The sequence below is a fragment of the Cyclopterus lumpus genome, chromosome 19, assembly GCF_009769545.1.
Source record: "Cyclopterus lumpus isolate fCycLum1 chromosome 19, fCycLum1.pri, whole genome shotgun sequence".
NCBI classification, from domain to species: Eukaryota; Metazoa; Chordata; class Actinopteri; order Perciformes; family Cyclopteridae; genus Cyclopterus; species Cyclopterus lumpus.
Window position 1 is genome coordinate 4,840,861 of NC_046984.1, and position 288,358 is coordinate 5,129,218.

At 43.2% G+C, this 288,358-nt stretch overlaps 11 protein-coding genes across 13 annotated transcripts; 4 read left to right on the forward strand and 7 right to left on the reverse strand.

Moving 5' to 3' along the window:
- Positions 1 to 15,958: 15,958 nt before the first annotated feature.
- On the reverse strand, positions 15,959 to 17,918 carry LOC117748826 (dexamethasone-induced Ras-related protein 1-like). The gene is made up of 2 exons (XM_034558919.1): positions 17,274 to 17,918; positions 15,959 to 17,039 (listed from the first exon to the last, which is right to left on the reverse strand). The coding sequence occupies exons 1-2, from the start codon at positions 17,542 to 17,544 to the stop codon at positions 16,510 to 16,512; spliced, it is 801 nt and encodes a 266-aa protein (XP_034414810.1). The 5' UTR covers positions 17,545 to 17,918; the 3' UTR covers positions 15,959 to 16,509.
- A 6,666-nt stretch (positions 17,919 to 24,584) lies between these two features.
- On the reverse strand, positions 24,585 to 62,566 carry pemt (phosphatidylethanolamine N-methyltransferase). The gene is made up of 7 exons (XM_034559469.1): positions 62,252 to 62,566; positions 60,104 to 60,211; positions 41,930 to 42,045; positions 36,129 to 36,274; positions 34,311 to 34,422; positions 28,507 to 28,581; positions 24,585 to 25,806 (listed from the first exon to the last, which is right to left on the reverse strand). Exons 1-7 carry the CDS (start codon positions 62,336 to 62,338, stop codon positions 25,752 to 25,754), a joined length of 699 nt encoding a protein of 232 aa, XP_034415360.1. The 5' UTR covers positions 62,339 to 62,566; the 3' UTR covers positions 24,585 to 25,751.
- Positions 62,567 to 88,369: 25,803 nt separating this feature from the next.
- LOC117748615 (ras-related protein Rab-26) lies at positions 88,370 to 153,323 on the reverse strand. Its single transcript, XM_034558545.1, has 9 exons — positions 152,914 to 153,323; positions 151,335 to 151,445; positions 126,435 to 126,476; positions 124,854 to 124,920; positions 116,445 to 116,497; positions 97,000 to 97,065; positions 96,157 to 96,213; positions 95,995 to 96,071; positions 88,370 to 90,319 (listed from the first exon to the last, which is right to left on the reverse strand). The coding sequence occupies exons 1-9, from the start codon at positions 153,088 to 153,090 to the stop codon at positions 90,217 to 90,219; spliced, it is 753 nt and encodes a 250-aa protein (XP_034414436.1). The 5' UTR covers positions 153,091 to 153,323; the 3' UTR covers positions 88,370 to 90,216.
- On the forward strand, positions 100,422 to 104,236 carry LOC117748614 (MICAL-like protein 1). The gene is made up of 3 exons (XM_034558544.1): positions 100,422 to 100,635; positions 101,230 to 102,312; positions 103,440 to 104,236. Exons 2-3 carry the CDS (start codon positions 101,271 to 101,273, stop codon positions 103,496 to 103,498), a joined length of 1,101 nt encoding a protein of 366 aa, XP_034414435.1. The 5' UTR covers positions 100,422 to 100,635; positions 101,230 to 101,270; the 3' UTR covers positions 103,499 to 104,236.
- A 3,862-nt stretch (positions 153,324 to 157,185) lies between the features above and the next one.
- On the reverse strand, positions 157,186 to 174,306 carry lmf1 (lipase maturation factor 1). 3 transcript variants are annotated; one of them, XM_034558376.1, is made up of 12 exons: positions 174,292 to 174,306; positions 173,801 to 174,043; positions 172,785 to 173,094; positions 172,263 to 172,273; positions 170,982 to 171,130; positions 164,783 to 164,848; positions 161,489 to 161,656; positions 161,211 to 161,391; positions 159,948 to 160,101; positions 158,773 to 158,956; positions 158,208 to 158,320; positions 157,186 to 157,727 (listed from the first exon to the last, which is right to left on the reverse strand). In XM_034558376.1, exons 2-12 carry the CDS (start codon positions 174,012 to 174,014, stop codon positions 157,541 to 157,543), a joined length of 1,737 nt encoding a protein of 578 aa, XP_034414267.1. In that variant the 5' UTR covers positions 174,015 to 174,043; positions 174,292 to 174,306; the 3' UTR covers positions 157,186 to 157,540. The 3 variants fall into 3 exon arrangements, with proteins under 3 accessions (XP_034414267.1, XP_034414268.1, XP_034414269.1); XM_034558377.1 differs by lacking the exons at positions 173,801 to 174,043; positions 174,292 to 174,306 and adding an exon at positions 173,755 to 173,796; XM_034558378.1 differs by lacking the exons at positions 173,801 to 174,043; positions 174,292 to 174,306 and adding an exon at positions 173,746 to 173,766.
- Positions 174,307 to 174,761: 455 nt separating this feature from the next.
- Positions 174,762 to 177,835, forward strand: sox8a (SRY-box transcription factor 8a). Its single transcript, XM_034558379.1, has 3 exons — positions 174,762 to 175,171; positions 175,941 to 176,197; positions 176,310 to 177,835. The coding sequence occupies exons 1-3, from the start codon at positions 174,762 to 174,764 to the stop codon at positions 177,074 to 177,076; spliced, it is 1,434 nt and encodes a 477-aa protein (XP_034414270.1). The 3' UTR covers positions 177,077 to 177,835.
- Positions 177,836 to 180,644: 2,809 nt separating this feature from the next.
- Positions 180,645 to 200,254, reverse strand: LOC117748828 (arf-GAP with dual PH domain-containing protein 1). The gene is made up of 11 exons (XM_034558926.1): positions 200,164 to 200,254; positions 191,444 to 191,571; positions 188,769 to 188,860; positions 185,763 to 185,845; positions 184,046 to 184,158; positions 183,754 to 183,900; positions 182,624 to 182,707; positions 182,385 to 182,447; positions 181,959 to 182,030; positions 181,636 to 181,864; positions 180,645 to 180,673 (listed from the first exon to the last, which is right to left on the reverse strand). The coding sequence occupies exons 1-11, from the start codon at positions 200,252 to 200,254 to the stop codon at positions 180,645 to 180,647; spliced, it is 1,131 nt and encodes a 376-aa protein (XP_034414817.1).
- A 1,013-nt stretch (positions 200,255 to 201,267) lies between these two features.
- On the forward strand, positions 201,268 to 203,280 carry LOC117748711 (cytochrome c oxidase assembly protein COX19). Its single transcript, XM_034558731.1, has 3 exons — positions 201,268 to 201,484; positions 202,160 to 202,271; positions 202,376 to 203,280. The coding sequence occupies exons 1-3, from the start codon at positions 201,403 to 201,405 to the stop codon at positions 202,467 to 202,469; spliced, it is 288 nt and encodes a 95-aa protein (XP_034414622.1). The 5' UTR covers positions 201,268 to 201,402; the 3' UTR covers positions 202,470 to 203,280.
- Positions 203,281 to 206,379: 3,099 nt separating this feature from the next.
- On the reverse strand, positions 206,380 to 209,958 carry LOC117748964 (RNA-binding protein with serine-rich domain 1-like). Its single transcript, XM_034559125.1, has 7 exons — positions 209,708 to 209,958; positions 208,868 to 209,014; positions 208,530 to 208,685; positions 208,239 to 208,341; positions 207,595 to 207,748; positions 207,347 to 207,488; positions 206,380 to 207,216 (listed from the first exon to the last, which is right to left on the reverse strand). Coding segments are annotated over exons 1-7 (804 nt in total). The 5' UTR covers positions 209,710 to 209,958; the 3' UTR covers positions 206,380 to 207,116.
- LOC117748963 (solute carrier family 2, facilitated glucose transporter member 11-like) lies at positions 209,820 to 212,473 on the forward strand. The gene has a single exon (XM_034559124.1). It carries the CDS (start codon positions 210,466 to 210,468, stop codon positions 212,098 to 212,100), a length of 1,635 nt encoding a protein of 544 aa, XP_034415015.1. The 5' UTR covers positions 209,820 to 210,465; the 3' UTR covers positions 212,101 to 212,473.
- A 23,884-nt stretch (positions 212,474 to 236,357) lies between these two features.
- LOC117749252 (transmembrane protein 100-like) lies at positions 236,358 to 239,825 on the reverse strand. Its single transcript, XM_034559552.1, has 2 exons — positions 239,763 to 239,825; positions 236,358 to 239,659 (listed from the first exon to the last, which is right to left on the reverse strand). Exon 2 carries the CDS (start codon positions 239,436 to 239,438, stop codon positions 238,974 to 238,976), a length of 465 nt encoding a protein of 154 aa, XP_034415443.1. The 5' UTR covers positions 239,439 to 239,659; positions 239,763 to 239,825; the 3' UTR covers positions 236,358 to 238,973.
- Between the last annotated feature and the right edge of the window lie 48,533 nt (positions 239,826 to 288,358).

Genomic DNA, 288,358 nt, shown 5'->3' on the forward strand with positions numbered 1-288,358 from the left:
GCTCGGTGAGCGGTGAGGCAGGCTGGGAGATGTAGTTCTTGCACTGGTGGCCATTTTGTAGCGCCCCTCCACTACCTGTCCCCTTGTGATGCCACAATATATATAAAATAGGCACTCAACTGTGCTCCATCTATGAAGCTCTATCCAGCAGGCAATTAGCTGAGCTTAGCATAAAGAGTGAAAGCTGTGGGGAAGTGCAAGCCTTGCTCACCAAAACCTCCAAAAACAACCTTCAGTATGTTACTTTACTATTACACCTACCATGTAAAGTGCTTTTGAGTACTTTTTAAAGCGCTATACAAATAAAATGTATTATTATTATTATTATTATTATTTTTAAACTTTCTCAGCACACCTGCATTAGCATTGATCCTTAAGCAAAAGCAGTTTTTCAGTGTACTGAATCCCTCAAATATGTTCATTAAACCGCTGAACCGGTGCTCCAACTGCACTCCGTCTCACTGAACTGAAACCCGTCTGTACGTTCTGTTCGTCCCCGCTAAGTACTGAACTAAATAAAGATGCCGTTTGCAAACTGAAAGTCCAACCCTCTTAAGTGCATCACGTATATTTTGTTGTATACACCTAATCATCAAATAAAACATTTGCACTTCCCACTTTGAGACATGGAGGAGCTCTGCATGCTCGAAATGAAACCACGTCTGAACATTCGGTCAACCAGAGTGCTCTCAATGGGCCCGGCAAGCCGGCGAGATGAGACTGCAAATGAGTTGAATCACCGGACGCTCGCCAACTTTCCAGCAATTCTCCTTCACAGAATCCCGTGTGCCCAGGTTTCTGCGTCTGAGCTCCTCACCTCGAGTGACGCAGACTTTAGCTGCTCCACGCTGAGCGATGAGGCCCGTGCTCTCTCCTCCTACAGCTTAACAGAACCCCAAACAATATGTTTTCTGAATACATTCGGGGGGATCTTGATTCTCATTGAGTTTGTGGGTTTCCCGAGCCGTGATTGACAGCTGCTCAGAGACTCGTCGGCTCTGATTGGCTGTTTTTCTTCTTGTGTGGTAAAATCTTCCAAATGCCAATGACAAATACGTGCTGTTCTCAAACCGGCTTACAACTCACAACTCGACCGCCTTTTATCATTGATCATTTGGTGTCTGGTGCCTCGCATCAGCTGAAGGATCATGCGAGAGGCAGACAGATGACAGGCTTATGCTCTGGATGCAAAGGTCAAATAAGAGGCCTGGCTGGGGTAGTGTTTCTAGGAGAAGTGACCATTGTGTTTGAATTCTTGGTCGCTGTGGCTTCCACGTTAGCGGGTTTTCAAATATTCTCAATTATGTGAACAAGAGGTTTCTTTTCATCCGACGACACACCGAAGCAATAAGGCACTGATGGATTATTAGAAAAATAAATCGCAGATTGCAAATGGAGCATGATGTTAAATTGAATGAACAACACGCCAATTCATGAAGTCATTTCACGTATGACACGCATTCTTCGCTTTTTTTTCTTAATTTCACGCTGTGGCAACTCCAGGACGCATGGAAGTCCGTTGACGTGGAATAAAGAACCAGAGAGTACCCGTGGCGAGGGGGGGGGGGGGTAATTGAGGGTCAAACAAACACAGGACCTTCACCCAGGAGACTGCTCTTCCGTGTCCCGTGTGAAAACAAAAGTCAGTGTTGATTTATTTACGTTATCTACTCTTAACTTGTGTATTAATTTACGTTCAAATGTCCTTATTTTAACCCCAAACCACAATCTTCTCCTAAAACTAACCAGGCATTCACAACGTCAACCACGTGTTTACAACTGCGACCACGCGTCTGCATGTGACGAGGTGGCAATGACAACAGGGTGTTAAATGACACGCAGAGATGTCCCTAAAAGCGGCCTATTGTTTAAAAACACCAACGTCACAAAGCTCTCCATCAGCAGCTCCGTCAGCAGCCAAAGAGCGGATGCAGGAGAGGCGACGAGAGAAGCCGAGAGGTCGGAGGAAGACAAAGGTTTGACGGATGGAGGGAGGGGCGAGGAAGAGTAACACAATATTTTGACCTACAATTTGACCTACGGTAAAGTGTTACAGCCGCTTAAAAACACTGTTTCCACGTTACTGAATGTTGACATTAAATCATAAATAACAGCTTGTCAAGTTGTTTCATAATAAAGAAACATAAAAAAAACAGAATCATAGAAGGGTTCTGCCTTTCTTTACAGATGTAAACATTAGCACGTGGGTTGAAGGATGTCCTGTCTCTGTCTGTAACACCTGCAGGTATTTACTGAGGGAGGAATACCAAACCCAGAGTTACTGATTAATCACAAACGGTCATTTAGTAATCAACAACTATACTGGAACGTGAATAACACACAGACCTCGGCAAACAGAGGCACGTAGGCACGAGGCACTCATTTCAGTGAAAAATAGTTTTTGTATTGATATTCTATCTATCTTATATAACAATATAAAAAAGATAATAATAATAATAATAATACTAATAATGCATTTTATTTGTATAGCACTTTTCATTAAAAAAAAGAATGCTAATTATGCATTTATTTAAATTCAGTATTATTCTATTTATTTATATTACTATATTAATATTTAAATTCTTCGAATCATCTTGACTTTGAAAAGTCAAAGTCAGTATCCTGAATGCTACCTTTCATATTGTCATTGTATTTAATATATTCTCGGTTCTTCATAACAAATGCACTACTTTATACATTTAGTATTTTGATCTATAACAAGGAATCATATTTTAAGAAATCATCATTTGTTTTGTAAAATCTTAATTAAACCCGATAGGGGAGTAATACAATACTTTTATGTGGTAGAAGTACTCTAGTAGCCTAGAATTGGAACAAAAGTACCTCAAATCATACTGAAGTACAATACTTGGATAATTGCAGTTTATATATAGTTTATTATTTTATATACGGTGCTCTTGTCTGTTTATGGCGGCTAACATAGTTAAAAAAAGATGTACATGTATTTAACTGAAAATACTGCTTTAATTATTATATTTACAACCTTATCTTAAACTTTGTTGTAATGTGAATCCTGCAAACTGAATACACTAATGCCTTTGTGTGCTTTCTTGGTTGTATGTTCATATAAACTACGGTTTCTCCTGCAGCCATCGTGTTGTATTTTGGAACATTGCTACAACACAAAGCTGGTGGGAAATATGCAAAGTTTAACTTTATTAAATAAATGTCCCCAAAAGGAAAATAAAATATTGTCCCAGGGTCAAAGAAAACAATTTTTTTTTTATCAAACTACTAATACCATCATGGTCAAGAATGAAAACTCACATCCAATCCAACACATGTATTTCTTTCTTCATAATCGCGATACCAAAACACAGCTGTTAGCCTGCTGCTAAACCCCGAGACGGTGCCCCTCCCTCGCCGCTCAGGGTAGCGGAGTAGCTAACATGTAGCTTTAGCCGCTACCGCTACCTCACTCAAATCATGGACACAAGTGAAGTAAAGGGTTCCTTAAGGGAAGTAAAGGGTTCCTTAAACCGGAGAGCACGGCTGGCTTTATTGTGAGCAGGGCGCCATGCTAACGGCTCGGCCTGCAGGTGTGCAAACTCTCTCGGCTGTGAGGGAGATTTTCTCTTATCATCGCTCAACGAGACAAATGGGGCTTTGTGCGACGGTGGACCTTTTTTTATTTAATATTATGAGAAACAGATGTGTGTCCTTGCGTGCGAGGAGGATAATCTGCTTGATCGGCAAGACGCAGTAGCGAAGATTAAATTACAGATGACATAAGGCGCTTTCATCCGAGGTCCTTCTGATGTGAGTTTGTGAGTGTGTGTTGTCTGGAGGCTGATCCACTGACGCACAACATCTGATAGACAGAGACAATGCAGCAGGCGTCTTGCGGCCCTGCGAGCCCGCTAGGTGTGCTGATGGATTAGCTGCACCGCGGGTGGGGGACGACTCGGGGGGTTTGAAAGACTTAATTGCCTTGAGCCGACTGTCACGCATGTTGCCGTGTCACTCGGCCGCTCTGTTAATGTGTTGATCCTCAGGTTAATATTACTGTCTGCCATCTCAGAGACAGAATGAAGATGGTGATGGTGATGATGGTGATGATAACAACATTAAAAACAGCTTGAATGCAGTGGCGGCTGGTGGAATATTTTTTTGGATGGGCCATCAATTTCAGCAAACATTCCTGTATGATTCAATGCAAAAAGTATCAAACACGCATTTCTACTTTGTAGTTAAATATTTAACATTTATTCCAACACTGACATAATAAGGACATCTTATTCATACAATTCAGTATATTATTATATATATATTATAATAATTATATTCACTATTGGGGCTGCACGGTGCTGTAGTGGCTAGCACTGTCGCCTCACAGCAAGAGGGCCGCGGGTTCAATTCCCGGTCGGAGCGGTCCTTCTGTGTGGAGTTTGCATGTTCTCCCCGTGGCAGCGTGGGTTCTCTCCGGGCTCTCCGGCTTCCTCCCACAGTTCAAAGACATGCTGCAGGGTAATTGATCTCTAAATGTCCCATAGGTGTGAATGTGAGAGTGAATGGTTGTATGTCCCTTCATGTGCCCTCGATGGACTGGCGGCCTGTCCAGGGTGTCCCCTGCCTTCGCCCTATGTCAGCTGGGATAGGCTCCAGCGCCCTAGCGACCCTAATGAGGATAAGCGGTATTGAAAATGGATGGATGGAATATTGGTTTGCAATACATGTATAGCCTGTAGACTACAAAAATAAAGTACAAATTAATATATATTATTAGGAGAATAGGCTTGATGCTAGGTTCATTACTGGGATTAGCAGTGTGTGAAATACATTAAAAAATATATATATATATTTTTGAAACACAGCACATTATGTTATTTAGAAAATGTTATCTGTACACAGATTTAGTGTATGCACGTCATACCAGACTGGATGACCTACTAAAATTGATTTTGGTCTACCTGTCACTTACAATATTTGTTCACCCGGCCCCTCTGGACATAAAGCCATATTCAGAACACCTAATCGTGGTCTACTTTACACCTGGGATGCAAAAGGAGGTCACAACTCATTAACTGCTGCTGCGGCGCAGTTATGCAACTTAAAATCTCATGCAGGCATTGTTTTGAAGCGGAGGCCAGTGGTGGTAAAATGTACACATGTAGCAAATAGACATTTTGAAAATCCGGATAAGAAATGTACATCACAAAGTAGCCAGTTGGACTTAAATGTGCACTTCTTGACACCATGTGAGGATGTTAAAAGAGCAGGAAAGCAAACAACTCATGCCGACTAACAATCTGCTCAAATGAAAGCCGCCAACCTGCTCAGCACCGGCAAAATGTAAGTCTGAGACGGACAAAACACACTGCAGCGATGTGGGCGCTCGGCTACGTCTCATGGCCGTTGATGCGCTACGATTCGATTGCTAAGAGATTTTCACATGTTTGTATGTAGATGTATTTTGTTTTTTTGTGTTCCACTGCTTGTGTTCAGGCTCCTCTCTGCGTGAGTGAGGGAGACAGAAACAAGTTCAAGCTCAAAACGTACCTCTGCTTTTCCTTACAGCCTGATACTTCCTGCAGTCTCAGCTTAAAAAAAAACATTAAACACATCTGTGGTTACAGTATTTATTTTTATTTGACCCCATTATCTTGAATTCACAATTGAATTGTTTCGTTATCATTTTCAGAATCAATTATGTTCAGAAAACAAAAAAAGGTTAATGAGGTGAATGATACCAATGCGTTGCAGCACTGATACGAAGACTTTCCTTTCAACACGTGTCACATAATGCATAGAGTTTATCTTCCTCCCGTGGAGGTATTTTGGACTGGATAAATAAGAAAGAAATAGCAAGCTTCTTCTGAAGGAGGTAGAACGGCCTGATGAACTCCACATTTCCATAAATTGTGTCATTTATGTGCAAAAACACGTCAGTGTTACTTTTCAACTAATGACTTCCTGTGGCTCAGTTAAATCCTAACTAGAGTCAACTTGGTCGCGGGCTGCTGCGTCCGAAGGAGGATGTGGGGGGCTGCTGCTGGGATGCAACCGACCAATCAGTAGCCGCGTGACACGCATGAATCGACTGGCAATAAAAACTCACGTGCATCATCATCATGGTGTAGGTTGAACCTTGGTTGGGACCTAATTGTGAGATCATGAGACGGGCTGGCTTTGACTCCTGCCGGAGTCACATAACAAAGTGAGTTATTACGAACCTCTGGCAAGACTCACTGCTTTGGAGGTGCAAGGTTTAATCTGTGTCTGAAGAGCATCTCTGACATATTAAGTATGAGAAGATTGATGCAGCAAGTCACCAAACTGTTGGCTCATTAAACGCTGAATCATTAAAAAGAAGAAAAGCGTTATCAGATGTGGACATTTATAATCAAAATCGTATGAGTCGCTGATAAACCTGCCAATTACATAGTTTAGTCTGTTGACAGAACGTTGCATACGTTGCATTTCTTACCTAGCCTCGTTGTATCGTACATTTGTTTAATAATGGTTAACTTTGTTTAACATAAAAAAACAAACCGTTGCAAAAGACATGGGACAATGAGTGACATTTATTTCTGTGGAGATGATTAACAGAGAAGGCAACTTATTATACAGAAACAGAGGCAAACTAGGCGCCAGGGTCTCCGAGGCCAGAAGAACAAACAAAAGAACCCGCGCTAACAAAAAAGACAATATTAATCCCTCCAACTAGCCAAGTGGCATATGTGAAACAAGTCAGTATTTAAACCTATGGCTTGGGCAGCTGCAACTAACAATTTTGTACATTAGTAATCATTCCACCAATTACATTCTTGATTATTCACTTTAGTTTGTAGAATGTCAGAACATTTGTGAATGATGCTGTAACAGGTTTCCCTGTTACCCGATGAGTCGCGGACTTGAACAGAGGCAGCAACACAGCTTGAGGTCGTTCCAAATGCTCTTTTATTCGCAACAAACAAATACAGGCTCCGTGACGGCTTCTGCTTCTCCCCCTCTCCTCTCAGTCCCTCCTGCTCTTATTTGGGGAGAGACAGCCAGATTAACACCAGCTGAGGCTGATTAACCCTCAGCCCCAGCTGAGACTGATTAGACATCATTCCGGCACTGTTCCCTGAACCACCCCCCCGCTCCACCCACTCTACAGCTGAGTCTAACCACACCCCACTGCCACAAATGCCCATCACAATTTCCCCGAATTTGGTTTGACAAAATAACATAAACTTAATTACTCAAGATTAAATAAAGGATGTACTGAACAATATCACAACAGGCCTGACAAAGAAACCTGTGCGTCTGACAACCAAATTTTGTATATTCTTGCTTTCTAAAGCATCAGTACCTGCCACTGTACATTATGGTTAAGGTGAAGGAAAGTCTGTGGTTAAATTCCCTGTTGTTAAGGCATGGTTAAGGTTAGGTAACTCAAACACTCGGTTAAACTTCGGGAGAGAGGTGACCCCGACGTCCACATCCTTACTTTTATCCTCGCTGCATAACGGGCTCACCGCTTGATGCTTGAACGTTTTAAATTGAAAACTCTGACCAATCAGAGCAGATTGGGCTCTGTTGGGAGGCGGGGCTTAAAGAGACAGGCGCTAAAATTGAGTGTTTCGAACAGAAAATGAAGTATTTTTTCATATATTAAAGCATGTAATCCATGTATGCAAAAGCATGTCATGTATAAGTATGAATCTGACAAATCTGCATGATATGTTCCCTTTAAACTGAGCTGCAGTGGATGGCCCTAATAAACTGTCAACTGCATGTGCGGTACGTTGTGATGTCACTATCCAGGCCTGTCCTATCAGTTTGATCTCAGCATGTCTGAGCCATGTCTCAAGGTCTGCCGCGGTGCTCTGCCCAAACATAAATACAACCAGCTCTGAGTTATTCAATAAGTGTTATCTGAAAAAGGAAAAAAGGTCTCTCCTTTCTCCATCTGCAAATATCAAGAGAAACAAGATGATCCACTCTTATTTTTACACAAATGTCCATGTGAACCCAGTCTGTAGGGGAGAACATTCAAAGCGTGTTACGTAAGATTACTAAAAACACTTAGGGCTCAAAGGTTTCCAAACATTCTGGATTAGTTTTTATTTAATAACGTCTCGGTGACATATTGGGGTTGTATATTTTTCCAGTTGACAAATCCGTTATTAGAGGATTTAATTTGAGGAGGTTGCCAAGGAATACAAGGGAGCATGGTTCCCCTCTGAGAATGCTGAGCAGTGATGTCGTTGTAACTAAATCACAGCAGAAATGAGAATGTAATCCTGTTGGGTGGCTGATTTGTGTTTTTTTATTATTATAGCAAAGCAAAAACATATGAATTATAGATATTGTCAAGCTGCAGAAATAATTCAATGAAAGGTTTTTTTTGTTATAAGAGAAAAAGAAAAGAAAAAGTCATTCTTCTCCTGTGTTATGCAATTTGTCCACTAAATTAAAAAAATAGAGCACAACAACTTGCAGTGAATATTGTATATGTACGTTCGCCTGGTAGCCTGAAACAGCATGCTGTGCCATGTCTGCTGGATGTGTCAAATGGCAACTGTAACACGTAAGTAGGCCGACGTGTTTGTGTTGTTTTTCCATAAAGTGGACAAAGAAACAGTTTTTGCAGGTTTGAATCCAATGATTAGTTCTTTATTCTGGTAAATTGAGCGGTTAAACGGGCATGGCAGTGCATGACTCGGCGAGGGGTCTCCGCTCGAGAGCGACAAGAGAGGCAGCTGTCAGCGTGACGGACAATGCGGGGTGAGTGGGTGGGGGATGTTGGGGGCTATGATTAGTCCATTAGGTGAAACCACTTCATAACCAGGCGACATGAAAATACAGGTCAAATGATGAAAGACATGTTCGGAGGAAACCGCAGGATGTGTTGGCCTAGAAATGCAGGAAGTCCACCAGATTGGTCGCCGGCAAGCGTGAACACCAAGGGTAAAGTAATCCCAAAACCACTCCTGGGATGCACAGAGCCGAGAGCTGAGAGCTCTCAGATATTACTCTCCTGAGACTGGCAGGCTGAATGCGTGGCATCTCGTCTATGCTCCTCTCTCTCTCTCTCTCTCTCTCCCAGAATAAGTGTGATAACACCACTGCGTGCATTAGGCAGCCCTGGCCAACTTCCTGATGTCCCCAACCTCTCTGTAGCGCACTTACGGTCAGTTACGACATCGAGTTGCATAAGCGGGAACCTGCACACCTTCAGTGTGTCGTTAGTCCACCCAATTTAGCAGATGCATCTCAATTCTCTCACCCTGCGTGTCTTCAATGACGCACCTCAGGCCGACGGTCAGTTGCCGCCTGCAACAATTTATGACGGCTTCGTGACAGCAGTGGTCACGCCGAGGTGTAAAGAAAAAAGTGCAATGCTTCTTGGATCACTTTGCTAAATTGGCAAATTTCAATGTTTTGATAAAATCATGGCACATTCACAGACCCTGTTTTTACAAATTTTTATAAGGTTTAAAATCGGTGGCGTAGAACCAGAGTCATCTGCTGTGTCTTAATTTGCATACTTCTGTACTATATGTTCGACTGCATACATGCGTTGACGAGTATGACACACTCTCAAAAAGTTGTGAGTGTGTCCCTATGTAACGGGAAGGGAGGTTGTTTGCACTGTTAGCGCTGTTTGCACCGTTAGCTGCGAGTCGCTGGCTCAGCCGTCGCCATGTTGTTAGCCTTTGCGAAACCATCGTAATCCTCCCAAACTCGTACCTTAAAGCACCACGATACTGCTGTTGGATGGAAGCCATCATTATTGTTAATTAGCTTAATTTGGGAGTTTATACACAGACACCACAAACGCTGCGAGCTATAAAGCTAGCAAGTAATCAGCGGAAATTGACAGGCGTGTTTGATTTGCGACGACACCACTTCGAAATGTACACACTACGCAAGTAAGTACATAGTGTGCACGTTGTATACTACTATCCTGTCGAAGCCTGGGTGCATACATTGCCCACAATGCAACTTTGTGTGTGTTGTGCTAGTAGTAATGTAGCCTTGAGCTACATTGAGGGATGAGAAGTGGGCTTCAGGGGTCTGCTAAACTCACTTCTTTCTAAGTCCACAACCGTTTGGTTTAATAAGAAAATCTTCAATATCACTATCATCTGTTATTCGTTTGAATGTTTTTCAACTATGACTGGCTCCTGCTTTTCTTTGTGCATTGCATTGTGGGACAACAGGAGCACACCCACAAATTTAAACTGCAGAAGCAACATTTTTTTTGTTATCTTAATTTCATCGCATCTCAAGTGGGAACACTGCACCCTCAGAAGCTGCCATGAAATACTATGTAGTATGGAGTTGGTACACTTGGGGCAGTAGAGGCTGCTGGAGTTGGCACAGCTGTCTGCCTTTTATGTAAACATATATAATAACATGATAGTTTTTAAATCAAACTATAGTGGTGCCAAATATGAGAGTAAAATCTGACTAAAATGCATGTGATGAAAACTGTGCTCATGTCACATGTTTTTATGGTGACTTCTGTGTTCAACAATAACATCAGAACACAACCTTTACTTTTGCATTTCCTGTATATGTTAGCGCAGACTTTCCATCCTCTGTGCTTTGGACATAACAACGGAAACTTTTTCCTGTCGCAATATTTCGAAGAAGACATTCCGAAGAAGGAATTCCTGCGACCCGGACTAATCCTCTCATTCTTCTGCTGCTGCACCAGTTGGCACACCATGCACTTACTCACACGGCCACACTGGCCTTCCTTTAGGGCCTGCACAAATGTTGACGCTTTTGGTATCAGGAGGATGTCAATAAAAAGTAAAAGCATGCTCTGACTGGTTCACAGTGGCCTGCTGTGTGTACGCCTTCTGATGTTATTTAACACATTTGTGTTTTTTGTATTTCATAAAGAACAAATTTCAGAAAAAAAACAAATGTTTCCCTTCTCCCAACAGAGACAGTGGCGCGTGATAATGAATGCAATTGTTATGTATTTCTGCAATGAATGCGACGAGGAGCAGAGCACATGGTGTTACTGATTAGCAGGAGGACAGTGTTACAGTGCGCCGCCGTGCGTCCCTGACTCCGTACATACGCTCTCTCTCACACAGACGCAGGGTGATGCAGGACTGGGTACAATATACAGGATCATGGCTGATAGCGAGAGAGAGAGGGGGGTGGGGACAGAGAGGGAGGGAGAAGAACTGGACACTGTGTTTCTGGTCTAGAAGCAGCTGCAAATAACCTAGAATTAAAGCCGTGATGAGCACAAACTGTGAGGTTTGTTTGGCGCTGCAGGGCATAATAACTCTCCGGCCTGTCTTTGTTTTTACGTTGTACAGCCTGTTATTATAATGCAATTGGATAGAAATCATCATTTTAGCGGAGACATTACTGTCTTTAAGAGGCTGCAGGGCTCATATGAAACTAGACGAGGCACCCGTTGGTAGCGACAGCTTGCACCCCCATCTCCTTTTTTTGAGAGGGAGGTGTGTGTGTGTGTGTGTGTGTGTGTGTGTGTGGGGGGGGGGGGGGGGGGGCTCAGTGCCGCTACAAAGCTACATTTTGGCGAGGTAAAAAGTTTTTTGTTCAGGGGTTCTTTGACCTTTAACCACAAGATATGTTAATATAAGTCAGTCACCAAGAGTCTCCTATTGAAAGACAGTTATAAACCTGTGCCGTTTTCTATATATAATGTTAAAGATGGTGCTTTTGAATATTACCTGAATACTCGGGTCCCTAGGCAGTCTTCTAATTGCATTAATTGGCTGTGACTGGAACGCTGGTATAAGAGAGAGCTCAGTTGTGTTCATTTGTGATGATGTAGGTCCCCATAGCTGGGTGAAATGCCACTGTATGAAATGACCTTTTGACCTCGAGGATAATCACAGACCTTCGGAACTTTACAACCACAACACAGAGGCCGAGTGCATTCAGGGGACGTGTCCCTTGGTGTATTGACAATGGGGGGGGGGGGGGGTTTCTGAGCAGTTTCAAGAACAGAAGCGTATGAAAAATGCAATTCTGGCAGTCTACAAATGTAAAAAGTTAAATGATCTAAAGTTATAGCGTATAGACTTTTCATATAGTGTTCCTCGAGGTCTTGTGGCATTTTGGAGTGATTTTCGATCAATTGCTGCAAATCTTACGAGGCATTATAGCCGTTACGCACTTCCATCATAACGTTTGAAGCCCTTTTGCCCTTTCACCATTATTTTAAATTACGGAATTTTATTTCTGATTAATGACAGGAAGACCTTAACACACGGTGCTCACATTCATCTTTGTGTTCCACGCTTTCAGATGACGCACACCACTTCTATGTGCCATCGACTGTTGACCTGCTGTCTCCCACTAAAGCCCCCCTCTAAAAAAGACAAACACAGGTATTAGTGCTTCAAGAGGGATAATCTGCCAATCGTGCTACATCTCAACACATGGTTTTAGATATTCTTTTAAATGTTTGTGCATATGAATGTTTACACATATTGAGAATTAACAGTATACTTTTTGTACTCAAGGGACACTTCTCCAGTCATTTTGATAGACGGGTCCAGTTCATTCATGTGAATTCATAAAGGCTTGACATGGGGGTTGTTCTACTAAACGTGGAGTCAGAGTGGTTCAAAACAGATCACTGATATCATTATCAGGGTTTCATATTGTGATTTTCAAACACTGGATCCTGTTCAAAGAACCACGTAAGGCCTGTCTGTATTTGATGAAGGTCTCTTCTGACCAAGAGGACGAGTGACTTTAATCAGCTTTTCTGATCTCGTTATGTTCTGTGATATATCGGCACATTTTGAGATATCTGCCTCAGTTTCACTGCATCGAGACGCACCTTTCTGGATGCTCAGAGGTGTCCATGATGTGGCTCTCTGACGTGGGTGCAGCAGAAGTGCACGATGCAGGGTGCCTCAGGGGTTCAAACATGGCTGCGGTGTCTACGTGTGTGTGTGTTCACTGCATGTGGTTTGTGGGCTGCGTTGAGAAAAGGGCAACAGAAGTCAAGCTCCTCCTCCTGAGCAGGAACTCGGGGCCTCATTGAGCGCGGGGAAAAGCGGACCGATCTCGTATAGGGGCATCGCTTTGTGATTTCCTAAGAGGAGAAGACGGGAACGCGGAGAAAACTGAGACCAGCAGACCATCCAAAACAGTTTATTGTGTAACACTGAGGCGATGGGACAGAGCAAGTGGGTGAAAGCAAAGTTATAACTTCCACGGAGCTTAACCAAGTGAATCATTAACGCACCTTTCAGGCATCTGGTTGACCCCTTGGACAGTTCCTCAAAATACAAAACCTGGGCAGCGGATGTGAGTTCTCGGGTCAACTAACTTTACTTTAATTAGATGGCAGGAGAACAAATACGTCCTCTACATTTGTTCTCTTCTGGTTTTCACAGGTCAGACATTTGGAAAACAATTAGTGGGATGGAGGCTCTAGTCTACAGGGTAAATTCTTTTTTTTTTTGTCCCAAATAATGTAGTTTTCTTTTCATCAATGGCTTGAAAAATAGGGCATATGCCTGACGGGTCAGAAAACAATCTCACCATGGGAGGTTGCCCCCCATAAAGACTTGGACTCGGCCCCCGTCCCTGGACAGGCAGCAGCAGTGGAAGTCTGGTCGAAGAGGCAGGCGTTAAAAGCAAAATGTGACAAAGTGCAATGAAAACAGTGAACGGATGACTCAGACCTTCGCTCCACCGAAATGATGAAGAATGGTAGCAGACAAAAAATAAATAAAATAAGACCTTTGTGGAGCAATGAGGGGTTGTAACCTCCATATTAATACATGGCATTGCCATAAATGCAATATATATATTTGCTCCGTTTACAACATCATTGTTGTTTGAGGTTTGACTGCCGCTCTTTTAATTATGTCATCTTGTTGAGCCCTTTTCTTCAAGAGTTTAATGACAGCTGACTGGACAGCTCAGGCCACCAACAATATTAGAAAGGGCTTTTCTGCTATTTATTTTCATGATTATCTGCAAATGTGTTCAGAATTTGTGCTAAATTGGGATGGAAACCTGTCTGGTGACACCCATTTCAAACGGTAACAGCCTGTAAAAGGTTTGTTATCAGTTGGTATCACATTACAACGCTTCACATCGGGCAAACTGCAGCTTTACCCGCACGCTGTGGAACGGTTGAAGTTTTAAACGTCAGGTAAATGTTGTTAACAAATTCCTTGGTTTGGTTTTGCATAAGTGGTTTGTGTATTTTGCTCCTATTATAATTGATACGACCACTATAGTTCACTGGCTAACAAGGAGGCAGAGAAGGACCAATATCCCATCACATCCTGATGAGAAGAGAGACATTTAAAGATCTGATAACATTCAAAGAGGGGGGCATGTGACAAATTACAGCCATCAGTTACATATGCATGAAAGCCAGGCCCCTGTTCCCCATGCAGCCTGGACGGGGGGGACACACACACAGTATGCAATTCGTTCGATTACAAGCTACAGACAATTAAAACGAACACTTTTCCGGTCAAAATAAATCTGAAATTACAAAGACTGCAGATCTTTTACTTTTACGACCACAGAACCGTCAACACAGGTACAAACCGACCTATTTGTGAGTCCAGCTTTGAGGAACCTGTGATCACGAAAACAAGCCAGATAAAAGTTTCCCCCTCCGGCTCCCAGCGAAGAAAACTCCCCTCACAAATGTGACTGCCCCCTGAGCCTTTGCACTGTGGGGTAATCAATAAGTGTCATTTGGAGAATTGAAGACCACATTTACTTTGGCATTGAGGTGGATGCTTGATTCGCGGTTAGAGCAGCCCATATTATTTTGGGATGGATTCGAATGGAGCAGATTTGATCGCCAAACTCCAGCACAGTATAACAAAGACAGGTCAACCCATATATAATGTAACTTAAACATAGAAAGTTCCGACTACACTTTACTTTTATTAGATGGAGTACAAATACGTCCTCCTCTGCATTTGTTGTGTTCTGGTTTTCAGAGGTAAGACATTAGTAGACAATTAGTGGGATGGAGGCTCTACAGGATGAATGTTTCTCATGGTTATGTTTTTCCCAAATAATGTACAGGTTTGTAGGCATTTTATCATCAATGGCTTGAAAAATGGTTCAAAACAGATCACTGATATCATTATCAGGGTTTCATATTGTGATTTTCAAACACTGGATCCTGTTCAAAGAACCACGTAAGGCCTGTCTGTATTTGATGAAGGTCTCTTCTGACCAAGAGGACGAGTGACTTTAATCAGCTTTTCTGATCTCGTTATGTTCTGTGATATATCGGCACATTTAGAGATATCTGCCTCAGTTTCACTGCATCGAGACGCACCTTTCTGGATGCTCAGAGGTGTCCATGATGTGGCTCTCTGACGTGGGTGCAGCAGAAGTGCACGATGCAGGGTGCCTCAGGGGTTCAAACATGGCTGCGGTGTCTACGTGTGTGTGTGTTCACTGCATGTGGTTTGTGGGCTGCGTTGAGAAAAGGGCAACAGAAGTCAAGCTCCTCCTCCTGAGCAGGAACTCGGGGCCTCATTGAGCGCGGGGAAAAGCGGACCGATCTCGTATAGGGGCATCGCTTTGTGATTTCCTAAGAGGAGAAGACGGAAACGCGGAGAGAACTGAGACCAGCAGGTTACCCATTTTTTGTTACCCATCTTTCCGGTTTTGGCACACTGATGAATATCTGGTTGACCCCTTGTTTCCTCAAAAATACAAAACCTCTGCAGCGGATGTGAGTTCTTCCTGAACGAGCAAACACATTGCTAGACAGTCAGTTTTTGAAGTTTGGGTATTATTTAGTTATTGTTGTTACAACGAGCAGCACAGAGCACTGTTTGCAGTTCATCCTCACGCTTGCAAAACAATTGCAGTGAGCTGGAGTGTCTGTGTTCACTGCAAGTGGATCGTGTGAGAAAAGGTCAACAGTAGAACATGAAAGTCAAGATGGAAGGAATGAGAAACAATACAACAAAATTATGTCTTAGTTCATTTTTTTTTTATTATGTCAAGATTTTTGGTTAACTGCTTTGCCAAAAAAACAAACAAACATTAAATATACATTATCAATAAAACACTTCAGATTGCAAGGAAACATTCAAGTATATTAGCCATTATAAAAGATATGATAAGATGTAAACAACATTCTTTCCCCTAAACATTGCGCCTCCGGAGCAAAGAGTCTCTTTTCTCTCCCCACTGGCATCTGTAAAAGGCGTGACGTCAGCTGAACACATTTTTACGCATCGATGTGCGAGTCTCACAAAGTATGAAGCCACGCCGCGCGCTGGGCTCTGATTCACAGGACAAGCAAACATTGTCAAATGTCTTTATTCTTTTTTTGGAGGGGGGGGGGGGCAGTTCAAGAGGACTAGTGTGTCCAGTTAGGTGTCTCTGGAGACGGCGCTGCGCCAGAGCGCGCGGCGGCCCCGGCGTCTCCTCACCTCCCGTGTCAGCTCGAGCGCAACCGGACGCGCAGGTCACCTCTCAAGCTGCCGGACCGGGCTCCCTCTACTTTCAAAAGGTTTGCGTTGAGTGTGCGCCTCGCCGCTGTGCTTAACTGATCACACATCTCTCTTTGTCTTTGGCCTGGCCGCCTCCTATGGCCTTCTCCTTGATGTACATGAGGTCGCTGTGCACGCTGGGTCTCCGTGCGCACGGAGTCACCATGCCGAACGCTTCCCCGGTGTCCTTCACCTTCTTGTTCTTCAGAGACTTTCTGTGCAGCATGTCGCAGTACTGCACGGAGACCTTGCGGTGGAGGTCGGGGCTCATCTCGTGAGGGAGCTTGGCCAAGGTAAACAGAGTCTGAAACATCTTATCCACGTTCTCGTTGCGCTTGGCGGAGATCTCGAAGTACGCGCACTTCTCGTCCCCTGCCACCAGCAGATCGATCTCCTCCTGCTGCACCTCCCGGTAAAACTCCCGGTCGCCCTTGTTGCCGCAGATGACCAGCGGCACGTCGATGTGCTCTTTGATCTTGTTCTTCAGGCACGACTTGGTCTCGAAGATCTGCTGCTTGAGCCGCTGCACCTCCTGGAAGGAGTCCCGGTTGTCCAGGCTGAAGACGAGGATGAACACGTCACCTGAGGAGAGGGGGGAGAAGAGAAGGAAGCTCGGGTTAACTTCGGACCTGCTTTAGATACACGCAAAGTGTTCGAGACGCAGCATGCGCGTTTTCGAACCATGCGCATTTGCGCTCAAGGCGCATGGATGTTTGAGGCACTAAAAATGCACTTTTGCATTTCTTTCTTATTATCTAAACTATTCTTCTTGCAAAAAACAAAAAAAAACACGAAGCAACACATGTTGATAAGTACCTGTCAGTATGGATAGCCTCCTCATGGCAGGGAAAGGGTGGTTCCCCGATGTATCCAGTATGTCCAGCTGGTAGTTGTCTCCCTTGATGCTGTACAGTTTCCGGTGAAAGTCCTCGATGGTCGGCGTGTACTGCTCGTCGAACCTCCCGTTCAGGAAACGGGACACGATGGCCGTCTTCCCAACTTTGGTGGATCCCAAAATCACCATCCTGTAGCAGTTCTTTGCTGGGATGTCAAAATCGCTCTCGGAGGGCGACATTTTCTTAATCATGATTATATCTTGATGTTATAGCTAAGAAGTCCTTCTACCCTGGGCGGTGTGCGTAAAAGGCGGCTGAGCAGACTCTGTGGGTCAGTGGAGATGCTCTCGGTTGCTCTGCTGTGGTGTTTCTGTCTGAAATCCGGACTGGAGACCTGTTTTTATGCCACCGCGCTCCTCCTCCTTCTCCGCGTCACGGCTCCATGAGGAGGAACTAGGGGCCTCATTGCGCGCTGGGAAAAGCGGACCAATCTCCTGCTGGTGCGTCTGTTTGTGACTTCCTAAGAAGACAAGACGGGAACGCGGAGAAAACAGGGACCAGCAGATCATCCCCAAAAAAATCAGTTCACTGTGGAACACTGAGGCGATGGGACAGAGCAAGTGGGTGAAAGAAAAGTTAGAACTTCCACGGCGCTTGACCAAGTGAATCATTAACGCACCTTCCGGCATTTAACCCGGTTTTGGCACATTGTTGAATATCTGGTTGACCCCTTGTTTCCTTAGAATACAAAACCTCTGGAGCGGATGGGAGTTATTCCAGAACGAGCAAACACGTTGGTAGACAGACAGTTTGTTTAAGTGTGGGTATTATTTAGTTATTGTTGTTACAACCAGCAGCACAGAACACTGTTTGTAGTTTATCCTCACGCTTGCAACACAATTGCAGTGAGCACATATGAGCACATGATGAGGCTACAGTTGAGTATCCATCACTAATGCATACAAGGTCACGCACATCCATTCATCTTCATCTTCAGGAACTGCTGCAGCTTTGTGTCTGTCACCAGGCAGAAGGCTCGAGAAGCTGCAGTTTCCAAAGTGACCAAAAGGGGTCAGTCTGGGTACAATTGCCGATGAGGACGGCACAACTTACCTGAGTAAAAAAAAGACTCATAGTGGAGTAGCTTTGTGTGTATACAAGATGTTTCCATCTCTTTGTTTGGTGGACTGCCTTCAAGACATTATTATTATGTCACCAAAGCTGCCAAATGCCCTAAAACACGTATCTGTTATGAATGGATTGACAGGCATTACAACAAAAAGAAGAAGAACGAGAAAAGAAACATGTGAATTGGTTCAGTATAGCGCTTCATACAACTGAATGAAGTTGGTGTGAAGTGGAGAGGCGGTTACCGGGTTACCTGGAGGCACGAGAACAGAGCGTGCGGAACAACTTTCTATCTTAAAGCGTCATATAAACATGGGAGCGCTGACGCAGCTTCAGACACTTGTACAAAGCGGCTCCTGATAACTGCATTCAAGGGTTCCAGCCCTCAAGGTTTTCTCAAAAGCCCTTCATCTTTTGTTGCTACCATACAACTACGCTACTCCTGAAATAAATATTAAGAACAATTTAAATTAAACTGAGAAAATGCTCTTCCGTTGCCTAATATTCAATTTGGAGAATTGAAGACCACATTTACTTTGGCATTGAGGTGGATGCTTGATTCGCGGTTAGAGCAGCCCATATTATTTTGGGATGGATTCGAATGGAGCAGATTTGATCGCCAAACTCCAGCACAGTATAACAAAGACAGGTCAACCCATATATAATGTAACTTAAACATAGAAAGTTCCGACTACACTTTACTTTTATTAGATGGAGTACAAACACGTCCTCCTCTGCATTTGTTGTGTTCTGGTTTTCAGAGGTAAGACATTAGTAGACAATTAGTGGGATGGAGGCTCTACAGGATGAATGTTTCTCATGGTTATGTTTTTCCCAAATAATGTACAGGTTTGTAGGCATTTTATCATCAATGGCTTGAAAAATGGTTCAAAACAGATCACTGATATCATTATCAGGGTTTCATATTGTGATTTTCAAACACTGGATCCTGTTCAAAGAACCACGTAAGGCCTGTCTGTATTTGATGAAGGTCTCTTCTGACCAAGAGGACGAGTGACTTTAATCAGCTTTTCTGATCTCGTTATTTTCTGTTATATATCGGCACATTATGAGATATCTGCCTCAGTTTCACTGCATCGAGACGCACCTTTCTGGATGCTCAGAGGTGTCCATGATGTGGCTCTCTGACGTGGGTGCAGCAGAAGTGCACGATGCAGGGTGCCTCAGGGGTTCAAACATGGCTGCGGTGTCTACGTGTGTGTGTGTTCACTGCATGTGGTTTGTGGGCTGCGTTGAGAAAAGGGCAACAGAAGTCAAGCTCCTCCTCCTGAGCAGGAACTCGGGGCCTCATTGAGCGCGGGGAAAAGCGGACCGATCTCGTATAGGGGCATCGCTTTGTGATTTCCTAAGAGGAGAAGACGGGAACGCGGAGAAAACTGAGACCAGCAGACCATCCAAAACAGTTTATTGTGTAACACTGAGGCGATGGGACAGAGCAAGTGGGTGAAAGCAAAGTTATAACTTCCACGGAGCTTAACCAAGTGAATCATTAACGCACCTTTCAGGCATCTGGTTGACCCTTTGGACAGTTCCTCAAAATACAAAACCTGGGCAGCGGATGTGAGTTCTCGGGTCAACTAACTTTACTTTAATTAGATGGCAGGAGAACAAATACGTCCTCTACATTTGTTCTCTTCTGGTTTTCACAGGTCAGACATTTGGAAAACAATTAGTGGGATGGAGGCTCTAGTCTACAGGGTGAATTCTTTTTTTTTTTTGTCCCAAATAATGTAGTTTTCTTTTCATCAATGGCTTGAAAAATAGGGCATATGCCTGACGGGTCAGAAAACAATCTCACCATGGGAGGTTGCCCCCCATAAAGACTTGGACTCGGCCCCCGTCCCTGGACAGGCAGCAGCAGTGGAAGTCTGGTCGAAGAGGCAGGCGTTAAAAGCAAAATGTGACAAAGTGCAATGAAAACAGTGAACGGATGACTCAGACCTTCGCTCCACCGAAATGATGAAGAATGGTAGCAGACAAAAAATAAATAAAATAAGACCTTTGTGGAGCAATGAGGGGTTGTAACCTCCATATTAATACATGGCATTGCCATAAATGCAATATATATATTTGCTCCGTTTACAACATCATTGTTGTTTGAGGTTTGACTGCCGCTCTTTTAATTATGTCATCTTGTTGAGCCCTTTTCTTCAAGAGTTTAATGACAGCTGACTGGACAGCTCAGGCCACCAACAATATTAGAAAGGGCTTTTCTGCTATTTATTTTCATGATTATCTGCAAATGTGTTCAGAATTTGTGCTAAATTGGGATGGAAACCTGTCTGGTGACACCCATTTCAAACGGTAACAGCCTGTAAAAGGTTTGTTATCAGTTGGTATCACATTACAACACTTCACATCGGGCAAACTGCAGCTTTACCCGCACGCTGTGGAACGGTTGAAGTTTTAAACGTCAGGTAAATGTTGTTAACAAATTCCTCGGTTTGGTTTTGCATAAGTGGTTTGTGTATTTTGCTCCTATTATAATTGATACGACCACTATAGTTCACTGGCTAACAAGGAGGCAGAGAAGGACCAATATCCCATCACATCCTGATGAGAAGAGAGACATTTAAAGATCTGATAACATTCAAAGAGGGGGGCATGTGACAAATTACAGCCATCAGTTTCATATGCATGAAAGCCAGGCCCCTGTTCCCCATGCAGCCTGGACGGGGGGGACACACACAGTATGCAATTCGTTCGATTACAAGCTACAGACAATTGAAACGAACACTTTTCCGGTCAAAATAAATCTGAAATTACAAAGACTGCAGATCTTTTACTTTTACGACCACAGAACCGTCAACACAGGTACAAACCGACCTATTTGTGAGTCCAGCTTTGAGGAACCTGTGATCACGAAAACAAGCCAGATAAAAGTTTCCCCCTCCGGCTCCCAGCGAAGAAAACTCCCCTCACAAATGTGACTGCCCCCTGAGCCTTTGCACTGTGGGGTAATCAATAAGTGTATTGTAGTATCCGCGACAGATCAGGTTAACAAACTACAGAGTGTGCGTCACGGAGTCAGTGGACGAGCCTCTCATAACTCCAATGTTTCCCCGGGGGCGTCCCGCTAAGATGAACAAGATCTCCACACTGACCCAGTGTCCCATGACCTGGTCACCAGCGGGGGTACATTGTTTCATGAGTCATCACACTTTCCCATTATGTGTGTCTCGGGGGACCCTGCAGAGCAAGAGGAACGGTGTGTTCTCTTGTGGGAGAATAGAAGTTTCCACCAGTGTGTAAACAACCCCCCCCCCCATAGAGAAGGCTCGAACAGTTCATACCACACAATGGATGAGAACAGGCCGGAGAAAAAATACACGCAATGGAGATGTGCTGGGAGAGGCGAAAATAGGAAAAAATCCCTGATGTTCAGACCTGAACCCCCCCTCAGCCATCACTTTCATTAGACACGGAGCGAGAGGTGCTGCTCAGACATGCCACATGTAGTTTGTCAGTCAGCACAAAAACTAGCAGACAAAAGTTTTCACCTGCTTTTAATCTGCCTTCTGCGTGACCGGGCTGCACTCGTATCGAGACCGTAGTATCGATGGGCTACGACATTAACGGGTGCTTTTATCTGTCATTTCTTTATGTTTTGGTGTCATTATTATCACGCTGCAGCGTCTCCTCTGCTCTCTGTGTCGGTGCTGAGCTCCGTGTGCATTAACACCTTTTGCAAGTACTTTACGAAGACACCTGCACAGGCCTTTAACCCGGTTCAGCACATTTAACTAATGACCTTGTATGTAACCACAATGACCTCCTATACCACAATGACCTCCTATGTACACAATCACCTCCTATGTAACCACAATGACCTCCTATACCACAATGACCTCCTATGTACACAATCACCTCCTATGTAACCACAATGACCTCCTATACCACAATGACCTCCTATATACACAATGACCTCCTATGTAACCACAATGACCTCCTATACCACAATGACCTCCTATATACACAATGACCTCCTATGTAACCACAATGACCTCCTATACCACAATGACCTCCTATATACACAATGACCTCCTATATACACAATGACCTCCTATGTAACCACAATGACCTCCTATGTAACCACAATGACCTCCTATGTACACAATCACCTCCTATGTAACCACAATGACCTACTATACCACAATGACCTCCTATATACACAATGACCTCCTATGTAACCACAATGACCTCCTATACCACAATGACCTCCTATATACACAATGACCTCCTATGTAACCACAATGACCTCCTATGTAACCACAATTACCTCCTATACCACAATTACCTCCTATGTACACGATGACCTCCTATCTAACCACAATGACCTCCTATGTACACAATGAACTCCTATGTAACCACAATGACCTCCTATGTACACAATGACCTCCTATGTAACCACAATGACCTCCTATGTACACAATGACCTATGTAACCACAATGACCTCCTATGTAACCACAATGACCTCCTATATACACAATGACCTCCTATGTAACCACAATGACCTCCTATGTACACAATGACCTCCTATGTAACCACAATGACCTCCTATGTAACCACAATGACCTCCTATGTACACAATGACCTCCTATGTACACAATGACCTCCTATGTAACCACAATGACCTCCTATGTACACAATGACCTCCTATGTACACAATGACCTCCTATGTAACCACAATGACCTCCTATGTACACAATGACCTCCTATGTAACCACGATGACCTCCTATGTACACAATGACCTCCTATGTAACCACAATGACCTCCTATCGAACCACAATGACCTCCTGTGTACACAATTACCTCCTATGTAACAACAATGACCTCCTATGTAACCACATACTACTTTAACTCAGCTGAAAATCATTTGCATTTATGCACTTTATGATTGCGGGCGATACATCTGCATGCAGCTTTGGAGTATTCTTTGCTGCTCCTCTAAAAGTGAGACCCGTCTGTCTTCGACCACGACTGACGCTTTGGTCTCTGATATACAAGTCGACTGAGAGAAGTGTGTTTCTGGCTCTCTGTGCTGCTCTCGTCCGTGACGCAAATAACTCCTCAAAAAGAAAAGAGGTGCGTTAGAGACCACTTGCTGGAACTGCTGCTCTTCAGGCTCGCTTTGACATCATCGCTGCAGATCGGAGATGAAAAGGAGACTTGCAAAGGGGCCATTCCCCATGATTTCTTTAAAACGCACAGCAAGTGAGGCATAGTAAGTACTAGGATAAAAACTAGATTGCAATATAGTAGAAACATATTTGTGCTTTTAGATTTCTTTGTTTGGTGAGAACGCCTTCATAACCTTTGTGCTGATGGCGCTTTGCAGTGACCTCTTAACGCCACCGTCTGTCATAACGACAGGCGAGTAGTCGCTGTGAGGTCCACTCAATGTTTTCCTCTCATTTCATCACGCTCTATTCTTCTCAAGTGCAGTCCCAAAAGCTTCCATACCCTTTACAGTGAAGAGCGATGGCACATAGACAATGAGGACAACACATGTGCTCCGAAGCTCCCGAGCAGAGACCGATTGGCCCTTACGTCGAGATTGTTTGGTCAACAGCGTCATCAGCTGTTTCTGTGAAGATTGCGTTGAAAGAAGAAACACGTTGAAGTGAAATGGAGAATGGAACAACAATGGAACGATAACCTGAAATGAAAGGTCAAATAGCCGACCCGTTTACTTTGGATTACGACTCAAATGTAAGAATGCAGGCTGCTCCGTGAACAGAACAAATAGTAGCCAGCAAGCAGCTACTTGAAGCTGTGGTTGGTAATCCTGAGAAGCTAGCAACAGTCCGCTTGGTGACCCATCCAATCAGTTCATTTGGGACCGGATGAACTGATTGGACAGCCTTATTACAGTCCTGCTGCAGCCAAAGATTCCAGATTTTGCTCTTTGATTTATTGATTGTGGACGGGATATAAAGAGAATTTCACATTTCTTGAAGAAGATTTCCAACCGCGAGAGGCTCTAATCACAAACCACTCAAATGTGTCATTTATCACAAGGGGGCTGCATCAGTGCCACGGAGAGAGACTAATTCAAAGACAGAAGACACATAATTATTACCTTTAAGAAGGTACATCCGCTGCCTTTAGTGCATTAATTAGAAGTCGCAAGAGACAAACAGAGTCCTCACTCGTTTATTGCATCACAAATATCGCACATCACCAGGCAGTGTGTGTGTGTGTGTGTGTGTGTGTGTGTGTTGCTCAATTTAGAATGGTTTGCATAGGTACAGTATGAAGCTGGTAGAGCTCCTCTGACATTTAAAAGGGTGCATTAATCACATTGTACAACAGTTACAGAAACAACGGCGGTGTCGAAGGCCGTCTCAGATTTATGTTGGTTTGTGTGTAAAATACAAATTCATGTTTCTCTGAACACAACCGCTGAGCCAAAGTCAACTCTCTTTGATTTGGTTGTTCTGCTTAAAAAAGAAAAAATATGTAAATGATGCATTTGCTAATAACAAAACACAAGGAATGTTAACAGCACTGAGGGCATTAATATACGTAGCAGGAGCTTTTGACAGTGGAACACAGGTGTAACGTTGCATTCAGGTATGTGGGGTGCAGGGGGCCGGTACTGTGCATGCAGTCCGGGGACAATACATGACATGACTTGGAAAAGTGTGAAGTGTGGACCAGTTGCTATGTGTTGTTGCAGATCTTCTTCGTGGTGTAGGCTGTTGGTGCTGCTGGGTGTGTTTTTTACTCTACATCCAGCTTTAAAAGGAATCATTTGACATATTTGGACATACTGAAATAAAAGTTTGATTGATTGTTTGATACCCTGATTTGCTTTCTCGCAAAGAGTCAGATGAGAAGATTAAAACACACCGGCTCGAGTAAGACCCTCGAGCGGGGGAGGAGGTAGAGTGGACGACTCGTCTATCATTCTGCCCGGTAGTTCTGTGCAGAATCTGTTGCTGTTGCCTGGCAACTTCATGGTGGCTCTCCATGGGGTGCCAATCAACCCCACAGGGCCAGCTCCGCACATACCTCGTAAGTGGTATCAATCTCCCCATGTAATCTTGAACAACACATACACATTTTAGATTGTTTCTCAGAATATCAAACGATTTGATCCAAAATGGCATTACAAAATATGGCTCAATGCAGCATCCAGATTAATTAGAAGAGCATACAACCAAATCAGAAATTGGAACACTTGCAGCCTTTTGAATCCACACTGGAGGTGGATTAATGATCCACGCTGTCGGTAAGTCCGCCGGTCCTCTGGTCCGTCTGACAGGAAGGGAATCCTCGGGCAAACCAGGAACAGGAAGGGGTTATTCATGCTTGCGGCGCTGACTTCTCTCCTGATAGATCAGTTCAGTGAACGGTCTGTAAACACAGCAGAACAAACATATAATGGGGCAATAAATCAGAGACTTGAACGCCGTACCACTCTGTGCCAGGATAGCTTGTGTGTGTGGTGAACCGCGAGGGAGCCTGAGTGTGTGTGTGTGTGTGTGCGTGTGTGTGTGTGTGGGTGTGATAAGATGTCTCTCATCTCCACATGTTCCTCCACTCGCCAACATTAATGCTCTGACAGCTTCTCACCACTGAACCCCAGAAATCAAACAAACAAACAATCTGTACCAATACCTCCCTGTGTGTAACTCAGAGCATTTAGAATATAACATCCCTAATAGGTAAGAAACAAACTGAGAAGAGCACTTGAACAGGGCCGGGGATTGGAGCTGCTGACAGTGTGCAGGTGATTGAAGGAAGTCGGGGAGAGCCGGTACAAAAGTAACGCTTTTTATAACCTTTTCAAAGATTGTGCAAAATAACCCCCGGTGTGGATCTTGTATCTTGACAGTCCTGTGAACAGCTGATCACGGTACTGTCAAAAGAGACAAACCCATTCAGCCCAACACACTCGAGCTGGGTGTTCGAATGCCCGGTTCAGCTGGATGAGAACACAATAAATAAACTGTAGCCGGCCGGTTCAATCGACAAGGAGATGGCCAACAAGGGAGGGACGTTCAATCGATTCTGCGTCTATCTAAGCAATCAGTGAAAAGCACAGTTAACCCTAAAGGCTCCTGGTGGTTAACAGGTATGGATATTAATTTAACACCATAGAAATGATCATACGAAACCATCAGAAGAAAAGCGGCGAGGTAGGGCACTTTGTCTTTACACGTCTAAATTGCTAAGTAGGGTAAGATGTAGAAATGCATCATCAAAAATGGATTTAAAATAAATATTGAATCATAAAACGTGGTCAGGACATCCACAAGTCAGCTTTTTCAGATATTGATGTCTGTCCCCTCAGGGACTCATTTACAGACTTTGTCTTGTTGATGGCAAGACACAGACATCAAGTTAACGAAATATTCAAATGATTTGTGTGCATCAATCCTCACAAAAGGCGCCAGAGAAATTCTAGCTTGATCCAGCCTTCAAGTTTATTTCGGGGATTTATTAATAGACGTGAAGGGAGTCCAAGTCCATTATATGGCATCGGCTGCACCCCACTCGGCATCTACTTTCACTCGCAGTGTGGTTGCATCCGCTGCCATTGCAGCCACCGCGTGTGGCAATATCCCACCGACCGCCTCGCGGAGTTTAACTAAATGAGATCATTCAGAGTTTATGCCAGAGGCGGAAGATAAATATAGCATCGCATGAATCTTTCCCCAGTTTCAGTGCGAGGTAACATCTGGAACCTGCCTTAGCTCCAATTTACATGGTTTCGGGCTGAACAACACGACCGTGGATCGGCGCTGCTGCTCTCGTTCACATTGAGGTTTTTAATGTGTGACATTTTCAGAAATGCATGCCTTCGACACTGCCGAGGCCGGCCTCTCTTTTCCTGTCCTGATGCTGATACGACTTCTTCCTTTTACCTGTTGGGCGCATGAGCTCACCCTGAGACACGTCGTAAAATATCCTAAATAACATTCAGGGGCCCGAATTCTCCAATAAGATTGGAGGAAAAAACACTAAATGCTTCTAATTGTGTGTTTGTGAAGCCTGTGTGTGTCTGTGTGTGTCTGCGCTAACGTCTACGCGTGTGATAAAGTAGGTCAGTCCATTGTTTGTTTGTGTGATTACTTCAGGGTCCTCCTAATAATAATAATAGGTTGTGAGCAAGTCGTGCGTGTTCGGGTAAAACTGCATCTGTGTCGTGAGCTGCACACGTCCACACACAAACAGTCGTGTCTCCATCACTTTAGAGGACATTTAGAGGACATTTTAAGCAGCTGTCCAGCTGTTTCTTCCACCTAAGAAACATTAGCAAACTAAGAACTGTATTATCAACAGCTGAAATAAAGATGATCATATATGCTTTCATCTCTTCTCGTATTGATTATTGTAATGCACTTTTTACCTCGCCCTGTAAATCAGTGATTAACCAGTTGCAAGTAATCCAGAATGCTGACTAATGACAAATAGACTCACATCATCCCCACACTCAGGCCTCTTATTGTGTTTATTAAATTTGATTTCTTTATTGTTTTTATTGTGTATTCTAATGCGCCATCTTCTAATGTATTTTATTACGCTTTCTTACCGATTGTAATGTTTTGGCCCCTGTTATGGTCACTTTGTTTTTTGTGCAATATAAGTGCACTATAAATATACTTTACTTATTTACATTACATTGACTTACATACATTTCCTTTGGGAATTACCTGAACCTTAACAATAACCGCTACTTAATTAACCTTAACCTAACCACCCTGAAAAATAATAATTTGCGTTTTGGAGTCATGTATTTTGGAAGGTGAGTCCCCACAATGTGACTGTGTAAACAGATTTATGTCCACACAAGATGAATGATAGCTAAGGAGACGCACCCTAACCCCAACCCTTACCCTAACTTAACCCTTGCCAATAACCAAAAAAATCATATTTTTCCTGAATTGCTTTTGTCTCCAATTGCAATAGTTATTCCCCAATCAACTGGTCTTAGTGGTCTTGAAATGTGTCCCCCGAAGGTGACAAGGAAGTGCTCCGCCTCATTTTTCTTCGGCGCATATTGGGGCACATTCTCACACGAGTATTAACCGAATGCATTGGAAGACTTACCCCTCAAAGCGTATCGCCACCTTGTACACCACGGCTACGATGGCGGTCAGGAAGAGACCAACGGCACTGGCACCACTGGGGACAGAGAGGGCCGGGTTAGGTTATACATGGAGAGAGCAACACAGTATGTATTGGAGACCTGAACCAATGGCCTCTAACCACTACCAAGTGCGTAGTGATGAAAGCATCGAGAGCGCGACTGAACAAAGAACTTGAGATTTATTTTTAAAATCTTTGTGGCCACTCGAAACATAAATATACCATATTCAAGAGGAGAGCAAAACAATTTATAGTTTGAGGATACATTCAATGATAAATAGACAATAAATGTAAAATTGTAAAGTCAACTTTGTATGAAGAAAATCAAACATTTTTTTTTTTTTTTAAAGTTAAGGTTTAAAATCTGTTTTCCCGTGTAGTTCATCGTCGTGGGCAACAATAAACACACCCAACACACTGACCAGAATGTGGCACCGTGACACAGACTCATTTTGTCAAGAAAGGGATAGAACCCATTACAAATCACGGAGACTCACTCTCCCTCAAAAAGAAAAGAAACGCCTTGGAGTGCTGGACTAAAAGGATTCTAATGTGCTGCAAAGGCGTGAGTAACAAGAGGCCACCATCTCTATTTCTGCTAATATCTGTGGAAACAAGTTCAATGCATACACCATGTGTGCTCTGGTTTCATTTCTCCTCCGATAGAAGCGTACCATTGCCAACCTCGACATAAAAAAGGTGAAGAAAGAAAGAAAATTGAAAAACAAAATAATAAAAAAAACATCAGACTGTATTGTATGTATTCAAGTTCAGCAGACTGGCCTGCTGAACTTGAATTTCTGATGAGGCTTATACAACTGTTCCACCCTGACCACATAATCAGGCAGTAATGGAGGCACCAGCATACACAGAAAGACAAGTGCAGCTCCATTCAGTGCCTTTCTGGACTTTTTACAGCCAGTTGGAAAAAATTATATTTAAAAAAAAAAAGGCATATTTATTCATGCAACATGATTATATAAATATATATCATGCATCAGCCCATACACAAGTGATGTTTCGAGAGTATGCTTTTCGTCAGACTTCGTAATATCAAAAGAGAAGCCGTCTCCACATGCACGGACAGGTGAAGCATACAACCCACACAGAAACACACAGTTCTGTCTCTTCAAGGACATTCACACCAAGTCAACACTTATTTCCCCGGATCCGCTTGGCCAGGAAGTACTAAAATACCGTTTCCGAGCGCCAGTTGGGGAAAAAAAAAATATAAAATGGGTAAAGACCAAAGCATATTTTGTACACGTATATATGAATGCATTGTACATACAATATAAAATTGGGGCACAAACTATTTATTCAACCTGCATGGAAGACGCTACTAAGAATGGGCAGAATAATATATTATTAGTATTATTTTTGTAACTTGAGAGAACTGGTTTACGCTCACAGTTGGAATACAATACTTTTCTTTTCTCCCTGGAGGATAACCATAACCCAGGCCGAGGAGTGTGAAATGATGAAAGGGTTGACAAAGATTACTTCTTATAATTCCTTCTGCTGTCGACCTTTTTGAAGATCAAAGTAACCTCAGACAATAAAACATACTACTGACCCATACAACAAACTGTCATGGTAACTTATGTCAAACCCCAAAGTGGTCAGATTGTCAGCTTACCCACTTGTGCCAAAGGGGTTTGTAACTCCTATTTATCAGAGAGACACAGAACGCCCCAGAGATGGAATTGAATGCCAGTTTTCTCTCATCTTCTCGCGATACAATCTGCCCTTGACTTTGACAACGACAGGAAAAAGAAGTAAGGATGACACAAATCTTTTTTTTGTTCAGCAGCCCTTTGGTTCCCTCTTCACGCTGTGGACAAGGACGCCTTTTTTTTTTTTTTTTTAGGTCTCACTGTTACATGACTTGTTATATGATCGAATGATCCACAGAGAGAACGGCTGAATAAATTAATGCTAATATTAGAATAGTGATGATATTTCCCATTCTGTGCACCCATGTACTTCGCACGTGCCTCAATCTATGCACATGACTGTGAGTCATGTGTGTTTCCATATGTGCGATCTGTATGAATCAGGCTGCAGATCTCACACACTCGCATGGAAAACTATGGATTTGGACAAGGACATGGAGACAAATAATATACATTTCAGTTTGTGCAATCAGACAGGATAATAGTAAGCACTATTGGACACTGAACTCAAATTAAAGTTCCCTTCTTGGGCACAAAGTGTGCAAAATGTGATTAAAAAAAAATTAAAAATTAAAATAAGTGCAAGCCAGATGCCCACTGGAGGCCAGACCTTCATTATGTGGCCTGCAGGCATATGCAGGTCATGTGCTTATCACTGTTGTTGTCTTGAAGAAGGACATTAGTCAAGCTTGTTGTTGTTGGATAGCGCAAAACCTGGGAGGAGTGCTTGCCTGGGGATTCAGGGCACAAAGCTCCACACACACACTGACGCTCACACACACACACACACACACACACACACACACACACACACACACACACACACACACACTGACGCTCACACACACACACACACACACACACACACACACACACACACACACACACACACACAGAGATAACGCTAATGGGAAGACTGCAGAACACACGGCCAACCGAGAAGTTTACTCTACCGAACACATTTACAGATTATTCTACACATTTACAAACCTGAGGATTGCCATGAAATTTAGTTTGAAATCTCATTGTTCCCATAGGAATAATCAGAATAATCCTAATGACTTTGGTGATCCTATGATTTTGGCTCTAGTGCAAAAATGGATGGATTTTTGTGACATTTGTTAAAGACGTTCAAGGCCCCTAGAGGATGAGTCTTTAGTAGCTGCAAAAGCAATGATACGACCATCACCTTAACCTGTAGGCTACTTTGTGTTTTGTGCTAGTTAACTAATGCTAATGGGCTCAATTAAGATGGCGGACACGGTAAGCAATACTGACTATACAACAGCATGTCGACATTGTCATTGTGACCGTGTTACCATGTTGACTGGAAGCGCTGTCGACTCTTCTTGCTTCTGAGAACAATTCGGAGCCTGCTTGTGCTGAAAAATCTCAATTATCAAAACACATATTTTATAACTAGTTCCGCTGCTGCAGCTGAAAAGTTGAGCCAGTTCTATGACTATTGCAATAATTACATTAAAGTGTAACACTTTTTTTTTTTTTTTTTAGGTGTGTGGGAGCATTAATAGCAAGACATAACACATGCGTTCCCAAGAAAGAAAAACAGAGTTTTGTTTTGGTGAGAACTCTCAGGGAGTTCAAGCATCTAAATTCCTTGAACTGAAAACAAACTGTGTTTGAGTTTTAAGACAAAAACACAGAGAAAGACCAGACGACCGGACAACACGACCAGCTGATCACAAGTTAGCCTCCTCGCCCTGAAGCGCACCCTGCTTGACTTGTTTATAAGACTCTAAATGGGTAACTTAGTGAGCATCATGCTGCACTGAAGAAAATACTTGCAAACCTTTAAGAGCACATTCAATTACAAAAGGCAAATACAATGTGCTCAGGAAATCAAAGAATATTAGATGTATATACACACACACACACACACACAAAACAAACAGACGTCACGCGTATAGAGGGAAAAAAGGAATGCAGCATTAAAGTGCTGCTTCAAGCCCTCTGGATTTCACTGTGGACACAACCAGAAGAGCTGCGCCACATGAGCTGAAACACCACGAGCTCATCCAGAGATCATCCGCCTGTAACGGTGAAAGAAAACACAAAGCGGAGAGGGTGACCTTTAGAAAGTCAGAGCGCCGCCGTTTCAAAGAGATACTGCTCGGTGCCGCCGGCGCATCACATGATAACGGACCACAATGCAACTGAAGGGCAGAATTCACCACGCTGCCACGCTGGGGATGTAACGTTTATCGGGGGCCTGGAGGGGGTTTCTCAGAGCGGGAGAAAAAATGCATGGGGGGGAACAATTACAGATGATTTGCGTGTCTCATTTGGATTTGCATCCATCTAAAATGTAAAAAAAAAATACATATTTCTTCTCCTTTTTGGTGATATAGGCCTCATTTTTCTCCAATATAATGGGACTGTATGGCTATAGAGCGCCATAAAATAAAAAAAATAAAAAAGACTCAACTGCTACGTCTCTTTCCAGAAATAATGACCCGCTTACCCAAGATAATCCACTGACCTTGTTGTGAGCAGATTCATGGAGGAACTGTTTTATTTGAACCATATTTCCACGGTAAAGACAGGAACACACAGATGTGAAGAGGAGGCAGATGTTCCCCGTTTCCATGCGTGATCACATATTACCGATTCGAATGTTTCAACTCATTGGGAGGAGTGCAGCCAATTGCAGTAAAAAAAATAAAACGGCAATAATTTGACTTGCAGAGCATCATAACGATCATGCTTACATTTTTTCTTTTAACCAATACTCCAATATATAGACAGAATGTGTTCATAGGGTTTAAGGTTTTATAACGTACTGAGAATATTTTAGTATAAATATGGTAGCATGCACGTTGTATGGCTCGGAAGATTGTTTCTTTTTTCAGCCATTCAGACAAGTAAGCAGGCTCCAAACACTAAAATTGAAACAGCATTAAGAAAAGTCTGGTTGTTGCATGTTCGGTGTCAAAATTGATATTCCGAACAGCGGACTCAGTTTCTACAGAATCCCAATGGGACTGTTTCGGAGCATCAGGTGTTTCAGTTCAACGAGCGGCCGTGTTAACTGGTGACTTTCAGCCAAATGTGTCTGTAATTGTTTTTACAATTTCTCGTCGGGTTTCTCCAACAACACGGAGCTGAAAGATGTTATCAAGCCCTGCAGAGCTCAGGGGGACCGCCGAGTCAGGTGATAACCCTCTGTGGGTTTCTGATTACGAAAAATATAAACCCTTTGAAATACAAGCGCTCCATTGTTAGTATGAAAAATATTGATTGGAACGGTTTTAAGTCAACACGGATGCAATAACTCCAACGTGAGAACTAATCCAATTCCATCTGCCGACCCTGTGATCCAGTCCGAAGCTCCGGAAACAAAAGGAGTGCAGTTTTGATTTGACAATATTTTGTAAAAAAATTCAAAGAACCCAACGCATTAATTTGGACATGCATTCAGGGGAGGGGCACAGGGATGGAGACGGCAGCAAAGTTTTGAGGCAGAGGCCGCTGCTGTGTCTCAACTGAACAATACAGGGGGAGAGAGAGAGAGATAAGAGGAGGTGAGAGAGAGAGAGAAAGAAGAGGAGGCGGTGAAATTAGGTAATTTTCATTTGGATCACTGGCAGTGCAGAGGACACGCGGCTCACACTGCATACGTTTCAAAGCATAGAGAAAGTGAGGTGGAATAGTCAAACCAAAAGGGACCATAATTTGGCCCGGGGTCCATGCAAAGAAAGAAAATGGGAGTCCTAATTGCTTGACAACCCTGGAGTGCTCGCATAGCAACGACGCACGGCGGGCTGCGGGGGATTTGGCCGCAGTTGTCATAGAGACACACGGAAAAAAAGTTGTAACCTTTTTTTCAAGAGGGAAGTGATTTGTGACTCGCAAACGACATTCTCTGTTTGCGAGTCGCAGCTCGTTATCCCTGTCATGACCTCATCTTGTGCCATTTTCCTTTTGATTAAGTTGTATGTGTTCACACCTCCTTAGGTCACGGTTAAATGGTTAATGACAAACCTCGTAATGATAAGTGGTTGTGACGCACGTGACCTCTGCAGAGACATTCAAATTCAAATCACACCACACACACTCACACACACTTACATAAGTGCCAGGCCGAGGTAGTTGGCAGTGCTGCCCCAGTACATCGGGTTCTCTGTGAGGTTGAAGGGAAACCCTGTCACCTTCTCATCCATCAGGATACCAAAGTAATCACCTGGAAGACCAACACAGACACATGCACAGAGGGTTCATTGCAGGTTGAGATAAGATCTGAATTTGAGAGGCTACAGACGCTACCTGAAGGTCCTGATTGTATTCTAGTCCTCCTTATCTTTCCCTGGATATAAGAATGCAATTGTAATATCAATATGCAATGCCCTTTATCAATAATGTTTTGACAATCATCGTAGCAATCAGGGGGTTTCAATCGCCCTAGTCGATGTGTCCTTGAGCAAGACACTTAACCCTGAAATGCTCCCTGTAGCTGTTCTACGGTGTATTTATGTAACGTGGTAGTAAGTCGCTTTGGATAAAAAGGGTCGGCTAAATGACACGTAATGTAATGTAACACAGCAGTCACAATCTGGAGGCATGTTGAAATATATGACATTTTTCCGGCTGTAGCGGTGTCCTTATATCAATATATACATGCATATATCAATACATCAAACACTCTGTGAAAAGACAGAAGGTCAAGTAGTTGGGGTACGTCCTGATCTCTCTCCGCACACACGCACACGCACACACACACACACACACACACACACACTTCTCTGTCAAAGGGAGGCTGTTAATGCTCAAGTTGTATAACAACTTTTATGTATGCTCATTTAATTTAGCATACTAGCCCTCAGAACAATACGCTAACCTCATTCCTGACCTCCAACTATTGGCCACCCATTCATTCGAAGAGACATTTATCCTTGTGTTTCTGCGTCACTGTTCATTCCTTGTGGTTGAAAAAAAAGAAAGGGCAACCTGGATTTGCTGAAGAGTAGTGAAAGCACATTGGTAGCCTAGAGGTTGGAGAAGTGGGTCTGCGATAGTGTGTGATCGGAGTGACCAATACGTGAACACCGTCTGTGTGATGTGATCGGATTGGTTTCTGACCCTGTGCCGAATCCGTTTGAGTCATCAGGTCACGGAGAGGGGCTTGATATGAATAACACACACACACACACACACACACACACACACACACACACACACACACACACATGCTTTAACCTCTATCTAGTTGTGTGTGTGGACAACGTGGTTGTGTAAATGTAATCAATGATGCTGTTAGATTGCTGCTAGACAGCCCCGTTAATGCAGGCGCGTGCCCCCCTTTGTGTGCGGCGAGCTGGTGTAAAACGTAGTTTGGAAGAAGTCTAAATATTGTATTTCAAAGCCTAAACTGCAACAAATATGGATTGCTGAAAAACAATTTGTTATGTAGAAAAACTATTTTTTCCTCTTTTTTAATTGCTGCAGTTATCATCAGTAGTAATACTTTTTCTATTACTATTTCTGCTATTATTAATGCTACTACTGCTATTACTAATCTCACTGTGGGGAGTTTTTCCGGGACAGAGGATGTCGTATGTTGTTCTGATTGCAAAGCACTCGTAGGCCAGTTTGTGATTTGTGATATTGGGCTACATATAAAAAATGTATCTAAAGATCCTCCCAAGTAAAATAACCAAAACGGTTCTATCTTTGGCCAAAGAAAAGTGTATTAATGTCGGATCCCATCGCTCTCATTAAGAAGCTGATTGAGAAAATACCCGTTGAAGGTTTTTGGAAAGGTACTTTAATATTGACTTTTAGCTCCATCACTAGATTCTACACATTATTCTAGTGAATACTACTTCCAGTGAGAACATGTAAAATCAGTGGATTGCACCTATGATATTTAACAATATATTTTATACCCACCAAGGAAGGTTCCAGTGAATCCCAGAGCCAGGAAGCTGCCCACCACCAGCACAGTGCCCAGCACCATGAGGGCGACGCCAACGTAGAAAATATCCGTCCTGTCCATCACCTCCCACTTGGCCTGGGCCTTCATCGCCACCGTCATACTGCAGGAAGAAAAAACAAATAACAACCACCTTTATTCACGCAGTGTCTTACTGCTCACACTCAAGACCTTTACTGTGGATCCAAGTGGGAGGAAATGACCGAGAAAGACAAAAGATGATGAAGAAAGAAATACAGAGGTGAAGTATTGGACAATGAAAATAAACACAACAAATAGAATAGGTTCTTAGACCTCGCAAACCCTGTTTCTCTGGAAAACCCCTTCAAACTGCACACTTAGTTTTCTTGTCATAGTAACATTTTTACTGAAGCACCACAAACATACTCAATGAACACTGAAGTTAAATCTATGATTCAGAGCCTGGATTACCTGAGCATGGCTCTCAACATGGAGATGGCTGAGCTGGCGGCCAGAGGCTAACAGCGCTAACATTGCACACAATGGCACCAGTGCTGATAAGGCTTAATTCATCCATCCATCCATTATCACCCGCTTATCCGGGGTCGGGTCGCGGTGGCAGCAGGTTCAGCAGGCCGACCCAGGCTTCCCTCTCACCCGCAACACTTTCCAGCTCATTCTGGGGGATCCCGAGGCGTTCCAAGGCCAGCCGGGAGATATAATCCCTCCAGCGTGTCCTCGGTCTTCCCCGGGGCCTCCTACCAGTTGGACGTGCCCGGCATCTTTGCCATCAGAGGGCAAAGATGCAACACCTCTCCATCACTATGGCACTGACTCTGCGATACCGCGACATCATTGCATGGGGGAGTAATTGGTGATAACTGATCTGTTTGACAATGTTAGAGGGTAGAGTCACATTTTCACCAGGAGAATTTCCCTCATTCGATGACTCACTCATGTCGTCCACCTTTGTTCGATTTTATACCTCGGAGCCCATGTACACAATTCACATTAAATAACAAACAGCAGTATTAAGTCTCAATGCATCAAACTAACCTGGCAGTCATCAAAAGCGTCACTGCAGACACCATCAAGCATTTGATTTGCCGACTCTTCCCGACTCCCAATTTCTTCTAATGCATCTGCTGTGCGCTTGTTATCGAGAGTGCTTTTAACTTTCCCTAATGTCACTCTCAAATGTCGCCCGCACCGACGATGATGAGCTATCACCTTGTTTGGAGGAAGAGTTTCTGAAAGGGGGCTCAGTTTGGTTTTTAGTGTTGCCTGTGTATCACCGAGTGTTGACGTGGAGAAGGAATTTGCATTAAGATGTGACAATTCATTCAAACTCTGGCCTTGTTTCAACACCGCTGTATGGTTTGAAAGAAGTGGAAACGTATTGCATTAAAGCTCATGCTCCTAAAGCCTATACTAACATATTGAAATGTCTCCACTGGCGTTCAGGTTTCTTTTTAACTGGTATGCACACGAGCCGTGGCAAAGTGTGAAGACAGGTCTATAATACTGAGCTGAGGTTAATGCTACTATTATGGACTTTTTAACAGTTGTTTAGGTCCCTTCATCTATACTGTATGTAACAATCTCTAAAATACATTGAAATGGGATTAGAACTAATTATTTAATGTTTTAAAATGTATCAAATGTTGGAAAATAGGGATGAATGCCGATCATGAGGTTCCATGACGTCAACACGGTCAGCAACCCATGGGTGCACTATCTCCAGACCTTGACTGTATCATATAATATTAACTCCCACCCCGGCAGCGAGCGGCGTGCCAGACTTACCGACTGCATGCGGCAGTCGGACTAATATAGACCATAGATTCCACGTAAATGCCAAAACAATTTTTTTTTCTCACAATTGAAAACATTTCTGAATAAGAAGTCGTGAACCTTCAGATGAAATATACATGAGCAGTTGGGGAGAGCTCTGTTGAGAGAATCTGTTTTAGAAAAAACACGTTTGATATTTTGTTCCTTTCATCCTTTTGGATAATAATTGAAGTCCTTTAAACGTCAAAGTACAGCTTTAGGACCAGTGATGCTAGTTATTGCCTATTTATGTTGGCCCGTCAATTAAATTTTGCAATTCATTTTGCAATTCTTGCTTTTGTGAATGTAGTTTAGGCGGCTGTGGCCTGCAGTGTCTAAACGTAGCTGGACCAGTAGAGTAGAAAGGTTTGTAAGTCATAATGGAACACACACACACACACACACACACACACACACACACACACACACACACACACACACACACACACACAGTTTTGTACGTACTCTACTTCCTGCAGACTGAAATGGCTCCCAATGTAAAACCAGGTCTGAGGGAGAAAACTGGGTTAAGGGGTCTGCGCTGCGAGTCTTATGGTGTTCACCCTTTGTCCAAGGGAGCAGGAAGTGTGCGGCTTGTTGTTCGGTTACGTCGGACACAACCGGCGACCGTAAGTTAAGTGGCCTGGCGAGGCACACCGCTGGGATCTTTGATTGGAAAAGAGAAGGGAAAGGAGGTCTGTGGGACAGAGATGTGGGAAGGAGGTCAGTGGGTGTGGCTGTCCGCTGGACGCACTGTTACAACCGATGACGTCATCGAACGTAAAGCAGAGCAGAAAAGCACGGCTGATGAGGTCACATGACCACACTTTGGGTCAGTTGATCTGATGTAACGTTGAGTTTTCCAAACCCCATCGCTTCATGTGCCATATGCTCCCATTCATAGAGGCCTGGAATGTCCTCTCGAGTGTTAATGCAGTTCCAAGGCATGCGTGACACTTCTAGTCTGTCATGGTAGGTTTTGTTGGTTGGTACGTGGTTAAACATCAAGTTAAACAAATTAAACCTCATGAACTCCTAACGGGATTTCTTAGATCAATTGAATTGATTTCCCCCCCCCCATGCTAATATGTTAATTGGCTAAAACACATAAGTTGACCCTCCAAGGGCGGACATCCTCCAATCAACAACCAGAATAAAGTAATGACACTGTGTTGGTCCAATGATGATTTTCATATTTCATCTTCGATTCTCTACCAACGTGAGTGTGATGAACTGCCAGTAAAGCGATGGATGAATACAGTAGCATATTAGAAGATACATTTGTTTTAAACATGTAAACAATGATATTCTGCAGTATTGAGACATTTTCAACAGAGTCAACATTTCTTCTTTTTTTTTTTTTTAAATCAGATTTGAGTTTTCCGATTTTATCGAGCAGTTAGCTCGCTACTCGTGTTTTTGGCATTTGGAAAAATGAAAATGGTGTACACACCCTGGATGTGGATTACAGTACATACATAGAACCTTTTACATATTGCATTGATATGCATCTCATATCCATATTGTATCTAAATATGATTTAACCTGATTAAATGTACATCTAGTTTGCCTTTCTAGCGCTTGCATGCTTGGAAGTTTCCAAACATTGAAGATATTTCAGAATTAATTTTTAATATATATATATATATATATATATATATATATATATATATATATATATATATATATTAGCTTTTAATATTTCCTGAGCCTAAACGCAGACGGATTAGACGTGTACCATTTTTTAAAATACTTTAAATCGCTAAATCCAAATTCTCTTATCTCATTAATAGCAAGAATGTCAAACGCAGTTAATGAAAAGGAAAACTTCTTAGTCGCCCCTTGGAGCTTTCCCTGAAGGATTCATTCTTATTATCACTGTGCTTAGCAAATAACAATACACTCTCTGTATGCCCTGCATGTCTGTCAAGCAGCCGATAAATCGAGCGGCGCTATAAAAAGAAGGGGCCGTCAGTCAGCTAATCAGCACGCCAGGGAATCAGTCAATGTATAAGTAAGTCAATTAGGTAGACAATTAGGCCGCACAACAATGGAGCTGGAAGGCAATACGTCAGCTGGTCATTCGTACACAGGAATCAGGTTTTTCCAGAGAACCGCTGTCGGTGTGGCGTTTTTCAGAAACCACGTGTTTTCCGATGCGACTTCGCGGCAGGAGACGACCTCGCTGACGTGATCCGCCGAGTCTTCGGACAAACAAGGATATAAGAAGAAACGCTCTCTGCCCCGACCACGGTCCGGTCTGCTGGCCGCCGAGCAGCACTGGGGACGTTTGGTGATTAAGGGCCTCGTGTCAAGGTGCGAGTCATCGGTTGGCCCGCCACACATTCACTGAGCCCCGTCGGTCCAGGGGGCCCGCATCTCGGACCTTTAGCGCCGCTGCTGCCCACAGCATCCACCTCGACTATTTTCAGACTTGCAATTTCGTCTTTCAAAGAACCCGACGTCAGTCGAACACGGTTGTTAATGATTTATCTGAGAAGGTTTCATGCCCGTGGTGTAGAAGACTGCGGGTCCCAAGAATGGCAATGGGGAGGGAAGGGAAGGGTACAAAAATGTGACCTGTTGGACGTAGAGCTGCAGAAGAAAAGGCTGCTCTGTTTTTCTTTTTTGGTGCAACCCAGCGGGTTGCGGAGGTAAACAACATATTTTACCTTGCCACACTGTCCTGTGGGGAAAAAAAACATTTGCACCGTGCCAGCAATAGCTGGAATGCTTTCCAATATTGTAACACATTGCAGGAGAGCGACTAAACGCGTTTCAAATGCTCTGCAATCTCTCTCAAAAGAGTTTGATGTTCAGAGGACATCTGAATAAATTAATTGCTGTGTACGGCTACTATTTTTAGTTTCTCATGTTGCGCTGTGTGTTGATGAACACAAGATTAAAAAAAAACGGGGTTTATTGCTTTGAAGCAGCTTGTTCTCAAAAGTGTCGTTGCCCGGCAACAGGCGGCGAGAGGACAAAAAATATGCAGAAAGAAATTAATACAAAATCTTCTGGCACTGGCATCGTGTCCTATGCGTGGTTTTGTAGAGGGTGCTCTGCCACCATTTTGATCCACAGTGGGAGTTGTGGGAGCGTGTACTTCCTCTGGGTGCTGTGTGAAGGCAGGCGTGGGGTGACACCGGCACATCCAGAACCCGTGGGCCCAGATTAGGATGGGAGGAAGGAAGAAAAGAGCGGAAGAAAAGAAGACACAAAAGCAGAGCAGGAAGATAGAAACTTTGTCAATGAGAGGAAAGTAATATAAGACGGGCCTTCATTCTGTAGTTTAGATTGTGAGTCAGGCGGTCGGGATGCCCTCCATCATTTATTTACAACAAAGTGAAAGTGAGAGGCTTACAGTGCAGACGGTGATTCCATAAAACCAGAGGCCGCGAGTTCTGGAGCTGTTCCCTGACGGGGAGGAGAGATCGAGATCATTTTGATCTTTTTAAACTAAGAAGAGCAGTGAGGCTGCGTTTCACTTTTATGCTAAAATCTGGAACAGTCTTCCAGAAGATGTGAGACAGGCCTCAACTCTGATAATGTTTAAATCCAGGCTGAAAACAGTTCTATTTGACAACTGAAAGTATTTTATCTGCACTCTTCGCTTTTAATATAATGAATCAATTATTATTTTTTTGGAATGATTTTATTTGTCTTTTTGTAATTGTATGTAGCTGTAAAGCACTTTGAATTGCCTTGTGTACGAGTTGTGCTCCATAAATAAACTTGCCTTGCCTGAAGCATCTGTGTGTGTCTGCCAGCAGCAACAGTTCTAAGCACGTGTTTCTGACACAACTGATTTTATTTTTATCTGCCATTCACCGCCCCGTGTGAAGGGCCTGCGACATGCAGGTGGATCAGAAGTGCATTTTTATTTATTTTTTTAATCAAAAGTGAGTCAACCGGGATGACAACGAAGAGGATCAAAATGACAAGAATTGAGCAGAAGACTGACCTGTGACTGCGGTACACGTTGAGCAGAAGGATGACGAAGCCCAGGCAGTAGCAGGCCAGGTGGGGGCTCCCGAAGAGCCTGGAGAGGGTCCGTGTACGATGCTCCCATCTCGCCACCTGACGAATGACAGAGAGACAGGGAGCAGAGGTCACGGGGTGATGGCGTAATCCTTCAGAATCACATCAATTAGTTGCGGAGGGGTGGGGGGGGTTAGTCTCCTTAACTTGCAGAGAACGGTCTGGAAAACAATGACTGGAAATAGACTGCTAATTGGGTTGCAAAGGAAAATCAGCTGTCTTTGTGGTACTTCAGAGGTAAATCTGCATTTATGTTGGCCACTTCTTGGGGAAGGCCCAATAAATTGTCACTGTAAAGCAATCGTTTGCCTCGTTACACATGCAGCTGATACTCAGCATTTATTTGAAGTTGCATTTCTGTGAAACCTGATGAATGTAACTCCAACCGTCAGTCTACTTTCAGCCGTTTTGGTCTCTGCCAACTTCGGAGAAAAAAATATTTCTCTCTTTAACCGCTAAGTGTGCTGCTATGCTCTATGCACATTATATATAAATATAAACGTTTTTTGTGACTAGCTTGACATTATTTTGTTGTTGCCTCCATTCTTTGATTAAAAAACGGAAGGCATTCCCAATGAGTAAAGAGCCAGTACATATTTCTTTTCTGCTTACGTTGAGAGCTTACCTCCAAAAGACGGATGCTCTCTTTTCAAATGTTCCGTTTTTTTCCCCTCACATTAGCGGAGGTGTATGCGATTCAGGCATTAATTTCCGTTCCTTTCCTACTATTCGTAAAAAACAAGAAACAATGTATTCTGACATTCTTGACATCTCAACATGAAGTCTGTAGTCACTTCCATCATTCATCGCTTCAGTTTTTAGGCAAAGGTTAGTTTGTAATGTAGTGGTTGGTGTATTGAGATCTTCATCATTTTAAGCATTGCTGTATCGGTTTTAGTGTTCGTAGTGATCCGCAACACAGAGAGATAAAACAGGGACAGAGAAACTGAATGAGATGCTTCCTAGTACAACATGTTTCCATCTAGAGAGCTCAAAATCCCTCCAGGAGTTAACAAACTGTCCGACAGAGAGTCGATTCGAGCGGATGCCAATACTGATGCAACTGTAACCAACCAAATAACACGGGGCTGCAGGAATGAGGTATTTTTGAAGGCCAACCCCAGAAGTTAACAACGCACTGGTCCCATCGACAGAAGACAATTGGATTTGGGATTATCGCAGAAAGCAATCTCTTACACAAGTTTATGATGAGCTTTGTTCAGCAAGATAATCTTCACAAATGAAAACCCCTTTCATCATTGATGAAGCGTGGATGCAATCGCAATAAGTAAAACAACTACATTAAAAGCCTGTGGAGATGTTATTTCAGGCATCTGACCAAAAAAACATTTTAAAAAACCCGTCGACTTCGAGACGAGGGAAACAGAAATACAAAAATGCAATACTCCATCAACCATGAGTCATATTTGAATTCCACCTTAAAACACTTCTAGCTGGGAGCCTGAAGATTGATTTGAGATGCATCTCAACGTTGTTTGTTCAGGTCTAGTCATGAATTAGCAAACAAACAAATAACAAATAATGAATTTATAAAAAAATGAATTATGAGAGTATAAAGGGGCATAGAACATTATGATATATGAGGTATAAGATGGCCATTGCCATCTTTTAAAGAAACCTAAGCTTGATCCTTCTGTTGTTTCCAATTTTAGGCCAATTTCAAAACTTTTTTTTTTTTAATCAAAAGTTTTAGAAAAAGTGGTTTTCAACACAACTCCTAGCTTTTATGAATCATAATAATATATTTGAAAAATTTCAGTCGGGTTTTAGAGCACTTCATAGCACAGAAACTGCCCTCCTCAAGGTAACTAACTTTAGCAGCAGACAGGGGGGAGAGCGCGGTTTTAATTCTTTTAGACCTTAGTGCAGCTTTTGATACTGTAAAACCTGGGTTGGCATCAAGGACACTGCACTTGGCTGGTTTTATTCTTACCTTTTAGAAAGATCGTACTCGGTCACCATAGGTAATCACTTGTCTTCCACGACTCACATTACCTGTGGTGTACCACAAGGTTCAATTTTAGGTCCACTTTTATTTTCTATCTACATGCTTCCACTCGGCCAAATCCTCCAGTGACACAACGTATCTTTTCATTGCTATGCAGACTAGATATACCTTCCGCTGAGACCTGGTGACCCAGAGAGCCTGGCTGCTGTCTTAGATTGTCTCTCTGACGTTAACTGCTGGATGGCTCAACATTTTCTTCAGCTCAATAACTCCAAATCAGAAGTCATATTATTCAGTTCCCCAAACAATAACACCGGTCTCATCAAGAGTCAACTTGGTCCCCTGGCTGCTTATTTAAAACCTGTTGCCAGAAATGTGGGTGTAATGTTTGACTCTCAATTAAATTTTGAATCACAGATCAAAAAAAGTGTCCAGTCCTGCTTCTTTCAATTAAGAATAATCTCAAAAATCAAACCATATTGTCACGCTCAGATCTGGAAAAAGTCATTCATGCACTCATTTTCTCTCGACTCGACTACTGCAACTCCCTCCTTTCCGGCATAAATCAAAAATCCATCTCGGCCTCCAACTAGTCCAGAATGCAGCAGCTCGGCTTCTGACTGGTTCTAACAGACGGCATCACATGACTCCAGTCCTGGCCTCTCTCCACTGGCTCCCTGTTCGTTTTAGAATTGATTTTAAGATTTTGCTGCTCACTTTTAAAGCACGCCTGGGTCTGGCCCCAAGCTACATCATTGAAATGTTAGCCCCATATGAGCCAGCTCGCAGCCTTAGATCCTCTGGTGGGGCCCTTCAAGGCCCTTCAAGGCCCTTCAAGGCTTAAATCAAAGGGTGATCGTGCTTTTGCCATCAGAGCCCCTCGACTTTGGAACGACCTACCTGAGGGGATAAGGCTCGCAGAATCAGTAGCTTCTTTTAAATCACTTCTTAAAACCCATTTTTATAGAACTGCTTTTAAGTGATGTTGTCCTTTTATGCCGTTTCCCCTTTTTTAGTTTTTCTGTTTTATTTTGTATTTGTAATTTTCTATTCCTCTATTGTGTTCATTGCCTCATGTATTTTCTGAAATGTTTACTTGTATTGATGTTATGTTTTTACCTTGCTTATATGTAGAGCACTTTGTAAACTCTGTTTTTAAAAGGTGCTATATAAATAAATGTATTATTATTATTATTATTATTGCCATGCTTAATTATGTCACATACGTTTTTGAAGCAATTTCTAGCTTGATACCATTTGTTATAAATCTAAAACATGTTTTACCACTCCATAATAGATACAAATGGTCAGAAATAACTCCAAAACATCCCATTAAGACACAGAGACCTTGAGGAGCAACATAGAATAAGACATAATGTGATTTTGTAGCAAAAACTGTCGACATTTGGCAAGAATTAGATTTTTGAGTGCGTCTGTTCTTGAAACTGCTCAGCAAGCCCCTAGTTGCCAATATGCCAGAGGAAAGCCACACATCCACTGAATGCTCCAGGTCTCTAGTTTGTGGTTTAAAGTTTTAAGAGGCTGTGATTATCCTCAGTCATTTTATACAATGATGTCAAATATAATAAATGGTCTAATGTGAAATGGCTTCTTTGGGGACGAACATCATCACACATAATCAAATTTGGGTTTATTGGATCAATCATAGTCATACCCAATTTATTCAATTCCAAGACTGTTTAGGGACTCCAGTATGTAAAAATAACACATTTCTACTGTATGCATAAAACTGCATGGTTTTGCCCAAAACTGCAAGCGATTATCAGACAGTGGGAAGGGGGGGAATTGAATTTTCATTCACATATCTTGAAGCGAGAGGTCAAGGCACTTGTTCAAAAAACTTGAAAGCATTATTTATATTGCATCACATGGCTGGTACCAATTAATTCATTAGGTTTTCTAGTTATATTTGTTGAGACGGCTGGTGCATAAGGGATAACCATGCAGCTGCATCCTCTTGCTGCAGCTCCTAATTGAGGTATGTCGACAGCACAGCTCTCCAAGCTGCACTTCACACTTAGAATGGAAACTATCCGTATCATATATGCAACCTAACAGGTGTTGGACCCGTCTGTCCAATACGGGCGAACCCACCTGTTTGTGGCATTGCTGACTGAAAGAGTCGTTGGTGGACCGGCAAATTGTGGAGGTGGACTGTAAAAGGACACAAACGTTGCCATGGCAACACCTTTTTGTACACTCAGGGAAGGGAAGATAGATTCAAGAAAAGGAATAAAGGTGAAGGGACACAAACAGAAAGTGACGGTGTTTAAAAGGCTTTTAGAGACAGCAGAACTAACTGAGTGTACTTAGTGGTACAGAACTACATCTTCAAGTGTCATTGTCCATGTTCCTCTGCCCCCTCACTGTATTCTCACTGCAGCTGCCAGCAGCCTTTTCCTTGATGCATCTTTCATCCCCATTTCCTCTCCGTCTCCAGACCAAGAGAAGAAGACCGCTGTGAAATGAAAGACCAAACAATGTAGCGGTTCTTTGACTCCCACTAGAGTTACGTCCACATCTGGATGACATTAACAATAACAATGGAGGGATGATCGGGAAATTGGCCTTGCAAGTAACTCAGTGGTGCGTGCAGAGATGATAAGATTACAAATGCATATTCATGTTGTAGCCGGGGATGTTGAAAATTATAGAATTGCTTCAGTTAAACAGTTTATAGAGATGTGTATATATTATTTGTAAAGGTTAGAGAAACTTTCAGAGCGACTTGTCACTTAAAGGAAATTCGCTGGTCCCCCTTAAAAAAGGTCAGCCTACCTTATGTGAGCCTGAACCCTTCATTTTTTAAAGTGTGTGTGTGTGTGTGTACAATGAATTAACAACCATAACGTTACTGGTGGCTGTATGTGACAGCCAGGAGCTTGTTACACTACTGTTGACTTCATACTAGTCATCAGAGGATTTCTCGACAATACACTCGCTAATGTTAAAAAAGGCTTGCTGGACACACATACGGGACCTTTTTAGAAAGGTATGCTACGTCCTACATACTTATGTGTGTTTATGCAGATAGTCATTGAAAGGTTCTATAGTGTGAGATGAGTTAACCAATGAAAAGTTATTTGAATGTTCTTTAAAAACCACAACGGCCAGGTTGTCTTATGTAAAAGAGAGACAGACAGTGTTTGCCAACTCTGTGTGAGTGTCTGTCTCCTATTAATGAGCGATAACAATCATAATAATCTTCAAATCCATCAGGGTCTGCGCTTATTTTTTTGTGTTTGCTTCTCGTGGTTTGACAGTGTTTCCGTGACACAGCCGCGTGATACAAGAATTCAGCAATATCAAAAGGAATAGGAGACACATCATCTCAAGTCCCCTTAACTAAACTGATAAAAGACTCTGTTGAAGTATAATTTAAAAAAAAAGGGGGGAGTTAGAAAGAGCTCACTTCTCACGGAAGAGAAAAATGTATTAGTCATGCTGTGACCAATGGCAATGACATTTTCCAAGAAGTGGCTCAGCTGTAGGTCCATGTGGTTTAAGTACTGTGTTATTAAAGCCCCTCACCGCCCGACCCAAGATCTATGTGAACAGTACAAAGTACGGCTTACTGAGGACGACAGAGACACTGACGGAGTGATTACAGCATAAAAAGTGAAAGAGAAGAAGACAACGCAGAGGGACAAATGCACTGGCAAACACATACTGTGTGACAACATTTCAGTTTTTATTTGAATGCAGCTGAACCCGACTAAAAATGGCTGTTTCGTAATTAATCTAGGGATACACCACTATCTGAGCTGGGTTGCGTAGTACGTCAATGAGTGTTCAATTCAATTATATGTTTATTACATTTTGTAGTTTCGACCAATACGTTGCTGCATTTAAAGGGTTAATAATTTCATTGTAGTCCTAGTTAACTTTACAGATGTTTTATCCAAGTTGCTGGTGCACAATTACATTTTTTTTTTTTTTACAATTTGTTTTACAAAGTCAAGAAAGCAATGTTAGCAATACATCCATACTGATGTTGTCTTACACATAAAAGTCCCAGTCATTTCTACACAGTGAGGCCTACAGCTTAACTAAACACTGGTATCAGATCGGTACTCGGTATAGGCCAAGCTGCAAAGTCCAGGTAAAGAAAAGGGAGTGGAAAAGACCAGATCGTCCCAAAAAAATGGCTGCTGTAAAAGGGCTCAGTCTGCATTTAGTGTTCAGTGGCACGTGTCTTATTCTCAAGAGGTTTATTTCGAGAGATACGTGTGGTTCATTTGAAACCCATGAACACGATTTCTAACCTCGTGGTTACGATCGACCTCCACCAACCACTTTAGCAGCGATGGCACTGCAAGCTCCTATTGGTCCGGATGTCTGATGAGTACACTAAAAATACTCAGGTGTTGTGCAGATAGACTGCTGATGCTGTTATCAAATCATAAGTGAAGCCATGGGAATATGAGGAGGAGAGAATAGGGAGTGGCGCCAGCTTGGCAGAACTAGCAGCTCTCAAAGACAAATTCAATCAAGGCTTCGGTAACAGGCTCCCACTGTGTACCCATCAGCTTAAATAAATCGGAGATACAGGCACTGGGTTCGAATGCAGGACATTAGGAAGACATCTGAGGGGAGGAGACTTCTCAGCAACAGAAACAGTTACATAAAGCTAAAAGTACCCCAGATGGTTCCATTAATTACCCTAGACTGTGGCGACCCGCCAAAGTATAGTTTGTTCCGCCACAGTTTCATAATGAACCAAAAATATTTCCCACTTCTTGACGGGTGGGCTGGCCGGCCCTCCACATTTCCTTAGCAGTGATGCACACAGTGTAAAAGTAAAAGTATACTCATTATGCAGAATTGACGATTTAAAATAATATATTTACTGTAATCATTGGATTATGATCATTATAATGCTTTGGCTTAAGTCCGGCAGGACATCCACCGAATCCAGGTTTTAATCCTGGGTCCTTCTCGACTGTCTGTAGATTGCCTAGATGAATTATCATTGACTTTGTAATGTCGCTCCACCCGTTACTTTTCTTATCATATATCGTGCCTCGGGCAACTGCCTACTCAAGCTATGTATAAGCCTTTGGCTTCACTCCAATCCGACCACCTTAATCACTCTTCCAACATGCTGGGTGCTGAGGTGATGGACGTTGCTCGCGTTACCACACAGCTGGTAAAAGTGGCGCTAATTTTAACTATTTTATATACTTCAGAATTAGGATATAACTTACTTATACATTATTGTTTATTAGTTGATTTACATGTTGTATGGCAAAATTAGTAACTAATATTGTCAAATAAGTGTTAAAAAAAGTGTACATATATAATATTTCCTTGTGAAAAGTTATATTTAAAACAGACATACTCAAGTAAAGTACAAGCATCTGAAATTTGTACGTAAGCAAAGTATTCTCTGTACTAAGTCTAAATGTACTGTCGGAAATCCACACCCAATGCGTTTGTCTGTTGTGCACTGTTGACACACACACACACACACACACACACACACACACACACACACAGCCAAGAGCATTAATGCAGGGATGGATGTTGTCCTGGAGTAACAAGGAGAGGGGAGAACAAGAACATCAACGTTTCGCATCCACATCAGCGACACCCTGATTAAATCCTCTTCAATTAAGAAAACACTGATTGAATATTTAAATATTTTTGGATTAATGGACATTTTGTCAACGGCAAATACTCGGAGCACACGCTCTTCCAAATATACAAACTAAATTGAGATACAAATGGATCGAATGCAGGGGACAGGACACGTTCATCTTTAGCAGCTCTAGGGAATGTTGTCTGTCAGCACATTTGTCCACCTCTTTGGACAAATGGGAAACACATATTGGATGGATTACCATGACAGCATTTATACTGTTTTAAGGGTTGTTTTACACTGAATAGAAATCAGGCTCAACTAAATTCATGCTTCTCCGAAGATGAACCACAGTCGTTTTGGACACTACATGAGCTTTCCATGAATTACCCATTATCTAACAGTCCGATTTCTATTAGATTTGCTGGTCAGGCACAATATTTTATATATATATATATATATATATATATATATATAAATACAATTATATAATTATATAAAATATAAAAAATAAAAATGATGTGTATATATATATATGTGTATATATATATATATATATATATATATATATATATATATATATATATATATATATATATATATATATATATATATATAGACCATTTAGGGGCCTGTAGCCAGCAGCATGGTTGGCAGGCTCTTTAGGATCTTTATATTTTAAAAAGCATGAAAGCCTTGAACCTAAGGGGATCGACAGAATACCTGGATGAACCTATGGGGATCGACAGAATACCTGGATGAACCTAAGGGGATCGACAGAATACCTGGATGAACCTAAGGGGATCGACAGAATACCTGGATGAACCTAAGGGGATCGACAGAATACCTGGATGAACCTAAGGGGATCGACAGAATACCTGGATGTCAAAGTGCATACTCTTATGTACCCAACATATGATAAGTTCCCATGTTTATTTTCTACTATGTCAACTAAAAGTCTGCAAAGGAAAGTCAGCTCAAACTTAGGGTGGGCAACAGCTGCCAAAACTTGCTCTATTAAAAACAGATGTGTGATCATTTACTGCGACCCAATCGGAGTAAAAATAATCTTGACAATAGTTTCCAATGCCCACGGGTGTGATAACAAAAACATCAGCCTACAACCGGTGGGTACATTTGAGGTCAGATCACCCTTGCAATCAGTGTGATTGATTACATTGAATTAAAACATGAGATGTTTGATGATTGTTGATGATTAATCGTTCGTTCCTCACTGAAGACATGCAAATCTATCCGAATAAGTCTTACCTAACTGAACCAAATACATATGAACAATGTAGTATTTGACTAATGACAACGAGCAGCTACTGTTTTCTTTAGGTTGCCTTCACTATCACTCAGTCATTTAAGGTCAAACGGCATTAAAGGATTCATGTTCTGCTCATTTTCAGGTATCATGCATTTACTGTGGGTTTCTACTAGAACATGTTTCCATTCCTTACTGTTCAAAGAACACGTTGATTTTGTCACTTTTTCATTTCCCCTGCATGAAATGGACCATTTTAGCGCCTGTCTCTTTAAGGCCCTAAAAAGAGCTGAGTAGGCGTATTTCTTTTTACAATCAACACCTGAAATTATGAAGGTACTTGTGAATGACAAGGTAGTAAAAAATGTAAACCAGACTTTGGCGTTTAGTTTTTACCTCTTCACTTACAAGTTTATTTCCCAACGTGTACATCTAGCAACAGCAGCAGGATGAAAAATAAATCTCTGTTGGATCTGCAATAGTAGAAAACCATTATACATAGCTAACCTTTTGTGGCAAGGACATCAGAAACAATAAAATTGTTTATCCAGGGACGGTTTATTACAACATGGGTTTAATGCGAGTACTTTTTGCCTGTGTCCATCGGTTTTATCAGTTTTAACGAAGCCAGTAGCACCGCAAAAAAATAATAATAATAAAAAGGGAAACGGCACAATAAACACAAGCTGCCAGACGATCACACAGGTTGTGGCCTGAAACTTATTGGGAGGCGGACGGCTTCAGCTCTGCGAGACCAGCTGCTGCAGCAGCCGACTGTGGACAGCATGAACTGACGGAGATGTAGGTCACAGGGCAGCACAGACCGGATGACTGGAGAACCAACTCCATATTCATGGGGGGAAGATCGGATGACGTTAAATATGTCGCTCGCTCATCGTCGGCATCAGCAGCCGGTTGATAATGCATGCACCGACCGGGTGGCGTCTATTTGTCCACCCGAGGCCGACATCTGCTTGTGAGGGCACAGCGAGAAGGGAGATGTTGTAAAAGTAAAATCAAAAAGCAACAATAATCCAGACCATCTGATTAAAGAAGAAGCCAAAAGGGGGGCACAAATAATATAAAAGCTATTGGGTTTGTTTTTCCAACCCGATCAAAAGGGTATTAAATGGATTAAATAGTGGGCTCTATCGTTATAAACACTGTACATTGTATAGGTGGGCGTGTCACATTTGCACATCCTCATCCCATTCAAACACAGGGCTCTCCATGTCATGAGAGAAAAACATGCAGAGGGATTCTAAGATGAATACAGCAACTCTAACGTCTCGTCACAATGATCCACTCAATACCTCGCTGCTGTTATATACCACAATGGGGCCATCAATAAACTGAACGTAGAATAAGATGAGATCCCACCAGCTGGGACAAAGTGGGGGACCAATGTCCTTTCCCCAACCTACCCTGTTAAGTTCAGTGCCCTTTTCTCTGGCCACATCCATATTTGAACTCGGCCTGAAAGGGTCCACCACACAATGTGTGTGCGTGTGATTCGATTTTTTCTCTAGTGGAAAAAAAAAAAGAAAAGAAAAAATACAATAAAAGTGGAAAGATGAACAAAACATCACTAAAGGGGTTTGCGTAATGTTGGAGAGGTTTTAATGGATTCACCGTCACCAAACAAAGTCTGAGTGGTCGTGCTGCACATCGGACGACTTTCAAGTACTAGCAGTCACTTCTAAAGCACCAAATCAAAACAACTTCATAAAAATGTCGTCATTTGAGATCTATACCCCCCCCCCCCCACCATATATCAATATGCAATGCCCTTTATCAATAATGTTTTGACAATCATCGTAGCCATTGCAACACAGCAGTCACAATCTGGAGGAATGTTGAAATATAGACAGATTCTCCAGCTGTATCTCTCTCACCTCTCACACACACACACACACACACACACACACACACACACACACACACACACACACACACACACACACACACACACACACACACACACACACACACACACACACAGCTTTCAAGCTCTGACACTTTGATGCACAGTATTCAGCACAGTTTTGCTAATAATGATCTTAAATATAATTAAGTTTGTGCAACGCTCGTGCGTCAGACAATAAAAATAATCTGACGGAGCGTTGATTGTTGAGTTTCATCCTGCTGGAAACTACGTTGGCAGCATGTGAAGTAGGGCTCCAAAACAAATATACAGTATTGTTATGCATAAATTATGTTCATTCTGCATGTAAATCTGTTTTGCAAGTCTGAAGATGACTCCTAACAGCTCACGGTACCTTCACTAGTTAATTACTGACCTCGGCATCACTTACCAGGAAATAATGTCTGGAAGTGTCTTTCGGTAAACGCTGGAGAACGATTAATTCTTTCTCTTTCTAATTCTCTTCGCTCCCCACTTTACAGAATATATACATTCAGCTAATGATTGAGTTTCTTTTTCCCACCCCTGTCTTTCTTAAGTCTAGATGCAATTTTAATTTATGCCCCTTTGTCCCTTCAGCTTATTTGCCCTCCTTTTTGTCCTCAGTTTTGACACTTTAACCAGCTGCACACGTTCCTCGGCCTCCGATCCGCTGACCCCTCATGGAGTGCTGCTCTGGATTTCTGTACCTCATGCTTGAAGTCAAATTCTGAATTATTCTTGAACTGGATGTTACTTAACGCAACGTGTTGTCAGTTGTTTTTTTACATTGGCATTCTAATGCCTCTAATCTATCATACACACTGATCCTAATTATTGCAGATTTGTATTTAATTTGAATTTGCCAACCCAATTGTAAAAGATAAGAGTCTAACACAGTCTGTAAGTAGCTAATATTTAAAAGCATGCGTATTCCTGACTGATCAGAACTTCTGTAATTATAAGACCTTATTTATCTATTTTAATACAGTCATTGACACATTCATAGTCAGGTTTGTGACAATTATGGTTTATGTAAATGAAGATAATGTCCCGACTAATCCGGATGATGTCTGTGTAATCAATTTCAACAAGCACTGAAGTGCACTGAAACCTCTCAGCTGAGTGCACGTACGCATTCATACAGCATGCGGACTGATGGAGAACGTGCCTCTCATCATGCTCGCATTGTTTTTGAATAGGGTAGGGGGGGGGGCAACAGTAGTGAAATGCACAGGTTAGGGCTGCGCAATTAAAAGAATACTAATCGCGATCACGATTTCTGGCCTCCCACAAATAAATGAGCGCGATGGCCGCACGCGAACGCTGTGTGCATTAGCGGTGACATGGCATCAGTGCCGTGTTTCCTTAAATACGAAAAGTGGCAAACCTTTTGTTTTTCTGACAATCGGGGACCGCAGCACTATTTTTGAATCTTCAAAAAATAGCTGGCACAGCTTTCTTCCGAGTTGGTGGTTCCCACCTTCCGTTATCTTGAGGCGCGACGTCATGTCCACGTGGTTTCCGGCTGAGTAGTCAGAGCTGTGATATGAAACCCGGGAGAACGGGCTGACCAGTCTCCTCCCAGCAGCTCCGTGTCAGCGTGACATGTGTCCCATGCAGCCTCGGAGACGATCTAATCTCATTCACGTCGGAGCAGATTTAACTTTGGAATAGTTTGAAGATATCGGCCGAGGTCGGGAGAGGGGCGACCCGCTGCTGTCCAGGGAGAAGAGACAACTGGATCGCAATGGGGCATCATTCCAAACAACAGTAGGAAATGCCCTCAGCTAAAAACAAGAGTTACCATAAGTTTTTTGGGTTTACACTCTTGTGTGCATTTATTCCTGGGGGGGGGGGGGCCAAGACATTGGTCCATAACACCTACGAGCAGTCCCACCGTCCCGTGGGTGTACCTTCAGGTGACCAAGCAGCAGAGATGTCCTGTCCATTCCTACTTTTAGCCAATGGCTCGCTCTCTTTAACGTGGAACACTTTTGATGAGTTTAAAGTTCCTTTTGGGTTGCAGCTGTCACACGGCCAACGACACGGTTATAGATGCCCGAATCGATCGGCCAATCAAAACAGGCCTGTTTTTCCCGTGGATTGACTGTGAAATCTTGATAATCTATTTTTTGCCCATAAACTTGAATTGATACAGACGTTTGAAGGAGATGTTATCACAGCGACATGAAATAGAATCTTTCATTTTTACCTTTTAGACAAGAATAACACGCTTATGTTTACCAGATAACTCGTTTTGTATCATCATCATTGAGACGAAAACCTGTTGAAACCCGTTTGAAAAAGAAGATTTGAGCCCTGATAAACTCATCACAAGGTGGTCATGCTGTACACAGACGCTTAACGGCGAAGCAAGTGAAGCTAAAAAAAAAAAAAGAAACCCGCCACAGGAGGACGTCACCAGAAGGGGACAACGTGTCCACGTTTACAGACACATTTAATAAGGAAAGTGAAAACTACCTCTTGCTTCTTTCTCGCAACTTTGGTGACACGTAAAGTGTGATACCTAAATATAGCGCCGACACCGACGTAAAAACTTTTTGGGAGAAATCACTTTGAAGAAGATGAACTTACTTTTTCTCCCTTTTAAAAACATTAAAATAGGTTTTGAAATGCAGCAGTGTTTCATTCTGTCCTGCAATGTATCTTAATCTGCCTCTAATAAAAAAAACATTCAATGAAAGCTGTAGGCTATAGACTGTGGAACTGAAGTATCATGACTTCCATACAATCAAAGTCCTGAGGAGTCGCCCCCTGCTGTCCAGTAGAGAGAATGCAAGTTTAAGACACTTTGGCATGGCCTTCACCTTTCAGAACCGGAGGTTGCCGCCTTCGTGCTGGCTGAATTTGAGAGGCTACAGACGCTTCCTGAAGGTCCTGATTGTATTCTAGTCCTCCTTAGCTTTCCCTGGATATAACAATCCAATTGTAATATCAATATGCAATGCCCTTTATCAATAATGTTTTGACAATCATCGTAGCCATTGCAACACAGCAGTCACAATCTGGAGGCATGTTGAAATATAGACAGATTCTCCAGCTGTATCTCTCTCACCTCTCACACACTCACACACTCACACTCACACACACACACACACACACTCAATGAATTAGGTAGGAACACTGCGTTCAGTGCAGATACAAGATAGACCTCCGTTGTAATAGAGCAGCCGTGGAGTTCTTGTCCTCTGTTATGAGACAGAATACAGTGCTTAAAGTATTCAGGCACTGAACTTGGCGGTTTTCCTATTTTCTTCCTCTCATAAGCGCATGTTTGTACCACAAGTTAATCACTGAGTCCGACTGCCGGGTTTGTTTCTTTCAGTTTGTGGTCACAATGTCCGCGGCGTCCTCGGTCATATCAACCATGTCTTATTTCAGGTACACGACTAATGGGGCAGCGTGCACCTCACAGTGCTACTGTTAGGGGGGGTAGGGGGGGGGACAAGTCTGTCAAGATTAGACAGCACCAGACACGAATCAATGATGGAGACACATAAGAGCCATGGAGACGTTTGTGTGTGCAGTTGTAAAATGTCAAATCAAAGCGCGGTCGTGAGACACAACTCAGTAGCATACATTACTTTTATTGAATAATCCGTCAATTATCTTTTTTAGATTGATGTGAAGAGTAGTTCATGTGGATTTGGAAAAACGTTAAATTAAAAATTTGAGAATGTAATTTGGGTAGGTGGTAGAAAAGAGCATTTCATTAGGTTAGCAATAGGAATTGAATAGACATGTTATCAAAAATAATTAAGAATAAAGCCTAATGCAACTTATAAAAGGTTGTGTTTTCAGCATGTTTCTGCAGCCCCAAATGACCAAAATGAAAGAATTCAAGTTATTTGTCATATGCACGATTACAGTGACGCAGTCGTTGGCAATATAATTAATTGTAAAATGTAAAAATGAGGGTCTAAGACAACATTAAATACTGCAAGTTAAAATATTGGAATAAAATACATTAAACATTTAAAAAAAATGAGCTCATGCCAGTTTAAAGTTCATGCCATAAGCAACGATTTCAGAGGAGAAACCATGAAAAAACTGCCTCAGGCATTTCAGCCTTTTGTAGCACAGAAATACTGAATCAACGGTACGAGGAGCACAGTAACCGGCGAGCACATGCAGCACACAGTGTGCCGTGGAACGAGGTGATTGTGAGGCCGGCAACCAGGGATGTGAGAGGTGTGCTTGACAACTCATCAAAATACCGTCGATATAAAGGAAGATGTTCCTTGGACCAGGTGTGCGGGGGACGACGGTACGAGTTAGCTCTCTAATGAAAACACATTTCCTTCACCCATCTGGGACCAAAATGTGATCAATAGTTTGTTTTCTTTCTTTGCCCTTTGAGAGATGGTGGCCTGATAAAACCAAATAAAACCCCGCCCACTCCCACTTTTCACGAATATGAGATGAAAAGATGTTTTATCCACCTCTCCAAATGAGTTCCATCAGAAAGCTGTTAGAGATAACAGATAATCTTTCAATGCAAACAAAACATTTTTAAAAAATAAGGCTGATTCAAGATCAATTAGCCTTGACCCTCGGTGACATTCACACCCGATGCAAATAATTGGCTTCTCTTTTGTAAAGTGAGAGCTACTGTACGGTGAGCATGGCGGCGCAGTTGTGATGAGTGAAGGGTCATTACGCGGGCCATTAACGGCTCGTGAAATGACCCTTCTGATATGAATGACATGCACCTGCTGAAGCAGCAAAACTCTCAAAAGCAGCGGGTAAATTATGCCAATTTTAGCCAATCGTCCTATAGCCGAGCAATTGAGAATCTGGGAATCTGGGAAACAAGAGATGGTTGCAACAACATCTTCAATACGTCACAGAAGGCTGTGGAACGTGGAACTATTACATCTTATTTTATTCAGTATTTCTTTCTTTGTCGCCTTAGTGCTGAACAAACTTGTCAAGAAGGCCAGCAGCGTGCTGGGGTGTCCACTGGGAGACAGGAGGATGATGGCTAAGCTATCGTCCCTGATGGACAACACCTCCACCCCCCATGCAGGACACTAGCAGCTCTGCACAGTTCCTTCATCACCGTCTGCTTCACCCCCGGTGTGTGAAGCAGAGGAACCACAAGTCCCTCCTTCCTGCTGCTGTCAGGCTGCACAACCAGCTGAGCTCACAGTAAACCACAAAACACACTTAAAAACACTTCATTCACTCCAACCTGTGCAATATTAATATCCCTACACTGTGGAAATAGCCATATGTATTCTGCCTGTGTGTTTATTGTATATATTATTCAGTTACCGTAGATTGTTTACTGTTTATCTCACTATGTCTTGTGTGCACTTTACCCCTTTTGCTGCTAACGACTACTTTAAGATAATTGCAGTTTTAACTGAAGTCTTTTTTTTATTTAACCTTTATTTAGCCAGGCGAAACAGATTAAGAACAAATTCTTATTTTCAGCTGTGGCCTGACAAGAGGCGAAACCCTCTTGAGGGAAAGGAGAGGAAAAATAAATAACAGGGTTAAAAAGTGCCAAGGAGTGGAGAAAGCAACATGCTAACAGCCTGAGAAACAGCTGCATTCTTCTTTCAGCAAGTCTGTGATCTTGGCTTTGAAGGCCGACTTGGACACGTAGGAGTGAAGTTGCAAGTATTTCTGTAGTTCATTCCAGGTTGTAGCTGCAGCAACATTAAACGAAGATAAACCAAGTGCAGAGAAACTCTTAGGGACATCCAACAAAATACGGTTAGCAGAGCGAGTGTTGTAAGCAGGGGATGAGATGTGCAGCAGCTGACACAGGTAGGGCGGAGACTAGTGGGGTGACTAGAGAACCCTTAGGTCTGCAAAGCACTTGATATGTTGGGCATGTCTGATTGGGGGAAATGATCCCCCGGGATCGAGTCTTTAAGCTATCAACAACGACAACACCGACATCACGTACTGCCTGATAACTGTGATCAGTCTTGATCCTGATGCTAAACTATTACGATAAAATATCTGATATGTTTGTATAACCCTCTCTGACGTTGTATCGGGCTCGGGGACACTGACGGGAGAGTTGGCCTTGATTTGACAAACAGCTGATGGCAGCCAATCTGTGGACAGATACACACTTTTCAAAGCTACAACTTGTCACACGAACGTTCCCAGTTTGTTTCTTCCACTACGTTAAACGAGTTGTTGGGAGTTTGTTTTGTCTGGAGGTACAACATGTACAGCGTTTGGAGAGCTCGTTAGTCCCAGCAACGTCCCAGGTTTGATTCCGGCCTTGGGACCTTTGTTGCATGTCTAACCCTCACTCTGTAGCCCCTTTTTAGATGCTATCCTCTGTCAAAAAAAGGCCCTTTTACAACCATTACATTACATTACATTACATGTCATTTAGCTGATGCTTTTATCCAAAGCGACTTACAATAAGTGCATTAAACCATGAGTGCAAACTCAGAACAACAAGAATCAAGCAAGTACAATTTCTTCAATAAAGTTAAACTACAAAGTACTATCCGTAAGTGCCATTTAAGTGCTACTAAAGTGCTAAACAACAAAGTGCTATTGGTAAGGGACATTTACCGACATCATTTATAATATGCATGCACATGTTGGAAGTGGGTTTCCGCCTCCAGTCATCCAGATGAGTTAACAAGCTTTCAGCATTGTAATCAGCATCAAAATGGATCAGAAGCGATATTCCAAAAGCGGACTCGAGCTCCTCATAATTCCGACAGGGTTCATGACCGGCTGTACCATCGGGGCTGCGTTGACGACCGCTGAGCTGATCAAAAGTGGGTTTGTAGCGTCTATGTTTAAAACTCAACAAAGCCAAGCCTCGCAGTCGAGGTCATGGTCTCTGACGTTGCTTACATGACCACAGATAACGTATTTTGTACGCATCGCATGACTCGTATGCTCGTAATCTCTCGCTGGTGATACGTCACACTAGGTTTCTCCACCAAGTGTGAACATGTGTACATATCTAAATATTGCTGAGGGAACCTACCCGCTCACTAATAAGGACACGGATCTGGACAGTCCAAGTGTTTAGGTTGCAGTCGCAATCTTTGGAGGTTAATGCCCTTGCAGAGGTTGACCAAGCTTTTGGACACTTCTGCTTCAATGCGCACGCCTACATACATCATCATTTATTGGAAAAAGTTAATGAAAATGCCCCAAAAACTAAAATTGTATATATATATATATATATATATATATATATATATATGAGAGAGAGAGAGAGAGAGAGATTTCTTTGTTCCCCTGTGCTAAGCCAGACAAAGTCTTAGCAATGCAAGATTAAGTATGCTAGAGGATGGACAAAACTATTTAGTAGCTACAATATCTACAAGTATCTCTTACCACATTCCAGAAGAAAGGGTTGAAAATGATGGCGACCACGGCGACACAAAAGCTGGAGTCGTGAAAATTGGTGTGTTTTAGGAGCCCTTCCATGAGCGTCAAATCCATCTGAAAGACACAGCCATGTGAAATACACCATGCATCATTTCATTGAGAGACAGTTATAAAAGTCGCTTGGTATAAAATATATATTGTTATTGATGCTGTCTGCACAGGAATGGAAACATTAGCCAGCCTTCCATCCAAATTGTGTGCAAATTTAACAATATCTTAAGGAAATCGGCAAATGATAATGCAACAGTTTTCCATCCACTACTGGTAGGTGAGCAGTTGAGAACATCAAGAGCTGCATCGGTTGGCGACGCTAATTCTCCGGTCAGATACATTAAACCACTGGGGAAGAACGACCTTATTAAAAAGAGCAACGACGAAACATCAAATGGTTGAAAAATAAACAGAACGTGATGGAAAAATGTGACATTTATGTTCGTTTCATGTATGAATCGGAGTCCTCTCCCGCTATTCATCATCTCTTCAGTGGAACAGAAGCTTCAGTGGTTAATTCTGTTTCAATTTTTGCATTTATTAATACGGCAACTTTTACACCTCAGGCGAGCTTAAAATTAATAATTTGTGTGCAAAAATTGAAGGGCAACCCAGGACTTTTTAAAAAGGTGAAGCATGGCACATTGGCGTACGAAATGTATTCCAATGACGGGTACGAAGCGGAGCAGCATGGGCTGATTCTCACACTGGAGCGCTCTGTGTGGCTTTCCAGTTGCTGACGCAGGAAGTGGAAAGCAACAAAGTACGCGTTTTATGTGTTTCATATCACATCGTTGGTGCCACAAGGGCAATACAGCCGCAATTAGTTCATGTAATTTTACAGCCAGACTGACCCTTATCTCCCTCGATGATAATAATTCTGAGGCTATGGGCTGAGGGTCCGTCTTGAAACAAAAATGCCATTTTTACTTTCAGGACAAAGATAAGTGATGTTATTGCTGTATTGTCAGATATTTATGTTGGAACAGCTGCCTCACTCGCTTTAGGGGAGACACTACAGGTGAATAAGGTAAACATTTCCATATCTAATAGATATCACCTAGAAACCTCCCCCAGCTGATAACATTACATGAGACAATGATTTGTATCTGTATTTTATTTGTAGGTTTTCTGAAATTGTATGTTTAAATACTCAAATGAGGCATTATTTGATCAAATGTGTCCCAATTTGGAAACATTTCCGGAACAAAAATCTGAAGATTAGATAAAGCATAGTTCAACATTCTTGTTTCATTTTGTCGACGTGTTAGAATCAAAGGTTTTGACAAAGGGAATTTAGGATATCTCTTTGTATCACTCAATACATCTGAAAATATAGTCAACAGCCATAATCAACAATAAAAGGTTCTATAAATCAGGCTTTGAAATATATATGAGCAAACTTCTGTGTGAAAATATTCAGAATTTCTAAATGAAGCTTGGTGTTTGTGAGCGCTACTAAAGTGAAGATTGAGAAAACTGCTTGTGGAAGAAATGCATTGTAAAATTCCATACATTTTGCAAGACCTGGCGGTTAAAATCATCAGCTATGTGATGATGATGTCAAATTAATTTGTCTTATCTTGTTCCAATAGTAACGGGCAACCGGTCAGGATTAACCTGTTGAGTTTAATTGTGAAATGCTGCAGGCCTGGTTTGTTAATGTCGACATGACATTATCAGACTGTAAACTGATGAGAATAAATAAGAAACAGATGCACAAGATGGTTTGGAGGATGGGTTGCACAGAAGGTACCTTGTTTGTATGCAGGTTACCTCACCAAAACAATGGTACTTGAAATAAAAAAAATTAAAAAAAAGAGTTATAATTTGTGTTGCAAGAATACATTATATAATGTTATTTCAGCACAAGAACGTTAACTTGTTTTAGTCTGTGTGGAATAACAGTTTGTTTACCGTAGGATTGCAAAACAACAATGTGCTTTTATTGTGAAGGGAAAAAAAAAAAAGGCATCCGCAACCACCGCCTGTTTTCCGGCTGTCACGAGCTCAGCAATGGAGCGGACTGGTTCGCTCGGTCAAACCGCCGAGTCGCGTGAAAGTTAGACACGCAGGCCTCGCTTCGTCGTCCACAGTTGTTACCTTTGAATAATCCACGTTGTCGAGTCCTCCGCAGCAGTCCAACGGCACAGCGCGCTCGTCCCCAGCGGAAGTGTCGTCGCTGCTCATACACGCCGAGTGAAAGCCGGTGGACCACCAGCCCTCATGCGCGCGCGTGGGAAGATAACGAATATTGCTCAATTTTGAGAGCAAAGGGTCCAATTTTTCAGAGGATGAAGGGAAGCGGTTGAGGGGGTAAGAACCACACAGGTCCTAATAACCTCTAACCCCGCTCAAAGCATTCTGGGATATGTAGTTCATATTGCACTTACCCGGTTGATCTTACACCCTTTTGCAGCCCGTATTTTCGCCCAGAAATGAACTTGAATTCAAAACTTTTGGACCTGCTGGAACACGTTCGAACCTGCAGGGTTTATTATTCCTGCATTAGTGGTAGTGAATTAATAGTCTGTTGCTTTACAGAGACACCTGCTGGCTTTTATGTATAGTGTTAACAAATATGAATACCAACAATAATTGATATAAACACAGGATTCTCATTAAGTTGATTGACAGGTCTTTTAATTCGGGGACATGAACTATGAGGTTGTTTTTTTTTACATCTGTGATGTTTGTAATAAACAGCTAGAAAACATATGCATCTTATTTTTAAACCTGAAGTCAACTCATTTAATTCAATTTATGGTTGGTTGTCATGAATAAAGTCATATTACCATATCTCCTCTCCCTGCCTATTCTCATAGTTAATCTTCTCTTTCTTTCCTTTTCCCTCTCTCCCTCTTTCTCTCTCTTCTTTCCTCCTCTCTTCCACTCTTATTTTCACTTCTCATCTATACTTTTCTCGTCACTTTTTCTTTCCTTTTTTCTTCTCATCCCTCATTTTCTCCTATCTCCTTTTTCATCTCCTTCTCCTCCTTCCCTGTTTTTATTCATTTCCTCTGTTGTTTGTTTCCTTTATCCTGCCTAATTTCTCGAATGTTTTTGATTTCCTTCCACCGTCTATTTTGCCTCTCATTATTTGCTGCCTCCTCTTTTCCACTCTAGTTGTCCTTATCCTGTTTCTGGTCAAGTCTTTCTCCCTTCGCCTCTCTCTCTCTCTCTCTCTCTCTCTCTCTCTCTCTCTCTCTCTCTCTCTCTCTCTCCCCCCTCCTTTGCCTCGTCAGCTATTTTCCTCTCCTCCACTTTGTCCTGTGATCTTCTCTTTCTCTCTCACATCCTATAAATTCTTTCTCCTATCTTTCCTTTTTAATTCCTCCATTCCCTTCCTCTCCTCCTAGGTGAGTGGATCAGATAAGTAGAAGGTGCCCCATGTGGTGGGCGACATAGAGGGAGCGCTGAAGCCTTGCAGCTCCCCTATGGAGCAAACTCTCGGAGACAAGAACCCCATCATGATCCAGCCGGCAGAGGAAGATAACTGAGACCCTCAACCTCCGTCTTCCCTCCTTTTCTTTCCCCTTCATCCAGCTCTTCTCCCTCACTTTCTCCTGCTGCAAACAACTGAAGGAATATATTTACACCCAGACAGAAAAACAAATAATTTAATGCAAATGAAGAATCCTTTGAATTACGCCATTCGTTTCTAACCACTCAGAATCTGTACATGGTTTTGTCGAGAGCGTTTAAGGCCTGTGTCGTAAGTCTAAATCTATTTTTGAAAGTTCTTTGCATTGACTGAGGCTTTCCTCCCAGGCTCTTTCTGACTCTTGTCATTCACGTGTATAAATATCCTTGAAAGGATGTTGGCATACATTTGATTTGAAGCACATTTTGTGTGGAATACAAGAAGATAAAATGGAAAATATTCACTCAACAATTACCTCACCGGCCATCCAACCCCCTATATATGCGATGCTCATTTCCAACTGACCAACTGGCAATAAACAATTCAAATAGGCCTTTATCATTTCATATTCAGATAGGGAATAGTCCGACATTATGGGGAAATGCACTTTCTTTCCGCTATTGTGTCTGTCGACGGGAAATACGTGGAAACAGCTAGCAGCTGGTTGCCGTAGCTTGGCGTAAAGACACAGCATATAGCGGCGCCTCTAAAGCTCGCCAAGTTTGTTTAATACGAATGTCTCAGTGTTCAAAATATATGGCAGTTAGGCGCCGGCGTGGACGGACTTCAGCGAAGTATCTAGTATCGGGGAAACGTCATCTCCTCTCTCGGTGGCATCGTCCCCAATTGGAAGGAATCCCCTCCTGCATCGCATTTAGATGCCGTGATTGAAATGTGGAGGACGAGCAGAGATACATGAAAAGGCCGGCGTAAGGATGTTTGTTGTGTGACAGCTGACAAAGGAAGTTGTTGGCAGTAACGCCTCACCACCTGCAGATGTTTTTTTTTTTCCACGCTGTATGTATGACTTGTAGAGAGGCTCCTCTTCATTGCTGTTTATGTCGTGGGGCATGATGGGAAAACATCCTCCCTGACATCTGACCCTCTCTCTTGTGAAAGCGCGGCTCTGGGCTGATATGTTGGTTTTATGGGTCTAGAAAGAAGAGGACGCAATTCTACCTCAGGTGATCAATGCCGACCCATATTATCGCTCTTTCATGTGCTTATTTATCCATGCAAATTTGTCGAAAAAAGCAATAGCGGTGAACGTTACATTTGTCATTTTCAGATTCAGATTCAACTTTATTGTCATTGCACAGAGTACAAGTAGGGCAACGAAGTGCAAAAAGAAGCAGTAAAGTGCAGTGTAAATTGCTAGATAAATAACAGATAATTAATAATAATGAATTAAATAATAGTATCAGTAGTATAACAGCCCTGCACACACATGCAAGTATACAGTATAATCAAGACCTGTTGGTTCCATACAGTGTACACCCATTCCCACAAACTGTACAGTCAAACATTCACACAGCTGATGTGTTTACTTTTCCGTGGAATAGACGAGGAGCCGTGTGGGTTGTGTGTTCATATACACAATCGAGCACACACACACACACACTGGAGTATCACAGAATGTAATTGCACAGGCCATACAGAATGTTATTGAAATAGAAAAAAATAGAGGAGGACCAAACAAGCAGAGGGAAAATAAAAGACTGTTTATCCACCGTGCACAACCTTTCCCTGGGCTAGAAACCCACTGTCAACGGGCTGTCGTGAGTAAACAGTCTGTTAATCATTTGAACTTGATTCTGCATTCCAGTTGGAGTTTGTAGGATGGACCCGTCTGTTAAGTTAGTGCACGTTAGTAAAAACTCTATCCGTTAAATCAAATGCACTTTTTGATGATTTTTTCGTCTCTGGATATACTTCTTGTTGTGTCCCCTGCAATAGCCATTCAATATATTTGGATTCAGTTAATATGGAAGTGTTCTAGTGTGAAAGGACGCCTGCAATTCAGTGTTGCTGCGTTTGGGTTCATGTTTTGTATTTATTTTATGCAAACCCCTTACGTAGGAGCAGTTGTTGGCAATAAAAATCTATCCTAAAGTCTCCCACCAACAATGATAGTTGAATATGATAAAAAAAAAAAGAAAGAAAAGAAAGATGACACAAGTAAAAGACTAAATGATAATCTAAACATGAAACAAGTAAAAAGTATATAACAGGTATATTGAAAATAAGAATTGTAGAATGGTTCAATGGATGTCGGCCTTTGTGCTCTCATTTCACTTTCTTATTATCTAGTTACTGCTACCACAGTATGTGAAAAAAAGGTCAATTCCTGACTGAGTAGCTCCTCATAAAGTAGCTGCTCAAGGAGCCATAAACCCACAAATCCTTCAAATATTTTACATTTAATATATATATCACCAGATGTATATGCTTACCCATAACCTTTAACCCTAACCCCTATCCCTATATGAGGTATGTCACAGATGCTTATTACATATTTGATATTTCTTGTTGATACTTTATGTTTTAAGTAGATCTCAGAGTGTTGCAGAATTCTCTAATACAACCCAACACAATAAAATAACAAAAGCAAAGTTGATGCTAATGATTCAGAAAAATATCTGAAAACACAAGCTCACATTACACATAAACACAAGAGTCAGAGACACACTCAACACACACACACACACACACACGGTGTTCAGCAGGTAAACACTGTCTATCAAAACAGCAGCCCGGTGGCATCATTTCCTGCAGCTACCTCTCCTGTTTATAGTCAGGGTGGAAAAAAACAACAACCAGCGGAAGGCTCCACGTTGACCTGCAAAAGCACAGAATCATCAGAGACAGATACAAAAAATAATACGCCTGACGTTATTAAATGAACACACACATGCTCTCGGGACATGTGAGAGACAAAGAGGTGAATTGGTCCCAACACTCATACAGTGCACATGCAGACGCACGTTCACACTCATTTCCTTTATTAAGTTGACGTTGTAAAAGGGCTCAAACCATTATATGATGGAGGTATATGATGTCATTCCCATGCTCACTTATGTCTCAAGTTATTGCATACATTTTTGGGTTGATATCATTTGTTCCACAGACTTGATGGAAAAACGGAACCGTTTGGTGAACACTTTAAAATGTCAACAAATGGTCAAAAATACCAAAAGAATTACCACATTAAGACACAACTGCTATTAATAAAATAGCTATTATGAGAATCATCACACGTGAATGCAATTGGGCTCATTGAATCCACATCAGACACAATTGATTATGTTCAGGGTAAGCAGAAAACATTTTTTACAAGAGGTGAAAGTAACACACTCATATTGCATGCAAAAACCTGCATGGTTTATATAGGCAAGGCAAGGCACGTTTATTTGTTTAGCACATTTCAACAACAAGGCAATTCAAAGTGCTTCACATAAAACCATTAAAAGCATCAAAACACAATGCAAAAGAAAACAAGATGGAAAAACAATTAAGAACATTCATTAAATCATTTAAAACGCAAGAAAATAGAATAGAGTCAAAGTTGCAATGCAGTTAACAAAAATAAAATGCAGTAGTGAGATGCAGAAATTGAGTGATATCCTTGAATCTGTTCAATTAAAGGCAACAGCACACAGAAAAGTCTTCAAGCTGGATTTAAAGGAGCTGAGGGTCTGTGAGGGTCTCAGCAGACCTGCAGCTTTCAGGTACCTTGTTCCAGATATGTGGAGCAGAAGAACTGAACACTGCTCCATGTTTAGTTCTGACTCTTGGACCAGGAAGTAGACCAGTCCCAGACGACCTGAGGGGTCGGGATGGTTCATAAGGTAGCAGCAGATCACAAATGTATTTAGGCCCTCAACCATTCAGCGCTTCATAAACCCGAAGCATGATTTTAAAGTCAATTATTTGTTGGACAGGAAGCCACTACAAAGACCTCAGAACTGGAGTGATGTATAGAGTGGCCATGTCTGTAAAGTGGAGTCTAATCATCTGATGGCTGAAGCATGTATGTTCACAGAAGCCGTTAGAGTCTCACCCATGATTCACTCACTTGTTCAGTACGTGTGTGTGTGTGTGTGTGTGTGTGTGTGTGTGTGTGCTCGTGTAGAGAACTGTAAGCACATGCCATGTCCTCAGCTGTCCTCCGTTTACCTGCTTGTCTTCTTCCAGCGTGCATCATGGTGGTTTGGTCTGTCATAATGCATAAGACAGTCGGCAGGGTGAGGCAACTCCAGACAGGAGAACCATCTGAGGGCGTTCATGTAATCGTTCACCTGAACAAAAGATGAAGAAGAACTGCACTCAACTCTATGTAAACAGACTCCTTGTTCTCAAATCTAGTTATTTTTTCTTTTTTTGGGGGGCCACTTGGGGGTCAGAGGATGTTGTGAACACAGCGTTGACAGAACAACACCTTTTAAGTTGATACGGCAAACAGATGCTTATTTACACAAAAGCACATGGAGCAACAGCAGTATTGATTTCCAGGTGTTCCCTCTGGCCACTTGATGAATGTGCGGTCCAGTGTTCACTCTCTTTTAGCTCTGTTTTTTGGTCTCTATCAAACATATGGTTCATTAGCTGCCAAATGTTCCACTATGTATAGTCACAAGCTATATCGGTCTGTCATTTAGTGCATCGTGGGTGGGCGTTTCAAGCTTTTCTATATCAAAAACAGACTCAAAGAGAACAATGCTTCAGAGTTTATTTCTTTTAAATGCAACTTTTGACTCTGTAACAGAATGTGACTTAAATACAGTAATTATAAATGCAATTCATACTTAAGAATTACAGGAATAAAAGTACAATTACAGTAAATAAAAAATACAAGTAAAAAGAAACTTTGTATATTGGAAATAAGAATTGTAGAATGGTTCAATGGATGTCGGCCTTTGTGCTCACATTTCACTTTCTTATTATCTAGTCACTGCTACCACAGTATGTGAAAATCAACACCAAAAAAAGGTAAATTCCTGACTGAGTAGCTCCTCATAAAGTGTATTTTAACATTTAATGTCTTGGCCCATAAATACATAGAACATTTCAGAATCTCAAACCAATTGGACTGGAGCTTCAGAATGCCTATCTGGAGTATATATATATATATATATACTAAATATATATATATACTAAATGAAACTATGGATCATTGGATCTGCCAAGTTTGACAAAGACCATGAGATTATTTATGCCTCAGAGCAGATCCGCCAACAAAAAATGTAAATACCAAGGCTTCCACTCTGCATAGAAGCCAACTGTGCTGTAAAAAGAAAATCAGCCCTTCCAATCATGAGCCAAATTTAGCATCTTAAATCAATTTCCCAGCTCCTTATCCATGCATCCCTCCATTTACCCTGTTCCCAATAATCCATTCATCCACCCATCCATTCATCAACCCATCCAATCATCAACCCATCCATTCATCAACCCATCCAATCATCAACCCATCCATTCAACCACCCAGCCATTCATCAACCCATCCAATCATCAACCCATCCATTCAACCACCCAGCCATTCATCAACCCATCCAATCATCAACCCATCCATTCATCAACCCATCCAATCATCCATCCATCCGCCAATCTGACACCAGTTATGAAAACTGATCTGAGCTGCGTCTTATGTCTCGTTTCTTTTCCCTGTGCCATCCTGAGCTTCGGCGTGTTGAGCTGGACCCTGTTGGGCCTGTTCATTATCCAGAGTCAGACCACTGCAATACGTCTCAATAGCGATGAGTCAAATTAACACAGGGCAGGAAGTTGATAAGCACAGCAAATGTATCAAGGGAAACAATGGAGATCACCCTCTTGTTTATGTCGCTATAAACTGGTAACGCTGTCGTCAGCTCAACCGAATTAGCCCAGATGACGATGCTGAAACTCATCACTATTTGGTACTGTACAACCCGTCCCTGAAAGAGCTCATTTACGCAAATTCACTTTAATTAATGCAAAGAACACATTGATCCCTACGTACTAGACCCCTCACAGTAATATTTGCTAACGTAATATTCACATACAAGATGAACTGATAGCGTATATGTATTTGGGGGGTTTCTTGCAAAGCTTTTGCTGTGCAGTGACGGAAGTTGTTGTTTTAATAAAGGGGTGGATGCACGTGCTGCGAACTGGTCCTCTTTCCAGGTTGCAAGTAAACAAGCAGTTAAGGTGGTGACGGCTAAACGCATTTCTTCGTCTATTTTTAGGTGACCGTCTTCCCATGAAACCGTAAACAAAGAGCAATACACATGGAAGTCAAAGGGACAGGGGCATGGCAACTGCATCGACCGGACAATAAAGACAACAAAACAGTCATTTTTTTAACAAAGAAAGACATGGATGGATCATTAAAATGAAAATTAAATGAACATTTTAATGAAATTAAAACAGCAAGAGAGAGAAAAAATACATTTAAATATTAATAAAGTTGAAAATGAAGTATATGTCTTGCAGTATTCATTAATACCGAGGCATTCAAGACTCATGTCCACTTGACACTACAGGTGGCCAGGTTTTCTTTTTAAATCTTAACTCAAGTCCAACTCAATAAAGAGGACGCTGTCCCAAAGTGGTGGCCATTATCCCCATGCGTACAATTCTTTCCCCCTGCAACCAAACATCCTGCCACCTTTCTTCATCATCTCTTTCCCCCACCTCCCGTATCGTTCATAAAACCATTTGCTTATTCATCACACGATTTAACGTCTCTAACTTCCTGCTCCCTGCCCCCCCCCCCCCATTAACCTCTTTCCATCTTACCCTCCATAAGCTGTCCCCTCTCCTCCCTCTCCCCCGCCATTAGTGTCAAATGGGGCGAGAAGCCACTGAGCGCCGTATTGTAAACAGAGTTTCCCTGTCACCGTTGATCGGCTGACGAATGAAGATTGTCGAGTGATTGTTGCAGCAGATTGATGGAAAACGACAAGAATGTAAGATCATCAACATGATAAAAAAAAGAAAAAAAAGAAAAGGAAAACGTCGGCGAGCGTCACGTCGTAGGGCGACGCTGAAATGGCCCTTCCCATCAAGCATGAACAGAAAGTCAAAGTAGACTTCTGCATATTTATTAAATCATGATTCGGCCATAAAAGAACTATAAATAGATTTCGGATTGCAGTTATTGTCGCTGCCAGAAAATGACGCCAGTTTCAGAAAGTCTTTAACGTAGACAGTCCCCCATTAAATAAGGGGACACCTTACAGATACGCGATCGAATATGTTCTCCCATTAATGTGAATGTGACAGAAGAAGAGGCTTAGACTTCCTCATCTTTCCCTCGCCACCAAGAAACATGCGTCATCTCTCCGTTGGAGGCTCTCTTCAGTCCGCCCCTTGGAGGAGATTAGCGTGTTTTTTTCTTCTAATTTGATCACAGTAATTATACGAGTCTGTCAACCAGAGGCCTCTGTGGCAGTGATGGAGGCTGCTCGCAAAGAGGCCTTTCATTTTGGCTGCCAGTCTGAGGAAAGCGAATGAGTCACAGCCGGCGCAGAGTGGCACAGAACGGCACAGCGCGGCACAGCGCGGCACAGCGCGGCACAGCACGGCACAGCGCGGCACAGCGCGGCACAGCGTGGCACAGCGTGGCAGCGTTCGATCAGTTGGCCGGGCGGTGAGTGCCGCGGGAGTCACCGCGGCCTTTGAAAAAAATAGCCTTTCCTTCGCTATCAGTCCTCTGCTTCCCTCGCTAACTCTCTTCCAGCCGGTGACTTCGCTAAAGCATGTCTCTTCCTCCTGCTACCTCCCTCCCTCTCTTTTTTCTTAGCACACATTACAAAATGCATGGCCGCTCACGTGCACTGGGCATGCGCGTGACGGGAAGCAGATTTTCGACACAATGCAGTTGTTTTAAGTTGCAGAAAATATCGCGCAGGAAGAACGGCGATGGCGAAAAGAGGGACAGGAGACCGACGACGAGGTGGACCTGGCTGTTTGTCTTCTTCCTGGAAAAAAGGGTCATGTGATCGGGGCGCGATGAATCAGGGAAAGACAAGTCGTGAGCGCTGAGACCCAATCGAGTAGCGTCCAAACTTATCCATAGTGTGGACGCTCGGTGTAAACGTAGAAAAGATATGCGTTTCAAATCGGAAACGTAGTAGTGTGGACATGGCCTAAAACTACCCACACACACACACACACACACACACACACACACACACCTTTAACTCTTGCTCCTGGGTCAGGACACTGTGAAAATCCACATACAAACACAAACCGTGTCTCAATTATGCAAAGCCAATACACAAGCTGCTTAATATGCAACGACTGTGCTGCGCCTCCCTGTGAAACTAGTTTTGCAAACATATGACTGCTGAAAGCCTACGTGAGCAGTTGTTTAGTGAATATGCGTGTCGTGTGCTCGTCGGCGGGGTGGCAGATTGTTTGCTGCGCTCTTGCACCGCGCGGGGCTTATCGAGAGCCGCATGAAGAAGGTATCCATGAACAAATTCCTTTTGAATTCATCTAATTGACATGCAAATTATTCGATATGTAGCCAGAGTGTGAGAGCGAAAAATCGAGCTGGGAACACACTGAGCATACTGATGAACACTTTGAGAGAATTGTGCTGAATATTAATGTTCTTTTTTGTTTGTTTTTCTCAGTCAAACTGGACCACTGTTGGAATGAATTATGACTGATGCGAGTCCAAACGGCCACGCTCCGTAAAACAACAAGCCACAAACATTTCTGAGCCACCTCTAGAACCAAACAGGACTGTTCACAAACATAGATTTTCAGTGGAGTATTACTTTGAGGTTATAATCGATCATATTTTCCATCTTCGTTACCGAAGTGTGGTTTAACGCACCTGTGTTTGAGCAATAATGCTCTGCTGAGATTATATTATTATAGCCTTAAAGTGACAGGCTCACTCAACAGTTTACTGTACAAAAAATATGGGATTACAATTATGTCAATGTGATATTTACACGGGGTGAGGATTAGCCATGTCTGGGTCCTGTATTGTGAAGTAACAACCGCCACAAATCATCATTCATATTCGACACAGCGGCCATCTGTGACCATATAGTTCCTTGGCCGCTCTGTTACTTTTCTTGGAAACTTACACTGGCTTCTGAGGAGCTTATGTTACAATGTGTATTACAATTCAAAGGTCTGTTAAGATTCCCAGCATGAAGACCTATTTAAATGAGAGCAAAAGACAAAGTCTTGTGGACGATAAATTACATGTGGCAGCATAAGAGCCTTTTATGCATGCTCAGTCTAGACTTCTAGGGGTTCGGTCTAGACTATGTTTTTGTCACTTTTCACATCCATTTAGTCGCCAGATTTGAGTGAAACACACTTTGTTCATCCTTTGCGACACCTGAGTGGAACACAGAAGATGAAGGCTCACATATTTCCACATGAATTGGGCAGTAACACACAAGTGGATTTTGAACTTTAACTTTTGCTCAACATCTCCCAATGCTGGTTCCAGAGAGGTAGCGGCCAGAGCTGCCATTGCTTTGAACTACTTCCTGTCTGCGCCAGCACCCACATCTATCATCTCCAACCACGACACTTGAAATTGAGTGTTTGACCATCTCAATGTCACCGTTCCCTTTATTCTTCTTTGACATAACATTTACTGTATATTTCCAACATTTGTATGTATTTCATCAATTTGTCTTTAAATATTTTTGTATATGCGATTTCCGGAAGACCTTGAAGAGAAACAGAATGGTGCTCTTGCCATCGCTGTTGCCATCCCAGTGCTGATGGGAACGCCCACCTCTGCCAGCTGAATGGTCCGTCTCTGATGCATTAATGATGTGCTCTCATTAATGGCAACGTTTTGAAAGTACAGTCGAGGCTCGCGCTGTCGCCCAAAGCTTCCGCGGGGTTCCTTAAAAACGCAACTTGGTGCACACCGTCTGTGCCGCTGGTAATGCACGGCTTCATTCTGTGGCATGGCGAATGTATAGTTTAACCAGTTTGCAGAACTATTCCCATAGCTTTTGCTAGCACTTTTAGTGTGGATCCAACAGTATTATATGTGAGTCCATAACTGATTAGCTGTGCAGTATAAATTAGCTGAGGAGTGAACCACCTGTGCCTGTAGCACTGTAAAGCCAGGATTACGCCTTTACCTTGTTTATCCCACATCCTGCTCCTTAGTGCAGGGCTCTGGTTAGGTCTGCAGCAGCAAGTTGCCATGGCAATATAGTTAAGTTGAACACAGGCTTCAGCCCTAAGCAGTATTTCTTATGAGGTGCACAATAGACATATAACAGTTTTTTGATTAATTTCTTAATTTTACGACCATCAATCAAAACATGTTCTTGATGGTCAATTCAATCAATTCAGACACATTGATTTAACGTGGTTTGGATCGGTTTGATACATTAATAATCCAACAATTTAGTGTGACATAATGTGCCGACCCGTAAAACAGACAATCTTCTGTTGTAGACGAACAGAATGGATAATTCACGTGTTTTTAGAATAAGTCTCTGCTGGCCTGCAGTGGCACTCGAGCCGTAAAGCGACTTCATTTTCACTTTTCTCATCGCAGGAGGCAAAGTTGTGCAACAACCAGACCCCATGAAGTCATGTCTCGTTTCCTTTGCAGCGACGATCTCATTTTCCCACGTCGGGAAAATATTTTTTACAGCTCAGAGACAACAGGATCAGCAGATCCTTACAACAAACAGCTGTAAGGGCTGATGTCTGTCTTGAAGCTGTGCTTTGTACGAGGAGCCATCAATTACAGTCTCTAACCACAATCTACAGCCAGCAGCTCAGTGTATCGGTCCTGCTGTGAAGACAGAGAGACACAGCGCATGAATCCACCTGTTCTCCTGCTGCGTGATGATACTGTGTGATGGCCCTTGATGGGTCAGTTGGCTTCCTGGCATAGATGGCTCTCTTCTTCATCAGTCGAAACGCATCGTGTTAGCTCGTGGTAAGTGATCCAGTAGCAATGCACTAAAAAAACACCTTCATACATTTACATACATTTTATTCTACCACACTTTCTTTTTGTAATTTGACCGTAAACATAAACGGACAAACACATTACGTACTCTAGGTTACGTCAGGTGAGCGGGTACACACTCTTTGCATTTTACTACACATAACCTTTTTTCCCATGACTGATAACATGCTTTTATGGTAGCAAAAATAAAGACTTATTATGGGAATATAAAGAGCGTTGATTTAAAAATGATTTTTACCTCTAATTTGTGTGCCACACAAATGTTATCCCGACCACGGAATGATTCTAGTCACTGCCGTTCACACGCCGTTCTTTTGAAATGAGCACAATTTAAAAAAGGCTCACAATAATTCACTGTGAGCGGAGAAATGCAAATGAACAGCTGTCTATGTGATAGACTGCTAACAAGTAAGTACAATAAACAGTTCACAGACTGAACCACTGAGAGTTTGCTGTGTCAAATATACGTTTGATATCCGGTCTTCACTCGATTTTTGTATTCATAATTCAAATGTTTGTAATTTCTAATTAAATAAACTCCCCGTTTGTTATTCCAAACATTATTCCCAGAGACAAATGGTGAAAGAAATGTAGCAGCTTCCTCTCGGCTGGAGATGGAGAGAGTTATTTAGGGGCCAGTGATTGTGCAAGAGCAGAGATGATTTGCTGAAAGTAAACATAGGGGGAGTGCAGATGATACAAAAGGCAAAGGGCAAAAAAAGAAACACCAGTTAGTCATTATGATTCTGTCCCATTTGCAACCGTCACAACTACCTTTGCAGAAGCCACCATTGAACATTTTACCACAGGTAACCAAACAAAACAGAACTTATCTGCACCACAGATGTACTGGCTCTTCTTTATTTGCAGCAGCGGAATAAGCTTGTGCATATGTATAAATCTAATTATTCTGGGCCACTTCACTTGATTAAAATGATATATTGCTACAATATAGGAAACTGTAATCTGAAATATTAGAAGAGATGGAAGTTCAAAAGAAACGGGACATGAGCTGACATCAAATGAGAACTTAAAAGAGAAGCATACAGAGAAACGGTATTATTGTGATTGAAGTACCGAATTTAGTAATTGCTGCTACATTATCAGCGCTCTGTGACTCACAAAGAGGTTATGTTGAGTGATGGTTAGTTTAGAGAGGCTATTAGTCTGTGCAAATAAATGTGTTGGTTCATCAGCCCAGCCAGCTGGTTCTCTGTCTGTCCCACCATAACCAGTCTACTCAGGCTCTCTGTCCCACTATAACCAGTCTACTCAGGCTCTCCTTCCCACTATAACCAGTCTACTCAGGCTCTCCTTCCCACTATAACTAGTCTACCCAGGCTCTCTGTCCCACTATAACTAGTCTACCCAGGCTCTCTGTCCCACTATAACCAGTCTACTCAGGCTCTCCTTCCCACTATAACCAGTCTACTCAGGCTCTCTGTCCCACTATAACCAGTCTACGCAGGCTCTCCTTCCCACTATAACCAGTCTACTCAGGCTCTCCTTCCCACTATAACCAGTCTACTCAGGCTCTCCTTCCCACTCTAACTAGTCTACCCAGGCTCTCTGTCCCACTATAACTAGTCTACCCAGGCTCTCTGTCCCACTATAACCAGTCTACTCAGGCTCTCCTTCCCACTATAACCAGTCCGCTCAGCCTCTCTCCCACTGTGCTCCTCAGCGTTTTCAGGGACCTCGGGGCTGGAGGAGCGCTCTCCGGTGACAGCTCTGACATCCCACAGTGACCGATTTCTTTATGAATGAATGAATCAACACAAGTCACTTTTTCAGATCATCAAGTTGATGGTGTAACACGGTTTATTGTTTCAACAGGAAATAGCTGACCTCATTCCAGGTAATACATATAGTTATGTCCTCGCTCTCCATCTACTGTAAATCATCCACTTGGTAAAAGTGTCCCACAAACCTTTATAAAGCCACAAGCCATGAGAAATAATCCAATACCAGAGATGATTTAAAATAAGCTGACAAAACAGGCACTTAAACTAAGTATGAATACGCTTAACAAAAATCTAAACGCAACGTTGAAATAAAAGGAAATATTTGGCCACAAATTTATTTAAATCCTTGTTCGTGAGCACATCTCCTGGTGCCAAGTTAGTCCACCTTTGTGACGGGCGTGTCATATCACGAGGCTGATTAAACAGCATCATTAATACGCCGGTGTGTCTCAGGCTGGTGACAACATTTATCAGCAGCAACAACATTTATCAGCAGGAGACAGACGCCATCGACGATGAGCTTTTTGCCGGAGATGACAATCAGACCGATGTCGAGTCGAGGACCCCGCGGAGGATTCAATTCCTTTGTTGTGATGAGCAAGGAGGGAAGACGAAACATCGGCACAGACAGGGAGAACATCTATTTGTGTCTTTGCGTCCAGGTGCCTGCGGTCTCTGTGTCTCACCCGTGTCTGGTACTCTGCTCTGCCTGAACAGTGTGACTCACTGCTGCTACAGGTGCTGGCATGTAACTGGAGTGGCATTCGGCCTACTGGCAACTTTGGTAAACTATTCCGATTGAGGAACATTTTAAACACAAGAGGCAATAAAAGTGAAAAGCTAGGAAGTTGAAAACACAAAACAGGTCCGGTGGTCGGGCCCGCCTGGGAATGTTACCCAGCTATGCTAACCATAGATGTTAGTGACTTCAGTGCTAAAGTGCAGAGGCTATATGTTCAACTCCATCTGCATCCAATGGACAGATGAACAATGAACATATAGCCTCAGTCATTCTGTATGGCACGGGCAACTCGTGGCACATGATTAGATAAGATAAGCCTCAACGCATTATTCATTATTCGTCGACACCGCGATCTAGAACGGACCGTATGGAGAACAAGTTGGAATTTAAGAATCAGCCTCCTTCGTTTACTCAGAAGGATTTTTGACCAGCGGATGCACGACAGCGACAGAATGTACAGTCTGAAATAAAAACACGAATTCCACCAGGGATTTAATTAAAATCCTGTCATCGTGTGAATAAACAGAATTCCCATTGAAATTACAGTTGTCATAGAAAAACACAACTGTGTTTGATGCTTTGCAGACACACAAATTTGCTGTACACTATGTCCAGTTTGGAAAAATAAAACAATACAATATGATACAATATAAATATATGCTTCTCTTGAACACTACCTTGGGTAGTTGAGGTGCATCGTTGCCTCTTCCAGTCTTTATCATTGTGACCTTGTCCAGGTCGCCAAAGTCTAATTGGACATTCCTTGGTCAAAGATTTCTGCTGACCGACAAACAAAGAAAGAGTGAAGTCATTTGTTGTGCAGAAGATCCAATGTCCTTTACTAAGATTTTTTGAAAGGGTGTCATAATCAGCTCTGAGCATGAAGCATGCAATTCAATGTTTGGTGATAGTCTTAAATAAAGTTACAATTAATTCTTCATAGTTTATTGCAAAACATTGAAAGTAATCTGATCTAATCTAACAAGATCTGTGAACGTAATATGTGGAATCAACAGTCTACTCTCACAAGATACACATTATATAATATTTTGGGGTGACTGAGGCTTTTTTTTCATTTTAAAATAGCATGTATTAAATACTGTGCAAGTATGTATGAATGCTAAAAAAAAAAAGCAAAACAAAGCTATTTCATTTCAGCCATTTAATCAACAATACCTTTTTAATCATTTTAACATTTCAGTCCGTAAGCAAGAGACACAATTATTTCATATTTACTCTAAGTCATAATTAGTTTTTATAATTCAGTATTTATTGTATGTCAGGTCAGTGGTTTAAGGAAGGTCAGTTTGTTCCACATTTAAAATCAAATGTAAACCCAGTCCCCCATCAGGCAGATATTGTCAAAAGTGCAGCAGATGCAGACTGACAGAAACAGATGGAGGGAAACGATCGCTTTCTCCTTCGAGTGTTCCGTACTCGGTGATCTCTCGAAACGAGACTCTGCCATGATGCAATGGCTGACTGCTGGAAACTCCGTGGGAAATATGCGCTGCATATTCAGCGGAGTGATGGATACATGAATCACTGCAGTGTTGTGTTCTTGGTTAACAGGTTTACTGTGTTCTCACAGGGTAATCCCTCACTAACTCAGGTTACTGTGAAACACGTTGACATCCACTGTGTGCCTGTTCGTGTGTGTTTGTGTGTGTGTGTGTGTGCGTGTGTGTGTGTGTGTGTGTGTGTGTGTGTGTGTGTGTGTGTGTGCTCTGGACAAATTCATAAAAAGAGTCATGGCAATCTCCTGTTTTAATGATACTCACTTGTGATGTCCTGTCCTGCGGCACACATCATGACTGTGTGCTCTTATATAATAAAGGAAAAGTTGGGTTCTTGGTGGGATTTGTAACTACATATCACAAACCCATGGATGCCTTCTCGTTATGCCAAACATTATCCTTGAATTGGTGGCCGACGGTGAGTTTTCAAATTGGCCAGAATTGGCCAGATCTCTTGTTGTTTGGCATTTAGTTGCAGGGGGTTGGTATTATTGCCTATTGGGTGTCCGACAATTGAACTGATATCTGGCACGTCCAAAATTCAAGCTGTCTTGCAGTTTCAACAGTTCTGTAATTTTTTACACAACTGCAATCACAATATTTGCATCTTCCATGCCATGTACCATTCCAAAGCAGTCACAAAGTGGCACTTTAGGATATAATAAGGAGTTTGTATTTGAACCATGCAGAAAGGATGATAAACCTAGGTCGAAAATATTGTTGTGGTCCGCCTGCGGTGTCTTGTAACAATGCATGTACAACCTCAAAACTGTATTTCACAATCATGTCACATGTTTCTTCAGGACAAACTGAATATATTATAGACAGGAATTCAAACTAGCAACTTTCCCACTAACTATTAACTAAATCAGATTGGATTTGTGATGCCATTGAGGTTGTGTTGTGATAGTGTCATAGTGATGTGGGACAACTTCCCGAATGCACCTCTGTGTTAACCAATAGATGATTATTATTATGGAAATAAAAGGCCCCAGGGCATCTTTTCCAAACTCAGACTAATTAAATGCATGCTGTGCATGTCTGGAAACAGCAATTTATTTCAGTCTGTGACTCATATTCCAACACTGTCCCGAGGCTGTGTCCGCATCTATCTTGAGCTGCATTGTGAATGATGAATACACCTTGCCTGTCCCTGTGCACGACTGTAAGACATTACTTCATACGTCCTTCTGGTCTATCTTTAGCCACGTAGTCGTGAGGCTGCCCGTGCTGTTGTTGTTGTTTTTCATAAATAGCCCAACGCTGAGATAAGACAATGCTAACATTCAGATCTTGGTGATTAGCATGTTTGCTATCTTTGTTTAGTGTGTTAGCATGCTAACATTAGCACAAAAACACAAAGTGCAGCTGAGGCTGGTGGGAATGTCATAAGTGTTGCAGAAATGTGGTCATAAACTAAAGTATTGGATGAAAAAGACAGTTGGATTTATCTTATGTAGACGATAATGTTTGTACAAAATTTCAAGTGGTTGACCGACTGATTTTAGGAGCAGACAGGAACATTTGTGTGGCAGGAGTAAATGTACCAAGGAAAGCCATTTTGTGCCAAAAGTTAGAGGCGTCAAACTGAAATATCCCATTTGAGACCTCGATAAACAGTTCTCAGATGTGTATATAGTTTTCTCAAAGTGGTTGAGAACCACTGTTTTAAAGGAGCAGCAGAGACTGGACACGGTCAAAATGAACTGAAACCGTCCATGCATCTGATGTACACAGAAGGCTTGCTGAATCCCTCTTTCCATGGCAGACAGTTACAGATAAGTGAGCACATTTGTGGCAGCTGCTTTTCGATATGGGATTACAGCGACATCATTCAGCCTTCCCTAGCTAATCACCGTTGCAACGTACCCCATGCACATACACAGATGTACACGCTTGACTGCCTGAAGATGAGGTAACCTGTGTCCATAAATCCTCACCGGGGAAATTGCCGACTGCAATGAAGACACAGTCTCTTGAATAAACTGTACGAACTCGCTATGACCGGACAGTGGGCGAGCTAGCGAGCTAGCTAACCTGGTTTCCAAGCCAGCTAGCTTGGCAAAGCTGTAGCGATTGAGTAGCTCTAGCATGTTCCCTCGCTGGTTAGCACAGAGGATATTAATGTTAGCAGTGTGTGTGTGTGTGTATACAAAGTAAATGTGCAGTACTTTCTCTTACATCAGTTGTGTGTTATCCGTGACTCAGGATAGAGGCAGAGAGGTTGGGAAGGGAGGAACTTGTTTTCCTTTTGCCTGCATGCTTATCCTCCTTTATGTTGGATGTGAATGAACATAGTGCAGTAGATCCACGTGGCCCATCCTGACTACTCCACAGGAAAGTAAACAAACAGAGCAGGGCCCAGTGTGTGTGTAATGTGCGCGTCGCAGCGGGAGGTTCTCCTCACTGTTTGTTGACGTTCTTTGGCTGAGTGGAAAAGGAGGCTTATTTTAGTGGGATTGCATAGCTGGAAAGCCTCTCGTCTCCACAACAGAAATATGGGAAACCCATGTCGCTCCATGCACAAGTGGAGACGACAACTGCGACAAACACATTACTGTCAGCCCAGTCAAACACCAGTGAAGATTAATGAAGAGTTTATTTCCAGTATTGGCAATCAATCCATTTAAATGAGGCCGTTAGGTTTCGTGTTCAAATATTGTCCCATGTTTCCCACAACACCAACATTACAACAAACTAGGGGAAGGGTCATGATCGATGTACCATGTACGTACATATGTATATGTACTATGTGTATATATACATATATATATATATATATATATATATATATATATATATATATATATACATATATATATACATATATATATGTTTTGTATTCTGCATTGGTCTGTTTGTTCTAAGAATACAGTCTACTCAGTTCCCGTCCAGTACAATCTAACCCAACTCGATCACAGCCCAGTAAAATGTAGTTCATCCAGGTCTAGACAATTCATCCAAATATAGTCCAGACCAGTCCAGTTCAGTCATTAGTCTACTCCTGTGCAGATCCTTCTTCACTTATCCAGTCAAATCAAATCCAGTCCAATCCCGTAGAATATAATCCAATCTAGTTCAGTGCCTTCCAGTCCAATCTAATGTATAACATGATGGGACATGACCCAGTGAGATGACATGTATTTAGGGAATATGCCTTGGAAAATTCATCTGCCTTTTACACAATTGCAATCTATACACTACAGACGCCCCCTGGTATATGGTGATACGACATTAAAGCACTGTTAGGAATATTGTAGAGATAATAACAACAATGAAAATGATCCTGGGCTTTCGTGGGATAATCCTCACGGGATGCAACGCTTTTTATTATTGTGACATCAGACGATAATCATGCTGCTGACTCCGTCTGCCTTTGCAACGAGTTCCAGTGACTCAGGAGGAGACAGACAGACAGACATAGACACAGGCAACGACAGCAACAAACCCCCAAAAAAGAACAAAAAGACCACCATCATTCTCTCTGACTGTCTTGTCCTATAAATAGCCCAGATCTTTGTCTGGTGGTGTTACATGGAGTCTTACTGCCCCGGGCTACTTCACACAATGGAAGCATTCAAAACAGCACCGCTCAGTCGCTATGTGAGTGGACGCGGTTAGTATGCAGCACTCTAAGGAGCTGTATTTAAGAATCTGAACATTACCATTGCATCAAACAACTTTATTTGTCGATGTAAAGATATAGTGGAGTGATGTCGACCTGAGCAGAGAATTGAAGTCACTATGTGTGTTGTTATCCAAGCTTCTCCTTGCTATGTTGACTTATAGCCGAGGCGGCCGCACGTCCTCTTAGCGCATGTTAGCGCATGTTAGCGCATGTTAGCGCATGTTAGCGCATGTGAGCACGCCCCAGCGGCTGGCTCACGGCCGTGCTCGGCCCTGCTCGGCCCTGCTCTGTTGCGGCATTTAAAGCCAACGACGCCGTCCCGACTGACAGCGTCATTGCGGAAGCAGAGCCCCACCCTCGAGCTCCCCCTGGAATAAACACTGTTAGCTCTGTTAACACATTTGCTATAGTTTGGGCTGTTAGCGGCATTAGCCAAATTAACTGTGGCTCACTGTCGCCATGTTGAGAACAGTTAGGACGCAATCAAAAAATGCTCCCAATCTTGCACCTTCAAAGATTTTCCAGAAAGCGATAATGCCATATCGACAGCCTGAAGCTGCAGAAACCAGCATTTATACACATGCACACACACACACACACACACACACACACACACACACACCACATGGCTTTGTTTGGGTTCCCTGGTCCTTTTAGTGCAATAGAGTGGATTGCTCGGCAACTCATGATGGATGAGACTGCAGGAGAGCCATCAGGGTTATGGTGCCCTCAGGTCAGGTTAATGACACAATGTAACAGATGGGCCCTCACTAAGTCATATGAGGGCGTCTGTTAGCAACTACGGCCGACTATTATTTACTTAACCACATCATTGCACACATTTACACATATTCCTGCAGCATGGTCACTCCTGGGCTCAATCGCTATCTCCTGCTCGCCTCTCTGTTTCCGTGGATGGAAAAAATTTCAAGTGGATGTTCTCACAATTAGGATCCATATATGAAAAACTCATTGGCAAGTTAACTTTGAGACAATAAAAATGCACAGTGAACCAAGACCCTCATCAGGAAGAGCGTTGAGACTGAGTCAGTGTGGAATCTGCCGGAGTACTTTACGCACAGCAGGAATCCACCCTATCGATCTCCCCTGATCCTCCACCCTCTGAAAATTGTGGATGTATACCCGGACACCTCTAAGTTTCCATAATGTATAGCGCACACAGCAGAATGCACATAGTAACTTCATTATTTGGCCTGAACAGAGACACCAATCCATAGAATGGACCAACCAAATATTGCTATGCTGGAGTAATGGTACCTGCCAACAGGCTCCCTTTGTGTTGGAATCATTTAAGTAATCACAGCATTATTTATGAAAATACACCTTGTGAGCACAATAGTCAGGGTAACATAGCTCTCAAAATATCATAATATCGAGTTCAACAATAATCCAAAATCTATAGGTTATGACACCTTCCAAAGAAGCCATGTCTACATGTGAGCCCTCATCATTACGCCAATTTTATGTAAGCAATTTGCAATAGTTAAAATGGCAACGAGGAAATCAATGGAACATTTTTATTACATCCAGAGATGGCAGGTGCGGCTGGAAGACATGAGAAAGTGACAGCAGACGAGGGAAAAGATGATAAGAGCGGGAGTGGACCAACACTGTTTAGTAGCAAAGCAATGTTTTCTTTGCAGCAATTACGTAATAAAATGACGCATGTAACATTTAAAACAGAGAGTCCCGGCCCATGTTCAGGAAATCAGACATTTTATTCTCCTCATTGCTTACATCAGTTCAGTCTTTAGTGAACAAAACAGCAACAAGCGCTGCCTGTGGCTGCATAGCAAATCTGTGGTACCAGTCTGACCCCTGTTGAGCATAACAGTTATTGCAGCCTGCTTATAGTGGTGGAAGAAGTATTCTGATCCTTTCCATACGTTAACGTACTAATATCACACTGTATCGCAATGTAATAAATACTAAGTAGAAATGTTTTAAATGTAAAATCACTCAGTAAACACAGGAAATACTCACATGTGAGGAGCTAACGGGACATTTAATAACATGAAAAATGACTAATGGCTAATCATTTGGCTGTTGGCCTATGCATTGTTGAGTAGTTACATTTATAACAGTCCATTATATTTGAGGAACTCTTTGTATGTTTCATGTGCAAGAGATAATAACTAGATAACAACTTGAAAGCGTACATAGTAACTACAGCTGTCAGATAAATGCAGTGGAGTTAGAAGTAGAATATTTCAGTATATGAAGTGGCATGGAAAGAGTACCTCAAATGTGTACTCTAGTATAATTAATGTACTTGGTTACCTGCCTGATCATGAGACAAACAACCGTGAAAACTTAAATTCAGTTTTGCATTCTGGAAGATATTTGTGTGTGATTGCACGAGATGTGTGATTAATTAAGGAGCGTTCTAGTTAGTGCGTACCTTATGTATTATGCCTCTGAACAGGAACACTGGAGGTATCTGTGAGGTTGATAACAGCTCGGGAAATGTGGGCGATGAAATGAATGATTTAATGCTTCACACTTGAAATAATTCAAGCTTTGTTCAGTTGCAGCGCGGTTGCCATAGAAAAGCCGGGTCAGCATGCCAGCCCCCTGGCCTTTAAATAAAGTCATTGTTCCATGACACAAAAATATGTGACAATACTGTTTCAGGTCAGACCCACCTCCTAATGAATGCCACTGGATGTAGTGTACAGGAGAGAGAGAGAGAGAGAGAGAGAGAGAGAGAGAGAGAGTTGTTTGTGGGCGTTCTGTTCCAGAGTGGGTGGGATGTTTTAATGAAATTGGAATACCTATTAGTCTGAGTCACAGGCCTGTCTGAGCACACGGTGTCGCTCACGTATGCATGGAAACGTATTTTCCATTTGCAGCGAGGGACATAGTACTAGAGAGAGAGAGAGAACTAGATTGAGCAAAGGTGGACAGAACGCTATTAGGATTAATTATGTCTTCATCTTCACCATGAAATTGTGGGCAAATTGGTCAAAACCAAATCATCCTTATTTAAATAACTGTGCTAACAGTTGGTTGGCGGGAAGTTCAATGGGGCATTTTAAAGCATATTGACAGATGCTAACGTCCTAATCTATCTTAATGTACTCATTTGAAAAGATATGATGTGATGGCGTCGTTCGTCTGATTTCTCAGAAATTGTTCCCAACATAACGATGTCGTGCGTGAGGATGCAACGACAATTGTGTTGACCACGCTGTCAAACGGGGACGAGAATACCAACAATGTGTCTTCAAAATGTTCTGATGATGTACACAAATACTTTGATTGAAGACATTTGTGTCGGATATGGTTTATTCACACACAGAAAAAGTGCAGGGTAATTTTTTGTCTCCACTTCAACGAATGTAAAAACAACCTTCCAACAAAGAGCAGAACCCATTTCTGCCTTTAATTTATGTGTTTTAATTGCTTACTTTTGTTCCATTTAATGCACTTAAGGTATTAGTGTTTTTTAGTCTGGTTTAAAAAAAAAAAAAATTCAATAAAAGGGATATGAAAATGCACATTCTGCATTGCACTGTGTCACCAGAGATGATAGGTCCTCCGCTCATGAGTCGTCTGCTCCGCGTCTGGTTGAATGATGTACTGTTGTTAAAATGTACAAATTAGTTTTGGTCAAACTGTGGAATTTAAACTGCGGTTGAATTCTCTGAGTGCTTATTTCATGCCACATATATGTTTCATTGGTTTATTAAGTGTATTAGAATTAATTCCATAAATGTACAAATATCATGGAGGCATCTCAACGGTTTGCATGCCTCCTGTCATGAGATGGTAGTATTAGATATTATGAGGTCTTGTTTATTGGGATTAAAATGAGCCACATATTTACATTGTTATCTAGTAGTAATTTAATATTTAAAAACATGTAAAAGCTTTGGTGTGTTTTGCAAGAAATTTGGACAAGGTCACATTTGAACCTGATGATGATTCATATGCACTCCCCACTGATTAAAGCTTCATGATTATTTTCAGTGTTGAAATGTGCAAGAACACAAAATAAGAAATGCATCTTTAAAGTACTCATTTCAGTATTTCAGTTCTTTATTTTGATTTATATATTTCTATCTTCCCTTGATGCTCTCTTGCTCACCTGTATGACATTTCTTTGTGCCGTGTTGACCTGCTGTTGTCTCCTCCTCCTCCTCCTCGTCCTCCTCCTCCTCCTCCATTACAGAATGTCATGGTGGATTAGGTATTGACTCATAAAGAGAGGCTCTCAGGTTAAAATGTTCCTGCACTTGCACTGTGTTCTACCTGAGCGTATTTTGTTTTACTCCCAATGTTCCACGCCCACGCTGTTACCCATCATGCCCCGAGGTTAGTTCGGCCCGGCCTCACAGTCTCCACTCGGCCTCCCACCTCCATGCACAATGAAGTTTCAGGTGTCATAAACATGTGTGGAGGCAGACATGCTCTCACTGACTGCTTCACAGGAGGAAGACACAGTTAAATAGCTGAAGACCAGACAGTTAATTACAGGGCACGTAAATTACTACATTCCCTCTGACACGTCCTTCCTTTGACATTTATACTTTGTTTTATTCCAGGGGTGAAAACTATCAAATCAATGAAGCTACTTAAATGACTAGTGTATCGGATTAAAGGGGATCTCCCGCCAGATATGGAATATAATATTGTATGTATTCAGTATGCTAGATGCCACTAAATCCTCCAAACTGGCCCTTTAAATAAGCACAGCAAAAAACCTTAATCTCAACACTTATTTAGCATAACAAAACAATGGAATACTCTACATGGATGAAACACTGAGATGTTATTTATCAATGGGGGCAACAACGACCAATGTTTTTTTATGCGCATGGATATTTGGACATCTCCAGTGTAAGACTCCAGCTGGGGAAGTGAGAGAAGATAAGGATTTTAATGAGTTCAAAAGGTGCTGGGTTGTTTTTAGTTTTGAGTCCTTTTGGCTGAACGATGTAATTCGGTGTGGCTATGCGAAGCAGCAGGCTCATAGAGCGAAAAAAGCCTGCGGCCTGATCGGGAATCGTGTGGAATGACTTTTCTAAGAGATCGGACCGGCGCTTAGCCCCCAAAGCGCCAAAAAAACGGCGTGAAATTGTCCCATTCATTTGAATGGGGTTTCGGAAGAGAAAGGAAGGAATGTATTTTCACTCTTTTTACACCATTTATGGATCAAAACATAGGGAATCTTGTGCTGGTCCTCACATGTGTCGATGGAATCCACAATGTTTCCCACATGTGTCAGGGGAAGCCTTAACGAGGGAGCAAGTCCACCTCTCTGCCCCATAGAGCGCCATTATATCTTTCACTTCAAAAATATTTCTCACAGACAGTCGTACCTGATTTCTAAATCGCCACTAGAGACACATTTCTTACACGACAGTCCCACCGTTCACAGTATCTGTTCATCAAGTCCTCTCAAAAAATATTGGCGAAAGAAATGGAGCTACGGTTAACTGACTTTTTGAGATAGTTTGATAGGTAATCCCTCCACGTTAAGCCTGGCAACTGTCATCCCTTTGAAGTCATCACTATGGCAACCTTTGATGTTGGCAGCAAACAGGTGTTCTAATTAGTGCAGTTTGACAGACACACACACACACACACACACACATACACAGATTCTCATTTATAATACTTAGTGGGGTCATCGCTGTGGAGGAGAGATATGGAAATGTGGGTGTGTCTCTGTGTCCACTAATACACACACAGGAAGGAAGCCAGTCAAGGAGGCAAGGAAGGAAGGAAAGGAAAGAAGGAAAGTAAAGAAGGAAAGGAAGGAAGCAAGGAAGGAATGCTAGTATTGTCTACCACTTGCATTTTTGGTTATAGATACCGAAAACATGTATGGAAATAAAAGTGCATGATGCCAGTGTACTGAACATCCACAACGTCATGTTTAAAGCAGTGTTGAAGAATCGGTCACTTGAGAGCTACCTAAGATTCAAAAGGTGAACAGAAAGCTGGATGCATGCACAGACTACATAAAGCACTGAATGATTAATATAGTTTGAAACTGTAAATAAAGAAAATAATAGACATGTTTAGCTTATTTCTTTCTTTGTAATATACCCACCTGTATTCAAGCCAGGATTGGTGATCAAGTGCTGACCAGTAAAACCTGTCCACGTCGTACCAACAGGACGCTGCCACATGGTGGCGCTGTGGATCCGCACATAAAAGGCGCTCATTGGCTGTTGGTGGATTCTTTATTTGTGAACACTGGAGATTGATACGATACAACTCATGTCAGTGAAGATACAGTATACAGTTAACACGTTTACACTGAATCAATCACCACGGATTTACACTGATGAGCTATTCTAAAATCTGGATATCAAGATAAAGTTGAAGCACTTCTTGAAAGCAAATTGAAATACGATATATATCGTCAACATAAGCAGAAGGCAGAGAGAAAACACTAAAGAAAGGTTTGATTGCGGCGGCTCAGCACAGAGCCAAGAACAATTGGCAAGTCTCTACGTAACATAATGACATATTTAACATTAACATTCATACAATATTCTGTAGAGTTGAAAATTCAATGCATACGTGCAATAAGAGATCCTACATGGAACCTCCGTCTCGAAGCAGCATTAGATCTGTTGAATATTTAATGAATCAATATTGTCAAGTTGTGTTATGAAGAGAGTGAGTGTGGTGAAAAGCGCCATAAAAAGCTTGTGCTATTTGTTGTTGGTGTTGTTGTTGTTGTGGTTGTTGTCAGCTGATTAAAAGGCAGTAACAGTTGCCACCAGTAGCGTGGCAGTAAGGTGGCATCTACCTCCTAATTGGCTCAGCAGGCTGTTATCATCTACTGTAAACTGGATCACCGGAGGATCATAATGGTTTGATGGTGGCCCGTAGTGGTCATAATAATTATAATGGGAGCAAAGGAGAAGGTCAGGTGACGGAGTCTGAAGAGCCACAAAGTCTGTTTAGGGGGGAGGTCGGTGTGGAGGGATGGGTCCAACAAACACAGGACTTTCACCCAGGAGTGAAGCTAAAAAGTCAACACATTGACTTATTTTAGGTTACGCAACTTACTTATCTTATGTATGTTACTTTAGTAACGTCGCCATAATACTTATTTCAACCCAAACCATGACCTTCTCCTAACCCTAAAGCCGTTTTGTTGCTTGAATCTAACCACAGACTTTTGTTTTAATTATTTTTGTTACCCACGTGTTAAAAACCGCTACCGCTTCACAAGAGTGCAGGTAGTTTTCCCGTTTGCCTGAAGCATTATATATCGTAGTGATAACAACTGGTATTAGCAATATGATGGGCTGATAACATTCAAAAGGGTGAATCGAAACAAGAGCATCTGTAAAACCAACAGAGTCTATCTGTTTGCTGATGATCTAGTGTTTTTATTTACTTAATATTGTCCAAAGTTACAGAGGGAGGTTCTTAACGTTAAAAATGCTTTGAGCGGAACAATCTGCGTATAAAAGGTAAAGAGCTCAAAATAAATTCCACACGTGAGTGCAATGATAGTCGTGATCACAAGTATTAAAAACAGTTATCATGTGATATCCTGTACATAAACAGCACACAGTGCCGTCTGGCAGTTTACATTAGGGGCAATAGTGTATCTGTACAAATATGTTCTTTTAAATATGTTTTTATCTGTACAAATATGTTCTTTTAGATCTATACTTTCAAATTGATTTCATATGCAACATATTTGTGTCCATATTCTTCGGTTTCAACGAGACAAAATACATTTTACAAACCACAAAGCTTCATGGCATGAAAATGACATTTAAAATATGTACATCACACTCATGGAAAAATGGATCGGACGAGCTGTAAAGTCGACTGTGTGTGTGTGTGTGTGTGTGTAGATGCATGTGTGTGTGTGTGTACAAGCATGTTTCAGAGTTATATTACATTCACAGTTGCAGAGGATAGGTGGGTTGGGGGAGACTTACTACTCTAATGGAATGTACCTGTTTTCTCTCTCTCCCTCTCTCTCTCTCTCACACACACACACACACACACACACACACACACACACAAGCATAAGGACGTGGTCTACGAGCGGCAGCAGCCGGCAGTCCGCATTTCTTTGTCGACGTACTGCTGCAGCTGAAACTTTGACTCATCGGACTCCTTCATGGTCCTGTGCTTCAGTTCTCTAAGAGAGAGAGAGAGAGAGAGAGAGAGAGAGAGAGAGAGAGGCAGCGTAAACATGGGGTGGCACTAACTCTGTATTGCGTGTGGTTTTTTTTTTTTTTTTTCTGACCACAAACTGATACAGAACGACTTTCCAGGAGCTTCTAGTTAGTTTTCAAAGTTTACTGAAATGGATGGAAGAGTGTCGCATTTCACATCATTTGAGCTCAAACTTAATAATATGCTTTGGAAGACATTTGGCAGTAACATGCGTCCATGTGATATCTTGTAACATAACCACGAGTTGGTGCAATTCCAGGATGGCCTGACACCACCATCTGATTTTAGAGGTGGATGCTTGTAGCAAGAGGAAATATGTCTGCATTATGTTGCTGTCTTTGCCATCAGATTAACAAACTGTCACCAGTAACTGTTAATTGCTTCCCTGTTTTTCTTCTTCTTTTTTTTACATTAGTTTCATCATCTTTATTTTCTGGTTCAACCGCCTGGGTTCGTACTTCCTGACAGATGGAACTAGAATGACCTCCTAGCGGTTGTATCAACCAGTCAAGTTGCAGCTTACATCAATGTCTGTACAAAATATCATTACGTTATCATTTTATTAAACATTTGTCTGAATTTGACATAATTAGCAGATGAATTTTTGAGTTATGGCAAAAATCGTGTTTGGTGAGGTCACGGTGACCTTTGACCACCAAAGTTGAATCATCCTTGAGGTCGAGTGGATGCCAGATGTAACGAAATTCCTTCAAGGCCTTCCTGACATCGCGTTCATGAGGATAGGACAGACTTGAGGTCACGTTGACCTTGTCCTTTGATCCAATCAGTTCAGTCCGAGTGGTCGTTGTGCCGAAATTGAAGAAGCTCCCTCGAGGTGTTCCTGAGAGCCTCCACACACTGACAGTAAAGTGTCCAAAGTAAGATGAGAAGATGTTTATGACTCTCATATCAGTCCATTAGATATGAAGCAACAGCCAGAACTTTTTTTTTTCCTTCCAATCGACATCATGGTAAACCCAACGTTCAAGTCTTATAGAAAGGAATAGAAAAGAATAGTGACCTTTTGACCTCTGTATAGAACATGAACTGAGAAACCTGGATTATCTTTCACTCTAAAAAGATTCATAAATCCAAGCAACGTATATAACATATATATCTATTTACATAGAATATAAAGTATATAAATAGATGCACAACACTTACGCCACAGTAGTCAATCTATAAATAGTTTTAGAACGGATCATTGTTGTTGACAAACATCATAATCGCCATTTCCAGGTGACTCCAGATTTGTGTTACCCATTTGGAGAGGCTCTTACTTTCAGCACCCGTGTGTTTTATGGAAATAAAGCACTCACAGAGTGAAATGGACTGAAGCGCGATGCGGTGGAGGAGTGACAGACGAGAGGGGATGGAGAAGTTTGGAGAGAACCGGGGGAGGGGGGGAAAGAGAAGGTATGTAAAGAGTGAAAATGGGTGAGCATGAGCTCGAGGACGCCAACGAGAACAGAGCTGCTGTGTGGCAGACTGTCGGGCTATTCTTGGCAACACCCCATAATGTCAGCCTGTTGCCATAACGAGGCTATAAATGTAAAAACAACTCCCACACAAACTGTCCGACCCGACACATTTAAGTTAGACAGAGTTAAAATAGCATCCTCATTATGAAGACGTACATTTGTATGAGATGGACATAACGGGAGTTATACTGTTGGAATATATTGGTTTGGATACTAATCTCCTCATAAGAGTTCATTATTTCTGTCTCGTTCTATTTCAATGCGTAAGATACCATGGCAGTAGGGAACAAATGCAAATGTACGTCACGTCCCAAAGAATTAATCTTAATAACCCTCCTGTCCTCCATCATTACCAGACCGGTCTTGTTCATACGCGCTCGTTATTGCAAAAGTCTTCCATCTGCACCTACCCACCATTAGTGATGCAGACTTTTTGAAACGGAATAAAAAAGACCTCAAATAGCTTCACACACAAAAAAAAGTGTTGCGTGTTCATAAATCTCTGGGTTCAGCTGATGTGGCCTCTAAAACGACCTCAATCCGTTGTTCTGTAATGTTCTGTAATGTTATGTACTGCGGTTAATGGAGTTTACCTGCTTTAGCATTGATGCTGAAGTTGGATATGTTCCACTAGATAAAAACCTCCAGACAGAAGGTATTGTCCTTTCTTCAACAGCTGTAGGCTGATGCTATAACAGGTAACAAGGGGGTTGTGTGTCTTGTTTAGGCAACAACTACTTGGTTAGGTTTTGGAAAAGATCATGGTGTGTGGTTAAGAGAAGTAAGTAACCACTTATAATAACTTTACATACGTGACTCAAAATGAGGCCTTTTGTTTTCACAGGGACTCGATTAGGGTCTCCTGAGTCAAAGTCCTGGGCTTACTATCAGTATTCATCATTATTATTAACAAGTATGTTTCTCCACATCATGTCATTGACCGCTGAGAGTTCTGGGAGAGGATGTGGACATGGTGGAGGAGTACAGGTTCCTGGGTGTCTCCATCGACAGCAGACTGAACTGGAAGGACAACATCTAAACTTGATCCTTCTGTTGTTTTAGGCCAATTTCAAAACTTCCATTTTTATCAAAAGTTTTAGAAAAAGTGGTTTCAACACAACTCCTAGCTTTTATGAATCATAATAATATATTTGATCAATTTCAGTCAGGTTTTAGAGCACTTCATAGCACAGAAACTGCCCTCCTCAAGGTAACTAATGACCTCCTTTTAGTCTTTTAGACCTTAGTGCAGCTTTTGATACTGTAGATCACAACATTTTAATCGATGGCCTCAAAACCTGGGTTGGCATCAAGGACACTGCACTTGGCTGGTTTTATTCTTACCTTTTAGAAAGATCGTACTCGGTCACCATAGGTAATCACTCGTCTTCCACGACTCACATTACCTATGGTGTACCACAAGGTTCAATTTTAGGTCCACTTTTATTTTCTATCTACATGCTTCCACTCGGCCAAATCCTCCAGTGACACAACGTATCTTTTCATTGCTATGCAGACGACACACAGATATACCTTCCGCTGAGACCTGGTGACCCAGAGAGCCTGGCTGCTGTCTTAGATTGTCTCTCTGACGTTAACTGCTGGATGGCTCAACATTTTCTTCAGCTCAATAACTCCAAATCAGAAGTCATATTATTCAGTTCCCCAAACAATAACACCAGTCTCATCAAGAGTCAACTTGGTCCCCTGGCTGCTTATTTAAAACCTGTTGCCAGAAATGTGGGTGTAATGTTTGACTCTCAATTAAATTTTGAATCACAGGTCAAAAAAAGTGTCCATTCCTGCTTCTTTCAATTAAGAATAATCTCAAAAATCAAACCCATATTGTCACGCTCAGATCTGGAAAAAGTCGTTCATGCACTCATTTTCTCTCGACTCGACTACTGCAACTCCCTCCTTTCCGGCATAAATCAAAAATCCATCTCGGCCTCCAACTAGTCCAGAATGCAGCAGCTCGGCTTCTGACTGGTTCTAACAGACGGCATCACATGACTCCAGTCCTGGCCTCTCTCCACTGGCTCCCTGTTAGTTTTAGAATTGATTTTAAGATTTTGCTGCTCACTTTTAAAGCACGCCTGGGTCTGGCCCCAAGCTACATCATTGAAATGTTAGCCCCATATGAGCCAGCTCGCAGCCTTAGATCCTCCAGTGGGGCCCTTCAAGGCCCCCTTCAAGGCCCTTCAAGGCCCTTCTGGCCGTTCCAAAGTCAAGGCTTAAATCAAAGGGTGACCGTGCTTTTGCTATCAGAGCCCCTTGACTTTGGAACGACCTACCTGAGGGGATAAGACTAGCAGAATCAGTAGCTTCTTTTAAATCACTTCTTAAAACCCATTTTTATAGAACTGCTTTTAAGTGATGTCATCCTTTTATGCAGTTTCCCCTTGTTTCCCCTATTATAGTTTTTCTGTTTTATTTTGTATTTGTAATTTTCTATTCCTCTATTGTGTTCATTGCCTCATGTACTGTATACTGAAATGTTTACTTGTATTGATGTTATGTTTTTACCTTGCTTATATGTAGAGCACTTTGTAAACTCTGTTTTTAAAGGTGCTATATAAATAAATGTATTATTATTATTACTGTGTACAAGAAGGGAGGAGTCAACTCTTTTTCTTGAGGAAACTTCGATCCTTCGATGTGTGCAGCAAGATGTTGGAGATGTTCTACCAGTCTGTTGGACCAGTGCTCTGAGATGTTGGAGATGTTCTACCAGCCTGTTGGACCAGTGCTCTGAGATGTTGGAGATGTTCTACCAGCCTGTTGGACCAGTGCTCTGATATGTTGGAGATGTTCTACCAGCCTGTTGGACCAGTGCTCTGAGATGTTGGAGATGTTCTACCAGCCTGTTGGACCAGTGCTCTGAGATGTTGGAGATGTTCTACCAGTCTGTTGGACCAGTGCTCTGAGATGTTGGAGATGTTCTACCAGCCTGTTGGACCAGTGCTCTGAGATGTTGGAGATGTTCTACCAGCCTGTTGGACCAGTGCTCTGAGATGTTGGAGATGTTCTACCAGCCTGTTGGACCAGTGCTCTGAGATGTTGGAGATGTTCTACCAGCCTGTTGGACCAGTGCTCTGAGATGTTGGAGATGTTCTACCAGCCTGTTGGACCAGTGCTCTGAGATGTTGGAGATGTTCTACCAGCCTGTTGGATCAGTGCTCTGAGATGTTGGAGATGTTCTACCAGCCTGTTGGACCAGTGCTCTGAGATGTTGGAGATGTTCTACCAGCCTGTTGGACCAGTGCTCTGAGATGTTGGAGATGTTCTACCAGCCTGTTGGACCAGTGCTCTGAGATGTTGGAGATGTTCTACCAGTCTGTTGGACCAGTGCTCTGAGATGTTGGAGATGTTCTACCAGCCTGTTGGACCAGTGCTCTGAGATGTTGGAGATGTTCTACCAGTCTGTTGGACCAGTGCTCTGGACTTCTCCGTAGTCTGCTGGGGGAGCAGCATTGGAGCTGGAGACACCGACAGACTCACTAAACTGGTGAGGAAGGCCCGCTCCATCATTGGTTGCAAAGAGGAGGACACTGCAGAAATGACCATATTTAATAACCCGGACCACCTTCTCCACCACCTACTGCAGGGACAGCGGAGCACGTTCTCCAACAGACTGCTTCAGCTCCGCTGTCACAATGACAGATGCAGGAGAACATTCCTGATACAGGAGAACACGGGTGGACTTTTTTGTGACGGGTGGACTTTGTCTGCTGAGGTGAACCCTGTTGCTATCAGCTCTCGCTAGCCACCTGAGAGAATGGAAACAGACCGTTCTGTGATAACTTTGTGTTTTACTTCTGTGATAAAACCATTAAAAAGTTAACGTGTCACGTTCTTAGAAGTAGAGCATTGTCATACTGACTCAGGAAGGCCACCTCGATATCCATCTCAGGTTTGCGAAACATTCGCCACTGTGAGCTCCTGGGACACGGCCCCCACTCCAGTGTATTGACCTGAGTGTGTTTTAATGCCTTAATATTTTGCGGGCTTGTTTTGGAGTCAAAAATACAACACTAGAGCTATTGAACTCCGGGGGTCAGTACAGTTTTCATCACATGGAGCTTTTGAGAGTTTGTGCGCTTTGCCATTGTGCGTTCCTTCATGCTGTGGTGTTTTGTGTTTGTGTGTGACTCACTTGGCCACTGCAGTGAAGGCCAGCTCCACATTCAGTCCAGATTTAGCACTCGTCTCCATGAAGGGCACTCCAAACTCCTGCACGGAGAAACAGCTGTTATTAGTGTGTGTGTGTGTGTGTGTGTGTGTGTGTGTTTGTGTGTGTGTGTGTGTGTAAGCTCACCTTTGCCAGTTTCTCTCCCTCCTCTCGCTTCACCATCCTGTCGTGCGTGGAGTCGACCTGAAAGGCAGTTGACGCACACTATCAAGTTAGAAATTGTCATTCACACACACTCCTCGAAGTTTGTGGGCCATGTTTTGACATATACGTACATATATGTATATCCTCACTTTGTGTTATTTGCAATTTTTGGTTGAGATTTTCACGACTATCTCTCCTGAAAGAAATTCAAGCGGAGTATTTGGAGATGAATGTTCAAGAAGTAAGATGTATAAGATGTTGACTGCATTAATTACTCAATTTGGTTGACGTGGATGCAGGGCAGCTCCATATATATACATACTACATCTGACATTTGATTGCCTGACTAAACTGCCATGACTAACAGTTTCCTATTTTTACCATTTTAACAGACACAGACACAAGCATTTTTTGAGTTGTGTTTCTGGCTCCCTTTAGGACTCTCTTTACTCTTTTTTTTAAATCTCAGTTTTGGTCTCCACCAACTGCTGAGTTGCTCCACAGTGCTCAGCAACTAGTTGCTGCAGCATTCTGCCATGTGGCAATGGGCTGGTTGAGTACACTGACTCAATCAGCTGGCTCCTGAAGTGCAGAGCTGGAAGTGCCGATGGCCATCTGATACATTTTGAACATAAAGTGTAACATATTGACGGGTTAAGCTGAGATAATTAGATCTTACTGGCACTTCTCCAACAGGATGGCTTATCTGTTGAAATGACCAGTAACAACTCCAAAGTCATTTTGTGTGAATACATCTCTTTCCCTCCTTACAACCCCCCCCCCCTCTATTGAGTCCATCTGCCCATCTATATCCCAGTGTCTCACCTTGTTGCCCAGCAGCATGACGACCACGTCCTGCTGAGCGTACTCGTGGATCTCTGTCAGCCATGCCTGGAGACGGAGAGAGGGCACATAGTGGTGAAGAGATCCAAAGCGGCAAAGGAAGGAAAAAGAGCAGATAGGCACGACACGAAGGAGGGGTTGGAGAGAGATAGTGGTGAGAGAGGAGATGGATGGATCCACAGAGAAGGAGAGAGGGAGAAAGACAACAGATACGTTTGTTGTTCTCTGGCTGCAGTCCGCCCTGTCCTCCCCGACTCCCTCCAGATCCCCTCTTCATCCTTCTCCTCCCCTCCTGCATGCATCTCCACCCATCCGTCTTCTTCCAATTACAGGCCGGCAGTATCTTGGCTCTCCATTACCCGGCTTGGTTAAAAAAGCACTTCATGTCGATGCCCCGATACTCTACTCTCACGCACTCTCCTCCGAGATCCTAGTTCACTTTGCGTAGCGCGCATGAATACATAAGCCATTTTCACACAACTGTTATGCAAACTTTCGAAAGGCAGCGGGAAGCAGCTAAGAAACGGACCTACGCAAGATGATGAATGTGGCTAAAGAAAGAGAGAGAGAGAGAGAAATGGTTGCAGTCCTGCCAGATCTGATTAGTATCGGACAGGTCGGTCTTCACTGTCAGCGGATATTATGTCACATATTCCAGTACACCGATTAAAGTTAATACAATCATGAGGGTCTGCCTGTCTCATCAAAAGTAGATTGGAGATGTCTGGAAGCCTGATGGGCGTTTAAATAGGTTTATACATCATTTTGATAAAAAAAAAAGTATTTGCTGTGTTCTAAATGAGGAAGACCTCATCCTATGACACCTGCACTATATCGGAGGAGGTGACAATAACATTTATGTGTACAATAAGCCACGCGATGAGGAGATTTAAGTCCGATCATACGTTTTTTCTGCTAGTTTCAGTTTTCCACCTTTCCAAACTTCGTTCAGCGTCAGTCAGGCGGTCTGAAGAACTTTCAGCTGTCCATTACATTATTGCCAGAATAGGCCCGCATGACTTTATTCTCATTAAAAAACACTTTATTCTTGTGACATTACTTTGTCCCTCAAAATAATCCGACTTCCCAGGGAACACGGATATGTGGGATATGTTTTTTGAATGTGCGGATGGTTTTGGAACAAGAGCAGAAAATCAATCTTGCTGAGACACATATGAGCTTTTTAAAGCCACGGGGTTTATGAATGAATACAAATGTATTAATGTATCCTATTGGGTGGACATGGACATTTAGAGAGATGACAAAGGGTAAGTAAATCATGTCTACATGTGCATGTTGAGAGATGAAATGAAAAGGAGAAAAGTTGGCTGACAGTAGAATACATATTTCAAAGCTTAACAGAATGCCCAAGAGATATATTATATTTGAATATTTCTTATTTATATTTTGGCGCCTGAATTCTGTGTTATCCATCATGTGAATACAATATGTTGCCCCTCAACTCACTCGTACAGGGAACCATATTTTTAGGAGACCAAATAGTTCGCCGGACTAATACATTCGTTCATGTTAGCATTTCCTTAATGCAGTCAAAATGACATAATGATACAGAATATGAACCACGTAGCTCGTCAATGTGCGTCTGTCTCGTTATGATGACCATGAACAGGATTCTTAATGCAGGCTGCAATCATTTGCATTAAAGCCGAAAGAGCTTCGCTACTTTCATGTCTCTAATAAACCCAGATGAATATGGAAATAATCTCAGTTATGGTAATTACTGTCCCTTAACATTCTCTGAAAAGATATTGCATTGCGCGAGTGCACTTTTGTGTGTGATTAAGTCTACAACCAATCTTTGTATATTTTTGGGGGGCAGTGAAATACATTTTCAGATAGGGAAGACACTAAATAATGATAGGGAAGATAAATGATGAGTCACGAAGGATCACAGGATTTGTGTTCACTTTTTCTTTTTTTGGTTCACTGTTTATCAAAACGGACAAAGAGTCTGCTGCTAAGCCCGGATGAGAGTGAGGAGGAGATGGAGGTCGGTGTAATGAAATGGAGAGCTTACGCAACAGAAAGGTTGTGTCAGAGCACCTCTTTTGTTTGAGGGAGAACAGGAAGGCTGTGCTGTTATGACAGAGGGCAATGAGACATTTCATCAGTATTAACGATTGTATACAAGAAGCTGAAAAAACCCCAAAAAACAGAGTTCCTTTTATTTATTTAAATATGATTACATTCCAAATGTGTAACTTTTGGTCTCAGATCGTGGGAAGGAAGTAAATCTCTCACAGCAATTTCCGATGGAGCGAACCAAATTGAAACGATCCCAGCATGGGGTCTTAACAGCCATGTGGTCTCCAGAAGAAATGTAACCCCCACTGTATAACTGTAGCGAGGGCCAGCTGGGCAGACAGCTGCTGTTGACATGTCAAGTACCAATAAGCACGTATTGATCGCTTCATGCTGACAGGAAGGGCTGGAGGGAAATATATTTCATTGCTATCGAGTGAGACGCTCACACACGTACTGTACGGTACACACACGTTTCCTCCTGCCGGTGTATTATCGGACGAAGAAGCCTCGGATCAGCCGTAATCCCTTCTCTCGTGTGCAGGTTTACAGTATTCTGCACTCCCACCCCGGGGGGTTTACATCACTTCATTACAAAGAGATTAATGTATCAGAGTCCTCACCTTGAAGCCCCCCCTCCACCCCCACACGACTCTCGACAACACGCAAAACCTGCCAATTACTCGCACGGCCCTCGAAAGATCTCGGCGGCCTGTGGGCGGCTGGATGACGGGGGAAGTGAAAGTGGGAGAGCAGGCTTCTGCACCCCCGAAAGGGACCAAACTTCAAAAAAGGGCCCGCTGTCGACGCGGCGCGCTATGCTGCGTTCGCAAAAAATGTTCACGCGAGGAGATCCCATGCAAAGTCAGCTTGAATAAAGTTTAAAAATGAGGAAGTGCTCAAGAATTCATGTCATGACAGCGGGCTGCGCATTCAGAAACTGAAAAGAGAAGAACGATTTTGGACTTTTCAGTGACAACATTTTTTTTATAGAAATTACAAACTACAAAGTCGTGATATAAAATTGACTGTTCACACTGAAGGAAACCTCAAGCATCGCGTGACCGGATCGATCACCACGTCACCGGTCCTTCACTACTGTTTAATGGAAATCAACATCAGAGAGTTTGTTTTGCAAGTATCTGGACGTAAACCAAAGTGTAAAACAAATGTCTGCCAGAGTTCACACAAAACCAGATGTCAACCTCATGGTCACGCTACAGGGGGTGGGGTGTGGGTGGGGGGTGGGGGATCTCCAAAATCATAAGCAGTTTACTCAACTAGCTACAGGTTAAATCCCTACTGTTCATATGTGAGACCAATATCTACTTTCCCATAATGCTCTTACTTCATGCAGTTGTGAAAAACAGCTGTTAATCAATCAACCTTGACGTGAATGTGTGTGTGTGCGTGTGTGTGTGTGTACTCTCTCCTGGGTGTTGGTTTGAGGAAGCTGTGGTCAGATGTGAGTGGGACGCTGAGTGGGGAAATACACAGAGAGTCATATTAAGAAAGAGACTTGAGAAAGACATTAGTCCCAACTCAATGAGAAGTAAGATCCACACAGCTCTGCAGGTAAACAATGATTTATATATCTTTACCATCACTTCATGAACACCAAGGTTTTCACATGTCCGTGTTCTTCTGTGTTTAATAATTTCATATTTTTTTTATGATTTGGTGGTTTTAAAGTACTGTGTTTTAAGTTACCGACTGTATTCAGAGTTTATCTTTAGTTATTTGGTTAGAACTTTTATTCGTGTATGCAATACAGGACAAATGTATTCTGATCAACTTTATTCATAATTTTAAGCAACACTTTGTAAATATGACTACACAATCCCACAGATTAAAGGCTGAATTTATAATAAGCAGTAAAATTGAATTTTAAAAAGTGTAACGCTGCCAAAGCTTGACTATGCTTATCTTATCTCTTTCTGTTGTTGAAGTTAGCAAACTGTACGCTATTATATGGCTGAGTGATGCATTGCAGTTACAATAGCAAAGTATGTCAATAAATCACACGTTGTTGGCACAGCAGCTAGTATCTCTTGGTTGTGAAACTTCATTTAAGAAGTAGAGATGGACGTTTTCTGTTCCTCTTTTCAAAATGGAAACATCCCGGCCCCTCCCCCCGCCCTGTCACGGTTTACATGTTTCTCTCCACAGGGTTTATTGATGTCACAGACCTGACCAACGCTTCAAAGAAGATGAATAGACGCTGCGTTGCTATTAATGGCCAGTGTGGCGAGCTGAGTGAAAAAGTGTCCGATGCAAATCCCCGCGTGAGCCTCGGTGCACAGAACAGAGGCCCCGAGAACAGACCGGGACCGGGACCGGGACACGTCCCAACACCCCGAGAGCGTTCTTCCTCAACGGTCTCCGTCCCTGAGGCGACGCCACGTTCCCATCAGCGCCGGTGGTCCAGCGGCTTTTGCAGGTTTGGTACCTCGCCTGTGATAACTGTGAAGAAGGACAAGAAGGAGCCGCAGCCTCCTCAGCGTGGAGTATCCCTCCTCCTCCTCCCCCACGCAGCGTCACGTCCATCATTCAAACGGTACTCCTGCCCCACCATCGGGGTCTTCGGCTCATCCTCCTCGTCCTCGTCGTTGTCCTCCACTTCTTCCTGCTCCTCTCCTCCTCCTCCTGTCCAGACATCTGTCATCACCGGCCACGACCCTCTCGGTTGGAAGCTGCGCCCCAAGTCCAGCTCCACGTCCCCCCGGGCTCGCACCAACCGGCTGTCTCTGCAGATTCCCCTCCCAGTAATAATCCCTGAACCCGAATCAAGTCCTGGAACCGAGTCTCGATCAGTCCTCGCTTCTAATCCGGACCCCTCTCGCGAGAACAAACCCCCTCTCGGCCCCAAACCGACCCGTCGCCGCCACTCCGACTCCTCGGCCTTCCTCAGGTCCCTGAGGAACCCTCTGACCGCGGTGACCCTCGAGGAGCTCCGCGGCGTGCACCTCCGCGGCGTGCACCTCCGCCCGCTCGCCCTTTTGGACGAGTCGGACGACGTCTTCGTCGGCGGGAGCAAAGAGGAGGCGGGGGCGACCGCTCGGTTGCGCAAAGTCCCACCACCGGTTCCAGAAAAAACGTCCATGGCGAGACAAATAGCACAACTGATGACTCATTCACACCAACGGCCTTTTACAGCCAACGAGGAAATCCTTTACAGCAGTGTTGTAAAGCCAAAGGCCCGACGTTCACCCCAGACTGAGGAGCCCGGCGGACTGAATGCTAGAGTCACCGGTAAGCACGAGGAATAATCTCCAAATAATGACCTGAGGAGAGCGAATGATTACATAGCATTGCACACGCAGGGTCTGAGACATTCTCCAATTAACAGATTTTGCTTTAAAATCATTATTTCGGTGCGGCGCTCCAGTGGCACTGTTCTCGACCAAAATACAGATGCAGCTAACGGAGTGTCCATCTGACTTTTTTTGTCACTTTGAGCAATTTTAATTTGAAAAATCAGTGAGTTTTTTTTTTGAAAATCGCTGGAAGTGCTTTTCTTTTCTTTTCTTTTTTTTTATCAAGTGCTCGGTCAGCGTTTTTCTGCCAGAGAAGAATACTCTATGGACACAAAGGCAGAATTGAACATGCAGACGGTGTTCATGGGTGATTTTAAAACTCAAGAACAAACTGTTGAGCGCACATCCTCTTTGGAAGAGATATTAATTTTCCAACAACAACACTGTACAGTAAGAATGATAAAAGTATAATACATACGCTGCAGGGACGGTGAGAAACTGATGAATCAACTGGAATAATTAACATACTTCAATATACTTCTGTGGAGACTTGCTATTCGTTCGGTCAAATAATAATGAAGGATTCATTTTCAATTAGTTTAATCATTTATGTTTAGCCACATAGGATTAGAGTAGAGAAGGAACAACATGTTTAAGAATAAATAAAGAATGTCCTACAATAAGGGAGGGCGGAGGCAGGGAAATTGTTTAAAAAAAATTTAAGAAAAACATGAAGTACAAAAATGTGAATGAAGAATTATGACAATTAATGCAGCAGAGATTTATAATCACCAGTGTGGCTCGAGCTCCAAAAACTCTGGTTCCTACACTTCCCATAATGCCCAGCCTTGTGAAAGCTCACAGCTAAGATACTCCTCATGACGTCATCAGCAGTTCGTCCGTACACTTTAGAAAGTTCGGACTATGGATGACGTTATTCAGCCATAACAAACTAAACAGTTCGTAGGTGTTTATGTGAAATATGTCTTCAAAGTTTGCAGAAGAACTACTCGTGTATGCCCGAGTGCCTTTTACCCCGATTTGCTTTTGATTGGTTTCTGAGAGGAGGAGGGGGGCGTGACAGTTCCAGTCAGTAGTAACACTATTTTTTCGTTTCCGCAGGACTGCCCGTGGATACCAGCTGCGACAGGGAGAGGTCAACGCCACGCGTCCCTGGATGAGGAGACTTCTTCAACCTCCAGCCAACTAGGAGCAGTTGTACAGATTACGTGGGGTTGGCACATCGTGGTCCACTTTTTACTCAAGGATAAAGCTGATGGCTGCAGCGGAAGACGCAAATGACTATTATTACGTCGGCACTACGTGGCGTTTAACCTCTCCTCCACACATTCCCGTGAAATATCTGCTGTAAATATTTTTGCTGCTTTCTCTCTGTTTTGCGAATATGAGTTTGTTCTTGGTGTGAGTTCGGGCAAGTATCCCGTTTGGCAACCCTGTCTCCTTATAAGGACGTTCGCTTCCCGTCCAACTAAACTGCATTCTCAATTAAGCTGCGAAGGAAAACACATGTTCTGCAGAATAACAGTATTAAACACGGAATCACCGCTGAGAATTCAAACAAAAGATTGTGGTTTGGCTTTAAAAGTAAGTTTATATACCTTTAAAGTAACAATAAAGTAAGTCGATGTAAACCTTTTTTCATTATTTTTGGTTGAATAGAATATTGTAAATAGAGTTTTTTTAACTGATGTTCAAACCATGCAAATCATCTGAACACATTACTTTGGTCTTTGGTAAGATATGAATGGTATTTGACGTTATGTGTGATATTTAACAATTTAACGTGTTAAAAGATGATCACAGCCCTAACATGATTGGAGCCATGCAAGTGTGGAAATAGGATTAGTGTTGTTTATAAAGTTATAAAGTATAAAGTATAAAGTTTGTAATTCCCACGGTGTGATGTCTCTGACACTCTGCCTCCAGGTGAATTTCTTCTGCTACGCTCCAGTTCAGGCTTGGCAGGCCCTTACTTAATACAATTTTTCCTGGCAGGTACACACACACACACGCACACACACGCACGTACACACACGTACACACACGGTGCAGCATCTACCTTGCCGTATGCGGGCTCATGACGGCAAAAAGCCTACACTTTACACAGACCGTGGAATCACAAAGCAGCAGCTGCTTCCAGGGAAATCAACGGGGATAAGTGCAAAAAAAAGAAACAAAAAACACGATTGTGTTATCGCTGTGAAAATAATGGTCTTACAAATGCCAAGTAATGCCCTTCAGACAGGTGGTGTGGTTTTTACAGCAACAGCAGAAGCAAATATGCAATTAAAACCATTGAGAGGATCCAAAAGACAAAACATCGGCCTGAATGCAGAAAGTAGCAGCCAAAGGCCAACGCTCGTTTGCCTCTCGTTTCCTCTGCACAGGTTTACAGACTTATTATCGACTCCTTACATATAAGAACAGGTTTGAGTCTCTAATTAAACAATTGGGGAAATAAATAAATGTTCCAATGACGCGATATTTACTTGGTTTTCAAGTTTGAAATACAGGATATCACTTAAAATGCTCAAGTCCAGGCCAAGAAAGCATTACATTATGGTTACGTTTTACAATTGTTTGGCAAAAAAGTTCATTATTGGCCTTAGGATACCAAAAGATTTCACTAATGCAACATAATTAGACCTCGCCTCCCATACATTTCAACCGAATGGAAATAACATCTTTCACAGTGAAATATTTAGTCATATTGTGTTCAAATATAAATGAATAGTAAAAACAAAAAACAAAAAAAGATGCAGACAGAGAAGTTTGGATGAAGGCAGTTGTGTGAATCTGGGTTTGGTCCGCTGAGAGGAGCTGCCGGGTGTCGAGCCGAGCGGAGAGAGAGAGATCTGCAGTGTAGGCTGGAAGCAACGCTGCAGGCAGGTGAGCGGGTGGTACTTCGGCACTGATCACCATCCACATGCTCAGAGACCCCGCACACACACACACACCCTGGAGCAAACCCTGCAAATCTGCTGCATCTTTAAAAGAGGAATCATTCCACACAACAAAAATAAATCTATTGCTTCATGTCAAATCTAGCGAAAGAAAAACTACAGTTAACCGCTTTAAGACCTCTTTGTGTCTGCTGGGAAATGAAGTCCTTCTGTCGAGAAGGGACGGCGGCTCTAACTCTTATTGCATTAAGACAAATACAACGAAGAGGAGTCTGGCTAAACACACACGCGTATAATCCCACCGACGGCTAGTTGACTTCGGTTCAAACACGGGATGGAAAACGTCACCGACGTTGCATGTGCTTTGTATCCGTCCGTCAGAGTTTTACACTTCATTTCCGCCTCTACGGTGACTTAACCTGACTCGCCACATGGTTCTTTACGCAGAACCATCTGAGAGGCCGCGATTGAAAACCGTTCGGAAAAGGGCAGGCCCCTTTGAGAAAAATACTTCCCGGGGGAATTTATGAACCATCTGTCTACCAAACTATTGCACAGGCCCCGAAAAAAACTCGCCAGTTCTGATGCAACGTCTATGCTAACCTCTTCAGGGGCCGCCGCTGTTGCCGTGCAACATAAAACCAGACTGTTCTCCCCCAAAACAAACCGAGAATTGGTCAATTGTTCAAACACATCAAACAAGCAAACACAACGTGTTCAGGTTATCCTGACAAGTGTCACATGGTATTTACATTTAAGGAGGCGAGGCCCAAGGTGCATTGCTGTAGGATCCAATCGCTAATTCTAAAATGATGTTTGTGTGATGGGCGGAGAAGTTGAGCTTTGCACAACTTTGTGAAGAATTTCATCAGTTGGATCTTGATTGATTGGGCATTTTAACCCTCTTGCAATGATGAATGTGCAAGGGCAACACACACACACACGCACACACACAGGAGTGCACCTTGAACGGTTTCAGTTGAGAGCATGCTCATTAGAGACTTCCTCTAGCCGAGAAGACTGACTCTCTGCCAGCTGCTCTCAACAAATAGTCATTCAGGGTGTCTGTGATGTTGAGGAATGTTTGTTTTTAGTCCTTCCTTTATTGATGATGGTGTGTAGCAAATAGTCTTTTGGACCAGTGTGCATCACATGATTATGCATTGCCAAACGTGGCCACGAAACCGAAATAGCATCACAGACGAGCCCTGTTCCTGGAGGTTTTCATTCAAGACACTTAACCTTCAAAAAGACAAAATTGAATTTTTTTTTGGAACGACGCCTCGAACCATTGGCACCAGTGCCGTAAATGTATCCAGGAGACTTTAGTTGTTCTGCTTCAGGAAATGTTGAGGATGCACTCCCCGGAAGTCCAAACCAAGTGCAGACAGTGATCAGATACACTGGATTGGTACATTGATTGGTACTCGTTAACTGGATCAGGTATGGGCCAGATGTGACTGATCAACAGGACATACGATTTCCTAGTGACGACCATTACAGAATTTTAACAACACCATTGTATAACCTGATACAACAACATATTTGAACCAGCACGAAATGAACATTTGACGAATAAAGATCTCCACTTATAGTGAGAAAGTGATGTGTCGTTATGGGCTTGTGATACTTATCATATAAACGATCAGTGCTACCCAGGGAGTGTCCCCAGTATCAGGTAAGACCATAGCAAGTAAACGTAGTCATCGTGACGCCCCCTATTGGTTTGTGCACAGCAGTTTTGGAACCCTGAGTTTGGCAATTTTGCCTTTGCCATCTTGGATTATGGCCGTCGCCATGCTGTTTTTTTCGCAACCAATAAACAGAAGTTTATATTTGGAATGAGCAGGAGTGACATAGGGACGCCATATATGGCTTTGGTAGCGGTCCGCCCTAAAAGATACTCGATGTATGGTCTATTTTATAAAAGGGACCATAATTTACAAATTGAACAAATTGAACATTGTGCTGTATTGAAGAAGACTCACAACTATAGCGATTGAGACCATGAACTCATGTTTACAATGTTTACTGAGGGAATAAATCAATAAGTGAGAAGGTCATTTTCTCATAGACTTCTATACAATCTGACTTTTTGCAAACGGATGAGTCGCCCCCTGCTGGTCAGTAGAGAGAATGAGGTCGCCGGCTGGGAAAGACATGGTGGGTCTAGTCAACACTTTCATTCGCACTTGGTGTGAACAAACCTAAGATATACAGTAAGCTTTCCATGAAAAGGCAGAGAAGAAGAGACCTTTCCCTACTTCAGAGTGAGGCGGAAAAGACACGTATTTGCCTGCTGCACTCTCAGTCTCGGCGTGTGTTGGAGGATATACATGTGTGTGTATTACGGGTTGCGGTTAAAGCAAGCTACATTTAGCTTCATTAAACCAGATTGTTAAACACTCGAACATCTTCAGAAGGAAACCCTCAGACTGGAACTACGAATCAATAACAATACCGTACAAAGTACTGTAAACTAACTTTACTCTGGTAACAGAAACCAGAAATATCCACATTGTGGTGGCTGCCTACCTAGAGATGTCCAAATCCACTTCTTTATAATTAGATAGCCTTTTTCTTCACAAAACACAATGGGACTGAAATAGTGTGATTTTCACCTCTATAAAATGTTGCGTTCTGCTAAATATATGAAAATATACATAATGTTGGCGTGTACCACACGTGTAAATATGAGTTAATTTTTTTTTTATTCTTTCAAGACAATGCTCTGCTCTTCCTTTTTGCCCACTGGATTCCTGTGTTTGATGGACTCATTGATCCAGATGTGTCCAAGCCTCATGAAACAACCCTGTCACGCGGCTACTGTTCATTCAGAAAGAAATGGACCAGTTCCTTTCTTCACAGAGGCAAATGGGAAGCCAGTGGGCTCGGTGTGCTCAAAGCATCTTTCCGTTTTCAGATGCATTATATCTAAAATAAAAATAATATACAATAACAACTGAGGACAGAGATGATGAATGAATCGTTGAAAGGTTTCATTAGAAATCTCTGGCCGTTCATCATATTTGTCTTGTGGATTGTTTCTTTTTCGTGATCCTTTTCAGAATGTAAAAAATAGAGGAAAGGAAAAGGGAGTGAAACTTGTCAGGGTTTTCTTTTATTTTATAGATTATTATGCAATGGTTTTATTTCTCCGGCCCACTTTAGATCAAATTGAGCTGCATGTGGCCCAAACACATTTACTTTGACCCCCTTGGTTTTTGGGCAATATCACTTTCAAGAGCATGAGTGGGAATTTGTGCGGATTCTTTTCAAGGCCTTAAAATAATGCAATAACTCAACTGCAAATGGAGCCATTAAAGTTTCTGACAAATCCCCTGAAAGGCCAATTAGCATCCAACGACTACAAGCGACGTCCCAATCTCCTGCTCCCCGTCTTCTACATATTCATGAGACACTCGTCGGCCCGTTCACGCCGTTTTCTCACTCCTGTCTAATAAGCGGTGGGCGCGATTATGAGTAAACTGGCTAAAAATGAAAAAGAAATGCTATTGCTCAAGCATTCACTTCGGATTGGAGAGAGAAAAGCTTGGAGTGAGAGCCTTCGCAGGAGGCAGGAAGCATGACAAATAAACAGAGGGAGAAGAAGAAAGTGACACAAAGTGGGAGGGCTGGCGGGGACGTCGCGTGGTATGATGGAGAGGAAATAAAACCAGCATGATTGTGTGAGTAGAAAAGAGAGACAGACAGAAATGCGGAGAGAGAGGAAGGAGCTGGAAGGACGAGCGTTCGCTGACTTAGTTTGATAAACAGGCCGAGAGCTGGAGAGTGATTTTGTTTTTTTAGTGTTGATTTTCTGCTTGGAAAAAGACCTTCATAAGCAAAGCATCAGCACTCTCTCCTGCCAATCAGCGGAGGGTTTCTTTTCGTTGTTCATTCCAAATCTTTCTCGGTGTCCCTGCAGCTCAATTAGGTAGACTGGCACTGAGACGCATCGTCCATGTCGGTACGAGAGAAGCTGTGCTGCAAGATGATTGTTTTTCTTCCTGTACTTTGAGACACATCTTTTGTTGTTTAGTAAGTCTAATTTACTGTGATACATACCAACAGTTTGTGTCCCGTGTGAAACCGAGGCAAAGCCTGACTTATTTCTTTTGTTGTCTAAATTTAACAAGGTCAAGTTTGAAAACAGGCTGTATGCATGTAATGAGTTGAAACTGTACGTTTTCCTGTGAACACGCACGTCTATTTTAAAAGCAGCCTGCATGTAACAAGCGAAAGCTGACACTGAAAGCGATGCTACAGCGTCATAGTTTAAAGCGAAGCCTTGGTTTGAAGAGATGGGAGTGAGATTGTGTTGGAACGTACAGATGACCAATGTGTCTGGATTTGTAACTACATATGCATTCTTTGAAGCCATTTTTTCTCAAGTCTAACCTCAATGGAATATCAACATGTTGATAAGTCTGTTGTTAGTGCCGGAGATTGTTCCTGCTCACTGTAAAAACAAGAATTACCGCTATGTCTCCCCCAACATGTCACTTCTTCATTTTATCCTATTAGATTAGATTGGATTATTTGTATGATATTATCATATCACATGAATTTCTGAGTTCAGGAAAAAACGTGTTTTGAGAGGTCTTGACCTTTGCACCAAAATCCAATCAGGCCTTCCTTGAGTCCAAGTGGACGTTTGTGCCAAATTGAAATTAAATTTGCTCAAGCCTTTGGATGACATTGAGGACACAGTGAACTTTGACCCTAGAAATCTGATCAGTCCATCCATCAGTCCAGGTGGACAATCATGTCAAATTTAAAGAAATTCCCTCAACGTATTCCCTGAGATGTCACGATCACGAGAACGGACGAGAGGCGACAGTGACATTGACCACCTCAATCTAATCAGGAATCGATCACAACGAAGGGACAGAACAAAAATGCCTTTGTTGCTGGATCTTAAATCAAGACGTGGTCAGACTGCAAATCTTACCACGGGGGTGGGTTTTTTCTTTTCAGTACGAGTTAATTTGATCCGAAAATGGCAAGAGCAGCTAACGTTGCAATGAAACGAAGAGCCCTCCGGGACGCCGTGTGTGATTTGTCTTCGGGTAACTCTTCCGTTTGGCCACAGCTCCAGACGGGCACCACAGTCCATTTCTTTCCCCCTCCAAACATTCAGCTGGCCATGCGCCAGCCGACCCCGAGTGTGCGTCAAATAGATTTTTACTTTACTTGTTGTGGGAATCTTTTGAGCAACAAAGCATTCCTGCTGTGAAGAGGCTTTCAGTAATTTAATGATTTTTCTCTGTGGCCTCTTCTCCCAAGCGTGCTGGTCGATACCAATAAAACTGTGTGTGTGTCTGCGTGTGTGTGTGTGTGGCATGGGAGTGAGATTTCTCTAGCCAACATGGAGCCAAAGTAGCATTTGTAAAGCCTTGATGTGAGGTTGTTGTGCATGGATTCAAGGGTTTAAAAGGCATCCGGCTCCTTTATTTACATGCATGCAATAATACATACAGGATGAATATTGGAACATGGGGACAAAGAATCCAAAGAAAAAAGAAGTTGCATGAATTGCCCCCTATCATGTGCTTTCTTTATTTCATATTAACTTAAAGCTGGAGTAGGCAATATATGTATTGGTGTCATTGGGCCAACATTCCATAATAACCTTTCTGCATATTGTAATTCAAGCAGCCTGAGAGAAAGCCATACTGATGCACCTCCTCTTGTCTCTGGTTTTAGGCTTGAGAAAATGAGGGCTGTATGTACGAGTTGTTTTTTTGCCTCTTCCAGAAAACCGCCCACCCTGTCGAACCACTTGACTTACAATATGCTCGAAAGGTTATTTTGTCATTTTTGCCCCAAAAACTCAAATTTGAATCCGACCATTAATGTTGCCAAAGTGGGAGACGATCAAGGCCCAATCCAAAGTGTTGTCGGCGATGGGGGAAGTGATCGGCGCACCGGTGGTTAAGAAACTCGCAAAAAAAAAGAAAGAAGAGAATTACATGTGCAATCGTTGTCATGACAACTGGAAAAAAAATCAGCATTTCCTTGACCAATGAGGAACCTAAAGGTTGTTACAGATTGTGGAATCAGGCAGGGCGTTAGGTTCAACTACAGTAATGATAGAGGTTTATGAGGTGTGTGTGTGTGTGTGTGTGTGTGTGTGTGTCTGTGTGTGTGTGTGTGTGTGTGTGTGTGTGTGTGTGCACTTGGAATGTGCTTGTCGCCTTGAAAAGGTCCCGGTGCTGCTCTATTGATACGATTTCCTTGGTTTCTTTGTTGCGACAGGAAAACATAACTGCCACATGAAAAGAAGCCGCGATGGAGACCTCATCACCTTGAGCCCTCGATGTCGTGTACTGAACATTTAACTCATTCGCTTTACTGCCAGCAATGTTGCAAATTGATCGTGACACAACTGGAGCAAAATTAGAAGAATAGTAGAAGTGCGCTTAAAAGGGAGAAGGCACACTGCAAGATTAGGATTGATTGTTTTTTGTTCCGCATTTATCAGAATCACTGAGAGTGTCGAGAAAAGAAGGAAAACAAACTGGGATTAGTGAGAAGAAACGTGGAGGCAGGGAACAAGTGTGGAGGATAGAAAGCAGCAGTGGCCGTCTTTATGGTCACAGATGGTACCTGAAGAGGTGAAAGAGCAACAGAAACACATGGGAGGCAGAGGAAGAGAGGATGAGTGATGAGCACTGGGCACAGTGTCTCCATCTCTTTATCATCCAAATGCTCTCTTTTTTCCCACAGTCAGGGATAGATTAGATAGAATGCAAAGATTAGCAAAAACATCGATTTTGAATAATGTGGTTCGCACTACAGAAAAAGCTCCACCTTTTGGGAAGAAAACATATTATTATACAAAATAACCACGTGCCTTGCATTTAAAATCTTCATCTAAACTAGTTAACCGGTTACTTTAGATGAGAAGCACAAGCAGAGAAGAAAAACTCCAGAAGTTTGAAGGTAACATTAAAAAGAAATACTCAAACTACAAATACCTAGAAAAATGTACAGTACTTGAGAAAATGTTTTGAGTTCACCTTACCCAATGTACCCGTATTAAGGTGTGTGTGTGTGTGCGTGTGCGTGTGCATGTGCGTGTGTGTGTGTGTGTGTGTGTGTGTGTGTGTGCGTGCGTGCGTTTGTGTGTGTGCATTTTAGGCTTGTTCAATCTGTAATTAGAATTGAATAACATTAACATGCCTAAATTGCTTTTGCATGTGTGTGTGTTTCGCCGTGCTGAACAGGTGTGCTCTCTCTCCCCTCCAGAGGAATTAAAGCCGATACTGTATATTCACACACACACACACACACACACACACGCTCACTCGCTCGCACACACGCTCACTCACTCACTCACACACACACGCTCACACACTTATTCACACGCTCACTCACTCACACGCTCACTCACTCACTCACACACACATGCTCACTCGCTCACACACACGCTCACACACTTATTCACACGCTCACTCACTCACTCGCTCACTCACACGCTCACTCGCTCACTCACTCGCTCACAGACACGCTCACTCACACACACACACGCTCGCTTGCTCACTCACACACACGCTCACTCACACACACGCTCACTCACACACACACACACACACGCTCACTCACTCGCTCACACACACGCTCACTCTCACACACACACACACACACACACGCTCACTCTCACACACACACACACACGCTCACACACACACACGCTCACTCACTCGCTCACACACACGCTCACTCTCACACACACACACACACACACACACGCTCACTCACACACACACACGCTCACTCTCACACGCTCACTCACACGCTCACTCGCTCACACACACGCTCACTCACACACTCACTCACTCGCTCACTCGCTCACAGACACGCTCACTCACACACACACACGCTCACTCACTCGCTCACTCTCACACGCTCACTCACACGCTCACACACTTATTCACACGCTCACTCACTCACACGCTCACTTACTCACTCGCTCACAGACACGCTCACTCACTCACACACACGCTCGCTTGCTCACTCACACACACTCTCACTCACTCACTCACACACACGCTCACTCACACACACACACACGCTCACTCACTCACTCACTCACTCACTCACACACACGCTCACTCACTCGCTCACACACACGCTCACTCTCACACACACGCTCACTCACACACTCCCTCCCTCCATTAGCCTCCCACTCTGTTTGCGTCTGCTCTGGACCATTCGATCACTTTTGCTGCATGTGTTGTCACTTAAAATGGTAATAGGCTAATATGCTCACACATCTCTACAGTGAGAGAAGCAGAGGAGGGGGAGAATATGATAAAAACTACATATAACAAAGACAAATGATCAAAGGGACTTTGGAGGGGAGGAATCATTTCTGATAAAGGAAGATTTATTATCTGAGCCCAAAATTGTGATATTTGAGACGTGAAGTAATACACAGGCTATACAGAGACTAAAGAGAGTGCTATTGCGTCATAAATTCAAATTAGGAAGAAAAAAACCCATGTGGATGCCACAGGTACTGTGCATGGTCCGCCCATACATCACCTCATTTAGTTCCATAGTTCCAGTTTGACCACATTTTCTGATTTAAAATTATCAACACCCCTTCTGCTCCTGTGTTCTCCGATTGCTCCGATAACAATAGTACCCGGCAGGGTGATGGGAGACGCTCCTGTGGTTTTCAGGAATACTAACACGCAGTGACCCATGACCTGCCTGTGCCATTTGTGGCTGTGGGGCGAAGCATGTCACTGTCTTTTAGACTCATTCTATACCGCGATGCAGCCAGCTCATAGCACACTTTAGTGCATCCAGGACAGGGACCCAATAATGACATGATATACATTTAAAGAAGAGGTCATAGGACAATGTTGGTTTTCCACCACATACAGTGACAGACTGTGCTAAACCAGAATACATTTTTGTTCTATTATAAGGCGATTATATATATATATATATATATATATATATATATATATATATATATTAGTAGCAATACAGAGAGGCGCCTGAGCAAATAGAGCAAATGCAATGATTACATCTAAGCAGCCTATATCAATGATAATTGTGTTATCTGCAGCAACATTAACAAAAGTAACATGAATTTCAAACATTTTTGGACCACCCTAAGTTAGATCAGTCAAACCCATGTTCACAGGCTGTCAATCCACACCTGACAGTTGACAAAGGTAATGGAGTGAAAATAGAACATAAGAAAAGGCAGGCTAGCCTGGGTTGAAAGAACCGGCCTCGCCCGCTGATATTCCAGCCAAACATTACCTTAGCTATATCGAAATGCCGAACAAATTTGCGAGTCAATGATAACTTAGCGAGCTAGCATAACAAATGTTAGCTGGCTACTCGGACAGGATTTGTCTGAAAGAAATGGGACATTCCCAAAGGTGCCGTATCAAAGTGGCTTTTCGGTGCACCCAATCAATCCAAACTAGCACATGTGGCTGTTTATTGACTTAATCCAAGAGGTTAGGTGGTGTAGAAATGCAGGAAGTTGTTTTAAATAACAATTTATGGATCTTTACGAATTTGCTCACCCAATTTGAACATAAACATAAACCCATGGCAAACAGGCGGCATTTTAACACTCACCTATTAGTTTCTCAGGTGGGAGGCTAAAAGTCAGGGTTGATCCAGAAATATTACCAGACAGAAGAGCACTCTGAACAGTTCGGAAAAATGAGGTTGAAAAAGTTGACTTTGTTGCAAATTAGGATTAAACTTTTTCACCCATTGAAGGGCTTAAGATGAAAGATTGGACTCGGTAGAGAATATTTTAAAAGGTTGGTGGCCACACCATACAATCTTTATGGTAATTTCTTCTTATCTTGTGGTTTGTCTTAATCCTTAAAGTAATTTAAAATGCCACAGAACAAAAACAACCCTAGACACCAACTTGATGAGGGTAAAACAGCATAAAATGTTTGGTGTAATGGAGAAGAGACACACACACACACACACGCAAATGCATCGAACCAGACAGACGGCTATGGAGCCATTCCTCTCCTTGATGTGTGAGACACACACTCTTGTAATGGCCATATTCTGCCCTTAACTTCACTCTGAATTAATCAAAGGAGAGTAATGCACCTACAAGGGACGTTGGGAGAGACACCAAATGGGGCAGGAGATGGCCGGAAAATCACAGTCGGAGCAGAGACATGCTGCGACTACAAAGAGATGGGTCCATTAGTGGAAAAAGTGAGCTCTAATCTAATCATGTGTTGCCACTGTGGTCATCCATCGTTATACGAACCCTGCCCTTGAGTATGAGCGCAGTGGGACCTTTACACGTCACTTTGAGAACTTTCGTATGCAACTGCATGTTCGGCGGAAGAAAGACTTTCAGTGAGCACTATCCTAATTTACCTAAAATAATGTATGTTTCTGCTTTGTTTACATGAGGCGAAATCCGTTAACATTCAACGGCATTCGACTGATTATCTTGTTGTGCAAAGAATTACAATAACCCACAATTTGTGTCAGACAACGTGAATCTACACAGCTCTCAAACAGGTAGCATCCTCCACCTGCACGGCCATCTACACATTAGAGGGGTAATGCATGCGTATGTGGCACCAGGTATCATTGAAGATGTCACTGCAGCGATTGCAACCACCTAGGGATCATTGCCCCCTCTCAATTCAGGCAACCAGACAATGTCTTCGCTGGTATAAAGAGGGAAAATAGGGTGTTATCCAAGTCCTGAACATTGTTAATATACAAAATAGCCACTACATTTGATTTTCCGTCTCTTATCTGGATAGTCCAGACTAGCGATGCACAGATACTGACCCAAAATAGCTGGATCGCGTATCAGCGACAATCGGGCCAATCTAGTATCGGATTGCCAAAGAATGATCCCAGGCATAGCGCTTATCAATAAACACTGGTATCGGACTAGTACTCTGTATTGGCCAATACCCAAAGCCGAGGTATCGGGTTTGAAAGAGCTGACATTGTATCCCCATTCAAGACATCCCCCCATCCCCAGCATCATCTTCAGGCTCTTCCTCTGGGATTCCAAGGTTTACCCAAACCAGATGATATACAGAATATATAATCCCTCCAGCGCAAATGTATCGCATGCGCGGACCACCTCAACTTGCTCCTTGCTCCTTTCAGTTTCTACCAAAGAAGGGAAGAAAGGGGTGATAAGTCAGAGTGTGGTAGTTCTTACCCGGATGTTGTCAAAGGATGCTTTGTTGGTGACGTCATAGAGAAGGAGGAGAGCTGAGGAAAGACACAAGTAAAAACATTAGCAATGTTCCTGCACCTGACTGTTCCAACCACAATCAGTGATCTGATTTAGAGAGAGCCATGTTGTCAAGGGAAATGTTAGCAACCGATGATAGACTGCACATCATTCCACACTTTATATATTCTCGAATAGCCACAGTGACTGACTTAATAAACACTGATCATGACGAGTGTCATCGCCACGGTGCCGTGGGAATTATCTAAAGCCTGACAAAGAGTGAGAAGAATGTGAGGACATGAGAACGAAATGGAAAACTTGTGCAACGTGAAGTGAGCATGGCTCAATGTTGAGATGAATCATGGCATGACACTACATAACATGTGGAGCTGTCCAGGAGCTCCATGCGGGATTGGTCAGACTTGATGTCTCCCACCCTGCCGCCCCCCGCCCCCCCCCCCCACCCCCTTTTGCTCATTGGCTCTTGTGTGGATACATCACCTTCTGATCTGATGATCAGAGGGTGATGTATCCACACAAGAGCCAATGTTACAGACATAAAAGTCTCCTTGTATTCTCATTCCAATTATTGTTCACGGCATCATTTGCTTGACATCCCAGCCACAAAACCTTTTGAGGAATAAAATGCTTTGTAATTATGACTTTCATCTCTGCCAGAGTTTGTCACGAGTAGCAAACCTGTGAAGCCATTTATTTTCAGTCTCCTTGTAGTTATATGAAAAGCTTTTGATCAAACAACAGAGTTATCTATGAGCAATGACAAACACAAATTTGCATTGGTAGCTGATGTTATTTCACACCTACAGCATCACTGTCGCCTACACAGTAAAGACAGCATGCATAACAAAACAATAAGCAACTAAATTAAAGAAGAAGTCTTTCAGCCAGTTTTCTACAACACTGTTTTATGAGATTCTGCTTACAAATACTCATGGTAAATCCTGCAGTACTGGGAGTGTGATGTCAAGCTCTTTCCCATCTGCCATTATGCTCTACAAAGCAAGGTCAGTACCCACATAAAAGCCAAAAGGTACTGGGAACTAAGAAATCCTAAAAATTAACAAATAAAAAAAAAGGAATGGGATGCAAAGTTAGGCCTTTAGACATTTTGGATTTATCAAAATCAATGTAGCTGAAAAAGAGACATCATCTTTTTTATTCGATGAATTCTTCTCGGCTGTCAAACACTGCTGACTACATTACCTACAATGCAACTCTCTCAGATTCTGGTGTGCTATGCTAAAAGTAGCCTCAAGCTACTATCCTTATAAGCAGAGATGAAGACCTACGGCGGTCTGGTAAGAAATCTAAATGCATTCTGGCATCCTGCCAACCGTCAGCATTGGTTTCTTCGAACCATTGCCATGACCTTTCCCTAATTGTAGGGAGCTAACGATACTCAATGGGCATTGTCGTGAGATTGTTTGGTCACATTTTTTTCAAAGGTCAAGAATGGACTTTCAATCTTGAAGTCCTTAAAGTGCTGGACTGAAAATTAGAGCTTCGACAATTCCATGACAAATGGGCAAATATCTACTGATCCGATTGAAATCAACATTGACCTTTTGTTAAGACCATTGAGGTAGTTTTGGTTGCTTGAACCTGACCAAACCTTAATCACTGAGGTGGCAGATCAGAATTACGTCAATTAATCTTTGCTGTATGACTCATTTGAAGTTTTTGGGAGGCAAAGCCAAACACGTTTTTGAACTTGTCTTTTGGGCCACTCTTTCAAAGTAACTTTTCAATAAATTATGTACATTTGTGAAATCAATCAAAAGCACACCATGTCCTGTTGTTTGACCTTTGAAAAAAATAATAATAAAAAACTCTGGATCTCCACCACTGCTAGCTGAGCAAAGTGCTGAGCTCTCCCTGTTCAACACAGCATCATTAGTATCACACTACATAACCACCCATGTGAATTACAATTACCTCTGACTGCACCACGCTGCCATGCAGGATAATGTCACCTCAGGTGTTTTTTAGCTGGAGGGTGGGCATCATAAAGCTCTGTCAGACAGAAAAACTCATTACACTTACGAAGGCAAGTGTAACTAATTTTCTCAGCTGGATCAACTCTCACTTGGGATGATTAGTCAAACTTATTTACATCCACGGCACCATCTTCTCCTTTACTTACATCACTCCCCGTCCTCATTCCAACACTGTTTTCTAACCCCTACGTATACCTCCTGTTTCCGCCCGGTCCTCTGCACCCCTCAACCGTGGCCGCATTTTCACCAATCTATTTTGGCTGAAGCCCTCATTTTGTTTGTTTATTCCAGCCAGAGAAGTCCGTGAAGGGTGTTTAATGAGTGGTTATCACCGTGAGCTGTGTCAAATTGAAAAAACACATTGGGTGAAGTGACAAAAGATTGCAGTGTGAGGACAGAGAGAGAGGGAGAGAGACGATCTGCCCCATGAGTTAATTTCCTCTCGCGTGGCTCTTGTGTTTATCAACCACCATAAAATCTGAGTAAACCACAAGGAAATGCTGTCTTTCGCCCTCCCCTAATCCAATTAGGGACAGAAAAATATAGAAGGTGGTGATCGTGAGAGAAGGACTGCAGGTGATGCAGACAGGCAGAGACAAAAAGGTGAGTAACATTGACCGTGCGAAGGCAGACAGACATTTTGATGGATCGACCTTTTAACCTCAACGAGAGAGACGAGACCATCATGGCAAGACAGATATGCGAATGAGACAGGCTGGCGGGGAATATAAAGTGCATTCCTCTAGAATTTAATAATAATGGCATGTTTTAAGATGAGGGGTGAAAATGATAGGGGGATAACGTTTATTTGCAACATTTTTAAAAAGTAAGAATATTTGGAATTTGAATGAAATCAAGTGTTAAGCTGCACCATCTGCTGAGCAAAAGTAGTGTTCTATAGGATGTGTTTTCCTTACAAGCAACCTTGCTCTTTAATAAGCAAAGGCACAACCAAACTGCTTAAAGCCGGGTTATTCTTCAAATTAAAGCTTGGGTTGGTAACATTGGAGAAACCAGCAAGAGTATGTAAGCGCAGTGTCTAAAAGTCGTAAATCGATCGAGAAAGCCGCCAAGTAGGAAACACTGAAAGACCGTCTCTTCCGCCTCCAAAGCCACTCCCCCAAAAGCATCCTTACAAACATAATTATAGTAAAAAAAACGAAAATGACTATTGTTAGTACTCACAGCTGTCAAGCTAGCATCTTGTGGATAACTTCAGTGATGCACAGTGAGTGCACAGGCAGAATAAGAGCAGGCAGGCCGGCAGGTCTAATCAGGCATCCAATCAGTTAATTCGGCCCAAATGAAATGATTGGTTGATGGCTTTACATTCAAATGCCTTAAGAATTAAAAGGTCCTTGCTCTTTGAAAGGTTGTACATGAATTAATATTATAATATAGTATTTATTATATTGGATGGAAAAAAATATGGTAGTAAAATGACAGTAACATTGTTTATCGCAATTAACAAAAGTTGTTCTAACGGACATTTACTGAAAATTGTATTCATATTTTTGTTTGATGCCATGTTTTCTGCTCCATGTTTATGGAAACGGAAACAATAACACTTCCATCCCCTTGCATCACCCACATGTGACACATATTATCGACTACAAGATTTGAGTTTGTGAGCCACTCCCCCCTTGACTATGAAGTGATCCATAAAGAGCACTGCCATCCATCGTCTCTCAGATGATAATCTGTGGACATAATCACTGGCTGACCTTGGCTACTGCACTTCCCTTTCATGCAAGTCAAATAAATAACATGGTATACTCATAAAAATATAAGTGAGTGATGTCATGCGGTTATATAGTACGCATCCTTAACCAAAGCCCAGGCATCTTTCAAAAAGGAGTATTACAGGCAAAAACAATGTTACAGCTGAACAAGAAATTACACAAAATGTAGCTAGCTATAACGTTATTTTCATGTTGCTGCCTTGTACTTTTATTTCGCTACATCTCCAGGGGGGAAATTCTTTACAACAGCTACATTTTGGGGGAAATATGAATGGTTGGATGAGAGGATTGACACCACTTTCATGTCTGTCCACTACATATGAAGCTAAAGCCAAGTGATGGTTAGCTTAGCTTAGCATAAAGACTGAAAGCAGGGGGAAAGCGATAGCACAACTAGAAGTGACAATATAAAAGTAAAAGGATATCATTTAGTATGTTTGCTGGAGTTGACTCAGGGATGGTGGTGAAAAAAAAACTGGAGCCTTGCGGTCAAATATAGTTCTTAAAATTAAAATTGGAGGGTCAAAAGGGATATCGGAATCAGACAAGAAAATTGCAATGGCTGCATCTCTTATCCCAGCATTAAACTCTTAAAATAAAAAGGTTTTTAGTCAGGCGTTTTGAAAACGGAGCCAGCTACGTATTTAGCATGCAGTTGTACCTTTCATAAAGAAAGCCAATAAGTATATTTAGAATTTAGCAAAACATTAAATGCAGAAATGTTATGAAAAATGACAAAAATAAAGTTGAGGTTGAGAGGGGACAAATAAAACTGACGTGCACATTAAAACTGCTGCCAGAATATTTCCATCAACCTGCAAACCGCAAGTACCAATCGTCCCTCGTCTGGTCCAATAGTGCAGTGAATATGATAGCTGGATCAATATTTGAAGGCGATTACGTGAGACGGATATTACACTGTATGGACACTTAGCTCAATGGGGAGTATAGGCAGGCAGATGCATTTGCACACACACACACACACACACACACACACGCACGCACACACGCACACACCCTTTTCAGCTTCCTCTCAGCTCACTTCACACAGATGCCAAAGAATAAAGCCTAAAAAAAAAAGCCTTTGACTCTGACCTTGCACGTCCGTTTTAATATGCAGGAAGCTGGAAAGGCGCGTGTGTCTGTGTGCGCACGAAACAGACACCGAGAGAGCTCGGTGACGGATCGTACAGCTCACCGCTGTACCTTCAATGTTTCGTTTCCAATCCCTCTTCTCCATCCATCTCCCTCCTTCCCTTTCTTCCTCACTTTCCCTCATCCCCTGCTACATTCTCCGCCGTCCATCCTGCCGCCTCAGATGGGACGGGCTTCGCCCCCACGAGCCGCTGCCGATGAGGCCTCTTGTCGCTCATTAGTGATGAAAGTACTGACCCAAGAAGATGGAATAGAGGGAATAAAATATGATGCAGGCAGCATGGGATGAGGCAGACCATAATGAGGTAATGACACAGACTAAATATGCAATTGATGTCGTCGCGGTGAGAACCACTTGTCACGTCCTTTCTGACGGGGCTCATTTCCACCGTGGCAGCGCTCAGAGTCGAGAAACAGTTCGAAGCAAGTGGTAAGTAACTATTTTTTAGTGGAGTGCTGCCCGTTACGTGGGAAGTACAGCACCACCGCCCGAACACACACAAACCGTAACAGCCTCATACGACACCCACGAGTCTCAGCCACTGCACACTTGCAAAAACAACATGCAAGCCGTAGTTGCGGAATCGCAACCTTGAATATTTGCACATCAATAATCACCCATTTAATTGCCGCTGACTTTTCATCAGGCAGGAGGACTTTTTTGTGAGCAAGATCTTATTTTTCCTATGCACCTGCCTCACTTGAAAAACACTTCATTTAATGATTCACTTTGTCCCATTTTTTAAATATTTTTTTACATACAGAGGATGAAAGAAACCCTCTGTGAGGACAGACGCCGGTGGAGCTGAAGCTATCTAGGACAGGGAGTCGGAGGCCGACACAGCACGGGCAACCTTTTTAATCTCCACCATCTGAAGCATTCACGTGTAAGGCTGCCATTACATTCATCATGCTGGGTTTTTTCTTCCTGCGATAAGGTAATGGTAAAAAAAAGACATCGGAGGAGTTTCATTTCAAACGGAACTGTCCATCATGTCAGAAAGTGACTGATTTCACAGGGCGGTGACAGGCTTTTCACTACAATCGTCTCAAACTATTCCAAAAAAACATTAGGTAGCACATCATTTGTCATTTCAGATTTGTCAATCCCAGCTGGACCTTCGTGGGCCCGGCAGAAAGCACGAGCCTCAGTGTAACAACCAGCTCATTGGCATTCACAGTCTGGATCTCCTCGCTCTCTCGTTAAGGGTTTAATGGCGGCAGAGATCGGGGCCAAAGCGGAATAAAATAACCAATCGCTGGTCAGGGGAAAAGTATCAACTGGGGATATCGTTAAATGCTTGTTTGTTTTAATCCAAACTTTGTTTGATGTGTCCATCCAGACTGAAACCTCAGCTATTGGACCAATCTCTAATAACTTAGGCCGTGGATACGCTTGTCTTTTCAAGTTAGGCAGCATGTCAGTTTCCACTCGTCACACGGTGTCTTTTCAAAGTAAACTTCGGTCTTTAGGGGAAGTTAGATTTAGGCAACGGAACCACAAAGTCAGGTTCAGGAAAAAGAGCGAGGTTGACTTTAACTTGACCAACGACGCATGCGAGTCACGTGACTACCGACTGAAACGTCACCATTTACTCGTAGTTTCGCACACGCCAGCGCCTCCGGGACAAAAAGCCCGCTGTGCGTTTGACCCGCCCACCTCCACTCTCGCCCGCCCCGAGCGGACGATCTCGCTCTTTACATCTCGGTGTTAAGTGGCAATATTACTAATATGAATACCGAGACAAAGATTTTATGAATTGCCAAGAAACTCCCTGAATCGCACAAATAAACATTAGTCTTTGCTGCCAGGCTTTCTTTTCATACGCGCTCTCTGCATCAGATGATTCATGCCATGTATGACTTATACAATACAGGGTGACGCTGGGTACACATCCGCCTCCGACAGAGAAAAGGCCTGCCAAGCAGACATGTATTCATAAGAAATGACAAAGGAGTTATGACTCATTTGTTGTAGAAGACGCTATTTTAGCTGCAGCAGTGTCGTCAGCGGCAGTCTGGAGAGGTCCCTGTTGCTGGCAGCCTGCAGTCTTGACATTGTCATTGAGACTTGTGGACACTTTTGGGCTTAGCACCTTATGTGCTCAAATCTTCTTCTCAACTAAATAGCAGATGGCGGTGGAGCTGTTCGGTGGCAAAAAGAGAAAATGTGGGCTACAGGGAGGGGCTCCCAAGAAACATCTGTCACTCAGAGCAGATACGTGTTTCATGTGGAGATGAAAAAGAACGCCAAGTGCCAGGAAGAAATTCGTGAGGGAAAAAAAACTGCACCGTGCAACACACTGATCTCCAGATGGATTAATGAATCATTTATTAATAATAACCACTTTATCCTCCTTCGAAGTATTTAAATGATGGATTTGTTGGCAGCGTTTGTCTCCGAAATGGACGTGCCACGGAATAAAGATATAATGTCGAGGCACATAAACTTCAAAAAAATCTTTTTTACGATATCGGACTCGCTCACTTCTACCTCTCGATTGCTGAGAAACGCAGCGGAGCCCCTCCTCTAACTGTCGGAGCTTCACATTTCAAAGTCGGAGACGCGGGAAAAAAAGCCATCCATTAGTTCAGAGGGATGGACTGCTGAGACAGCTGCTTCTTCTCCCTTGGTCCTGCCCGTCAGACCAAATGGGCTTCATTTAAAAGTCAGAGAGACGGACAAAGGAGGAGCAGGGTTCTATGCTCCCTGGGTGCCTTGTTAAAGATCAGCGAGGGCAACTGGCCAGCTACGCACTGACACACACACACACACACACACACACACGTGAAAACATTCCATCCACGTGCATTTATACAAACCTGTACACACACACTCATACATAAAGATAAAACCACCCGTCACGATGCCATTTTGTATGCAGCCGAGTGATTTTCATGTTTGAGATAATGTGTGTACAGCAGTGTGTGTAGTTGTGTGTGTGTGCATGTGTAGGTGTGTTCTACAACACCTGCTCATTGAGGTTGGCCCTGAGGTGCACTGCTATCTGTACTCAGCGGGGTTGTTTCGTGATATTACTGCCACACACACACACACACACACAGACGCACACAAACTTAGAAGTACACACGGGAATAGCTCATAGACCCCCTGCACACACACCCTGCCGTGTGAGAGGCAGACTCATTTTCCCACCCAGTGGTTAGCCTTCCTCGCTTAAGGAAACACACACACACACACACACACACACACACACACACACACACACACACACACACACACACACACACACACACACACACACACACACACACACACACACACACACACACACACACACACACACACACACACACACACACACACAGTCGATGTCAATCAGGCGTTTGAAGTAAACAAGGGCTATGGGACATTAGTCGGAGCAGATTGGCTGTCAGGAGGACATAGAGGGTGGAGGGGAGAATGTCAGTCACAATTAAACAGGCTCACGGTAGCCGTCACGGAGGAATCCTACCGTTAGCATCGCGGTAGTAAGCGTGTGTGACACTCCGGAAACGCTCCTGTCCAGCAGTGTCCCAGATCTGAAAAGGAAGAAGAGGAGGACGTCTTCATCATTATCATTGACATCAGTTCCCATTAAACTGAGCACGTCCCTGTGAACCAGCTTTCATCTGATTTACAACTCGTCAAACACAGCAGCAGCTTCCAGTCAGTGGCTCTGCGCTTCAGACTATGACGCTCTACGTGCCCCTCTGGCGTCAGTATTGCACGTCTAAATTAATGGTTAGGGTTCAAATATGTATGTTTGTTGAGTAGGGGACGTTAGGTTCTTGAGAGGGGTATTTACTGGCGTGTTTTATATCATAGAACAAAATGTTAAAATCTCTTTTGAGCTCGTCTGAACCAGAGACCTTATTTCAGGCAACTACCCAAAAACTCATAAATAAATCTAAAAAAAACTTCATGACGACGAAACTTACTTTTGCATTTTCGGACCAATTCCCTCTCAATAACGAGGAATAACGAGGAATGGAGCAGGAATTTGAGTCCCTTTAACTTGGAGGGTGTTGTGTTTTTAGACAAGATAATGGATGTTTAAAGGGCCTTGTTATCTGACCCCACCGTTATATTCCTTTATCATATGCTTTTTGAGCTTTGGTACACTCTCTCATTGTTTTCCTGATTGATTCTCTCCCTTCCCCTTTCTCACATGCTCTTTGTCACATTTTATACTAAGTGCAGGTAATTTGTTCTAATATGAGAAACATTTAAGCTGGAGAATGACAGTTAAATACAACTTAAGGGGGTAATTAAATCATCTGAAGAGAATGCGTCCTAAAACAAAGGCAAGAACAAAAAAGGCAAAAAAAAGAATGGCCAGCAAATGGTAAAGAGGACATTTTTACAAAAGAAAGTCATCTTAAAAATGCAGATGCTGCAGTGCTGATGCTAATTAATTTATCGCGTCACATAATCCCTCATTTTGAGCATCTTACAGCTGTTTAACACGTTAATAAAAACGTGACAATGTGGCAGTGTAGTATTTAGAACTTATTCTGCGGGTGGTTGCGGGTTTGCAAAACCTGTGCAGGACTCTGCGGTAATGTTCTAATATAATTTATTTTATATGCCTGCAACTTTCATTAAACCCATTCCTGGGAAATCACCTGAAATATCACCTTGGACAGATATGACTGATGGATGAAATGATGTGAAAAACTCATCAGATATTGGTATCTAATGCTGTTTTTTTGAACGACGAGGATTCACCGACATCTCTCTGTCTGTCTCTTGCTGATAACTTCCAGGCCCGATAATCTGATGGAAAGTCTGTTATTCCCTCTCGTGTCTTCAGTCAGGCGGAGCGGCGGGCTAATTGACTGATGGAGATTAACTCAGGCCTCATTAAGTCATTGTTTGAGCGCCTTTGCTCTCCCAAGGCGGGCAGTGAGATGTATGGAGGTAAGTGTGCCTTGGGAAACAGTCGCTGGCGATTTGTTTTTAAAAAAGAACGCAGATATATCATAACTTTGACGGGATTAAAGCCGACTCTTAAACCTTTAAATGAGGACAAAAAGAGACATATTGTTCTTACCTGCAGTTTGACCTTCACAGCATCAATGCTCATGACTTTATTCTGAAAGACAAAATAAAACCTGATTACAAAACTGTAGAAAGCAAGGAAACAGGAAAAGAAAAGTGATAAAGACACGTATTGAAAACATTACAGAGGCATCAGAACAATATTCAATAATGATGCTTTCAATGACTGCCAAGGGGGGGACACTCTTTTTTTTTTACTTTTAAAAGGAAATAGAGTTTGGAAAGCATATGGCTGTATTATGGTTTGCTTTATGCGACAACAGTTGGCCTTTAATAACTTCTATGGCAATGAAGACACACACACACCTTTTGTTTTGATAAATACCTTTGTTTCAGGGAGTTGCATCGTTTACCAACACCGTAGCACCCAAGCAGTTAAGCAGAGTGCACACACACACGCACACACACACACACACACACACACACACTAGCTTTCCAATATCTCTGATATCTTTTCATGTGGAAAATAATTGGTCGCAGGGATCTTTTCAAAATGACACCAACTTGACGGTCAACAGTTGAAGCAGCTGCTGCCTTATTATTTTTTAATCGATTTGACCGGCTAGAGAGCAGATCTAACTTTGCCATCTATCATTACACGGGATGCGATACAATTGGCATGCGAGATTAATGAGCGCAAAGCCTCCGTCAGGACCCGGTAGGAATATCAACGTCCCCGTGCTTCACAGAGAGACGGGTGTAAACTGGTGCAAGCGCGAAACATGTTTGTCTCTGCATTTTAAACGTGTCTCGTGATCCTGTTGTGAAATCCGACGCGCATGGCTGTTCGTCGATTGCTTGCTGGGGTTGATTGCTGCGGCTGTGCCTTGATGAGGATTATGATCCCTTGACGCGTTAGAAGTTTGCTCCATCCTGACTGTCATCCGATATCTGCCTGTTCGGATAAAGCAGAACCGGATGGCAGAATCTCTGCATGCAGAGGCTCAGGGTGCATACGCTCCAGTGTTCCTAGGAGGATTAGACCAGAGATTTGCAATTCAGTCGCATGCTCGGAGGTCTCTGTTGGGCACACGATGAAGATCTCAGGGGAGCTCTCATCAGAATCCGGTTCTAGTTAGAGTGATACTTGCCATCTTAAGAATTTGGATGTTGCTTTTTTTTTTCTAGTTATATATACACACAATGAAGAACACAAGAGCACATGTGTAAAGAATTGATTAAACAATGTGTTTTTTTAATCTATATAAGAAGTGGATGTAGTCACAGTGATGTCAACCATTGGTCTGTGGACTGCTGTTTTGAGGCAATTTGGCATTTTGTCAGTCGCCATCTTGGTTTTTGGCAACTGGAGATGACACAAGCAGGTGGAGCTCAGTACAACCGAACACTGAATGAAGACATTTCTAGCCAACCAAAATGTTACAATTTACTTTCATGAACAAGGTAGCCCCGCCCTAAAGCATACCCTAGACCATCATTTACTAAGTTTACATCATGCTGTCTTGCAGGAGACTTAAAAACATTAACTCATCTTTGCAATGTTTTCTGAGGGTAATAAATCAAGTTAGAAGTAGGTTCATTTTCTCAAAGACTTCTATACAAACAGATTCTGTTTGGCAACCAGAGGAGTCGCCCCCGGCTTTTCTTTTGAAAGAGTTTAGGTCGCATTGGGTTCACCTTTGTCCCTCCCTGGAGCCAAGAATGAGACCAGAGCTGAGGATACTGTATGCACATCTTGGGAACAGAAACTATGGTAAAATGGTTGAGCATTTTCTCTTTGAGTTGAGTGTTAACAAGCTGACCAATAGTCCATTACTCTGGGATATGCGTGTATATTTATGGGCCATGAAATGAGCAGGAGATTAAAACCTCGATAGTCTGGCGACCCAGTTCGCCCTTCGCCCAATACAAGTCTTTCTTTTTGTCTCCAAGTGAAGAACCTGTTCCCACAAGAAACATGAATGTGAAAGGAATCACAGTTTATAGCTCACTCTCGCCAAAAGTGAAGGTTGGTCAGACAACTGCATCAAAATCCCAGATGAAAACCTTTTGGGGTCTGGAGAGAAACAGGAAAGGAGTCGGGGGCAGAGGACGCCTGATCTGTTGGCCCAGACTGAACAGCAGAGAAATTGAAGTTATGATTGCTTTTCACTCGCAGTTGGAAAAGCCTAAATTAAGGTGGCATCTCCTCTCAAACAACTAACCTCAGTGGGCAGGTTGGCAGGTCTAGACAAAATGAAGACCTCAGCATGAAAGGGAGCAAGTGACCTCATAAAAGAAAGTGCCTGAATATAGTAGGAGGGTACGGTGTGAGGCAGTCACACACGCACGTAGCACGATTGCATTCCATCAAACTGAATTGAATAACTGCCGGCGAGGTTGAAGGGACTATATTAAAACTGAGTAACAAATCAAAGGCTGGAGTGACCCTTTGGGCATGTGGCTCAGCACAGAGTGCGTTTGAATATAAGGTAATCACAAGAGCAAATAAAGCCACATTTATTTGGTCACTGCTTAATGATGCATCACCTGCACAACAAGTTACTCTTGGTTTCCATCCAGTTCCCTTGCAGTTAAACTGTAGATCCAGAGGCTGTGTTGATGGGTTTGAAGCCTTGAACAATCAGCCCAATCACCGACAAAGTACTTTCCCTCATTCTTAATACATTTCATCCATATTGCATGGGGTATTGTGAATTATAGTTAGTTTACCTTACAAATGGGAAGCACTTAACATTTTCTAAGAAGCATTTGCTGATTGATTACTGCAGTATAACCCTGGAAAGAGTAACAGCCCAAGGGCAGCCTCTGGGAACAAACAATTGTTCCGCAGAAACGTTTATGCCAATAGAAACTCAGGAGAAGTCTTTTATGATGGCTGTTGAGAGAAGGTTACAGATTATAACATTAATTACAGTAGCAATCAGAGATACTCCCTCATTACTGAGCAGCTCACTGCAATGTAAGAAAGATGGCTCTATCAATGCCTCCTAAACTCAAGAGTCGCAATGCATAACCTTTGCTCAATGTCTCTAGAAGCCTATAAGCCTACGGTTGCTTTCAGACGGACATCAGACCTGCTTCAAAATCGCCATCACTCAGCTGAAGCAGCCAAGGTCAACAGCATGAAGAACTCTCCAACAAAAAAAGTTGACTTTTGATAAAACAGGAGACTGTCTTCCCAAGGAGAAGACAGAATGAATTGTTTCTGCAAGTGCCCCAAAATGACATATTTGCAGTCGAGTGCCAAAGCCCTCAAGCAGCCGCAGGAATAACAATTGGGCAAAATATTGGACTTCAACACAGGAAACCTCTGTTTGTTTCCTTTTTGCCAGCAGACCGTCAACGCTGGCTCCTCTCATCGGGACCACGCTCGTCATCGAACCTTCACCAAGTGTTTGTTATTGGAACCGTGACGGTAATTCGAGTAATTTGAATCCAAACCATGAGTAGCTTTTGTGCCTTAACTTGACCAAACCATAACATCACATTCAGATCATAAAACAAGATTTATTTTGAAAGGTACCGACAATGTCTGTCGTCGTGCCGGCAGATCGGAAAACGCCTCTAGAGGACGTGGACAAACACATTTTACCCGAGCCGCCGTGTTGGCCAAATACGTGCCAGCATGAAAATCAGGTGGATCCCTTGGTAAAGAAAAATGTAATATTTGTCGTCATCGGAACAAAAATCCTTTCTCATAAAATGATGAACTGCTCTGAAGTGTTTTGGCAATGGAATTCCCTTCCACCAACCAACTACAAGGCCATGACCATGGGTCAGACCAAACTTCAAGCCACCAATGTTGCAGTCTCTACACCATTGGGGGCCAGGAGGCTAAGGCTTTGCCGACCCCATAGTGTGCCATAAATCCTCCCACACAGCATTCCATCAGCCAGCACGTTGTGCAACGGATATTTCCTGGAGTTCACTGTGCTAAGATAGATAGATAGATACTTTATTCATCCCCAGGGGGAAATGTGGTTGTAGCAGCAGCAAGCAAGGTTAAAGAGTAAACACAAAATATTAATATTAAGTATAAAAAAATGCACAATATATACAATCCAATGGAGAGGGTGGTCTGGGTTATCCAATAAATAATTGCTTCAGTGTCCTCTTCTCCACCACCTGTTCCTGATAGTAACACTTGGAAAAAGAAGTTGAGAAAAAAAAAATCCATATTTCAGGGCTGCTATAAAAGTTACCAGAAATGTCTGGAGGTTTGTTGCAATGTGCAAGGTTGTTTGGGGGTTATTTTGATGCGAGAGTCACAACTGAGATATCTGTGTTAATGTCTGATGGAAGCGGGACTAACAGGGGTCAATTATGGAGTGCTACAGTGACACACAAGTGTTACTCGGGTCCTTTACACCAGAGGAAAGATGTTAGCAGCAGTGTGTGTAGGCTGGGTGTTTCTATAACTGTGAGTCCACAACACCATCCGGCAGAGCGTCTCAGTCTGCTGTCTGTGATGAGCAGCTGTAGCCATGTGAAGGTTTCATGTGAACACTAAAGAATTACAGGACACAATGGTTGTGAGGAGACAAGAGACCCAAGAGATCAAACCTCGCCGTAGCTTTTGTGTCATCTTCAATTCATTTATTTTTTATCCTGTTTATTATAGGCAGGTTTGATTTGACTTATGGCAACATAAACCGTTACACATACAGATAAAAGTGACCTCCAGCTAAATGCGGCGTTCACGCAGAATCTAAAAGGCTCATTGCTACTGTGATGCTGAGCTGGAAAAACAAACATAGGCTGGCCATTTGTTTTACATACAAGGACGCATATGTGAACCAACACACCTGTACTCATGTGGACATAAACCCCCACACACACAAAACAAAGATGTGGGCGTGTATTTGTCAAGCGTCTCAGATCAGGAATCCAGTCCTAAATTGAATTGCATTGACATGTCGATCACCTAGTCATGGTCCCCACCCGGTGGACGCTATCGACGTTGCCGATTCCCTGACCTTTAGCACCCTCATCAGGTTAAAATGCACTGTTTTAAAACTATGAGGGATGACCAGAGATGGGGCATGTGTCATTACCATAATCCTTGTAATATTAGATGTTTTTGCTGATGAAAGTTACAGGAGCGCTGTATGCGTGATATGAAATGTAAAAAAAACAACCAAATCATAAAAATGCCACTGTAGATGTGTTTTATACTTGAGAGTAAAGTGTCAGGGGCTTCATAAGTAACTCCAACTCTGAAATATGAGTATTTTTAGTCCTGGTTTGATTTTCAGTACAAACACTGGGATTGAGACGTTCCAAAAATCCGGTCCTAGGTTGTTTTGGTGCTTCTGAAAACGGCAAAAGTCCATCTTTGTATAAACAACTCACACATTTGTTATCATTAGGAACTTGAACCAAAGTTAAAATTCAAACTTTTATGTTGAAAAAGCATCCTCATTGTGAAGACTCATACCTCCAGCATTAATGCTCCATAATCCATAACCTAATCTTCTCTCCTACCTCCACTGTTTTTGTTCTCATTGTACCCTCGACCTCTTCACTTACTCCGTCTGTTTTTACTCTCCCTCGTCTCGATCCTTTTATATTAATACTGAAGGTCTGCCAGGGATGCTCAACAACCAAAGCAATAAAACGGAGTCTGAGAAAGAGCGATAAAAAGTTCAAACACATTAAAAGGTTAAAAATAAAGAGTTTTACCGTGTGCGATCATGAGAGCTTATCTTTCCCTTTCTCCCCCTCTGCAATATCAACAGCCATCTGTTAAACCAGAAGATGACAAGTCTCCCAGGGTCATATTTGGAAGAACATCCGCATAACTCAGATGATAAAAAGCTGACAAAACACAGATAGTTAAGCGTGAGCTCAAGGATGACTGCAGTCCAGCCTACACACCTTGAACCACATCCAAACTAGATTACACAGATGTGGGTCAAAGCAAGCCAGCTGATTAGAATAACAAGGGTTCATTGAGGATTGTAGGTCATTGAGCTGTCACCTGCCTTTCTGAGCGTTGTAGCTAAGTAAATGAGCTGGAGTACTTAAGTCAAATTGTACTATACTTGATTATTATTTTACGCTAATTTATTGTTCCAATTTGCTACAATTCAGAGGCAATTATTAAACTCTTTACTCCACTGCATTCATTTGAAAGCTACATACCAAGTAGTTTATAATTTTACATTACATACAAAATACATGAAACGGCTATGAAATAGAATGTGCTGTTGGAGATTAGGGCTGAACGGTGGTATAGTGGGTATAGAACTGCTACCTCACAGCAAAAGGGTTCGATTCCCGCGTTGGACGGCCCTTTTTTGTGGGAGTTTGCATGTTCTCACCGTGGCAGCGGGGGGGGGGGGGGGGGGGGGGGGGGTTTCTCCGGGTTCTCCGGGTTCTCCGGGTGAAGCCCTGCAAGCTTCCAACCAGTTGGAGGAGCACAACAGAAATTCTGAAAACTTATAGGGCCCAAAGTCACCATGCAGATACTCTATTATGCGGTGTTGGTTGAAAGGTCTTCTGAAAAAATGGCCCATTTCCTTTTGTCCCTTTAACAAAAATATAAAATGACAAGCCTCAGTTGGGAGCTGAGGAAATCAATGCTGAAAGTTAACACAAAAATGTCTTAAGTCATATTTCCAAAAGTGTGTGTGTGTGTGTGTGTGTGTTTGTGTGTTAGCTGATGAGCATGGAGGCAGTTAAGAGGAAGATCCATACACACATGCCACACATTTACAGGCTAAGAATAAACACGCTTGCCACATTACCGCAATTTCCACGCTGTCCTCTGTTAAATAAAGTTAACGTGAACAAAAAAGGAATAATCGCAAATGCCTACACACAAGGCTGGGTTGTTGACAAAAATGGCCATTAATATTCATCAGCAGCCAAAGCGTCAGACGGCTCTAAGCTATCTGTCAATCAAACAGCCTGACGAGCACTTGCTTTGAATACATATGGGTAATCAGGACCCATTTTTGGGAAAATAAATGGGTCCTGAAACTCGGGTCCTGATGATAATGTCACACATATTCACGTTTTACCATATGATGTTATTATCATATCCAAAGTATGCTTTGTACAACAGGAAAGGGACACATTGGAACAGTTGACTTGCAGTCTCTATTGAAAGTAAAACCATATGAAAACAATGACACCAGCAAATGCTACTGTTACTGTAGCATGGCTTTCCCACTCAACTGTTTATTTGTTTGGCCTGGTGTTAAAAAATAACTGCTGTAAAGTTGTATTTATTCAATTTGATAACTCTTTTTATTTCCAACAGAGAATGAGGTTTGAACTCCAGAAATATCAACAACCCACGGGGTAATAACAGTTGACTGGCTGGTGTTGACGGATCCATGAGAAATGACAGTGATGCCGTGGCATTGTGGATGTCTGCCCTGTTCCCACACATCTGATGTGCCACAACCAAGCGCACTAAACCACAAAGAGCAATACGAGGAGCATCACATCTGGAGGTCAGGAGCCAGTGTGGCAGATGTTTGCGACACCTTGTCAGTTCCTGGAGTATTGTCGTCACAGTGAGGTTGCCAGGCAACTCGCGGAGAGTCCAGAAAGTGGCTGTCCCAACAAATAGTCCCACACACAACCCCCTGTGAAACTAGAGCACATCAGTTTAACACATTGGTTTGTATACAGATTGAATACAATGGGATGTGACGTTGTAATTAGTGAGCTTTAGGTATGTGGATTTTGGACAAAAAGAGACAGGAGGCTAGCTCTTTCCACTCTGCATGCTAAGCTAAGCTAACCAGCTGCTGGCTCCATCTTCATAGTTACCTTACAAATGGTCTAAATTACAATAATTAATCCCAATTTGATGTTGACAGTTGGCCATACCAAAAATAAATAAAAAAATTAAAAAGCGAGAACCAAATCATTTTGTCATTTTGTTTTGAAAATGACTTAAAAGAAGAATGGCTTTAAGAATTTTTTGAGGGTATATTTTCTTTATTTAAAACCCGGACATCTTTCTTGTGCACGCTGATTGCTTTTTAGCAATGTTGCTACGTTGCAAGATCTCTGCAATTAACTCAGTGTAATTAACTCAGTGTAATTTACTCAGTGTAATTTACTCAGTGTAATTAGTCCTGATGGAGTTAGGGTCTAAAGCATGCAAATAAATTAGTTTTTTTAATGAACCCACCCATGTTATTTGTCATTTCAAAACAATCCTAAACTCTAATGAACCAAGGCAGAGGCAGCTGACCTTAAACACTTTACAGAAACAAAAAGAAAAGAAACTGCCTGCACTTGGCTTCCAGTTGCTGTTCATTTTCTCCCTTCATGGCTTCTACTTCACTATCGAGAGGTAAACGGGGAAACTGCCAGCGAACTCCATCAAAAAGCTTTTACGACACACAAACACCTACACATTACCCATGCATGTCTCAACAGTACACAGTATAATTAGTGCTGGCTTAATGAGAGTTCATTATTTCAGCATGGTGCCTCTTCAAGCTTTGGGGGAAGGAAATGAAGGCTCAGGCAAAGGCAAATTAAGAGGAAACCTTGAGTGTTTCAAAGAGAGAGGGAGGACACAAACTACTGTAGGAGCTCCATAGGGGTTACTGAAACCAAAAGTCTAGAAATAAAATGAAATAAAAGACAGTAATTTCCTCTCGCTGGCCTTGGGTTCGAACAAAGCACTGGAGCATGAACACACACTTTTCCCCTCTGTCAAAGAAACTGTCCCTGCACCGAAATATTGTTAATGAAGGACCTATTTAACTGACGAGAGGAAAAATTAAATCAATGGATCCGTAATAAGCACAATTTGGGCTGCTGATTTTGATTGGGATCTTTGTTCTCCTAACTGCTTAATTATCTAAACAGAGCTCATCAAATTATAATATTACCTTATCGTTATGTGCCACCAGTTCTTTGTCGATTCAAACACAAATGGTCAAGCTTTCACTCGGAAGTGACGGCTGCCATCTGAGGTGTAAGACGAGACACTAGAGGTGCAACTTAGTACGGCAAGTAGCAAAGTATTCCTACTTAATACAAAAGTATTAGAAAGCCTTTCAATTCTCAAAATCCAGCATTCATTTGCTTTTGTACTGGCCACTTGGAGGTAGCGAAACAAGCTAGAAACACAAAACTGATATCCCCTCATAAAGTGTTCGCAAACCTGTATCCACAACTCCAGAATATACAAAACAAAATTAGCATTCATGGGTTGATGTCTAATATTTGCTACTGGCATTGTTTTGGTCTCCGCCAGCTGCAAAGGGAAATGTGTGACTCTTTAGCTGCTAAATGCTCAACTGTTGTTCACCAGTGAGTTGTGTTGAGTTGTAGTGGATTTGATATAATAACATGTGAAGGTTTCAAAGTCCACGGATAACTTAAAATGAAAGTCATATGGCGGTCAAGTGATTTGAATGCCAAAAAAGCGATGGGCTACAAATCAAATGCAAACAACACAATAAAACAACACACCTAACCCATGTATACACACATTGAGCCTTCCCAGACCAAGCCCTGGTCTCCTCCTCTCCACTCATGTTACAGTGGTTTGGTGGAGAATGGCTCAAACCCTGCATCTGGCAATAAGACCAGCTAATCCTGGATTTGTCACCCTCTGTGGCTCCCTTTCGTTCCCACTTGTTCTCCATCTATTTCCTTCCTTGTTTTTATCTTTTCATAACCCCTAGCTTCTCTTTCAAAACTCTATCGTTCCTGCTCAGCCCCCTTATGTTTCTCCTCCCTCTCCCACCCTCCCTGGGTTCTTGTTCCCTCATGCTGTGCTCTGGCCCGACCTCTGTGATATCGCTCTGACATTGTTCGCCTCGCGTTACCCGTTCGCACATCAAACTCATGAGACAGGCCCATTTTCTTCATCCTTCACTTCCCATATAACAGTCCATGTCTTGCCCCTCCTTCCTAATGTGAGACCGGTCTCTCTGCCTGTCGTCGGGAAGTCCGGCTTACGGTTTGGATAGCTACAGACCCACAGGGGGCTCTCTCCTCCGTCTTTCCCTCTTGGTCTCACTGTCAAAACTCTCAGCAAAAATGAAGGCAGCCAACCAAGGTGAGTTTGACTTGTTCACTTTAAAGCTTGGCCCCGTCTCACTTGTCTTCCCTCTCCCTCTCTGGAGGGAGCATTAACATTGCCCTAACCTCTCTTTGTACACAGGTTCCCAGTGGAAATCACTCGCTGCTGCCGTGAAAAATCTGAAGGGGGACTTGTATCACGATATTCCATCCATGCTCATTTTATTAGCAAGCACAGTTGTATTGTATGGGCCTCTATTACATACAATCATGGTAATCGCAAAGTAAATTCAAAGGCAGTCTGTTAACTCTGTTAAACAAAGTAACGCAACATATTGATTGTCCACCGTGCGTTGTCGCTCTCATTGTTTGTTGGCAGAGAGCGTTTTACAGATAACATTGCAACGGTGAATGATATTTCTGTTTCTTTGTAGTCCGTGGCGTGTATTGAGAAATGTTTTGCACATAGGGTCGTTTCCTCCCTGGCCCAAACCAGTGCTCCCCGGAAGTGATGGTGTCACGGAACATTGCCCTTCTTAAGCTTCGAAATGCTCTACTGGGTTGTGCAGCTTATTAATTTCCGCCGGCCTGAAGGCAGCGATTAGTCCATTTATGAGAGCTTTTTGCCTTGAAACAATAAAGCGGCATGCTGTAAAACCAAAACAATGGTCTGAATGACGCTCAACCGCTCAATGAGCTGAGGTGAACTGCAGTCAGGGGACAATTATTTGGCTGTTCAACACCACAGACGACACCTTTCACCTTTCACTCCCCCCCCCCTACTGTCACCATTCACCTTTGAGCATCTTTAAAGTTACAGCGTGTGCCGAGCTCATCCCCAAAGAATATATCTGGGATATGTTTTTCTTCAAGGTACCCAAAGATACTTGGCTCTCATTCGGGGCTTCAGCTTGGATTCAATATAACCACTTATTTTGTGTGCAGCATGTAATGCCCTTATGAACCATTCAATCCTTGCTAAGACTTGGTGTAATCCAAACAATAGGTTGGGAATCCTATCACGGCATGTCGCACTCTGCCAATAAATACTTACTGGGTTTTAAAACTTCTTCTTAAGCCCGAGTGTTATCTCTCCGCATTAAAAGGACACAGTGTGAAAGCGCATTTAGTATTCTAGGAGCACTGTGTGATACTACAGCGATTCGTTGAGCCTTCGATATTGTTAAGTAAAGTAGGGGCTGACAGCTTGATGAATAGTCACTGTGTATCTCCACGTTTTGACGACGATGAGGGAGTTCTGCTGCTGTTTGCTAGATGCCGTCCCGCTCGTTTGTATGTGTGGGAGGGAAAGTGCTTGCGCCAGATAACCAGAAGCTGGAGAGTGAATGAGTTTCACACATCGTGCCAGCTTTTGGCGTGCTTCATCCTCTCTCTTCATCGCCTTCATTGTATCAGAGACGAGAGTTTGATTATTGTGATGACGGGGCAGCGCCGACATTTGTCATCGCAGTTGACAACAAGGACAAGGCAAAGGATGGAACGGGAGAGAAAGGAGAGACACAACAGCAGCAACAACAACAACAACAAGGACTGTGAGTGTGTGTACAGAGGGAAGTGGATTGAAGGAAGTGAAGACATGAAAAGGACAGAGGACGGAAACAGTGTCTTGAGCATCAGAAAAATCTTTCTTCTGTAATGTGCAGTCATGCAGTTCATTGCCTTGCTGAGTACAGTATGTCCCCCCCCCCCCCCCAGTTCATCCCTCACTCTCCAGTGTCAGCATAGCCAGTGTTGCGCCGCGATAAAGGAGTTGCCAGAATAGCATCACACACTGAACACACACATGCACACTTTGAGTTGAGCTTGAAATGTGTTCTTTTTAAATAGCACTTCAATGTTGATTGAAAAGCCACAAGGGTCTCTGAAGTCCATAGAAAGGAGTTAACCAAGGAAACTCCCGAGGTCCTCTTACAATAGTTCCAACGAGCCCTTTGAGTCGGTGTTGTCTTGAATCGCGAATCCTTAGGACCTTACTGTGTGCGTGTGCTAGTGCGGTTTCATTCAATTTGTGTTAATATTGATCGGGTAAAGATGGATGGACCGTTCAAGGGAAAGTTAGACATGTTTTAAGTGATTTTCTGGAAGGTTCTGTGCCAGACAATTTCTTGGTCAGTGTTATTGGCCAGTGATTTGATAACTGGCAACTAGCCAAAAGTCTAGGGAGTAGCTGGATCCGACCATAGTCCAGTACCTTCTACAGTTCATAACAGATGTTTTCACACTAATTTCAATCAGCATATACAGAAAAATCTAACTTGTGCTTTTGCTCAAAATGTCAGTAAAATCCTTCGGAGTCCTTCAGTTTGCTGGCAATTAAACTGTGCTAAAAAAACATGTGAACATCTCAATGGGATTCTACTGAAAGTCAAGAAATCAGAACTAGGGCTGCAATTTACAATTTTAAATTTAATAATCGTTTAAAAGGTCAGAAAAAAACTCAAATAGCAATTCATTTTGATTGATAGAAAATGCAAGCTTGAAAGCCAAGTGATTATCAAAGAAGGTGGGAACTATATAAGTATTTGTTTCCCCACCTACACTAGTATCAAAATATGGCCCAGACTTACTTTTTAAGTACATTTTGGCTGAAATAATACTGCAGTTGGTGCTCTGAAGGATAGAAACTAAGTTCAAGGGGCGCCCTCCCTCTTATGAAATAAAAAATACAATTTGAAAAGAATTGCTAAAATTCTAGTTGTGGTTCAACCGTGTGTATTTGGACAGTACTTATCTTATCTTCACTGAGGCAAGGTGCTACTTCCACTCAACTACTATTTCTTCAATAAATTGAAGGGTGAAATATGTCGTTGCCGTCACCGAAACAGAGATTTGCAGAGCGCTGACAGCGTTCTGTGTGGGATTTGGCCTGGAAATAGTCACAACACAGAGCTAGACTATTCTGGGCAGCATGCTGATGGGCTTGTCGCCGCTTTGAGCTCCGGTCCTCGTTGGTCAGTCAAAAACACCTTTTCCTCGTTCTCTTGAGCTCTTTGGTGCTACTCAGCTGTGAAAATGGACTCGCATTTGTTGGTCTGTACAATGTTGTTAACCACGATACCGTGTTAAACGTTATGGTTGCACTGCTTTTTTTTCCTCTCCTTGACAAAACAGTAGATTTCTGTGGCGGGAGACTGGTTTGATCATATCGTATGCATATATGTTATATAATACATAGACGATACAATGTCTTATTACGAGAGAGAGTAAGAGGCAATAATGTCTCGTGGTCCTTCCAGCGTGCTGTTCTTTATCCTTTTAGTCAATGTCGACTGCTTTTCCAATATTCTGTGAGAGGCCATTTCCTGCTACTCGATGCTTTCCTTTTAGGATCATAACCCTTAAGAACGTCATATCCTGGTCATAAGAAATGAATTAGCATGGTGAGCAACAGCTTAAAATTCAATTAACAAAAGGGAAATTGTAATAAAGCCATGAATGTACAGAATGCTAAAACAACATTGATTCAACCTGCCGTTTACTCTGAAAACTGAGACATAAGCTGTAGCGAATACTGTGCGTTTGTTAGATCTATGATAACTTTAACAGAAAGAAAAGGTGTGTGTGTGGGGGGGGCTTAACCATTTGAATACAACCAATGTGTTTATGACTACATTCCTTACTAGAGCACAGTGGCAGAATAAGTATTTAGATCTTTTATTAAAGTAAAAGTAATAGATACTTTAATAAATACTCTGTTACAAGTAAAAGTCCTGCATATTACTTAATACAAAGTACAAAAGTATCAGCATCAAAATATACTGATAGTACCAACAGTAAAAGTATTCATTTTGCAGAATGTACAAATTAAAAAATAAGATAGGCTATGTTATTTATGAGTTTTGATGCATTTATGTGTTTGTTACTATAATGTTAATGATAAAATGATATACCTAATGACTATACACTACTTAATAATACATCAGTTTGTTAGGGCGTATTTCAATGTAGAATTGTGCATGCTTGACTAAAATGTGAAATGAATTTCCTACAAAATGCATGAAAGCACATAAATAAACAAGCGCACCTCACACACTGAACTTTTTACATCAATATAATTGTTTCCATAATGAACTTTGTGCATGCATGTTTGTGTGTGTGTGTCATTCTGTGAGAAGGTACACACTGTGCTCTCCTATTGTGGGAGAGTGAAATTAAAAATTAAAATCTGAGCCAGCTTCAGAATCACCTTGACATTAAAAAATAGAAATACAGCTCCACGTGATTTGTGAGGATTAGAGCTGATTCATTAGGGTTGGCTGAGTGCTGAATACATTATTCCCACAAGAGACGCCTCGCAGGAGCATGAATTGATCACCTCGGTACCCCCCCCACCCTCCCGCCACATTAATTATAGGATTATATATGAGGGAGTTTGATCTATGACAGGAAAAGGGCGGGGGTGAGTGACAACACACACGATCGCTTCCTCTCGCTCCTTATTTAAATAAGGACAGTATATAAATAATACATATTGGTTGCGTTCTCAGAGGAAGCGCCTAATGGTGGTGACTTTCACTCCAAGTACACCATATTGTGTCTAATGAAGTGGCGCACACTCGGAGCGCGACACAATCAAAGCTTTCCAAGCAGGAGCTTGCTGATTGATGAGACTACGTACCTGCTTTGCTTCATTTTAATGCCTGAAACATCTGTTTCTGCCAGTCTATGAATATGCATACCTCACTTTGGGGTCTGCTGGTGGGGTCTGTGTACTTTTAGTCAAGGCAATCCTCAAAATCATACACTTGGTCAAATTGTCTGGTGGTTTCCTCGGAATTCAGGATCAGTGGAAGCTGATGTCGCCCAAAGGAATAGTCGGATCTTAATTTAACATAACTTTTTTTTTCTTTTGGCAGCAAAACATTTACAGCCGCTTTGCTGCCAATGTGGAGAAAAGGCTATCGTTACCTGATGTGATATCATTTGAGGGGATATCATTTGAAGGGTTCACACTTTGTTATCACTCAGTTCAATGTGCCTTAACAAACTGGACTCCGACTGGCAACCTTTCAAAACACCAGCGGTTACCCAGAATGCAATAGTGCTCACAGCTCAGAGCAGGGTTCTCTCTCCATCATAATGGTAAGCAGAAACAAAAAATAACGTGTCACGGTCCACCCAAATGTTGGGGAAAAGTCATGTTTTCAGAAGTGTGGAGGATTGTAATTCAACTCCTGCGTGCCGACACCCCGAGAATCCTGCTCATCACTGGGAGCCCCCCAGTTTGGTGAAATCTGATTCCTCTGTATTTGCGTGTGCATGTAAACATAGTCTATAGCTCTATATCTATACTTTCACATTAAACCGCTATGTTGATTTTGCACTAAAGTTCTCAATGATCGGTGCTTGGTCCTCTTCTGTTCATCCTCTACCTGCTCCCTCTTGGTAACATCATACGTCATCACGGTCTCCTCTTCCACTGCTACGCTGATGATGTCCAGCTCTACATCTCCACAAAATCCATTACCACTACTCCTCACTCCACTCTGACAAACTGCCTCACTGACATTAAATCATGGATGCAAACCAATTTTCTCAAACTCAACTGTGATAAATCGGATATGATCATCATCGGCCCCAAATCTCTCACCAAAACCAGTCACAACTTCTGCCTCACCATCGACAACTCCACTCTGTCTCCCTCCCCTCACATCCGCAACCTCGGAGTCATGTTTGACTGCAACCTCTCATTTGAACATCACATCAAACAAATCACCAGAACCTCCTTCTTCCACCTAAAAAAACATTGCCCGTCTCCGCCCATCACTCTCCTCATCTGCTGCTGAAACTTTAATCCACGCCTTCATCACCTCCAGAATTGACTATTGCAATAGTATTCTTTATGGCACATCTTCCAAAATCCTAAACAGACTCCAATACATCCAAAACTCTGCTGCTCACCTTTCTCACCCACTCCCGTTCCCGTGATCACATCACCCCTGTTCTCCAGAACCTTCACTGGCTCCCCGTACCACAACGGATCCAATACAAAATCCTTCTCCTCACTCACAAAGCCCTCCATAAGCAGGCCCCCTCCTACCTCACCGACCTGCTCCACCACCACACTCCATCCCAGCGACTCCGCTCCTCTGATGATCTCCTGTCCATCCCACATAGGACCAAGCACCGGACGTGGGGTGACAGAGCCTTCTCCATATCTGCCCCCTCCCTCTGGAACTCTCTCCCCAAACTCATCCGAGACTGCACTGATCTTTCCTTATTCAAATCGCAAATCAAAACCCACCTGTTCAGAACTGCTTTTAATGTGTGATTGTTTGTTTTTGTTTTCTTATCAGGGTCCGAGCGACTCAGAAAGTCCCTATTTATTTGTTTTATTTGTTTTACCTGTATTTTAGCTATTCTTATTTATTTATTTTTAGCTTTTAGGATGTTTTAATTATGTGAAGTGTCTTTGAGTATTATAAAAAGCGCTATATAAATTAAATGCATTATCATTATTATTATTATTAATGAGGAATCACTCAGTACTTCTCACTTGTCAAGTACATCATCCACACAGTGCTACACAAAAACAGGCCTTTACAATGTAGTCATTTCATATCCACCATTTCTTTATTGAATTACCAGAAGACCTGATGATCAAACACGTCTTGTTCTAGTGATTATGATATGTATTGCTGTCTTTCTTTTCTGTAGTTTTGACTTACAGTCAATGTGAATGGCGGACAATTCATTTATGTGTTCAAACAAATGTCTGTCCAAAATGTTTAATTCCTGCTTATTCTGTTACGGGAGCTTCCTTTGCCAGGGCTGATACCGTTCGTGCTTCTGTTAGCCTGAAGCACATCTAAAGTGAACAGATAAGGGATTTCTTTCCTCGCCGCTTTCTAATGAAGGAGTTTGTCAACAACCTTTTTTCTGTCCATCCATCACTCACTAATGCGCTCGCACATAACCGCAGTTGTTCAATTGGAAAGCAATCCTTTTGATTTATTTCCCCCCCATCACCGCCTCCTTACTTCAAAATGTCTAATTATAAATGTGGTCTTCACCGGTGACGACTGGGGCGAATCTAAATACCCACACCCTCCCCAACTTTCTTTTTTGTTTAATCTTCTATGTTTAAGTGTTAAAATATGTTTCATGTAAAATGACATCTTCCTTAATGGGAAAACCTTATTGATAATGGCAGGAATATAATTCTGGTGAAGAAATACCAAAACACCGTTATTAGATCTACTCCATCACATAACAACTCACCGTATGCACTCGATGTTGTTCACCAACTATCCGAGCATGTTGCGTCATGAGGCAGAAATCTGCTCTGCACGTGGACCCCTTCTGTGCACTTGAACCCCCGACTTGCTCCACCGTTGTGTGGCCTTCAGCGGAGGACTGCGATTCAACTGGAATGCTCCCAATTCCGGTCGCACTGAACTGTGAGAGTGTGAAGCAAAGCGATGCCGAGCCCCAAAAAACCTGCCCTGAACGAGCACACCGGCGGAAAAGCCGTCTGTAAACTTGGCGCCAAATGCAGATTTTCGTCCTGCAACACCGACTCAACATTCCCAACGAACCCCAGCTGAGGACCCTCTGAAGTCAACCCTGAAGCTTGAAAAAAATTTTAAAAAATAGCCTGAAAGCCATCTGACAGGCCGAACGAGCAGAATCCAGTCGAAGCCGTTTCCACACATTCGTTGCTTTGCATCGTTGTCATGGCTACTGCTCCATAACAACCGTCTCCTGGGTACCCAACAAGCACTTGAGGAGTCGTGTGGCGAAAAAAGGTTAAAAAAAAACAACCAACCAAGCAGACCAACACGCTTTTTTTAAAGGTGAATCCGTCCCCACGTCTTCAGGCCACTTCACCGCTAAAAGACCTGCATCATATTACGCAACAGGAAACATTTGGCCAAGCAATGAGAACGAAACCCTGCAGCCCGTCGGGTCAGGAACGAAGGGAAAGGGAGGCGGAGTGCTTGGTTATGTAAGAGTAGAGGAAATGTGGCTTTGACTTTGAACTGTTCCTGGTGTTTGTCCCGTGGCGGCCTATTAGCATGAGTGCGTTTCATCAGTTTGCTTATTCATGAATACTGAAGTGCGTCTGCACATGGCTTATTTTCAGCCGACGCCGCGGAACTAGAGCGAGCAACGTGGTGCAGACCGGCGGGAGGCTTCTTGACAGCGAGCATGCTGACGATCCGCTCTGTACTTTCATTGTTTGGTGGTTTGTTTGGTGTTTTTTTAAGGGGACACGTGATTGTCATTTGATTAGCATTTTGAGTTTTTTTTCAATTGAGGGAAAATGATGATGGATAAAAACTCCACCTCCACCAACGCTGAACAGTTCTCCAACTTCCAATGCCACTTTTGATTGTCATGAGTATAAAGTTAAAGGGTCTGTGCACGTGTTACGAGTGAAAGGTGAACTGAATGCGTCCCGTCTGCAACTGAGGAACGAGAGCGGCGTTAACCGTAAAGCGACCTCGGTTCTGTGCGAGTAGACCCTGCTAAAAGCAGGCGACAGACCATAATAACATCTACATAACACATGGACGAGGCCCTGAAGAGGTCAACGATTCATCCCACACCAACAGGTAAACCAACTGAACCGTACGGCGCCGATGACAGAAGACAAATTTCCACCGTGTCCTGATGCGTGTGTGTGCGATTGTGAGAATTAGAGATTGGATCTGTGTCGGTGACAATTGCCCTTGGGGAGTACCTTTGCATTGTTACCGTGGCAACCAATGTTGTCCGGCGAGGTCGGCGGCAAATTACAAAGCGGACAGTCGAGCATACAGATGTCTGGAAAGAAAACCCATTCGATTTACCTGCAGTCCGAGCACAGCGACAGTCATTACCGGGAGAGTTAAGAGTCGCAGCCACAAGGAAAAGAAAAAGGCGTTCCAGGATCGATGGAGAGCTGGGAGCTTGAACCGCCACTGAGGGACTACAATCATCATCATCATCATCATCAGTCCTTTGCTGACTGATTGTGATCCGTCGATCAGCATGGGGCTCGTCCACTTCGCATACGCTTACATTTAATGTGCAGGAATATAGATGGACATGCGTGCAGGTGGTAAAGATTTTAACAAATTCTAAATGAAGCGATTTAATTACTGAGACCATGGCTTGCCCCAGCTCTAAAATTAAACACATTTCTCATGCACACACTGTTCATGTTCCTTTGCAACATGTTAACAGTGAGAATAGACTGGGAGCCAGCAGCCAGACTATGAGGAGCTAAACTAAACTAAACGTGTAGACCTGAAAAACTAAAAGAAATGTGACGTTTTCTGATCATTTCCAGAGCGGCTTTTTCCTCTTCGTCTTTACAGAAGAGGATGAATGTGAAGAGAGTGATTTCTTTATTAACCGCTCGCTCATTCCGCCTTGAACGATTTGGTGTGTCGTTTCGGTGAAAGGTTTGATGCAAACCCAGGGCCGTCATGCTCTTTTTTCTGTTACTCGTCAGTGTGGAGAAGGGGTCACTAACTATACTTCAATATATATGGCACTAAATCATAGCGCAAGCTGGACATTATTGTGATGTTCCGGACCTTTGCATGAGGAAACTCTCTCGAACTGGACCTCGTTGAATTTGTATTGAATGTCCCTGGTGGAGAGGATACAGTACAAACTCTAAGAACGGGTCTTTTCACTTCTTCCTCAAACATGAAATAAAAAAAACTCCACTTGCTCTGAAACACACACACACACATTAGCTTTTGGTCAATATGATCCTCCTGTCACGCTCCGACAGGCCTCACACACACACACACACACACACACACGCTGCGTCAGTGCGTTTTGTTTAATGATCAAGCGGCCCGGTGTGAATAGTGATGAAAAGGGAGAAAAGCCACACGATGTGAAATGAGAGGTAGCGCACACAATTAAATGCACACGTCATTAAGCAGTAAGAACGAGAAGCAGAAATACATCCTGCTATTATTATTGTTATTATTATTATTATGTTGAAACAGACAAATATCAGTACCAAAACAGGAAAGAGTAGAGTCTGAGAGGTGGATTTCTGTGAGGGGAAATATAAATAGATGAACAAAAGCACTTCATCAAAAGTTAAGTTGGACTCTTTTTTCCCCAAACAGGACGGTGACTCCTATTCCTTGTTATCGAGAGTGAAAACTCACAGTGCTGCGCATTAAAAAAAAAAACATTCTGGTATATATTAATATTGCATCTACAATAAATACAACTTATCGCTAAAGAGCAGCATATTACTGCGGATACATTTCAGCGTTTCTGTCCCAGTGTATCTGCTGCTATATTTTTTAAATATGGAAAGGGCGCCCCCAGATCCAAACTGAGAAATCAGGATGGCGGAGCATTTATTTCCCACAACGCTGAACCCTTGGTTGATTTGTACGATAACAAGCTGGTTTTGTTCCACTACTGATATGAATTTATGTATCTGTAGCTTCTCACACTGTCTACAAACAGTCAGGCAAACGAGCACAAACACTGCTGCCACGTCATGTCCCAACACAGAGCAGAGCAAGCTGGACTGCCCATACTTTACTTTGAAAAACAAAAGGTTATACATACATCCTGTCGCAATTACCGCTCTCTACAACTCTGTCCAACAGCTTTAATGAGCAGCAACAACGCCTTTTCCTGATGTTAACTTTGTAACATATCATCTATATGAACATTGCACTCCAGATAGGAAATAAATCATAATTGTCTCCATTTTTATTAAGCACAAATATGACCTTTGCGACACCGTCTGGGCTGCAAACTACCAACGCACCGCCAAAGATGAATAACATCTCAGACAGACATTAACGTTGGGGTTATTTGCCCTCTAGCTAAGTACCCGTGAAGTTTGTTGGAGCTCGTCAACAATTCTCTCTCTCTGTTTCAAAGTAACAGGAAAAAGAACAGAAAGGCAATATTACAAAGTCACAGAGACTCTGCTGTTTAGAAACAGCACCCCACCGTAACCTCCACCTCTTCGTGACTTAGTTATGACAAAACAAAAGCCAACACTGAAGTGCTCATCGTGCAGATATCGTTTTCACGTCTGTGTACGTGACGTCCTTATCGTATATATATATATATATATATATATATATATATATTTATTAAGTAAGATGACGAAGCGGACCGATTTCTAAAAAAAGACTTCCAAGAGTGTTCCGCAGTCTCAATAGCCCAAGAGTTTCTAAAAATAAAACTCTTTCAACCAACAGATCCGTTACAAAGTGCTCCAGACGTTTAAAAAAAGATATGTACAGAGCAGGAGATTAAAGAGAAGCCAGACTGAGGAAGCTGTGTGCGTGTGTGTGTGTGTGTGTGTGTCCTCTCGTACATCTATCTTTTTAAAAAACTTTTTGTATTTTAAGCTTATTAGACCTGAAGGGTAAATATGAAGCTAAAACCAGGAGATGGTTAGCTTAGCTTAACAAAAGCAAAAATAGCCAACAAATATGGTTTGAGTAAGAATCTTGTTTGGGATAAAGACACGTTGTGAATTAGTTCTTGGTTGTTGAAAAGGTTTGGACAGTGGGCTCAATGAGAAGGGGACAGGAGAGGCTGTCAGTCGAGGTTATAAACATGTAAAGGAGTCATGAATGTAACACGTAGAGCCTTCACCTTTTTTCCAAACATTGATAGAACTTGTGGGCATATAGATTCCATTGTTTTCCAATTTTCATCAAAGAAATTCAAAAACTATGTTTGAGTTCTCTCTGTCTCTAGCCACGATTGTGCCGTTTCCACAGAGGTGCAGGACTTTTATACTGCGGTGAAATTAAACCATAACCCCTAACGGAGAGTAAAATAAATAAATAAATAAATAAACATTTTGCTACTCACACAATGTGGCCGATGGGCGTGAAAACGGCAACTGCGCCAGTCTGATTATATTTATATATCTCATTGTATTAACTCGGCTCATATTCAACATATCACCATCATTGTGACTTTATGGACAGGCAACTGCCCGAGACGTCATTTCTACACTTCAGTTGCCGTGCGGATTAAACAAACAACATATCTGTCAGCGGCTTTGAGAAGTTCTGGTCGGCAGATCAGGTTCCCTTTGTTACCCATTTGAGTCAGACCCAGCCTAGTTTATTTGTATGCTAAGCTAACCCTACAGTCTCACGGCTCCAGTTTCAAATGAATCATACGGAAGTGTCACGAAACGTCTCATATAACAAAACAAAAACTATTTTATTAAAAAAAAGAGGTCCTTGCAAGTATAGAAGTACAAATGTGTGTATGCGAGGGCGGATGTTAGTGTGCACTGGAAAAAAGAGAAGACGACTCCATTTGGGGGATTATAGTTATGCATGGTGCGGCTGTGAAATGACCAAATGAATGATTCATCACAAAACTCCGCTCAGACGTTGACTGCACCATGGAAGACGGTCCCGTGGTGGACTGGAGGAGTGATGATGAGGGCAGAAGCAAGACAAAGCAGTCCCACATTACACCAATAGCTTCCAACACATGTAATGAAGTGTATTTCACTTTCACTATGCTCTGTCAGGCAAACAATAAAGTATTTTGATCCCGACGCTGTAAAAGGTTGTTGGGCTGTGTATGCTCTATATGCTATATGTGTATGCTCTATATATATACACACACACACACACACACACACACACACACACACACACACACACACACACACCGTCTCATTCGGATTTCCCCCCAGGGCATGATAGGCAGAGAATGGGTTAGCCATTGGCAGTAAACCAAGGAACAGAGCGTAAATATTTAACCTCGCCTTTAGAATTACCTTTTTAAATTAGCTTAATTCAGTTCAAAATGTGTTGTCTTTGGCCCCCAGATCTGTCCCCTCCTTATAAGCACGGAGAGGAAGGAAGAGAGCCAGCAAAAAGACTTTTAAAGCTCGGTTGTTACATCTGCATGACATTTCTCTTCAAACAGCAGTAATTTAACACTCACACACATCTCCCCAGTTTGTATGTAGCCTCCCGTCTTTCTTCAGCTTTCCTTTCATAGGAATGGTCAGACTGACACGACCATCTTGGGAAATACGAGTGTGCTTTGTGAATGACCAGACGTCCAATCATAGCCTACAACGAAGCATTACACAAGCAGAGCTGGACAGGGCCCTAGAAGTAACACAGCAGCAGGACCGCTATCTGCTCGTCTGTATGAGGAGGAGCAGGAGGAGCAGGAGGAGCAGGAGGAACAGGAGGAGCATGAGGAGCATGAGGAACAGGAGGAGCAGGAGGAGCAGGAGGAGCATGAGGAGCAGGAGGAGCATGAGGAACAGGAGGAACAGGAGGAGCAGGAGGAGCAGGAGGAGCATGAGGAACAGGAGGAGCAGGAGGAACAGGAGGAGCAGGAAGAGCAGGAGGTGCAGGAGGAACAGGAGGAGCAGGAGGAACAGGAGGAGCATGAGGAACAGGAGGTGCAGGAGGAACAGGAGGAGCATGAAGAGCAGGAGGAGCAGGAGGAGCTGGAGGAACAGGAGGAGCATGAGGAACAGGAGGGGCAGGAGGAACAGGAGGAACAGGAGGAATAGGAGGAGCATGAGGAGCAGGAGGAGCAGGAGGAACAGGAGGAGCATGAGGAACAGGAGGTGCAGGAGGAACAGGAGGAGCATGAGGAGCAGGAGGAGCAGGAGGAGCAGGAGGAGCAGGAGGAACAGGAGGAGCATGAGGAGCAGGAGGAGCAGGAGGAACAGGAGGAGCATGAGGAGCAGGAGGAGCATGAGGAACAGGAGGAGCAGGAGGAACAGAAGGAACAGGAGGAGCATGAGGAACAGGAGGAGCAGGAGGAACAGGAGGAACAGGAGGTGCAGGAGGAACAGGAGGAGCATGAGGAACAGGAGGTGCAGGAGGTGCATGAGGAACAGGAGGAGCAGGAGGAACAGGAGGAGCAGGAGGAACAGGAGGAGCAGGAGGAACAGGAGGAGCAGGGGGAGCAGGAGGAACAGGAGGAGCAGGAGGAGCAGAAGGAACAGGAGGAGCATGAGGAGCAGGAGGAACAGGAGGAGCATGATGAACAGGAGGAGCAGGAGGAACAGGAGGTGCATGAGGAGCAGGAGGAACAGGAGGAGCAGGAGGAGCAGGAGGAACAGGAGGAACAGGAGGAGCATGAGGAGCAGGAGGAACAGGAGGAGCATGAGGAGCAGGAGGAGCAGGAGGAACAGGAAGAGCAGGAGGAACAGGAGGACCATGAGGAGCAGGAGGAGCAGGAGGAGCAGGAGGAACAGGAGGAACAGGAGGAACAGGAGGAGCATGAGGAACAGGAGGAGCAGGAGGAACAGGAAGAGCAAGAGGAACAGGAGGAGCATGAGGAGCAGGAGAAGCATGAGGAACAGGAGGAGCGCTGCCAGAGCCCTACAACATGACCTCCTGCATGTTTCTGACAAAACTGTCCGAAACCGACTGCGTGAGGGAGGCGCGAGGCCCCGACGTCCTCTAGTGCCTTCAAATTACACAATGAGGATATCAATAAAGATTTTTTTACTTGAATATTTGTCATAACGAGATCCACTGTGTTGATTTAAGTGTTCCCTTCATTGTTTTTGAGCAGTACGTATATCTCTTTTTAAAACCAGTGTGATCTTTCCTGAGATCTAATCTGGATTTCAGAGGGAACACAGCTTGACGTTTTGGAGGGCGTTCATTTGGAAAGTCCAATTCAGAATGTCCTGCCTTTGTCTGAATGACAGACTGACTATTGGATGACTTTGGAATATTGGATATCACCTTCATTGTTCCACCAAACAACACGTTGGACCGTCTTCTTTTAGAAACTCAACACACTCCTACACAGTAGTGACTCCTTACCTGTTACTCCAAAGGCAAAGGAGCATTTCATTAGCCAACATAATGTGAGGATACAGATGGAGATGGTCCTTACTATTATTGTGTTTGTGGGTGTGTGTGTGTGTGTGTGTGTGTGTGTGCATGTGTGCGCTTACCCTGAAGTCGATGCCCACAGTGGAGATGAAGCTCCCGGCTAGAAAGGCTCCATCTTTGAAGCGAACCAGCAGACAGGTCTTCCCAACACCTGAATCCCCCACCAGCATCACCTGAGACACCGACACACAGTCACACAGTCAGGATGGTAAGAGAACGGCTTGGATGATACAAGTCAAAGTTATGTGTGTGTGTGTGTGTGTGTGTGTGTGTGTGTGTGTGTGTGTGTGTGTGGTGTAGGAAGGACCCAACTCAGGTGAGAACTTCTACAAATACACAGCGGTGTTAAGGAAACACACACAAAAAAACTGTTACTCCTGGCAGAGTAGGTCGCAAGTTGTGTCACACACACACACACACCTTTTTGTATTGCTATATTCTTTGTGACGCTGCTATAGAGCCAATCTGCCACTAATGATGATTATCAGTTAATTTGTTTACTTTTTGTTCAATTTTGAATCATTCAAATGCAGTTTTGGATCATTAAAAGACTTGTTTTACTGGCAGACACGTATGAGCAGACAGCATTTAGTAAAGGATTCTTTTTTTGTTACAGTTATTTGTCTATATGCATTTTAAAGTGCAGAACATGTATTGGTTTAGTTCAAAATAAAACTGAAATTGACTGGTGCATTGTGGGAGTGTGGAGAGCAGCAGCAGATGTTTGTCATTATGTCACTGCTATACAAAACAAAAGCCCGCCTCCTGCTGCTGGTAATTGATCTCATACATAACAGAAACCACTCTCCACCATCTCATCGCGTTATTGCACTGGATTATGGTTGTGGCGCACTTAATGTTCCAGTTGGACAATGGAGCCGGCGTTCCTAAACTTTTGAGTTTGCAGGGGGACCAGAAGGTAGACACCTTATTGCATTTTACAGTTTGGAGATTGAACACAATCTGCTTAATAATTCATTTTGGGACTTTGCCATCAGTGGGAAATAATGGTAAAATTATACACATAGCACTGCACGGGCACATTAATGGAAGCACATTTCTGCCCAAGAACAGCAGAGATGAAAAGATATGCATAACATAAGTCACATTATTTATTTATATATATATATATATAATTTTATTTATTTATATATATATATATAATTTTATTTATTTTTATATATATATATATATATATATATAATAAAGTTCCAATATAAGCCAACAATATGAAATAATGAGTCAAATTGGAATTTGCCATATTAAACCTTTTCAAAAATGAGAAGTACTGAGAACACAAAGACACTTCAAAATCAAAACTTTAACTTTTCTCAGTTAAAATCATGACACTTCAAACTGTTTGCATTTCATTTCATTGTCTCGGTCTCACGTGTTCACAGAGTGTTTACAAAAGAGGACAACGCAATATGAAACATAACGCACCTCGTTATCTAGAAACGACACTGCACAATAAATCGAATGACATCTTCGAAGACGACATGCCGACATGGGATTGGACTTTAAAAGAAAAGGCGTGAATTGAAGGCTCGTTTTCATTGGCCGCGTCCTGAGCTCATTTACTAATTGATTACTTGATTGAACTCAGGCGCGTGGAACCTCTCAGCCGGGCTGTCCGCTCACCTTGAAGGCGATGTCGTAGAACTCTCCGCTGTTGCTGATGGACGGTCTGCTCGGGTAAACCAGCCCGGAGGACGGCGCTGCGGCGGCGGCCAGACCCTTCCCCGTCCTCCCGCTGCCCGGCGACGCCTTGGGGCTCTTGGAGCTCCCTTTGCCCTTCACTGCCTTCTTCCTGGACATGGCTCCGACAACCTGTTCGGCTCCGAGCAATTAAAGAGAGAGGAAGAGTTTGGAAACGCTCGAGATGGTTCAAACACCTTCTTCTTCTTTTTTTCTCCCCCCTTTTTCTTTTTGGAGTTGTGATTGAGACGAAAATAAGTTCACCCGTGCGTCAAAATCGTGACTGTGCGTAAATTGGACACTGGTCAACGGACAAATGCTCTCCAACGGGAAACAGCTGTTGTCCCGGCGGTGCAGCTGGATGACTATTAATCTGGTTCCCAATGTAAACAGTTCTCACTCCTCCCTCTCTCGTGCTGTGGCGTTGGGAAGCGCGTGAAGGCTGTCTGGGTGCGTTTGCAGGGGAAATCCACCCCAAAACGGAAATCATAATACTTGTCCAACAATGTTGGACATTGATTAATACCCAAAACATATGACAACATTACCGTCTCTCTGAGCTTGGAACGAGAACACTCCTCAGATGACGCTGTGACGTTTCTGATGCCGCAGTTTTGATGATAATCAACGATTGGTAGACACTAAATATGACACTAAGTATTACGCTCAATCAAAAATAAATATCAGCTGGCAATCTCCATGATGTTTTATAACGAACTGTCCGGCATCTGGAACATAGATCAATCTCTATATACGTTAAGAGTTCTGTATAATATAAATTAAATGTACATTCTAGTTTTAGGGTGTATTTCTTTTAAAGGCGCAGGTCTGTGTGGCAGCTTGTATTTTGGAAGCTTCACAGTTTCTCCACGGACATTTTGATATTCAATGCTACATTACTCCAGACCGCTCTGACTTCTGGGTAACGGGTGCACACGTGCAGCAGGCGGGCGTGCTGTGAAATGAGGGACATTCGAGCTGCCTGGGGTGCGTTGTCACAGTGTGTCCAGCAGGTGCGTGTTTTACACGGTAAATGGATGGTACTTGTATGGCACTCCACGTGCTTTTACACCACATGTCATTCATACAATCACACCCCTGGTGGCAGAGGCTACCATGCAAGGTGCCACCTGCCCATCAGGATCCATCAAAGCATTCACACCCAGTCACACACACCGTTGGCACACGTCTTGCCCGAGGACACATCGATTGAGGACCAGAAGTGAAGGTATAAAATGTATTGCGTCAAGTTAGGCATGGCCACACGAACGCAGCACAGGACCAGAGGAATGAGGCTGGGTGGTGTTCACATGAGGTGTCCTGTTCTAAACAAGCATGTCCAGCTGTGGATTTGCATACTTATAAGTCACGAACAGACAGAGAATTATCACCTGACCGCTCTCATCAGCATCTTCTAGGCTCAAGGTTTCCCTGCTTGCAACGTTGGCGTTTGGCTTCACCCTCACCACCATCGAGCAACTGTTCTTAGCTGTAACCGCCATGTGAGAGCAGTGCAGCATGTTGGCCATGGGGCAGGTGCACATACACAACTAATAAATAGAGCAGGCCTGACTATGAGAAGCTCAGATTACAACTCGTGCAGAGGGAGTCATCTTCACAAAGCAAATAGTTGTTTGCTGCTATATTAATAATCGATAATCCCTGGAAGAAGAAACTGCTCACTATAAGAAGTTTGCTGTATCGACTTAAAAGGGGAAAATATTTCAGTGTTGTGTTTGTTGAGGCACCAAGTTACCAATCAAATTAGTTATTGCAGGGTTATTAAAATCTAGAGCCCAGCTTCTTGTGGAAGACTCTAAATTTTTTTTAAATAAAGAAATGTAGTCTTTCCCATCAATGTCAATACAATCTAATGGAGGCGGCATCTAGTGGCCATTAGAGGAACTGCATGTGGTGACTGCAACTCCTTGAGGCGGTCGCAGCTGGTCTCCGCGGCAACAGAGCGTCAAATGAATAATTGTAGACGCGTAAGGTCAAACGAACCGTTTTGGGTTGACCGATCCATCGGTACAATTTGAATGTCTTTACCATAAATTAAATGAAAACAAATGTATGTGTGTCTAAGAGAAAGCCTGCTCTTAAATCCTTCCGCTTTCATTGTCCTGCATCCACTGTGACGATACACACTCTTCATAAAGCCTTTGTACGTAACTGGAGCTCTGAAACAATCCCCTTCAGTTAGAGGCCTCCACACCTGAAAGCTGCCCAGTACCACCAGTAGCCGTCGGGCAGCCCGACTGACCATCGATTTTGTCTGGAAGGCTGTGATGCGATTCACTGGGCTCACTTCTACTCGTCCAGACTCATCGAGCACTGCCGCCGCCCTCACTTCTAATGTTATATCAGAGGACAACAGGGAGAGCTCAACCGGAGCCGTCGAGATGAGACGGACGCGTGTCCCCGCTGGCTGCGGCACAGTCGGTAAATCGACGGCCGTGTGATCCGACGCGCGATCTTCAAGGCGACCGTCAAAGTCGGAGGAAAAAAGAAAAGGAAAAGCGATTTATTTGCAGTCCGAAGGCACAACAAACGGGAATGCGGAGATGTTTGATTAGGAGGCTATTAAAAAAGCCCCATGCTGTGCGAGCGGTGCATCGTAGTAAACCAATGAGGACCACGCACACCCACCCCACCGATTATAACAGAGATCGTACCTCGTCCTGTTTATTCATACCCTTGCAACACATTGAGAAATAACTACGTATGTGTGTGTGGGAGGGGTTTGGCGGCACCTAGCGGCAAGGTTGCACATTGCAACCAACTGAAACTTTTCCCGTGAAGTTGACATGAAACAATTCTTGGTTTGTCCCTTCCGAGCTACTGTAGAGACATTAGCAGTGCAACATGGCGGAGTCCGTGACGATGACCCGCTCCATAAGTAGTTATATTGGGCTCATTCTACGGTGACGTGTAGAAACTCCTTTGAAAATATTTGTATCACGTGGACAGAAACCAAAGCCAGAAAAGGGCTCAATAAATCAAAAGACATACAGGAGTCAGAGAAGGGTCTGATGAATTAGGAACTCAAATAATCAAAATAAGTGGTCATTGTTGTCGTCAGTGATGAAGTTGTACGGTTCTGGAGGGTAACACGATGTTGCTGGCTGAACAGACAGAAGGAATGCCCTCCACTCATAAATCACACGACACAACTCGGTGCAGGTCGGTGAACTTTGAGGAAAAGTGAGGAGTGAACCACAAAAGCCCAGATGACGTGAATTAGCTGGAGAACGGCACCACCCGGTGGCCTCGTGCTGCAACTACAACTCCATGTTAACTTGGACAATTTGGGGTTTTTGTGTCTTTTCTACACACACACACACTTATTTTTAACTTCTGATTTTCTTTTTTTCTCCATATCAACTTGATGTAGTTTTTAAAAAAAATTGTGCACATCTGATTTCTTCTATCCTAATTTGAATTAGCTTTATTGTCAAATATACACACATGATGTCATACACTTCTTTCTGCCTAGGACCTGTCGGCCCCATTATATTTTATCGAAATATCAGGACTTGTGGTGATGATTACAAATTGGTTGGTGTAAATAGTGTTGATGGGACAATAATATCTATAAAACATGAAAAATGATAAGATATATTACTATGACAACGCTAAATGCAGGAAGAGCAACAGATTTTGCAGCTGTTTCCTCCCTCAATATCGCCTGTGCTGAGCAATGTTATCGTTTCAATCAATTACATTTGCGATCAACACTGATTTGACATCTTCGTCAAAAGGAGGCAGATTTCCACTTTTCTTTTGCATTCGTGTATACTAGCGTCCGTTTCACCCTTTTTGATTTAAAATGATTCCTATTGATACCTACAAAAAAAAAGTAAACAAAAACAAGCAAAGCAGAAGAGGACAGGAATCATGAAAAGATAAGATAAGCACACAAGAACAGAGGCCGGCTGCTCCAGTGACAGTGCACAACGTGTCGAGGCCAGGGTAGAAACACACACGCCGGTCTCGACGTGAGGATGAGGAGCAGGTGAGCAGGTGACTGAGTGCATGTGGTCGTCAGGTGAAGAAAGTCGATGACTGGAATGTTCCACCAAAAGAGTATTTACCCCAATTTAGCATTGCACTGCTGCGAACACCAGCGATATCGTCTTTTTCTATTCCATTACCCACAATGCAACCCGACCAGTTCTAAACGTCTGTAAAAAAATAAATAAAAAGATGACATCCCTGAATACAAATTGAAGCAGGTTTAATGCTGAAATGTTCTTTACAAGGGGCAGTAACCATTTGAGATTCATAGATATACATATAGCTTTAATGAAACCTTGTAAAAGCATCACATTGTTTGTGAGTAAATATCAGGTTTTATTAAGCAGTTCGTCGTGAGATGTTGCAAAGTGAACAAAACTAAACAAACACCTGATGGCGTCCTTGGTCCGTGTTCCACACCAGCAGCATCGCACTAAAAACGGTCTTTGAGCCCGACCTCCCTCCAACCTCCACCACTGCAGTCCTCCCGATTTCCCTTTTGTCGTCAGGCGTCTCCAGGCTTCAGCTCTTCAGGTCTTCAGCTCTTCAGGCTTCAGCTCCTGTTTGGCTTCAGGTGCGGGTGCGGCCAGCTTCGGGACTGGAAGTAGCCCCTGAGTCCTTCCAGGTCCACGGGAGGGAAGTAGGCTCCGATGCGTTTCCTCAGCCACCACTTCCCCTCAGCCGCGCTGGCGCTGCCCGGCTGGCTGAACTTGTACCTGAAGTGTTCCCCTCGAACCCACCTGAGGAGGAGGAGGAGGAGGAGAGGAAAAAAGAGGCATTGTAACCGTCAGCATCTGGTCTCATAAAAGCCCCAGAATGAGCCAGATGTGGTGCACTTTGGACCAGAACAAAATATATCTATTATGATTACTATTCTTCTCGAGCGCCACCAACAACTGTTATTCCGAGATGAGTGAAAGTTAACTTTGAACTTGTATTATTTATCCAATTATAAATCCATTTGCTCTACGGTGCATATATTGTGTGGGAGCAAGTTTTGTAAATTAAAACTTTGGTCTCTTGTGGTCGAACTGAGTATTACAACGACAGTAGACAACAACTTTTAAAAATAACTTTTTGTTACACAGATGAAGAAATAAAGAACTTTGGAAGATTATCATGGCACAGTAAATAAATGGATTTAGACCAGACTTGTTTCCCTTTTTTTCTCACTTTCCTCTCAGTGTAATCATTTGCAGAGCGTGTGCTCTGGGCTTTACCTCGGAGGTTCTCCGCCTCGGAAGGGGTTGTGGTCGAGCAGCGAGAGGACCGCGCTGTCATTGGACAGCAGACGTCCCGCGATGTGGATCACCCACTCGCTCTGCTCGTAGGTCTGTGTGCAAAACACGGAGACAAGACAAAAGACAGACATGCACGTGGTTTTACAGAGGCAGGGAGAGATGGGGAGGGTGTGGCCAGAGGCAACATAATAAAAGACTAAAGAGTGTGTGTGTGTGTGTGTGGCATAGCAAAAGGGACAGGTGTATAAACAGCAGAGAGATACGGAGAAGGATTTGGAGACAGAGAAACACAGATAGATAGATTTCATTGAGGTTAGTGCACAAAACGACTGCCCCCTAGTGGCTTGACACGCTAAATGCCACATAGGAGTGTGCGTGCGTGTCTCGAGTTAACTTTGTTTTGGAATGGAAATCCTAAAAGATACTGATTAACGACATCCAATATCAGCCAAATCCTATATCCACACACAAAAACCCACTCATCAGGCCAAGTGGCTGGTGGTACACTTCCCTCCTCCGTACATCAACTCCTGCAGCGTCTCACCTGGAAGGCAGCAAACCACATGAGCCAGTCCAGCCGGTAGTGGTACGGCGATATGAGGCACGGCCGTCGGTAAACGTCGCCTGGCTTACACAGGAACTGGTACTCCTCCCACAGCGCCTCGGGGTCCTTGGGATCCGGGCTCAGAGTGCCCTGGAATATCACCTCGGTGCGCTCCTTGGTGATGCTGGACAGAGGTCGGGAAGGAATCGGGTGAAAAGTGAGGGATGCCGAGTCGATGTGTACAAATGCTCGACTGCAGACGTGCACGATGTGAAAGTGCAGATGCCTTTAAATGCACCGATCCCACCAATCATGTGTGAAGGGATGTGTGACGGGTGGCAGGAATGTGGCGTGATCGCTCGCCAACACATCTTTAGACACACTGACCATAATAGTTACATTTCTCCTTTCCTGCTACACAGACGACACTCGACCATAGCGCCATGTTTCACAAAGCCAAATGTTTCCCTCCTGTTTAACCCCAAATCATTAGAAGCTAACTATTTGGTTGTGTTGTAACAAGCGAGGCGTTTGGATTGTCCTGAGCAGCCGGGACTTTCTTTTCTGGAAAGACGCCACAGGGCAACACGTCTTTCCTCCTCGTCGTGGTGGAGTTCTTGGAAAGGCTCGATAACTCTGAGAAAAACAGATTTACCTTTCTTTTTTTTTAAGGTCCCCTCTACACTATTTTTGTCTACTTTGTGGACAATAAATTGATCAAATTCAGTGCCCCATACCACTATATTTCCCAGGCTACCGTACCTTCATGTAGCGGCTGCAGCAACTCAAATCCAACCATCACCAGACCTCCATCCCTCCCCACACAACTACAATGTTTCTCCCGTAAAAACTGTTCTCAGAATTCTGAGATATTATTCTCTTCAATTCAGAGAAACGAGATACAATTTGTTTCCCATATGAAAAACCTTTCTTAGAATTAGGAGATAATAATCTCGTTAATCCAGAAAAACAGTGCAATTGTCTTTGCGAACGGACTCATTCAATTTATTTTGAAAGTCGCGGTTTCAACTATTAAGCCAACGTGAATGTCTGGAGGAAGAACATTTGATCTTATCCATAAATGGAACAGTGACTTTCTCGGTGGACATATTAAGACACCTGAGGGCCCGACACTCAAGCCGGTCCACAGATCACATGACCTGGCTGTACCGTACCTGCCGAAGGCCCCGTAGGTGTTGACGATGCGCAGCGGGTCGAAGGAGGTGTTCATCACCTGCTTGGAACTGAACAGGTTCATCACCACGGGAACGCTCAGGCAGCCAATCAGAACGCCCAAAGAAATGTTCACCACCCAGCGCATCAACATACCTGTAATGCATACAGTAAGTGTGCACACAGACACACACACACACACACACACATAGTGGAATAGCATGAATTAATGGAAAAACTGCAGCATCAGTCGAGACATTGCTCTGCGGTAAATGTAATGACATTGCAGCTCCTGTTTTGCCTGAAGACGCTACCACATCATTTTTGTTTACTTGTGACATTTTGTTGACTTTTAGAGAAATATTACGTCTCTAGTCGAGGATTTCAAAATGAGGGGGAAAAACACAGTAATTACAGCTTACATCAAAGTGACATATTTGTTAGTGTCGGTTTGTGTACGTGTGAAGAGAATCAGAGCTGTTCAGCGTGTCGCTCTATGTGTGCACGTGATGACCTCAACACTTCACGGGTATTGGCGGCCGAGTCCACGAGACCAATTAGAGATGGGCGGCTGTTGCTTTTACCACATTTTAAAAGCAGACTGTATAGCAACAATGTAAGCCAATACATTCCTGTAAACCATATGCCATACTTGGACCGGCTTCTCAGCTATCCAAGAGCGAATCCATTTTCTTCCCATCATTCCCTTCCTCCTGTATCCATTAGCCTCAACTGTTAGAGAGACCAACTTTCTACAGAAGAGTCTGGACCCATTGTGTGAAGTCAAGTTTAACGGTTTACAGGTCAAAAGCATGATGTGAAAATATCATACAGTGTATGTGACACCTTCATATCTTGTCTACCTATTTCTGTCTCGCTGGTGAGTCGACTGAATCCTTAAGGATATCGTTTTTGATTTTCTGGGGTTGTCCGAGGTGGTTATCGAGAGTTTGGAGAAACTGACAGGAAACTGTTATTTCACCTTGCAGAATCGGGAAGTTGCTGGTCTGATTGGTTAGTTCTAACCCATTGAGCCAATGGTACACCAGCAAAATGTATTAATATGTGTATTATATACCCCACTTCAAATAGACCTGAACTATCCCTTTAACTGGCCACTTCACCAGTGACATGCTTTGTGAATTACGCTCACACTAATAACACTCAGGAGTCCTGAAGCTCGGACACACGTGTCCTTTATGTTTTAGAAGCCGTCTCTCTACTTTTAGCCTTCGGGTGTTTTTGTGAATACGACCCACGGGTACCTTTGGTGGGTTTGGGGGTACGTCCGGCTGAATCCTCGTTCTGCATCTCGAGCGCTGCCTTCTTGGCTCCGCCTCGAGAGTTAAACAAGAAGGCCAGCGCTGCATCATCAAAAGAGGCCAGACTGGGAACAATGGTCAGCCAGTTAAGGAAACTAAGGTTCCCACTCACTATCAGAACCACCTACATAGACACAAGAGACGAGGCAGAGTGGAAAGACACACAGGTGGTAAGACTCTAAATCCAAACACGGGCCGCCCCATTGAACAGTGAGAGTTACCTGGAACAGGATCTGGGTCGCTCCGTTGAACATGCGCATCCGCCGGCCCAAGAAGGTGAAGAGTGGGAAGAGGAGCTCGATGAGGTGGTTGGAGAACGTCTCGAAACGATGGAACCACCACGGAGAGTGGTGCATGTAGTAGGACATGGGGTTGGGAACCGGCTGGGTCTGGGAAAGAGAAGAGAAGGATAAGGAGGACAGTCGGGGGAGAAAAATGCAGCTTTAGACGGTTCAAGTGTAAGAAAATGAGGGCTTCGTTAATATTGGGTGCTTGAATCCATGAGTTTTAGTTTATCTATTCATAAAGGTTTAGTGCTTAAAAATGCACGTTTTCTCAGTTTTACTTTGGCGCTTAAAATGTTGCCTGAGCCCAGGACGGAGAGAGGGGAAACATTTCCATGTCTAAATAAAGGAGCAACTCTATTTAAATGAAGGCAACCCCACCTACACACACACACAAGAAAACAAAACACACACAAGAAAACACCCTGACAGACCTGTGCAGTGTTCGTGTGATTAAGTGTGTGTGTGTGTGTGTGTTTGTGATCGGTGGTCGGACGCAAAACGGTGTAATAGCTGGATATGCAAATAGTGTGGTGAAAAATAAATACAGCACAGAAATAGGTGGTGGGGAAAAGAAAACAGGACACTGGCACACCAGTCTATACTCCAACAGTTTTTTTTATGGAATGGAAGAAAAATAAATGGAGGGGGGGTATTTAACCTGTAGCTCACCGAACCAGCCCTGGAAATCCAAGGGCCAACCTCAGACGGCCAAAGAAACCCCCACCTGGCCTGAGAGCTAGCTGAAACAAAACCGAAGCGAACAAAATGCTGCCTGTGCCGAAACACGCCCGTACGGGGGGGGGTGAAAGAGAGTAGTGTGTTAGAGGGGGTTAACAACGCCTCACCTGGCGCCAGCGGCTTCCTGCGCTCTGCATGTGTACATGTGTGTAAATCTGCACGATTTGTCAGGCGACAACATTTTCAGGACGCCCCCACGTTTCTTTACATTTTCAGAAAGAAGAATTTGAATTTGAAGAATCGCCCTTTGCAGAGCATTTTCCACGGGACGTATCTTTTGAAAATATCCAGCTTACATTTTGATGCTACACGTGATTCTCCCGTTTCCTTGCGCTTCATTTAAAACATGAACGGCATCGCAAAGATAATCAAGTCGTTGGTTCCTTTTAGCCAGTGGAATTTAAAATCAATGGAGTGAATTGTTCAGTTACATTTTCAGTGGGTTGCTCTGCCTGAAAGAAATAGTCATTTAGCCTTTTAAAAGGAGTTGGTCATGGTCCCCAGTGGATGAAACCAAAGAATGAATCCGACTGACTTTGATGAGCCCCTTGACTTTTCCTGCAACAATGAACTAACTGCAACAGTTCATGTACGAGTCATATCCTTCCTGATTCCATTCCTTGAGACATTTATGGATCCATAAGCTTGCGAGTGTTGCAGGAATTAAGTTCAACTTTCTTTCTTTGCTCAAATTAGCGATTTCAGTGTAAAACTTCCAACTACCTAGTTCCTGTCTAGGGCCCTCCATCATATTCTGGCTGCCTAACATAGCACTCAGTCTTCAAATTGTTAAGAACCCCAAGTTTATAATCCCTTAAAACAAAGCAAAAGTACCAACTGTGTGACTCACTATCATAAATCGACATAAAGCACAGCGGTCAATCTGCATATGCAGAGAGGAACCAGAGAACGAGTACCCCTGTTGAGTCTGTTTCATTTGATTAATTATCGGAGAGGACAGAGACCATTTGGTATTTGACAAGAAACAGAGATAATGAATTAGAGGAGCGGATAAAAAAATCCTGCCTCATATTTCATTCTCCAACTCCCTGGGTTGACAACCATTTAGTGATCTCCATGGGGATTAGCGATGCTAAAACCGTTTCCCTTGCAGGGAAAGATTGCAGTAGATTTATAACACCGCGTACCAGAAAAACAAATAAATGTCCTTTCCAAATAAACGGAAAGGCAGACACCCTAACTGCAACAGATAGATAGATAGATAGATAGATAGATAGATAGATAGATAGATAGATAGATAGATAGATAGATAGATAGAGATATATGAGGCATGCAATTCCCGATTCCCTTCCTTAAGTGATCCAAGTTTCCATAATCTCCAGTCCCACAGGAGCCATTGTATTGCAGTCCATCCTCCGTTCCCTATTGAATTTCAGATCTATATTGTATTCTTGATATGTGCGCGAACGTCATCTCCGGTAATCCAGTCCCATGAGAGCCAGCGTGTTTCTGTGAATTACAGAAGCTCGGTAACACAGAGCCCCACAGGGGGATTTACACAAGCTCACGGTCTGCATACAAGGCTGTTTTATTAAAACACGCGACAGCGCGGTTACTGTAATGTGTTGCCCTGGTGTGGTTAGCCTGATGAACTTGGCTTTGTCGTCATCGAGCAGACAAAGCCGAGGCACAATGTGCAGCGCATATCTGGTTCTGACCGTCAATGAGAAGAGGGCTTTGGGAAATGTTAACGCTTCGGTGGACTAAGTATATCTCAATATTCGTACATCGGTGTTTGGTCAGACGACAACAGACACTTGGTCAGTGTCGGTTGTGAAAGGTGTCGCTTGCAGTGAGGAACTTAAAGAAAAGGAAAATGCTGACTCTGCAGTTCTATACGCAGCGTTTCAACACCTTTCAGCCCATTGTTTTAGTGGTACATTGTTTTAGTGGTACATTGTTTTAGTGTTACAGACCACGACTTTGTGGTTTTGGTCGAGCCTCGCCGCGTTACTTCTGGCAGCAGATGAACCCGCTGAACACGACCTCGCCTTACTGCTGAGTAAGCGACTGGCAAGTAGAACGACTTTAGCTTCTCAAATGTGAAGATTTTCGCTGTCTTGAGTCATTGTACACTAGACATCTTTGGGTTTTAGACTATTCGTAAGGCAGAACAAAAAATAAGACACTAAAATGAGCGTACATAACAAAGAATGGATTAATAAAATAATGTGATAATGAATAATGAAAACAATCAGTAATTGCAGCCCTGGTAATTATGGTTTTCTTTGCCGTGGAAAGCACCAAAAGTCCTTTTTGGGCTTCCGATAGGAAAGTCTGAGCAGCTGATGGTCAGTCCGATGGGTTTATACCAGTGGATTGAGAGCAGTCATCCGCTTCGTATAGCATGATAGCATGATAGCAAGATAGCATGGTTGCATGGTAGAATGGTAGCATGATAGCTTGATAGCTTGATAGCATGGTAGCATGGCGCGGTGCATTAAACACGCTGACATTCTGTACACGCACCTCGTAGTGGTAGTCCATGCAGGTGAGGTCTCTCCAGCATTTGTCGCCTCGGATTTTTATGAGACCCTGAAAAACACAGAAAACATACAAAACAGTTTGATGGTTCATGAATAATCCAAGTAGATAACCCCATGACAGATGAACACATCCAATGAATTAAGTGGACATAAAGTATAAGGAAGGAAAAAGTGAGCTGCAGTCGGGTGCGGGTGACTGTGCCGTTAGTTCTGTGGTCTTTGTCTACTTCACTTGGTTGGTTACTAACTAATAGGCTAAATGAGACTTCAAAACGTCATCATGTTGACTCGTCAATGTTTTCCCGAGCAAATCGCATACAGATTGGAGGTTGGGAACACCGACTGAGATTTATCGACTTCTGAGACCGTGGTGTCACTCGTCTATAGCCTTACGTTAGCTTTTCACTTCCAGCGATTGCATTCATCTTAAAAAAATCTTTAAATAAAGTGAGAATTTGTGAAGATAATTTGGGGCTTTTCGCCGAGGGCACAGGTGCGATGCTAACTTCCGGGCTACAGGAAAGTGTTATCTCTGCACAAATCTTTTTAAATGGCGACAGCCAATGGGCATACTCCATCTCGGCTGACCAATGGGGTTTGCGTTCATAGCCAAAAACTAGGTTCCATGTCATGTACACTTTGTGCAACAATCCCACAATGCAATCTTATGTGTTAAAATAACAGTCTACATTTGGGAATGGTGCTGATTCATGAGTTTACCCTGTACATGACTGAGTGTCTATATCCTTAAATGTATATCCTTATATCAATATTCTTGCATTTTAGAAATTAAATACAATCTAATAATAGCCACTTATAGGATTCGGGAAATGCAAGCTGTGTGCTCGTTCTCTCCTCTCCACCAGCTGTTTCCTCTCCGTGCTTTCTTTCCTGGAGTTCTACATTTTTAAATACAGAGCTAAAACGTTGTTCCACGTTACCGAAACAATTTAATGACAAACTCTGAGTTGCAAAATTAAATTGACAAACATTTGTGTAATCCATAGCACAATTCAAAAGGATCAAAAGATTATTTGTTTCCCCGACCTTGACTATTGTCCATATCATTTCTGAAGTAAGGTCCCATGGTGGCCCACCAGACAGGGAGGGACTTTGCCTCTCGAGAGCAGAGGATGTTGTCTTCAGTCACATAAGAGGCCATTGAGGAAAATAATATTCTGATACTCTGGTCACCTAGCACCCTACAAAGTGGACAGTCTGCCTGAAAGACCAAATCTAATTAGCTTTCTGTCTGAAGACATCATGAGGCGCTCTGACCTTCAGCACTCACACACACAGGCAAACAAATAAATAAAAAATAAGTGAATACATGTTGGTGTCATGAAGGAAATCATAGGTAGACGACACAAATAATTACCCTCCGCACGAACACTTGTCATAAATCTGCTCACATAACTGAATGTGTCCTCTGCTCGAAGCCTGTTTTTCACCAAATTAACTAAATCCAGCTATCCAGGACACGAGATTGGCAATATTGACACATCAGCCGGCCGTGTGGAATGCAGAATAAATCATCCGCTAAATTCTCTAACCAGATCTAGAAAAGACCGGGTCATTTCACTGTGATTATGGGCTTGGCTGCCGGCTGCAGCTGCTTGCTGTTGAGATGATGCCGATAATCCAATTTAGTCATGAGACCCTGAAATGTCAACAATTACAAGCCGACAGACCTGACATAAACCCAGAGCCCAGGAGAAACAAGAACACCGAGATTTAATTAAGTGTAACAAATGCTTGTCCACATTATATTTTTACAAACCGGTGGCTAGCAAAAGGTAGAAAAATAAATCTTTGTTCATCACTGAAAGAGACCATGACACATTCGGTCAACATGACTTACCAAACAAGTGAGGTAAAGTCCACAAGTTGTGTCATTGTTGGTGTGTAGATTCAAAAGCAGACTAGGGCAGGTCATGAATAAATAAAAACTACTTTGGCCTGTCATTACTCTGTCACCGGTCTTTCTCGTGAATTGTCCATCATCAAGAGAAGCACTGGTAAAGGAGTGTTGTGGTGGCTGGGTGTGGTTAGGCTCAGCTGCAGAGGGGAGTGGGGGAGGTACGCTCAGAGAACGGTACCAGGTGGAGGCCTAATTGGCCTCACCTGGGTCTAATGATGATTGCTCACCATTATAAGTGTGCAGGTGGACAAAGGAGGAGAGTTCTGGGATTCGGCAGAATGCCGGACCTACGCTGCTGTCCACGGGAGCAGATCAGCGGAAAGCACAACAGAGACCGCATCCGCCTGAAATTAATAAAAACAAATGAATAAAAACAACGCTCCGGGAGCGACGTACCGCGTTCCGGTAAGAATCCAGGGGGGTACACATCAGGCGATGATGGATTCCGGCTGTACGCAGTCTATGATCCATATAGGTTAAAGACGGGACCACTGTATTTTTCAGGCACTGAAGTAAAGCGGCGCCATAAGACCACATCACGCAACACCATTGTCAGCCCCAGATATTTATCATAAAAGTCCAGACAAACCAGTCCATTCCAGTCAGCCAGTTGTCTGCCAACACCCTGGATGAGTTGGTATGCCAGCAAAACCCCAAATCCCAAAACCAATCCAATCTGCACTCACGAAACACATTCTCACGCTTCCTCTAATCCCAGTTAACACCCCGTACACTCCCCACCTAGCATGGCATTTCCAACTGATGGAGTGTTTAATGCAGATGTTCTTGCCAGCAGTGAAATGTGTGATCCAATTCAAAATCTCAGTGCCAGCACTTTAAACAGGAAGCTTGTAAACATTAGCAGAAAACCAGAGAAGTTAATCATTTAACCGTTTCTTCACAGGGAATGTCCTCAGGCAACTCATTCTGGGATTAGTTAAACATCAAGAACCCCATACTCACTGGTTTACTATCTATTAAACAACATGATGTGTCTAATAGCTTTAAGGAAAAGGAATGCTAAAACACTGAACACTGTAGAAACTCTTGGACAGCAGCCAACTATAGCCTGCTTGCTAACAAAGGTGTAAAACAGAGCAGCCAAGCTAGCCCCCCCCCTGCTAAAACAATGCTAATCACGTTCTGGACATAGCTCTGTACTAGATTACAAAAGTTTAAATTGATATATATATATATATATATATATATATATATATATATATATATACCTTATGTGATTAGGAAGAGGCCACCATACAAGCATATTTACTAAAAGAAAATGTCGCTTAGCAAATGCTATGCTATCAGTAAGTTGCTAGCAAGGAAAAATAGGGGATCTGTATTAAATCTTTTGGCAGGTAAAGTTAAGCCAATTTGAAGAGAGGCCTTTTAATAAGATGAAGAACTTCCGTGACATGGACAGATGGGGAGAGGCTTGGGAGCCTGTAAACAAGTAGTGCCCCCCCCCCCCAGCACAATAATTAAATAGCAGAACCACATATTAAAAGGCTATTGCTACATTCAGGTCCACTAAAACCTGCACTACTTTTTCGCTTGGCCCTTATGTAAACGTTACTAATCATATTTTTAGAATATTTACTGTGAGCCACCACGGTCCTTATCGCCCGATTACCCGCACAGGCTGATGATGCAAACAAGAAGATGCTGCAGCACAGATCACACCAGCCAATTAATGTCCCAACACAACTCATTCAGCTACACTAATGGGGACCCCAAAAAAGGCAATTTGTCTATTAACTAGAAAACATTTCTGCGAGAACCTTCATGTTTATTAGCATAACATATGGTCAGCAGATATGTTTTGCTATTTTTTTGCAGCCACATGCTGTGTGTGTGTGTGTGTGTTGGAAGTTCTGTTAGTTCTGGTGAGCCAATTAATTCTCTTATGAGGTGGTGCATTATCTAGCTCAGCAGAGTCTATTATCAAAAGGTAACCAAGGAAACAGGAGCTTTTGATTCCTTCGATATTAATAGGATACTTTTCCACAACTATAGACTTTAGCATTTGTGTTCAATTATTGCAACAGCTGGGATAATAAGGGGAAGACGCGACAAAGCATGTGAGCCCATCTCGAGTATTAACATAAGTTACCAATCATAATGCATTTAGACAATATGAATGTGACAGATGCCGCCATGACAGCATGTAGCATGATGATGTGGAGCATCACTCCACACATCAGAGATCAGAAGCACATGACCAGAGTGTGACAATCTTTGACATTTCTTCAGGCAAATGTTCCGAAAAAAAAAAGAAAGAAAGAAAGCAACAAAAAAAAAAACGGGATGGGTGGGCCGTGTCGTCCTCACAAGCAGAAACTGTGTGGCGGTGACGCAGCAGCGGTCAGACAGATACACGACTGTGACCTGGGTGGATCACACCCTGGGGGATTGTGGCGTGGGGCTGTGCTTCACACTGCTGAGCTGCTCCACGAGTACACCGTGATGGAGTCTCAGCTCACTACAACTTGAGCTTCTAGGAATGCTCATGATACGTTTTAGGTTTAGGTTACACGTAGCCCCACATTTGTTTCCTTTGTTTATTGGGTGACGTCTGGATTTGATTTCCTGACAAGTCTTCAAGAGTTCTGGATGTCTGACATTCTTGCGAGCACTTGAATGCAGCATTGCTAAAAAAAAAAAAAAGTACACAAAAAGAGTCTCATTGTGGAAATCCCAGATGTGGATTATAGCCTAAATATAATCATCCCATCCAATTGGGCTGGAAGTTATCCATTTTCTGTAGATTTTAGAATATGTCATAGTGACTTCTTGAAACGCCGTCTGTTACGGTCACTGGAGGAGATGAAGCCACTCAAAACTCGAAAGGCAGAACTTGCATTGCAATGCAATATCTAGTCAACAACAAAGTACAATGGTTCAATTTAAATTAGGAAACAAGTCAAATAGTCAGCAGACTGTAATCAACAGATTGAGTGAATGTTATGCTGAACACTGTATGCACACAACTACAACAAAAGATTATTTTCACCGTTGACTAGTCTCTCAATTAATCCATTATAGTATTTTAAATGGAGCACATGGGGCGACTGTGGCTCAGAGCAGGTCCATCCTTCAGTCAGAGGATCGGTGGTTCGATCCCCGGCTCCGCTAGTCCATGTCAATGTGTCCTTGAGCAAGACATTTAACCCCAAATTGCTGCCGTGGCTGTGCCTACGGTGTGTGATTGTGTTTCAAGTCGCTTTGGATAAAAGCGTCAGCTAAATGAAATGTAATTCATAACTTCTTAGAGCCCAAGGTGATGTTGGTAAATATCTTGTTTTGGCTGATAAACAGCCTGAAAGAAAAACATTACAAAAAGCTTAATCTTTTGACATTTATAAAGTTTTTTATATATATATAAAAAAAAAAAAAAAACATGTTCCTGTCTATTTGAGTTTCGAAGCTTCTAATCATTAATATGTATACATGTAGTGGCAAGAACTCCGTTCTGGGAACAAAAGTATTATGTTACGGGCCAAAAACTAGTTCGACTAAACTCTCAATGACTTTGCATTTTGCTAAATGAAAGTAGGTCTCCGAGGTCGGTGCCGCTCATGTGTCTCAACTCTCTTCGTGGCCCTCGTAGGAAAAAAAAAACTGCTGGCTCCGTGACCGACTGCAGTGATTGGCAGATCAAACTGAGTCGGTGGTCTAAAAATTCACCATGGAAACTGTCAAACAAGCAGACATGTTGTTTAGCCGACCATATATTTGGGTTGGGTTTCTAAATACTGGCGGTGTTTTGCAGCGAAGCTCCGCTCCAAAAGAAACGATCTGAAGTCAGGAGGACAAACAGTGAAAAACCCAAGGGAATTAAACTGTTGCAAAATGGCTTTATTTCTCCATGTTGGCTCGCTGGATGTATTCAGGTATCTGTGTGTGTGTGTGTGTGTGTGTGTGTGTGTGTGTCTGTCTTTCTGCTTCTACTGGAATAACATTGATGTCTGTGCAAGGTCTCCCAACATGAAATGTGTTTGTCGAGGTGCTGGTGGCTGTGAATGTTTTTTTTTAGGACTAAGACGTGTCAACTCCAATCAATTCTGTTTTATTGTGTTGACTAGGTAAACGGCTGCTTTGAGAAGTTCTACGCAATTTTTTTTTTAAAATAAGAACAATTCATCATCAAAAAATGACGTTGCTAGATTTTTGTTGTTGTTGTTGTTGTTCTCGGTCAAAACAGTCTCTCTCTTGCTTCCTGCAGCCAACCTGTGAATGTATTTGTAAAGCGTTTACTCACAGCTCCCAGCATGATGCGAACAATGAGCCATCGGAAGGTCCACAAGCAGATGAGGGACGGGGGACAGCGGCGGGGGACCTGGGACAGAGTCCACACGGGACACAGGAAGATGGCCAGAAAGCCCGTCTCCAACAGCTGACTCTCCCAACCTGGACAAACAATCAAGAGTATCTATTTGTGTAGAGACAATTTGTCACAGGAGAGCAAATGATGCTTATTGCTATCAGCTGCACACAGAACCGGATTGGTTCTACTTTCCAGCGCCGATCCATCTCGTAGACCCATTTCACAGGATAAGTGAAATGGACCTGAAAGGTCAGGGGTCACCAGTAGGCGTCATCCGCTCGCGGCCGTGAATGTCTGTATAGAATTCCACTGCCATCTTTAAAAACTGTTGTTGAATTATTTCAGTCCGGGGCCAAAGTGTTCGACCAACCGAGCAACGTTGCCGTTGCTGTATCACATTTCGTTTTTCACTTTTAAAAAGAAGCTGCACAATTTTCGGTCGAGCGTGTTATTCCAGAGGACGATGCCCCGAACAGCAACACAAACATGTCCTCTGTTTTTTAGTCTAGACCTGGAAACAATTGTTGGAGCTTAAGGCTGCAGACTTAAAGCTGCACTGTCAGCTACAGGGTGATAATAGGTCCAAAAGAAAACATGGAGTTAGGGAGAAAGACCGCGAGAGTGAGAGAAAAAGAAGAAGAAAAAAAGAGACGTTTTAAATAAAGAGAAATAGAAGCCACAGTTCCCAACCACAGACATTGGCCTGGCGTCGCTCACTACAAAGTGTCATTAACCAATCACAGAGCAGCCACTGACCACGCCACTTATCTGGGCCGGAGCCCGACATACAACCTCCCATTTATACTCTCTTAAGTCCCCCCCCCCCCTTTATTACTGCGTTCATGAGAGTTTATTGGGTTCACTGTGTAAATAGGCAGCATCCTGAACATCAGTAAAGCAGCACTCTGCCAGCGACTGCTTGTTAAAAACCGTCTCTCAATAGTGTCACTAAGAAGTGTGTGTGTATATATATATATATATATATATATATATATATATATATATATATATACACACGTATATACACGTATGTATACACATATATGTTTCTATAAATACACTAAAATGATATCCAAACCCAGGTGTCGCACATAAATGCTTTGCCTCAACTTCACGCCTTCTATCTGATGTGCAGAAAGAAAGGAGGCGGTCCTGGATTTTGTGTTGAGGTTGAAAACTGTGAGTCACTTGGTGTCGAAAGGGAAGTTCACTTACCGAAGGAGTACCTAGAAAGAAAAGAAAAGAACACAAAAGGACACGGAGATATTAAAAGAAATCAGACATTTTATAACATAATAAATATATATTGTGGTAAACCAGTCCTCAACAAAATATTCTCATGATTTCATGGAAATTAAAGCAACTAATCATACTAATTTCAACTTTTCTAGTATGTTCAAAGCGGGCAGAAGACTCATAATACTTATGGTCAGTGCGTGAAAGCAAACCTGTCTAGTATTACGTAACACTCTGAACTCATGTTGACAAAGCTGAATATTCTTTTATTTATTTATTTATATTTTGGCCACTTCAGGGACATAGGAACAAGCCTGAAATGCCTGTTTACACATCTAGCAGTCAGACACAAAATAAACCTTAATTTTGTTGTTGTGTCTCCCCACCTGATGAATGCAAGTCCAATATTTACTTCCAGTTCCAGTACACATAAAGTTCTTGTTACACAGTTTGTCATCTACATATAACCACACTTCATGTGTGTGCACATCCCAGACTCACCACAGCTGTCCCACGCCAACCAGGGAGTGGTAAAGCACCCACAGCGTAACCATGACCACCATATTGGCCATTCCCGTCACGAGGACGAACGCAGACAGCGTCATCCCCGCCAAGGCGATGCCATCCAGGTTGGCATCCATGTCGCTCCAGTCCAAGAGCCAGAGGATGGAGGGTGTGTAGGCGAAGGCGGCCGTGCCGATCCTCCCCCCAACGTAGCGCTTCACGCTGTTGAGGTAGTCCTTGCAGGGCATCAGGCCGCGCTCGCCTATCAGCTGCTTGTTCTGGTTGAACGCGACGCTGAACGCCACAACTACAGAGAGGAGAGGAGAGGAGACAGCGGGGAGGGAATACAATAAGACTCCATGATTCATTCAAGTCCGAGGTCAGAGCAGGGTCACATTGAGAGAAATTGAGATGCACTTCGATGACGATGTTGTCGAGCCGGACCCCCGATCGTGCGCTGTAATATGGTATGTGACGTGTAATAATGGTTTTGCCCATCCAAAAAATAATAATAATAAAATCAACCTGATCCATCTAGGTCATGGAAACGGGGAGGGGGGGGGGGGGGGCTGCTTGGATAAGACTCCTGAACAGGAAGTTAATTTGCCCACAAATGTTAGATTCCCCCCCCCACACACACACACACACACACACACATAAAAGGAAGTGGAGGACCACTGACATCCTCCTCACACTATGTCATGTTACATTTAAATGCATTTGGGGTTTTACTACTTCACCTGAATACAAATAAATGAATAACTACTATTTAATTGCTGACGAAAATCAAACACTCCCATTACTAAATGACCACTGCTAATTACCACTGGTGCTCCAGCATAACGTTCCGCTAACTAGCGTTAACTACCACGAACTACTTAACTAACTAAGCTAACTAATTATATATCTAGCTAACTAGCTATAAACCAAATAACGACTCTTTTTGACTTGAGCGGACCGGACTCACTGAGACCGGACAGCTCGCCAGTGACGTCACCCGCCGCGGTGCTTACGGTAAATAAAGGCGACGGAGCGGAGCAGCACAATGCGAGTGAGCCAGTAGGTCCCGGTCCGGAGCGACGGAAGTCCCCTCTCTTCCTCCGCGTCCTCGCCGCTGTCCGCGCCGGGCTCCCCGCCGCTGCTGTCCGCGAGCTCCGACTCCGTCTTCCCGCTGCCGACGCGTCTTTTCCTCACGGAGCTCCCCGAGCTGTCACCGGCGGCCGCCATGTTTTCGAAGGGGCTTCGCGTTCACGTGACTAAAAAAAGACGCGGAAGTGCTTTATAATAATATTAATTGTTGTTGTTATAAAGATCTTCTTTTTTTTTTTTTATTCGTCTTATTATTGTGGTCGTTAGCGTTTCTTGGAAATGAAATAGTAAAAATAAAACAAGGAAACGAATCAAGAATAAAAGGTACATTTAAAAAAGCAAGTTCGGAGCGCTTCCTCTTTGGGGTTATAGGTCTGTCGTAATAATACAAAATAAATAATATCATAATAATTACCAGCCCCGGATTTGTAATATACGTATACTTGGATAACGTATTGCTTGTTGCAGTGTCTAACAATGTTTAATACATGTGAGCTCATCTTTTATAAGAAATCCACATACTAAATACAATGTAATTACTTGAATTACTAAAGTTATGTCTCTGAACTTTAACAAAAAAAAATTATATCGACTGTTAACAAAATCTGCCTGCTGCGTTATGACAAACTAGGAGGAACTGGGGCTGTAACATTTGACAAAAGCCAATGGGACACAAGGGGTGGAGAGATGCAAGGGGGCCAGTAAAGAAAGTACTAAAGGGGAATTATGGACTGGTCAAATCTTGCCCGGCTGTGGCGGAGGACGCCGAAGGGAATAGTTCAAGACTTTGGGATTTTACTTGATTTCGGGTGAAACAGCCTCACGGAGCCGTGCGCATTTACGCACTTGGAGAGTTCCTCGGGAATCGCAACGTTTTAACCGAGAATGACAGAAGAGAGCAAGTCCTTCGCGGAGTGTCCCCGCAGTCCGGCAGGCAGCGACAGCTCCGTGTCCCAGCACGGAGCGGATTCGGAGTCCCCGACCCCTCCAGCGGTGTCCGACGCACGGGAGGCAGCGCGCCCGTGCGGGATTACGCCCAAAACGGAGAGCAGCGTGGAGACCGAGCGCTTCCCCGCGTGCATCCGCGACGCGGTGTCGCAGGTGCTGAAGGGTTACGACTGGTCGCTGCTACCGATGCCCTCTCAGGGGGAGCGGGGGCTGAAGAGCAAACCTCGCGTGAAGCGGCCGATGAACGCGTTCATGGTGTGGGCGCAGGCGGCGCGGAGGAAGCTGGCGGACCAGTATCCTCATCTGCACAACGCGGAGCTCAGCAAGACGCTGGGCAAACTGTGGCGGTGGGTACTGAGTCTGCGCCGAGGAGTCTCCACTTGAACCCAAAGAGCAATGAGCACCGCATGCATCCGAGTGTGAAGACCACCACAGTAGAGTCCTGGTTTCTCCGCAGGGACCATGAATCCCAAATGAGAATGTGCGACGTCTGTGTGCGAGAGCTAACGAGCAATACAAGTATCTGTATTCATGAAGCTATTAAGCATTACAAATGATCCGATTGATTGGCCGAAATTTGGCGCAAATAATAATAATAATAATATAATAGTGTTTATTTTGTTTTGTTTGCACTGAAAATATTACTAAAGTGTACGTTAAGTATCACGAGTAAACAGTACTCATAATACAGAGAAAAAAAACTTATAGATTATATATATATGTGGATTATTATTTACTGATGCATTGATGTGTACGTAGTATTGCTTCTGTTGTTGCATGGGACTAATTCTATATAGAATATGTATTTAATCTATGACAATGCATTTGGACTTCATCAGCTCATCATGTGTTTTGTGCGTTAAGTCTCGATCTGTAAAGGAAACTGAGACGGTGGAGACAAAATGTACTGAATTGTGGTGAAGAAAAATATCACATGTGTGCCAAATGTCACGAGGTAATAAGAATGATTCTTATCTGTGATTTCCGGTCTGGTATTTAAGACAGTAAACGCATAACATGTGGCAACATGTGTACTCTATGGCATAGCCAATGCACTTTCTGGCGTTTGAAAGGACCTTGAATAATCCAATGTCTCTCTCTCTCTCTCTCTCTCAGACTTCTCTCTGAGACAGAGAAGCGGCCCTTCGTTGAGGAGGCCGATAGGCTGAGGATGCAGCACAAGAAAGACTATCCGGACTACAAGTACCAGCCTCGGAGACGCAAGACCACCAAACCCGGGCAGGGGGACTGTAGACCCACACTGGTCCAGCAGCAGCAGCAGCAGCAGCAGGGCTTGTGTAAAACAGAACCAGGGGGGGACAGGTTGGCTGGCACGGGGGAAGTGCACCATCATTACGACCAAGACAGGGCAGGTTAGATGACTACACCTTTTAAAAGTGCAAGTGTTGCCACTTATAATTGTTTTATTTGACTTGCTTCAGTATGGATATAGTGATCGGTGCTTCCTTTGGCTTTGGTTTCCAGGTCAGTCTCATGGACCTCCAACACCTCCCACGACCCCTAAAACCGAGCTCCACGTGGGGAACAAACCAGAGGGCCTGCGCCCTGTGGACGGCGGCTCCGTTCCTCCCGCGGGCCGCCAGAACATCGACTTCAGCAACGTGGACATCTCCGAGCTGAGCACCATCGATGGGTTCGATGTCCATGAATTCGACCAGTACCTCCCCCCCAGCAGCCACGGCTCCGCTCTTCTGACCCCGCCAGACAGCGGCCACGGACACAGCCACCCCGCGGGACCCTTCGTCCTGCCCAGTAGCCACTCTCACTCCCACGGCGTCCCCACCTGGACGGCCAAGAGCGGGGCTTCCGCCGGCATGACACCACCGCCGCCGCCGTCCTCCTCCTTGTCCGGCCATGACGCACGCGTGCTCCGCGAGGACTCCGGCCAAAAACTTCAGATTAAAACTGAGCAGCTGAGCCCGGATCACTACAGCAGCTCCTCCTCCTCCACCACTCCGCCGCCGCCACAACCCGAGTACACGTCCCTCGGTTCCTCCACGTCCTCCTCCCCATCCTCCGCCAACCAACCCGACTACGCTGACCTCCAGAGCTCCAATATCTACCACGCCTTCTCCGGGTACCCTGCCAGTCTGTATCAGTACCCGTACTGTCACTCCTCTCGCAGGCCTTACTCCACACCTCTTATCAACAGCCTGGCCTTGGCGCCACCTCCTCACAGTCCTCCCTCTGGCTGGGAGCAGCCTATCTACACAACACTCAGCAGGCCTTGAAGAGGAGGAAAGCCCTCCCTTCCCCAAGCGTTTGGTTATATGGACAAAAACTTTAATGATTACTCAGATCGGGACAGAACAACGGCCCGCCTGGATGACTTTTAAGAGATTCAATGACTTTAAAGAGTCCCTTCCTGGCGTTTCGAGTGCGGGGTCTCTAAAGAACCGTGCCGATATCAGTCGGGCCAAAGCGCCTTATTTTGCGTCTGCATATACGGTTGCATTTGGTCATTTTTGTGAAAAGAAATTTCACGAGATTAACAAAGATTCTCTTTTGTGAGGGGAAAAAGGACGGAGGCTCGCAGTCTTATGGCCGTGAAGTTGAAACCTGCCTTCCACAATAATGAGATGCCGGTATGAGAGCAGCACCTATTTAAAACCAAGCCTTTCAGTTTTAATAGCAGCTTTATTTTCCAAGTTAGTTTCTTTACCCCAACCTTCACATCGATGAGGTTCAAAGTCAACGGTGTTACATTTGAACTGGAACCCGAAAGTTCCCCCCCCCCCCCCGTTTATTGGTGCAGAGTTATGTGAAAGGCCTGAATTATTCTGTGAGGATTTCGTAGCCGGCAGGAGAAGTGTATTTTATTGAGCTGCATCGAGGCCGAGAGATTGGCTCTTCTTCTGATCAATGGAGGTATTATCTGATTTTAAAAGAAAAGGATGCAACTGTTTGACATTTTGGGAAATGCGGGAAGATCGACGCCACTCGTTTTTACTGTCATTTGATACAATATTATTAAAAAAAACTCAAACTGATTATAGCCGCTTTTAAGCTCACTCAAGAAAACTGTGCCGTGTTATTTGTGGGCCGGATGTCGTTCCTTTGTCTAACCTGAACCTAAACCCAAGTCTAATACCTCTCCGAAGGATGAAATGGAACTCGTGTACAACCTCTAACACTTTATCTTGCGGGGTATTATGTGATCCCAAAAAAAATCATCACTTCTGTAACTATAGAAGAAACGCCATCACTGTGTCACACACTGGGACCACGTGTATGGTTTACCCATCCCGAGATGGTAGATCCCAACATTATAGGGCGCTAAAATAAAGGAATGCAAAGGGCCGAGAGCCCCCCCACACACACACGCACACACACATACACACACACACCTCCTCTGCAGACAGCGTGCATTTCAAACCCTCTCCTGTCCCTCCTCTCCTGCCACATTAAACAGTTGCTTTCCGATCCAGCAGCTGCTCCTGCTGGGTTTCCTGTGCGGAGATTAGCGAATTTCACAGTTCGCAGGTCTCCGGTCGGGAGTGTCGGGCCGCGGGGGCCTGATGGACGGGACAGCTGGATCGGGGTTTCCATGCACTGGAACAAGAAAGCCCCCCTGTTGATTTAGGACACAGGAATGGGAAAAACAAACAAAAAAGGGCTCCAGTTTGACTTTAAATGTGTTTTTAAATGTATCTAAAGGGTTTACACTCAAACACTCACAGTAGCGAGTCATCCCCCAAATGGTGTCGAACATACCCCCCCCCCCCCCCCAAAAAAAAAATGTAATAAACTGAGGCGGCAGCTTGACTATTAATAAATGTTTGCTCCACGTGCCTGCACCTCAGCGGGCCGCTTTTGAACCCCTTCCTGTGCGGGTCCCACCGGCCTGCTGCAGCTCAGTGGCTCCACTGTCTGAGCAGTTTGCCAACGACAACCAGAAGGGCCGGACAGAGGCAGCATTGACCCCCCCCCCCCACTGGAGCAAGAGTGGCGAGATCATCAGGTGACATTTACGCCACCAGAGCACATCCACACACATGGTGAGCTCCTCTGGCAGGTGACTGGCGATGAGCGCCATCTACTGGTACGTAAAATAAGAGAACACAGTTGGGACTCCACAGGAAATCCCTTGAGTGCTGCTGCACCTTGTGTGTAGATGTTTTGCTCTGTGGCCTTTGAGGAAAGCAGCTTCTTTTATTTGCGTCTTTTGTCTTTAAAAAACAAAAAACAGCATTTTTCAACATGTCTGGAACTTCACCTCCATCCTTTGTCTGAGTTTGATCAGAAGATCAATCTCATTGATATATATATATATATATATATATATATATATATATATATATTCAACAAAAAAAAATAATATATATATATATATCTGGTTTGAAATCAGACCTGCTCCTCATCTCCGCTTGAGGCTTGCACTACTAGCATAACACACCTGATCCTCTGTCTGCGATTGAGTTGCATTGTGGGTAATGGGGGTGCCGGGCGTTGATAGGGATCAAGAATGTGTGGAATTGGACAGATTCTGCTGCGTCGATTACAATATTATACTACCAATATACCTGCATCAGTATTGTCTGGTGAGAGAACTCCCATTATGACGTGACAGAAGAGCTCCATCTGCTGGATAAATGGACGTAACTGCACTCTCAGGGTTTTAATTAAAGGATATTTCATAATTGTTTCAACTTGGGTTCATTTCTGTTTGGTTAAAATCAACTCGGGGGACACAATTATGAAAATGAGACCCAAATTGTAATAAACCCCGAATAATCGACCTACCTGGAGTTGGTGAAAAAAAGTAAGTGTGTGTAGCTCCAAAGGTGACACAGATATGCAGAAGAAAAACACTGGATGCCGCTCGATTTCAGGTTCATCTGTATTCATGTTGAGATGTCCACGATGAAACAAACTGCCACTGTGATTGAAGGGTTCAACACAACACTGTGTCTTCAAAACGAGACGCACAATGTAAATAAGAACAGTTGCCGAGTTGAGAAGTGTTTGTATAAATTACAATCCTGTCACATTACAATCGTTGAAAGCAGCGATAACGGGTCGACGGTACAAATACATAAAGAGAACAGCTGTCAGATTGAGGTCGTTAAAGAACCCGGCCCGGATTGCCGATCAGCCACCTCCAGCTACGTTAACAGCTACGGTGATCACTGAGAGTTTGTGTGTCTGTGTGTCTTTGTGTGTGTTTCTAATGCATATTTGTTGTTAACAGCACTTTGTAGGTTTCAGGTTTAACAGGGTCTCAGTGCCAGAGGTTCAACCTCAGTGTCCTCAACGAAAAACATCACGATTCCACACACACACACTCTCACACGCACACACACACGTGTACACACACACACACACGCACACGGTAAGCCACTGTCATCAAAACTGTACATTCAATAAATTAACAATGCATCGTCTTTGTTAAGCGATCAGTGAAATGACTAGATTACATAATTTACATTAGATTACAGGGAGAATGAACCATTCACGAGACGAAATCTGAGAGGAGGATGAGGAAGAGGAGGGGGGGGTTGTTGCAGGGAAAGGGTCCACATGGCAGAGGAAAGCTAAGGTGATAATGTATGGCACAAGGTTGGTAGGCGCAATCGTGATGACATCATCCACCCTTTGGCCTCCGATGAGAGTTCAGGTTCTCTACACACAGGTGGAGCTCGCGTCCCTCTGTCTCTTCCTCTTCCTTTTTCTTCTTCTTCATCTTTTCTCTCGTCCCCAAAATAACCCCCACCACCCCCCAGCTCACACACGCTGGGGGTTGTCTCTGATCTGAATGAGACTGGGCCGGTCCGTCCGAGTCGCGGCGTCCTGCGGCCTTCAGGGCTTGTGTTTGAAGTGGGCCTCCACTGCGGAGACACAAGCACAAATGTGTGACGTCAGAGTGGTGGTCTTAATGTGTGTGTCCCGCTCCTCATTGACAAATATTACACTTTCACCAGCGCAACAATAACTTTGGTTTAAATATTTCACATTTCATACAAGCACATGAGATGAGACTGGAGGTTTCTTTCTCACGTGTATCTTTGAGGCACAGCGATGCTCCTCAGACAATAACTGGCAGGGCTCTAAATGTATTTGTCTAAAAATGTACAATGCTTGTTCTTCTTGGTGAATGAGGAGCTAGTGGAAAGGACGATGGACAGAAGGTGACGTAATACAGAGCCCGGGGAAAGGCAGGCGTGCGGCACGCCACAACCACAGTCACCAGACTGTGAGGTGGTGCCAGATGGGACTCGAACCCACAAACGCCAGCTCAGGCGCCTTGCCCATGAGGCCACTGGGGCTTTGCACAGCACGTTATAAGTGCCCTCGAAATACAGCAACACTTCACAAATCCCAACATGTGGTTTGAACTAACACAACAATACACTAACGGCCCACTCGTTTAGAGCAGGGGGAGAACCCTCAGAGGACTACTTGAGACTAAAACGGTGACGTCGTGCCAAATTGAAAATAAACGGACGTGTTGGGTCGACAGAGAAGGCGAGGTCATGAGCGGTTTGGCAGTTAGCTCCGGCACGTGTGCAGGGAGGAGAGGAGCTATAATGTTATGAAAAAAAAGACTTAAAAAGAGATTATTTTTAATGAGTATTATAAATATGGAGTTCTGATGACGTATGGATGCCAATTTGTCTTGAAATACGGGAGCCCCATGTTTAACGTCACATTGCAATGAATTGTGGGTAATTCCCTTGGGCAAAGTCTGCATCTTATGCGGACTTACGGAAAGGGTTTAATGAAGGGCTCAAACAATGTCTGCCAGACAGCCCTCAAACACTCAGGGGGGGACCGGACTAAATCCTCACACCTGCATATTCCTGCGGCCTCATGGGTCGGTTGATGACCCTCTGGAAGGCAGAGATCCAGTCCCGCTGCTCGGCTTCGGTCTCGCAGGCGAACAGGAACTTCCTGTCCGGCGTGACGATGGTGATGCCGTGGTTCCAGTGGTGGCCCTGTGTGGAGGAGGGCAAGCCGGACAGGACGGTGTAGCTGTTCTCCTTGCTGCCGATGAAGACCTCGCCCCGGGCGTAGGCGTCCTGGGAGACAGAGGGGACAGGGAGAGTGACGGGACGTCCCGCGGACGGACGGACGTCGCCCGGTCGGTCGGAACGGAACAAAAGGACGTCTTACCAGAGGGTCTTTGAAGTACATGAGCCGCCTGTCGTCCATTGTGAACCACCTCTTCTTGAAGCCCTCCGTGTGCTGCGGCAGAGCAAGAGAGGCAGTTAGTGTCAGAGGGAGGTGACAAAACATAACAATAATAATACTGTATCTTTTTGTCATGTATGATCTGAGTTATTTTGAAGCACATTAAGGTCACGCCTGTTATGTGACATGTGCTGTATAAATAATACTGTTTAGCATTAAATGGACACTAAAATAATCCCTCATCTTTGCATTTGTTATTGTAAAATATTCATATTGTTTGACGTTTTCAGGTCTTAACAGCTCAAACAAATGTGTCTAGAGATGATTCAAGAGAAACATTGCGAGAGGAGGAAGAACAAATACACAATTCACTGCAAAGTGTTTCCCGGGGTTGCCGGCAGCACACACCTTTGGACCCGTTTTCTCCATAAATCCTTCCTTCATGAAGTTTCTGGTCAGTTTTGGCACGAGCTGGAGGAGAAAAGCCAGAAGACGCGTAGGGTCACATGACAGCACGCGCGTGATATTGAACATAACGCTCGGTTAGTCCCCCATCCCCAAGTGTCACGTATGATGTTGTTGGATGTTCCACCCGGCTGGCGTGGGAATGCGTCGGGGTATCACCTTTAACAACTATCTTCCCTTACCTCCTCGTCACTTGCTCCTGGGAAGGCCACCTGTAGGTAGTGGAACCTGGCCGCTCGGATGGCGTTGAACCAGTCGACCGTCTCCTGCACGAAGAACAAAAACACCCCTCAGATGCAACGTTGTCCTGCCTGGAATCACACCGTTTCTTTTGCACAGTTGGGCTCAGAAGATGTTATGTTGTTTTATTGTGTTGTTATCTCCGATGCCTGTGCCGTGTGTGGATGCTGCAGAGCTGTCGATACCTCGAGCCACAGTGACACTGAACCAACTGAGCCGACTCTTGCTGTCACCGCCTGCAGTAACACCGCTCCGCCAGCAGAGGGAGCAGCGCTGCGCCGGTCTCACTCTCCTCTTTACATCTTCTCCCTTTTTCTCCCCCCCTCTTCATTAACTCTGTCTCTCTCTCTTTCTCTTTCTCATTATGTATATGTAAACTATTTATAAACAAAAGAGTGGGTGGTTCTTCTACAGGCTCAGAACATCAGTCCCTATGTCCTTATCATTAGCGATAAATCATCCTTTTCCAGGAAAACTTTCTGACCTCATCATTCCCCACAAGGAAGGCCCACGCTGAGCCCAGAAAGGAGAGGCAAGTGACCGTGATAACCTGGGGGGGGGGGGGGGAGGCTCCGACCCTACAGGGGGATGCTGGGGCAACATATTCCACGTTAGACGGGGTCTGAACGAAACAGGACCGGGCCACATTGTCCGTCGTGTTTGGTCTTTGATCTTTGAAATGAAACAATGCCAGTGAAGGTTAAAGTGCTGAGTTTCACTTGAAGGCTGTTTGAGGTCGCTCACATCCATACTGGTTGTGTGTACGCTGCAGCAGTCGCAGCCCTTCTTCTTTCCCCAAAGCCCTCCAATTTGTGAACAGTAAGTCAATTCTTGCACTCCTCCCCTGAATGTGAGACACCATTGAGGTAAAGCTAAATGTCCGCAGCCCCCCCTCCCCCCCAGTAGTCACTGTCACAGAGCCAAAACAACACAAACTCTGTCACTATCCAAATACTTTCTGACTGCTCTGTAGCCACAGCTCCATGAACTATGATGGGAGTCCAAGTGGGATTAGTAAAACAGATGGCACGCATCATACGCTAATATGTTTTACAATTGTTTATAAAATGACCTTAGCATCGCTGTGGTAGACGAAGATGTTCCTTGTGCTGTTGTCTTTCAGGTAGGTGATCTGCAGGCCGCACGGGTTGCCGATCTTGGCCGGTTGGAAGGTGGCGTTGAGGGTCTCGATCTTCATCACCGCTTTGGGATCCCTGGCCTGGGAGGAGGGGAAGGGGGAGGGGGGGGGGGGGCGGACGTGGGGGGGGGGGAGACACGGACGACAAAAACGGGATTCATTTTCCTGTGTGTCGACGGCTTCTGAAAAAGCATGCCTTTAAAATCGTCCGCATGGTCGCGCTTACGTCCTGCTTGTTGAAGTATTTCAGCGCGCCCTCCCTCTCCGACAGGATGAACTTTCGGCTGAGAAACTGACCGTTGTCTCTTCCTCGTTTCCATAGGAACCCCTCTCTGTACCCTGGGCAGAGAGTGAAGGGAAGAAGAAGAAGAAGAAGAAGAAGAAGAAGAAGAAGAAGAAGAAGAAGAAGAAGAAGAAGAAGAAGAAGAAGAAGAAGAAGAAGAAGAAGAAGAAGAAGAAGAAGAAGAAGAAGAAGAAGAAGTGTTAGGAGGAAGTGCAGAATGAGACGGCGGACAGAGAGATCTTATTTGCCTCTATAGATCAAAGAACATCCTTTCCCTCGTTAGCGATGTGATGTTCTATTCATAGCCCGTAATGCCGTCTATTTATGGGTCACAAGCTCTGCCCACACTGCCTCCTTTTCTGTCTTTCTGACGCGTTCTCTTTCTAATCGTGATCTATTTTGGCGGCTTAATGGGTGGAAGATGTCGCAGCACGATCCGGTTGACTGACTTACATTTCAGCCATCTCACTTGTTTCCAGAGTGATTTATAATAATCAAATAGTGACAGAAAAAAAAGAAAACGTCACTGAAAGTGACACGTGAGCGATTTGCCCTGAACCACTGCATAGAAAAGCACAGAATGAAAAAAATGAAAAAGGTTCAATAATATGTTTCGAAGAAGAAGGATAAGCGGGGCATACATATTCAGTAACAGGCTCCTACAAGCATCATAATCTAATCTTTCCTCCACTGCAACATTCTCCCTATTAAATGCCCGCTGCCATTGATTACCTCTCCTCTGTCTCCCCGCCCTCTGCATTCCGCTCCATCCGTGTGTGTCCGTGTGTGTGTGTGTGTGTGTGTGTGCGTGTGTGCGCGTGTGCGTCTGCGACTTTCTGATATGAAACATTCACCTCCACTGGCATTACCTCATTGATCAATAGCCCTGCTTGTCCCCACCCTCGCCTCCTTCATCCTACCGGATCAATATTCAACATTGGCTGCGGTGGATGCCTGGTCACTGCCCACAGTCAATCTCAATCACACACACACACACACACACACACACATGCAATGCACCCCATAATGAGTAATGAAGAAAGGATGAATGCAGATATGGAGATGACAGAATATTATTACACTCTGTCTGCACGTGTGTGTGTGTGTGTGTGTGTGTGTGTGTGTGTGTGTGTGTGTGTGACAATAAACGAATGAGGTCACTGCGAGCCAATCACAAAGCTCCATCTTCAACAGCGGGAAATGTATACTAGTTGACACAGACACACAAACACACGACTAACCACGCACACCTTTTATGCAAACATATGCATAAATACTTAGGAGGCGACAGGAGAAAAATAATGTTTGAAAGTCAGCCATTTAGGATGAATTAATTCCAGCTAGCGGCATCCACTGGGAAATATTTCGCCGAGGTGTTTTCAAGGTTATCGAATGGTAAAAAGTGCAAGATTAGCGGAACAAAAGATTGTCCATTTTATTATCCTTTTCTTCTTTCTTTCTTTTTTTTTTTACTCTGTATACCAGTGTGCTTGCGCATACGTGAGACCTACCAAAACTATTCCTTCAATAGTGTTTTTACATAGAGGAGACCCAGTCCTTTCAACGCACACCTCACCATTCATTATTCATGTCTGAGTTCAATCGGAGTGGACCCCGATGAGGGTCTTCACACGTACTACCGTGTCAGTGTGCGGGGTACCTGCAGAGTAAGGCTCCTGCTTTTCCATGAACTCAAACTCGTTCCTCTCGTACTTGGCTCTGATCCACTGCTCTCTCAGCATCCTGGAGAAAAAGAAAAGAAGAAAAAAAAGCTTTCAGTTACACGCTCACGAGCTGCCCCGTCCTACACACGTGTGAATCCTTTCCTACGCAGTGTTACCCAAGCTTTAAATCTATAAGCGTTTATCTTTTGACCTACAGTGAGCGCCATGACGAGGCATGACATGTTATTATAAGGCCCTTATGAGGAGGTGGCAAGAGGATTGAGAGGGTATCGGTAAAAAACTGCACTTTAAAAAGCAGCTATGTATATGTACCGCTTTCATAGCCCAATGGTTACAGTTCATGTTACGGTTAGATCTGTCTGCCCATTTCCTGTCTGCCAATACACTCTTCATGTGTCCAATCGAGGAAGAAAATGAAAGATTATTGATTATTTATTGTTATTTTCTAAATTGTAAATGGTTCCTTTTGTTTTCAGTCCACTATGTCCAACAAAAAAATGATGGAAATCATTTCCTTTCATTTTTTTTTTTCTCCTTCGATTTTATTCAACAAGCAGTATATATGTTCATTTATCGCAAGGATCACAATATTTAAAGTTATCGCACGGTGCATATTTTTACTCATGTTGTGCATACCACTGATTATATATATTATGTATTTTTTTAAATATATATATATATATATATTTAAAAACAAATACAAATATATATATATCAGTGGTATTGATTAATACAATGACAGAGAATTCTTTAATTGTTTTCCATTTTTCTCTATTGTTACTTTAAGTCCTGATTGTAATGGAATATAGTCCTTGAGCTCATGGTCTTCAGCACTTTGTCTGCACAGTTTATACCAAAGCTCCAAATAAAGGAAGCAATCTGAGCTTCAGACAGGCGTCTTCCTCTTTCGGATGGCAACACTCGGAACATCACCATGCCAACGATCTCTCTCCTCCTGTTTCTTTCTCCACCGCTCTCCACCTTTTCAGTCTGCCCTTTGGGCTCAAAACAAATAGTTGCATCATCATGAAGAGGAAAAAGCGCTGCGCTCTTAGCGGGTGTCTCTTTGGATGGCACCCTCTGGTGACACTGCGTAACCGGTAGCCTACTTGGGGGAGTCGAGTGAGCGAACCAGAACAGACACCATGGCGCGGGCGGCGAGGAAGAGGACACAGCTCTCTCTCTCTCTCTCTCTCTCATTCCAGTCGTCTTAGTTCTGTTTGTGTCTATTTTAATCTGATGGAAAGGGAGGCGGACACGTAAAAAGAGAAGGATGGACGGGCCCGAGAATGTCCGAGGCAATCTGTGTCACTACATCAGCTTACACAACTAAAGTGTATGAAGAAGGGAAAAAGTATACAATGTGTGTTGGTTCAGAAAAGTCTGTAGTCTTCGGGCAGTACTCCGAAAAACGAAGAAGAACTGTGACTCAAAGTTGAAAAACCATAAAACGTGAAAAACTGTCCTTTCATACACACAAAGATGAAGAGGAAGTTTTTTTTTAGTGTTACACATATACACATATATCTTCATTAACGGTAACAACATGGCGTGCAGTGCGTTAGTCCTCATCAGCATGCAGTGTCTGCAGTCTGCTTCTTTTTTTCACCCAACTCTGAGAACTGGATACTGGACTCAAAGATGACGTCACACCACTAGCATTTTCTGAGCTCTGGGGGAAGTTTTTATGAATTATAAAACCTTCATAACTTTAAAATTCACCATACAAACATTCATATTGGACCTTATTGTACAGCTCTACATACATCTCTTTCATAGTGGTGGACTATGGGGAAAACATTTGGGGATTCTTCCGTTGACTTGTCCAAGTACAAGAGCACAGGTGTTGCTAATAACATTAACGAGGGCTCCATTCTCATTCTCAGCCATCAGTCATGTTATTGTCTACACTTGTGCTTTTCAAAAAATATTACAAAACGGGAGCTAACTGGCCTGCATGAGTGCATTTTTTGTGTTTTTATGAAAGACATCGTGGCATTCATTATATGAAAAGCACAAGTGTAGACAATACAATGACTGATGGCTGAAGAGAATGGAGCCGCCGTCTCTCTTTACTATTTACAGAGGAAACAGTTGTCAAAATATGACTGAACTTACAAGTCAGCGTTAATATTTTGTCCAATAAAGGTTGTATTACACCTTGACACACAACCTTTAAGTGATGCTGGTGCCAAAATGGACGCTCAGTAGAGGACTGACTGTACTCTGTATTGTCTTTAACACGGGCTAAGCTAGGCAGTTAGCCTGGCAAAGGGTTGTCTGTTAGCTCAGCGGTCCCCAACCCCCGGGCCACGGATCGGTCGGTTGGTACCGGGTCGCACACAACGACGAGTGAATGAAAAAGTTTTCATCAAAGTCGTAAAAATGTTTTATTTTGAAAAAGGACTGGATACATCCGTCTGTGTATCTGTGGCTCTCACGAGTTTACGAAATACGTCGCACATCTCAAGAGGTCACGTATTACGTATACGTGACCTTAAAAGTTAGCGAGCCACAAGCGAGAGAAAATGAGTAAAAAAAACAACAAATGTCTTTGGAGAGCTTGACAGCGACAAAAAATAAGTTACGGAGCAGACCGGACGTAACAAACACACTCCGGGTGTCGTTGTCTCCCATCACCCCCGAGACGGCACCGGCTCGTTGCAGATAAACAAGCTCAGGGCTCTCACTAATTCGGCGTCATGGTGAGTTGCATTTCTATGCACTTTTTTGCCGGTCGTATCATTTTATTACGTCATATTTATCGCCCACACTGTGAAGGCCGGTCGGTGAAAATATTGTCCGACACGAAACCGGTCCGTGGCTCAAAAAAGGTTGGGGACCGCTGTGTTAGCTAACTAACAAGTAGCAGAATTCCGTTAGCACATGTGTTCTCCTTTCTGACGACAGCTTGTATAGATACCATGCTGCACCTCAAGCATTGACGGTTGAAAGTCACAACTGAGAGGACCGGCACTTACTTGCAGTCAGTGTGTGTTGGTCTGTAGTAGAAAGCAGGAACCTTCTGCTCGTATTTGGCCTTGGCTGCATTGTTTCCTTTGGTGGCCGTCAACTGAAAGGGAACGCAACACAACTTAGTTATTTTACGGCTAGATACTGTTCAAAGTGGAATATTCCCTTCAATTGTTACCTCACAACTTATTTAACTAAATGTTAACCAGCACACAGTTTAGAGGTGTTTTATTCTGAAAAACTGTCATAACAGTTTTTAGTGCATCTACGCTGCACAGCTATAATAGTTATAATAAAAGCCAATATGTTTCCAATTTTACAGAAAGTGTGCAATTTTAATTTAATAATATTTTTTTTTCTCACTTTTATATGTCAATTGGATTCCAAAATAAAATCTGATCAAAATAAAAGGACCAACATCTAAATACCAACACTTATTTACAGCATACATTTCATGGAAATAAACCGTGGAGAATAGTGACTCCAAAACTACAAATGTGCTTAAGCATAGACAATATCAGGTGTGACAGAACTTTAATTGTGAAATTGGCAACACTGCATTGGGATTTGTCGGCTTTCTTCCCTCGTTCTCTCCAATGTGCGCCCCCATCCAGGGATAATCCCTGAGCCCAATCCAGCTGTCTGAATCCCTCAACGCACCTCTCTTATCCCCTGCGGGGGCGCCAGAAAGGGGGCTGCAGCACCGTGGCGTTTTTTATTTTTTATGGTGAAGATCAAACAGCAGCAAAAAAGTTCGAAAAAGGAGACACGTCTGCTGCTAAAATGTGACGCATCGGACACCTCGGGTGTGACATTTAGAACAGGATGTCAATGGTCCCCTCTGCTTCATACGGTGTGCTTTCCCCTTTATATTAAGTGCTCACTATTCCAGAATGGGAGATGCTTGCAACAGACCATTACATCCAATTGCTGTTCAACAAAGTAACCAAATGTTCACGATGAGCTGGCAACAAATAAATGGGACCAAGAAAAAGATCTTTCCTCTCTCACGTACAGCCAAAGAAAGAGCTGGGGCCTCATTCATTAAAACATGCCCACCAACGATACATCTCATTTGCTCTACAGCCATATATACTCGTCCACACGCATGCACGATAACAGAAGATTTAACACAAAGCCTTCGCTGTCCTCTTTCTTTTTTCTTCTTCTTTTCTTCCTACACTACAATCAAATGCAGTTGTCTAATCAACTAATACTCTCGTGTTTTGGTTTTTATATTTAAACACCCACGCCTCCACAGTATTACGCTTAGATGTTAACCTCAAATCCCAACAAACATGGCAATTATTGTCATCCCACATCTCTCCCACCTCCTGTTTCACCCCGTGACTCATGCCAACGTCGCCTCCCCCCAAAAGTCCTTTTTTGTCACCCAGTGGTGGTGCTAAGCCGCTGACACGATCCACCCCACAACTTTTTTTTGTTGACTATATAGTCTTAGAAAAAAGTATTTTTTGCCTATTTGCACACTTCTTGTCGACGTACATCTGAAGGGGGCATTTTTGCTCGGCACATAACACACAGCTCAGCTTCTTTTTTTTTCTCGCTCCCGGGATGGTACTTTGTTGATCCCTGTGAGGACACGCTGTCCTTCCAAAGAGAGGCCAGAGCTGAAGAGCAATGATTTTTATTTATTTGTTCAACTTATTTGTATTGGCTATTAACCTATTGCTAAAACCCCATCCCTGACCTGAAGTACACTGCAGCGTTGGCTCTAAAACTGCCTTTAAATCCGCGACGTGTTTCCTCATCCTGCTTTATTTTCAATCTATATCGTTAAGAAAATGTCCCCTGACTAGTTTGTTTCCATAGAAAAAGTTAAAATAATGCAACATTTTCAGACCCTGTTACCATGCGCTCCAGACCTCTTTTTGTTTTATCTGTAATGTATTAATATGAATACCAGTTTGTATGTTCTTCACTAAGAGGCCAACAGAAAAGCTCACACCTAAGGTTGAACTTATCGTTTGTCTGCCATATGAGGAACTGTGGTTAAAAGCCATGATCAATGTCACATTGTCTGACCCGCTGGGCCCCAGAGCCTTAAGGTACTCGACAGGAAGCCAAGCAGTCATCGTTACTGCCCAAGAAATCACAATTTACTGAGCTGGGACAATCTCATCAAGTGTGAACGCATCAAAGACTGTGGCACATATTGTTCACTTAAAATCAGGGCAAAAAGACAATCAAGCGTGTGACTGTAATCCAGTCGAATAACCTTAAGCGTGCTTCATTGTGTGTTTTATGTATCGCTTTGTGCGGGTATTGCTTTTTTTATGTGGCTGTCACAAAATTGTTTATTAATGTCCCTCTAACTTTTAAGATTAACAAGACTTTTGACACAGTTCGTGTGATTATTTTCGGACCACGCGTTCTTAAAGGAGTGGTTCCAACACACTGGTTGCCTGGCAACTGGTCTCACACGTAAACTGGACACACAGGCGAAGAAACGGTCTAGCACAATCTGACCAAGATATAAGGCGTTATCTGCTGGTCAGCAGGCTTAAGGGGAAACAGCAGGTATAAGAAGAAACTCGAAATTAATGAATTTGGACAAAGAGAAAGGGGGTGCTGTTTATGGATAGATACCTCTAAGTGGGAATTTTTTTTTGGGGGGGGGGGGGATGCAAGCTCTGATGCACGTTGGCTATCACTGCCTTACCTCCACCTCGCTGGCATCCCACGTGTCCTGGACAGACTTGACCCTGCTGATGTGAGGGATGCTCCGGTGAAGGAGCGAGCAGGCCTGGCAAACAAACACACCCAAAGTCAGCGACGCCCAGTCCGGCTCTGTAGGAGAGAGAGACAGAGAGAGAGAGAGAGAGAGAGAGAGAGAGAGAGAGCGTAGGGAGAACAAGCACGGAGGTGAAAGGAAGGAGAAAGTGAGGTTGGGGAGCGAGAGAGAGATAGGGGGGAGGAAATGAAATTGGGCAAAGCGGTAAAGAAGGACGACAGAGAGGATGGCGGTGGGGTTGGGGAGAGATAAAAGGAGGAGGGGCGAGAAAATCGTTGTCATAAAAGCGCCGCAACAAAGAGAACACCAGCTCAAGGGTCAGGCTATTAATACGGAAAGTGCTGAATTGCTGATATGAGGGAAATAAATGAAGCAAACATTACAAGAGTATGCCTGCTCATCAAGGGAGAGGGGGCACCAACACAAATTGGGATTTTGGGTGAAATCCTATTTAGCTTACTGATCAGAACTCAGCCGGGGTAGTTATCAGGTTGGTTTCATCACCAGACTCCAAAATACACATTCATACATGCAGACGCGCTCACAGCTGTTGACCATTGGCCATGCAATGGCTTCAAAGGAGAAGACAGGAAAGAACAAACACAAACACACACCGGATGTTGAGCGTGCGACTAAACGCGCGCTCAACAGTCTCATCAGCAGTCAGACAGAATGTGAAAAAAAAAAAAAAAAAAAAAAGGATGGATGAAGAAAAGAGTTTTAAAAGGTTTTTCTGTCCACGCCGTGGGTGTTTAGCAAAGGTACATTTGAGTCATCGTATCACATGTATAGACTGTATAGTGTCACTAGTGTCATGTATAGAGGGAGCTGGCAAAGGTAGTGAGAGATAGAAAATGTGTGTGTGGGGGGGGATCCGATAGGTGGAAATTAAAGCTCAGTGGGTAAACAGAAATAAGCTTTTTTTTAAGGGTGCGTCAGTAAACAAAATATGGCTTTTGGTCACTTAGATGTACACATTGCACTCTGGGAATTTGCGATGAGCCTTTTTCACCCTTTTGTGACTGAATAAACAAAACGATTAACAGATTAATCAATCAACCTGATTAATAACCATACGAATGAGTTCTTTTAGTTCATAATATGGCATTAATGATGTTAGAAAGTAACAGGGCTGCAAGAGGTCAGTCTGCTGGAGGATGATCAACAGCAGCCTGGCACAAGGCCTATAAGTCATATATCGGAACAGATGATGACATGGAGACATCTCTCAATATTTTGTTTCGTCTGATCAAACATCAAAAGCCAAAGACAATGAATTTCATTTGATGTAAAAAACAATTAGTTAGGTTTTGGCAACAAAACAAGTAGTTAGGTTTAGGCAACAAAACAACGTAGATAGATTTAGGCAACAAAACAATTAGTTAGATTTAGGCAACAAAACAATTAGTTAGGTTTAGGCAATAAAACAAGTAGTTAGGTTTAGGCAACAAAACAAGTAGTTAGATTTAGGCAACAAAACAATTAGTTAGGTTTAGGCAACAAAACAAGTAGTTAGGTTTAGGCAATAAAACAAGTAGTTAGGTTTAGGCAACAAAACAACGTAGATAGATTTAGGCAACAAAACAATTAGTTAGGTTTAGGCAACAAAACAAGTAGTTAGATTTAGGTAACAAAAACAACGTAGATAGGTTTAGGCAATAAAACAACTTAAGATTATGGTTTGGGTTCAAATAACTACAGGAGTGTCGTTACTAAACTACAGAAGTTACATCAAATCGACGTTGACTTCTCATTTCAGTCAAGGCACTGACAGCGGCCTCCTGAACCAAATTCTGTTTTGTTTTTGTGCCTTTGAGCCAATAGCATAAGAATCCCTTTGATGTCATTATTTAGGAGTTGCGACCTTTACAGTTGACATTTGAGAAGCTAAAGTCTACCTTGGGCTCGGCGCTGCCAATGCATCAGACAGGCTCCATCCGGGATGTTGGAACACGTGTGCGTATGTTGTCTTAGCACGTGTTAGCATGCATAGTGCATGCGTGGCTCAAGCAGCTGAGAGCAGCGGGTCCTCTTTCTCTCTCTCTAAGCTGCTGCCATTTCTCACACAAGGAGGCCCTCCTCAGTGCGGTGCACCGCAGCCATGTGAATACATGTGAATACATGTGAATACATGTGAATACATGTGCATGCGTGGCGACAGTGTTTGGGAATCGATCGGGAGCCAAAAGACTCTTGCATTTCTATATCCACTGGAGGAAAGCGTAGATGAAGATGGAGAGCAGCAGGGGAGAGGAGACGATGGAGGAGGAGAGGTAGGAGGCAATGAGGAAGGGAAGGGAGGAAGAGTGTGGGTTCTTTATCCTGCCTGAGAGAGATGATGTGAGCGCACAAGAACCCCCGGGGGTGTTGCTACCATCCACGATAATCTTCCTCCGATCTATCTCTCTTGACCCATGACAACTCTGTGAAAGGGTTAGGTTAGCTTTTTAAATTTTTTTTTTTATAAATGTCAACTCATCTTTTCATCATTCTGGCTTGCGATTAAGCATGATGCACCGGAGATGGCGCTTTTACGAGAACAAATCAAACCACTTTTTTTTTTGTTGCCAGCGACACACACACACACATACGCACCTACACACAACCCTGCTGACATGAAATCACACAACCAACCATTCGGCGGTGAGGTCATCGCTGTATGAGTCAGGCCTTATGGAGAAGCAGACAGCACTCATGGAGATTACTGTGGCCGCATGACTGACTAACCACACACACACACACTCACACACACACAGGGTTCCCTCCTCTACATGTTCATAGGAGATGTTTGGCAACAGGATTACTGGGAACAACAGATGCACAGTGGTCGTGGCGAACAGGAGGTGGAGAACTCCTGATAGTATGACTCGTGTTTTGTGCATATGCTGCTTGTTAAAGAGCTGCTGCTCCATCTCCGAGGAATTGTTGAGAACCAAAAAAAATGAAAGAAAAGTCCAGTTTCGCTGCTCGCCTGGTGGAGAGTCAACGGAGCTTTTGATTAGGACCGCAGAAGGTTGAAGAAAGAAGGCCCTGTGGCGTTACTGCAGGGCAGATGCTGGATAAATGAATGATGGGGGGGGGGGGGGGGGGTTATCTATACAAGGGCAGCCCCTGTGCCTCGGAGCATTCCCACTTTTCTGCATCTGCAGCAGTTTCATGCGTACGCCTGGACGTGTACACATCAGTCTGACAGAGGCTGCTTCATGGTCGGGGTTAATGACGAGACAGCGGCAACCAGCAGAGGTCGTGACCCTCTCATGTCTTCGCCGAACCCCCCCCCCCCCCCCGACAGCCACTGGCACAGACTGTTGTTTTCTGCATCAGTCTTGTATATTACTCAACTTTTGTTTAACTTCAGCGTGGCCCCAGCTGCATGTAAAGAAACGTAGACATTAAATACAATGGCACAGCACACAGGATTCCACTTGAATCTGTTGAATTGTGTCTGTGGAAAGCTGCAATGTGTGTTCTTCAAGTGTTCTGCATTGGATGTTCCACCCTGACACAGACCCACCCACTGCAGTCAGAACTCAGAGTGCTATGGATTCCCCTTTCCTTCTTTTGCGTTCTATGCTTACAATCCTTGACTCTAAAACAGCAGGTTTTGTTTGTTAAGTGTAATTTCAAAGGCGGAAAAAGAAATCCTTCTCGTCCACCCTCAGGGTTTGCAAAGCGTGGGCACATATGTTACATTTGAATGAAATCATTTGAATATGTTATCACACAAATCATCGTGATAGTGGGACGCTGAAATGGAGCGCTGCATTAACTCGCTGATCGCCAACCATATGAACAGCAGCCATTATGACCTACGACTCACGAACCACTCTCGTCTCTCAACAACTTATCTTTGGTTCCCCTCGGTCCAAATGAACCCAACCACAGGTGTGACTTGTGGGTTGACCGCAACATCCTTTCTTCCTTAAAGGTGAAGCATAAGATGTTCTATGTGAACTTTAAAAGGTTTTCATTTCATGCAACATTTGGAGCAGATCTACCTTTCAATAATCAAATAATATCGCAACATTTTGCATGTTTTACCCCACCAGGTAAGGATTAGACTGTTCATGAGAAAAATGGCTGTTCGTAACTTTTAGATCAGGCTGTTGTCTTGAATACTCTTTAAAAAAACAAAAAAGGTTTGGTTCCCACTGGGATTCTCCAGTTTGGAGGGCAACTTCCTGCTGGTGAACTGGGTGCATACGGCATCCACGTAAATGCGGTTGCTTCAGGGACTCTTTTTCTTCCCTCGATTCAATCCTGCTTTGAATTATGTGCACGACTTCCTTTCACTGCACGTTGTGGGAACGCAGCCTGCCGCACCTCAAACGGGACAACGTGATCACACCTCCACCCTCTCCGGCGGCCCGAAGGTGTCGCCTTGGGACAACGTACTGTAGCATATTTAGCTACTGTAACAGGTTTCCCCGTTACCCGGTGAGTCTCGGAAGTAACAGAGGCAGCAACACGGCTTGATGTTTGTTCCAAAATACTTTTATTGACATACAGTCTCCGAATGACGGCTCCTCGCTTCTCTCTGTCGCCTCTCAGTCCCTCCTGCTCTTTATTGGGGAGAGACAGATAGATTAACCCCAGCTGAGGCTGATTAACCCTCAGCCCCATCTTAGACTGATTAGACATCATTCCGGCACTGTTCCCTGAACCACACCCCCGCTGCTCCACCCACTCTACAGCTGAGCCTAACCACACCCCACTGCCACAGCTACATAATTCACGAAAAGGTATCATGAGGATTTGAGCATGAGGAGTCTCCATCAATCTACTGCGAGGGGAGGTCACAGTGGTTGAATGCTGTATAGATGCGCGATGGCTGAGGAGCATATGCCTACAAATGTAAGTTGACGGTGAATATTCAGAATTACTAAATAAAACAAGACAAAATCTACGTAGAGCAATGAATAAAAAGTGAGGCAAACACATTATCAATGCTACAATTGGCGAGGGATATTTTCTTTAATGTATTAAAAAACACTGTGTTTCAATGGGAAAAGGCAGCATTTTTTTTCCCTCAGTTTTCTCCTAATTTCTTTTAAAACTAAACATTGAAAAACAGTTTGGAAAGCCATAAACAGGCTGCCATAGGAGCCGATTCCACCTCCGTCTCTCATCATAGTTCCTGCCGTTGCTGCTGTTCCACAAACACCGTCTTCACACCTCGGAGGACTGCCGAGGCTTCTCTCCGGGGGGGGGGGGGGGGGGGGGTTGTGTGTCCTTAGCAAAGGGCAGACCGACAACGCTGCTGAGCGACGGAGAAAACCCTGACCAATAAGCTCCCGGCTCAGCCTCTGAGCGGTCTCATCTGAGCACGCCAGCAGAGGAAAGATAGGGAGGAAAAAGAAGAAAAAGAAACGCAAAAGGTAAGGAAGGGCAGAGTAAGAATGACTAAGCAACGGAAAAATATGGCACCTTGTGTGTTTTCAGACCAATTACAGCCGGGTTTCTGTCCAGTTAATGGATGTTGTTTCTGTGATGGGGAGATAAGGGTGAGGGAGGACAGCCAGGTCACTGTGGATCATGTCTGTCTTTGCTCTGTGCAATAGTCTAAGAATGCAATGTCTCGGAGTGGTGACACTTCTATTCAATTTCTATCCAAAAAAAGTATAAAACAAACAAAGATAAATGTCATTAGTCCCAATTAAAGGCAAGTCAAATAATTGAATAAATAACTGGGACTTTTAGGGATGCCCAAGTAATAGACGTGGTCCGAGAGTCCTCGGGAAGACATGGCGCGGTTTTTTGCACAATGGCAATGCTAACATCCGTCATTTATCAATCATATAACAGTTACCAAGGCTCATCGGCAGAAAGTATACATCTATAAGTCTGCGCTACCGGTTACATCCTGCTCTCAGTACGCATGCTGTTTGTCTGTTTATGTTGCCGTGTTCAGATGATATGTAGATGGGGTATATGGATGGATGGAGAAAGACACGTTTTGGTTGACGAATCGCTGTCCGGGCGCTTTTCATCCGCGCGGTCGGCTCTCCCCCCGACATTGCTGTCAGGGTTCAACCGAAGTGATACCGTCACTGTCGGTTGTGTTCAGGTGCCTCGCTTGAGGGGGGGATCCAAAGCACTCGCTGTGGGATCAGAGAGCACACACGAGTCCCTTCATGAGCTGGGATGGGTCCTCCCTCAGCAACCAGCTTCACCGACGATCCCACAGATGCTGCACACCACAGGACATCGGTCCCACCTTTGCTTCACCGGGGCTAAATCTGATTATGTAAAGATTGTAAAAGGAGAAAACAAGCACGCATTTAATAATCGGAGCCTATGTTTCCTCCCGGCTCTTTGGATCGTTGCAGAACCGTTCAGGTGGAATGAAAAGGCCATACGGGTATCGGTGATTGTGGCAATTGTACCCCAACAACACCCTTCTTGCTTTAACGCTTTCACAGCATATCTGTTGCCTCCACACGTATCTCCACATGGCGAGAGAGAGAGACGTCATTCCTTCCTTTTTGCTGCTATATATTAATGCTGTGAATATTGTACAGAGAAGCTTTGATTAGCATTAAACACAAAGTACAGCTGAGGTCGATGGGCGTGTCATCAGTTTGCAGCTCTTGGGTCGTAAACGTATTACGACCCAAGAGAAAAAAATAAAAGGGAGCGCCGAAATTATTGTAATTCTTCCTGCGAGGACCACGAATGGCCAAATGTCACGGCAGTGCATCCGATTGTCGATGAGACATTAAGGACGTCGGAACCACGAACGTCTGCACGAGACTTGGAGACAATCCGTTGAGTCGATGTTGAGACCCTCTGAAGTACACACTTTGAACCGGAAAAGGGAGGCGATCACTCAAAGATGTGTGGGATTCATCCTCCGGGAACCATGAATGCTGAAAGAAGTTTCATGGCAATTTATGTGGCAATAGTTCTGGAGCTATTGCAGACCAAAGTGTGAATGAACTGTCTGTATGTAAATTGATGGTACTGACGACCAAAAGGCCATATCCAAATGTCAGATACTTTAAAATCTACTTGTCAACACACACACACACACACACATAGCACCCACCATGACAAAAGCCATTTCTCTGCTTATTTCATAACGCGATAACCTCCTCCGGTCCAAAATGGCATCCCCCTCTTCAAGTGTCCTCCGCTCAGAAACAAAGCTATTTAATTCTGCGAGGGCGCCTCCGACTCCGAAAGCTGCTCCCAAACAGCCAGTCCTCAGAGGAGCCACAGCCAGGGCCAAGGAACAGGCATCCTGGGCGGGCTCGGCTCCAAGGCGCCGGGCGTACGGCCCGTACTGGAGCCTCTGTGGCCACTCACTGGTTTATTGGCCATTGCCAGTGAGAAGAAAGAGGTGGGGGATGAGGACAGGGTGGAAGGAGTGTGTGTGTGTGTGTGTGGGGGGGGAGAGAATTAAATAGGGCCATTTAAATGAAAAACAAACATGCACACAGCAATAATTACTGAGCATGCTGACAGTGTAGAACATGATGACACCAGACCACAACACCAGCAAACACACACACACACACACACCAATAGCTGTGGAGGGGAAAGTTGACATATCTATGCACAACCTTACACACACATCGACAGCCACACACAGAGACATCTTCACACACACACAATGACAGCCACACACACAGACATCCTCACACACACACACACACACAGACATCTTCACACACACACGATGACAGCCACACACACTGACAGCCACACGCACAAACATCCTCACACACACACACACAGATATCTTCACACACACACAATGACAGCCACATGCACAGACATCCTCACACACACACACACACACACAATGACAGCCACACACACAGACATCCTCACACACACACAGAGACATCCTCACACACACACACAGACATCCTCACACGCACACACACACACACAGACATCTTCACACACACACGATGACAGCCACACACACAATGACAGCCACACGCACAAACATCCTCACACACACACACACAGACATCTTCACACACATACAATGACAGCCACACACAGATATCTTCACACACACACAATGACAGCCACATGCACAGACATCCTCACACACACACACACACACACAATGACAGCCACACGCACAGACATCCTCACACACACACACACAATGACAGCCACACACACAGACATCCTCACACACACACGCACAGACATCTTCACACACACACAATGACAGCCACATGCACAAACATCCTCACACACACACACACACACACACACACAATGACAGCCACATGCACATGCACACACACACACACACACACACACACACACACACACACACAATGACAGCCACACACAGACAAGCAGTCAACAAGAGTGTTTTATGTGTTTATGGCTCTGACTAAGTCCAGAGTCCAGTCTCTTTAGGCCTTAATATACCTGCAACAAAAATAATAAAATGGGTGTAGATGTCTCCTGCCAGGCCTTAGAAATCCTTTCTGGGCCACATTTCACTCAGACGTGTTTGGGGTTTTGGAGCACCAGTTGCCCCCCCCCCCCCCCCCCACCACCCCACCTTGACCACAGCATCCTCCACGTAATTAGAGCAACTGCGGCTGCATGCACCGGCTTACACCGGACCACCGGCTCCCGCATCCGCACGGTGGTTGGTCGGGTCGGTTGCCTACCTGGATTGCCGCAGTCGGCGCACGTTTCGTTGCCCGGTCTCGCCAGCACGTCTTGCAGGAGCCGGTTGTTCCCCTCCGGTTCCAGCGACATGGTGAACGCTTATCCGTCCAGCCTTACACCGCGGGGGGAAGGAGCCCGACCCGAGAGGCAGACAGACCGACGGAGCGACTACTGCTCGATCACCTGTCACCTCCAATCTCTCTCTCTCTCTCTCTCTCTCTCTCTCTCTCTCTCTCTCTCTCTCTCTCTCTCTCTCTCTCTCTCTCGCTCTCTCTCTCGCTCTCTCTCTCTCTCTGAGTCTCACTGACTGCATAATAATCAAGCCTACACGGTTCCATCACCTCCTCCCTCCTCTCCGGCCCTCATATTTGATGAAAGTGAGACATCCAGTGGTTGACTACCAGAACACATTTAATTGTCCTCCCCCCCCCCCACACACAAAAAAAACATAATTGAAAAGCCATCTCAAACAATACAATGGCCTATACATACACTTAAGATCTCTTTTAAAATCCCAACTGCCCGTGCTAAAACGTCATCTATAAATGTAATATATATGTTAAATATAGAAAAACAAAGGTATTAGATTGACATATTAATAAAATATATTAAAGTCCAATTATTATGATTAGAACCCCAATCCTAATCCTAATTTGTCCTGTAAGCATATCTATCGAGACAGTATTGACGTGCATTTAATGGAATAGTTTTTTTATTGTTATATTTATGTCAGTGTGTTCCCTTTTTAAATGTTATCTTTGGGCCATGTTTCGTCATATCATGTCTGGTGGCAGACTGGGATTAATATTTCTTTATCTGGGCTTTGTGGTTCTCTCTCATTTGAATGTTTTGTCCAATCAATGTTCAGCCCAATATCACAAATAACAAATGTACCTTTTTATTTTTAAGAATGACTAGTTTATAAATATCAAAAGGAAACCCGATTTAGTCTATATTTTGTTAATAAACCCGCGTTCATATTAATGTGTGGTTGTGATGTGCAGGATTAGGATTTAGTCGAAAACCTGATCGATCGCCGATGCGATCAGATCGACTGCTCATGTCTGTTTGCTCGGGCGAATCAAAACGTCATAATCAAGCGACAAACAGGGTCACGCAGCCGTGTTGTTGCGGACTTTGTATTTGGAGTACTTTAATGAAAGATTCACAGCTTTTATATTATTTGTATTATTTTAATAGAAAAACACAACAACAACAACAACAACAACATCACCAGCATGTCTACCGCCATGAATTTCGGGACGAAGAGTTTTAAACCTCGGGCTCCCGATAAAGGCTCGTTCCCTCTGGATCATTTTGGTAAGCGAGGACACCGACTGTCGTGTTAACTACACTTCCTAAAGATAGCTAATATATATATATATATATATATATATATATATATATATATATATATATATATATATATTAGCTAGCTAATGTATGTATTTTGTGTTAACATTTTAATCTAGAGATATCTTGCTCAGCTCTGGGACACCAACATTATAGGGGGCAACTACAGAGAATACAAGTTATATACAGAGAAAAAAGCCTAAAATATGTGCTCGTTTGTAAACATAAATAAAGAGGACAAAAAGGGGGACACTAAGGCCCCAAGTCTGATTCTGTAATTACAAACGTATATCAAAGGCAATGCATGCAATTAATGTTCTTATGGACCCTTTATTTTTTTAAACAGCATATAAGAGTTTTTAAATACATTTGTTTTTATACTCAAAAATAATTAATACATTTATAATACACACCCTTTTCCCTCAAATGTTCTGCCATAGGTAAAGGATCCAAGTATAACATGTTCATAGAATAATGCAAATTCTTTGGACATTTTCCCATAACTTAGGACTGAAAAAAAAAAGACAAGGCACAGTTTCAGGTTGATTTGTGCCTAAATCGTTCTTAATTTTCGATTGCGTCACGAAGGGGGTCATCAATAACCACTGCAAGAATTAATAATGTGGCTGTGGGTTGTTTCAGGAGAGTGTAAGGCCTTTAAGGAGACGTTCATGAAATGCCTGAGGGACAACCACTTTGACAACTCCCTGTGCCGACTGCAGTCCAAAGACTACCTGGAATGCCGCATGGACAAGTGAGAAGCGCCACACGCCTCCTTATGATCCTCCATGTCCGGTGACTCAATAGAATTAAACACGCTAATGTCCTTGTTATCTTTTTGTTTTTTAATCCTTCCAGTCAGCTGATGGCCAAGGAGCCTCTGGCCAAACTGGGTTACAAGGACCTGGAGGATCCTCCTCCCAGCCAAGCAGACGGAGACCCTAAACCCTGACCTGCTACTCCACCACAGCCGCTCTTTGGGGGAGAAAGAAATGGAAGCATGGTGTGGCTGTGAACTCAACGTACCAAAGCTTTTGGTGTGAACAAAATGGCAAGTCCTACAAAAAGCATATTAAGACTGCTGAGTGAGTGTGAAGCTGAGACCAATGGCTTCAGAGACTTTGAGAATGGGGGCTTACCAGAGGACTGTTGGTTGGTCTTGGTTTGTTAAAGAGAACAAACTAATTGTATGAGGCCTTCGTGTGTATATAAGATATAATATATGGAGATGTCAATAAATATTTTGTATTTGAAGACTTTATCATGTGCCCTCGATGGACTGGCGGCCTGTCCAGGGTGTCCCCTGCCTTCGCCCTATGTCAGCTGGGATAGGCTCCAGCACCCCCGCGACCCTAATGAGGATAAGCGATATTGAAAATGGATGGATGGATGGACTTTATCATGTGTTAAAATGGTGACACCTGCAGGCAGCTTTATTCCATTCTGATCTGTTGATAGTGACAAGTGGTCTTACTTTTATTTCTTTATTAAAGACACAATGAAATGGTAACATTTCTTTTGTTGCGTAAATCCTACAAAACCAACAATGTTCTGGTCCGTCTCTTAATATCTTACAAATGTCAAATTATTTTCCAAGTATGTTCCTGCTGCACTTTTTAGGAAACGTTGCTCAAACTGGAGGGACTTGGGGTTTGGTCGGGGACTATTTTGAGCTGCGGATTCAGATTTGGTTTGCTAAAGAGCATCTCTATAGCAACAGGACGGTGTCTGTGTGGACTCAAAATAAAGCTGTGATGACGGAACACGCTGTCGCTTACTTATCTTTATGAACAAAGGAGCTCTTTGCCTCACAGGAATACGCTTTATCTGGGTTTGGCTGCACAGGAAATACTTGTTACTTGTGATCAATTCACTCAAGAAGAATACAGAATATCACCAGACTTGTCCTTAAAGGCACGATACGGGTAAGATGCCTCTTATTGTGGTGAAAATGTTAAACCTGCAGCACAATCATATTACTAATTAATATCTGGATAGGAATTTAATAACAATGGACATGTGCTACATTTACAAGTTAATACAATTAGGTGAAGCTTTATGATTAGAAGTTGTGATGCAACATCTTCATTTTGGCTGTCGAAGGCCTTTCAGTGGCAACATATCCCCCTCTGTGGAGAAAACGGGTTAATAAGGGTTAATAAGTGGAAAAATAAAGGTCCAACATTAAAGAAAATGCATTTTTTCCAGTCATGCCACATTCTGATTTTCCCACAAAAGTCACAAAGAGTATTATTGTGATAATATGGAGTATGGGACGAACCAGGGGCGTCGTTAGGCCTATTTTAAAATGTTCTTCACCCCCCCCCTAAATAATTTGGCATTATTGGCTTTAAAACATTTTTTGTTTTTTGTGATTATATTAAACTATTGTTTCTCACATGGACACGTTATTTATAACTCTAACATGCTACATATGTGCGTAGCATGTTAAATTACAATCCAATAGCCCATCATCGTACTTGACGATACTACAGAGCACAATCACACTCTTTCTGATTGAACCAATCTTTGAACTGTCAGAAACAATGCATATGGATATCCGGGGCCCCAAGAACACATTCACAAATGTAACACAGGGGGGGTTGATAAATCCCGGACTTCTTGCCAAAGGGACGTGACACTGAGGGAGGCCTGAAAAGAAATGGAGCACACACAGACACGGGATAATGAGTAACATTATTAAGACTGCGTGTGGTTACATATTCTTAAGAAGAACGTCAGTCTGGGAAGTGTATTGGCAGAATGACAGCGTGGATTCAATCCCCTCCCCTGTGACTCTTAGTCTCCATGGTCCTCAGTTTGAGTCACACAGAATAACTGAGTGACAGCTGGAAAGATATGGACTTCCACTGGGTGTTTGGAGTATCAGAAAATAAGAGCTCTGTGGCAAACAAACAAAAGTCTATGATACTTGCATGCGTTGTTCAGCAAGATAATCTTCAATTGAAAATTTTCGTTTTAAGAGTAAACTCAATCAGTTAAAAAGCTAACGCTACAACTGTGAAGCTAAAGGCCGACTAGCGTTCAGCCATTTGTAAGAAGAGTTTAAGGCGCATTAAAAGTTTCAAAATTCACGGGTGTTCAAGTTAAAATCTCTTAACCGCAGCCCTTATTTTGGGCATCGAACCAAAAAACCCCACTGAAATCCCCCATCGACTTGGAGACGAGGGAACTGGAAGAGCAAAAATATTAACGTATTCTTCTCGGGTTGTGGGATTGAAGCCTGCAGCACTCCGTTGGCCCCGCGCAGCCAAGGTGCTGTCTGTACAAACAATAGTTCAAGATAGCTAGGTCAGCAAGATAGCGCTGGATTAGCAATATAGCTAGCCCTGGATTAGCAAATTAATTCAAATTCAGCAACATGCTAGCTAGCCCGAGATTAGCAAATTAATTCAAATTCAGCTAATTTTATTCTTGTCTATTTTATCCAGTATGTTTACTGTGTACACTGTTCAAAAGTCCTGTGCAGGCTTAAATCCAAGTCTGGTTTTGAATTGCGCTCAAAGTCTGGTGGATAACAAACACTCCATTTGGCAAAGAAATCAGAACATTTAGTCTTGCGAGGTCAGAGATCCACATCGTCAGTGTGAAAAAATGTATTATCCATTAGTTTAAAAAAAATATTATACAATTTCATGTGCTCTACTTCTAGTAAATTAGGTGTGATGAACATGACCAACAGATGAGGGTAATTTTTATATATATATATATATATATATATATATATCTGGAGTGGCTTACTACAGCTGCATTAAAAGACTCTTGGCAGTCACTGGTAAAGCCACACTCACCTTGTCCGGGGAGAATCAGCAGCATCGTTAAATACACAAGACATACTTTTGGAGAAAGGCATCCTGGGTTCCAGGTATGAGACGTAGTCGTGAATAACGGAGCCCGATTCAGGAAACTCACTGAACCAACATCTGTTGACTCATGTGCATTAAGAGGCAGAGTGTTTGTTGTGGAGGGGATGTGTATTCAGGGGCAGCTGCAGATGGCCACAACATCTGGATTGGCTGTTGTAGGGCCGACCTGCTGTTTTTCCTCCTCCACATCGGCCCAGACGCTGCTGTGCAACGAAGCCTCCAGCTGCTCGGACTCGTCTTCAAGCCTCAATCAAGTTCAACACTTTGATTTCTTTCTTCCGTTGTGTCTTTCAGAGCTTCTGTAATGGCTGTCCTGTTTCGGACCAGCGGTAGTAGCAGCCGTACAGGTTGCAATGTGTTTGTAGTTTGGGCTATTCTTCAAAGACAATGAAACAAATACAGTGTTTACAATTCTGCATTATTTTGCCTTTAAACCCATCTTAAATAATACAATAAAATTGATAAAAATAATATTTTACTTTTTACTACAACGGGTCGGCTTTCTGACTGGTCTAATAAACTCTATGGCGACTTAGACAAAATGTGGAAACCCTTTCTTGAATGTGTAAATGTGAACGGCTGATCTCCCATTGACGTGTCGACGATGACGTACATTTCATTTGTCTTGAATGTATTTGTTTTGAGCCAAAGCATTGGACACATTTAAATTGAACCTGAGACTTGCAATGATTGCAATTCATCCCGAGCACGATCCCGCCACAAGAGGTTGATGACGGGCTCGTATAATCTGGTAAATAGATACAATATGAAATACATAAAAGAACAGGTACATTGACTATATTAAAACTCCAAAATTAGAGTTGGAAACATGGTTGGAAAGCAGTTTTGTAATAATACACAAGAATAGTTCAGAGAAACAGGAAAACACACTTGTAATGCTTCCTAAAAAGAGGAGTATAATATACTGAATTGAATGATGGCGTAATGTATTGGGAGTCACTGACAAGTTCAAAATGTGGTTCTTTTTACAGTCCAAAACATGAACTTTATTGTCACTCCACAAGCCAGCTAGACAAAACAAGATTTATGAGAAAAGAAACAGACACCAAGTCAACTAAAACTACAAACGTCTAAATCAGAATGTCACGGTGTGACACGTAAAAATCAGGTGGAAAAAGAAGAACCGGACTCCTGATGTGTGCTAGTAATAACGCAATAACCCTCTGACCTCATTTTACTGACAATCTAATATCGACTGTGCCATTTTTGAGGTTTTCTAAATGAAGCAGACACCTGGTGCTAAACTGGTATTTCACTTGTATAGCTGCCCTTGTAAATCGACTAGGAGGAGTAATACTGGAGAGTCACTCGCAAAAGGAAGAGGAGGGTTAGAAGAGGGAAGGTTTTAAAAACACAGTACTGATTCAAACCGAAATTAGGACCAGTAGCACCATTTAAAATGTGTACTGAAAGTGAACGTCTGGGCCGTGCCAGATGGGTTTCAGACAATACCAATTGCCATATTGTACTGCAGGATATTTTTTTTTTTTTTAAACTTAGTCAACTTACTGGTTGAGCGATTAGGACACAAGACACCGCAGGTTACTGTGACTCGTTCATGTGTGTCTCTTCAAACGATAACTTTTAAATCGCTTTAAAATCACAAAATGGTTTGTGATTAACCACGTTGGGTCACAGCAGAGGAGCAGATCCAGAGGGAAGGAAAGAGGGGGAGGGGCGTTCCTTTTTCACTAGCGAGAGGAGTTGGAACTAGAGCGGGAGCGATGCCGGCGGCGGCCAGGCGAACGAGACCTGCGACGAACCGGAGAGCGGCGCCGTGGAGACCGAGACCTAAGAGAGAGACATTTTACACATGTTATAGTCTGAATGTACACATAATAATCTGCATCATTTGCTTCTATAACCAAGCGCTGCTGCATCATTTCCTTGCAGCGGTACACTCGTGGGACATGCCGCTTACCTCCTCCTCATGCGAGGCGGAGTGCGTCGCCACATTGGCGGTGGTGGGGGCATCCTGCGGGGAGGTGACAGCCGGCGGGGGGGAGGGCGCACTGTGGGAGTCAGCACAGCTGTGACGGTGATCTCCTGGCCGTCGATCTGACCTGAAGAAGAAATCGAAGGGTTTGGCATTTTAAAATAATTTCATCAACAATGCATTACCCAATCACCTATTCATCCTCCTGAAGTGCTTCTCCATCCCCACCCTACCTCCATCCATGTGTTTCAGGGCCTTCTCCGCCTCGTCGGAGGTCTCAAACTCCACGTAGGCGTAGCCTTTGGACAGGAGCGGGTGGACGCGGTTCATGGGCAAGTCGATCATCTTGATCTTGCCGTAAGTGGAGAAGATCTCCTGGATGTGTTCCTTCATTAAAACAAAAAAACAGAGCGATTTGAGACACATTTACACGTACAGGATCCTCAAGCTCCTCGTATGAAAGGGGACTTCACACCACATGAGGACAGCTGGTAAATCCAAGCTTCAAGATGTTCCAAATAGAATATTAAAAAGGTTGATGAGAATAATTCCGAGCAGGCTTAATAATGTATTAGCACCAGATAAAGGCATTAACATTATTACAGCACTCATGTAACAGCCTGCAGACCTCACACAATGGATTCTCTCTATTTGTCTTCTCTTATACTGTGAAATATAACACTAACTTAATTCTCAGCTCCTGCAAACGTAAAAGTTAATGAGGAAGTGCCGTTATGTGTGAGGAAAAATACAATTTCCTAACATTAGATATGTATTTGGGGTTTGTTATTGCTTTTTGCACTGATGCAAACAAAATAAAAGCCTGTATGGATTATGCAAAGCCTTCAAAAAGGTATCAGTGTTGAAAAGATTTCACCTTGATAACATTTCTGGTCAGCCGGCCCAGGTAGACCTTGGTGGGTTTGGGTGTGGGGCTCCTACGCCGTCGGTCCCTGTCGTCCTTCTTTGCTGATTTTGACCTAGAGGGACATTTATATTTCAGTCGCTATTGTAGTCACTAATGAAATGCTTTAATCCGGAACAGTATTTGTGTTCCCTGACTGCAGTGCGAGAGATTCCTGCTATACAAAAAACAGAAAACTATAAAAAAAGATTCACTACTTGATTTAAAAAAAGAAAAGGAAAAGCGAAGTGACTCATTCCTTACTTTGAGCGGGAGCGTCGTCTGTTGTTGTGGCGCTGGCGGCTGGGGCTCGGTGAGGAGGACGAGGAGGAGGAAGAAGAGCGGGATGAGCCCGAGTGGCTGGAGGCAGAGGAACTGGAGGAGCCTGAGCTGGAGCCTGAGCTGCTGCTGGAGCTGGAGCTACACAAGAGCGGATTTTAGGATCGAAAGGCTGAAAACATTTGTAATTTATAAGAACTTGAGCTGTTTATCCTTTCATCCAATGGAACATGAATTATGGAGAAGAAAACAAAAGGGGACAGGGATCAAAAGCAGCCTGGAAACATTCAACGTCATAGGTGTCACGAGCAACGTCCTCTGACCTGCTGCTGCCACTGGAAGCACTGCGCCGCGTGCGGTTCTTGTCTCGGCTCCGGTCTTTGTCGGCTCCGTCTTTCGTGGCTCCCGACTTCTCCTTACCTCGCGGCTTGCTCTTGTCGTCTTCCTTCCTCTTGGTTGGGGATGGCGCCCTGTAGGAGAAGAAAGTAAACGTGACTTCTGACATTTTGACAACATGCACAACTGCAACGTGCACTCAAAAATTCTAAACTGACAGTAAATTAGTACGTCATCTAAACAGGATATATTCTCAGATTTCAGTGCACAGGTGGAGTGACAGTAATACCGCAAACAATATATCTGCACGTTGAAACATTGGGAAATTCAATTTCTGCATGTTTACATTTGTGCATATGACATTTAAGGCTTTTAAGTACAGGTTACTAATGTTAAGTGTTCATTTCAGCTTGAAACAACTACATAAAGAAACATATGAATTAATCCATAAGGGATAAAACGTAAACGCATCACTTTGACCAGAAAATACAGCAACGGAGAATCTGAACTCGACTACTCAGTTGTGAATTGTCTTTCTTGTGGTTACTCGCAAACGTTACTCGACGACAATCAAACCGCTCGGAGCGGAAACACAACCTTCCGTTTTATCTGCGATTCAACGTAAGCGCACCAAACACTTGCCCCCGTGTTAGCATTAGCTCGTGAGCTAATATCGGCTACATTATATATTGCGCTAATATTCAAACGCATTTGTAAAAAATAAAATATATTTTACTGAACGCGACTCCGACGTTATTGCGTTGCTATATATTGGCCGTGCATACATATTTTACAAAGAAGCAGCGTGAAGTCGGCGGTTTACTCACATATTTTAGCCTGCCCGCCACTTGCGATAGTAACAGTCGCATATAGATGACACAGTGAGCTAAGGCGGATGTAAACCAATCAAAAGACTGGAAACGTGCGCTACCATGGACTTTCTATTCCCCACACATGGGCTGACAGGGTAATATTAACTATTTGGGCGATTTGCATGGACCTTGTTATCTCGACTTAACACTTAATGGCAATGATGAACTCGGTGACACCGCAATTAAAGGACTATTCGAACTGTTTCATTGGGTGTTGCAGTGTGCTTGGCTGTTGCTGGGGGCGGTTGGCAGGTTATTGCCTGACGAGGAATACAAGGAATGGTAATGTTAAATATAGCGACCCTGTAAAGGAGGCTTTGTGGGAGGGGTCGGAAGACAACCCATTCTCTAGCAATCGCAGGAGTGCTGGTCAAGGTGCGTGGCTGTGATTGGGTGAGCAGGGGGGAGACTGTTTGACCAGTCCGGGGGAAAGGAGGGAGTTAAGTGTGTTAGACCGGTACCGCGTTGATAAAACTGTTCTGTGCTGGTAGTGGGTAGTGTCCTGTGTCTCGTCAGTGGGTTAGTAACTGCTGACAATAAAGTGTTCCTTCAAGGACAATATTTAGAAACCGGAAATCACAGCACACCACTTTCCTCGACTAACCGCCGGCCAGCAACACCCGAAACTCGGTAAGAGAATAAGAGAGTTATTAAACAAGAAAGTTATCCATTGCGCTCAGATAAAGCTGTTACTAGCTAACTGTCGCGCTTGAATGTCGGTGGACGCGGAGGAAAGGGCACACGCGCTTGCGTCTCCTCCGGGACCGCCTCAGATGGACTCGGACGAGCCGGAGGAGACCAGTAAACCCTCCGGCGTTAGCAGGACCCTCGCGTTGACAGTGTGCTCTGCCGCCATCGGGGGCACCTTCCAGTACGGCTACAACATCTCCATCATCAATGCTCCCACCAACTACATCCAGAGCTTCATCAATAACACCTACGAGGAGCGCTGGGGCGTCGGCCTGGAGGCCCCCCAGGTGACCCTGGTGTGGACTCTCATCGTCTCGGCCTTCTCGCTGGGAGGTTTAACAGGGGCCCTGCTGGCGGGGCCCCTGTCGGTGTGCGTCGGCAGGAAGAATTCGCTGCTCCTGAACAACTCTTTCCTGTTTGTGGGCGCCGCGCTCGTGCTCACGTGCCGGCTGGCGAGATCCTTCGAGATGATCCTCCTCGCCCGCTTCCTGGTGGGGGTGAACTCGGGCGTCAGCATGAACGTCCAGCCGATGTACTTCGGGGAGAGCGCCCCCAAGCACCTCCGGGGCGCCGTGGCTTTCTCCTCCGCCGTCTTTACTGCTTTCGGGATCTTCCTGGGTCAGGTTGTGGGACTCACGGGGCTCCTGGGCACCGAGCCCCTCTGGCCCTACCTGCTGGCCAGCAACGCGTTGCCGGGGCTGATCCAGCTGCTCACCTTGCCCTGGTTCCCCGAGAGCCCCAGATACCTCCTCATCGACCGTGGAGACAAGGAGGCGTGCATCCGGTCGCTCAAAAGGCTCCGGGGAGGGGAGGCTCCGGTCTTGGAGATGGAGGAGATGCTGCAGGAGCAGCAAATATTGGAGGCCTCCACCAAGACGCCCTGGTCTCTGTTTAAGGACCCCGGCCTGCGGCCCCAGCTCAGAACAGCCATGGCGGCCAGCAGCGCCATGATGCTCTGCGGCAATGACTCCATCTACTTCTATGCTTACTACATCTTTCTCGCCGCGGGTATCCCTCCAGAGAAAATCCAATACATCACAATCGGCACGGGGGCGTCCGAGCTGATCGCGTCAATACTGAGTAATCTGCTGATTGAGCGTGTGGGCCGCAGGTACCTTCTCGTGGGCGGGTACTGTCTCATGTCCTGCTGGTCTGTGGTCTTCACCGTGGCCCTTATCCTCCAGAGCCGCGGGGTTGCCTCGATGGCGTACCTCAGCATGGCGTGTGTGTTCGCCTACATCCTCAGCTTCGGTCTGGGCCCCGCGGGGGTTACGGGCATCCTGCCTGCGGAGATCTTCGACCAGACGGCCCGGCCGGCGGCGTACATGGTGGCCGGCTCGTGCATGTGGATCAGCCTGTTCCTGGTGGGGATGCTGTTCCCCTACATCGTCAAGGGCCTGGGGAGCTTCTGCTTCCTGCCGTTCATGGCGGTGTGCGTAGTGTCCGCCGTGTTCCTGGGGCTCACCTTGCCGGAGACAAAGGGCAAGACGCTGGCCGAGATCACCGCGAAGTTCGATGAGAAGAACGGTCCAAAGGGGAAGAAGAAGAAGAGGCCGGACGAGCCCGCCAGGGAGCACTACCAGCCGGGTCAAGCCCTCTCCTCCACCAGCCTCACGCAAGACACTGATCCCAATCACAAGAATGGGGATTTAAATTAGAAATGGAAAAAAAGGGAAAAAGGGCAGTGCCTTTGTCGCCTCTTTATGCAATTTTTCGCGTTAGATTACTCCATAGGTGAAATATGAAGTGTCCTATTCACCAAAAATTATCTCAGTGTAATTTGGTTCTGGTTGCGCGAGTCAATAAGAAACATTAGGAACTGTTATTGTTCTCGACGGTGTGTGTTTGGCCAAGCAGAAAAAGCATTCCCTACAGTTCACCAGTGCCCTAAAAAAGGATGACGCAATCGTTTCTCGGGCAAGAAGACTCTCGAGCTGAATAATGACCTCACCAAGAGCAGCGTACTGATTCAAATGTCCCCTCAGTCTCCGGTGGGAGCACGTGCCTCAGCATCCGATAGAAACTTGTAATCCCTCAATATCATTGTTCTATTTATACATTTTTTAAAATTGTTTTCTTCAAAATTCAAGATGAGACTTGTTGATGTAAACGAGGCGGTCGATCGTCAGCGGTTTGGACAATGAGAGCGGGGCGATCATTTGGAATTGCCTATGTTGAGGATTGGCTCTTAATTGGGCACGTTTGCACAGTGTAGATATAATTTATTGTTCATTGTGTAATCTGATTATGTGTACTCTGTTTTATTGACATGATTTCTGTTTTTTGTTGTTATTCATGCATCAACTGAACCAAATGTAGACGAGTCGGACTCCCACGAAGTGTTCTTCCTCTTACTGTCACTAATGCTATTGGTTCTACTTCAACCCCTTTTGAAGTGTTTGCGGGTCTCCCCTCGCCCTCTGAACCAACATGAATGCAGTGCCACCAAACGGCCAGTAGATGTCGATGTCGTCTTTGCTTCTCTTGTTCTCCTCATTGCTCAAATACGAAGCTGTATAATATATATATATAATAATAAATATATATATATATATCACATATGTTACACCCAGGCCAAGATGAAACTGTTAAATTCAACAGCTGTCAGCTCCTTCTGTTAATCATCTCTCAGCCGTTATATGTTCCCCTTTAAAAAAAAAAAAACATTATTCAATCCTCAAGATGTTGCACATATTTATTTATGAAAAAAAGAACAGTCCAAATGAGCCTCTATCTCTTATTTCCTGAAAAACGCCTCCTTTCTTGCTGGATTTCAGGTAATAATAACTGTAGCACGCTGGAATCTTTGCACTAGCCAAATGAAATGTTATTGTTTTATGACACTGTTGTTTGTTCCAAAGCATGTGATGACAATCCTCAATTATAAATAAGGATTCTGTAAAATGGAAGATATATTTTGCACTCTTTATTCAATGGTATTTATTCAATGAAAATGACTACTGTATGTAATCAACAATAAATAAAAAAGTGTTGATCTACACCATCGTCTCCTTTCGTGATCCTTTTAGGTTGACTTCTACTGCCGGTTTCACCCAACTGCTTCCTTAATTACATGTAATCACATTACTTTGGCTTCCTCTGCGCCTTCATCCGACGGCTCCTTCTCACTCCAATTGGAACTGTTCACGCAACGCTGTTTTATTTATGGAGCAGACCGGTCTCTCTTCTAAGTGAGGGCACGGTTCAAGAGTGCCCATGCACTGGACTCCTATCGCATCATTGAGTAATAATGTCTATAATTGTATGTCATGATAATTCTGTGTGGAGGGACAGAATCGCTGTAAAAACACTCTGAATCCGAGTTCGAAGTGTTTCTGTGCCTGAATGTATTTGCCCTCTCGCTGCTCTCTCCATTTAGCCGTTTCCCGTCAAGCAAACTACGAGAAATGGCGTTCTTGTTGAAAATCAAAAGGACAAGAATGCGATTCTCTAGCAGCGAAACCGGTCTCTACAGAGATAACGTCCACCGTCTTAACTTCTGTTAACGGATTCCAGGCCACTTCTGTGTTTACCGTCAGTTATCAGTGTAAGTCCTCTATGGATATCAAGGTTTTCACATCCAGTAAAAACTATGATTCATCTTTCTAACCGGGGGGGGGGGGGGGGGGGGGGTTTAGAACATTACATTTATTACATGAACACTCTCCTGCAGAGCTCTGAGCCCAGCGCCGGGTCTCGCAGTTGGACATTGGAAAAACTGTTATTCGTGTTACACGAGAAGGTCCGTCCCGCTCTCGTAACCGTCTCGATAATTACGAAGCTAGCCAGGAGGTGGTGAGCTTAGCCAAGAACGAAGAGCAGAAACAAAGAAGACGGCTTTATTCTGGCTCCGTCCAAAAGGAAAACAATAGAAATTGACCCTCCAGCACGTCACGTAACCAAAGAGAAGAGTGCAGACTCAACACTGGATTGCTCACCTATGTTCTGTGAGCTGCCACAACAACAAACTGCCCCATTGCGTAACCTGCCATTCAAATCGTGGCCTTCAATCTGTGACATTTGAGGTTTAGATTGACATTTGAGTCAGACGTAGGCCGAGAGGCTCTTCATAATAGGCTTTAGTTAGTGTTTCAGACAGCTGGATCTGAAACGTATACATTTTACATGATTTAAGTCACTTTCAGCTTCTTCAATGGCTTTTTTTCTTCGTTTTCTTTTATCAATATACTGTGTTGAAAGAGGTGCTGCTGCAGCGTATTTCCTAGGTGGAGGTGGGCTTGGAGGAGTGGTTGGTAAAAGGAAGCGACAATGACAAGACAGGTTCAGCCTGCTGTTTTTTTCCTTTTTTAGGGGGTGGTGGGGTTGCGTCATCCTCCCTCATATGAGGAGCGTGGGTTCCCTTTGGCAACCAGAAGTGAAGTGCAGAAATACTGGAGGGGTTAAGAGCCTTACCTCAATTTTGCACTTTGGTTTCTATGAAATCAAGCGAGGATGTTGCCAGGGAAATTGAGCTGTAACATGATTACATTGGCATGCAGAACGACAGAAAGCAATACGAGATGCCATTGTCTCTCCGCCTCGATGCGACCACACAATAGCCTGAAAAATTAAAAGCTGTCTAGGGTTTTGTCTCTGTATGCGCTCCCCCCCCCCTCCCCCGTGAAGCACAGAGCGGCTCACAGTGGACTCGCCACGGAGCATCATCACCGTCCTCATCATCTTCGCCTCTGATACGAGCAGAAAGCAGGAGAAACTGTTGGCCGTGTGTCTTCCGAAGGGGGAAACGGGGAAAGACGTGCGCTTTTCCATCACATAATTAACAACTTTAAATCAGCCTTTTATTTCAAACATGGTCACGGTCCGATTTATTTTGAATGAAATATATATATATTTTTTAATTATTATTTCCATTCTGTGTCCAAGAGTGAAATGATGAGATCGAAATTGGTTTCATGTCTTCAATTTAAAGCTGCTCTAATCATCTCAATCAGCATCAGTTTTTGTCGAAAAAAGTATCCAGATTTGACCGTACAAAGCGAAAACAGTAAATATTGGACTTGCATTTGTTGGGTGGACAGAAACCAAAACTCCCCCCCCCCCCCAAAAAAAAAAAACCCTCCAAAGCTGCTCCGTGTCTGCTCGGGACGTGTAGCTCGCAAGTTTTGCTCCGACTTGTTGGTGAGCCATACTGGAAGGTATCCATCAACTCCCCGTTTTTATGCTAAGCTAGGCTAGCAACATATTGACTCCAGTCTGTACTTAACGCACAGGCAGGAGTTTGACATGGATCTCCTCATCTCACTCCTGGAAAGCAAGCCTATTTTGCAGAATGCTTTTAAATCGCCAAGACGACCGCCGTTCACAAACCACGGCTTATCCAAATCCAGAGTGTACATTGTGAAATGCAAAGAAACGTAATTTGCTTCCAAAATCCCAGCCTCAGCGTTTTTTTTAATGGTAATTGGACTTAAAGCTGGGGAATTGTGTGGTGTGGCTCTGCTGCTCTTCAACTGGTCCGATAACGGTCAGTCGTATCCTGACAGGAAGTCTGAGACGTGAGCCGTAAGCCGGCCGGGGGCCACTTCTGTTTTTAGACCCTCGTCCCTCTGTGTGCGGTGAATAACAAACACTGAATGTTTAAAGTAATCAATCCCATTGAGTTGCACTGCGTCTGCCTGCAGGATCCATTCTGTTGTTTAGTTCCTTGTTGTTTTTGTGATCTGTGTGTGTGTGTGTGTGTGTGTAAGTGTGTGTATATATATATGTGTATATATATATATATATATGTGTATATATATATATGCTTGCAGAAAAAAATCTGCTAATAAAGCCCAAATCTACTATGTTGGCCAAGCGTACAAATCATCGTCTTTTTTCCTTTCTCTTTTTTTTTTTTGCATCTAATAAAAAATTAACTAAATTGCCAAATTAGGCATTATACTAAAAGTAACCAATTACCTTTTACAATGTCATTGCCTGGGACGTGCCTGGAAAACGATCGCCGCAGATTGTTGATCAAGCATTCCTAACAACAATAATGGCATATTGACAAATTCATTGGCAGATGGCGACAAACGGTCGTCCTCTGAGGTCATCCTGCAAAGGCCCCCCCCCCCCCCCCCCCCCCCCCCCCCCCCCTGCCATGGAAGCAGATCTTACGGTTGTCCCAGGACAATATCTGGGAACCCATCGGTCACCGGGGTGACCACGATTTAATCTCTGGGTGCGACGGACAAGTATTTCAGGGGTGTAGCCAGCTGATAACCGGGAGTTGATGGACGACGTCTAATCTCTACAAACAATATCGCAAATGTACAACTGAATCGTCGGCTGACTATAGCCGACGGGTTCCCAGAATGCAATACGACTGCCTCTTTTTCTATCCACACGGACTGTTTACCTGCATGCAACCAAAACCTGCTCAAACATGAATGTTCAATAATATTAAGACAACAACCAGAGACCAGAACGCTTCTGATGCCAAAAACGTTGTCACAGATTCCGCATACATATCAAGATATGTTTATTTATAGCACAAGGACTGTCCGACAATCTGGGATTCCATTACTACTTGTTGAAAATACATAAATCCAAGCATGTTGGATGAGGTTTCATGGAAGATGATGGCTTGCATATCCCCCTGGCAGAGGGAGTATCTTTGATCACATAAATAGGCTGAACTGCCATGAGATTAAGAGTGTTCATAAAACACCCCAAAGGTATGTTTGAGGTGTCTAGACGAATGATTTTAGTGGACACCTGCCAGCTAATGAAAAGGCAAGTATTTGTTATGGCAGACATAATACAGACATACAGGGGAGATCTGTTTTAAGGGTGAATTGAAAACTTGTCGGCTGCTTTCTAGGGGCAACATATCTTATGAATGTACATTTTAAGATAAAAATCAGTGCTGCTTCATTGAATGAATATGCATAAAGTTTGAAACCGGATCAAGCGTACCACTAATCGGTGTGTAAGAGAGAGAGAGACACCTTCATCAACAGCTCTCTTTCCTCATGGCCATAATCTGTGTATCTGACAGTGGCAATGTAAGCAGGTATCACTCAGGGACTTTGGGGGAAACTAAATCTTATTTTTTTTTAAAACTTCAATTCCCGATGGCCTTATTGATCTCTGATAAAATGACAAGAGGAAGAGGAAATGAAGCTGAATGAGGAAAAATAAGTTTCCGAAATGTCACCTAGTCAATGAATACTGTGCAGGGCGGGTAAATCGTCACTCACCCACACTCACAACATGACCGTGTCCAGCATGAGGGAGGGGGGACATTCAGGGGACATGATTGATGCCGTGCAGCCCCGGAGAGGACAGGTACAGCGCAGCCCCCCCCGTGGAGTCCTCTTGGTATCACTGGTAAATGTGAGAGAATGCATTCAGCAGTGATTGAGAGGCGTCGCGAGAAATAATGAGACACCTGGCAAGCATTCTGACAGCAGATTTTCCATTCAATTGGGCCGTAACTGTCATCAGCTCGACATAATGGAGAGTCGTATGGAGTGTGAGAGGTGTGTTTGCTGGCGGACCCAGATGTGTTTGTCTCTGCTTTTGGAATTGTAGATGCTGAGAGATGATATCACTAAATGCGGGGCTACTCGTGGTTCCTAGAGTCCTAACAAGTAGGATGGGAGCCAGAGCCTTCAGTTATCAAACTCCTCTTTTATGGAACCAGCTTCCACTTTCAATCCGGGAGGCAGACACAGTCACCTCATTGAAGAGTAGACTTAAGACGCTCCGCTTTAATTTATATCTATATAGATATATATTCCTGCCCACTGCAATAAGACTGTACAATAAATCACCTCTGGCCAGATCCTCCTCAAATTGAACAACATCAATAACCCTTGCACCGCTTCACTTTATATACACTGTATACACTTTATTTTTATTCTATTCATTTTCATTTCCTTTATTATTTAAACCTAAATTTAATATGCCCTGCTATTTTATTGTATTGTATATATTGTAAACATGCTTGGTGCTGCTACAAAGAAATTTCCCCCTGGGGATGAATAAAGTATATCTAATCTAATAATCTAATTCCCAAAGGCCCTGCCTCCTTCTCTGTGACGCCTGCTTCAAGGGCCTGGCCTCATTGGTCCGGTCTCTTTCGCGATGCCTCCAGTCTGGTGTTCCGGCCTCCTGCCTCCGTGGCCCTGCCCCCTGCCATGGCCCTGCTGATACAAAATAAACTGAATTGAATTGTCATTTTCTTACCTTGTAAAAAGGTTTTTCATAGGACAGCAACATGATGGGAAAAGAGTATTGAGATTTAGTACAGACAGATCTGTGAATGACATGAGTATGAATGAGTGGCATTTTTCAACATGGAGTTTCAATCTAGGTTTTGTCTCAATGATTTTCTGTAATCTTTTTTTGGTGTCAGGAAAAAGCAATCTCACCGGAAATTGAACCATTACCATCGAAGACACAATCATTTTTCACAGAATATGATACACAACGAAGAATAAATGGGATGGATGGGGCTCATTTGCAATTCCACACAGAACCTTGGCAGTACCGAGCTTTAAAACCAATGACAATCTTTCACCAGCAGGAATAATATTTATTTCAGATTGAGAACATGCCAGTACGACCTGTTTAGAGTGAAGAGTAAAATAGGTGATATTGTCAACCTTCATTTGTGTAATATGTTATAATAACCAACTCTACACTGCAATACAGAATAGCTATTGACTTTATGAGGTCTACATCAGGATGATAACTTTTTGCCTGGGTTAGGGTTAGCCTTGGTCTGTAAACATGATAACAACACACTGCTGATGTGACTTCATTCTCTGAAGAAACACAGTCTTCACATTTTCGACCAATGAAGCTAACCTTTAGCTAGCTAGCTAGCTAGCTACAGGTGACCAGATATGCCAGTTGATGCTAAAAATGAGAAGCCTGCTTTTATTTCCTCAGTCTGAAATCCGGTAACGTAACTAACGTGAGCCTGCCTACGTGGCCCATTTAGAGTGCAGAGTAAAAGAGATGTTATGGAATATGGTTAACACTCGACCAGGCAATTGGTAATGCTGTGTACAACATACATCCTTTTGTTAAGGAACTGGGAACCACAGGGAACCGGACTCAAAAGCAGACACAAGGCTCGGTAGTCGGGTGCAAAAACAAGGTTTTACTTGACCAGGGTTCGGTACACAGGGAAGCAGTTAAGACGTGCAGAGGAATCCGGATCGAGAGGCAAAGACTCACGGGTGAACAAAAACTGGTCGGAGCACGGGGGAAATCACTGGTAAGCTCAAACTGGTGTCTGAAACGAGAGACAAGGTGAGTGACAGAAAACACAACAGAAACAGACGGTGAAAACAAAACTACCTAGAAGGTCGGGGCGTTACACCTTACATATTTTATGGTATTAAAGATTCTCTTGCCAGAATTCAACAAAAAATGTTTCACCATGATGATTGTAGCCCAGTTATCAAACTACTGTATTACAACATGAAGCTCTAATTGTCATATGTGAAATAATAAAATCAATGCAAAAGCATCTACTCAGAAATAAATGAAATGCTTAGGAGTAGGCAATACAGCTAATCAGGGCTCATTCAGGTCAGACTTGGTTTCTGTTTGTGTCTTGGAGAGCGAGAAAGAAATATGTGAGGGATACTGCTTTTAATTTAAGGGCTGATGGCTTGTTAGAAGTTACGGTGACTACAACACTTTTATTGCTTGTTTTGAACCACTGAGGTACTATCGATTCATACAAAAGCTTTCAACACTTAACGTTTTTGGGTGTGTTTTGGAGTGGCATAGCGTTCCACTTCTATTTTCACTTGCCTGTCAGGCTGTCTGTGGACAAGCAGGATTGCCAAGCATACATAATAAAGGATGGGAGCGCAAGGGCTCGGAAACTGCAGATATTCCCTTTATTACCAGCTGTAACAGCCTGTAGCTAATATTGTTTTCATCTTGTGTGTGTGTGTGTGAGTAATGATGGTAAAAATGTGGTCCTACTTTAGTGGGAACTGCCGCAGAGGCGCGCTTACTTTTGCTGTGGACAGATTGTGTCAATGCGACAGATGTGGTGCGAAGGCATCGAATGTATAGGGCGCTAGGAAGGGGCCATTGTCCACTTTACGCTCATGGTTTGGATTTATATCACACCTGACAGAACGCAGACTCCTATTATTAAAGGTGAAATGACAGAATGGAAACACAACTTTAGTGTGTATGGGATGTGTTATGATATCCATTATGTGCATTACGATACATGCGTCAAGTGTTTATGTTCAAGGAGGGGTTGGTAATAATCAAGTGGAACATAAACTAGTAAAAAATGTGTTACTTGGAAACCTTGTTTTACGTTTATTAAGGTAAAAAACACTTGGGTTATGAAGTATTGTATAAATCCCTCACTTCATAGCAGTTGTATTCATTTTTATTTTGCTTCTCTAGCCAGGCGTCTCCCGGTTCGGTTGTCCTTGTTATCCTCACTGCCCGGTCACCAGCCATCTGGTCCCACTACTATCGGTATGCATTAACAATGACCTCAAGTGCTGAGTCATTCTGCACCCATTTGAAGGTGTTTATCCTGCGTAGACAGACCACCACCAGGCTTGGGGAGGGAATGATAAAACGAGCGTGGGAGGGCTTGACGGAGCAAGCGACCTAAGGAGGAGTGGGAGGCTTGGGTGGGGGAATGAGGGAGAAAAGAGTTATAGGGTAAAGACTAGGGATGAGAGATGAGCTTGTTCTGTTGGGCATCGTAGAAACCAGGGAGAGGAGAGATCCGGGGAGAGGGAGGGGGCAGGAGTCCTGGGATGAGTCACCAGAAAGCCCTTCATTATCTTTAATCTGCGATGTCATCCTTTAGCTTCTCCGCAGAGGCAGTTAGATATTTGATGGAAATGATGGAAAAGGGAATTATTTTGAATGTGCAGAAAAAGGAGCAGCTGTCAGGGTATGGTATATCTGAGGATAGACAAACAACATGTTGTGTTTCAGTGCCGCAAGGCAAATAATACAGTAGGAAAACAAAAGAAATCTAATCACAGGGATTTTAATTCAGAATAACTTAATTACAGTGGCAAACACTATTACGAAAGTGCAGCTATTAGGGGGTTGAATTAACAATTGGCAGCATCTGCCAGCTGAGTCAGGGACACCTGGGTTACAATTGACCAATTGTAGCAGATGTTTATGCAGTTAGATTAGTCATAAAAAACTCTGCTCTTTGAGGGAGCTTTCAAAGAATCTTAATCAGAGACGGGGAGGTTTGCTCAGAGAACTAATTGCCCGCTGAGAAATACAATTAATACCAAAGATTTAGCACATGAGGAGGCGTATGAGGTTAGGTAGTAAGAAAGATCAGGTTGTAATGGCCACATTGGACACCTGTATGAATATGATTGAACATGGCTAGTCAGCTCGTCCAATATTTGAGGCATGACATCCATATTTGATAATTCTGCACCTCAAATGGTGGTAGATGGGCATATATTTTCAGATTTTATGCGGAAGACATGAGTCAGTGTCCTGCTACCTACCTGCCGTTAATGTTTATATATGTGGTTATGTAAATTCTTATCTGACCATAGGGTTGAATCAGACTGTCAAGAAGTGGACGTAGCCACCTTTAATGTCATCCGTTGGTTTGTGAAGTTTGGCCGTCGCCATCTTGTTTTACTGAAACCAGAAGTGAACATATTTGGACAAGAGGGTGGAGCTGGGGAGGAGTGGCCGTGCCGGGCCAGGTACCATCAGAACAGCAGATGATGAGTTAGCGGATAATGCTGGTGCTAGCTAACTTGGTTAAAGGTGCATTTGTACGCTGTAATGACAAATAGGATGCTCATTTTAGATGATCCCGTAGTTGGTAGCTAACAACCACACGCTGAACAATACTGTGAGATCATCTTGTCAATTACAACGCAGCCATGCTCTATACCAGGGGTATTCAACTAATATAATATAACTGAGTAGGATCACGCAAGAGGATTTACAACGCGTGCAATTGCTCGGTGTGTTTCCTTGTCCGCTGAACGAGAGCCGTAAAGGCTAGAAAAGCTGCGCCGGTTAAATAGAAGTGATCCATGAAAATGTCATAATCCTCAATTATCTATCGATTTTCGGTCAAGGTTCCAGAGACAACAGCGTCTGGGTACGGACCCGTCTGTTAGTACCCCATGCTCTCTATCATACCCTGGTGTATGGTCCTTTTACTCTAAATGGCACCATAATTTACTAAATTGAACATCATGCTGTATTAAGGAAGACTTCAAACATGCGATTGGGACCATAAAACTCAATTTAATAAACTTTTTGACACTTGTGAAATAACATGTCACCTTTGTTCAAAATAATGAATATACTTCTTTAGGCTGACAGTATATGAGCAACTGTCATCAAATGACAATAAGAAAACTATTAGGCAGTAGTCTACAGATTCAAAGTGTTTTCTTAGAGATTCTTTAACACAAAAAACAGAAATCAGACAATCATATTACATTGTATTCTTATTTCTTTGTGGTTATTTATTGTTATATACATTTTTTATATATTATAACATATATAACAATTAAAAAAAACGTAATAAAAGGGCTATACATAGATTAATGAAATTAAATTTACAACAAATTTTTCAGAAAATTAAAACAAATATTAAATTATATGTACAGTGTTGACAAATAATAAATATGTACATATACATATGAGTGACTTATTTGTCAAATAGCACCAGTTCGTCATCATCGTCATCTGTGTAACTGTCAGCCATTGGAGAAGTTGCTGGTCTGACCTGCTGCCTTGCCCAGAGGGTTTTATGTGAGGCCGCCTGGCTTTCTTCTCACAGCAGACTCTACACATGCTGCAGCAGCTGCATCTTGTTCTTCTTGTCCCTCCAGTGAAATCATCATCAGGTCTTTCACTGTGTTGAGATTGAACAAACAAAAACAACAATAGTATGTTACACGTGATAAGGGACTTAATCTAATCATGTAACCCTTGAAGTCAACTGCAGTCTCAACTAATTGTATTTTTCCCCAAATAGAGGATTGGTTGTGAACCACAAGATGGCAGTAACTTATGAGGATGAGGCTGCACTCTGGTTTATGTTAGCTAGCTAGCAAGCAAGCAAGCCTAGCTAATGTTAGCTAACTAACGTTAGCTAGCTAAAGCAAACTAAATAAGTTCAATAATTCAATAATTACTACTAGTTATCACTCACCGGAGGCGATGGCCACGTATTTCTTGACGTTGTCGCTCCCCTTGATGAAGTCTGCAGAAGAATTCAACCTGTGCTAGATTGACGCCGAAAATGTCTCCTCACACTCAGGAGGTCAAGAAGCGCTCCATTCGTTTCATCATGCACACGCAACATTGAGGCGAAAATCCAAAACATGATATGGCAACTGGACCGGCTACGATGTTCATAATTATTAGAGGAGATATGGGGGCATTTTTTGCCCCTCCTAGTGATATCAGGGGCATTCATGACATGAATGAAAACATGTTCCCACGCTGCCAACGGTGAACAATCGAGTTTCTTGGACATGACAAGCAGGTCCTTTAGTGTTTAAGGGCAGATTTGTCCGACATACTGAATAGAACCAATCACTTTCCCGGCTCGACACAAATTATCTCTGGCAAAGAGTGGTCTGAAAGCCGGAGCAGGGTACATACACTGCATGGGTGAGCTTAGAGAGGCAGGTGTGCTTGATGAGCAGAGCCGGGGTTGAAGGAGGAAGGGAGACCAGGCCAGCACACACAGGCTGGTTCGAAATGCGCATTCTATCTTACTATTCACACAAAGTATGACGTAAAGCGGAGTATGTAGTGCGTTCACACATGCGCAGTACGTGGATTTCATGGCCGTGAAAATAAATGTCCGGATATTTACTACATTAGCCCAAATTTCTGTGTATGAGACAAAATTGCCCCACAATGGTTTGCGGTATGGGTGCCTTGAGGCCAGCTGTCAGTGTTTTTAAGTTAGGCTAAAAGCTGTTAATATGTCACTTTATATTAATTTCATTATATTTAATGTATATTTGATGTGTTTTTCAATGCGAGAAAGTAAGCATTTTTGTATGTGGCCAGTTTGTCCCAGTTTGTGTTGCCGGCTATCACTTGAGCGTCCTTCAAGGTGAACAGTCTGCTGGTAAAATCCTTGAGCGTCCTTCAAGGTGAACAGTCTGCTGGTAAAATCCTTGAGCGTCCTTCAAGGTGAACAGTCTGCTGGTAAAATCCTTGAGCGTCCTTCAGGGTGAACAGTCTGCTGGTAAAATCCTTGAGCGTCCTTCAGGGTGAACAGTCTGCTGGTAAAATCCTTGAGCGTCCTTCAAGGTGAACAGTCTGCTGGTAAAATCCTTGAGCGTCTTCAGGGTGAACAGTCTGCTGGTAAAATCCTTGAGCGTCCTTCAGGGTGAACAGTCTGCTGGGCAGTGACAACTATGAGTGAAATCTGACAGTCATTGGATCCATTGTTCATATAAACATACTGATTAGTGCACGTTTAAGTCTCCTGATTCTTTGTTATCGTGTTGATATTTTTGACAGGTACAATGCTCATTTATCAACATGGTCTAGGTGTTTTTTGTGTGTAATTTGGGATAGGCCACTTAATGCAAATGACGGCAAATTGTAACCCGACAGCATACAATAATATTTTAGACAATAGTGTTCTTCCAATCATTTGACAAAGGCACTTTCCTCCTAACATGGCAATGTCCCTGAGAACTAAACTAGGCCCAGAAAGTTATCTCAGCTCGGTGTGGAGGAACCTTGACCGGCACTGCGTAGTTCCACTCCATCTGTCAATGGTTGGCCAAAAAGATTTACCTTTTTGAAATGTTGATATGATACACTAATTTACTTCCTTTGTGGGATTATTTCTTTTAATGGATGTGGAAGATGTAGATGCATATATTATATTAGATGAATTGAGCATATTCATTATCTACACTGGGGTAGTATTAGTGTTTCTGCATACGGAAAACATAAAGTATTTCCCTTCAAGCTCTGTTTGAACTGTACTGAAGCGACTATTGCTCTTTCTACAGATCACAGAAAACAATAAATGCACTTTGCATTCGTGCACATTTATGTGGCCCCAATGGGAGCTTTTATATACAGTATATGACATCAGAGTGGATAAACTCCCTTTGACTACAAAGGTTGCTCGTGTTTCATTCACTTTTCAAGAAGTGCATTTCTGTCAGTTTAGCTTTTTCCTCATCAAAGGACCTTCTTTGTGTCCAAGATGTACGAAAAGGCATTGACGTATAGTGCTATCAAAGTCCATCTTTCCCAGACTCAGTCCATTTTGCCGACTCTTTGTTCACATCAAATGGGCTGGACAGAAAACCAACTGTGAAATGGCTTTTGGAACAGATCAAAAAAATAAAAAGGACAAAGAACACATTTATTCTGCTCAGAAATGTTGGGGCCATGCCTACAAAGATTGTTTTCTTGGCGGACAGATGGACAAAATCACGAAGAGGCAGTGAGATCTGTCGGTGCTCACCTGCAGCTGCGACTCTAGGCGTTTAACAGAGAGGGAAACGCAAACCCGAGGGATGATGCTCATCAAATCCTGTGCACGTATACATGCAAAATCACAAACGGGTACATGCAGCTAATTACCTTTCACCATCCTCATCTCTTACTCTCACTCTCTTTCTTTCACACGTACCGATATGATGAATTATTCATGGCATCTGGAAAGTGACACGCAGTAAAAGACTTCTGTGTAGGAGAAAAAACAGCAAAACAACTCAGCTGGTCGGTCGCATGTATGAGTCATCAATAGTGGGAACTTTCCCCTATGCATGCTTCTCTCCGTAAGAATCAAATCCGAACACGTTGTGTGTTTTTTCTCTTTTATTAGCTTTGTGTCTTGGAGATATCCTTTTCCAAAAGCCAGTTCTTGACAAAGACATACACAGACAAAATGATGAATAGAGGGAAGCTGGCGGCTGCCATGACCAGCAGAGAAAAAAGGAACACCTGCAACTTTTTCTGTCTCTTTCTTTGTGTGCTTGTATGGAGCAAGTGTCCTAACAAGGATAGAAATATGAACGTAGTGATATTTTGAAGGTACACCTGTTCAGATGGTCTAGTTAAACATCCAAACCAGGGATTAGGGGTAAGACTAGTTCTGAATTAGGGTAAGGGTTAAAGGAAATAAGTCATTGGTCTTCTTGCTGTGTTAAATCACTGCAACTCATTGTACAGCTGGTTATGATGCTAGTTTTGCTTCACCACTTCATGGCTAACTTTTTAAAGGAAACAAATACAGTTTAAATATTTCTCATAATAAGCATATACGATAATATACTCAATGTTCTACAGCACTTAAGTATGACTTAGCCAACGTAAGATAAATGATAAATATGTGATTCTACGCATTGTCGTTCTTGAGTTTGCCTGAAGGTTTGCCAGACAAAGTTAGCGACTAAAGCTGGTGAACATATTGTACCAGAAAGTAAGTTATGCTGCACATGATGCAAATTCTGTTTAGCAAGATACTCTTTACAAATTAATTAAATTAATGGATTTTTGAAGCCTAAATGCAGTTGCCAGAAATACAAAGTGAACATTATAACGCAATAAAATAAAACTACACCCAGGCACACAACTTCCCATCACAGCTGCTAAGCTAAAGGCTGTTTACCGTGATCACATTTAGTAGTCTCAATTGGCCATTTGTTAGGTTCTGTCTTTTTTCCGAAATTCACAAACGGGGTATTTACTGACATCATTTATGTCGTAGACCAATACGTTAAAATCTCTCAAGTCTGTGTTAACCACAGACCTTTTTTTTCAGGCAGCTAACCCAAAATGCATTAAAAAAAAACAACATTTGACTTCAAGAAGAGGGAACCGGATGTGCAAAGATGAAGACTCATTCTCGAGTTGTGGGTCTCACTGCACGACAGAAGTGCTTACAAGTCCAGTAACCTGCGTGTGCGTGTCCTCCCATACGCGAGAGCCTCGGTCGATGACTACCTTGTGTGCTTAGCAAGAGCGGGTCGCACTGTTAATGGATGAAGCATGAGGGCAGGTAGAGAGATAGAGAGGTGGGGGTGGTGCTTCAGACAGCAGCGAGGCGGATATGTTGGAGAGAGGAGAAGCAGCCTGATGTGCTGTTGAGCCTGACATTACATTTTATTTAGCTGACGCTTTTATCCAAAGCGACTTACAATCATACACCGTAGACACAGGGAGCAATTCAGGGTTAAGTGTCTTGCTCGAGGACACATCGGCAAGGGCCATATGCAGGGATCGAAGCGCCGATCCTCTGATTGAAAGACTGACCCACAGTCGCTAGATTAATGGTACACAGGTATCTTTTACTCCTAGCTGACTGAATGAAATGAGGCTGAGCGAGAGATATGATTCAGCAATGAGTGTAATGAAACCATACAAAGAAGGTTCCAACACGCTCCCGTGGGTAACTTCCCACACCTCTCTATTTAGAAAGGTGATCCTGCCTTGCACCTTTGATGAGAGCTACTCAAGGTATCGCAGAGAACGTGGGGACTAGGTGTGGAGGAGGCAGGTCCGTGAGGGGGAGATGGTAGCTGCCAGACACTTGTCAGGAGTAGATTGCAAAAGTGAAATGCATTGGTGACTCTGTACTGGAAGAAAAAGAAGCATGTCTACACAAGAGCACCAGTCCTTAAATAGATTCTGCATTGAAAGAAGACCTGTCTGAACCAAGACATATAAAAGCAACTTTGATACATAAACAGTGTTGGGCAAGTTACTTCAAAAATAAATAAATCCATGTGTCCACCCAGCCTTAATATTAAGAGAAATGTTGTCAATGGGAACCAGCGCAATGTTAATAGCCGGGGTTGGACTACGTCATCCCTTGAGCACTCTATTCCGTCAGTGCAGTTAGTGACAGTGTGGGCTCCTTAGCTCTGACAGCTTGAGGAGCAGTGGCACGTAGCAATTACATTGTATTGCAAGCTTTACTGCCTAACACCACACAAGTGTATGTATCATAAGCTGAAAATAAGATCCTTACAATTAGACGTGCCATAAACACAACAGGAGTCATTATCAAAATCATCAATGAGTCAGTGTTTGGTGTCTCATTTAAAATCTTTGAATGGGATTCATCTTTAAATTAAATGAAACCAATTACTATTTCCTTTGGGATTTTTGCCACATCCATCATCCCCATCACACGCACCATGCTCAAGCAACCTTTCCACGGACTTTGCTCCCTCTCTGCATATGGAGGGGCCATCTGATACATATGTTGGCCAAGCAGCCGAGGACCAGAGTGGTAGTGAGTGTAGATAAAGAGAGAGAGCGTGGGTGCAAATGGAGCAGGGTACTTCACGACAGACAAAGGAAGGAGATTGTCTCTACTTGAGTTCTTTCATTAATATAGATTTATTTTTAAGCTTGCCTCCGCAAACTGTGTTGTGGATAATAACCAAGCTAGTTTACATTGGTGGGAAGCCAACGACCTGTATGATTTCCTTTCTTCCTTTTTCACGATTTCAGATCAACGTAGTAAAGCTGCAATCTGTCTTCTTTGTTTGCAGCGAACATCGACATCACACGCCCATTTGTTTGTTGAGTTTGTAGTAACCCTCAAAGCTTGCATTTCCTACACTAGCATCTAAGTGAAAAAGATGGCAATTCAACCAATTATTGCAGGAGATGGAGCACATTTACGCTATAAGCTCATGGGAGACACTTGTGCTAAAAAGTTTTTTTTGAAAAGCACCTCAAAACAAATTGGACACCCACACTGTCACGTGTGCCGGGGCATATGGGTGAGTCACGGTATACGCGTTCAGTAGAAAAGGAAGATCAATTTCAACCCCAGCGCTGTTTTCCTCCTCTCCATTTTTCTCTCGGTCTCCTGTGACATTTTAACAGTCAACCTGAGAGAGGAATGCACATCCAACACTCCCACACACGAGCGCAGGTGTGTAAAAGGCATCGGAGGCAATTCAAAAGTGCAATTAAAGTAATAAGATATGACATTTTCATGAAGAAAATCTAATTGATGCCTGTTTTCTCTTTTCCGTCACATGAGCCATAATTAGACATGTAGCACTGGAGGGCTTTTGAAAAAACTTCCTGGCATATAATGGAGTAGACCAGGGTAAGACAACCCCCCCACCTGAGGTAAGAATGTTCTAACTATACAGGCTGAACAAGAGGTTTGGATACCTTGGATATTATTTTCTGTTTCCGCATCATCTTTTCATTCCCTCCTATATGGGGACAGGGACATGTCCGCCCCCCCCTCCCCCACAGCGCTCGACTCTGGCCTGCAGGGGCTGACAAGCAACAGCAACGTACGTCAGAGAAAGTTTTTATGAAAAAAAAGTTCCACCAATGTCGATATTTCGTTGTAAAAGTTTAGAATTCAGACAATGACTTGATTTCTCTTCAACCATCACGTAAGGGCATTTTTATTTCCTCTTTTTGGTGATTGACCAAAAGAGTACACGAGTCAAAATGATGTATCGTCACTGATTTCTCAGCAAAAATTTTGCATTTTGCATCTGCATTTTTTGGATAATTCCCCTTTAATTCCATATTCACACAAACATGCACACACAGAGTTATGAATGTATCTGGTGTAGTGTTTGCACACACTATACAATTCACCTAAAAAACACTGCAAAGACCTGCATGTGTGTCGCACAGCACAGATTAAGCTGGAACCGAATGTCAGGCGAAGGACACAGCAGGGAGGTGAGGAACAAAGTGGAAGACGGAGGAAAAAGGAAGCGGAGGTGACCAATTAAGGAGAGAAAGGCCTCCTGGCTAGCTTTTTTTGTGATTCAGAGGAAGATATAAAAATAAATAAATGTAGAAGTGGGGGAGAGAAGTGTTGATGTACAGACACTATCTTCAGCCACCGATGACAAGCACTTTTGAATAGATCTTGAAACAGAAAGGCAACAGATGGTCCACATAGTGATAATGTTTGACACAAGCAGACGTCACCACCTCCATCAACGTCCCTGTGAGGGAGCCCAGTGGCTCTGGGGGTGCTCGTCAGCTGGGGAGGTTTAAGGAATAGCACTCCTGTGACAAAACATGGACCATTGAACAAGGAATTTAATGAAAATAATCCAAACTCTGATACGTAACCGGACTCGACACAAAATTGGACACATGTTTAATTTCATACAAGTGATCGAAGAACTGTTGGCATACATCTTACTTGTGACCATGTTTGCATTTAACTGTCAGTTAAATGCAAACATGGTCGCAAACCAACAGACACGGGATGGAAACACTTTTCCGTTTGCAGTGAAAGAGTTAAAATCAATAACCCACAATTTCTGAAAGTTGTGTCTCTTGGCAAACACGTTCCTGCAACTGGCTACCGCAGTTTAGTCATTATTGCCACATCCTTTCAACAACGACATATTATAATATACAACACCCTAACGTGCATTTCAGCTACAATTGGTCTCTCTCATGCTAATGCTGTCACGTTCCTTTTAAATAATAATAATGTACACTTTATTGATCCCACAGTGGGGAAATTCTTCTCTGCATTTAACCCCTACTTAGCTATATAAAGGAGCAGTGGGCTGCAGTGAAGCAGCTCGGGGTTCAGTGTCTTGCTCAAGGACACTTCGAGATGCAACTATGGGGAGAGCGGGGATCGAACCTTGTGGTTGTGGGACGACCACTCAAAATGAAGACTTGGATGCGAGCTAGCAGTGTGTGGGCATCACCGTCTCCTTGGAAGTTGAAAGCGGAAGTTTCATTTCAGGCCCCCGACACAAGCACTGTTGGGAATATTTGAGTTAATAAGCACAGCAGCAGTTCCAAAGACAAACACCGGGGAAATGTCAATCAGCGCGATACACGATGATAGCTTCATTATTGCGGAGCACTTTACGTGTTTGCCGGAGCGATCAGCTAATCAATTTTTTGATTTGGTGAGTTCGGCGAGGCCATTCAATGGAATGACGTTAAATTAACTTGATATTGATTACGCGAAGGGAGGTTTTGACATTTCATTCAAGGAAAGCCGGCTGCCTGACAGCCCTCGAGAAAAGTCAACGAGAGGGTAAAATCCAGTCATACGTGCATTTTTATTAGTGCAGAAATGTAGACAGTGTTTAATATGCGGAACAGGGGTTCTGCTAAAATAGTCACTTGAAGCAAAAACTGGAGCGTTGGCAAATTTTGAGGAATGATAGAATATGCTGTTTTTCAGAGTTTTCTTTCCACACTGGAACACAAAATATAATATGTTCCTGCGACAAGAAGTGCGATGTGTTCTCTGCCACGTAGAATTGAGTCATGAAAAAACGTGTGCAATCTTTGTTTCAGAGAGATGTCGGGGAAAAAAAAGTCTAAATTATCGAGCCGTGATTATAGTGGCTGCCGGTGACTCTGTGGGACATGTGTTGCAGTGATTTATATAATACATCGAAAACAGGGATTTGGACAACTCTTATAATTTGTTAACACGCAAAGTACACAATTAATATGTTCTCCTCAAACCCAACAGACCCGTCAGACAACAGTAATTTTACCTCGCTGATCACACTTTTGTTCCAATTCAACAGAAAAAAACTAAGCTCATTGTAACCGTCTTGGTTAGTCATTACGCTGCTCCAACAATCACCAAATCTGGTTCGAGACTTTGAAAGAGAGACTGAATTGAACACCAGAAAGAAAAAAACAAACACAAAGACATATTTACCAGATGGGAAAGGAGTCATCGATCTATTTTTACTGGGTTTTCCGGTGTTAAAAATAAACCTCATTTTGGTGGACACAGGGTATGGAAGGCCCATCAAAAAAAACCTTTTATTAACCCAAATGTCACAGTATATTGCTGTTGACTCTTCGTCGGACTCCTCGCAAAAGATATATTGACCCAGTGGGACAAAATATTAGGTACGCCTTGCGACACACTGCGATCTAGTCCAAGGGCACGGACCGCAGCCTCAGAAAGGACCACAGCTTGTTGTTCTAAACGAAACAAGAAGCCTCTTGGTTGAGCGGCCGTTAAATGTCATTGTCACCATCCCCCGCATGCACTTGTTTGCATCCGCGTAGCCTTCAATGCTCATCGGTGTGCTCACACCCGGGGGGAAGAAATAGCCTTGATTGTAGGCAGTGATGAGGCGAAGCCACCTTGTAATTGAACTGTCGAGGTGTGACTGATCACGTGTGCGTGCCCAAAGAAGTCTGCGGGCATGATTATTGATTAGTGAGTCAGACATAGCCTCTCTCACAAGGCATGGTCCGCCCTTAATTAACACTTTTACTACACAACAGGAACACGCACACACACACACAGACACAAGCAAAAGAACAAACAGAGACAGATTGAGATGAAGAACCAGATAGGGAATCCCATTTGCGCTCCTGTCAGTCATGATCTAAGAAGGGAAAAAAAGAAAGATTGTTGCATAGAAACAGCTTGGTGGAAAATCCTGAAGATGATGAAGATAACACACGGGGGGGGGGGGGGGGGGGGGCCTTGTCACTATTTATCTCCATGCAAATAAATAATACAAAAGGAGTAGAATGGCAGCTAACAGTGTGCTGTCCCTGAACGTGTTTCTAAATGCAAAAAAAAAAGAGCGGCTGACAGGACATTAATAAGCTAAATTTAGTCATTATTTGTCACCAGCAAACTAATAGAATTGGCTGAAAAGCATCTAATTGCCTCAGTTTCAGGGGTGAAAATGTCTACAGAAAAAAAAAGACAAAGGCAAGCGCTTTTCCGGGCACTCTTTGTGGTATTCACATTGATATTGAGTGTGGTCACTTGGTGCAACTATAAGATGTATCATTGTCCTCACATTCATCATCAATTACCCTCTTCACAGATGTGCCTCGTCTTCGCAGCTCTGCTGCCACCCTCATCTTCACCCGAGGAAGATGTCGTCCTGTTCATGGAGAATATATGATTTTTAATACTGGCCTTGGCTTATAGGAATCATTGTCATTTAACACATGGCTAAAAACAATAATCTGCTACATTTATATAATGAGGCATTATTTGTCTGACTCGTGGTGAGGTTGACTCCATCAGTCAGGGGTAACTGGCACTATCATTCCAAGCGTACTGTGTTACTATTTGGGCGCTGACTTAGCATGGTGATGTGTCCTGTAATGGATGGCTGTACGGATACACGGTGGCTATTTTTTTAATACGGCCTGCGGTCTCTTTTTTTTAGTTTGTTAATGAATTGATTGAAGGAGAAGCTATCAATTCCTGTAGGAGAAAAGAAATGGCAGCTAAGATGGTGTGGGCCTTCCCCTTTGGAGTTGCACAAGGCTCAGATTTTGCTATTTTCAGCTATGTGCTCGAATTGTAATCATCTGAACTTCCACCCTGTTTTCTTGCGCACCTCTCATCTCTTCCCTTATTACAACCGAGAAACTCGGCTCACCCTTCACCAGATGGAGGCTCTGGCCGTCCTGCAGCCTGTGACCTGGAATTCAAGTCCGCCAGCATCAAAGATGACCCCTTAAGTGAGTCACAGATGGGACATGAAGAGGAGAAAGAGGAATAAGAGCTGCTACAACCATACATATTTATGTATGAGATCAGAATGAGTATTATTGATTTTTATTATTATTATTGTTGTATTGAATAATGTACAGCAATACAGTTTTTGTCCTCTGGATTACTTCCAGAAGTCATTATGCATTCTGATGCAAACAAAACATTTGCTTCCGATGGCGAAGCCGATTAGCATCTTCGCCATTGCGCGGAGTTTAAGTTTGGCGAAGTCGCAGCCTCGACTAACAGCAAGGACGTGTGTGCGTGTGGTTGACCCCCTCTTGGCAATGCCCACATTCAGCAAGCAAATATATACTGCAAAAATAAAATATGAATCAAGCCGTTACCGATTTACACTCGCCTGCACACTTGTGACCCTGCCATAAAGGGGGGTAAAGTGTGTGCAGGGACAAGTCGTCTCTAACAGATCATCAGAGAGAAACACAGATGGAATGAGCTCTCTCTCCGTGTCGGGGGATTTGAGAGATGACTTTCACATTAACACTCCATTAAAATAGAGTCGTGCGGAGGAGCCGACCGTACAACCTTTGACACCCGCAGCTGCACTGATATGTGGCGAGCTTCCAAACGGCACAATAACGAGCCGAAACCTTTGACATCGGACTCGCCGCGAAATGAGTGGCAGTCCGTGGCCGGCGAAATGAAAAAAAAATATATAAAGAAAACGCTAATGAGATGATTTGTCCGTGAGGCTGGTTGCCGTGGCAGAAGAGAGGGGAAAACGACGAGGAGAGAAGTATATTATATTATTATTAGTATTGTATATACAATGAAGACTGGAGGTGATTGGGGAACATTACCGCTTATTCGGAGTAGTGTGTCCACCAGATGGATGTACGTGTAATATTTCTCCTTTTAGCTCTGGGTCGATCTCCACCAACTCCTGAGAAGAAAAAAAAACACCTGGCACAACTGAGTTCAACAATGGTATTAGCTGAAAATGATGGCGATGAGAACGGTGAGCAGTAAAGGAGTACAGAGCAAAGCCCTCAATACTAACTCAATTTTTAGACATTTTAATACGTGTGTACTTCAGAAACCACAAGTAAGTAAATATAAATGTAATGCAATCCTAGCAGTTTGATGTGGGTCTGAAATAATAATCAAGTGCCTCTTTGCTCACGTGTCCACCTGCTAATTGCAGTGACAATGTTTGGTGCGATTGGACTGATTCCCCACTTTCACTTGGACACATTTTTCTCTCAACCAGCTTGCCCGCCCCTCTCACTGTCTGTTTCCCTTGCTTTCGACATCAGCACAGTGTATTTTTAGCTCCGTCCGGGGGGAGAGGGAGAGAAGGAAGAGAGAATGACACAATCCCTAATAAAAGGGTGGAGGAGGAGGAGGAGGAGAAAGCGTGGGCGCATTCAGGATGGGTGCTCATTTGAATATTCATAGTAACAGCTGCGTTCACAAAGGTGCTGAGACATCGATGAGCGCGGCGGATGCATCAGTGCAAATCAATAGAGCCCGCCGCCACAGAGTTTTGGATGATGGGCTTGACTAATTAGAGCATACTAATTAGAAGTTATGTGAGACCTGCTAATGTGATGGGGCAATGACAATAAAAGCGGAGATGATTTGTTTCTACATGAGTAACAGCAGAAAGGAAATTGTATGTGGGGGTACTGAACAACGATATTGAAGGTCTTCAGTAATCTCAATCTCACCCTTCTCTGATAATATATGTTTATATATATATATATATATATATATATATATATATATATATATATATATATATATATATATACTGCCCAAGCAATAGTGTTTTTTGTTACCCGGAGATTGGAAAAAGATATGTTTTTTTTCTTTTTTTTAAATTAAAACCTGTGGAGCTAGCTAGCATTAGCAGAGCATGTTAGCACATCATTAGCACATCTTTGCTACACTGGCTTCTGAAGGTGTACTAAAAGCTTCATAGGTACAGTGTTGTTCCATAACTTTGTTGTCTTTCTGTCCAAATACCTGCAAACAATAATGATATTCCCATCAGCCTCAGCTGCACTTTATATACCAGCATGTAAACATTACATTACATTACATTACATGTCATTTAGCTGACGCTTTTATCCAAAGCAACTTACAATAAGTGCATTAAACCACAAGTCCAAACTCAGAAACTGTGAGCATGCTAGCTTGCTGTTGTTAGCACTGCTGTGCCTACACACGACATTATAGAGATATTCTGCCTTTAGGGTTAGGAGTGCCTAATTAAATGAGCTCAAACTGACAATAATCTTTCCTGTTAAGTCATTTCAAATGTCATGGATGCTACATGATATATATGAATGAAAGAGGACACTGCATTTCACGTAATACTGAAAATTCACCTTCAAAAGGGCAGAAAAAAAGAGCAGGTCTGAAAGATATTTAAATGGTATTTTTACAATATGGAAGAAGTCAACTAATGTACCAAATGACAAAACTGATTGACAACTTGTATTTTTTAATGTCATTTTTACTACAAAGTTATTTCTGCTCACCATCAACCAATTGGTGAGCAGAACGACAGCTCACCAACTGCTCCGACGTCACTAATGACCCTAAATGGCATTACAGAATAACTGTGGAGCATGTTTCCAAAACAGATTTTGTATTTAATCCAGTGCTTCAGCAATTTACAGTAAACAGAAAATGTACGCACATTTAAGAGAGACAAAAAAAGAATATTATAATATTATATATTTGGTATTTCTGGTTAAGGATCCGTATCAAAGTGGGACTTAAAGTATTTTCACGGACACCATAACACTCACATATACTGAAATAATACAGAAATATGTTTGCCTCTCTTGGGCTACTATATTACTGGCCTGCACAGCTTACAATAACTGCACCTTACAGGGAAATATTGATGTTGCAAGTAAAAAGGCACTCAGAGAAAAGCAGAGCCATGACAATTAACTCAAAGCAAATTGACCACTTTAGCAATGGATTTGTTTCATTCCAAAACCATGGACATATATATATATATATATATATTATGTTTTGCTAAAAAAATACAATCTTGTGAAAGTTAAAAAACAAAATTACTATAATTAAAACCCATTATGTTCTTCACTGTAATGGAACAAGTTGGTTTCTTCATATGGCAGATGCCTCATTTTGGAATGAAACACTTACAATTAACACTCACAGCAAAACGGTTGAAACGATTACAACCTGAAGGCTATTCAAAGAGAAATTAAAAAGACAGTGTCTGTAACTGCCTTTGATAGATACATATTGTACTGTACGCCTGAAGTTGCTCTGTCTACTAGAAATAGACGATACATAAATAGTCTGTACAAGGATGTTCATAAGACACTCACTGTTAGAGGTACATTCAGAAATGTGGCTACACTCTCAGACACAGTATTCATATGTCATTAACAAGAATACACAATATTTCAGAACAAACGCACGGGCTAACACATCCACACTGTGAGGGGTCACCTTTGATCGTCTTGGTTTGGGTCTGTGAAAGGACACAGGGGAAAACCAAAGGGAATAGATTAAGTGTAGCTTTGGTGCGCACACACACAAACACGCACACACACACAGTCGCAATTCCATGCAACAAAGAAAAACATGTGAAGCCAAGTCAACATTTTATCAAAGAGATAGAAAGCAATCAGAAACAAAAACATCGCTACAGCTGACGAGAATGCTGCTGGGTCTTCCTCAACACCGCGTCACCTTCTGCGAAAGCCCAGACACTATCAGAGAGACTGAGGGTAACACACTGCTACATTTTGAGTCCACGAAGATTTGCTCTCACTTCAAGGAACAATTTCCAATAGAATCGCTAGTTCAACTTCAGAGTCATATGATTCTATTGTGTGGTGTTCAAAAAAGGACTATCTAGGACGAAAGGCAATAAGACAGGTTTTCACAATAGCTAAAGTACCACTCAACCACACAGCTAACCCTAATCCAGTCGCCTCTTCAAACAATAGTGTTAATCCATTCCTTGGAGAGCGGGAGAGTGGAGGCTGAAAAGAAGAAAAGATTTTCCCTCAATGTCCGGTGTTGTTGCTTTCTGTTTGGCTCGGCAGGAGGCGAGGATCCGAGTAATCAGGCCGTCGCACGCTTTGTCTCGTTTGGTGTGTGGGTTCGCTGAAGCGCGTCTGTAATGGGATTTCCTCTCCGTACAATGTACAAGTCGTCTGTGACAGGTCCAAGTGTGCTGAAGGGTAGGGAGGGAGGGGGGGGACTGAAAACGCAGGCCATTACCACCGAAGCTAAATACTTCTCGGAGTGGTGCTTTCTCTTGATCGGGCACAGCTGGAGCGAGGGTTTTTTTCCGCCAGCAAAGCGACGGTGGCAGGAGGAAAGTAGTGTTGACCTTTCGTGCCCGATTACACAAAATGGGATTTTGGGCAGAAACATGCAAGAGAGTGGACGTGTTGAGTGATTCACTGTGGGGGGATGTGTGCCGAGCGTGAGGATAACAGCCGAACGTGTGCCTCATAACTAGTACAGCTATCTGTGAACTGTGCCAACTGCAACAGTTAAACTGGCACGCACACACATAAAAGACTGCTCTGACGAATTATAAACCTTTGCAGATGTTCCGGTCAGGCCTATCTGTTCTTTTCTTTGTGCGCTGTCAAGCTGCCGGTAGAGGACCACAAAGTGTTAAATAACTATTCCTGAGGTGCCTATCTGTCACACATGTCCCTGACACAAGACGCCAGTCTTGGAGCAGTGATTGAAAGTGTGCTCTGGGCGGTGTAATTAATAAAATAAAATAAAAATAAATCCACGATGAAGACAGATAACAAAAGAACAGGGGGGAGTTTGGAGAGTGGCGCACACCGTAACTCTGTGTCTGCTTAGCGTGGGGATGACGATGCTAAACTGGCCTTTTTTTCTGGATGCACATAAAATATTCAAATTGTTGACCCTCATCGTTGCTCTGTCCCCGTGCATAGAAGAGAAGCATGGATGTCCTGACATCACATCCATCTTATTCGCCTTTCTCATTCCAAAAAGTCCAACCTGAAGTGCTCTGTCCCGCCGAACAAGAACCTGACTTTGGGAGTCCACCCACCATCACAAGGTGGCCTGGTCGGCGGCAAAGAATCCGCTTTCCTTCTTTTTCCTCTTCCTCAGCCGGTGGGCCCTCCAGCAAACGGCTGCCACGAGCAGCATCACGACGCCGGCACACAGCAGTGCCACCGACACCACTTTGGTCTGGAGCAGCGTGTTGAAAGTGAACGTCACCCCGGTGCCCGCCATGCCGATCACCAGTGATATCACGCCGAACGGGAACACGCAGCGGTACCAGGACTTCTCTGTCCCGCCTGTAGCCTGGGCAAGTCGCTCCAGCGTGGGGTGGGTCTCCGGAGGTTTGGCCAGTTCTCTTCCGACACTTCCATGCCCTCCTCCTCCTCCGCAGCCATTCAAACCCTGGTTCTGATTCTCGGAGTCCTGGGGCAAGGTGTTGGCCTCGCTGCTGTCGCCGCAGTCCAGGTCCGGGTGAAGGACCGGGGGCTGGCGGCCTGAGGTGCAGCCCATCGTGGAGCCGCTGTCCTTGGGTAACGATGTGAGAAAGGTTGCCCGTTGGTGGCACTCCTCCCAGCGTAGGTCCGGTGGTTGCTGCTGACGTTTATAATGCTACGGGGGGCGGGGGTTCTCTAAGGCTGCTGCTGGTGCCGTCAATGCCAGGGATGCCGCTGTTGTTGCTTTTAAGTACTTACCAGCATGTGACTGCAGTAGGAGAGGTATAGATAGAAGATCTACAAAAACAGAGAGTAGTGGATGAGATGAAAAATAGCGTCAGAGTAAAACATTTAAAAAAGAGGTGAAACACACACACGGCTGAAATGAGGATGCACTCACTGAATCTCTTTAGTGCAGCCTCCCGTCTACCCAAGCTGCTCGTGGCAGCAGCAGCGGCGGTGTGTGTGTCTGGTGATGTCCACAGACTATATAATCACAGATGGGAAGAGGAGGGGCCTCTGGGAAGTGGCAGACGGTGTTCGAGGCTCTGATTGGCTCCCTCGGCGGAGCGGTTATTCTTTCAGGGAGGATGGGAATGGGGTGAGCTTAACTGTTCAGCGGTCTCATTCAGGGTTATTAATTAATTATTTAGTGTGACAAGGAATTTGAGTTGCCCCTTTGGCGGTGCCTTGTCTCGGGGTCTGCCGGAGGCTGCGGAATTAATAGGCTGGCAGGAAGCAGAAAAAGATGCAGTGTGACATTGACACAGCCATTGCAGTTTTGAAAAATAATTACTTGCTTACTTATGTTGCTCTTTTTTTTCTTTTTTTTTTTGCAAGGCTGTGCAAGATTTTCTACTTTAGGCAGATGACGCAATATAAGTACAGCCAGGTGGAAACATTGTATCTCCAAAATGTCACCTTCAATGTGAAAACCAGGCTCCTCTCTATTTTTTTAAAAGCCGTCAAATTGTAATTACTTTTTTTGTTGGGAGAGAAAAAAACACCCATGTTACGTTAATTGAAAACATGGCTCTCCCCGTTGCCCCTCGACATGTGCGTCATCCGTGTTCCCCTCCACAAAGACGTGACATTCAGCCTGGTCACGGTCGCCGTCCTCGTCACATTTCTCCCATATATGCCCCCCTTGTTGTTCACGCTCCCCTTTCTCCTCTCAGACAATGACAGTGAGACACATGAGCCACCGACACGCCTGCCCGGGGACAGCTAGTATCACCAGAAAGAGAGCCATCAGAGTACATCTATATACTCCACGATTGTATTGAGGCAAGGAAATCTACCCAATCCACAACATCTGCAGCAAATATCCCATGTCCGATTTTGGCTGATATCTCGCAGGCACAGCTGCTCCGAAGGATCAGTAATGACATTGGTTGAGGTAAACCTCAAATGGTGGAGCCCCAGTTTTCTATTACTGAAGCCCAGTGAAAATCGCAAAAGGGTAAGCAACTAGTATTCAGGCAGTATTGTAATCTGGGCGCAGGCGGTTTATTCTGCGGCATCATCAATTATGACGTTTTTCTTTGAGTTAAATAATGTAAGTAGTACACAATTGGCATCGTTTGTACCTGAAAATGGCTAAAGCCATTGCATTATTGTGTGTAATTCTAAGCATTAGGTGACTGGTCCCAGTGTGCCAGCGACTGTGAACAACACAAAGGGCACGGAAACTTGCAGGCCAGAATGAAACGCTCTCTTTAATATTGTGTAATGAATTACAGCTGCGCTTTTGCTGCTATGGCATTTCAAATATTTTGTAGTGAAAAAATCCCACTGGGGGCCGATCAAGCTTGAATTATTTGGTAGGCTAATAGTTTAATGCAACAAGGGGATGGCACTTTGCAGGTTGAAACAGGGGTTGCACTCATTGTTGCTTTATTTGAGGAGCCCAGTGCAACTAATCAATTCAATTCAATTCAGTTTATTTTGTATAGCCCAATATCACAAATTACAAATTTGCCTCAGAGGGCTTTACAATCTGTATACATACGACATCCCTGACCTTTGACCTCACATCGAATCAAGGAAAAACTCCACAAAAATAACCTTTGACAGGGAAAAAAGGGAAAAAAACCTTCAGGAGAGCAACAGAGGAGGATCCCTCTCCCCGGATGGACAGATGCAATAGATGTCATGTGTACAGAATGAACAGCATTACAAAGTTACATAAACACATTACATGAATATGACAATGTATGAATGGAACTCCAATCCATGAAACAGAAGGAGGTAGAGAGGAGGGGGGGCGGGGCGCATCAGCAGGGCCAACGTGGGAGGCCGGTTCACCAGGCATCAGACACCTCCAGGTCCAATGGACCCTATGAGACGTGAAGTCACAATGACTCCGGGGAGGAAGCAGAGTTAATAAGGTGCAATGGAGAGATGTAAATCCATCCATAAGGAGAGAGAGAAGAGGAGAGAGGTGCTCAGTGTATCCTAAAACATACCCCAGCAGCCTATAAGCCTATAGCAGCATATCAAGGGGCTCGACCAGGGCAAACCTGATTCAGCCCTAACTATAAGCACTATTAAAGAGGAAAGTCTTAAGTCTGTTCTTAAATGAGGTGACTGTGTCTGCCTCCCGGACTGAAAGTGGAAGCTGGTTCCATAAAAGAGGAGCTTGATAACTGAAGGCTCTTGCTCCCATCCTACTTTTTAGGCCTCTAGGAACCACAAGTAGCCCCGCATTTAGTGAGCGCAGCTCTCTAGTGGGGAAATATGGTACTACAAGCTCCTTAAGATATGATGGTGCATCACCAATCAAGGCTTTGTAGGTGAGGAGAAGAATTTTAAATGTGATTCTTGATTTTACAGGGAGCCAGTGCAGAGCAGCTAATACAGGAGTAATGTGATCTCTTTTCTTAGTTTTTGTGAGTACACGAGCTGCAGCATTCTGGATCAACTGGAAGGACTCAAGAGACTTATTAGAGCAGCTAATAGAGCTGATAATAAGGAGTTGCAGTAATCTAGTCTGGAAGTAACAAACGCGTGAACCAGCTTTTCTGCATCTTTTTGAGACAAGATGTGCCTGATTTTTGAAATGTTACGTAGATGAAAAAATACAATCATCGTTTCATCTTATAAGTCACTGCTAATAATGTCCTTACTAATGTACATTGTTACTTACTAAAACACAACCTCAGACTTTGGAATGATCCGTCACAAAAATGTACTTTAAAAGTGTTATTCTGTTTTGCAGTCAGCATTCATATGTTTGGAGGCTACATGTGCGGCACACATCCTGTCCAAGCAAAAATGTGCTAAATTGGCTAATTTGGTGCATATCTTTTGCCTCCACGCAACTCTCGACGGCTAAGCCGGTGGCTACAGGCTAACAGCGTTAACAGTGCAGACAATGGCAACAGTTCTGACAGGAGCTAAAAGTGTTTACCTTGACAACAATTATATACTCAACACATTATATACTGCACTTTCAATTCCTGTATAAGTTTTGGGAATTTATTTTCTGCATTAAAAGTGTGTTTACTTTAATTGTATCTCCTGTTAATTCTGATTATACATTTTTTTTTTTTACCAGATTGACAGTGTAATCAATTAAAGACCATGTCATCGACAGATACCCAAAGCACAGGAATCAGTATTGGATTGATGCATCGCTCCATCCTGTTCAGCTCAGGATTCAAATTGGAATTTTAATGAATTAAATAGCTTAAAACAGCAATAATTCACCTGGTTAGGAAACGTCACATTCTCACAGCGGACCCTGCCGGCACACCTGCTGGTGAATGGAACCGTCGTTAAAGTCGTTAGCTGCACCTGTGCGTTTCCACCACATGTCAGGAAGTCCACAACGAGAGAGGTCCGTGATGGATGTTTATCCCTGTTTCAACGCTACACTTGCTATCAAATGACCAGTGCCTCTGCGCTAATAAACAGCGTGCTAGCTAGCGAAGCTGAACGCACATTTAGCACCCTAAATTAGTCCTTGTGCACTCGCCATGATGATTATAGCTTATATCATATGAATGTGGAATCAACTCCGCTAATTTGGTTGTGCTAATTAAAGCATTAGCGGCCTCCAATGTTATTACTCTACTCTGGGCTGTTTATCTTTTGATATTGTGTTTGCACTTCTCTTCCTCCTTCTGTTTCATGGATTGTAGTTATCTGGATCGTGGTCCATGACTACTACTAAATATAAATATATTTCTGTCATATTCAATGAATGTGTAATGCTGTTCATCTGTACACATGACATCTATCGCTTCTGTCCATCCGGGGAGAGGGATCCTCCTCTTTTGCTCTCCTGAAGGTTTCTTCCCTTTTTCCCTGTGAAAGGGTTTTTTCTATTATTTGGGTGTTTTTTCCTGATTCAATGTGAGGTCCTGGGACAGCGATGTCGTATGTGCACACCTTTGAGGCAAATTTGTATATTGTGATATTGGGCTATATAAAATAAACTGAATTGAACTTCAGCTGAAGATCTTTGTTTGAGATCTTATCTGATGTCGACATTGGTTTTGAAAATGCACATCTTGAATAAGTTTGGTTAAAGATGTTTTTCAAAGACGACACTGGTATAATCGTTACCATTCGTACATCAGCAACACGTTTTCTTTTTGTTTTTTACTGGCTACAAGGAGTAAGTTTGACGTCTTTTTGTTGTCACTCGTTCGTTGATGACGTCCCATCTGGCGTCGAGCTGAAGTAAGCAGCCTCCATAAAGCATCTGCAGAGAAGCTGCCAGCCATGTTTGAATGGATCTTGTCTGACGCGTGTTTTTGGTTCGTTCAACTGTCCAATAATATCCTGAAACGCCCTAACGTCCTTTCCCAGACAATATTTGTTTGCATTCTGTCCCACGAGAGCCTTTCAGTATTAAAGCGAAGGCTGAGATAACCTGGAGACATGATCACTTGTGACTGTGGCTTTGTGGGTGTCTTCATTTGTCTTCAAGGTCATTCTAATAGCAGTTAGCAGCCGTCAATATTGAATAGTGTGAGTGCTGCAACACACGTGGTGGGGAAACAAACAAAACGTGGAGGGAGGAGGAGGAGGAGGAGGAGCACTGGATGAGGCCTATAGAAAGATCTTACACGCTACTTGCCGCTGTGTTGCCGTCACACATTCACGCTCTGCAACAATGAGAACCTTTGTGCCGAAGATAGGCATGTCCAAAAACACATACCCACCCCCGCACACACATGAAACCACCCAGCGTACACAAATAGACACAAACAGATTTCTCGTGGGTCAGTGGAGCCGTTGATTGTTCATCAGGAGGGGAAATGAACAGAGAAAATAACTCAGTGCCGGAAGTCGGAGGAGTAATTTGGTGTTTGGGCACGAGTGTGTATGTGTCAGCTAATGAATGCATGGTTGATAGTAACAATGCACAGTATTTATATTAGTTAAAAAAAGGAAATGCAGAAAAATAATTAGAGTTACGTAATTTATTGCGTCAACAGTTGTGGCAGAACAGCACTTAATCTTAATAATCTTTTTGATTTCAAGAAGAAAAAGCTTTACTAAAATACCATTTTCCATATCGAACAACCTGGGCAGAATAATGCTGTGATAGTAGTGACATTACTGCTTAATCAGGATGTTTACATGCACAGAGTTTCCAACATTACTCTGAATACAAAGATTAAGGGAACATTTTCAGGTACGGTGTTAGTTCTGTATAGCATGGTGTTTCCATGAGGCCAAAAAAGAGATGTACATGATTTCCCATCTCCTTCTGAAAGGATTTGGGGAAGGGAAGAAATATTGTATAGGTAATCAGAAGGACTTTTGCCTTATTTTAGCTCATTACCAACCATCTCATCCAACATTTTGTTCTTCAACCACGGCTATAGCCATGCTCACCTGAAATCAGCCTTCACGTGGGATGAGTAATTAGAAAGATGGAAGGGCAGGGCAGTATGTAACATCATTTTGTCCGATAGCCCGATCCTTTAGTCTGTAGTTAGTCACCAGCGGCTATGAATGGGAGGTTTTAGAGGGAATGGGATGTTGCTATCAGATGCAACCCCCGTTAATGTGGTTTCATTGGACATCCAGACAAATTACGTCATTAATAAAGAGCATTAGGAGGAGATTATGGGTGCCAGAGGCATATGTGTACATCGTGAGTATTTATACAGGTGTGGTTGATTTTAATTTGGTCACACCCAGACCAGCATACAGTCTGTGCAAACAACCGAATCATCCATCGCTACATAAAGGGATTTGTACACCTGTGATGGGGCTCCTGCATGGCCCGGGCCTTCCCGGAAGGAAACTGACCGTGACTATACAAGTACAATTTGCCAAACGAATCACTTTCAGATTATTGAGGAAGACAAGAGCCAGGATAGCGCATCAGCCTGCAGGTGACTGCCATGCAACCAACGTTTCTGGATCAAACATTTCATGATTACGTTTCATAACTGCCTCGTGGCACGCTTTCAGAAAAAACAAAACCCATTGACCCTCCCCCTCCGGTCGTCCTCAAGATGTTATATTGATGGAGAGAGCTATCCAGCCTGATTTTAAATTAAAGGATGCTGTAGCGGAAGGAGGTGATATAATGATGTGCAACTTTCTATTATACTTAACTATCGAGTTATTTCGTCTCAGCGTTTTTTTAGGCAGACCCCAGGAGGAGTAGCTGCCGTTCTTGCATCAGCTAATGGGCATCAAACCAATCCAACAAACAGACAGGGTATTGGTGTGGTGGCAGTGCTGCTGCTGAGATGGCCCTTGGCAGGTTGACTATTGTCTTGGGGTTCATGCTGTCAGGCCCATCTGGCAGCGACGAGTGCCAAATCATGGCCGGTTTCGCTTGTGCTGCCACCCACACACACACCTTCAGGTTGTCACCTCTCCACTTTCCCCTTCTTGTCCCTCTCCCTTCATGTAGTCGTCTCCTGCTCCTTCTCAATGACGGTACCCTGATGGTGGGGCTGGGGTCATTTATTATAAACTACTTTCTTACTACCAACTTACGCTCATGTTCTTTGCATTTTCCTGCATATGTTAAGGTTTTAGCAAAAAATAGACGTGATTGGTATTTAGTTTTTAGACTCTGTTTCTATCCGGCTCTTTATAATAACAGCTGCCTGCTGTGGCTGATCAGTGTTGATGAGGACGGCGAGACTGATCCAAAACGGTAAAGCTGCGAGCGGGCCAAACAAAACCACAAGCTGAATATGCTCCGTAGAGCTGAATATGCTCCATAATAAAGAGGGATAATTCCCTGTAGCTTCATCACTACGAGCAACACCTGTCACGGACAAGTAAACGATTGAATCCTTGTAAACATATTGATAAGTGCTGCTTTAATTTTGACTACCTCTAGGACAACAAATAAATAAATAATAACAAGTTTACAGAAAATAAAACAAAACTGATCAGGTCTGAAAAAAAATATATAAAAATCTAAAATCCTGGCCACAGGCCAGTACCAAGCTGTACAGATGGTTTCAGCACCATAAATGAATTTGATGGGATTTTTTCACCTTCATTTAATTGGGGTCAAGGCAAAGAGTATTCTGTGAAAAATTCTGTAGAGTATGAATTTTAATAATTTGGATAAACTTAAATCCCTGGTACTGGGTAATATATACTATGACGTACCGCGTTACACCAACACACCACATCAGAATAGAAATTGACATTTCTACAGCGGCCTGATGCAGCGAGTTATACACCTAACTAGACCCCGACTTACAATTCCGTTATTGTTGTGACTTTCTATCGAAAGTCGGTCCAGTTTAATTCTTTCTGAATTCTGTGTTTTAAGAAAGTGTCTGCTTATGTGGCAGCTGAATACCAATGACTTTGATGGAACATGACATTTCACAATTTTTTTATTTTTGTAATCAAAGAAAGTGATTCATTTCTGGTTTAAAACAAAGCATTCAACCCTCTTGTAAATGCTCTACATTTAGCTATCGTGTTCCCCCAAACAAGTGCTGGAGCTCAATGAACAGTGTTTGTACATCCAATGCCAATTTGCCTCTGATGTGGGTCTTTAGTTGGGGAAACTCCAAAAACACTTTCTGCGAGTAGAAAATCAGGGTGAAAGTAATCTCAGAGGGCCTCTTCGTCATGGCTGTGTGTGTGTGTGGGGGGAAATTGACATGTACATAATTATACAAAATAATTTCAACACAATGTTCTGTAATGTGTTGAAGGCCACCTACATAAACCTTAACCGTGAAACAAAGTAAGAGGGGAATCACAGTACAGCCCACACTGTTTGACAAGAATAAAAACATAATGGCACCAAAGATGTTGGAGGCCATTTAAAGTCTGTGGATTCCCTCTTTAAACTTTGTCTGAACCCACCTCAGGGAGCAATTTTAATTTTATCTTACCTTCCCTCCACCTACGCAATCCACATCAATAACTGTGCCGCTTTACTTGTAAGACACAAATTACATAAAAAAGGGAGAAATTACAGTAAATTCAAACTGTTTGGTGGAGGCGAAGAATCCCCAAGATGCTTCTTTAAAGACTCACGATAACTAATAATAAGACAATGAGGGGAGCACAGACAGAGAATTGCAACACTCAATGCAAAGATGATCACACCAAAAAACAAGATCATTTAATTCAAATAGATAACATGAAATCTCCCTGACGCAGAGAAGATGAATACAGAAAGGGAGGCTGTTGATGGGGAGAGTGTGTTCGGTTGTCAACGTGTTTCTACCAGAAGAGAAAAAGATAAGAATGACAACCGTTTGTGGGTGTTTGTGGGTGTTGTGTTACTAAGGAAATAAAAAGTTTCAATTAGTTACAAAAATCCAATAAATAAAGTCCATATTTGAAGCTGTTGAGAATAGACCACGAACATGTGTCTGCAGAATCAGGTGGTTAAGTCAACCGTCATAACTGAAGGTGTTATAAGTGCCAACAACACCTACACATGACACCTGTGACGAACAAGAAGGCATGCACGCTGCTTTACAGACCGGAGGACATGTCTGCTTATGATAAAGCCTCCTTTCTACAAACAGGGGGAATTCATTTGCTTTTTATGAAAACCAATTATGTTTTAGTCTACACATGGAGGGTACAGAAGCTGTGGTTTAATATCTTGGGCGATGTTAAGCTGACCGGTCGCCTAGGTAATGAAACATGTCACCTAGTGGCAACTGTATGGCTCACATCTTTTGGCATTGTCATGGAATTTGTTGACAATAAGGAAAATATAGAATATCACCAGACGTATCCATTACAGGGATATCTATGTGCAACTTATACACTTTAACTGTTGAGAAACTGAAGTGGCACCTAAACATTGCTGAGAGTTCAATATGCATTTTATCAGTACAATGTAATCGTAGTAATACAGTGGTATGGTATTTAGAAGGGTGTCCTAAGTGAGAGAGCGTGTACACCTACCATTTTATATGTACATCTACAAGCTCTTCAGAGACCCTGTCAAGTTAGTCACCTCTCTTAGTCTTCTATTCACAGAGCGGACTACAAATCTGTATTTCATCATCAGTATTCGATGTCAGACGGCCACAAGGCAATTATGCTTTGGTTGTGCTGCGTTCATTTGATTAAAGTCTTACTCATTGTTCCATTGGGCGTTATCTTGTGGATGTGGAAATGAGAATCGGTGGACTCAGATGAGGCTCACGCAAAGTAAATAAAGCACACACATAGTGCAGCGGTGGTCCCCATGAAATCAGCCCGTCTCTGTTTCTCTCTTGTAACTCACACCCTCTGATACACACACACACACACACACACACACACACACACACACACACACACTATGACTCATGTAATACTCTAAGTTTTAAACACGGATGTTCATGACTAAGATAAGCAGAAGCTGTCTTAAGTCTGCAGCAGGGCAAACGCACACTTTGAGATGGACGCAGTGTGTCCATCTCAAACGCACACGCGGCGAGCAAATTACACTCAGGCTAGCATCGCCTGGATGCCGAGGCTTGTGCTTGGGACTAATTGGCTGGGTTGTCTGTCTTGTTTTCGCCTGCTTATGTGGCAGCTGAATACCAATGACTTTGATGGAACATGACATTTCACAATTTTTATTTTTGTAATCAAAGAAAGTGATTAAAGCATTCAATCCTCTTGTAAATGCTCTACATTTAGCTATTGTGTTCCCCCAAACAAGTGTTTTCCTCTCCCATTGGCTGGAGCTCAATGAACAGTGTTTGTACATCCAATGCCAATTTGCCTCTGATGTGGGTCTTTAGTTGGGGAAACTCCAAAAACACTTTCTGCGAGTAGAAAATCAGGGTGAAAGTAATCTCAGAGGGCCTCTTCGTCATGGCTGTGTGTGTGTGTGGGGGGCGCAATTATGATTCCCACTGCTTTTCTTGCCAAGACCCGCCCTGCGTAGTTTCCGAGCGCTAGGATTGGCCAAGCGTCCATGCTGGCTCAGGTACCGGCACCCGGATTTGTTCAAGACCTATGCCCTGATCAAGGAGCTATCCGTACTGTAAATCCGTGAGTTCGATGACTAACCAATCATCTTGGCCTCAACCAGCTACCCTCTATAGGTCTTCATATAGTGGGAAACAGGACTCATAATCAGGCATGTGTTGAAGAGCTGAGCCTCACCCTCTGTGAACCATTGATAGGGTTTGTTCAGCTTTGGTGCTGTGAAAAATTATTTTAATGGCGAGGAAAACCCTGATTCTCATGAATTGCATCCACATTTTGGCAAATTTCCCGATATTACACATTTTACAGCTAATTCAGTCATCATACTAAGATTCCGTCTGTGTTTTCATCTTCCACATTGCTTCTCCTTGAGCGCGACTTGGTTTAACATCAAGTTTCAGTCAGGATTTAGAAAATACCACAGCACAGAGACAGCACTGTTGAAAAATACAAATGACCTCCTAATTGCATCAGATAAAGGACTCATCTCTGTACTTGTTTTGTTAGACCTTAGTGCTGCGTTCGACACCATTGATCATGACATCCTATTACAGAGATTGGATCAGTCGCACTAGGTTTATATCCTATTTATCAGATCGATCTCAATTTGTATTTGTAAACGATGAAGCCTCGATGACCACCAACGTTAATCACGGAGTTCCACAAGGTTCTGTGCTTGGACCAATTTGATTTACTTTATATATGCTTCCTTTGGGCAATATTATGAGGAAACACTCCATAAACTTTCATTGTTATGCAGATGATACTCAATTATATAAGTCGCTACAGTTGATCCAGAATGCTGCAGCTTGTGTACTCACAAAAACTAAGAAAAGAGATCACATTACTCCTGTATTAGCGAGTCCTAAAAAGTAGGATGGGAGCCAGAGCCTTCAGTTATCAAGCTCCTCTTTTATGGAACCAGCTTCCACTTTCAGTCCGTAGGACAGACACAGTCACCTCATTTAAGAATAGACTTAAGACTTTCCTCTTTAACAGCGCTTATAGTTAAGGCTGTCTCAGGTTTGCCCTGGCCCAGCCCCTTGATATGCTGCTATAGGCTTATAGGCTGCTGGGGGACGTTTTAGTATACACACACTCCTCTCTCCTCTTCTCTCTCCTTTTTGTCTCTCTATTGCACCTTATTAACTCTACTTCCTCCCCGGAGTCTTTGTGCCTTCTCGCCTCATAGGGTCCATTGGACCTGGCTGTGTCTGAAGCTGGTCCTGGATCCTTGCCCCTGCTTCCTGCATCCAGCCCTTGGCCTGGACCTGGCCTCCTTCCCAATGGCCCTGCCTCCTTCTCTGTGCCTCCTGCCTCAAAGCCCATTTTGTGATGCCCCATGCCTGGTGGGCCGGCCTCCTGCATCTGTGGCCCTGCTGATGCCCCCCCCCCCCCTTCTCTCTTTCTCCTTCTGTTTCATGGATTGTGGAGGTCTGGATCGTGGTCCATGCCTATTACTAATTATTCATACATTTCTGTCATATTCATTGAACGTGTGTGATGTGAGGTCCTGGGACAGGGATGTCGTATGTGTACAGATTGTAAAGCTCTCTGAGGCAAATTTGTGATTTTGGGCTATACAAAATAAACTGAATTGAATATTGCTCTGTTTTGTCCAAAGTATTTTAAATGTAACAGCACTTTTTGTTGATGTTGTTATTGTCGTGGAGTCTCTTTTTTAAAAGAACGACATGGAGGGCTGCTGTGTTGCATGTAACCACAGCGTATGCCCCGCCCACTACGTCCAAACTCAATTCGTAGCTTCTTTTTTTTTTAGAGAGCAAAGGTTTTTATTTTGAGAGCAAAGGTTTTTATTTTGAGAGCAAAGGTTTTGGATTTGCAGCAACAAATTCTAGTTTCATAAGCAAAACTAACAATTAATTTACTTACAAACGAGAAATTTGCTCTCAAAACATCTTTTTTTTCCAGCTAGCGACACGCAACACACAGTCGGCCTTCAGGAATCTTTTACCAAACAACATAAAGTATACAGAGCAATATGTGTTTCGTAACGACTTTGTGCATGCCACATCCCATAATGCTTTGGCACCCAATGCACTTCCCCAGGTCTCTTTATATGGCACCCTACGGCCTCCGTCATGAGCTGAGGGCAGTTTACGATGCATGGGAAAACGCAGCCTTGGCAAGGCACCCAACACGCTCCACACAGTTCAGTTACAGCTGGCGAATGGTGGCACACATTGACCAGAGCTTAGTTATACAAGGACAGGAATGTGACGGGAAGTGGGTTTGATTATGCCGAGCATTCAGCATCAACAGTTGGGTTAAGGTTAGATAAGCATTAACTTCAGCCACGTTAGCGAGACATAATTAATTGAAGGGACTTTACCAACAGCAGCTGGTAATAAAAACACATTCCTTTCCTTGTCTCCTCTACAGAGGTTGTCAGAGAGTAGGAGTCACAGAAAAACAGAAAACAAGATTATTCTAATAAGGTTCTATCAAACTGCTTATGTCTCACATCTATTGGGACGGTGCAGTCAGGCACATAACTGATACATAATAAATAATAGATAAAATGCACTTTGGGATGGGATATGTATTGGCATATGTGTGGCAGAGAGGTGGATGTCTTGTGTACACATACACACACACACACACACACACACACACAGGTAATCGTTCCAAATGTTGTACAAGTTTTGAGGATCACTTTGGTCCAGACCAATGAGTTGCAAAGCGCCCCTGGCCTGGACCGTGCCTCCTTCCCAATGGCCCTGCCTCCTTCTCTGTGCCTCCTGCCTCAAAGGCCTGGCCTCATTGGTCTGGCCTCCTTCGCGATGCCGTCTGCCTGGTGGGCCGGCCTCCTGCCTCCGTGGCCCTGCTGATGCCGCCCCCACCCCCTCCTCCACTCTTCCTCCTTCTGTTTCATGGATTGTGGAAATCTGGATTGTGGTTCATGCCTACTACTAATTAATCATACATTTCTGTCATATTCATAGAATGTGTTGTAACTCTGTGACGCTGTTCATCTGTACACATGACATCTATTGCTTCTGTCCATCCGGGGAGAGGGATCCTCCTCTGTTGCTCTCCTGAAGGATTATTCCCTTTTTTCTCCTTGAAAGGGTTTTTTCTTTTTTGGGTGGGGGGAGTTTTTCCTGATCCGATGTGAGGTCCTGGGACAGCGATGTCGTATGTGTACAGATTGTAAAGCCCTCTGAGGAAATTTGTAATTGGTGTTTTTGGGCTATACAAAATTAACAGAATTGAATTGAATTGAAAATAAAAACAAACTGATGGAATGCAGCAAAAGGTAAAGAAAAACGTTTTATTGCCACGACGTTGTCAGACATTTAACAATCTGAGCCTTTAATCAAAATACAATGGTGATCCGCAATTGCCGTGAAGCATTACATAGCAGCCCTGGAAAAAATTTAATCTGATGTCAGGAACTCTCCCTAAACATAATACGGCATGCTGACAGCAATAGAAAGAGAACTGCACCACTTGCTGGTGGCAGAGAGAAATATGCAGCTTGACAGTATATAATAGTACATAGTGTGGGCACGCGGAAACAGTCAGTGGGTGTTTGGTCCAAAGGTCACTAGCCAGGAAAAATGTGGGTGCGCAACATCTAGAGCTGAGGTGTCCTTGAGCCATGACATGGTTACCAACAAAGAGACTTGGGCTCACTTCCAGTTAGCTGTGTGGAGCTTCTGGCATCAGAAACATTTTCCTCCATGTCCGAATGTTGGATCAAAAAAACATTATTTTCAGATGAGCGGGCAGAGAAAACATGCAACTCATTATCGTTTTAAACAATCACTTGACACAGCGAGACTTAAAACATTAATCTCGGGGGTTCTAAAGGTCTTTCACGCATTCTGCTGATAAGATTTCATTCAACATGAGCTCGAAGGCGTTGATGATATTAAACAGTGTATTTCTCTCGTCAGGAAAGCTGACGCCCTTTTATTTTATGTTGTGTGACACGTTTGTCGGCGAAGACCAAAAATACTCGTCCAATTTCTGTCTGCCTGTCACAGAGCTGCTGTGCAAAAATAGAAGCTCTAAACCTCAATTGACTTAGGATGCAAAATTCAATGCAAAATCCCTTGAACAAATGGCCTATACCCACACATTTGTTTCACATTCAATTTATTATGTATACTCTCAAAGCTCTTCCACTTGAACCGCTCGCAGTTTGTTTGCCACCCCAGCTCCATGATGCTGATCCGTCTGGTCCCACGAGTGCAAATAGAAAGCCCTTCAAAACACGGCGGGTTATCACTTCATTACTGTTGATAAAAGGATGGAGCGGCAAGAGAGCGAGCGAGGGGCTGCAGGTTGGGGGATGAGTCACACTCTGAGAGCAGTATGTAGGCTCCATTTGTATCCGTGGACTTTTTTCCTCCACGCTGTTTCCAAAGTGTGCCTCGTGCATCATTGATAGGAACCACCATAGAGCACGAGGAGATGTCGCATGGCGAAATGTAGACAAGACACACGCAGAGGCTCTGCTGCATATAGAGCCATAACTACTGTTTTGACAGAAGCCTATGTGAAAGAGAGCTATAGTAGTTGATAAAAAGGCCCATTACGCCTTTGATGCCATTTCTTCCATTAATGGAACACTTTCCCTTTCACATTCTCTGTAAACTCAGAATCACCTGGATAAATGCTATAATTTTGCTCTGGAAATAGGAATGCACTTACATATCCCTCCATCCATTTCCCTGTTTTTCTTTTCTTCATTCTGGATCTCTGGAGGGATGCCGCTGATCCCAGCATGCACTGGGCGTAAGGCAAAGAAGCAGCCTGGACCGGTCGGCAAGCCACAGCATGCACTGCCCCAAAATGTATTATATATATATAGTATATTTGAAGCGGTTTCAGAAGTGTTTTTTTCAACAGTCTGTATTTTCATTTCAAAAGTTCCTTTTGAAGGCGCTCCATACGAATGTAACTAACTGTGCAAGCAGCAGCAAAGCAGAGCAGTTTGCTGAGGTAGACATCACTCCACTAAATCCTATTATCCTTATATTACAAATAATTGTTTGTTGCTTTATTAATATTCTGAATAGCCTTGAAACCATATGCTTAATGTTACTGAATACATCTCTCCTGGATAATGTACAGGTGTATTATGTTATGAGAAATCACATTTTGTCCATCAGTTCAGTTCAGCGTGTTTCACTCTACAATCCCCATCACAATGGAGAGCCGGAGGTGCATACCAGTAATAGCCAATTCAGAACACTTTGTCCACAAAACACAGTGCCATATTTGCTGTATTCCTCCAAAACTAACCCAGAAAACCAACAGTGAAATGTTTTAAGCTGCGGATTGAAATATCAGTTGTTTTGCCAAAATGCATCTTGGGAGTTGTCGATAACGTTTACCTCCAAAGTTTTCATCGACATGTTTTTTATCAAAGAACCAGATATTAGCACCGATTAGCACTGATCACATATCAATCAACATTCTGGAGCTGCGTTGTCTATTTCTCACCTCAAATGCTTTATGTAATATATTTCACTGTACCGTTTAGCTGTAGCACAAGAACGAAATCATGACAAGTGGAGCACAATACACACCACCAGTGGCCGTACAGCCGGCTTATATCTGCTGCCAGAACACAGCTGAGTGCTCCAACAGCAACTGCTCCTACACCTATGATGGCATTTTGAATCAGAAATGATGCAGATTGCAGCAACGGTGTACGGAATGTCATTAAAACATCATATAATAATGGATGTGAGGCGAGACCTATTAAGCCTATAAATACACAAGTTGATGTACACCCTCCATGTCTAATTCTATTCGCTTTCACTTCACGTCTTGGTGGTGTTTACTGGGCTCAGGAACAGCAGCACTCACTTTACTCACTTCTCCTCATCCCCGACAGTGTGATTAGCACGCTGTGCACTGCAGAGGGATAATTGGTGCTTTTCGTGCCATCTGCAATTACAAGGTGCAAAGTGTGTGAAATCAGTCCGGCGGCCCCGTTTCTTCCCTGATGATGATTGTCGGCCAACGTCACCTGGGTGTAAGGCCTCATTTACTTTGTGTACAGTGTAAATGCTTTTTTTCCTGAAGGTGTCATTAAAGTCCTGCACAGTATGAGGAACTGCTTTCACCTCCGAGACACAATCAACCCCAGTAAACGTGAAGGCTTCATCGGCTTTGGTCAAGGGGGGGGAGGTATTCATGGTTTCACAACCACACACTCGCCGTTTAATGCTGCGCGTGGAACAATTTGGGGCGAATGTGAACCCGATGAGGAGAAAATTAAATGGGGTTTTGAACCATTATCTATTACAAAATCGGTGACAATCCGAGAAACATTTGTTACACAAAATCTTTGGTCCAATCGTCAAAATGTTTGATTTGTATCTCATACCGTATCAAGCGGATATGGCGAACACCCTCGCAAAGAGTTGCTTTATTGTACATTCAGCGGATGCGGAGCAATCATAACATTCATTTGAAATAGTGTCCCTGTCAAATTCCGGCCACAACATATCAATTCTCTTACCTCTGTTTTGGGCTCTACTAACTCCTCTGGGGAAATATCTGGCTGTCTAGCACAAAATGAAAGTTAGGGTTTAGGCAACAAAAACCACTGGGGTGTTACCAACATGGTTGGGCTTAAAATAACCGGAGCGAGGAGAGATCTCTAAGGAGCCGTGAGCGAGGATGCACCAGAGCAGCCTTCACAGATCACAGATTAAACTCGGTATCGCCATTTGGTTCAAATATATGTTTCAGATTTGTCTTTTCATGATCTGTTATTGCCCCCCACTGACTTTTATTATGGATACGGTTAAAGCCCGAGAGAGCTGGAATCCGTCTGTCAGCAAGAAACATCTTTTACATCATTTATTGCCCTTTTTAGTCAGTGAGGCTGATGAGTCCTGAACATCGGGTTTGATGAGTTACATCATTTCAATTTCCCCCCCGAAACATTTATCCTGATCAATACTTTGACTGGAAAGTATTGATCAGGAAGAATATTTTGGTGAACAAATGACACCATATTTGTATTCTGTGTTATCTAATAACGACTGTACAATCTGATTTTCCGTATAGAGGCAAATAATGAAAACATTATATTAACGCATTCTGCGATGCCGTGCTTATAAACAACAACTTACGAAGCAGTTACTATATTTGATCTAATGGTGGGTCCAGCGTGTGATTTAGAGAGAGAACACCAGCTAAAGGGAGTCGTCATGGTTTCATACAGTTTCCATGAGAACGGTGCGATTACTCTGTAAAGTCTAAAATCTATCACAGACACAAACACATTGTAAACCTTCCACATTTACATTTAGCTGTAATGCAGAAATGAGTCAGTAGATGGAACCGGCACCCAGTTCTTTTCAACTTCTTGGTTGATTCTCACAACACAAAAAAAGCTTGTTATAATCCTAACTTCAGGTGCTCCATAGTTTTTGTTTGCACTCCCATTCTTCTAATGTGTGATACGAGAAGATTATTCACTAATGTTCCCCTCTTACTGGTGGTTTAGTGCTGCCGCCATCTTGTCTATGTTGAAGAGACAGTGTCTGCACTAATGTTGACGTTTCACCTGTGTCGGGTTATCTGTGATCTACTCAGTTAATTTTACCAAGTAAAAGAGAATCGCTCTTAAACATCATCCTTAACCATCACTTTCAATTAATTGATCAAATTAATACCTGTGGAAATGTTTTGGGTGAATACCTTGAGAGGTTTGGTTTGCCCCATTAATCCTACTGGTCCATTAAGTACTGTGACGGCATTATAATTTTCCTTGAAATCCTACAATTTACACATGTCCACATGTCCACTCCAACAACAAGTGATGACGACGATAAACATTCGGTTAACGTATTAGTGTGTCACAGAGTCACTAGAAATGACAAGCCGGTGATGGACACATGTAGTTAGTGGGTTCGAGAAACGAGGTCACACTGTAAGCTACTGAGAGGAAACCTCATCTTTCTTTATTTTGGACCGCTTGTAATTATCGGTTGCTTCATCATATGAATCATACACTTTCCGATAAACTAGTCACCATCAACCTTTCCCCCTTGGGTAGTCTGGCCTCGGCTTCCCCCAGCAAAATATTCCATATTCGCAGCACAGGGTGGCAGCAGCGCTCCACACAGTTCATTAATATTCGGGACGTTCAAACACTTAAAGTAAGCGTGTTCCAAAGGGACAGGAGACAGCTCTTTCTCCTCAACAAAAACACCTGAGATGGAAACTTGACTTCTTATACACACCATGTATTACACCAACAATTGTTCAAAACATCTTGTCATTAAGTCATGAGCAAAGGTCTCAGGTACGACCTCTTTTCTCTCTCGGCGAGGCTGTTTATGAACGTTAGTATATTTTGGGATCGGCGACCACAGTTGCATAAATCTGTGGCGAATCCACATGACCAGCGTTTATTTAAATACCCACAATGCTTTTATTCAGAACATGCCGCCACAGTGCTGCGCTGCTGGGACAATACATGTTGGGAGTGAGAGACGACATGCTGTGCTCGTGGAGCCAGAGATGTCTTCATTCAGTCACCGTTGACCCGGATGTGTCTTTGACTTCTTGAGCCCAACCAAAAGTGTCTCTCTCGGCATCCTGATGGCAGTTTGGACTAGCCGCCGCGAAGCGCCGCGTTGGCCAATCTGGAACATGTCAAATGTCTCTGCCTCAGCGCTACATCACACATTCAAGGCCCCGTGTTGGCCAATCAAAAAAAAAAAAGCACGCTCCTTTCAGGTCACTTTGTAACGTGAACATACCTGGCGAATGTCGCAGCAAAAGATAAAATGCTCGCTGCCATAATAACTTTTCAATCCTTTGTTCTCCGACTGTTCCGAGCTATTCGTGCAGCGTCTGATGGGTCTTTAAATGAGTGGAGGTGTCATCATTAATAACCTCACCAACACAGGCCCTCGTGTTTTCTCTTAAATCTGTTTTGTGTCCTGAAAGCCAAACGCTTCAGTTTGACCCAACAAGACCCCGTGCAAGACGTTTAATATCTGGCTTTGGCTCATTTAAAAAAGTTTTATGTTGACCATAATGATGTGATAAATATATATGAAGAGTGGATTAGGCTGTCTTTTTAATGGCCAATAGTCTTCTAACTCCTCGTACTTCTCCCGTTAATGGCTATTTATCTCTCGACATTTCCAAATGTAATTAAAGGATATCTCTTCACACACCGTCTCTCACCGTCTCTCTCCTCTTTGCAATGTTTCTCCTTTTTTATCTCCATGTGATCATTTCTCCTCTCCTCTCCTCTCCTCTCCTCTCCTCTCCTCTCCTCTCCTCTCCTCTCCTCTCCTCTCCTCTCCTGGGGGTATCTCGTCCCCTCTTCATCTATCCGGAACGTTCCCTGGCTTATGCCAAGTACCCTGCAGCTGGTCCCCATTGAGCCTCCCTGGGACTTTAACCCCCTCATCTCCTCTTTATCCCCTATTTTTTTTTTTCCTCTTCTCCTCCCCACCATTACACTCTAAAAAGTAAAAAAATAGAACTAAGTTGTGAAACCATTTTGCTTTTTTGTGTTGCAAAGTAATCCGCCTCTAAACTTCTTTAAAGTACTTCTTCCATGATGGGTTCATTAACCCACCAGATGAGCCTCAGAAAATAAACACCAGGCTTCTTTTTTGGCTTCACTTCAAAAGGAAACCTCTCATTACAAACCTCCATACATCGGGAGGTTTTGTTCACATCGATTCTAATGTTAAATCCCAGCTGGAGCCCATGTTTTTAGAGTGTAGAGAGAAAAGGAAGCTACAGAGAGGGGGAAGGTGGAAAGATGTTTCCGATTGAAGAATGTAAGCAATTAACCCCTTTTCCTCTCAAAACAAAAACACTCTCCTGCAGCATGTGTGAGGGAGATTGGTGGGGTTGGGTGTGTGTGTGTGTGTGTGTGTGTGTGTGCATCTTCTGTACATAAGGTGTTTTTTGCTAATTTTAATCCATTTTGTATACACATTAGTGGAATTTGTCATTTTTTAAAGCCCCAGGTTTAAAGACTAACACGTGACCCCCCCCCCCCCCCCCCCACACACACACACACATACACCCACAGGCACACACTCACACACTCTCTCTCTCTCACACACACACACACACACACACAGACCCTCATTCTCTGAGCTCCCATACCACAACAGACTGTGACACCTCCTAATTGGGATGGATGGATTTCATTATGTTGCATCAAGAGAGAAGGAGAGCAGTGATGGTGGGAGGAGAGGGGAAGAAAAAAAATCACATTGTGTTACAATAACAAACAGTCCTCAGCTTCTTGCTCACTTAACACACACACACACACACACACACACACACAGAGACATTACACAAATCCTAGAATGACGTACATATGTTTACAACATGGCCCGACACTGCCTCCGTCTCATGTTTTATCTCACTTTCAGATGCTACGGGCCCCCCGGGGGCCGACCCATGACTAACAGCAACTCTTTGAATCCCTCCTCCCCATCCCCTCCCCACTTGTCTCCTCCCATGTCACCTCCCTAACGGCGCCTCCTCCCCTCGCCACAAATCCTCCCCGCTGGTGTTGCCTTCACGCTGACTCAGTGCCCTAATGACTCCGACAAAAGCAGCGAGACCGCAATCAAAGGCGCCAGAGACGGCCTGCTGATGCGTTGCCATTTGGTGACCATTAAAGTGCTTATGTATAGAATCTTTTCTTTTTAAAACAATATATGCAACGGGCGTCACATCAAGTGGAATATTCAGTGGGATATATGTGGAGGGATGTACAATGCCAAACCACAAGCACTGAAAGGAAAATTACAGACAAACACAATGACAATTAAATGTGTTGTGCTAAGTGCAAATGACACATTTATGGACTTCTGAGTGTTAGTTTTTTCTTGGAATAGAAGAGGTCGGTAGTATTCTTGTGGTTAATCAAACAACGCAGACATGCAAGCTGTCGGCAGGACTGTAAACATACTGAGGTCAAGACAAACTAAAAGGGTCTTTAAAAAAAATAAATCTGTTAAAGGGCCAGTGTGTAGTTGCTAGAATAAGCGCTTCATATCTCCGTATGTTGCACCCATAGACTGCATATAAGAAGTGGACGTGGTCATCGTGACGTCCCATTGAAGCCTCGAGTCCGACAATTTCTCCGATGCCAGTTAACTTATTTGGAGTGACGTAATGATATGTACAGCTCTAGTGGCAACAGTGACCTGTCAATCACAGTGTGCCCGCCCTAAAGCGCACTCCGCTTTATGGTCTGTTTATTGTGTGAGAGTTATATTATGGACGATTGTCAATAAAATGTATTTTCTCGTATTTTATACGCGTGGAGGTTGATCATTAGAAGCAGAAAAGAAAATGGATTATGTTGATAATAGTTGTAAATAACGGTAAACACATCCTGGGTCAGCCTGCTGGGTCTGCTGCCACCGTGACCCGACCCCTGACTAAGCGGCTGAAAATGGATGGATGGATGGATGGATGGATGGATGGATGGATGGATGGATGGATGGATGGATGGATGAATGGACATCCATTCCTCTCATTGGACTGCTGAGAGCAGTTTTGGGCAGTTTTAACAACTCATGTGTTACTCGACTCCGTGCTCATCTATTCTGAAGCCACCTCAAACACACAGAGTATATTGAGTTGTGTCTATGGCAGTGTCTGTGACGCGTGCAAAGTTGTACATACAGTAGTGTGTAAGAAACATACATTATGTTGAGATGTCCGTGCAGGACCTTTGTCGATGTGTGTGTCGGCTAAATAGCACAAAGCAGAAAGAGCAAAGATTTAGGTCTTAAATCACACACACACACACGCACACACACACACACACACAGTGTGGGATTAGAGCCCACAGCAGTTGGATCCGGCTTGGGCTTGTTTCCTGCATTGTTAGAGGCTGGAGTGCGATGAGTCCGTTTGGACCGCTCAGAGTGGGACAGTCCTCGGGCTTTGGATTAACTCTCTCCTGCCACCTGAGCACGAGGAAACACCCCTGCTCCAAACCATGATGGCAAACTGTATTCCTCTTTTCAGCCTATATACAGTGAAATAAACACATGCAGTACTACGTAACAGTTTAGGAAAGGAAACTCAAACTCACTGAGAGCATGTTGCTGGACCAAACTCAATAACAAGGTGTACAGTAGTTGAGGCAGACTTGCAGATGCTTCCCTTGGTTATTAAGATCTGGGTTGTCGGTGTCAATTTTAACCCTCTTTTGAAAGAGTGTTGCTGTTATGAATAGTTTAGATTCTCTGTCGTATTGTTTATTTGTGTTTCACATGGGACACGAACGCCGGTCACATGAGTGAATGTCCTGTGTTTGTTTGATCCATCGACCGTCTGATTGTTGAGGACTTTTGCACTCTTTTATGAACTAATACTCACACTAATACTCAGCCCATGCTATTCTTATTCAACAGCAATGTGTTAAAATACAGAAAAAGTAGGTTGTCTTTTGTTTTCGCGTTTCCAGCCATACCGAGAGGTGTGTCATGAGCAGGTTGTGGAACATAAATCGATGCCAGTGTTTACACAATATACTGCATGAAAAAAAATAGATGAATTCTTTATGAAAAATTCTTCCTGTGCTGTTTGGCGTAACAGAAGAGGTCTTGACAATGGCAAGGCATCTATACTAGTATTACGCAATAATAACGTATCAGGTGTTGTGTAAAAATGCATCTCTAATCTATCTTCCTGTCTCCTACAAAATAACGCTCCATTCAACTAAACCAGGCTTTCTCACGGTTTACGGCTGCAGTTCGTAAATGTTGTAAATTGAAACTCTTCCATATGGTTGAAAGAATGTGATGAATGTGGGAGTATTAGCATGTTTGCAACTGTGTACATAAAACTCCTCATGTAGTTTAGGTCACCGTGCCAAACAATGACAAATCCATTCCAATAATCACACTGACTGTAACCTGAAACAACGAGGGAACAACCCGGTAATACAGCGTGTTGGAGGTACAACGGGTCAGATGATCGACCAGCAGTTGCACATGCTTGGAGATCCGAGCGTAAACAAAATGAACCGATGCTCATTTCAAATTCAGCTATTTGTTAATGTGCCCTCAGCTTGATTTGCCTCCCAGACACACGTTGACCTTTACTTTGTTGTTCTGTGAAGCAGAACTCGGGGAGCAGTTGCCCTCAACTCACAAGAACGAGTAGTTCCTTTTTACGAACACGAACACCCTGAGTGCTCGTGTTTGACTTAAGACTTAGTTTTGCTTGTAATTTCTGCTTGTGTCCGCGTTGCTCACCAACCATAATGAGTGTGTGTTCAGCCTGTCTGTTTGGTCTTGTGTGTAATAAGCTGGTAGCACAAGGAGAGCTTAAATAAACACAAGGTGACGAAGGGATGATCTGAGCTTGTCTGTGCAAACCGCAACCTTATCCAAACTACACACACATCCATGCATATACAGCATATACCTACATATACATTTATTCATACATTTTATCCAAACTAACTTACAATGAGTGCATTCAACCACATGGGGTAACCCCACCCCCCCCCCCCCCCCCCCCCCCCAAAAAAAAAGTGCAAGAATGATGCAACTCCGTACGATGTATCAAACACGCTGATGCGGGTGCAGTCTGAACAGGTGGGTTTTCAGTGTGCGACAGAAGTTGTGGAGAGCTCGAGCCGCCATTGTTGAGTCCGGAAAGCAAACCGTTCGGGAGTTTGCAAAGCGGTAGCTGGGCCCGCTTCGTAGAGAGGGAGTAGCAGGCCTGATTGGCAGTGGACGTAAGATGGACCCGAACCATTTACAGTACGGACAGGCAGGTACCAGTGTGGGATTCGGGCAGCCACCAGTGCAGGGTGCAGAGGAGCGGGGGTATTGCGGGGGAAATTACAATTGCAGAGGTCGGATGGCACATGCAGGCACACCAGCCAGGAGGGAGTTGGAGTAGTTTAGGTGTGAGATTTGTGTGTATTGTGTGTTCTTCTTACCACATATACTGTTGTATTGTGTCTTATCATGTACTGTTTGCTATTTGTTTTATGTTTGACTGTGTCTGTCAAGGGACTACAGATGCAAATTAGCTGTAGCTACAATCTGGCACAGCGCATCAAATGGTGACATTTATGTTTTAACTGTACACAGTCCCTTTTAAATAAAGATAGAATAATAATAATGGAATAATAATAAGATGACAAGAGCCTGGACCAGAACCTGGGTGAGGGACTCAATGTGTGGTCCTGATGTTTTGGAGAATACATCTGCAGGAGCGGGTTGTCACACAGCTGGTCATCCAGTGTCCTCGCAGTCCGAGTAGGGACTGTAAAAATACCCACATCTGATGCTAAAAATTGGATTGGCCTTGGAGTGCATCTTTTGTTGTAAAATCTGAGGAAAACTAAGCTGTGGAGTTCACTCAGATTTTACTTTACGGCAGATATCGCAACACTGTAAAAAATTCTCAGCAATTATAATGAATTCACTTTTTGTTAACTCAAAGTATTTCAGAAATTTAAATAACAGATTTTTTATGTTTTGGTTCTAGATCTTTTTTTAATTTGTTAATTTGAGGTCCAGATTTGTATTTATTTTTCTTAATTATTTGTTTAAATCCACGGCAGCACTGGCTCTGGATGTGTCCCTGTCCTCCAGACCTGCCTGGTGGATCAGCCTTTAGATGTGACAGGTGGCTGTATTTTTTAATTTTTTATTTAAACCTTTTATTTAACCAGGTAAAAATCTCTTTTTCCAGGGTGACCTGGCCAAGACAGGCAGCAGCATAAGAAACAGATAGTTACAAACAAAAAAACACAGAACATGACAAGTTAAAAGAAACTAAAAGTTAAGAGGTTAATTTAGCCAGAGGCTAGAGTTCTGGGGGACATTTGTGTATCTCCCAGCATGGAGCTCTGCAAGTTGAAGCAAAACAATACATATTTTAGTATTTCTATTATAATAGTATTATTATTTTAAAAAAACAATACATCTTCAATTCTCGAATGGAAATATTCACACAATTTTCAATCTCAGTTCCCCATATAATGCTACAAAAAGTTTTCTTTCTTTTATTTACGTTGTCAGAATAAGAAACACAAGGATGTGCAAACGCACACTGACCCTCTCCCAGTGTCCCCAGATAACCCCACGGCCTCACAAACGCAAAGAAACAACAACCAATTCATGCTCCCTCTGTTTGATTGTAGCACTGTTAAGGAGGACAGAAATCCCCTTGGAGGTTTCCTGTGGTTTCTGTGACTGCAGGCCGTGTCTCTGGAGCAGCAATCCACTGATATTGTTTTGTATCAGAATGAAAAACGACTCGGTAAAAGACAGTTTTCTTTATGTATGTGTGTGTGGTCATCAGGGCTGGTCTCATGTCACGATGAATCCTTGTGAATATGAAAACCATAGTGGAGAGATTTATCTTGACTGTAGAAACGTTTTTTTTAAGTATTGTTAGTTTGGAGCATTTGGTTTAGTTGATATGCAGTGATATATATCTCATACATAGTTTGAAGAGGATCCTCAGGATCTCTCAACATCTAATGTTGCATAAACATCCGAGGATAGACGGGTCATTTCTTACATTTCTAATGGATTATAGTGTTGTAGGAGACGAGAACTGAACTGTCTTTCTCTGTATATGCTTTAAAAGAAACCATCTGCTACAGTGGCATTTTTTCGCAAGCGTTAACCTGAGTCAGTGAGGAGGTTCAGGTCACATCCCTCCATGGAGGTTCCTTTCCCTTTCTTCTGACTCGAGACTCATCTCTCTCTGATCTCCGTATGCCTTGGCAAATCCTCAAAGCTTCACCCTGGCACATGGCCGCTATCTCTTCTATTTCTGGGATGAAAAGGAAAAAAAAACATCAGAAATGTACCCAGCGAGCATCCTGGAAAGCTCCGGAAATGCTCCTGCTCTCATTTCTTCTCTTTGAAGTGCTCACTTCCTGTCTACGGCCTACGGAAGAGACATGGTATAAGACAATGTGAAAATGATGGTCAATAGGCTCTTTCATTCAGTGTATTAGGACATGAACACACAGCAAGCTTTTTTACATCGTTGTTGCGATCTATTGCAATCTATCTATCAAAAAGCCCCTTCAACTTGCAAGCTCTTCTCTGCTTCCAAATAGCTTCTTCAAAGTTTCCCCATACTGTCAAAAAACATGGTTATAGTGTATCTAATGGCTCTGATATGTCTCTACTAAAGAGACATCTTGAAGCCTGCAAGTTGTTGGGGCCAGGGAATCAACATTTGCAGTCAAGTTTTTTTAAGCCTATTACTGATTAAAGATAAAAATGAATGATATACAATTTAGCCAATCCGCGTCCTAAAAAAGGTTCAGCTTTTGGGCTAGTCGTCTGGCATGAAGCTTCTGTAGAGACCGGTCCACCAGGAAGGTTTGTAAGCTTCTGTAGAGACTGGTGGACCAGGAAGGTTTGGAAGCTTCTGTAGAGACTGTTGGACCAGGAAGGTTTGGAAGCTTCTGTAGAGACCGGTGGACCAGGAAGGTTTGGAAGCTTCTGTAGAGACCGGTGGACCAGGAAGGTTTGTAAGCTTCTGTAGAGACCGGTACACCAGGAAGGTTTGGAAGCTTCTGTAGAGACCGGTGGACCAGGAAGGTTTGTAAGCTTCTGTAGGGACCGGTACACCAGGAAGGTTTGGAAGCTTCTGTAGAGACCGGTGGACCAGGAAGGTTTGGAAACTTCTGTAGAGACTGGTGGACCAGGAAGGTTTGGAAGCTTCTGTAGAGACCGGTGCACCAGGAAGGTTTGGAAGCTTCTGTAGAGACCGGTGGACCAGGAAGGTTTGGAAACTTCTGTAGAGACTGGTGGACCAGGAAGGTTTGTAAGCTTCTGTAGAGACCGGTGCACCAGGAAGGTTTGTAAGCTTCTGTAGAGACCGGTCCACCAGGAAGGTTTGGCTAGCTGGATGCTGTCGTGCTAATGCCATATTTTGCTTTCCATGCTTGCTTTATAAATCAACGGGGACAGATCCAGCATGGACAGATACGGGAGTAAGGGACATGAAGCACACAGAAAACATGAGAACACCAGGACACACATGGATAACTCCATCAAGCAGCCATATTGAGCAAAATGAACGTCGCTACCAGCTGGACGACGGACACAGGATTGAGGTGAGGAAACACAATGAGGAGGTGGATAAAAACAGGCACATTTTAACATTAACAAGGTTCATAAGGGCATCTTAATCTATAAACATATATATATATATATATATGTGTGATTTATATTATACAATATTTATATTTTATTATAATATATTTATGATATGTATATTGTATATATATATGATATGATATTTATACATCATATTATACTGAATGTTATTATATGATATATATATATATATATATATATATATATATATATATATATATATATATATATATATTTATATACTGAATTGTATGAATAAGATGTCCTTATGTCAGTGTTGGAATAAATGTTAAATATTTAACTACAAAGTAGAAATATCCATTGAATCATCCTGTAATTACTTAAATGACCATGACTTTTGCCGTTGAGGCATTACATTCTGATTTGTGACTTATCTATGTCAGTTTGTCTCCAGTCCATGTGGTATGAGTGTGAAATCTGTATTTTCTGTCCCAATGCAGTGGGAATAGTTGACTAATAGTTAACTAACTAATTTACATCTTAAACTCAGGCGTGATGAGTTAACATGACTCAGCTTATCTGCTCTTAAAACCATTGTATCAGTCATATAAAACATTAAATCAACTGCCACATTTCTCAACTGTATTACAACTGTACATTAAAAAGGTAAAAACGAGGGTAACATGCATCTTTGTCCAGGAAATGGCGTTTGCAAGTTTATGTCGAGGTAATACGAGCAAAATGAAAATAAGGGCGGCTTTTATTTTGTAATAGATCTGCCGTGGCCAAAAGCAGTCCAAAAATAGAATCAAAATGCGATCCACTGGTGTTACACAACTGCGTATGGGTAGAGGACTCTTGACATGTGTTATTAAGTTTTGTAAGGCTGCCATATCCAGGCAGTGTGTTTTGCTGCTGCTGAGTTTGACGTCAGAAGGAGAAGGAAGGAGAAGGGGGGAAGCGAGGATGGAGGAGAGAAAAAAACTGCATGGAACAAAGTACTGATCTCACGTTCTCTCTTTCAATCTTCTTTTCTGTCACTCACTCCATCTTTGTCCTGTGTTTGTGCAAGCTTTATTGTCTATGTGTGTGAATGTGTAAGCATTTATGTGTCAAACGCCTCCGGAATAATAATAATAATAATAATGCATTGAATTTATTTATCTTATTGTATGCATGAAGGCTATTATCAGTCAAAAGTGAATTCACACAAACAAACACACACACACACACACACACACACACACACACACACACACACACACACACACACACACACACTATTCTATTCTAGGTATCAGACTCCTACAGATTGTCAAGGACAGTAGCCAAGGCTAGACAGCAGTCCTTCCTCCGGACACCATGCACAGCGGACTCCTTGCTGATACAATGGCTGTATTGTTACAAAACACCAGCCAGATGCGAGCGCCGCAGGTCTGCATTTAATAATGATAATGAACTTTACTCATATGACACCTCTCTAGTAAATCCGCGCTTTTTACACCAAAAAAAAAGAAACAAAAAAAACATAGTAAATGAATCTAATAAAAATTGAATTTGACTAAAATGGTTGCATATGGAGCGACAGGTATATACAAATCCTCTTCTACAACCCAATGTCTGCCATCTCTCGATCTGTGAGCGCACACAAAACGCGGGTGTCTGGGCGCACACTGCGTTTTCTTTCATTGTTTGCATAGACTCTGTGGAGAGCTGCAGGACCGGCGAGTTCCTAGCCTGTGAAGTCATATGGACATTGAGATTACGGGCCTCCGTCGGCTCACCCATAGCTAATATCACACACAGTTTGAGTTGAGGATTTGACCTCCCCGCTCTTTAAGGCCGCTGTGTGTTTAATAAAGAAAAGACAAGAGGGAGTGCTGCTTTATGGAGAACACATAGAGAGGCAGTATAAAAATTAAAAAAAAAACGTCATCAGTGCCTTGCCCATATTGGCCAAAGTGTAGTCCAGTGGTCTTGGATAAACACATAATAATAATGACTTAAGCTCCAATATGAAAGTTCTTATTGCACTCACTCTGCCCTCCGCCTTCTCTCTTCCCTCGCTCAGCACAAATCCATTGTGGTCAGATAAATATGTGCTTATTACACAACCCACCCCGACACCGCCACCCTGCAACAAGACATATTTGTCCATCGCAAAGTGCCGCATTAATAACCCATCACACGAATGCTGTGTATTTGTCTTAGCCTTTCTTGGTGTGCAAGCAAAACAAACGTGGAGAACAGACAATGTGGCCCCGGGGTGTGTTCGATATGCTTCGGCCGGCTTGTTTGGTGTTGCAAGATCGGGGTGGTTAAGTAAGCGCTGGAATTGAAGTTTGGATTCCTTACCGGGAGAGTTAGCCAGCATTTTGTTTGGGTCCAAGTGGATTTGTTCCCCAGATATTATCCATGAAGGGAAAGTTAACTCAACAGTTTTTTTTAAAATTAATATTTGGTCTGCAGGAAGAATGCAGTATACTGCAATACTGGAAAGAGAAAATGCAAGCCGAGGGAATTTTACCGTGACGAAGTGTTAGCGCTGATAAGCTCCAAGTGGATGATGGGAGAAGCACCAGGGTCAGAGCTTCAGAAAGAGAGGGCGTGGCCGGATGAGGACGGAGCATTTTGATTCTGAATGCATGGGTGACCGCCATCAATTCAAGTAACTTTAAATTACTTTCATCATGTTCAATAGGTTAAATTCGCTCAATATAAAAATAAATTTAACAAAATAATGTCAGGTAGGACACAAAGCATGACTCGGAGTCCGTACACATAAGGTCTATTGCATCTGTCAGTCTCAATCTCTCTTCCTTTATTCTTCTATAAATTATTTTACAAAGGAAATTGACCACACACAAATTGACTTTTGGCTTGTGTGCTCGGGGTGAATTATTTTCAAACTTTTCCTGCCACATACATTATTTTTACTCAACTTTACTACAATTAATGTACCGGCCTTTTGTGAATAAGTATCGTCCATTGGTATTACAACTTGTATGAAGCAGCGATTCAGTACTGATCACTGAAACCTTTGGGAGTACGGACAAAGACCGAGTACTTTACAACAGTTCGTGAATAACTGTGTTCTGTCAAAGTTAAGAATGAAAACGTTGGTGCATCAACCTGCGTCCTCCCTTTGGTTCGAGAGGAGAAAGCGACCCTCACTTAGATGATGAATGATTGAGGTTTCCCTCTTCTCATCACTAGTGGTCAACAAGGTAACCATTGGTTCAAACTCACCATGCATTTCCTACTCTGTCCCAGCAGGAACCTTTTTTGAGGGAACGGCCAGCGTTCTGCACGCTGCGTCCCCAGTCACACTCCCCCTGCTGTCCTAGGATTCGAACTGGCAACCTTCCCGGTCACGAACGTCTCTCTCTCTCTCCCCGCCTCCGACATACTCTTGCCTCATATTTTCAATTGGTGGGCGATTGTCCAACGGCGCTGTTGTGCGAGGAGTTTGGAATACTAACATATCATTACTGGTCCATAGGAAGGGACTTAAAAAGATGAATGATCGTTTCGGTCAATATAGGGAGTTACGGCTGCTGAAGTTGTCGTGGCAACAAGTTACAGTTGAGCGTAGGTGGGTAAACAGTGCGGTTAGTGTTTTTGGGATTTGTACAACACGGATCCCACAGTGTGTGTGTGTGTGTGTGTGTGTGTGTGTGTGTGTTTGTGTGCGTGTGAGCGCACGTATGTGTTTGTCGTGAATTTGTATGTGTTGAGTGCATGCACACATTAGTAGGATGACTTAATGTGTGTGTGCAAGTGGGGGATGTGTCCATATTTGTGTAATGTGTGTAACTGCATACATTTGACATGTTCTGATTGTGGTCTGTGTGTGTTTGCTCTCCCCTCAGACCCTCCGGTTCTTGTCAGATAACGGTTTTCCCACGACTCCCCGACTTCCCTGGAATCTCATTCATCTCAATGAAACTACAACGGGCGACGTTTTCACCCGTCGGCGTGTCCCGATCTCACATACCATGCACATATAAGACAGACCAGTGGCACCTGTAGGATAACGTGGATCTTGACATTGCACCATGACTAGCCAACGCATCGCAGACACATTCCAGATATCCAGACCTGTCGGGAAGTCTGTTTAGGGAGCCGATGAACTCCCGAGACACGGGTGGATGGTCGCCTGTAAATATGGGGACCTCACTGTACGCCCTCTGTTTGCAACACACACCAAAGAGGTTGTTGCACCTACAGGGTGTTGAATGTTTGCATGAATAAACACCACACAAATGCAGTTCAGAGATCTCATCTTTTTACAATATATCACGTCCTTGAATGCACCATGCAGGAGCTTCGTTGAAAAGCTAAAGGCATTTCGCTGTGATGGATGACCGAGCAAGCAAGTGCAAATCTCTTTATACCTGTTGTGAAATAAATGGAAACCATGCAGCCAAAGCAAATACACACTCCTCACTCCGTGGAGTCTGTGCCGGGGGATTTAGTCCTATTTGTTATCCTGGACAAATAGAAGGTTTTAGTAACACGATATGACAGGCGAAGCAGCGAAGTAGCCAGAGATATTAGGGCCCATTGTGCTGCTTTAGAAAACAGTACACTATGTTGATGAAACCAGCTTTTTTTGATTTTCTATTTTTTTCAAAGCTTCTATTTGTTCCATACTCGGCTCTTGATACACTGTTGACTTACACTATTACAGGGGTACTTCATTCCTTTAACACAGTTTTGACAAGCTGATCAGTGTGTCATTTTTAAGAAGTGGCTCTTTAAATTTGATCTATTTGATAAATATCTTAATTTAATTTGATTATTCTTGGATTCATCTTTTTCTTTTGTCTAAAAACTGCTTCATAATCTTAAAGAATTTTGCAATAATTGGCAATGGCTTGTGAGAGAACATATTTACCAAACCAGATGTGTCATTTAAGGCCCACCTGCTGCAGGACTGCACCATCCTGGCAATGCTAAATCCTCCTAAATAGAGGAAAATATATACATTTATTAAAAGTACAATATAGCCCAATATCACAAATTACGAATTTGCCTCAGAGGGCTTTATAATCTGTACACATACAACATCCCTGTCCCAGGACCTCACATCGAATCAGGAAAAACTCCCAAATAATAGAAAAAATAGAGCAACAGAGGAGGATCCCTCTCCCCAGATGGACAGATGCAATAGATGTCATGTGTACAGAATGAACAGCGTTACAGAGTTACAACACATTCAATGAATATGACAATGTATGAATGGAACTCCACAATCTATGAAACAGAAGGAGGAAGAGAGGAGGGGGCGGGGCGATCAGCAGGGCCAAGGCAGGAGGCATCAGACACAGCCAGGTCCAATGAACCCTATGAGACGTGAAGTCACAAAGACTCCGTGGAGGAAGCAGAGTTAGTAATGTGCAATGGAGAGAGAAGAGGAGATAGGTGCTCAGTGTATCCTAAAACATCCCCCAGCAGCCTATAAGCCTATAGCAGCATATCAAGGGGCTCGACCTGGGCAAACCTGATTCAGCCCTAACTATAAGCACTATTAAAGAGGAAAGTCTTAAGTCTATTCTTAAATGAGGTGACTGTGTCTGCCTCCCGGACTGAAAGTGGAAGCTGGTTCCATAAAAGAGGAGCTTGATAACTGAAGGCTCTTGCTCCCATCCTACTTTTTAGGACTCTAGGAACCACAAGTAGCCCCGCATTTAGTGAGCGCAGCTCTCTAGTGGGGAAATACGGTACTACAAGCTCCTTAAGATATGATGGTGCATCATCAATCAAGGCTTTGTAGGTAAGGAGAACAATTTTAAATGTGATTCTTGATTTTACAGGGAGCCAGTGCAGAGCAGCTAATACAGGAGTAATGTGATCTCTTTTCTTAGTTTTTGTGAGTACACAAGCTGCAGCATTCTGGATTAACTGGAAGGACTCAAGAGACTTATTAGAGCAGCCTGATAATAAGAAACAAATGCGTGAACCAGTTTTTCTGCATCGCTTTGAGACAAGATTTGCCTGATTTTTTAAATGTTACGTAGATGAACAAATGCAATCCTTATGAGATAACGCCGAGATTCTTTACAGTGGTGTGTTGGATGCCAGGGCAATGCCATCTACAGAAACCACATCACCAGATACAAGTGTCCCTAAAAAAACCTTTATAGTGCCAAAAATCCAAAGTTGAGCCCAAGTTAAAGCTAAGTTGAATCCTTCATTTGTTGTTGTAAATATCACTAATGGGCTTTGAGTGCGCATGAACAACCTCAATAACTGGCAAATGAGCTGTAAAAGTTGTATATATTTGTTTAGCTTGTTGATTGATGGTTCAATTATGTATTTTTTTAGAGTTTTAATTGCTAAACTGTAAAAAGGTCACTGATGTTGCTTTACCGAACAGAGATGGAAATAAGAGGAGGGAAAAGTAGCAAAAGAAAAAGTTTTTTTTGGTGCTTACAAAAAGTAAATACTGTGACAAGAAAGGAGGGAAGTAAATCGACAAAAAAAGTACAAATAAACAAAAGAATTGTGATAAAAACCATGTCTGACATATCTCTCAGTATCTTGCTCTTCCTCGTCTTTTCCTCTGGTTGCCTCTCTCTCTCTGTTCAGTTCCACCATAAACAGCGCTAATGCTAACAAAGTAGCCCTTAAGCCTGCCTGCAGGGTCTGTCCCCATGGCAACAGGGCCAAACACACAGCCCTGACAAAACCGCTAATATATAGCAGAGGAGGCTTCTCAGCTGTCGGCTGTAGCGCACACATACACACACACACACACACACAAACACACACACTATTGAGCAAGCCTGTTAATTAAGCAAACAATAGAGAAACCCGGAAAGGGAGTTTGTGGCATGCTGTGCGAGTTTGTGTGTGAGACTTACAGTACAGAGAAGGAGCGCAAAGGGACACATCTGCATCTTACATAAGCACATGTGTTGTGTGAATGTGTGTGTGTGTGTGTGTGTGTGTGTGTACACAGCGTGTTCTGAAACATGTGTGAGAGAAAGCGCCTGTGCATTTTCTTTCGTGTATACAGCGTGTCCATATGTGCATCTGTTTGTGTCTGTTTATGTGTGTGTGTGTGTGTGTGTGTGTGGGTGTGTGTGTCCATATGGTTCCATTTAACACTTTCCTTTGAATGTGACACCATTTAACCTGTGGGCCGCTGCAATGAGACTCCAGTTCACACCACATTTCCTGTTCACTCAGCTGCATCTGGATGCAAATACACCTACACACCTACACAGACACACACACACAGATGCACACATGCACACACACACACACACACGCACACACACACACACACACATCAGTGTCATTACCTTTGACTCTGCAACATCTGGAGATGCAAATGCAACACGATCAGCTCATTACTAACACACTGCCATGTGCATGTTTTTTACGCGCACACTGATCTAAAATGATAAGTCAGTATCTCGTATCAGTCTACCCCTAAAGTTTGTCAAATGTTGTGCATATCAAGTCATCAGGCAGAGATGATAAATGACTTTGCTTTATTTCGAAAATTGTTTTCAAATGAGACCACAACATGATAAACTGCAGGTGACAAGAATCATAATGGAAAAAATAAAGCCAAATTATGGAAATGAAACCAAAAGAGCGTCCCAGCTCGACCAATTACTGTTGATATGACTAAAGTAAATGCCCATAGAAGTCTGCCTCTACACCGATATACAACCATACGGCGGGTGAGACCCGGCAGCACATTTAAACCTCATTTTAGTATTTGTGCTACTGCATTTCTTTTAAATAGAAGGTACACAACGCCACAGAAGCAGTATCTGAAATCCCTCACTCGCATCAAATAAACATCTGAGACAGCCGCTCTCTGCTGCGTCTTGTTACTCTGCTCTTGTGTGTTTGTTTTCTTCATCAGCTCACACCTCTGACGGTTAGGAGGAGGCCTGGTGTCTGAGCTGTCAGCGAGAGGGCAACCCTGTCAGCACCTCTCCAATGAAAGCTCGTCGTGTTTCCACCCAAAGCCCGTCCCTCCTGCCGTCGCACCTCCAGCCCCCTTCCTCCTCCTCTTCTCCACTATATCAATCTTCTGTTCCCTCTTGACAGGTGCCAGCAGCGAAGTATTTCAATAGGTGGCTCTTTGGGGCCATCTGTCACCACGTTCGCTGTTGCGTCACTGCACTACCGGGGCCGATGTCACGGTTGTTTGTTGCCAGTCGTCACGGCCAAGTTAAAGTCGTCGCTTTTCGCTGGCGTGTAACCAAAGATTTAAGGGGTGTTTTGAGTCAGAGAGGCTCTGATCAACTGGTTGCTGATGCTATGTGGCAAGATTTATTTTCCAATAAAAAGTCTAAAGATGCAGATGCACTCTCAGTTATGGAAGTGATAACAGATGAGACATCTCTGTTTACGGTTTTGATTTATGCTGTCTTTGACTGTAGAGTCATAGTTACGTAAAAAGAAGAAGAAAAAAAGAAGCCAGATGCTGAAGTCCCTTGAGGCTTCAAACTTCACAATAGGATTTCTTTCTGTCCCAATGGAAGCTCATCAAAGAGCAGGCGATCGTCGACAGCGTTGCAGACAGCATGTCCAACATGAAGAGTTGGTTTAGTGGCATCACTTGGATCACTTCTCATGGATCACGGTTCTCACAGCCTCGGAGATGGAGACGGACAGAGTCACCGCTCGTAAAGCCGTGCTTTTTTTTGGTCTGTTTGGCTCATCAGTTATTCCCACTGAGATGGCCCTGATGCTTGACTGGAAATACTAATTGGGACAATGGAGATATAGAAACAAAGGGCAAAGAGGCTGGATGAAGGGGAGAGAAGACTAAGTGAACCAAATCTAAAGGAAATCCATTGAGTTCATCCAAAACCACAAATGTCAACCACATGGGGGTAATAAAGGAGAAGAGGGGCGAGGTCATGAGGATTAATTATCTGGGGACCATGAATACCTGTCATTTCCAAATTTCCATGCAGTAGTTATTGATATTGAAATGGGGGACAGATGGACATTGCCATCCATAGAATGGCAATGTCTAGCATGGCTACAGACATAATGCAGCAAGTGAAATAAATTCCAATGACTTATTGCATTAGACCACATTCATATCCTCTAATATGCATATCCTCCTTTCATTACTCTCTCTCTCTCTCTCTCTGTGATATTGTCAACAATATGGCTGACATCCTTTCGTTGGGAAAATACCTCTCTGCTATAGTGCAAGTCTGGTTCTTTCGTAAGATGTCTGGTGTTTTTTTTATTATCACTTAGCGATATGAAGGGCATTCCAAGGGCATGCTGTAATCCGCTGCTGGCGCAGAGACGCAGCCGCGTTCAAAGCGTGGGACCTCATCGTCATGTGGAATGGAGGCGGCATGGATGCGTACTAGGTCAGTGAGAAGACACAGATGGAGATGCAAACTGGGGTCAAGACTCGGCCTCAGACTCGAGTTGCAAATGTATCAGTTTCAGTGAGAAAGAGTCGACAATGTAAATGGCGTGTCAGTTCGAATCCCAGACTAGTCGGGAAACATGATTTCTGCTGGCTTTTGGTAAACTTTTGGATTCCTCAGTTGCCCCAGGTATATTCTTACTTGCTGTGGGTAAGCACATCCTTGCAATGTAGAAATACAAGGCTCAACTGTAAAGCGGCTTCAGTGTCTCATCATTTGCCAATGTTTAACACTGAAACCTCCCAAAGCTACCTATTTGGCCCGGTCAACTGGAGGGGCAGTGAAGATGTCTAAGTGAGACATCGAGGCAGTAAAAGTCACAGGGCGCAAAGATTTCTTTATGGATTTGCTCAGAAATGACTGCCACCCTTTCCAAGAGGTTTTATGTCCTTCAATAACGTCAAGTATGAAAAAAGAATCCCAAACGGAAACTGCATTTGAAGAAGCAAATCTTTCGACACCCCACATAACTCACACCAGCTACACTTCAAGTGCAATTCTTGTTGACGTCAGCCATAATTCTGTTATTGCTGCAATGAAGTATTTTGGCGGATCACTTCTTTGAGAAAACAACTGGGATTTAGTGAGAAGTTCTTAGAGGAAAAAGAAAGAGCTTTTCTCCGGGTCCTCCAAGAAAAGTTCCTTCAAATCGAGCTGCAGATAAATCAATGCCCCCAACCCCCCCCCCCCCCCACCCCCCCCGCCCAATATCTCCCTCACACATTGATTTTCCGTTCTCCTTGCAAACCAACTCTATCGTCAGGATCGATCCGAAGTTACAGGGGGTGATGAAATATACCTGTCTGTCCACACAGAGTAGACTAAATAGGCATCTCAACACTCCTCTCTACAAACCCTGAGAGGCGAGGCCAAGGCTCCCTGCAAAGAAATTGTAATTCCTAAAATGTCAACCAAAGGACAAAAGAACGTTTGGGTTTGCAATATGGTGTTGAGTGCTCTTGACATGTGCTTCCGAAGGAGGGGGAAAACAACAACACTTGGGATCCAAAGTCAAACAACAGGTCTTGCTGGTTGTGTTTGACTGCAGTCATGGGAGAAAGAGACCACAGCAACCGGCAGAGGGGACTTCATCGGTCCTTGGACTTTAGAATAAACCTCCATCGACATGCCCCCTTTTATTTCGTAACCATCATTTTCAGACTGGTTTTGTGGATTTGGAGCTGGTCATTGTTTAACATTGTCCTTATCTGAGAGGTTCGAAGGAGTTATACGTTCCTAAAACCTAACTTTTAAATGTAACAACCTGTGGAGCTAACATTAGCACGTTAGCACATGATTAACGAGTGTTAGCACTTCTATGCTACGCTAGCTAGTGAAGATAAACTGGATGTATACATATGCTCCATTTGCTTTTTAATAACAACAGAGATTAAAGACAGGAACAGTGTTGTTCCTTAATTTCCATTTATCTTATATCTTTTATCCTGCTGGATAAATCTCCAAAAACGCATAATGTCAATGTCTTTCAAATCGCTTTTCCAAAAATGGGATCATATTTATTGGAGCAGTTAGTGGCAGTGTGGGCTCCATGGCAGCTCTGACAGCGTGACAGAGAAGTAGCGGGTGCTTATATTATGTACAAATTATTTGTATTTTCATATCTGTTGGGATTTTCATGTGTGAATATATAAAAAAAAATAACTTGATACTTTGGCATAACATTTCTAATGTCAAGAAATTGAATATCGGAAACAAATACTCAGCAACTGTAATTCAATAATGAGGGTGTCTAACTGTCTCTGGCTTCAAACCCCATTGAAAGATGCTGCTGTATGAATGTGTAGGAGGCTCACAATGGCTGCTGCTGGACATGATGTTGCATTCATGGCCAGTCTGTGACTTGTGCTGTCCATACAGTGGGTGTAGACCCTAATTAGTAATGTATTAACGTGTATGTGAATGAGTGTCTGGATTGTTTCGGCCTTTGGTTTCAAGTCAAATTTCAAGGACAGAATAATGAGCGCGAGGGAAACCGGCGTGACTCATACTCACCGCCCCGTCGTCCTCGCTGCTCTACATCACACGGCAATCATTCGCTCTCTTATTCTCACTGGTGCGCCCTCCACGCACCACCAATTAAGTTTTTTTACGGGGCCCATTAAGGCACAATATGAAGTTGTTACATTTCAAAAGGATTATAGCTCCATTGCAATGTGTTGACAATGAAATGAATCGCTTACTTTTAAAGTGTCTGTAATCATTATTTTCGCGAAGACGATGTAAATGACAACGTGAAATATGAACGTGCGAGAATTATCACTTGAATCTGCAGTGACTGTTTATACCCCCCCCCCCCCCCCCAAAAAAAACTGTGTAAGACAACAAATTGCAATGCAGTCACTTGAACTATACATTGCAACCCCTTACACTATGTGTGACTCTATAAAATATAAATAATAACACTTTAAAATTCATTAAAATTGTATTTTTTCTGCATTATAACTGCTCTATATCTCCTATCACTGATACTGTCTTTGACTTTATTCCCACCAGCCACTGTCGCTCTAGTTAACTGTAAAAGCGTTAATGTGTGGGAAGTCCCTGCTACCTCGTAATCACTGACCTGGGTTATGAGCTCACGATGTTTGCATATACTTTTGGATGAGATGAAATGGCCGAGATACCAACACGCCGTTACATAGCGTGGCTATGACACGGTATTTATGTTCAATAACAGTTTGCTGATCTTCGGGAAACAACATTTTCGAGACACCTTAGAAACAGAAAATTCTGTGATGTGGTGTCTTACATTCTGCCTTTTTTTCTCCTTAACATCAGCAGACTGTTTCCTAATCTTGCCTGGCTGTCTGCGCGATACAGCTCGCGCTCTCACGGTTCTCCCTGTCCTTTCTCCGTCTCCGGTTCTCTCTTTTTTTTGGGGGGCTGATGCGCCAATTCCCGCCCTGTAATGTATGGCGAACGCACGGCAGGCTATAGGTTCTTTAATGGTAAACTGAAGCTGGTTTATATTACATCATCGGATCCGTTGGTCTCATTGTCTCACTGTCAGTAGGATATGAAATGGGAATGCCTACACACACACACACACACACACACACACACACACACACACACACACACACACACACACACACACACACACACACACACACACACACAGGGCAGGGAGTGGCAGGGCCCAATGGTACCACTGAGTTCTGGTGCTGATTGCTTTATGTGATGGATTGATGATGTGCAGCAACTGTGACCGTCTGCCGCTGGCTTTCACCAGTACCAGCCAGTACCCTGCTGGTGGGTTCTGATTTTTTTTTTTTTGTGTGTGTGTGTGTGTGGGTGTATGTGTGTGTGATGTCTAATATGCACATCAGGACCAAATGTTCCCATAATGTGTAGAGGCTATACACATTGTATTTATATAGAAACATTTCTCCAGAGGCAGAAATTAGGTCACCGCTCCAGTCAATCGTCAGTGGACCGAGACACAGCCACAGCGTTTTACTGTGGGACTTAATGGGCTTATTGGGTAGGGTAATGGGGATGGGAGGAGCTCAATGTACTACCATCCAGGGCCATACACATGTTGAGGGCCAGGGGCCTAGTTCTAAAAGTACCCCCCACCCATTGGGACAGAATTGCGACCTCTTTTCTTCTTGTCTTGTTTTGTCTGACCAACAGTCTGAAATCCAAAGTAATCTAGTAATGCAAAGAAAAGATAGGAGATAGAAATATCATTTTTGCTACTAAAGTGAAAATGTGAGTTTTCGAATCAACTTAAAGTAGTTTTACTGAAAAAACCAAAACAGTGACCACTTAGCCTAACTGTGCACTTTCCCACGGCTTTCCACTTCATTTTTTTTCTCGTTTTTTCGACTTGCAATTTCACTGTTTTGGTTATGGAGAGCAATAAGAACACGATGGCCTGTTATTGCTCACCGGACTCGTACAAAATATATAAAAAGGAAGCGGAAAGTACGCTGCAAAAAAAGTCAACGTCAATCAGGCAGTATCTCAAGTTCCACGTTGTGGGACACTTCACACCAAAAAGTCAAAGCCAAAACCTCGAGCACATGGCAAGGAAGAGCTCCTTGACGGTGGCCCTGCAACGGTGTTGAGTCCCGCGTGTCGACGCGCGCCATGTAGCGCGTTTGCTCGTGCGCAGTGTCGGCAATGCACGCTGGGGCTCATGTGTTTTAGGAAGTCTGCTTTTTCATTTTTGGTACGATACGGACGAGTGTCACGTGTGTGTTTGTGTGTTTTTTCAGTGTGTGTAGACAGAAGTCACGCCAGGCCTAGTCACCTGTCACTTCTGTGTATTCGCCGTATGTGGGAATGCGCCAGTGGAAAAAGTCCTCACTATTTTAATGCTGCTTATTTCCCAGCACCTCACACCGGTCTTTTCCTCTCCTTGCTTTGGCATGAGACTGAGGAAAACCCTCTGTGTATGTGTTTGTGAGTGAGTGTGTGTGTGTGTGTGAGTGTGTGTGTGTGTGTGTGTGTGTGCGTACGCCCTCGCACCTCGTCACCTCTGATGCTGCAGCGGGAAGCCCTCATTGCCAGGAGAACCCCAGACTGGCAGGCATACCAAACGCCTACGCCGACACACACACACACACACACACACACACACACTCACAGACACACGCACACGCACACATGCCTGTGCGCACTAACACATGCTTTGACACACACACACGTGAGCTGCACATTTAGTAACACAGACATATTTGAACAAACATATATATATATACACATACATATATATATATACACATGTGTATATATATACGTATATACATGTGTATATATATATATATATATATATATATATACATATATATATATATATATATATACATACACAGGCCTTTTCACTCAACCTTGCCATTATTTTACTGCAGTGGCAGTGAAGCCCACATGGCCGCGTCACGCTCCAATGTAAACAGCAGGACTTGAACGTGACACCCGGCTGACGACCTGTGAGTCGTATTGCAATCGGAGGACCAGGTGGCGAGTCGGACGCCGGCCGACAGTAAAAATAAATCAAGATTAGCGTTTCCAACTGTAGTATTTGCATTTACCGCTCGACTTGTTAGATATTCCCAATCACTCAGACTTATTCATCAGCCGTTCCCTCCGTGGAAATCATTGGGAAAATGACCAGATGCCAGACCCAAATCCTCCAACCAAAGTTTCAGCGATGAAAATATGAATTCCTCTCACCTTTCTTCATCTGGGAAACGTCGACCGTGCAGACTGGATCTATTTGGGTCCTGCGGCGCACGACGAGATATTCAACATGGATCGTCTCGCTGGTTCGGTGGTTGTGTCTCATATTAAGTGTTATAGACAAATTAAACAAAGATGCATCGTGAGGTTTTTGCATCTTTGCGTCGTGGCATCCAGCGGTGAGGTTGCAACCAACTGAATACCCAAAGGATCCCAAAGAATCCTACACACTGCTAATCTGCTATTGCATGTTTCGGTATAGGGAACCCAAACTGTTACTTGGTCCAGAACGGTTAATACAAGTTACACTTGATAGTAGCTCCAGATGGCAGTCGGAGGTAATTGAAATCTCTTTCAAACCTGGATGGTCGTTTCGGTCCGAACCGATGAAAAACAAAACAATCTTTAACCGCTTAAAGCTTCTCGGGGCTCGCGGTCGGGGCTGGAGCCGATCCCAGCCGACACTTGGCGAAGGTAGCGTTCACACCGGACGCGTTGCCAGACTATCGCAGGGCCGACACACAGAGACAGACACACCGTGCGCGTTCGCTTTGGTCTTTTTCACGGTGATGATGTCGCGAAACGCGGCAATCGAGGCTTCAAATGTAAAAAAAAAAAACGACATTCTGTACATCCCTGTGCCGAGCTTCCTGTGTTTATTCACTCACAGCTCGTGAAGGAGTTTGATGGCTTTATCGATTTATTAATATTGATAGTTGAGAATGCGACTGGATGTCATAAAAATGAAGAAAAAAAATGACGGGCAGGTGCAACCAGGGTGAAAAAGAAACGTCTCGTAAAGTAATAAATAGAAATTATTTTAGGATCGTCTCAATGGGATTGCTATCACCCGCGTCTCACCCTGTAATTACGGGTATATTCAATTCAATTTCAATTCGATTCAGTTTATTTTGTATAGCCCAATATCACAAATGACAAATTTGCCTCAGAGGGCTTTACAATCTGTACACATACGACATCCCTGTCCATTATCACTCCTGTTACACTGCAGAAGTAATACATTTTAACATTCAGAGTTATTCTTCCTCCACCACCTTTTCAGCTGTGTCTCAGCTCTCAATACCACACACTGCAATACTCCAGCGAGCGGTTTTCCTAAACACATGTAACACGGTAGGCTCATGTTTTTGCCTGCGTATCAAGCAAATCCGCAATAAGACCTCAGGAACATATATCACATATATTAGGGAAAGGGGAGGGAAAGGGGGGGGGGGAGGGATATTGGTGGTCAGAGGGTGGAACTTGGATGAGAATCAGCCGTGGCTTTGTTTTCTTGTGTATGTATGTGTGTGTGTGTGTGGATGGTTTACATCGAGACGTGCGTGTGCTCGGATGCCAGCCCTGCAATAAGGTATGGCTGGCTTGTGTGTGTGTGTGTGTGTGCGTGTGTGTGTGTGTGTGCGTGTGTGTGTGTGTGGGGGGGGGGGGGGTAAAGTTTCCCCAGTGAAATGTCAGCTGAATATTGTTACCGCCAGAGGATGAGTGAGCAGTCGGGCACCAGTGAACCGTCTCTGGATGGAAATCCCTTCTGCTGGATTCCTCCACAGCAGCCCGGCCTCTCTCTCTCTCTCTCTCTCTCTCTTTCCACGCCGGTCATATAGATCCCTTGCTGCTTGATGGGGTTTCCTATTTGTGTGTGTGTGTGTGTGTGTGTGTGTTGAACTGGCATGTATCCTGACAATGACATAATGCAACAGAGGATGTTGCATGCGTGTGTGCATTCGTGCGTGAATAAGCTATAAGCAGGTGGGGACATAGGTTTGGGTTGTTAGTTCATCTGTTACTGCATGTATGAGAGTTTGGGAACACACACACACACATTCACACGCGTGTGATTTGCTATGCAAATTCCTGCGTCGTGAACCAAGTGTGGCTGTGTATGAGAGAGAGAGAGAGAGAGAGAGAGAGAGAGAGAGAGAGAGAGAGAGAGAGAGAGAGAGAGAGAGAGAGAGAGAGAGAGAGAGAGAGAGAGAGAGAGAGAGAGAGAGAGCTAACCAGGTGGTGCCCAGTCTTGTGCCTCGCCCATGGTGGTCCAGTGAGAAGGGCTGAAATTAATCCTCATTATCAGACACACACACACACACACACACACACACACACTCACACACACACACACACACGCACACGCACACAATGAGCCAACTTAATCACAAAGCACGTGTGTTGCAGTGGACTTTGCATTCCCCCTGGTGTAAGACTTATCCCACATGCTGCAAACATATATATATAAGTGTGTAGTGTATATCGGTCAAATATATCTGTTCCGCAAAGCGCCACCAAAAAAAGGTCACGGAAATCTTACGTCTTTTAACCATTAACATGGGTAACAAAAAAATAAAAAAGAGCAGGTTCAACATTGTGCAAAAAAGTCCCGAACCCCCCCCCCCCCCCCCCCCCCTCCTCCCAACACACATGGTACATCCACACAGCTGTTCTCACTTGCTGCCTGATTAGCCCACTGTGTGGGCGTGTGCACACTGTGGTCACATGACAGCGCTCACTCACTTTTTGTAAGTCGTGTCGCATCTCTCGGGGTGAAAGCCCCCACCTTCACATTTATTATTTGGTTGTTTGGTTATTATTAGGTTTAGTCACCTGTGCAGGTGCGGAGGGCTTTTAAAGAAACACAACGGTGAGTGAACGCAGACGCTCCAATCAAATCACTGCAGCATGGACTGCTGCTATTGCTAAGTGTTAACATGTTTGTGAAGGGATCTTCACCAGCCAGCTGGACTGTTAAGTCATTATATATTTATGAAGAATTCCATTGAAATGAAAATGTGTATTATTTTTGTTCTATTTACTTCAAAGCAATAACTGCTGCCAGCATTCCGCAGTGATATAAATTGCATCATCATAACTGAACATCCTAATACTAGCTTGTGCACACAACAGGTGTGTGTAACGGTTCAACCATAACTACTGACGATGCGAGGTCCTGGGACAGGGATGTCGTATGTGTACAGATTGTAAAGCCCTCTGAGGCAAATTTGTAATGTGTGATATTGGGCTATACAAAATAAACTGAATTGAATGATTACTGATGCTAATCAGCAGCATACAAAATGTAAATTAGACCCCATCATAATTCAATAAAAACAAGAAAGAAAGAAATTGAAATGGGTGTTAAATCTTCGGTTGCAGATCTTGCAATAAAATATCAGTTTGTAATGTCGACAGCGATATTCAACTTTTTTTGTTAACATGTACATTTAGGTACTTGCGGCACATACTTCTGTTTATGGAAAGATGGTTTCATCGACATTTAACCGCATCCAAAATCTTTCTTGACCTTAAGAAAAGTGCTTTTATTGCTTAAGCCTCATCACTGCAATGGGAGTGGGAAACCAATTTAGTAGCATATAAACTTGATTTCTACGTGACACGGTGGCATCCTCCTGTGCTCGTTGGTCTCCGAGCTGCATTTATATTGTTCTCTTTTATTTTTTTTACCAAAGTTCTTTCATTGTGACTCTAGTTGTAGATCTAATGTTAGTAGTAGAGTACCTAATCAGTGGCAGAGACCTGAAGTAGCCCACAAGTTATTTTATGATGTTGGGAGACCACACGAGTGGAACAGGCAGCTCCAGGCCTCAAACCTCTAGGTATGAAGCTAATAAACTAGTTGACCTTAATTTGATTGGGTTTAGGTCTGGTCTAGTATACCCCATTGGGTATCATAAAAAACCCTCACGGTGGGGAGAAAAAATACACATCAGAACAATATAATGTACTGTAAAATGACACTGACATAATATATAATATAATGCAACAGTAACAAATGATGTGAAATCAAATCTACCGTGACTTTGTTCCTGCGTACTTGAGCATTTCAACATAAATAAGCCAAAAATTACACACAGCCAATGTATAATGGCATGTTAAAGATGGCTTTTAAAAGACATACTGAAGAGTTTTTATGTCCTGATTTAAAAAAAGAAAGGAAAGAAAGAAAGAAAGAAAAAAAAAAAAAAACCAAAAAACTGAGAATACCCACAATCTATTGCTGTCTGAGAGTCAGATTAAAGAGAGGTTTACAGCAAGCTACGTCATTTGAGGGACTGGATTCTGAGGGATGAATGCTATATTTTCTGTAAATGAGGCATATCGGAATCTACGGTAACATGGTAGTCTTAAAATAATTGCCAGAAATGTCATTTAGAGATTATAGTTCAGCTTCTTAGTTTTTTTGCATTTCATGAGCAGGATTTAGTAGTAAGTCAGTGGTTGAGCTGAGGAGTCGCTAAGCTAAATGACTCAGCGAGAGTTGTTTTGAGGGTGCATTAGTGTGTGTGTGTGTGTGTGTGTGTGTGTCATTCACACTCATCCCCTATCTCTCATTCATTTTGATCGACAGGCCAGCTTGTAGAATCATGTTCTTGATGCACCTTTTTCACCATCTGTGCATTTCTTCTGTGTGTTTACGTCTGCCGATGTCCTAATTGCGCCTGTGTGCGTACGGGCTCTTGTGCGTGACAACGTGTGTGTGTGTGTGTGTGTGTGTGTGGGGGTGTGTGTGCGCGCGCGTCTGTGTGTGCGTGTGAACATATTTCCAGCGGCTCTCCTTCCAGGAATGCAGCATGGCTCTTCAGAAGGGGATATTAGTGCTGACCGCAGGGCCTCTTTCCCCTCTCCGCTTCCATCTGGTGTCGCATTAAATATTAAACTTTTTAATTTGATTCAATTCCCGACAACAAACACCCTAGATTGGATCCAGATGCCGGCAGCCAGTAGGGCCCCACCCCAGGCTTGTTCGGTGCCTTGGTTTCGGATGCTCTGGAGCTTGGCACAGGAGCTGGAACTGAAACTTGTATTAAGGCTGGAACTTGGAGTGGAGATGCGCATGGTGCTCCAGTTTGGACTGGGGGGGTGGGAGTGGCAAAGTGGTGGAGCCGAGGCTGCCCTTTGGGACTGGGGATGGAAATTGAGCTGGCAATTGGGTTAAGACTGGTACTTAAACTGGAACTAAGACTGAAACTGGAATGTCACCCCCTTTCAACCTGACTCGAGTTAACAATGCTCTGCACATGGCTTACTCGTGTTGCTTTTGCTAACTCTGCAGTCAGGTTGATGTTGGTGGTGCACTCAGACACAATGTTGAGCTTCCTGACTACAAAGACGGTTCAATCAGGAGAGACTTACTCCGAATTCATCGATCATCTTTATTACATCGGTATAACAAAAAAGGAATCGTGCATAGTCTTTGGCGATCGGACTCTATCCCGAACCAGGATAAACGAGAGGCAGTGACGCTGAGTTCTGATCCGACAGAATCCCCCCTGGAGGCCAGACACTGGTGGTGGTGAAGATGGGAGTTGCTGCCTGGAGGTGACTGGGGTGGAGGAGGGTCGCCTTCAGGTTCGAGCTGAAACGACAACTGACGGCAGAGTAGAGAACTCCTTTAAAGTTTGACAGCAACGATCTGATTGGCTTAGAGACATCGTGCCGCATCTAATTGGTCGCTTAAAAGTGGACTCCACCCAGATCAACACACTTATCAAACTCGTATCATTTGCATACATTGAAGTGAAGTCCTTCCAGTGAAATGACAAAATACATAAATTGTGTTAAACGTAATAGTTTGTTGATCTTACACCACTATGGTTTAGGTTTGCTTAGGTACAGGGAGAAGATGACTTGGTTGGAGTTAGAGAAACATCCTGGCATTGACTGCCGGTAGGAAATCCAATGTCTGGTGTGGCACGATTTCCTCCTGCGGTCCAGACTGACAAGAGTCCAAGGTATTGTGGTTGCAATGGGTTTGTTACCTGAATGTAGTTTGTTTCACCCGACAGAAGGAACGGTTCTGCTGGGGCCTACGGCAAGTGTCCGTTGCCCTGAATATCCCATTTACTTCCTTTCATCCTGACTTTAAAGAAGAACGATTCAACGTATTTCCTATCGTCAACTGATTTTGGAATCATGTTTTTTGTATTGATTTGTGTGTGTGTGTGTGTGTGTGTGTGAGAAGATGTGGTGCTGTCCAAAGTACTGCAACAGATACAGAATGTGAGATTGACAGTCGAATCAGGTTGCTTAGATTGAATCATCGACTATTAGGGATCACCCCTACTCAAAATGTTTTGCCAATTACAATTTTTTTCTGTTTTGTCTTCCCGTATAGTGATTAAGCTTTAGGCCAAGTGTTGGCCGAGGTCTGCGGATTGAGGTCCGGATGACAGTCTCTGCACTCCATCTGCTTGGGGCTATGAGTCGTTGGATTGTGGACGCTTTTGCAGCGAATAAGCAATCACGGTCACAGTCTTTTCCTCTTATTTTTCATACAAAAACAAAAACAAGTGCGTATGGGGTGAGATAATATCATGTGTTGCCAATGTAAGTCAGTGAGCTTCAAGAATGACCTTGAATAAGGGCCACAGTGTTCTTAATCGCTCTTGTTTTGACATGTTTTGCTTGAACATTTTCGAACTAAGGCAATGTGCTTTGGAATCAAGCATTGTTATGTCATTTCATTGGCGAGAACTCTTATTATATCAAGAACATTTCTTTCTGAATAAACTCGACTTGTTAATGCATACTAATGCATCTTTTCCCCTGTGACGCCGCATTCCCTCCTCCATTTGTGTTTGCCACTTGTTTGAAATGGACACCAAATAAGTGTATTATTATATCAGAGATAATGGAGGTCAGAGGGGACCAGAGCGGTCCAAAAGACCTGAGGCAAAATGTGTCTTCCCTTGCCTGCGTGAGGACCTGACAGCAAGTTTTGGTCCAGGGGTGTGTGTCCCCACGCGCCGTTCCATCTGTTGCCTTGATCCAGATGTCTCGGCAAGGATGAATCATAAGCACTTCATTTTGTTTCCATT

Bases quoted from the DNA above. Each gene is read 5' to 3' on its own strand.
- LOC117748826 (XM_034558919.1), bottom strand. From the start codon at position 17,544: ATGATTAAGAAAATGTCGCCCTCCGAGAGCGATTTTGACATCCCAGCA. The intron at 17,040-17,273 runs GTACTTATCAAC...CCCTCTCCTCAG, and splicing joins GAGGCTATCCATACTGACAG to GTGACGTGTTCATCCTCGTC.
- pemt (XM_034559469.1), bottom strand. From the start codon at position 62,338: ATGAGCAGCGACGACACTTCCGCTGGGGACGAGCGCGCTGTGCCGTTG. The intron at 34,423-36,128 runs GTGGGTATAAAA...TTGGTCTTCCAG, and splicing joins ATTCACTGGAACCTTCCTTG to GTGATTACTTTGGTATCCTG. The intron at 25,807-28,506 runs GTAAGTCTTCCA...CTGTGTTTACAG, and splicing joins GTGGCGATACGCTTTGAGGG to ACCGTTCACTGAACTGATCT.
- LOC117748614 (XM_034558544.1), top strand. From the start codon at position 101,271: ATGAATAGACGCTGCGTTGCTATTAATGGCCAGTGTGGCGAGCTGAGT. The intron at 102,313-103,439 runs GTAAGCACGAGG...TCGTTTCCGCAG, and splicing joins ACTGAATGCTAGAGTCACCG to GACTGCCCGTGGATACCAGC.
- LOC117748615 (XM_034558545.1), bottom strand. From the start codon at position 153,090: ATGTCCAGGAAGAAGGCAGTGAAGGGCAAAGGGAGCTCCAAGAGCCCC. The intron at 151,446-152,913 runs GTGAGCGGACAG...TCGGTGTCTCAG, and splicing joins TCTACGACATCGCCTTCAAG to GTGATGCTGGTGGGGGATTC. The intron at 90,320-95,994 runs GTGAGTCACACA...TCTCTCTCTTAG, and splicing joins GCCTTCACTGCAGTGGCCAA to AGAACTGAAGCACAGGACCA.
- lmf1 (XM_034558376.1), bottom strand. From the start codon at position 174,014: ATGGCGGCCGCCGGTGACAGCTCGGGGAGCTCCGTGAGGAAAAGACGC. The intron at 161,392-161,488 runs GTAACTCTCACT...GTGTCTATGTAG, and splicing joins CGACCCAGATCCTGTTCCAG to GTGGTTCTGATAGTGAGTGG. The intron at 158,957-159,947 runs GTACGGTACAGC...ACCTCTGTCCAG, and splicing joins ACCTACGGGGCCTTCGGCAG to CATCACCAAGGAGCGCACCG.
- sox8a (XM_034558379.1), top strand. From the start codon at position 174,762: ATGACAGAAGAGAGCAAGTCCTTCGCGGAGTGTCCCCGCAGTCCGGCA. The intron at 175,172-175,940 runs GTGGGTACTGAG...TCTCTCTCTCAG, and splicing joins ACGCTGGGCAAACTGTGGCG to ACTTCTCTCTGAGACAGAGA. The intron at 176,198-176,309 runs GTTAGATGACTA...TTTGGTTTCCAG, and splicing joins TTACGACCAAGACAGGGCAG to GTCAGTCTCATGGACCTCCA.
- LOC117748828 (XM_034558926.1), bottom strand. From the start codon at position 200,254: ATGTCGCTGGAACCGGAGGGGAACAACCGGCTCCTGCAAGACGTGCTG. The intron at 188,861-191,443 runs GTAAGGCAGTGA...GTTCCCTTTCAG, and splicing joins GGGATGCCAGCGAGGTGGAG to TTGACGGCCACCAAAGGAAA. The intron at 180,674-181,635 runs GTGTGAGGATTT...GTGTCTCCGCAG, and splicing joins GAGGCCGCAGGAATATGCAG to TGGAGGCCCACTTCAAACAC.
- LOC117748711 (XM_034558731.1), top strand. From the start codon at position 201,403: ATGTCTACCGCCATGAATTTCGGGACGAAGAGTTTTAAACCTCGGGCT. The intron at 201,485-202,159 runs GTAAGCGAGGAC...GGGTTGTTTCAG, and splicing joins GTTCCCTCTGGATCATTTTG to GAGAGTGTAAGGCCTTTAAG. The intron at 202,272-202,375 runs GTGAGAAGCGCC...TAATCCTTCCAG, and splicing joins CTGGAATGCCGCATGGACAA to TCAGCTGATGGCCAAGGAGC.
- LOC117748964 (XM_034559125.1), bottom strand. The intron at 208,342-208,529 runs GTAAGGAATGAG...ATGTCCCTCTAG, and splicing joins AGACGACGCTCCCGCTCAAA to GTCAAAATCAGCAAAGAAGG. The intron at 207,489-207,594 runs GTAGGGTGGGGA...TTTCTTCTTCAG, and splicing joins CCTGAAACACATGGATGGAG to GTCAGATCGACGGCCAGGAG.
- LOC117748963 (XM_034559124.1), top strand. From the start codon at position 210,466: ATGTCGGTGGACGCGGAGGAAAGGGCACACGCGCTTGCGTCTCCTCCG.
- LOC117749252 (XM_034559552.1), bottom strand. From the start codon at position 239,438: ATGGGCTGCACCTCAGGCCGCCAGCCCCCGGTCCTTCACCCGGACCTG.